General features: G+C 39.8%; 3 protein-coding genes and 1 pseudogene across 11 annotated transcripts in view; 2 read left to right on the top strand and 2 right to left on the bottom strand.

The window, feature by feature from the left end:
* The first annotated feature begins 89,118 nt into the window (after positions 1-89,118).
* On the top strand, positions 89,119-158,218 carry STK26 (serine/threonine kinase 26). 2 transcript variants are annotated; one of them, XM_060408424.1, is made up of 12 exons: positions 89,119-89,253; positions 89,356-89,506; positions 136,373-136,603; positions 146,128-146,184; positions 150,857-150,965; positions 151,051-151,208; positions 152,062-152,247; positions 153,352-153,500; positions 154,589-154,682; positions 155,078-155,140; positions 155,223-155,359; positions 156,442-158,218. In XM_060408424.1, the coding sequence occupies exons 2-12, from the start codon at positions 89,465-89,467 to the stop codon at positions 156,464-156,466; spliced, it is 1,251 nt and encodes a 416-aa protein (XP_060264407.1). In that variant the 5' UTR covers positions 89,119-89,253; positions 89,356-89,464; the 3' UTR covers positions 156,467-158,218. The 2 variants fall into 2 exon arrangements, with proteins under 2 accessions (XP_060264407.1, XP_060264408.1); XM_060408425.1 differs by lacking the exon at positions 89,356-89,506.
* Positions 158,219-159,284: 1,066 nt separating this feature from the next.
* On the bottom strand, positions 159,285-221,026 carry FRMD7 (FERM domain containing 7). 2 transcript variants are annotated; one of them, XM_060408422.1, is made up of 12 exons: positions 220,918-221,026; positions 186,453-186,557; positions 185,607-185,649; positions 183,189-183,267; positions 179,821-179,918; positions 170,303-170,417; positions 169,596-169,743; positions 165,534-165,629; positions 164,056-164,219; positions 162,585-162,653; positions 162,393-162,468; positions 159,285-161,325 (listed from the first exon to the last, which is right to left on the bottom strand). In XM_060408422.1, the coding sequence occupies exons 1-12, from the start codon at positions 220,972-220,974 to the stop codon at positions 160,231-160,233; spliced, it is 2,145 nt and encodes a 714-aa protein (XP_060264405.1). In that variant the 5' UTR covers positions 220,975-221,026; the 3' UTR covers positions 159,285-160,230. The 2 variants fall into 2 exon arrangements, with proteins under 2 accessions (XP_060264405.1, XP_060264406.1); XM_060408423.1 differs by having other exon boundaries at positions 183,189-183,222.
* Positions 174,906-175,134, top strand: LOC114111400 (NADH dehydrogenase [ubiquinone] 1 beta subcomplex subunit 1-like; annotated as a pseudogene).
* A 37,172-nt stretch (positions 221,027-258,198) lies between the features above and the next one.
* RAP2C (RAP2C, member of RAS oncogene family) overlaps positions 258,199-271,031 on the bottom strand; it is a 14,820-nt gene continuing 1,987 nt past the window's right edge. For 3 of the 7 annotated variants that reach the window (XM_042242530.1, XM_042242529.1, XM_027962879.2), the window contains exons 2-4: positions 270,567-271,031; positions 267,786-268,104; positions 258,199-260,698 (exon numbers count right to left, since the gene is read on the bottom strand). The exon at positions 270,567-271,031 is cut by the window's right edge and continues 360 nt beyond it. In XM_042242530.1, the coding sequence (XP_042098464.1) occupies positions 267,826-268,104; positions 270,567-270,839 (552 nt within the window). In that variant the 5' untranslated portion in view covers positions 270,840-271,031 and the 3' untranslated portion in view covers positions 258,199-260,698; positions 267,786-267,825. Of the gene's footprint in view, positions 260,699-264,058; positions 266,409-267,785; positions 268,105-270,566 lie in introns of those variants that run through there. The other 4 variants (XR_006058435.1, XR_006058436.1, XM_060407605.1 and 1 more) reach the window with 4 other exon arrangements.

The following is a 271,031-nucleotide window of genomic DNA, read 5'->3' as shown; positions in this document are numbered from 1 at the left end:
CGGAGGTAGACATATACACATGATATATATACAGTAGATAACTAACAAGGGCCTACTGTATAGCACAGGGAACTCCACTCAATATCTTGTAATAACATACAAGGAAAAAGAATCTAAAAAAGAGTGGACTTCTGTATGTGTAAAACTGATTCACTTTGCTGCACGCCTGAAACTAACAGCATTGTAAATCAACTATACTCCAATAACAATTAATTTAAAAATAAAGTAGAAAGGAAACTCTGAAGTCATGTATAAACGTTCTGGGACTTTCTGAAACTAGAAACTGTTACATGGAGTAAAAAAATTACAAAGACACTGAAGATGAGTATTTACAGCCAAAAAAAAAAAAAAAAAACCTAACAAACTCCTTCAATGCCTGAATCTGGGGAGAATTTCATTCAATTATAGGGTAAACAAACTTAAACCAATATTAATAAAAATTAAGACCTGAAAAAAAATTTTTTTAAGACATGCATTTAGGAATAGGAATAATTTGCAATCATTTTTGCAACCTAGCACACCTTGTCTGGTTAAGCATTGATAGCCTTCTCTAAAGCGAGTATGTTCTGCCAATGTAGGTATGTGAGTGAGGCCTTCTAAGATCATTCAGGCCCATTGACAACTGACCTCAGAAGGATCATCCAACCAGCCCACAAAATCATGAGAAATAAATACTTATTGTTTAAGCCAGAAAAGAGAAACTATTTTATACAACTCTATGTAAAGAAATTTGAAATTTTGGATAATTTTTATTATAATCCAACTTGCTAAATTCTTATTATTAATAATACATGAGACATAAATATACTCTGTGCTCCCTTTGAGAAGTCCATCTATACATCTCTTCTCCACACTTCCTTGGCACCAGTCTGCCAATGTTATACTTTCCAAGTCCCTAACCAGTCAGTCAAGCTATTCATCACTGGTCATGAATAGATACGTATTTGAGGCCATTTCTCCTTCCAGTGGACATTTGGAGTTCTGACCAGTGGTAATATTTCACTATACTTTTTCTGGGCTGACCCTGAGTGAGTCTGCAATGGACTCTCCATCTTCTGGCTGGTTCCAACAATGCACGCAGATCTATATGTAAGTAAGCCAGTTCTATTCTTTTCTTTCCCTGTTTACTGGTCACAGGAAACTGTGGGGGCTGAGGGAAAAGCAGTGGAGTATAAACACTGGACACTGGAGCCATCTGCTTCCTCACGCCTTCCACACTTACTCAGCTCTGTCCTTATATACGATTTTCATTTTACAATGGAATTCTGATCTATATATGCAATTTTATGATTCGATGGATTAACAATGCACACTTCATGATAGGATATTCAGGTCACATCGTTACTTGGTATTTCACAACACGATGTTCAGTCTCTCCTAGGGTATAGTAGTAAGCCAGGAGTTGCTTTTCTAATAGAGAGTTGTTGAGAAAGAAGGGTATGCCTTACTCAAAAACTCTAGGCAACTGTGCAGTAATTCTTTAAGTGGGGCTTGCCAGAGTCTACACAGAGCATTTCTGTCTGCCACAGACACTTCAGCAATTCTAAGACTGTTCAGTTCAGTTCGGTCTGCTAAATCATAACAGCCAAGCAGTAGGACGGTTTTTCCTCACAGCTTGGCTCTGCTACAGAACCTCTGCTTCCTTCTGGCCCTACTCACAAATAGCAATATTATAGATTTCCTGGTAACTGGATTGGCATGGCACACCTGAATGTGCTGCCTGTTCTCTACAAAATCCAAAGAAGCCTGCAAGGTATTGTGCTCTCTTCCTGGTTATGGAAAAGAGTGCTAATGTATGGCAACTTCTTTCAGGCCCCTGGGCCCCTAATAACTTCACTAATGAGGCAGGACCCTGAGTGTGATGGGGTTTATCTCACAGCCATGTGTCTTCCTAAGGTATGTATAGTTCCTTTCACTTGCTGTTCATCAACTCAAGTTAATATGACATCATCATTGTAAGGGTCCTGTGCAATGATCTGTGTGATATTAAAATGATGATGACCTCTCTGGACTCTCTTCTGACAGACAGCAGGAGGGGTGCCATAGTAAGAAAGTGAAAGAAGTGAAGCAATTTTTCCTGTTTCCTCAGAGGCAGATTTCTTACCATCTGTTGCTGAGGATGAGGGGAGGGTGGAAATCACACTCAATAGGTCAATATCTGTACAGTGATGAAAGAGGCATTGGTTTTCCAGGCCCAGATAAAGGTGGGTGAGGAAGGCTAAAATTAGAAGAGACATTCTTGCTGGGTTTCTAGGGCTGGAAATTCCACTGGTTTAGAATCACATGTATTTTACAGACATTGTATCAAACCTGTGCATAGAATTGGACATAAATGTTTATGGGAAGAGAAGTAAGTTTGTATGGCTGGATCAACAAGAATTATTCCGTGCACATGGGCTGGGTCCAGATCTTGGAAGGCCTTAAGAAGACCTGAGGAATCGGTTTCTCCTTCATTAGGGTCCCAATGCATGAATTTACACATCCCTCCATTGTGTACCTGGTACGTTTTGTACATGACTTAATAGCAAGCACTTCCCACTTGGTAAAAGGTCTTAGAAAGCAGGGAAGAGTGGCATCCATATGGGTCAGCAAAAAGATAGAGCCATGTTGCTGTATGAACTTCCCCAGTCATTTAATATGGTGCATTCAGAGGTCCACAGAACAGCTTGAAGCAAAAAAAGTCCACCAGTATTCCCCTGCTCTTCTCAACCTCACTCCAGGGCTATCTCTTGGCCCAAAGCCACTACAGCCCTTTTGCTTCCTTTCAAGGCCTGTGTTCACAAAAGCATTGTGTCTGGACTTGCTGGGGTTGGTGGGGGGTGGGGGGTGGGCAGGTTCTGCTTCCCAGAAGTCCTTATAAACCAGCAACTTTGCCTCCTGAGGGATGCGAGGGACCTGAGCAGCTGGATCGCTCATCAGAGCTGACCCTTCCCAACCACTAAAGGACATTCTGTTCACAGTTGCTTGGCCAGAAAAATCTCAAATCTCTGGAACCTACTCATTGTTACTAAATTCAAGCTTTCAGAAGACATATTGGCTGGAACTCTGTGTCTTCATCTTTTTCTTTTTAGAAACATAAAATCTCTATCTCTTACACTCTCTAGCCTCCAAGCCTAGAGTCAAGTGGAACAAACGCAGAGAAGTTGTCCTATTTTCTACACAGTTAAGAAATGGGGAATTCAGTATGTGTTTACAGTGATGGCAACATTAAAATAGCTCATGCTACACTGCCAAATGAAGGATAACAGAGACATAAACATTGCCTTTTAAAAGATTTTTTTAGAAGAAAAAGTATGAATCGAATCATTTACTGAAGTACTGTTTGAACAGATGGTGTGATTAACAGCTAACATGTAAGCCATCTTGGGAGCTTATGGAAAAGTAAACAAGTGGAGCTAAAAAGAAATCACTTTATTCCCCAAAAGCGTCTTTCATTCATTTTACTAGGAAAATTGGAAAGTCTGTGTTCTGAAGGCTGTGTTTCCTTGGGGGGTGTTAGGAGTGAGCAAGGAGAGTCTCTTTAGAGCAAGACCACATCCACGCCAGGTTGAGTTTTGAATCGGCTTCCTGGGGGATGAGGTGGGCCAAGCAGTCAACCCCCCAGCAGGGCTGGTCCTGGGAACCACTAAGGACACTCTACACCTCTGCTTGTCCTGAAACACCTCCTGTGCAGGAGGCAGAGAGAAGGGAGTTAAGAGCTGAGAACCAATTATGTAAGAGGCACTCTGCCAGGACGTCACATACGCTCTTTCCTCTAAGGCCAGCTCACAATGGCCTCGGGAGTCACATATTCCAAGACCAATCTCCCAATGGGAAAACAGAGGTTGAGAAAGGAGGGAACATCTCCTAAGCCCACACGGTTAGCTCTTTTGTGGAGCTGCCATCGAAACTTGAGTTTCAGAGCTCTTTGGAGAGGCAGCTGATTGCAGAGGAAAGAGCACGGAGCAGAATGTCTGGCGATGCGGGTATGAGAGTCTCCTCTGCTACCTAATGCCTCAGAGGCAGACTTTGTTCCTTTGTGGGCTTAATTTCCTCATCCTTAGAATGAGGGCCCTGTATCATGGGCTCCAAGGTCCTCAGGTGGGCATGCAAATGGTATCATACATCGCATCGGCTTCCCCGGCTCCATTCCTGACCTTCCTCACCTAACGTGAGGAGAAACCCTTGCACACTGGCACAGCTCTAGCCATTGTGCCCTGACCCACTTAGCCGACTCCCCAGGTAATGGCTGACCCTTGGCAGAGCTCATTCCCTACTGCCTTCAGCAGAAAGTGTTCCATGCACCCACCTCAGCTCGCGCACGTGCTCTCTCTCTATCTAACACCTACAGGGGTGTAGTGACCCCCCAGGCCCTGTGCTACACACCGTGGAAGGAAATCAGCGGTGAGCAGGAAGGACACAGTGCCTCTCCCCCAAAATCAGACCCAGTGTTGGAGACACATGGGTGAGCAAGTAATAAAAATATAGAGGGGTGAGTGTGAGCATAAGAAAAGGAGCCCGATTTCTTCTGAGGAGTCAAGGTACGCTGCTCCCTGGTAGTAACCTTGGCACCAAACTAAATACATGTCTAATCAACCATCCAGATATTTAGAATCACCCAGGTGACTACCACAGATCTGTGTGCCTTTCATCCCAGCATTTGGTACCACTTAGACCCACAGGTTTTATTCCCAGGCCATTTTCATGTTTCCAGAGATCTAGAGAATTAATTAAGGAGAAGAGCCACTTTATGAATCCAGAAATAAATTCTTTCTCTTGGGCCTGTTCTTGTAAATACTTCTGAACTCTTTCACACGAACTCTTTTCTTCAAATTGCATCTCTGGGACCTAATCCTGGAGGGTTTGAAATGAGTTGCCCTTGTGACTTTGAAACCTCTGATGCTGTGTCCCCTGCCAGGTGTGATTCCACTTCCTTCACCGGACATCTTAATAAACGGACTTTGGAGTCTTCCTCTCCCCATTTACTAAAGATGCTTTTGAGTTACATTTGAAGTCCACTTCAGCCCTCTACTAAGTAGGGAAAAGCCTACTCCTACTGCATGTTCTGGGTTGAGGCATGATACTGCTCAGCCCAAGGATTCTCTCTTGGGATGGAGTGATCCATTGGAACACTGCTGCAGGTCATCAGAAGAAAGCAATTCCTATAACATCTCAGATGCCTCTCTGTGAGGATACTTACCACCCTGTCCCTCACCTTAGAGGTATTTGTGTCTAAATGTCACCTCTCCTCGCCCAAGTCAGGCAACAACAGTGTTTTGGTTTTCCTGGGACGCTATGTGCCAAGGGCCAATGTGTTGTATATAGGAGGTGCTTGTCCAATATTTGGCCAATGTCCACATTTTCAGTGTTGCTTTGTTGTTCTCTCAATGCTGTTTTATTGTCATGTAAAGTTTGCCATAATTCATTCTCAAACTCAGCCATCTTCATTCTTTTCCATATGGTATCATTATTGATTCATTTTTCTTTATTTTACCAGGTGCTAAAAATTACACTCCTTCTTCATTCCTGGAGAAGGAAATGGCAACCCACTCCAGTATTCTTGCCTGGAGAATCCCAGGGACAGAAGAGCCTGGTGGGCTCCCGTCTATAGGGTTGCACAGAGTCCAACACGACTGAAGTAAGTTAGCAGCAGCAGCAGCTTCTTCATTCTGAGGCATTTTCTGTTTTTTCTCTTCTAATTTTTTTTTTCTTCTTGTTAATTTTTTGTGTATCTTTCTTCTTTTTTTTTCTTCTGTTTTATTTGCTCATCTCCAGTAATTTTTTCTGGCCTTAGGGACCATATAATTCTTAATTTATTTTTGATAAAAAACTTTATATTGACTTCTTTATTGGTTAAAAAGCAAATATTATTCACTATGATTTTTGATGGTCTATTTTACATTGACTGTAAGAAACCAGACATACCCCAAATCATAGAGCAAGAAAAGTCCTGAACTATTGTCCATGCCATGGAAGAAAGGCTCGAGTGGGTAACAGGGCACAGCATTTTCCATAGTTTGACATAATGACTGTGAAAATAGGCATAGGAATAGGGAAAGAGCCCAAATGTTGTTAATGGCCATGACCAACAGTACAATTCTCTGTGGTTTTAGTTCCATTACCTACAGTTTTCTGTGGCTTTCATGTTCTTTCATTTGATTAGAAAAATGTTATTAAAAAGAGTAATCGTCCAGTGACAGTCATTTGTTTAACAGAGGAGAAATCAAAGTCCCAGGTGTTCTGGCACAACCAGAGCAAGAAATCTGGCCTCAGGACTTCTAAACTAAGCGGTTCTTTGCATTGAGATTTGAAGAAGACACAGACTTAGAATGGCTTTGAAACATGTATAATATCATATAAGAAATGAATCGCTAGTCTAGGTTCGATGCATGGTACAGGATGCTTGGGGCTGGTGCACTGGGATGACCCAAAGAGATGGTATGGGGAGGGAGGTGGGAGGGGGGTTCAGGATTGGGAACACGTGTACACTCGTGGCAGATTCATGTTGATGTATGGCAAAACCAATACAGTATTGTAAAATAAAGTAAAAAATAAATAAATAAAATTATAAATTATAAATTTAAAAAAAAGAATTCTGTTTTTCAATCAACCTAAAATTTGAGTGAAATAAGAATCCTATGCATTTGAAAACCTGGCACTCATTCTAGAGTCAAGTGGAAAACATGGTTTTACATAGGCAATGGATATGCTTCCTAGACTTCAACTCTTTTTAGATGGCACAGTCATCTACACACATCACCTTCCAGAGCTCCCCTTGTCCTGCTCTGGTTTCTCTTGTCAGTCATCTGCTCTACCCAAGGGCCTGTTGCCAACAGTGGCTTCAGTCATCCAGGGATGCTCACAACCTCTGGTGCAAGAGGAGGTTCGACTCTTTTGGTAAACGCCTGTCAAAGCTCTGGGTATGTGTGAACCCGCCTTTTACAGGGTTCACAGGGTTTACAGTGAAGAAGCTGCTGCTGCTGCTAAGTCCCTTCAGTCGTGTCCGACTCTGTGCAACCCCATAGACGGCAGCCCACCAGGCTCTTCTGTTCCTGGGATTCTCCAGGAACCTTGAACTTTTACAGGATGGGTGCTAATGCCTGCTAATTGCTATCACCTCATAATTAGATTGGCAGAAATGTCATTCCAGGGGCAGGTATGAAAACTGGTAGGCTCAAAAGCTGTCTTCTCAGAGGACCCTGAGACAGCACTGTGAGATCAGCAGCGCATTTCTAGGCTTTAGTCCTATGAGGGATTCAGAGGGCACAGAGAACCACAAACAGGGCACAAGACCCACAGATGCCTATGGGACTACTATTTGCAGTGACCTGTAAGGCACAGGTGATCTCCAATTAGTATAATGCAAAGAGCAAATACAAGGTAGTAACTAAGCTATTGGCTTTTCAGGTGGCACTTGTGGTAAAGAACCCGCCTGCCAATGCAGGAGACATAAGAGACCTGGATTCAGTCCCTGGCTTGGGAAGATTCCCTGGAAGAGGGCATGGCAACCCACTCCAGTATCCTTGCCTGGAGAATCCCATGGACAGAAGAGCCTGACGGGCTACAGCCCATAGGGACGCAAAGAGACACAACTGAAGTGACTGAGCATGCATGCTAGTTACACGCAGCTAGGCTACTGAATGGGATTTCAGAAATAATCACCATCCCTTCTATATCAGCAATTGGTAAAACTGCAGCATGAGAGCCAAACCAGCCTATTGCCTGTTTTTGTAGATAAACTTTTATTAGAGTACAGCTGTGCCTACTCATTTAAACAATCTCAAAGGCTGCTTTTGTGCTACAATGGCAGAGCTAAGTACTCACAACAGAGACCAATGGTCTGCAAAATCTAAAATATTCCTGATGACAGAAAAACTTAGCCAACCTCTGGTTCTAGACCATAAAGAAAAAAAGTTTGAAAAAATAATCCTGCATGGACGCCAGGATAAAAGGGAGTTAAATAAATCCCAACCTACAGTGTTGAAGCTCAGGGATGGAAGAAATTAACGCAGGAGAAGGAAGGGTGGAGTATGGTAACTGTATTCCTGGACTAAAATATACATGGATGAGGCTATTTCTGTGGCAGATTCATGTTGATATACGGCAAAACCAATACAATATTGTAAAGTAATTAGCCTCCAATTAAAATAAAAAAATTAAATTAAAAAAATAGGTAGTAGAGAAGAAAGAGAAATTTTTTTAAAAAAAATGATCCTTACCAGGCCAAAAAAATTAAAAGGGAGTCTGAGTCATCTAAAACTGGCATTGACAAACTATGGCCTGCAGGCCAAATCTGGTCTGCATGTGTTTGTTGTTGTTATTTTAATAGACTATTTTTTTAAAAGCAAGTTTAGGTTTACCAAAAAATTGATCAGAAAATACAGAGCGCTCCCATATTCCTCTTCTCCCTGTCTCACAGTTCCCCTATTATTAACATTTTTCATTATTGTGATACATTTGTTTAAAATGATGAACAAATAGTGATATATAATTATTAACTAAAGATCACAGTTTAACTTAGGTCTTTGAACTGTACAATTCTATAGGTTTTGAGAAATGCATAATTGCCCACCAGCAACGAATGACAGTCCCTGTTGCTCTCTATTTTCCCAGTATTTGGTGGTGTCGATGTGTTGAATTTTAGCCATTTTAATATATATATCGGGGTATAACACTGTTGTTTTAATTTATAATTCCTTAAAGATATATAATGTTAAGAATCTTGCATATGTTTATTTGTCATCTGTATATCTTCTTTGGTGAGATGACTTTGCAGATCTCTTTCCCACTTTTAAATTGGCTTATTTCATTAAGATCAATTTTTTTTAAAGTCCCTCATCTATTTTAGATGTAAATCTTTTATCAGATATATGTTTGGCAAAGATTTTCTACCAGTCTGTAGATTATCACTTCATTCTCTAAACAGTGTCTTTTACAGATCACAAGTTTTACCTTTATTGAAGTGAAATTTATTGCATTTATCTGTAATAGATCATGCTTTTGCTGTTGTATGTAAAAGGTCATCATCAAACCAAAGGTGACATAGATTTTCTCCTATGATATCTTTTAGGAATTACATATTTTGTATTTTAAAATTTAGGTCTCTGATTCATTTTGAGTTAATTTTTGTGGAAGGAGTAAAGTCTCATTTGTTGAAAAGACTATCTTTCTCCATTGAATTCTCTTTGCTCCTTTGTCAAAGATCAATTTTCCCTAATAGTGTGTGTCTACTTATTAGCTCTTCTTTATATTCTATTGACCGATTTTTCTGTTCTTTAGCTAATCACTTTTTCTGTTCTTTAGGCTTGATCACTGTAGCATTATATTAAGTCTTGAACTCAGGTCAGGACAGATCTTCAACTCTATTTTTCTTCAGTACTATGCTGGCTGTTCTGGGTCTTTTCCTATGCCATATGAACTTTAGAATTATTTTGTTGCTATCCATAAAATTACTTGGTTATATTTTGGATTGAATCTATAGATTAAATGGGAAGAATTACCATTGCAATTAATGGAAAAAAAGTATTTTACAAAATTCAACATACATTCATGATAAAAACTTCCAACAAATTGGGTATAGAAGGAATGTACCTCAACATAATGAAGGCCATATATGATAAATCCATAGATAACATCATTTCTAATGGTGAAAGTTAGAAAAATTTTCCTCTTAGATCAGAAACAAGACAAATGTGCCTAGTGTCACCATTCCTATTGAACACAGTGCTGGAAGTCCTAGCCAGAGCAATTATGCAAGAAAAAGAAAAAAAAAAACAAATTATAAGGAAAAAGTAAAATTGTTTCTGATTGCAGATTATATGATATTTTATATAGAAAATCCTAAAGATTATATAAAATCTGTTAATACCAAAAAGCAAATGAGGAAAAGTTGCAGAATACGAAATGAACACACGGAAATCAGCTGTGTTTCTATACACTAATAGTGAAATACATGAAAAACAAAACCATTCCATTCGCAAGAGCATCAAAACCAATAAAATACTTATAAGTACATTTAACCAAGGAGATGAAAGATCTGTACACTGAAAACTATAAGGCACTGATTAAAGAAATTGAAAAAGACATAAATAAATGGAAAGATATTCTGTGTTCTCAGATTGCAAGAATATTATTAAAATGTCCATACTCTGCAAACCTATTGTAGATTCTGTACAATCCTGATCAAACTTCCAATGACATTTTTCATAGAAATAGAGAATCTTGAAATTTGCATAGAGCTACAGAAGCTACTGAATAGCCACAGAAACCCTGAGAAAGAACAAAGCTGGAAGCATCACATTTCTTGATTTCCAACTATATTACAAAGCTATAGTAATCAAAAGAGCATGGCCCTGGAATAAAAACAGACACATAGACTGATGGAACATAATTGAGATCCCAGAAAGAAATCCTCACGTATATGGTCAACTAATAGTTGACAAGGGAGCCAAGAATACTCAGTGGGGAAAGGATACTCTTTTCAATAAATGGTGTTGAGAAAATTGGATAAACATATTCAGAAGAATGAAATAGATCCCTATCTTATACCACTCATAAAAAGTAACTCAAAATGGATTAAAGACTTCAGCATAAAACCTGAATCCATAAAACTCACAGAAGAAAACATAAGGGGGAAATCTCCTTGATATTGGTCTTGGCAACATTTTTTCAGATATGATGCCTAAAATACAAGCAAGAAAAGCAAAAATAGGTAAGTGGGACTTCATCAAACTAAAAAGTGTCTGTGCAGCAAAAGAAGCAATCAACAAAAAAGGAGACCTATGGAATGGGAGAAAATAATTGCAAACTACTTATGAGGATGTGTGTGTTAGTTGCACAGTCATGTCTGACTCTTTTCAGCCCCATAGATTGTAGGCCACCAGGCTCCTCTGTCCATGGAATTCTTCAAGCAAGAATACTGCAGTGGGTTGCCATTTCCCTCTCCAGGGGATCTTCCTGACTGAGGGATTGAACCCAGGTCTCATGCACTGCAGGCAGATTGTTTACCATCTGAGCTAAAGGAAAGTTCCATTTATTAGGATAAGAGGTTAATATCCAAAATATATAAGTAATTCATACAACTCAACAGCAAAATAATCAGATTAAAAAATGGGCAGAGGACCTGTATGGACATTTTTCCAAAGAAGACACACAAATGGTCAATAGATACATGAAAACATGCTCAACATCACTAATCACTAGGGAAATGCAAATCAAAACCTCAGTGAAATATCACCTAATATCTGTTAGAATGGCTTTTATTGAAAGGACAGGAGATAAATGCTAGAACGGAAGTAGAGCAAAGGAAACCTTTGTGCACTGTTAGTGGGAAGATAAATTGGTAGCATCACTAGGGAAAACAGGATTGACCATCTTCAAAATTTAAAAACAGAACTACCATATGATATAGCAACCTCACTTCTGGTATGCATTCAAAGGAAATGAAATAAAGATCATAAAGAGATATGTGCACTCCTATGTTCATTACAATATTATTCATAATAGCAATGGGCTTCCCTGGTGGCTCAGAGGTTAAAGCGTCTGCCTCTAATGCGGGAGACCTGGGTTTGATCCTGGGTCGGGAAGATCCCCTGGAGAAGGAAATGGCAACCCATTCCAGTATTCTTGCCTGGAGCATCCCATGGATGGAGGAGCCTGGTGGGCTACAGTCCATGGGGTCGCAAAGAGTCGGACACGACTGAGTGACTTAACTTAGGGTAATATTATTCAAACAGCCTACGTGTTCACCCTCAGATAAATGGATAAAGAAGTAGTATATTGGAATATTATTCAGCCATGAGAAAGAAGGAACATTTTCAACAATATAAGTTTATCTTGGGGGCATTGTGCTAAGTGAAATAAGTCAGGCCAAAAAAGACAAATACTGTATGTATGATCTTACTTAAATGTGGGATCTAAAAGAATCAAACTCATAGAAAGTAGAATGCTGGTTGTGAGGGGCTGAGGGTGGGGGAAATGGGTAGATTTTCGTCAAAGGGTACAAACTTCCAGTTATACGATGAACAAGTTTGGGGGATCTGATGTATAGCATAGTGACTATAGTTAATGATACTGCATTAATATTATATACACAAAAGCTGTTAAAGGAGTAGATCTTAAATGTTCTCAGGAAATTATGTGAGGCAATGGGGGTGTTAACAAACCCTAGCAATAATTTTGTAATATATAAGTGTATCAAATCATCATGCTTTGTATCTTAAGCTTATATAGTGTTATATGTCAATTATATCTCAATAAAGCTGGGGGGAAAAGTGTAAAAAAAGCGAAAACCTCCTCCAAGTACTACTTAAACACTTACTGTCTGAGAAGAGAATGAATGTACCAAATACTGCCCAGGGAGAAAAAATTTCTCTTAGAAGATCAGACATTCTTTCCTCAGAATCATAGCTGAAGTTCCCATTCTTAGAAATTCTCAACAAATACTTTAGAATGAAAGTAAACATTAGTTTTGGTTAGGTAAATAAAGCAACTGTCTAGGCTTCCACCTTAGTATTCTTCTCTCCCTCACCCCCAGCCTCTGTTTGCATTAGACAACTCAATTGCAAAGCAGGGACACGTTCCTTTCTGGTCCTAAAGTGAAAACATCACTTTGAACCTGAGGCTATGAATTTCTAAGTCACCACAAGACTTTCTGTAGTTGCTTGAATTGTGGATTATGTTTTATACTAAATATTTAGGGTATCTCAATAAACTACATATTTTTGGCAAATAGGACTGCTTTAACAATTTGTACATACAATCAAAAAGCCCTCTCCTTAATTTATTTTCCCATGGCTGGGATCAAGAAAACAGTATCTTGAACACTGCAAGCAGAAATATTATTTTAATATTTGTACAGAGAGAGGGAAACTGCATGCCATGAATTGGTGTCTATATTATCATCATGGATGCTAGAAAATGAATTCTTTTTGGTGGTTTTTTGACACCAGTGTTTAATGGCAGCTTTATTACAAGCCATCTCTGTGTACATAAAAGAAAAATATGTTTTAACTAGTAGGAATAAATGGGCACGATTCACCAGCACAGTTAACTCAAGATTTTCCAACCTTATAACCACAACTGATAGGAAGATTTATCACCACAGCTGCCCGCGTTAAACTTCTTTTCCTGCAGTTGAAGGAATCAAATTTCTTCTTGGAGATTAGTCATTTGTGGGGGTGTCGCCAACTGCAAAATGCTTCTATTATGAATGAGGTGCGCTTCTCTGCTGCTGTCCTCCAGTCCTAATTCTTATCTTTTTTGTGTCTTTCCCACTTGCCCACAAGTTGCAATGACTTACACAGTCAAGTTTTCTTTACTTGTTATTCAAAACTAAAACTCTGGGTTGCTTTGCTGGATGGTAAGATGGGTGAGATGAAATGTGATATCTGAGCAGATGAGAAATTCTACATGAGGGTGAGAGCGGAAAGGTAGCTAACATTTCTTGGGTGGCTATAAATGTGCCAAGCACTGTGCTAGTCTCTTTATTGAAGGGATCTCATTTCATCCTTAGAGCAATCTTGCAAGAGGTTATGTAATATTCCCATCTCATATGTGAGGAAATTAACTTTTTCAAGATAGTGTAACTTATCAGTAACTAACTGAACAGGTATGAGAAACTAGCTCCAAAGACTCCAAAGTGCCTCTGTTTTCTTTCTCCACTTGGCCATGTACCCTCTGAGGTCCTAGAGGAATGCGGTTGGACAAAGTAGTTTTACAAATATACGGCTTACAGGGATTTTCAAGACAACAGCTCTATTGACAAATAATTCACATATCATACAATTCACCCATTTAAATTGGACCATTCAATGGTCTTTGGCATTTGCACAAACTTTTGCAACTACGACCAGTCAATTTTAGAATATTTTCATCACCTCAAAAAAGAAATCCTGTGCAATTCAACTATCACTCCCATATCACCAATCCTCCCTCCAGTCCTAAAATGCCACTAATCCACCTTCTTTGTCTATAGATTTGTCAATTATTGACATTTTATATGAATGCAATCATATATTATGGGTCCATTTGTGACTGGCTTCTTTCACTTATTGTAATGTTTTAAAGATTCATTCATGTTGTAGCCTACATCAGTACCATGTTCCTTTTTATGTCTGAATAATATTTGTATGGATATACTATATTTATTTATCTACCACTTATAGGGATGTGATGCCATGTCTACATAAGAAAATTCTGAAGCCAAAAGAGTCATCAACGTTTCATCTGCTCTATTATCTATCTAAATTGTACAAAACTAATTACGTCCTACTTTTTCCTACAGGCTTCTGGGAACATGCACCCCCCAACTTGCTTAGTACCACCTCATAATTGTCTTTGTGAAATCATCTTGATTAATCAGATTTTGGTTAGACCTATATGAAGATAAAGGAACTACATATAATGTCAACTGAAGGCAGATAACAGAACAACTGAGCAAAGAGTGAGATTTCAGTAAATCCATCAGATGAATTTATTTCATGCCACTTTGACCAGTTTGGGGCTTTCTTGATAGCTCAGTTGGTAAAGAATCCACCTGTAATGCAGGAGACCTGGGTTTGATTCCTGGGTTGGGAAGATCCCCTGCAGAAGGGAAAGGCAACCCACTGCAGTATTCTGGCCTGGAGAATTCCATGGACCATATACTCCATGGGGTTGCAAAGAGTTAGACACGACTGAGCGACTTTCAGTTTCACTTTTCTTTCACTTGACCAGTTTAATTTTCACTGAATTGACTAGTTGTTTTGCCAACATATAGATAGTTTAGCATAGTGTTATTGTTTAGTTGCTGAGTCACGTCTGACTCTTTTGCGACCCCATGGACTGTAGCCCACCAGGCTTCTCTGTCCATGGGATATCCCAGGCAAGAATTTGGAGTGGGTTGCCATTTCCTTCTCCAAGGGCTGTTACCAATCCAGGGATTGAACTTGTGTCTCCTGCTCTGGCAGGCAGTTTCTTTACCACTGAGCCACCAGGGAAGTCCCTGTTTAACATATTAGGACGTGACTGAAATGACAGCTGGAAAACATGGAAACTTACATTCAGTTCAGTCACTCAGTCGTGTCTGACTCTTTGTGACCCCATGAATCGCAGCACGCCAGGCCTCCCTGTCCATCACCAACTCCCGGAGTTCAGTCAGACTCACGTCCATCAAGTCAGTGATGCCATCCAGCCATCTCATCCTCTGCCGTCCCCTTCTCCTCCTGCCCCCAATCCCTCCCAGCATCAGAGTCTTTTCCAATGAGTCAACTCTTCGCATGAGGTGGCCAAAGTACTGGAGCTTCAGCTTTAGCATCATTCCTTCCAAAGAAATCCCAGGGCTGATCTCCTTCAGAATGGACTTGTTGGATCTCCTTGTAGTCCAAGGGACTCTCAAGAGTCTTCTCCAACACCACAGTTCAAAAGCATCAATTCTTCGGCGCTCTGCCTTCTTCACAGTCCAATTGCCATATGTAAAATAGATAGCCAATAGGAATTTGCTGTATGACTCAGGGAACTCAAACAGGGGCTCTGTAACAACCCAGAGGAGAGGAATAGGGAGGGACATGGGAGGGAGGTTCATGAGAGAGGAGATATATGTATACCTATGGCTGATTCATGTTGATATTTGGCAAAAAACAACAAAAGTCTGTAAAGCAATTATCTCTCAATTAAAAAATAAATGAATAAAATCAGATTTTTAAAAAACTCAGATATTCACTTAACATCATAACTGCTTGCCTGAGTATAATTTACAAAAATGTATGGTGTGGACAGAAAATTTCTTTAAAAGCTGGAAAAATTATTTCATAGGGAGATATAGCATCTATGCAAAGATAAAACTCTGTCAAAATTTTAGTCAATCAACCAGTTAATGTCATTAAATGAAAGTGATAGGACAATTTTATTATATGTTTAACTGAATTGGCCAGAAACACTGACATAATGTAATTTAAACACCTTTCTTTAGCTATTTAATAGCCTAAACAACTTTAATAGCCTTCCCATGCCTTCTTGGATTCTACGATGGGAAGAGAAAGACGCCTTTATTCAAGCAATTGTACAAATGTACAGTAGAGTCTAACACGTTAGTACAAACCCTACAAAATCTTGGGTAGAATGAAGCAAAGAACTTATTAGTATTTATTTCTCTTCTTTTTTTAGTATTTATCTTGATTAATCACAAAATATAAGCACTTTCAGAAACCACTTTAAGTGCTTTCCCATAAGTGTGCTCAAAATAGTGCACAGAGAGTAGTACCAGGTAGAACCACCATAGACACCCACTGAGAGTTCTTCTGGGTATGAACTGCAATTTTTTGTTAGTTACCTACATCTTCTTGCTGCTTGTCACACAAGATGAATGGAGTTAATACACAATATAGGGTTTACGCAACTGCAATCTAGGGATTCTTCCTCAGATCTCATTTTATATGCAACCCCCCTCTTTGAACTAATGTATAATAGACCTTCAAATCTTATGTTACAGTGATTCCATCTCATGATAAGAATTATCTTTTGTAATGAAAACACTTTATCATTTTAGAAGTACTATTGCATAAATTATTTCTGTTTACATTACAATTTCTTATTTTAAAGTATTTTACATGCAATAAATATTAATAAATGTTTCTCAAACATAATCTTTACAATTATTAAATTTCCATCACATCAATTTTTAATAAAAAGCATAAACTGAGATTGTTATTCTTTCTCTTATCCTGTTTCTTTGCCTTCTCTTCACGGAGTGCTTTAGCAACCCTTCTGGCCATTTTTGCTCTCAGTCCTCATACACATTTATGAGCTTAGCATTTCTGTTCTCCCCAGAGTAATGGCCAAGATTGTGATTCCTTTTGGTTTTTTTTCCTATGAGATCTCATATACCTATATGTGTATGCTCGGTCACTTCAGTTGTGTCTGACAATTTGTCAAACCATGGACTATAACCCACCAGGCTCCTCTGTCCATGGGATTTCCCAGGCAAGAATACCTGAGTTGGTTGCCATGCCATCCTGCAGGAGATCTTCCTGACCCAGGGATTGAACCTGTGTCTCTTACATCTCCTGCACTGGCAGGAGGATTCTTAACCACTAGAGCCACCTGGGAAGCCCCATATACCTTATGTACCTTACCTTATCTTCTTCATTGGCCAACTAGCTCCCAAAGACTTCTCACAGGCCACATTCATAAGGGTCCTTGAAACTGAATCTCTTCCTTTTTACTCTGTCTCACTTCTCTTACCCTGACACTAATCCACACTAGACTGAATGTTATCTTTGTTGACCAAACCTTCTTAATCTTTATTGATTCCCCTTTTTAAATTTTGTGATTTTTTTTTCTCAAATCTATCATGCAAAATCTCTTCTCCAGAGGGATGATGAGGGTATAAGGAGGGGGAAATATCAAGAATGACTCTCAGGTGTTAGGGCTAAGGTTAGTTACGTCATACCAAGACAGGGAAAAGGTATGTAAATGTTTTTTGATTGAGTCGACATATTGGCCTGGAGTCCTGGAGAGAGGCCTGTGTGAGTGTGTGTGCATGCTAAGTCGCTTCAGTTATGTCTGACTCTTTGTGACCCCGTAGACTATAGCCTGCCAGGCTCCTCTGCCCATGGGACTTCCTACGCATGAATACTGGAGTGGGTTGCCATTTCCTTCTCCAGGGGATCTTCCCAACTCAGGGATTGAACTCACGTCTCTTACAGCTCCTGCATTGGCAGGTGGGTTCTTTACCACTAGTGCCATCTGGGAAGCCCAGAGAGAGGCCTAAGCTACTGATAAAAAAAAATTGAAGGGATGAAGAAAGGAGTTGGAACTTAGAGTATATAAAGAGATAATTTGGCAGGTGGGGGGCACAGTTATCTAAAAGGTGCTCTTTTCCACTGAGAAAAGTGCAAAAGAGAAAAGGATATTTTCTGATCCAGAAATTTTGTAGCTATGGGGATAAAAATGCATAAACCTGTGCTCAGTACCTAGCTGGCACTAAATAAATGGTAGCTGCATCATCAAAAAGACAGGATAGCAAGTGTAAGTGAGGATGTGCAGAAAAGGGAACCCTTGTGAGCCATTGGTGGGGATGTAAGTCAGTGCAGCCACTATGGAAAACAGTATGGAGGGTCCTCAAAAAATTAAAAGCAGAACCACCATGTGATCATGCAATCCCACCCCTGGGTACATATTCAGAAGAAATGAAACTGGGATGCTGAAGAAATATCTGTACTCCCATGTTTATTGTAATAATAGCCAAGACATGGAAACACCCTAAGTGAACATCAATGGATTAATGGATAAATATGTGATAAAAATAATATATAAAATATCATATACGATATGCTTGTGTGCTAAGTTCCTTTAGTCGTGTCTGACTCTTTGCAGCCCTATAGACTGTAGCCTGCCAGGCTCCTCTGTCCATGGGATTCTCCAGGCAAGAATACTGGAGTGAGTTGCCATTTCCTTCTCCAGGGGATCTTCCCAACCCAGGGGTTGAACCCTCATCTCTTACGTCTCCTGCATCGGCAGGTGAATTCCTTACCACTAGTGCCGCCTGGGAAGCCCCACTGTATATGAGATATATGAATATTATTCAGCTAGGAGGAAAAAGGAAATCCTGCCAATTGTGACCAGATGGAAGAATCTTGAGAGCATTATGTACTCAGCCACTCAGTTATGTCCAACTCTTTGTGACCACATGGGCTGTAGCTGCCAGGCTCCTCTGTCCCTGGGATTTCCCAGGCAAGAATACTGGCATGGGGGTGCCATTTCCTACACCAGTGGAGTGCATTATGCTAAGTAAAATGAGTCAAACAGAGAAAGACAAATACTGTGTGATCTCACTTACATGTGGAATCTTAAAAACCTGAACTCATAGGAAAAGAGAGTGGAATAGTGGATACTAGGGCCTGGGGTGCAGTGGAAGTGGGGAGATGTTGGTCAAAGTCTACAGATTTCCGGTTATAAGATGAAGAAGTTCTAGGGATCTAAAGCTCAGCATGGTGATTATAGTTAACAATACTGTACTATACACTTGAAAGTTGCTAAGAGATCGAATCTTAAATGTTCTCACAACAAAACAGGTAATTATATATGCCATGATCGAGGTGTCAGCTAACAGTATGGTAGTAATAATATTGCAATGTATATGTGTATCAACACACTGTATACCTTAAACTTACACAATGTTAATGTAAAGCTGTTAAATTAAATAGATAGAGAAATTAGCCATTTCTCCATGCCTATACAATGCCTTTGCCAGACTCTGCTGCCCCCTCTGGGATTGGCTTCAAGTGACAGACTGTTCCTGCTTTTTTTTTTTTTTTTTTAACTGAAAGTATACCAGACAAGTCCTCAACTGTCACTGTAGTCAGATGACTTTCCAAATACTGCCATGTAAGTCATTGTATTTTAGTTTACTCCACTAATGCATAGAAGCTTCCATATTAAACTAAGCAAGTAACTGTTGTCTTCTGATTGCTCCCCAGCTCACTGTACCTTAAATGCTAAATAAAGGTTGTTGCCTTGTGGCTTCATTATGTTTCTATTTTGTCTTATGTCCCCAAATGCAGGAATTAATGTCTCACTTGTAGACACTAAAGTCCTGTAGACAGGGGGTCTTTCCTGCTTCTAGTCCCATTATTTTTTAATGTATTTATTTTAATTGGAGGATAATTACTTTACAATATTGTGATGGTTTCTGCCATACATCAACATGAACCAGCCACAGGTATACATGTGTTCCCCCATCCTGAACTCCCTGCCCACCTCCCTCTCCACCCTATCCCTCTGGGTTATCTGAGTCCAGAGAGAAATCCATGCACCTATGGACACCTTGTCTTTGACAAAGGAGGCAAAAATATACAATGGAGAAAGGACAGTCTCTTCAACTAGTCACACTATTAAGTCAGCTCTCTGTAGTCACATCAATGGAGGAGGCTATGTCTCCAACGGGCCCATGTCTGGCCAGTCAACAAAACCACATCACAGAGAGAGTGCTTGTCAGACCACGTGTTTAACTGTTGCCAAGTTGTCTGCATGAATGCATCTCATGTCTTTACACATGTTATATGAAGATATGTTACCTTCTCAAATATAGAGAATACATTATAGTTTATGTTACCCTGAACCCAGAGCTCCCTAAGTCACATTGTACAGTGGATAGAGGGGACATGCTAATCTTTTCAGTGGTGTTCCAATTTTAATATAGGTTCTGCTGGGCTGAGCACAAACTACATATAAAGCACGGGGGCCAGCTGCTTCCTTTAAATCTAAACACAAAACCACTCTCCCACTCTTATGAATTCCACTTATAACTCATGTTCTACTCACAAACCCCCTCAAATACCATCACTAAAGTAAAACTCTTGTAAGCAAAATCTTAGCAGTCAAGGTCCCTTCAATTTCCATATGTACAGCGTCTGTATACAGTCTCTCTATGTGCGAGATGGTGTGCTAGCAAAATTGAAAACCCAAGAACATGTTTGAGGGGCTGCTTTAATGACTTCCAGTTATTAACGCAGAAGAAGATGTCCAGGACAACATGGGGAAATTTTAAAACTTCTGTGGAGAGCAAAGCAGAGCCTTAAATTCTAAATAGCATGTGTATAGTCTTGTGTACACGGTATAGGAGCAGCTGTCACTGAGTGCCTGCAGGGACTGCCCTCCAAATAACCCCGGGTAGGTGGCTATGCCTCTGATTACACCCTGTGAACCAAAGTCCCAGAAATCACACTACGAGGAGTCCCTCCTCAAATGACATCATTCACGAATGCAACTGAAACCATTACAATTTTTTCTATTAATAAGCAAACCCAGTACGGCCACTTTAACTGAGACAGTTCGAAACTGAGGTCATCTCCTCAGGCATTTGTTATGAAGTTGCTAACAGGGATCAGTTTCCCAGGGCTGAAGCGAATTTTGCTGTTGTAACTTGAGTTGAGGCACACAGGACAGCTGGTGGTCTACCAAAAGGAAGGAGAAGCATGCTCAAGAGAATAAAAGCAGCTGTGAGGCTCCCAAACATGGAGTCTACTACATCTGGCACTGGCTGGATTTCCATACTCTCTGGAAATTTTCCAGGCTGCTGTCTTCTGATTTCTTGGTCACCAGTGCTGAGTCTCCTGGAAATTGCTTCTCCAATCTTTGGAAGACACAATTTCCATTCATACACAGGGTAGTTGATTACAGTTGTAAACAGGTTCTTCAAGAAATATACGTATGGGCAAAGTTTTTAGAGATCCTCTTACAAAAAGATCCCCAACTCTTCTCCATTGGAGACACTTGTCTCCACTTTGTAAACAAGACAGTTTATCGTAAGCTAGGTTGGAGAAGAAGGTAAGCAGAATCTATACTTGCTGGAATGCCTTGGCCACAGCAAAGGTTCTACCATTCTTTGGGAAGTTTGTCAGGTGAAACCTCAGGATGGATAAATTAAGCATGAATTTTTGAATGCTCTTGAAGTGGAAGGGTGGTTAGGAGGGTGGCTATCATTTTGATAACCTGGGATAAGCAAAGTAAACCACCAAAATAGTTACTTGGCACTATGTATTAATATTTGTACACATGAGTTATTTTCTAATTCAGCTACTAGAATCCTAGTGATCTCAAATTGCCCATCAGGGTCCTCTTAGGAAAAGGTTATACAGGGGACCAAAGTAAGGAAAACTCAAGATACTAAATATGACTCTCTCTAGAGCTGTGTTGTCAGATATGATAACCATTAGTCACAGGTGGCTGTAAGCTCCCCTGGTGGCTCAGATGGTAAAGAATATGTTATGCCTGCAATGTGGGAGACCTGAGTTCGAACTCTGGGTTGGAAAGAGGGCATGGCCACCCACTCCAGTATTCTTGCCTGGAGAATCCCCATGGACAGAGGAGCCTGGTGGGCTACAGTCCATGGGGTCACAAAGAGTCAGACACAACTGAGCGACTAAGCACAGCACAGCACAATATTAAATAAAATTAAAACTTCATATCCTCAACTGCATGGCTAACGGGTATTACATGAGACAGCACAGATATAGAACATTTTCATCATCTCATAAAGTTCTACTGAATAGCACTGCTAAAAAGTTTAAGTGGCCCTGTCTTATATATATGTGCATGCTGCGTGCTAAGTCACTTCAGTTGCGTTTAACTCTTTGTGACCCTATGGGCTGTAGCCTGCTGGGCTCCTCTGTCCATGGAATTCTCTAGGCAAGAATACTGGAGTGAGTTGCCATGCCCTCCTCATTATATATAGATAGAATGTATATTTATAGTTATAATTTAAACAATCATATTTATACATGATGTAATACATAGGTATATTTATGTATATTATATATTTCATACACACACATATAGAGAGAGAGACAAGAGACTGAGAGAGATATATATTGATATAAAGTTCTGCCCATTTGGCCATGTTCATCCAGGAATTCTCCCTCTAACATGCCCAACCCCATCTGACCAATATTATCTCATGTGTTAGTCTGTAGTAGATGGTTTCAGAGAATTCATGTGACTGCACCCGTAGTATGGTATTGATATAAGACCAATCCTAGATAAACAATGTAATGCTGAAGAACAGTGATTGACAGCTATCTCCTCTTGATGGAGGAAGAAGAACATGTTCATGCCAGGTCATACTTTCCCCTCAGTGTGGACATGAATTTTTTGTAATCTGAACAAAATAAGAAACTATTCATGTAGGGATTCCTGGGCTCACTTAGAAGTTCTCAGTGTAATCACACTGAAAGAAGGACTACCATCTTCAGGCCTCATCTCATTCCTGCACAATCCCTCTATATTGCAAAACTCTTTACCACAACATGCAGCACTAACCCACCATGGTCCTGTGGTCTTATAATCTGACTCAAAGATTTGGGAGATAAAGTTAATCTTGTCTCCAATTTGATGCTCCTTTGAAACTGCTCTCTGGCCTGCCAGACATAGGCTCATGAACTACATAAATTCCATAAATATGCCACCCAGGCCTGCATGGTGGGCTTCTTGTAAACTGCTCTGCACTTGGATGGATCCTTCTATGTTGGGGCAAAAGGAGGGGAGAGGCTAAGTCTAAACTTTTAGGATTGATACAAGTCCCCGTGCTTCATATTATTTCTCTTGCTAGAGATGGAATGTATTTTCTTTCAATCATGCTCCACAAATACATTTTTGCTAGACCTCCAGAGAATCAGATCAGTTCAGTTCAGTAGCTCAGTCATGTCTGACTCTTTGCAACCCCATGGACTGCAGCACGCCAGGCCTCCCTGTCCATCACCAACTCCCGGAGTTTACTCAAACTCATGCCCATTGAGTCAGTGATGCATAGAACTGAATTGATTATCATTTTCAGTTCATGATACCTCATCCTCACTAGTTCATGAATTAACTTTTACTTACATATCTATTTATATATCTACTTATAACTAAATACCAGTAAAACTAAAATCCAAACCAGAACTAGAATATTAACAGTAATTTATATCTATGTTCTTCTCTCTTATCCAGTCCCCCTATCTGCCACCACTCAGGGCCACCACAAGCCCAACAATTAGAGCTTTTATGCAAATTAGAGAAAGATGCCCTTTCCCTACACACATTTTTTAGTTAAAATATCATTTATTTATCAAAAATAAAAACATGCCTGGGTTCAGCACAAATTATATAAAAATTATTTCAAATAATTGAGTAAAAATTAGAAAATCAGAAGTGATTTAAAGTTTTAATTATGTTGTTGTTCAGTCACTGTGTCTGACTCTTTGCAACCCCATGGACTGCAGCATGGCAGGTCCCCCTGTCCTTCACTATTTCCTGAAGTTTGCTCAGATTCATGTCCATTGAGTTGGTGATGTTATTGGAAAATCAAATTCTTTATGATATGAAAGTTTCTTTTAAAAATAGCTTTGGCTATTCGAGGTTTTACTTCAGGCTCTACTACAAAGCCACAGTCATCAAGACAGTATGGTACTGGCACAAAGACAGAAATATAGATCAATGGAACAAAATAGAAAGCCCAGAGATAAATCCACGCACCTATGGACACCTTATCTTTGACAAAGGAGGCAAGAATATACAATGGATTAAAGACAATCTCTTTAACAAGTGGTGCTGGGAAAACTGGTCAACCACTTGTAAAAGAATGAAACTGGAACACTTTCTAACACCATACACAAAAATAAACTCAAAATGGATTAAAGATCTAAACGTAAGACCAGAAACTATAAAACTCCTAGAGGAGAACATAGGCAAAACACTCTCCGACATAAATCACAGCAGGACCCTCTATGACCTACCTCCTAGAATATTGGAAATAAAAGCAAAAATAAACAAATGGGACTTAATTAAAATTAAAAGCTTCTGCACAACAAAGGAAACTACAAGCAAGGTGACAAGACAGCCTTCAGAATGGGAGAAAATAATAGCAAATGAAGCAATGGACAAACAACTAATCTCAAAAGTACACAAGCAACTCTTGCAGCTCAATTCCAGAAAAATAAATGACCCAATCAAAAAATGGGCCAAAGAACTAAACAGACATTTCTCCAAAGAAGACATACAGATGGCTAACAAACACATGAAAAGATGCTCAACATCACTCATCATCAGAGAAATGCAAATCAAAACCACAATGAGGTACCATTTCATGCCAGTCAGAATGGCTGCTATCCAAAAGTCTACAAGCAATAAATGCTGGAGAGGGTGTGGAGAAAAGGGAACCCTCTTACACTGTTGGTGGGAATGCAAACTAGTACAGCCACTATGGAGAACAGTGTGGAGATTCCTTAAAAAACTGGAAAAGGAAATGCCTTATGACCCAGCAATCCCACTGCTGGGCATACACACCGAGGAAAGCAGAATTGAAAGAGGCACGCGTACACCAATGTTCATCGCAGCACTGTTTATAATAGCCAGGACATGGAAGCAACCTAGATGTCCATCAGCAGATGAATGGATAAGAAAGCAGTGGTACATATACACACTGGAGTATTACTCAGCCATTAAAAAGAATACATTTGAATCAGTTCTAATGAGGTGGATGAAACTGGAGCCGATTATACAGACTGAAGTAAGCCAGAAAGAAAAACACCAATACAGTATACTAACACATATATATGGAATTTAGAAGGAAGGTAATGATAACTCTGTATGCGGGACAGCAAAAGAGACACAGATGTATAGAACAGTCTTTTGGACTCTGTGGGAGAGGGAGAGGCTGGGATGATTTGGGAGAATGGCATTGAAACATGTATAATATCATATATGAAATGAATCGCCAGTCCAGGTTCGATGCATGAAACTGGATGCTTGGGGCTGGTGCACTGGGATGACCCAGAGGGACGGTACAGGGAGGGAGGAGGGAGGGGGGTTCAGGATGGGGAACACGTGTATACCTGTGGTGGATTCATGTTGATGTATGGCAAAACCAATACAATATTGTAAATTAAAATAAATACATTTATATTTTAAAAATTAAAAAAATAAAAATAGCGACATGCCTTGCCTTCAAGAAACTGAATATCATATGAGAATTTGAAAGCTTATTTACTCCAATATCATGTTTTCAACAGAAGAGGCCAATAGATTTTATAATCTTTCTTATGATATTGTATTCCTTAAGTAATTTGAAATAAATTTTAATTTTGAGGTGCTACAATTCTTTGCTGATGACCAATATTGGAAAAATAAAATATATCCAGAGAGCCACAAAAATAATTTAAAATGTATAGGTCAATCACACTAGGTATGAAAACATGAGAGTTAGTTCCTTACACAGTGATCTTCAAGCAATATCACATCCCTTACAATATCGATTGGCCAATTTTAACTATAAGTTTTTTACATAATTTCAATAGTTCTCAGTCTTCATAATTCATCAAATCACTAGTCATCTGGGACATTGAAAAGGCCATAATATTAGCATATTATTGTACATTTTTGTTTTAAAGATGTTATTTTGTATCCAATTTAGAAAAGCAGAAATTGATTTTGACATTTACTTTTGGATTATAAATGGGCTGACTGCAGAATCTGTGATCAAAATTAGGCCTCTTCCTTCTTTTCTGATATTTCCTTCATTGGAGAAGTTGGCATCTGTGTTAAGAGACTCTGCAATTTGTTTGGCATCAAAACTATAATTTCATGAAACTATCCTATTGTTTGCTTCAAATAGTTTCTTACTTCATTTAATGCTTTCAAGGGAATAACACATACATTTTATTCCTTTATGATTTTCATGTAACATTAATTTTACTTAAAACACCACATCAAATTATTACCAAGAAAATAAACTTAAGCATGGATATTATTTGAAATTATACACTGGACTTAAATTCTAGAATCTATATCTTGTTTACAAGTTTTCAGTTTAGACATATTGGTTATTTTAGTTGTTATTAGTTCAAAAAGGTCTTCCAATTTTCAGACTTGATTCTCAACTGTAACTTTCAATAGAACAATATGTATCCATCACATTATTTTAAAAAACAACTTTGCTTCCAACTGTAGAAAAAATGTTATCTACAGATACTGATTTTGTTAGAATAAGAGTATTTACCACAATATGTAGATGATAATTATAATATATATACAAATGACCTTTCTTTGGAATGAACAATTTTATAATAAAAGTAAGAAAAATTCAAAATGATAAGATGCTTATTATGCAACTGATTTTCCTTTGATTCAATCTTCTTATGCAGGACAGAAAGTTAAAAATCTACTTCTGATCAATAGCTCTGAATGCTTTACCCTACAGTTTATGTTTATCATTGATTGGGGTGAGCTGATTAGGAAGCAATGATACAACAAAGTTAGGTGACATGCACATCTAGACTACCTATTCACATAGCTCATTTGTAATTTCTGGACCCTCTTGTGCCCAGTACAAATGGATTACTTTATTGTACAGAAGATTAAATGCCTAGTTGCTATGACTACTCACACTCATAACATGTTGATCTAGATAATTACATGCCCAGTTCATAATGCACATCTAGTTTGCAAAGGCTCTTGATATCCTGTGCCCAGTCTCAATCAGGGTCCAGTAACATATCAGAAATTCTTTTTGAACAGAGTATTTCTCAGTTATAGGCAGCATGGTCTTGCTCCAGGGCCCTCGAGGCCTGTACTATTGCTCTCCTACTGGGGCCAAATTAAGTGGCGTCCTTCTCTCTTGGTGGAAGGAGGTACAAGATGCAACAATCTGTACTCTCCTTAGGAAAAATATCCCAGCAGTTTCTAGACAATCCTATATCTTCATCAATATGATACAAATCTTTATGGGGTTTATCTCTCACCTTTTGACATCCAAATGTCTTATTTAGTTGTCTAGGCATAACTGCCACTCTAGTTCAGCCAGTCAAATTTGTAAGTTGTGTATAAGAATAACTTCTCAGGAATTTTGAGATATTCAAGGTTCCTACAGCACAGTGTTAGTGGCTCAGTTGTGTCCGATTCTGTGAACCCATGGACTGTAGCCCGCCAGGCTCCTCTATCCATGGGATTCTCCAGGCAAGAATACTGGAGTGGGTTGCCATTTCCTTCTCCAGGGGATTGTCCAAACCCAGGGATCAAACCTGGATCTCCTGCATTACAGGCAGATTCTTTACCATCTGAGCCAGCTGGGAGGCCCCAGCTGGGGTTCCTAGAGACTACGTTATGTCAATAAGCATGAGTTAACATAGTGCTGAGGCAAGAGAGTGTTTCAAACTGTTGTCTTTACCGTGAAAATATAAATTGCTTTCAGTTCTCACTGATGTATATCAAGATGAAAGCATTCTTTCAAATCAATAGCTATACACTAAGTGCTAGAAAGTAGGTTGATCTGCTTTCATAAAGATATTATTATTATACATCAAACACTGCAACTGCAATCAGGTCTTTCATTAAGTTTATAGTCATCACTGTTATCAGCCATCAACCACCTGGTTTTACAGAGATGATATAAGAACACTGAGACAAGAAATCACATCTTTTAAATCTTTGATGGTGATACCAATTTCTTTCTCTCTGGGAATGGAATAGATTTCTGACTTAAATTTCTGGCAGGGGAAGGTTGAGGGGCTCTTACTTGGTCCTTCCTACTGTAGTGATTCTTAGCACACGGATCAGAGAAACAATGGGAGGGGTCTTCTAGCATCTAAGAATGTGTATCTCAATTATATATTCAGACACCACAGAAACAGTCATAGTGTAAGTGTGCAGACCCACTGACCCCCTATGAGATGGACTTGGGCCAAAACTCCCTTTCTTATGTGGATTCAGAGAGCATCTGCTCTAATCAGATGACCATGATGATGGTTTAGGTCCTCTGTGATCAAGGTCAGCTCAAACTCTCTATATATCAGTTCTAGATACTGCATATCTCCTTTTCCCCAGGGTACAACTTTGCTGGAAAGTGGCCAAAGGCCTCTTTGGGGAAACATTAAAGGAACATTCACTGTTGATATCTGAGGGTACTAGCATCATCTTGAATCAATAGTTCTAAGAACTGACTTAAATCTGGAAATGGTATGAGGGAGGGTGAGCTTCCATCACGGCATCTGACATCAACCTTCTGATCACAAACTTTCCATTTTTGTAATCAAACTCAGCAACAGCCTGGCTGGCTCCCAATTTAGGAACACCGTGATCTATTTCAATTGCCATGGATTTCTGTGCATCAAGGCACTATGATTACCATTCCAGCTTCTCTACCTATTAATAACGATTGGTGGCTCAGAGTTATTATCTGGCCTCTGTAATTTCAGAATGTCATTGTACACATTAATACTGTAGAGCCCATTTCAATGGTAGAATCTCTAACTGTCAACTCTAGTCTACAGACAGCAACCAGCACTGAGCTAAAAGATACTAGTGTCTCTGTCACTAGTTCATCCTCTGTTAAAGAAGTGGTCTCTGGCTCTCCTAGGGTACAAAGTCAGTTAGCAAATTTTCAAGTCTTACATTGCAAGTCCATTCCATCCCCTTGAGCATTCCAAGAAAGTTTAGGTATCTATACTTTGGTTACTGTAGGTCATCGACATGACCAGGCTTCCAAGAACTATCCACGTAAATATCAGGACCAGCTCTAGATAACCTTGCCAAAACATTAAATTTGAATTCACAAATAAAGTACACTAAAGGAATATGGCAACCACATGCCCCACGTGATACGCAATTTGTACTCTGTGGGAGAAGGCGAGGGTGGGATGATTTGAGAGAATAGCATAGAAACATGTATATTACCATATGTAAAATAGATGACCAGTGCAAGTTCAATGCATGAAGCAGGGCACTCAAAGCCAGTGCTCTGGGACAACCCAGAGGGATGGGGGTAGGGAGGGAGATGGGAGGGGTTTCAGGATTGGGGGACACATGTGTACTGGTGGCTGATTCATATTGATGTATAGCAAAAACCATCACAATATTGTAATCATCCTCCAATTAAAATACATTAATTAATTTTAAAAAGGACATCATTAGGACAATTGGTATACTTTGTCTTTTGTTTTTAAAATGTTTTATTTTACATTGGAATACAGTTGATTAACAATGGTGTGTTCATTTCAGGTATACAGCAATGTAACTTTGAATAAAGTTAATTATAGTAGCTAAAAATAGTACATTACTGTTCATTTCTTCACTTTGATAATTTACTGAAGCTGTATGAGAATGTTTTTGATTTTAGGAAATATACATTGAAGTATTTAGGGTTAAAGGGCAAAATCTCTCTAGTGAGTGTGCGTGTGCGCATTCAGTTGTGTTCAACTCTTTGCAACCCCACGGACTATAGCTCACCAGGCTCCTGTGTCCATGAGATTTCCCAGGCAAGAATACTGGAATGGGTGGCCATTTCCTTCTTAAGGGGATTTTCCTGACCCAGGGTTCAAACCCACATCTCCTTCCATCTCCTGCATTGACAGGCAGGTTCTTTACCCACTGAGCTACTGGGGAAGTCCCCAAATATCTCTAGCTTACTTTTACTCTCAAATATTTCAGAACTAAATAGTACATATATATGTGTGATGGGGAGAAGGGAAAAGAGGGAAGGAAGAGGAAAAGGAAGGAAGGAAGGAAGGAAATGAGGGGCAGGCATAAAGTATAAGTGGGAAAATATTAACATTGGGGGAAATTAAGGTTCTTGGTACAATTTTTCAACGTTCTTAAGTCTGAAATTATGTCAAAAGAAAAGATTTTACGTGTTCCAATCCATATATTAATTCCCCATGACAATGAATTCTTTCCCAGACTTACATTCTGTCACATATTGATCTTAACCCTTCAATTCACATGTAACAACCCTGGTTCCTGCTTGTACATATTCATTAGGTCTTATAATCCCTTTTATATTTAGGCTATTTCTCCCTGGACTAGCAATTGCATCAGGTTGAACCACATAAAATTATCCTGACTTGAAGGGTAAACTTTTAAGGCCCTCCAAATTCAAATGTACACATCCATGAGGGATTTGAGGAAGCACGTGAACTGAATAGAGAACGTGAAGGACACATCAATTCCCTGCACTTGCCTACAAGGAGCTGCCTCTTTCAAACTAATTAGGAATTTCACCCCTGTATTTCTGCACTAGCCAGCACCACTATGATATCAGACACTGGTCTGTATCAAGAGGAACTATAAGGTCTACAGAACGACCTTGAGTTAGACTGGGATCATTCTAAGTAATGTTTCCCAAGGTAAATCATCAACCAAGTTTCCTGACCCTACAGGAAACTCAAATACCAGTCCGAGGCCCATTTCAAGTCAAGGGGGTTATAATACCTACCATCTTCTACTTCCAACTCCTGATTTCTTTACATATAGTGCTCAATTCCTTATATCCACCCTCTGAACTCACTCATATCCCACACATTTACATTTCATCTGAATAATCAGAAACAATGAACCACAATTTTCATTGGTACAATGTTTGCCTCTCACCACCTTTTACATCAACTGTATAAAAAACCTGTATAAATAATATGAGTGCAGTGTGGAATATCATGAGTATTCCTCCTATACATGCTCTGAGGCACACTGCAATCTTTCTTGAGGCTATCCTATGTACTGAAAATAAACACATAAATGGACCTTAATCCACAACGTGAACATATGTAGAGTATCCTTCCTCTTAACAAAAGATCAAGCTTGGAGGGGTGTGACTGTGTGGATCACAATAAACTGTGGAAAATTCTGAAAGAAATGGGAATACCAGACCACCTGACCTACCTCTTGAGAAATCTGTATGCAGGTCAGGAAGCAACAGTTAGAACTGGACATGGAACAACAGACTGGTTCCAAATAGGAAAAGGAGTACGTCAAGGCTGTATATTGTCACCCTGCTTATTTAACTTCTATGCAGAGTACATCATGAGAAACGCTGGGCTGGAAGAAGCACAAGCTGGAATCAAGATTGCCGGGAGAAATATCAATAACCTCAGATATGCAGATGACACCATCCTTATGGCAGAAAGTGAAGAGGAACTAAAAAGCCTCTTAATGAAAGTGAAAGAGGAGAGTGAAAAATCTGGCTTAAAGCTCAACATTCAGAAAACTAAGATCATGGCAACTGGTCCCATCACTTCATGGAAAATAGATGGGAAACAGTGGAAACAGTGTCAGACTTTTATTTTGGAGGGCTCCAAAATCACTGCAGATGGTGATTGCAGCCATGAAATTAAAAGATGCTTACTCCTTGGAAGAAAAGTTATGACCAACCTAGATAGCATATTAAAAAGCAGAGATATTACTTTGCCAACAAAGGTCCATCTAGTCAAGACCATGGTTTTTCCAGTGGTCATGTATGGATGTGAGAGTTATACTGTGAAGAAAGCTGAGCGCTTTATTGTTTGTAGACTTTTTGATAGCAGCCATTCTGACCAGCATGAGATGGTACCTCATTGTGGTTTTGATTTGCATTTCTCTGATAATGAGTGATGTTGAGCATCTTTTCATGTGTTTGTTAGCCATCTGTATGTCTTCTTTGGAGAAATGTCAGTTTAGTTCTTTGGCCCATTTTTTGATTGGGTCATTTATCTTTCTGAAATTGAGCTACAGGAGCTGCTTGTATATTTTTGAGATTAATTCTTTGTCAGTTGCTTTGTTTGCTATTATTTTCTCCCATTCTGAAGGCTGTCTTTTCACCTTGCTTATAGTTTCCTTCATTGTGCAAGAGCTTTTAAGTTTAATTAGGTCCCATTTGTTTATTTTTGCTTTTATTTCCATTACTCTGGGAGGTGGGTCATAGAGGATTCTGCTGTGATTTATGTCAGAGAGTGTTTTGCCTATGTTTCCCTCTAGGAGTTTTATAGTTTCTGGACTTACATTTAGATCTTTAATCCATTTTTAGTTTATTTTTGTGTATGGTGTTAGAAAGTGTTCTAGTTTCATTCTTTTACAAGTGGTTGACCAGTTTTCCCAGCACCACCTGTTAAAGAGATTGTCTTTTTTCCATTGTATATTCTTGCCTTCTTTGTCCATAGGTGCGTGGATTTATCTCTGGGCTTTCTATCTTGTTCCATTGATCTATTTTTCTGTCTTTGTGCCAGTACCATACCAAAAGACCCAATTTTCAAACAAGATTACATTTACGATTTCTGGGCGAACATGAATTTGAGGGAAGTGCTTTTCAACCTAGTACATTCTGACCCCTGGTCCCCAAAAAATTCATGTCCTTCCCATGAGCAAAATACCTTAACCCTCCTTCCAACATCTCTGAAAGTCTTAACCCACTCTGGCATTAACTAAAAATCTAAAATCTCATCTGAATATCATCAGCTTATAAAAATTCCAGCTCTCATCACCTAAATCAAGTATGGGTGAGACATTGTGTATAATCCATCCTGAGACAAAATCCCTCTCTGTCCACAGACCTGTGAAACTAGAAAAGAAGTTATCTGCTTTCAAAATACAATGATTGGACACCCACAGGACAGATATTCCCATTCTGAAAGGGAGAAAACTGAATCAATAAAGGGATTACTGATCTAAAGCAAGTTCGTAACACAGTAGGATTCAAGGCCTGAGAGTAACCCTCTATGGCTCAGTGCTCTCTCATCTGGGCCCTCTGAGGTTGTGGCCTTGTCTTCTCTGGCCTTGATATCCATGCTCTGCTTCAAAGTCATTCTTCCTTAATTTATCAGTTCAGGCTAGCAGATAGTAATCATAATCATATCATAAAGGGTTGCTATGAAAATGAAATGGGATAGTGTATGTACTTAGGATAATGCCTAGATGGGTAATCCCATGGACAGAAGAACCTGGCGGGCCACAGTTTATGGGGCTGCAAAAAAGTCAGACACGACTTTGCTACTAAACAACAAATAGTCATTACCCAACACTGATTTATCTCATCCCTCACCTATCCAACAAATAAGTAAGGGGATGTTTCTGTCTCTTCGATGCCAGCAGCAACTGTGGCATTTCAGTAACTCCGGATGCTCTTCACCTCTTCCACCACCACCCTGGCCCACTGTAACATACTTTATCCTTACTGAATGGAGAGAGATAACCTCCAGTGCAACACAGTGAGCCATCGTTTTGTGCAAGAGAATCCCTGGGAAACATATCTGGGCCTGAGTGCATGCTTATTATGGAGGCTGTTTGTGGTTGAACTAGATGCAGGCAGGAATTGTTCACACAACATATGGCAATATTAAAAGCTTGGACGAACCATCTTGTCTCATGACTATGACTGTGGCACTTGATTTTTGAGGATCAGCTGTGAAATAAGGATTTTGACCTTTGGGTTTTTAGGGATTCATACTAACCCAGACAGAAGGTTCCTTGTTTGAATGCTCATCTCAGAATTACATCCACAAACAGAAAGTCAAATGACATACTTCTAGACAGTGGACTAGCACTGAACATCTACTCAATTCTCACTTTTAGCAAAGCCAGAGTTTTTTGGACATGGCACAGCAGGAAAGTTCTTCTACTAGGTATTCTCTTCCTACTTGCCTAATATTTGGGGAACTCAGAAAGACATACTGACTGTATGGCCCACAGGCAATGCTTCTGGCAGAAAGCCTAGGTAAATCTCTCGACTCAGCTTCTTTAAGACACCATGAGATCGTGGATTGAAATGATGTATTTATCCAGGGCTGCAAATGATAGCTTAGCCAAAGAGAGAACCCAAGTCATGATTAAGAGGGAAGCTATAGTGGACACTGATATATCCCTACGATACTCAGTCCCCAGTCTTCCAGAAATATAATCTCATCTTTTGCTTGATGATATACTTTGCCCAACTTTCAATCCATTTGATTTGGTTGGAACTGACCTCCACTCTCAGCTCCAGGAGTAGACTTTATTTGGCCAAAGCAAATAAGCACATCCCTGGCCATAGTGATTATCTTAGGGATTGCCATTTGACTAAATTAGAACCAATGAGAAGTTATGAGCCCTTTATTGAGGTTTCTGAGAGGTAGAAGTACTTTCCTGTTCCATTGATTTTGGCTTTATGAGAATATTAAATTCGGGGCTGCTTCAGTCATCTTGTTATCAAGAAAGGAGGCAACCTGGAAAAACCAGCAGAGAGAAAAAGTAATGCCAAGATATTCATAGAAACTGGCCCTACTATTATCACTTGAGCCTCTGTAACAAGTTACAATTGAAGACATTATTATCCCAATAAGTTCCTCCTTTCTTGTTTACATCATCTATGTTTGTCATCAAATGAATCTTGATACAGAAGCCAAAGATTAAAGCTAGAAAAATAGTGACAGTGAAAGCGTTAGTCACTCAGTCTTTTCCAACTCTTTGCGAACCCATGGACTGTAGCCTGCCAGACTCCTCTGTCCCTGGAATTCTCCATGCAAGAATACTGGAGTGGGTTGCCATTTCCTTCTCCAAGGGATCATCCTGACCCAGAGACTGAACCTGGGTCTCCTACAATTGCAGGTGGAGTCTTTACTGTCTGAGCCACTAGGGAAGCCACCAGAAAAATAGTATGAAGTGGTAAATCTCAGAGTTGAGTAAAACTATAAATGGGAAAGAGCACCCTAGAAAAATCAGAGCACAAACCAGGGGCTCCATTAATAGGAAAAGTGTGTGGAAATACAAGACGGTGCCTGGTTGCTATAGCGGGGGTGAATGGTGTCCTCTCAAAATATCTGTCCATCTCAATCTCAGAATGTAATTTACTTAGAATAAGGGTCTTTGTAGATGTAATGAAAGTAAGGATTTTGACATGAGATCATCTTGGGTTACAGTGGGCCCTAAATCTAATGATAAGTGTCAAAATAAACAAAAAGGGAGACACAGAGGGAGACAGAGAGGAGAAGACCATGTGAATATGGAGGCAGAGATTGGGATTATGCTGCCACAAGCTAAGGAATGCCTGGAACCACTAGAAACTGGAAGAGGCAAAAAAGGATTCTCTCATAGGGCCTCTGGAGGGAATGTGGTTTTGCTGTCACTTTGACTTCAGACTTCTAGCCAAACCATAACTGTGAGAGAGTAAATTTGTGTTTTTCTAAGCCACCAATTTTGTGGTAATTTGTTACAGCATCTTGTAATGCAGATGCTATGGAAGACAGATGCAAGATATAAAATACGTTATGAGGAGAATATCTATCACTGCTGGAAAAATGCCAAGACTGTGCAAATGAGACATGTTGGAGATAAAAACTGGATTGACCTCTAAGAGGAATGGGGAAGGGATACAATGATCTCTTCAGTTCAGTTCAGTTCAGTCGCTCAGTCGTGTCCGACTCTTTGCGACCCCATGATCGCAGCACGCCAGGCCTCCCTGTCCATCACCATCTCCTGGAGTTCACTCAAACTCACGTCCATCGAGTCGGTGATGCCATCCAGCCATCTCATCCTCTGTCGTCCCCTTTTCCTCCTGCTCCCAATCCCTCTGAGCATCAGAGTCTTTTCCAATGAGTCAATTCTTCGCATGAGGTGGTCAAAGTACTGGAGTTTCAGCTTTAGCATCATTCCTTCCAAAAGAAATCCCAGGGCTGATCTCCTTTAGAATGGACTGGTTGGATCTCCTTGCAGTCCAAGGGACTCAAGAGTCTTCTCCAACACCACAGTTCAAAAGTATCAATTCTTCAGCACTCAGCTCTCTTGGGTCACCCAATTCTGTTTCTGATTATTTAAAATACGAGATTGCTAAAAGTCTAGGTAAGCTTAGCCACTATTTTGAAAGGACCACAGTGGTGGGATTGTGAGATAGGTTCATGGGTACAGCTCTTCTCCACTGGGAGTATAGCTGTGTATGATCTTCCTTATCATTATAAAGTACTTTCCAGATAAGATCATATCTTCTACTGGGTTTATTTACCAGGAATTGACTGAATCAGGCTCTGGGGTAGAGGTTGCTGGAGTCAGAGTCTTGTTAGGACAAGACCAAGCCCCATCACAATGTTAAATTAATTTTATTTTGTTGGTATAAAGCCATAGTAGATCAAGGTTAGGGAATTAGCCAAAGGTAGAGGAACTTGAAGACTTGCTATTTCAAAGGCCCATATAGTCTTTTACTCTTTAGTAAGTTGTTTACTATGGCTCTAAAAACAGAATTGTAGAATGAATTATTGGTAACTTTTAAATTCTGGAAGAACTAAAGTTTCTCCATTCTAAGTTCTGTCTAATGCAAAATATATATATATACAATATGGTAAATTGATAGTCAGAAAAGGATCAGAGGGTATCAACTTTATTACTGAACAGGGCAAGTGCTCAATAACCCCCCAAACATATGGCTTTCTTACTAAAGCCAGATAAGGGAATGTAGCTGTATCTTGAGATCACAACAGCATATTTCTTTTACCTTGCTGAAACCGGACTTTTGGACCTGTCTACTCAGAGAGTTGTATGTATATTGTAAGTCCAGGCTTACAAAGTCATTTCTGAGGACCCAGATCTGCTTTACATATATAGTTACCATAATTACCAGCAAGAGCACAAACAAAAGCGTATGCGTGCATGCTGGTGTGTGTGTGTGCATGCGTGTGCAAGAGAGAGAGAGAGAGAGATGCTGACCAAGTTTCCATATAGAGGACACATTATAGGCCCTGCATACATGGATGCAGGTAACTGCTTACACATTTACCAGTCCATGAGTAAGGCAGTTAGAAAAAGGAAAGAGTAAAGAAAAAGAGAGAAAGAGTAATAATAATTCTGTTTTGGAATTATTGTTACTTTACCCATTTGTTGAGTGTGGCTCAGTGGATGTCAAGCAATCACCAATCATGCTAGTTATTCTTCCTTCATCAGGCAGAAGCGAGTAATGAATGGACAGAATAAATGGGGCAGAATTTCCTTCCCCTAAACTATCTTTGAAAGGTAGAAGAGTTGATAGAAATTCTGTGTTCCCTGGTGGTTGGAATGCAAACTAGGACAGCCACTATGGAGAAGAGTGTGGAGATTCCTCAAAAAACTGGAAATAGAACTGCCATATGACCCAGCAATCCCACTGCTGGGCACACACACTGAGAAAACCAGAATCGAAAGAGACGCGAGTACCCCAATGTTCATCACAGCACTGTTTATAATAGCCAGGACATGGAAGCAACCTAGATGTCCATCAGCAGATGAATGGATAAAAAAGCTGTGGTACACATACACAGTGGAGTATTACTCAGCCATTAAAAAGAATACATTTGATTCAGTTCTAATGAGGTGGACGAAACTGGAGCCGATTATACAGAGCGAACTAAGCCAGAAAGAAAAACACCAATACAGTATACTAACGCATATATATGGAATTTAGAAAGAAGGTAACAATAACCCTGTATGCGAGACAGCAAAAGAGACACAGATGTATTGAATAGTCTTTTCAACTCTGTGGGAGAGGGCGAGGATGGGATGATTTGGGAGAAAGCCATTGAAACATGTAAAATATCATGTGTGAAATGAATCGCCAGTCCAGGTTCGATGCAGGATACAGGGTGCTTGGGGCTGGTGCACTGTGAAGACCCAGAGGGATGGGATGGGGAGGGAGGTGGGAGGGGGGTTCAGGATGGGGAACACATGTGCACTCATGGCGGATTCAAGTCAATGTATGGCAAAACCAATACAATATTGTATTTATTTAAAATAAATAATTTTAAAAAACAGAAATTCTGTGTTCCATGGCCTCGGGAATGGGGAGGAAGTGTTCATTTACCGTACTACTCAATGGATTCCAGGAAATGATAAACATTTCTGATTTACATGGGAGTTTCTCATTGTAGATCCTCTAGGACATATCATCATAAGATGTCTGGACTGGGCAGAAGATAGACAAGGAATTCCATTGGAGCACACTAAATCATTATTTTCTCTTCATTAGCATGGGTTTATTGGAGAAAGCAATGGCATCCCACTTCAGTACTCTTGCCTGGAAAATCCCATGGACGGAGGAGCCTGGAAGGCTGCAGTCCATGGGGTCGCGAAGAGTCGTACACGACTGAGCGACTTCACTTTCACTTTTCACTCTCATGCATTGGAGAAGGAAATGGCAATCCACTCCAGTATTCTTGCCTGGAGAATCCCAGGGATGGGGGAGCCTGGTGGGCTGCCATCTGTGGGGTCGCACAGAGTCAGACACAACTGAAGCAACTTAGCAGCAGCAGCAGCAACATGGGTTTATCATCACCACTTAAAAGCAATATCATAAACACCTTAGTATTTAAATTTTCAAAGATCAATGCTCCATGAAGTTTATCCATGAAGATTAATAGTTACAAGTAGAATGATCAGATATTGTGTAGAGACCACAGTTAAACCATCCTTTATCATCAGGGAAGCACTCCATTTTTCTTTAGAGGGGAAGAGAAGTGGTTGATTAACTGGGGTCAATAAACTGGCAGAAGTCTTTGATACCTGAAGACACTATATAAATTTGGCAAGGAAAACAAACACTGGGCATCAAATCACTCACTCAGTCCCATTCACAATACAGGAAACTTTTTTCTTCATCATGTCCAAAATTACTTACAAATCTTAGGTGTAGAGTGTCATGAAAGGCAAGACTTGGTGGTAAATGAAGTAACTGCTAAAATGTGTGCCATGGGTGCAACTCAAGATAGAACAGGGTGTTCATTCTTGCCAAACAGATATGTATTCAACTTCCAGGTCTTTAATGATCATACAGATACCAACTGAAGCTAGAAGTTGTCTGTGCCCGCTACAGGAGTGCCTTGGTGAATTTTATTGTTGTTTAGTAGCTAAGTCATGTCTGACTCCATGAACTGCAGCACACCAGGCTCCTCTGTACTTCATTATCTCCTGGAGATTGCTCAAATTCATGTCCATTGAGTAGGTGATGTTATATAACCATCACATCCTCTGCCATCCCCTTCTCCTCCTGCCTTCAATCTTTTCCAGCATCAGGGTCTTTTCCAACGAGTTGGCTCTCCGTGTCAGGTGGCCAAAATATTGCAGCTTCAGCTTCAGCATCAGTTCTTCCAATGAATATTCAGGATTGATTTCCTTTAGGATTGACTGGTTTGATCTTCTTGCTGTCCAAGGGACTCGCAAGAGTTTTCTCCAGCACCACAATTTGAAAGCATCAATTCTTCAGTGCTCAGCCTTCTTTATGGTCCAACTCTCACATCTGTACATGACTACTGGAAAAACTATTGCTTTGACTATATGGACTTTTGTTGAAAAAGTGATGTCTCTGCTTTTTTAATATGCTGCCTAGGTTTTTCATAGTTTTCCTTCCAAGGAGCAGGCATCTTTTAATTTCATGGCTGCGGTCACCATCCTCAGTGATTTTGGAGCCCAAGGAAATAAAATCTGTCACTGCTTTCACATTTCACCCCTTCTGTTTGCCAAGAGGGGATGATACTGGATGCCATGATCTTAGTTTTTTGAATGTTGACTTTTAAGTCAGCTTTTTCACTCTCCTCTTTCACATTAATCAAGAGGCTCTTTAGTTCCTCTTCACTTGCTCATGTTCAATGACAGAGAGAGAAAAATCTTTCCCCTGATCATAAAATAAAAAGTACTTCCCTTCAAACTGACTGAATCAATGTTACAAGCCTACTTCTGTATCAATAACAGTTGCTAGGTGTATGTCATGCATTTATTAGCTTAATTTTTATTTCTGAACTAATCACTGGGAAGGAGGTTTGCATTACCTCCATTGACTGAAACAGTCAAGTCCCACTACTAGAGCTAAGGACAAGATCACTATCTCCTTAGCTTAGTGTGATTGGGGAGTAGATGACAGACATCTGAATAAAATCAGGAGTCTGTTATAAAATCTGAAGATGGAGAGTGAGTACTAGGTAGCCATCCAAATATGTCCACTACAATGATATTATTATATAAAGGCAGGTGTTTCCCTCTTCCCTATGCCCTACACAGACTCTTTAATGTCACTTACCAAAAGCATCAGTACCCAGTTTTCCAAAGAAGATCTAAATATTGGATAAAAAAACCCAAAGAATTATAATATTAACACCAAAATATGAGGCTCTCTGGAGAAAAATCAGTGAGCTTATTCTTATTCTGTGAACACTGAGTGGGTGCCTAGGCTGAGATGAAAATTCTAGGAAGTCTTGATTCAGTATAAGGAAGAACTTAAGAACTGGGGCTGAATATATTGAAATGGCCTGCTTCATAAGTTAGTGAGCTCCCTGTTATCAGAAGTACTTAAGAACCTGCTGAATGACATCTAGACATGGCTACTGTAGAGGATATTCCTCTATCAAGTAAGAGGTTAGAAGAAATGACTGCAAAGGTTACTTTCAACTCTTTCGTGTTATAATTCTATTATGGATGTGTGATTCAGCTCAAAATAAATGACAAACACTTCTCAGCACACTAAAGAAGCTATATTGTGAGAGACAAGGCCTGTCAATGAGATAGATTAGATTCAGATTTGATGGACAACCAATCGATGAGATAGACACACCTGTACAATGGAATGGACAGTGAAGATACTATTGATGAACCCCTAGCAGTGTCCAACTCAATGAACTAGACAGTTTGTCTTTGGGGAAGGGATCTAGAGAATGCCTCCTTAGCTCATCTTGTTTGTCCTTGAATTTGCTTCTAAATAGGAAGCAAATGAGTATGCCAATCACAAAATTCTCGTGAAGCTTGAAGGACTATGTATTCAAACGATGCAGCCTTTCTTTGACATACTCCATGTGCATCTTAGATCTTCATTGGCAGGGGTGAATCTACATTCTCAAGTAAATTGGTATGAGTTGCTATCTTCATTTAGCAAAGTGAGGATTATTTTCTATCATATTTGTTTCTAAACTTGTGGCTCAAATAACTTTAGTGATCTTAGTTCCCATTGTTCATTCCACTCATTTGAAGCAGAAGTCTCAGAATAAAGCTAAACTGCACTTACCCCTGAGCGACTTTACTTTCACTTTTCACTCTCATGCACTGGAGAAGGAAATGGCAACCCACTCCAGTGTTCTTGCCTGGAGAATCCCAGGGATGGGGGAGCCTGGTGGGCTGCCGTCTGTGGGGTCGCACAGAGTCGGACATGACTGAAGTGACTTAGCAGCAGCAGCAGCACTTACCCAAGGATGCAAGTCTATCTGGAAACACTGGGAGAATGATTGGAATTACCTGTTACATTCTACTTGTATTGGAGACCAAGGGAAAAAATGGCCTTAAGAGTTTAAATCTACCATTGTATAACATTTTCTATCTATGTACATTCATTTCTCTCTCTTCTATTACCTTATTTAAAAATTATTTCTCTTTACCTGTATATCAGTTTGTTAGTTGTACACTCATTATTCTTAATGTTACTCAATACTAGAGTAGTGACACTCAAAGTGTGGTCTATAGATCTCTGATAGTTCTTCAGATTCTTTCAGAGGTCCACAAGGTCAAGACGCTTTTCATAAAAATTGTAAAAAGTCATTTTCCTTTTTTACTGTGTTTACACTTGCACCCATGGTACAAAAGCAATAGTGGGCAAAACTACCAATCAGGGAAGTAGCACCAAACTGTACCAATTAGTAACTGTATTCTTGATCACCGTGCACTTGAAAGGTTAAAATGTCAGTTTCACTTAAGAATGTCCTCGATGAAGCAGTTAATTTAAAAAAATATCAACCGTTTAATGCACATTTTTTCTTACTATTCTGTGTGACAAAATGGGAGGTGTACATAATGTACTTCTGATATGTGTTAAAGCAATAACTGAGTCAAGAAAAAGCATTTTGCATTTGTTTCAGTTGTCAGTTGAACTAGCGTTGATTTTCTTGCAGTTTTACTGAGATATGATTGACATATGGTACTATATAAGCTTAAGGTATATGGGGTAATGATTTGACTTACATACATCATTAAGTGATGATCACAATAAGTTTACTGAATAGCCATCATCTCATACAGACACAAAGTTAAAGACATTAAAAAAATTTCTTGTAATGAGAACTCTTAGGATTTACTGTCTTAACAACTTTTACATATAACATATAACAGTGGTAATTATAGTTATCATGTTGTACATTACATCCCTGCGTGCATGCATGTCCAGTAGCTTCAGTTGTGTCTGACTCTTTTGCAAGCCTGCCAGGCTCTTCTGTCCATGGGATTCTCCAGACAATAATACTGGAGTGGCATTATCAGAGAAATGCAAATCAGAACCACAATGAGGTACCATTTCACACCAGTCAGAATGGCTGCTATCAAAAAGTCTACAAACAGTAAATGCTGGAGAGGGTGTGGAGAAAGGGAACCCTCTTACACTGTTGGTGGGAATGCAAACTAGGACAGCTGCTATGGAGAACAGTGTGGAGATTCCTTGAAAAACTGGAAATAAAACTGTCATATGACGCAGCAATCCCACTGCTGGGCATACACACCGAGGAAAGCAGAACTGAAAGAGACACGTGTACCCCAATGTTCATCACAGCACTGTTATAATAGCCAGGACATGGAAGCAACCTAGATGTCCATCAGCAGATGAATGGATAAGAAAGCAGTGGTACATATACACAATGGAGTATTACTCAGCCATTAAAAAGAATACGTTTGAATCAGTTAATGAGGTGGATGAAACTAGAGCCGATTATACAGAGTAAAGTAAGCCAGAAAGAAAAACATAAATACAGTATACTAACGCATATATGTGGAGTTTAGAAAGATAGTAACAATAACCCTATATACGAGACAGCAAGAGACACAGATGTATAGAACAGTCTTTTGGACTCTGTGGGAGAGGGCGAGGGTAGGATGATTTGGGAGAATGGCATTGAAATATGTATGATATCATATGTGAAACGGATCACCAGTCCAGGTTCGATGCATGGGACAAGGTGCTCAGGGCTGGTGCACTGGGATGACCCAGAGGGATGGGATGGGGAGGGAGGTGGGAGGGGGTTTAGGATGGGGAACACGTGTACACCCGTGGCGGATTCAAGTCCATGTATGGCAAAACCACTACAATATTGTAAAGTAATTAGCCTTTAATTAAAACAAATAAATTTATTTTTTTTAGAAAAAAGAATACTGGAGTGGGTTGCCATGCCCTGCTCCAGGGGCTCTTCCCAACACAGGGATCAAACCTGTATCTTCTGCATTGCAGGTGGATTCTTTACCCACTGAGACAACTGAGAAGCACATGTTACATTCCTAGTACTCATTTATTTTGTTTGTACCTTTGAACTTCCTTTATTCAGTTTCCCCTCCCCTCATTGCCCACTGCTGGTAACCATAAATCTGATCTCTTTATGAGCTTATTTGTTTTTCGAAATGTAATTGACCTACAACACTATGCTAGTTTCCATTATACAGTAAAGTGATTTCATATTTCTATATGTTTGAAAATAATCACCATGATAAGTCTAGTTACCATCTGTCACAATACAGATATGACATGGTTATTGACTATTCCCCACATTGCACATTTATTTTGCACCTGGAAGTTTGTACATCTTAATCCCCCTCACTTATTTCTGTCCCCTCCACTCTAGTCACTATTTGTTTGTTCTCTGAATCTCTAACTCACTTTCTGTTTTGTTAAGTTTGTTCATTTGGCTTTTACATTCCATATATAAGTGAAATTATACAATATTTGTCTTTCTTTGTCTGACTTATTTCACATAGCACAATATCCTCTAGGCCCATCCATGTTGTTGCAAATGGCAAGATATTCCTTTTTAAGGCTGAGTAATATACTATTGTGTATATACACATATGTATATATATATATACATATATGTACATATATATATATATATACATTTTCTTTATCTATTTATCAATTAATGAGGACTTAGTATTGCTTCCATGCCTTGGCTATTGTAAATAATTCTGCAATTAACATAGGGGTGTGTATTTTTTTCTAATTAGTGTTTTTGTTTCCTCCAGATAAATGTTCAGAAATAGAATTGCTGGATCATATGGTAGTTCTATTTAAATTTTTTTTTACAAATTAATTTCTTTTAATTGGAGGCTAATTATTTCACAATATTGGTTTTGCCATACATCAACATGAATCCACCACAGGTGTACATGTGTTCCCCATCCTGAACCCCCTCCCTTCTCCTTCCCCATAACATCTCTCTGGGTCATCACAGTGCACCAGCCCCAAGCATCCTGTATCATGCATCTAACCTGGACTGGCAATTCATTTCACATATGATATTATACATGTTTCAATGCCATTCTCCCAAATCATCCCACCCTCTCCCTCTCCCTCAGAGTCCAAAAGACTGTTCTATATATCTGTGTCTCTTTTGCTGTCTCGCATACAGGGTCATCATTACCATCTTTCTAAATTCCATATATATGTGTTAGTATACTGTATTGGTGTTTTTCTTTCTGGCTTACTTCACTCTGTATAATCGGCTCCAGTTTCATCCACCTCATTAGAACTGAATCAAATGTATTCATTTTAATGGCTGAGTAATACTCCACTGTGTATATGTACCACAGCTTTCTTATCCATTCATCTGCTGATGGACATCTAGGTTGCTTCCATGTCCTGGCTATTATAAACAGTGCTGCGATGAACATTGGGGTACATGTGTCTCTTTCAATTCTGGTTTCCTCAGTGTGTATGCCCAGCAGTGGAATTGCTGGGTTATAAGGCAGTTCTAGTTAAAAATAAATAAATAAATAAATAAATAAATTTTCTGAGGACTTTCCATATTGTTTTCTATAGTGGCTACACTAATTTACATTCTCATCAAGAGTGTATGAGGATTTCCTTTTCCTCCACATCCTTGCCAACACTGGTTAATTGTCTTTTTGATAATAGCCATTCTGACAAGTGTGAGGTGATAACTTATTGTAGTTTTGACTTGCATTTCGCTGATGATTAGTGATTTTGAGCATCTTCTTGTATGCCTGTTAGCCATCTGTCTGTCTTTTTTGAAAAAATGTCTATTCAGATCCTGTGCCCATTCTTTAATTGGGTTGCTTGCTTTCTTGATGTTGAATTATATGCGTTCTCTGTATTTTTTGGATATTAGCCCCTTATCATTTGCAAATATCTTCTCCCAGTCAGCAGGTGGATTTTTTGTTTTCTTGACAGTTTCCTTTGTTGTGCAAAGCTTTTTAATTTGATGTAGTCCCATTTGTTTATTTTTGTTTTGTTTCCCTTGCCTGAGGAGATATATACAAAAACTATTGCTAAGATTGATGTCAGAGCGCATACTGCCTATGTTTTCATCTAGAACCTTTATGATTTCAGTCTTTAATCGATTTTGAGTTTATTTTTTATATGGTTTAAGAAAGTGGCCAGTTTCATTCCTTTGCATGTAGCTGTCCAGCTTTCCCAATATTTATCAGAGATTATCTCTTTCCCATTGTATATTCTTGGCTCCTCTGTCTTAAATTAATTGACCAGGTAAGATAGGTTTATTTCTGGGCTCTCTACTTTGCTTCACTGATCTTTTTGTCTGTTTTTGTGCCAGTACCATATAGTTTTAATTACTATAGCTTTGTAATATAGTTTAAAGTGAGGGAGCATGACACCTCCAGCTTTGTTCTTCTTTCTTCAGATTGCTTTGTCTATCTGTGCTTTTCTGTGGTTCCATACAAATGCAAGAATTATTTGTTCCAGTTGTGTGAAAAATGTCATTGGTATTTTGACAGGGATGCATTAAGTCTGTAAATTGCTTTGGATAGTGCGGACATTTTAACAATATTAATTCTTCCAATCCATGAACACAGTGTATATTTCTATTTTTTCTATCATTTTCAGTTTCTTTCATCAACGTCTTACAGTTTTCAGAGTACAAGTTGTTTGCTTCCTTGGTTAAATTTATTTCATTCTTTTGATGCAATTATAGATGGGCTTTAAAAAATTTTTTTCTCTTTTAGATAGTGCATTATTAGTATATAGAAATGCAATATATTTCTGTATATTTATTTTGTATTCTGAAACTTCACTGAATTCACTTATTAGTTTTAACCACCAGCATTTCTATCCCCAGAGAAAGCTGCACCAGATCCCTGCCCCTCTGGCACATACCCTAAAATTAGTCCGTGTATCTTCTCATATGATTCAGATGCTTTTCGAACTGCTGCCTCTGCACTGGGACTCATAACAAATGAGTTTGTGAGCAAGTCATTCAAGAGCTCAGCTTCCCACAGCCCTCTAACTCTCCAGACATAAGCTTTACTCATTTTCAAAGCTAGATGTTACAGGGGTCAGCATCACCTAGGGAGCCTGATGTGGGACTTGGATCCCTCATTCTGCAGGGGGACTTCTGCAGCTATGATATCCCTCATACTTATTGGTCATCACACCACAGATGTGGGTTCTGAATAGTCTCCATCTCTTCTCCTCCTAGCCATATTGATATGGCCTTTATATTCTAAGTTGTTGAACTCTCTTCTGCTAGTCTTCAGGTCACTCTCAGAGATAGTTGTTCTATACACTGATATAGTTTTGGTGTGTCTATGGGAGGAAGTGAGCTCATGAGCTTCCTACCCTACCATTTTGATCCAGAGCCAGAAGAGGCTTTGATGAATTTTAAATACAAAGCATCTTCCCCAATCACAATGGAATAAAACTTGAAATCAATAGAAGAAGGAATACTGGAAAATTTTCAAATATGTGAAAATAAAACCACATTCTTAAACACCCAATCAGTCAAAGAATAAATCACAAGGAAAATTAGAAAATTTCTTGAGGCAACTGAAAACAAAAAGACAACATACCAAAACTTATGAAAGGCAGTGAGAGCAGTGCTCAGAGGGAAACCTATAGCTGTGAAATGCCTACAGTAAAAAAGGAGAAAGATCTGAAATCAATAACCTAATTTTACAACTTAAAAAGTTAGTTAAGCCTCAAAGGTGCCTCAGAAATAATTCCTGATCCAGGGAGCCCCACAACAGGAGAGTGTCCTCTACTAGTGTCTGCCAGCTCTTGTGTACTCAAGCACATCTTTCAGTGCAACAGATATTCCATATTTATGTGATACATGGGTCCTGTGGGTTTTGCTACTCCTTTGCATGTAAGTTCTATTCCTGATAAATCCTATCATGGCTACAATGTGTGTTGTTAGTGCTGCAGCAACTTGCAACTAGAGACCTGCATGACAATCATTAAAGAATTGTGAGACACCACTGAAGAGAAAGGCAACTGTAGGAAGTGATTTGAAAAAATCTGGGCTGACTTGAGAAGAAAAGACAAGGAGGATCAGCATCAAATATCCCAGGAATTGCTGTGTAAATTTCAGGATGACAGAGGTTTTGTAGATAAGAAGAAGTAACTGTCTGTATCCTAAAGAAACATGCTAGTAAAATTTATGGACTATGGCTCTAAGGAAAGGCAGAGCAAAGATGAACCAGGGGATCCAGTCAAGGGTAGTAACAGAGCTTGGTTTTGATGGGAAAAAGTCTCCCGAGTGGGACTATGCAATTTAAGGAGATAAAAGTGGACAGTATTTCTCTGAACAGTGTATACTTTTGGAAGAATGATAATTTATGTTCCATTTATCTCACTAAGGGAGATCTCACAGGAAGAACCTAGAAGAGTATGTTTTAAAAAAACCTCTAAATCAAAATGCAAATAAAAAGTAAAAGGATCCAGCACATAGAAAAGCAAAGGAGGAAAAACTTAAGGAGGAAATTCAGCTGTTATAAACTTAGCTGAACCTTTCAGAAGAAATTAGAGAGGGAGATGGAACACTTGGAGCATACTCCATTACCGCAGAAAAACATTCAAATCCTGTAATCGTCAAAATGTTAGGTAAAAGTAGTACCATAGGTAATACCATCATGGGAAATTTCTTCTATTTGAATTTTCATTTATCCTCTTCTGGCTTTTGTGTTACTGTCATCCATTTCACTTCTACATATGTTATCCATCCCATTTTACCTTGTAATTCTTTCATTTAAACCACCAAATATCTTTTAAAGAGTTTCAATAATAAGAAAATAAAAGTTCTTGAGTATTTATCCATGTAGTTACCTTTCCAGTACTCTTCACTCCTTTGTAAGGACCCATATTTCCATCTAGTATCATTTCCCCTTCTGCCTGAAGGAAATTCTTTAACATCTCTTATAGTGTCAGTTCTGAGTTGATTTTGATTGATGGATTTCTCCCTCAGTGTAGGTTGAATTTTCTTGCTTCTTTGCACACCTGGTAATATTTGATTGGATGCCAGACTTTGTGAATTTTACCTTGTTGGGTGCTGTATATTTTTGTATTCCTATAAATATTCTTGAACTTTGTTCTGGGACACTGTTAAGTTACTTGGGAACAGTTTCATCCTTTTGGGTCTTGCTTTTATGATTTGTTGGGCAGGTTCACAGCAGTGTTTAGTCTAGAGCTGAATCTTTTCCACTGTAGAGGCAAGACCCTTTTGAGTACTCTACTCAATGACCTGTGAATTATGAAGTTTTCCAGTCTAACTGGTTGGGAACAGGCAGTATCCTGGCCCTGTGTGAGCACCAATCATTGTTACTTCTAACCCTTTCAAGTGGTTCTTTCCTTGACCTCAGTTATTTTTCAAATATGCATGTGCTGATAGGAATAGCTCTGAATACGTGGGTGAGATGCTCTGAAGATCTCCATGGTTCTCTCTCCGTCTCCAGCTCTGCCATCTCCAGTATCCTGCTCCGCCATCTTGGTCTCCCAGGACTCTAAGCTCCATTTCCTTAATTCAGGGAGCCTGTCAGGCTCTGACTGTGTTCCTCCTTGCACCGTCTGGAATCTTTCTCAGGGTGCTGAGTTAGGACTATCATATGGCTAACTTCACTTGTTTCCCATATCTCAGGGATCTCTGTCCTTTGTTGCCTGATACTATGTGTGCTGAAAACAATGATTTTACATATTTTGTGTGGCCTTTTAGTTGTTTCAAGGAGGAGGGTAAATCTGAATGCCTTTACTCCATCTTGATCATAGGTTGAATTCCCAAGGTTTTAAGCCTTGAGTTTAAAAACCATATATTTATTATCTACAATCTTGTCCCACGTCGAGTAACTTTTTTTGGGAAGAGGAGACAGAACCTTAATAAGACAAATGAGTAAAATATACAGTGAGTCAGACTGTAAATCAGTGCTCAACAGAAGCAAATAATGGGGGGAAAGTGGTTGCATTTTCAACAGGATAATCAGAGAAAGCCTCACTGAGCAAGCGATACTTGCACAAAGATCTGAAGGAGTTGAGAAAGCAAGCCATAAAGATAACTGAGAGAAGAACGGCTCAGGCAGAAGCAGTAGTAAGTGTAAAGGCCCTGAGGTAAGGCCTTGGGGGTCTGAGGAACAGCAGTGCGTCCTATGTTGCTGGAGAGGAGTGAGCAAAGAGAGGAGCAGTAGGAAATGAAGGCAGAGAAGTAACAGGGAACCAGATCATGCAGGCCTTGAAGTGGAGAGATGGCTTTGCCTTTGTCATTTACTCTGAAGGTGACGGAAAGCCATTTGAGCAGAGGAGTGAACGGCATCACTTAAGTTTTAACAAGCTAACTTTGGCTACTATCTGGAAATAAACTCTAGGGGCAAGAGAGAAGGCATAGAGAGCAGCTAATAGGCTATGACAGTAATGCAGGAAAGAAATGGTGGTGCCTTCCACTAGAGAAAAAGCTGGAGAGGTGGTTAAGAAGAGGCTGGATTATTGATACCTTTTGAAGGTAGAGCCAATAAGGTTTGCTGATGAACTCTCTTTGTTTTTAAGATTGTAAAAGAAACACAGGATTCAAGGATAACTTCAAGATACCAAGGGCCTAAACAGCTGTAAAAATGGAGTTGCTATTATTGCGATAACAATAGATAGCTATTATTGAGAGAAGACTAGGAAAAGGAGTTCTTAGGGGAGTAGATCAGGAGTTCTGACATCGTGAGTTAGAGTTGTCAACTATACATCCAAGTGGAGAGGTCTAGTAAGTGGCTGCATGTATGAGTGTGCAGTTCCCAGTTGAAGTTATAAATGTAAGAGTTCTCAGCATGAGTGGAGCGCTTATTAAAGAGAAGAGGCCCCAAGATTAAGCCCTGTGATACTCCAATGTCTAGGGGTCAGGAAGACAAGGTGAAGATAGCAAAGATGTTTGAGACAGAACAGCCAGAGAGGTAGAATATGGCGTTCTGAAAATCAAGTGAAGAGAGAGTTCAAGGAGGAGAAAATAATAAATTATGTCAAATGCTGCCAACAAGACAAATAACATGAGAACCAGGAATCAATCATTGGATTTGGCAATAAGGAAGTCATAGATGGATTTGATAAGGACAGTTTTGATGGAGGAACACAGGCAAAAGAGAAATTAGAGTGGGTTCATGAGTAAATAGGAGGAGTGGAATTGGAGACACAGAATATTGATAACTCTTGTCAGTAGCTTTTCTGTAAACAGGAGAGAGAAAGACAGAGGGAGAGAGAGAGAGAGAGAGTACATAGAGGGAGGAAGTGGAGAGAGGATTTTGAGGGGTTTTGTTGTGCTATGTTTTAGGATACGAGAACTGTTTGAGTATGGGAAAACTCAGTAAAGACAGAAAAATGATGACATAGGAGCAAGAAAATTTGTTGGAATAAAGTCCCTATATCACAGACAGGGCATTGGCTCTGGTTTAGAAAGAGAGCCTTTGCTAGGAGCAGGGGCAGTGCATCCAAAGTAATCGGAAAGAAGCCTGTTAGACTACAATGGGCACAAATGCCAGCAGGGGGGTTTACCCTACTATATCTATCTAGTGATAGGAGCTTATAAAAAAATCTCTTACGAGTGCTTCTATTTCCTCAGTAAAATAACCACCAAGACCATCAGCTGAGAGTGAGAGTGGGAAAGAAGGTGTTGGAGTTTGAGGAAAGAACTGGTACGAAAAAGCTGTCTAGGAGAATGGGATAATGAATGCACTAGGGAAATGTATTCTAATTGTCAGCAGCAGTTAGGGCTTGCTTAAGGTTCATTACCATGAAAAGAATGTGAGATAACTCCCCAGGGTTGTGTATTTCTTCAGCCATGTCCACCCAGGTTTCAGGTTCCATATTAATATAATTAATGTACAGTTCTTAATCTTTTCCAGAAGCAAAAACATCAACATCACCCACCATTAATCTCTGTAAGACACCCCCAGTAAGAAGTGGTATTGGGAAAGTGGCTTCATGAGTCAGAGAATCAGATTAAATCACTGATCTCCTTTCCAGAGGAGGGAGCTCTATCCCTGGTTGGCCATATGCTTAGTGGTTAAGATGACAAAACACTAGGAGAGTTGGGTGGACATAATCTCTCACCCTTCAGGGCTCCACATGAGGAGATTCCTTAACCACTCCTGGCCTCTTACCTCACTTCTTGCTCAATGATCCGTGTCAGAGAAGGATATAATTAATTGGTGAGCATGGATGAATAACCTGGGAATCTCTGCCTTGGAATCCTCCTCTCTTCTCCTTTGGGATCTGCCTGCCTGCACAGGAAGGCCCTTTCTGGTATTGTTCCACTTTCCCATAGGAAAGTGAGAGACCGTCTCAATTAAAAGCAAGGAAGGTAGCCTTGGCGAGGTCCCCAGACTTAAGCTAGGTTCTCTCACCAACATAGGAGAAGTCAACTGTTTTGATTGTCATTTGCCTGACCACTGGTTCTCTCTCTTTCTCTCCCCACATTGGTTCTAACCTCAGATAGAAAGCATAGAGATATTTATTAGTTATCTTAAACCCCAAGAGAGACGCTTACATTGTTCAAAACAAAACTGATTATTTAATGTGACGGGCAGTAAAACCATACACTGCAAAACTATACAAGTATATGGGACTTCCCAGGCAGTGCAGTGGTAAAGAATCTGCCTGCCAGTGCAGGAGCTGCAGGAGACGTGGATTCAATCCCTGGGTTGGGAAAATCCCCTGGAGGAGGAAATGGCAACCCATTCCAGTATTCTTGCCTGGAAAATTCCATGGACAGAGGAGTCTGGTGGGTTACAGTCCATGGGTTCACGAAGAGCTGGGCATGACTGAGCATGCATGCACACATGATACAACTATATGATAAAGTAGAAAATTACAAACCTGCCTGAAACACAGCAAGTGCTCATTCAGAAATATATGCTGAATGGATTTCGTGGATTTTATAGATTAGAGAAGTAGGGACAACAGTCCAACTAGGCCAAGATTTACTAGAAGCCTCATTCTAGCTGTGAAAACAAAATTGGGGGCAAATTTTTATTTCATTGCTAAAAACTTTGTTGCAACTCCACTTTGTGAGTTCCCCACAACTTCACTTTAGAAAACAGGCTGGAGTCTAATAAATAGTGAATTAGCTATACCCTCACAAAGGGCCCTCATAATAATAATGATGCTGATCTGATGCTAGTGATAGTCCTAATGTAACCTAACATTTACTGAGCGTTTGCTTTATGCTATGCACTGTTTTCAGTAATTTATATGCATTATCTCATTTAATTCCCATAGCAACTATATGAGGCAGGTATTATTATCATTTCTGTGTTAGAGGTGAAAGGAACCAGGCAAAGTTAATTATTAATAACTTGGCTAAGATCAGACAGCTCAGAAGATCTGATTCTAGAACTGCCTTCTTAACCATTAAATTATACTACCCCATAGCCAGAAATTAAAGACAGAATATATGCATCCTGTTTATAGCAAAAGCACCAAAGCACATACCATGGGGAATTACTAAAATCCATAGAAAAAAGCCCTGCTTTTTAAAGGCGTTCATAATCTACTCTAAGCAACAAGAATGTACATTCCATGGGTAATGAGACTATGTGAGCATATTGCTGACGCTCACTTTCTACTTCCTAGTTGGATCAGTCCAGGAATCAAAATTCTTGAAATGGATTTAAGGGAGACTTCTGCTCACCTTCAGTCAATAAAGTGAATCCTAATCTCCCAAATTTATATATGCCAGTGACTGAAAGAGCAAATGCTAATCTTATGGTTTGATCACCTAAAAGGAGGATATATTATACTGTGTCTGAGAAAGCATATTTAGTAGGATAGGAATCCTGCTAATGCTTTGGGGTCCACGACCAGATGCTCCCAGAAGACAATCTCCTTGTGATCTGGAACATGTTCTTCCCTCACTTTCCACCGAGAATGGAAGCAGCCTTACTCTAAGTGTCTAGACATTAGACAATGGCACAGGGAGGTGGCATCACCATGCTTGTTCCAAACATTCCATTGACAGTAATTTATGGCCAGAGAAGGGACAAAAGAAGGAAGGGAGATGAGGAGGAAACTAGTAATTGCCGCGTTCTGGCACTGTGCTGGGTTTCCCTTGTGGCTCAGTGGTAAAGAACCCGCCTGCCAATGCAGGAGACACGGGAGACACAGGTTTGGTCCCTGGGGTCGGAAGATCCTCTGGAGAAGGGAAGAATCCCATGGGCAGAGGAGCCTGGTGGGCTACAGTCCAAAGGGGTCGCAGAAGAGTCAGACACAGAGTGACTAACAGCAACAACAGGAAGCCCTGTGCTAGGTGTCTTCTTTCATGCTCTCTCATTTACCAAAATACGTTTGCTCTCTAATTTACAAATACGGAAACTGAGGCTGAGATGTTAATTGATTTGCTCAGGGTTGCACAGCCACCGAGTAGCAGAAATGTGAATGAAATCTGCTTTTATCTGTTTCAAAGTTCATATGTTCTCAAGATTGTCTCTTTGAAGGAGCTGTGACCTCAATAGGTCCACTTTTTTATTTTAAAAATGCAGAGGTTGAGGCCCAGAGCATGACTTACCTTGCCCAAGGCCACTGGTTTCCCTAATTTTCCTGTAGATAGGTATGCTCCAAGGAAGCAGAGTGAGGGGGACGCAACCAATCCAAGCAGGGCCCTGGGCAGGAGGAAAGCTTGCTGTGCCCTTCAGAGGGCGCATGTCACCCTCCTCAGCCACTGGGGAAGAGTGGAAATGACAAGCAGAGCCTGGACAACCTTTGGAAATAGTTTTTCACAGCATCGTGACGAATACTTTCCATGTGTGACACATAAGCCAGTCTTATTTTCCTGTTTTCTGAGGAGAAAAAGACACTGTGCTGCTTGAACCAAATTTTAACTAGAGAGTCCTATTGAAACTGGATTCCAAGCTGCGGGCAGCCCTGAAAGACTAGGGCAGTGAACGTCTAAGCATCTCCACTCCCAGCCTGGGAGAGATAGGAGTGGAAGTGGAGGAGTGCCCCTTTTCACCGACTCCACTAAGCCAAGTTGTTTCTTGAAAATGCTTGGTGTGGGCCTTACCAAACTATTCCTTAGGAGAGTGGAACTTTCTAGAAATGGATGTAGGACAAACATTTTGTGGATTTAGGCCATGAGATTTTTAGGCTCTTTTTGGGAACCAGACTAGGTCCCAGTGCTGATCAGTATCCTTGGCTCCTTATAGAAAATCCTAAATTCAATAGTTATTTGGGGACCAGGCAGAGACCATGGTCCCTATTACCTTTTTTAAAAAACTTTAAATTTTTTTTTTATTTTTACTTTCTGGCTGTGCTGCATGGCATGCAGAGTCTTAGTTCCTTGACCAGATATCAAACCCATGCAGAGGAAGCGCTAAGTCCTAACCCCTGGACTGCCAGGGAAAATCACCCCCCACCATTACCTTTAATGGGAAGTGCACATATTCACACTCAGCCAGTGACTTGAAATACATTTATTTATTGTATTCAATAAATACATGTATTTATTGAAATACATTTATTGCCCCCTCGGTGTCAGGGATCTGTGCTAGTAGGTTAGGGTTATATGACAGTGAATATCACAGACATATCCCTATTCTTGTGAAACTTCCTGGATAGCAAGCTCATCACCTGTGAGACAACTAAGAAGCCCCCTGCTTCAGAGGATGATGGAGATAAGATGACTGAACTCAGTGGAGACCAGGCCAGAGAGAAAACATGCTGTGTAGAGAAACAGAGGTCACATCTTGATTCACTGGATCAGGCTGGAAGGACTAGGGGGAAGCAGCGAGCTAGGGTAGCTCAGAAAGGCCTTCTGAGATGAAGTGGCTTTGTAGGTGACTCTGGCAGGCTAAGAGAGACCTGTGAAGAGATGTTAGCAGAAGCCTTGAAATGACACAACTGAGGGGTCGAGTTTAGTGGCCTGCCCAGTGAGCAGTCAGACTGAAACTCAAGGATTATGGCTGGGGCTGAAAGGATGAAAGGAAAGAAAATCCTATAAATGAGGAGTAGGGAACAGCCCACCATTATGGGTGAGAGGAGCGGGGTGAGCAACACAGAAAATCTATGGTCTGAACCTAATCAGTGCGACCTGAGCTACACTGAGAGGATTCAGGAGACCCACTTGTCACGTGTTTTAATGGATTTCCTCTGTTAGACCGTCCCTTTGGCCCAGAGTAGCAAAGAAGATTGTCTTCCCTGTAGCCTCGTGATGTACACACAAGGCTGTACTGGAGAGCAAAACAAAGAGGCCAAAGTCCAAAGCTATGTGATCTTTCATGGAGCAACTTCTGTGACCTCAAATGGTGGCAGGAGAACGATATCAGCAGGGCGCCCTAGGTGAAGGCAATCCAGTTACGTCTATATCAGGGAGGCAGGTCTTGGCTGTAAGGTCATCTCAATACTACTGATAGTGGGCATTCCATGACTTCACTTGCCCCAACATTGCCTTTGAACATAGACTATGACAACTGGGAGGACCATTATAAACCATCCACAACAGTGGTTCTTACCCTAATGCTTCTTTCTAATAAGAAAAAAAAATTTTTTACTCCTCCCGTTATCCTGAAGTAGGAAACATAGGTGATTCAACCCATCTACATATGTATTTAAAAAATAACATCGTGTGATCAAAAGAGTGAAAAGGGGGGAAATTATTTATTCTAAAACAATATTTATTTCTATATGTAAAGACTTGGGTAGAAATATGTAAGAAGACAAACCTGTCCCAGCAAACTTTCCAAACCTCTTCCAGAGGGCAGTACGAGCCCTGGTGAGAACCTCTGCTCTGTGCTGGCCTCAGTTCCCACGTGGGCAAAGCCAATCCCAGAGAAAGGAAGGATCCAGTCATGCTGTCTTTCTTCTGTGGGTCGCAACAGCCTTTCAATGAGCTCCGCTTCGAGTTTCCAATCAAAAATGATCTGGAACTCCAAGGCTAGTAAACCAGGAAGCGCATGTTCTTTTTGGTAACTCTTGTGACCTTATAGCTCAGTGATTAAAAGCATGGGGTTTGAAGTTAAAATCTTTGTATTTGGGCTGCCACTCAACAGTAACATGACCCTGTGCCAGATACCCTATCTAACTCTATTTTCTCCTGTGTAAGTTGGAGATGAGCTAGTATGTACTGCATGGGATTATTATAAAGTATGAAAGTGGTCTGACAGAGCAAGCCTCAAGAAGCGGTGTGATTGCTTTTAATATCAGTGGCAGACCATTAACTGCTCCCAGCACTCTGTTGATGCAATTGTCACAACCCCAGTATGGAGCATATTTTCCTTTCGGTAACACTCTTTTTTGGAAAAACTTTTATTAAAAAATTTTTATATTGGAGTATAGTTGATTAACAATGTTGTGATAGTTTCGGGTGAACAGAAAAGTGACTCAGCCTTACATATACATGTATCCATTCTCCACCAAACTCCCCTCCCATCCAGGCTGGCACATAGCATTGAGCAGAGTTCCCTGAGCTATACAGTACGTCCTTGTTGGTTATCCATTTCAGATAGAGTAGTGTGTACATGTATACCAAACTCCCTACCTCTTCCCCCATCTTTCTCCCACCTGACAACCATAAGTTCATTTTCTAAGTCTGTGAGTCTGTTTCTATTTTGTAAATAAGTTCATTTGCATCATCTCATTTTAGATTCTTCATATAACAGGTGCCATACGATATTTCTCCTTTTTTAACTTACTTCATTCAGTATGACAATCTCTAGGGCCACCCATGTTGCTGCAGATGGCAGAGTGATATTCCATTGTGCATATGTACCATACCTTCTTCAGTAACACTCTCCTGACCAACCTAACCTGATCTGTTCTCTAACACATACGATTGTGTGTGAGGCAAAGTATCCTGACTACTCTGGGTTTTGTTCTTTGCTGTGCAAATAAGGTCTGAAGGATCAGGCCAGACAGCATGTGAGGGTCACCTTCCAGAGTCCCATTCGTGCATTTCTCAATGCTTCAAAGCCAGTGTCACAAGAATAAGCCCAAGGATCTCTCCTTTCCTACTTTCAAGTGATTTCCTGTCAACCTCCCTTGTTGCAACAGTCTTTGTCTCCCCTTCTTTGGTGACATTTTTAATCCTGCTGTGCTGAGAGCCTTCACCATTCATTCCAGGAGGCCTTCAAGTCCTTATGCAAATAAGACTGCTGGTAGCTTACCCTTCTCATTGCAAAGTTCCTGAAATCAAAAATTGGATTTGGTCCCCATCATGACCCTTGTCTCAGTAATTTGGATAAACCCTATGGTTTCTTTCAACAATAATGAACCTCTGATTTGAGGTTTAGCCAGTCTGCAAGCCTGCAAGGCTCACTCTCATCAGTCTGGAGTCTTACCACAGTGTAGATGCGAGGTACAATTAGATATAGGAAGGGGTCTTGGACCTTGGCAAACAACTGACTTCCACAAACAAGTATGTCCCTCACACAGCTGTTAAGACACCTGAACACACACTCGTTCTCCAGCCCTCCCTGTCCTCATGTGAAAACACATTTCCCCAACAACTAGTGTAAACAAGAGATCCTGGGAAGTGTTTGTAAGGAGTATGTGTGAGGGAGGAATACTGAGTTTCTCCTCTTCAATTTATGCTGAGGTTAGACACCTACGTGAATTTTATATCTGTCCCTATTATTATAACCCCTAAGGCCTAAGGAGATTAAAACAAGATTTTTTTCAATATGATTTCTCAAGTTTCTTTTTCACAGCTCTGAGAATATCATGCTACTAGTAACCCTCAGGGTATCTGCCAGCGTTGTGCTGGTGATTACTGTGATGTTTCAATCACAGCAAAGCACAGGGATGGGGAGAAGCATACGCACATGTACTCCTGGATGAGTGTGTGCATGCGCACACGCACTTGCACAATCCAGCATAAAGCTATAATTCTCATATTCTCATTGTACACTCAAAAATAGCTCCTCTAAACCCTCAGAAATTCTTAGACAAAAGAGGAATCTTAAGCTCACTTTTTATGTTTGAAATATGTAAATCATCATTATTCGAGCTCCTCAAGCATGCGCTGTCTTATATATTTGAACTGAGCATTCTTGGATGGAACTTCCCTATCAAAGACATTATATGAAATGAAAGAGAAATAAAGTGGAACACACTATGCAAGCAAGCATGGACACGTGTATGCAAACAAACACCACACACACATACATACACTCCAAATCATTATCAGAATTATCAGGAACTCATAATTATGAGGATGTGTAAAAACAGATTTAAGCATAGTGTAAATTGTATGTGAATAGGAGCCTGGTGGGCTGCCATCTATGGGGTCGCACAGAGTCGGACATGACTGAAGCGACTTAGCAGCAGCAGGAGGAGGACAAAGCTATGAGGTCAAGATTCCAGTGGGTTTTATAAAAGTCAGGAAATCAACAGAATATTGAAGAAGATAATAGCAGTAGATAGAGAAGCTAGCTCTTTTAAATCCACATAAGCCAAAGAACAGCACACACTACTATTGAAACAGCACTCTCCATCTCTAATCACATCAGTCTTCCATACTGTCTTGATCACTCCTTGTAGTCACTTAACCGGTTCTTCACCCTCCCTGCAACCTCCAATCACTCAGTACCTCCCATTTCATTTGAATCATGACCATATGATTTGACCACAACAGCCTCCCTTCCCAGGTCACACTCTGCGGTCAGCTAATTTAATGGTGCCCTCCTCTCTACTTTCTGCTCATGTTTCAGCAAAGTCCATTCCAACTACGTATTTGAATTCCTGGCTACGGGCAGTAGCAGCCCAGCATGATGGTAAAGAGCTCCAGCTCTGGAGTCAGACAGAACTGGAGTTAAACCCCACATGCCACTCTATGATCCTTGGCAAGTTACATAATTTCCCTCAGCCTCAGTTTCCATTTTCTGAAAAATGGAGAGGTAATACTAGCACTGAGCCCACAGAATTGGTAAAGATAAATATCACCCATGTGAGGTGTGTGGCCCAGAGCAGGTATTCAGTAACTAGTAGCTGTCACCACCACCACCACCATTCCCTTTCCCAGTGTGATGAAACTGTTCAGATGACCCTTACCGTTTAACTCTGAAACATCCCACTTATAAAATCCATGGAAGTAAAGAAGCTTCTTTCAACTTCTGATTTCACTTCAGTTGCTATCATACACCCCAAGTCTTCCATAGTTGTACTAAATAATTCTAGGACTTTTCTGACAGTTACATGTCTGCCCCCATGGGTCCAAAGAGCTGTGATGTAGCAGGTTCTGGCCTGGGATACTACAATGAAAAGTAAACACTACTTGCTACTGGGACCACACACAATGAGAAATTCCTCAAGAGGAGGCTGGAGAACTATCAAGAGGGTGCTGATAGCCAGACTATGGCAAATGTCTGCTATACCCAGGAACGCAGTGTGAAAGCTACCAACCTAGACCCTAGGAAGACAAATCCTAATAAATGTTGACCAACTTCTCCCTTCTCCCAGCACCCCCATTCCACACTGAAGAAAAGTAGCATAGCAACAGAATCCTCACATTTTAGGACATTGTCTTAGGAGTTCGAGAGTCTGACTCTCTCATGGGATCTCCTCTCCAGGCAACCGCTTGCTTCCATGCGGCTAGACAGGTATCAGCTGTATTCTTTCTCTCCCTTGTCTCTCTCTCAGTTTGAGTCCTTTCATCCTCAGTTGTTAGATATTTACTCTGGTAGCAAGAAAATACATGTCAGTCAGTGGGAAGCAGATTAAAAGATTAAGGCAACAGAGTAAGATAGCCAGAATCAGAGTCAGAGCTTAGACCAAACCTTAGCCCAGCAGCCTTGCATCTCATGGAATAGAAGTCTATTTGAGTTGTGAGTGTCCCTTGATAAACAGGTGTTGTCGGAACTCCTCCTATGTCCCTCGGTCCTTTCCATGTGTTTGCACTGAGTTCCAACTGCCAGTATCTGCATGACTGCTTGAGGGCTCTTTTCCCAGAACTATAGATCTCTATGCTACCTATACATGCAACAATTTAAAAAATGCCAGTGAATTCCAGGAGAGGTAAGATGTGGCCCATAAGTTGGTGTACAACTACTTCAGCTCCCTTGCCTCTTGGGTGGGATAATTCTGAGGTAAATGTGTTGCACCATTTTCCAGAGGTTCCCTATATGATTAAGTATTAGTCCACCACTATGTTAGCCAGCTTAATAGCATACCCTTTTTTAAAAAAAAGTTTATTGATGTATAGTTGGTTTATAGTATTTGATAATAATCTATATGGGAAAATAATCTGAAAAAGAAGATATATGTATTTGTATTCATATATCACTGTATACCTGAAACTAACACAATATTGTCAATTCACTTCACTGTATTGTAGATTCACTTCACTGTACACCTGAAACTAACAATATTGCTAATCAGCAGCATACTCTTTATTGACTGCCTTTTTTTCTTTTTACAACTATCCCATTCCCTTACAACTGTTACCTGCAATTCCAAACAAACCATTTTCATTCAATTCCTTGTCTCAGGATCTGATTCCTAGAGAAACTAAGCTATCCTTGAGTCAGTCGATAAAGAACCATAAATGAGACAGAATCTTTCCCAAAGTGTTTTTGCTATTTTATGTTACAATAATTTATATAATGAACCTTTGGATCTTATGTCATATCCTATTGAATCTTTATCAGCCAAATGGGATATAGAGAAAGTAACTATAGATCTGATTTAGTACAATGTACTTAAATAATTTCCTCTTGAGAATATTAATCTTCTAAATGTAAGAAATGTGGAAAATCTTCATTTTACTATGACATGGGAATGGTGGGATCAAGGGTCATTTTCAAATACTGGCAAATTAAGGGAATGAAAAAAGCCATCCCTAATTACTAAAAACATAAACTTTCTCTGAATAATCCAAATGAATGCAGAAATGCTTGACATGATTTATTTGAAAAAAATTTTTTAAATATTAAGGATAAATATTTCTGAAACAAGCCAAATACATTGTAACAGTTTCAACAATAGCTGAATGACAAAATCAACAACAAAAATAAAAACCATCATTTTTGAGTATTTACGTATAGACAGTTTGCTAAATGTTTTTTGTACATTATTTCATTTAATCCTCATGATAATTCTTATAGGTATTATTTTTTATTCCCATTTTACCCACGAGAAAAAATGAGGCACAGAAAGGTTGAATAATGCTTCCAAGATCAGAAGCTAGTAAATGGTACAAACAGGATTTGCAATCATGTTTTTCTATTCCAAAGTGTTTGCATTTTCTAATTTACCTCTTTGCTTCTCACTCATACACATTTTTCTTGTTGTCTATTATAGTTCTCTTCATGTGTTTATTACTTTAAATAATGATCAATTGTAAAATGCAGAACTAAATGTGATTTAATATTTCAACCTTAGAATAATTTATAACAACTTTATGTAAATAAATTCAGTCACGAGACAAAATCCTTAGTTCACGTGTCTGATCTGGGAATCATAAATTATAGTTGTCATATTCACAATGAGTCAAAAGCACATCATATGCCCAATCAGGTCTGTACACTCCATATACTGGGCTTTTTAAAAAGCCAGTATTATATTTCTCTTTTTGGCTGTGCTTGGTCTGCATTGCTGTGTGGGTTTTCCTCTCTATGGTGAGCAGGGTTCCTCTCTAGCTCTGGTGCATGGGCCTCTCTTTGTGGTGGTTTCTCTTGCTGTGCAGAACAGGCTCTAGGACGCACGGGCTCAGTAGTTGCAGTATAGGGCTTAGTAGTTGTGGCTCCTGGGCTCAAGAGTGCAGGGTCAATCATTGCTGCACAGAGGTTTAATTGTTCTGCGGCTTGTGGGATCTTCCCAGATCAGGGATTGAACCCATATCTCCTGTATTGGCAGGCAGATTCTTATCCTCTGCACCACCAAGGAAGCCCTATGCTTGGCTTTTTGACACTGTCAAGTCAGGCACGGTTTACACTTTTGATATGGCTACTGAGTTCCAAATTGTCACATTCCTGATTCAGAACCTAGCAGAGGGCGTTGCACATAGTAGGCTTTCAATAAATGGACTGCACTGAGTCCCAAGTTTCCTTACTGGTTTCCAGGCCCAAGGCCCTTGCCTAAGTTTAAAACTATAATCAACCCAATCACCAGGATTGGAGGCCATTGGTTTCTTCCCTCTGAAGTCAGTGATGAGAAGCTCTTTCTTTGACCTCCCTGCCCTCTAACACTCCCCCACCCACCTAACCCCACCCCATCACCTCCGAAGCCCTGTACAATTTTCAAGGTGTTCTCCTAGGTCCTAGAGCTTGATCTGATTTCTAGGTCCTCAGGTTCCTAAATTTCTGGGCACTGACAAAAGATCCTCCCTGTCCTCAGAAGTGCTCCATGCCTTCCAGCCCCTTTGCTGTTGTTTGCAGTTTCCCCTTGGCTTGGGATATCCCCCTCCCTCATGTCTTGGCATCTGCCTGGCATCTGCCTTGCTCTTGTCTCAGATTCCTGAACCCTGCCTGAACCAGGTGCAGACGTAATTCCAGCCCCAGCCTCCAGGTGTGCTCCCCAGACCAGCTGGGAGTACTCATTTCAGCCTGCTGGGGTCTCCAACCTTGACCTGGCCCCTCAGGTCTGGTGGCTGGCCAGTGTGAACCTAATAAGGAGGCAGAGGGCCCCGAGGTCTCCACCAGTATGTCTGTCAGCTGGAGGCCTGGTTCCAGCATGTGCCTGCAAATATCTAACTTATTTATTCATCCTGCCTTTTGTTTGCATTCTTTGAACACAGCAGGTTCCCCCAAATGATTTCAGACAGAACAGAAAGAACCTTGCCATCATTAGTCCATGAGCGAAATGGCAAGTCAGGCCTGTAAATAGGATTCTGACCTTTACTAAGGCTCAGCTGCCTGTAGAGACAGGCACATCCCCCACAGAGCTACAGAGCCCGGAGAGGAGGTTGGGAAGATGGTTTGTGCTCCTCTGGATACATGATACTGTTTGAAAGGGGGACTAGACTCTTGGTGAGAATCCTGGGGACTCCAAGGGGAGAGCAGTGATATGATGTGTTGTAACGAGGGTCCCACTGGATTTAGAAACTGCAGTTGGCCTGATCCGTGGCAGGCCTCAGCATATATTGTCAACAATTTGCACACTTTAATTTTTTTTTTATTGTCTTCTGAAAACTGAGCGTGCTTTATGTACTATCCTGGAATACAAAATAGCCAAGGGCTTCAGTGTTTGCCTGAGGTACATTTTCACTTGTGGCTGATGAAAGATAAGTCTGGACCCTCTTCTTGCTACTTCAGCAAGAAGTACTCACTACTTGCACCTTCAGCTGGAAATGAAAGCTCCAGGTGGTTGGAACCCTTACTCTCGCTGCTAATGGCCCAGCCCAGCAGAGGAGCTCCTTCCTATTAGTGCGCCCTTGCAGAAGGACATGTCGTCACTTGCCTGGATGCTTGCTGTTTTGTAATTGCCTCACCCTGACCATCAGCCTTTCCCCTCCTCACCAACTCTTCAACTCCCCTGCAGCCCTCACCACAGTCCAAACTTCCACCAGTGCTACTGAAAATTATTAGAGCACGTACATGGTGGTTGATTTCAGCCCTAGAAAAATATTTCTACAAGTAAAACGAGGGTAACCTGTTGATTTTGTTTCCAATATATTGGCATTTTTTCCAATAGAGCTGAATTCCATTTGTTAATGCTGCATTGCACTACTGATTGGGAAGACCAGGAAGGCATGTTCCCTGAAGCCTCTCTTCACACACTGAAGGGCAACTTAAATTGGATTACTTTGCTTAGCAAGGGGTCAGCTCTTCTCAGACATCACAGCCTCTGAGACAGTCCCTTCCATTTTAAGTTACTGATCTTAAGAAAGTTCAGATCCCTTTGAATAATCTGAGATGTGTGAAATAAGGTTAGTCACAGGATTTCCTGCCACCAGAGCTCACAAACAAACTTTCCTCACTTCCTCTTTTTTAAAGTTCAATTTAGGCTCACTGGTCTAGTTGCTTTTGTTTTAGTGGTTACAGTCTCCACCCTGTACCAATAGTTAAAAGGTTTGACAGAATCTCAAGTTCTCTCTTGGCCTGTGTCTCCTTGTCTGTCTGTCTCTCTCTCTCTCTCTTTCTCACATGCACACACACGCTGTAAAGGCATTATATTGAAATAAGACATTCTATCCATGAAAAACTTAGAAAATTTAGTTTCTTCTAGTTTCAGTTTTGGCTTGGCTCTCTCTCTTCTTAACAGGCTTTGTTATCTGTCTTCCATCCACAGAATTTACCATCCTCCCATTCCAGCCTATCTTCTGCTTTGATCCTCTCCTTCCTCCCCAGACGCTTTGGTTTTTAACCCCCACGGAGCTCCAGGCCCTGAATTTTTATTAGCTGCCTGCACATTCTTTCTGTCTGTCTCCCTTCCCCGCCCCCCACTCCCACTTTCTCATGTAACTTCATCCTACCTAACCTCTTCACGAAACGAACTTCCCTGTACCATCCTCACACAAGGCCCTAAGCACACCTAAACTGTGAGCTTCTTGGAAGGGGGGATTGGGTTTTATAAATATGTATACTCCTAGCATTGTATCAGGCCCTTGATGTTTGTTGAAAGAATGGAGACAAAACAAATGAATCAGATAAAGGTTATCCCTCCAAGGTATGAGAATGAGATGGTTAGATAGCATCACCAACTGAAGGGACAGGAATCTGAGCAAACTCCAGGAGATAGTGAAGGACAGGGAAGCCTGGCATGCTGCAGTCCACGGGGTCACAAAGAGTCGGACACAACTTAGCGACTGAACAACAACTCCAAGGCAACAAATTTTAGTTCAGTGAAAAAACACTGTTACCTCAAGGCCATGAAAGGTAGAATCTAGTGGTGGGAATTTTAGAATCTCAGGCATGCTTCCCCCACTTTGACATAGCTCATATTCTTAAGATGCCATGTGTAATGGGGCTGGAGATTTCTTTACTTGGAGCTGTAAGTTCTCCATTTTCTCCAGACTGTCCAGGTTTTCCAGTACTATTCCTCTGCTCATCTTATCCACTGAGGACCAGCACAAGTAATTTATAACTCAGGCTCCCTCCAACATACAGACATTCCAAGCTCTATACTTTATACCAGTAAAGTTTCTCCCAGGTACAGTTCACAAGGCTTAGTTTGAACAGATATAAGGCACAGGTGGATTCTATTCAGATCCATCACCTGGCATTTTTTCTAATCATAGGCCTTTTCATAGCGTGATGGGATTCAGGTTGGTTCACTTTACTTCCACCCACCAGTCCAGGGTGGAGCTATTATCTTTGGTTCTCATTCTGGTTTCTGGAGGTCTACGGGGCTCTGTTTTGTTTGAGCCCTATATGGAACCTATTCGCTTCCGGTAGAACCCACTTCTATGTATGCAGTCTCTGCCTTCATCATCAACACAAGTGGCACACTGACTACTCTGCTCTGTGAACTTTGCTTTTTACCTCCTACTCCGTGCAGCCCACAACACAGGCCTTGCTCTCTCCATGCACTGTCCCATGCACTTTTCTGTCTTAGGAGATTCTACCTGGCATTACTCACCATCATGCCTCTAGGATCCTCACTTTGAATCTTCCTTTTTCCTTACTTAATTCTTTAGCCAATCTCTTCTCCCTGGCCTACATTCTCCTATCATAGCTTGTCTGCTCTGTAAGTTTTCTTTAAATGCCTCAATTAATAACTTCATAACATACCAACTAAGGGTCAACTTCACCTCTTCTTCCCATTCATGATCTAGCTAAGGGGTCCCTCGACCACCTAACAACTTAAGGGCAAGGAATCTGGTCTATGCGCCCACATGTCCCACACAGCAGTAAGCACAGGGCTTTACAAATATCAAATACTCAATGAAGCTTATTGATTTGGTTTTCTTGAATAACATCTCTCATTTAGAGCTCCACAATGCCCATGTTTTAAAGAAAATTTGGATTTACTTCAATTTTACTGGGAAAACACTTAAGGCCCCACATTTATCAACGGAAACAACAATTTCCAACTCTGTGCAGTGGTGGTTAGGGGCCGTTCAAGATTACTCTTGAGGGAAAACATGAAGCTTCGCAGTTAGCTAACTGATAATGGAGGGAAACATTTACGCAGTCTATGCCAGAGTATTACAGCGGGTGCAAGCCATAGACAGGAAAACCACTGGCATCACTTTCTGCTTGAGTGTAAGTGGAGACTTGGCAGTGCTAACCCAGGAAGGGGTGCCCAATGGGCAACACCAAATGTCCACCCTGATTTATTCAAACTTTGACTGATTAAATGAAAAGCAAATGTGCTTTCTTCTCTTCGATGAAAAGAATGATTCTGAATTGCCTTAAAGAAGGTATTCCAAGCGTGTCACACCCCAGACAGGTAGAAGTCTACCTCCTAACACTTGGAGGAATTTAGTTTCAGTTTCTGAGTACTTTCCTTGAGTCAGTCTCCCAGGGGATGATATTTCTCCTTAAATAACACAAAACACCTTCACCTCTTTAAAGGACTTGGTTTTATTAAATCTGATTTACAGTGAGTACTGTGACAGTTGCCAGATGGCAAATATTCAATTGCTATTGGTCCTTCATAAGTAATCATCATTTCTACAGGAAAGGGGTGCCTCCCTAGTTTCCAATCTTCTTCTAACTGCTGGAGACTTTTAGTCAGTGCCACACAATATCTCAATTATAAAATGTCTTATGTTGCCTCTTGGCAAAATGAATTGTGTAATTCTCCTCTTTTCAGTAAGGCTTGGACCTAGTACCTTCCCACATGTCACAGAGTTGTGCATATGGTAGATAATTAATCACTGATTATGAGTTTCATGTAAAAAACCTTTTTTTTTTTTTTACTCCTTACTATATTCCAAACACTGTGGAAAGCAAAAAAGCTGGGTATATGTTTCACAGGACAAGTCTTTGGCCCTTATCTCAGAGTCCAGTGGGTCAGATGAACATGTAAATCAATGATTACTAAAGTTGTTAAACGTCATAACAGGAGTTTATATGAAGGTGAACAGAAGGACTATGTCAGGGTTAGAAAATGTCACTGGAGACATTTGTTACACACTCTTCCCACATCATAAAGTAGGCAACAGGAGGAAGAGATTTTTCCAATAAAATGAAAAACCCCAAAATAAGAAAGGTCACGAGAGATTCAAGGAGGAGAAGAAACAGAAGAGAGCTAGTTCTAGCCAGAACATAGGGTATATGAAAAGGAGAGGAGGAAAAGGATGAGGAAGGGCCAAGCTAAGGAATTCGGATTTCATTCTGAAGGTGAGGAGCCATTGATGGGTTTTGATCAAATGAGTGTCATATTCAGATTGACACTGTTAAATAGTCCACCCCACTTTTATTTCTTAGAGACTTTTTATTTCATATTGGAGTATAGCAGATTAACAATGTTGTGATGGTTTCAGGTGTACAGCAAAAGGATTCAGCCACACAGATACATGTATCCATTCTCCCCCAAACTCCCCTCCCATCCAGGCTGCCACACGACACTGAATAGAGTTCCCTGCGCTCTACAGTAGATCCTTGTTGGTTATCCATTTCAAATATAGCAGTGTGTACATGTCCATCCCAAACTCCTTAACTATTCCTTCCCCCGTCTGTCCCCCTGTTAAACAGCCCACTTTAGCAACAATATGTAGGACAGAGCAGAAAATCACAATCAGACCAGTTAGGAGACTACTGTAATAATCCAGATAAAAAGCAATGGTGGCTTGGGCTAGGGCCATAGAAGTGGGGATAGGAATTTCAATAGTGGGTAGATTTGAGAAGCACTATGCAGGTAAAATTAATAGCAGCTCATGACTAGTAGAAGAAAGGGTTTGAAGGAAAAGTCAGACACAAGGATTATAGACCAGGAACCCTGGTAGATGGAGATAGTGTTAATGAAAATTAGGGTGGGATGTCAAGAGCCTAGAAGTTGGAATCGATGTTGAAATGTTTACCACGTAACAGCTATGAGGTTTAGGACAAGTCTCTTTACCCTAGAAACTTGGTGTTCTCACAGTAGAAGCAAAAATAGCTATGACTTACCTCATATACCTATTACAGGAATTAAATAAAGTCATGTATGAAAGTATGCTTTATATGCTGGAAGGCTCGATATACAAATGTTACTTGTTCTTCTGTTGACTCAAAAACTCACATTTCTTGAATCCAACAAAACAAAATCATGACCACTCCCCTTAGAACCAGATACTGACAGTCTCCATAATGAAAGAAAGTGTTGCTTGTTCGGGACAGGTAGGCAGAAGGGATCAGTCAGGTCATAAGGACGAGTCAAGATGATAAGTCAATCATCCACTCTCCAGCACCCTCCCCCCATGCTGCCAAGCAGGAAATGGCTGTCAGGAGTTATTATGCAGGGGACAGTTAACAGCCATACTTTTAACATTCCATCAAACCTAGTACTTTGGTCTGTTTTTAGTCACATAGGTAAGGACTCTTTGTTTAAGTCCTAAAAAAGCAACAGCTGTAACTTGGCGATTTGAGATTTGTATATGCCAGCTAATCAGCAGATTTTGAACAAGAAGCAATGTCCTCCGGCTCAAGGAGGACACAAACGTAAATGGTATTTTCTCTGAACTGTCAATTAAAAGTTTACTAAATAATAATAAGCATGATTTTTCAATTGATCATCAGTGATGTCTTGCCCTCAAACTCCTATCTTGGAAAGGAATTGTACCTTCATTCTCTTCTTCTAAATTGTGATTTTGAGGGAAACTACAGGTTGACCAGATAACTTACGCAGTTTCTAGGTGAATAAGTAACACTGGCTTCTGTTCCCAGCTTTGTTACATCTGCTGTCCTTCTACCCTGCTCTGAGTTCTCGTGGTACTAATTCCAGTGTCAAGTCCATACACTGGATTAGACCTCATCTTTCTAAAGTATAGCTTTCAGGTCTCTGTTGGAACATAGGGATCCTCCTGTCTTCATATATCTCTTGGGCTTATTTCTTGTGTCATTTTAATCAGGTTTATTTCTTTCTAGCATCAGAGACATTTTATAGAGTTTTTATTTTGAGGTGGCATAAATCTGACTCCACTAAAAGCCTTCCAATTGAGAATATATTAAACATACTTGAGAATAAGCGACCTTAATTTTTAATTTATATATAGCAATAGCTAACATTTCTTGATCATTAGTATGTCTCAGAAGTTCCACTAAGTGCTTTACATGAATTATCCCATTTACTTCTCAAGGCAACCCTGTATGATAGGTGCTATTATTACCTTCAAAGATCAGCAACTTGAAGCTCAGAATAATTAGGAAACTTGCCTAAGGCCACACAACTGGAAAATGGCAGAACTATAATTTGAATCCAAGTCTGTCCGATATCAGAACTTGGTTTCTGAATCACTTTGAGATGCTGTTTATATAATACCATTTCACGTATTATTGCTGACTAAAAGCCAAATGTGGATGTAAGATAGGCTTTTCTTGCAGCACTGTTCCCTTTTCTCTTCTAGGACCATCCCTACATCACCCCTATGTATCCCATTCTGTACCTTGGGATATGGACTATCTTCCCATCAAAATATACCAGTCAGGTATCTTCCCTAAGGCACCTCCTTTCATTACATGTTAGTGGAAAGGATCTGATTAAGTAATTCATACCTGGGTGCTAATGACTGACAACAATTCATTACTTCTCTCAGATATTTGTTTATTAACAATGGATTTGTGCCTTGAAAGTGAAGTTGCTCAGTCGTGTCCAACTCTTTGCGACCCCGTGGACTGTAGCCCTCCAGGCTCCTCCGTCCATGGGATTCTCCAGGCAAGAATACTGGAGTGGGTTGCCATTTCCTTCTCCAGGGGATCTTCCCGACCCAGGGATCGAACCCAGGTCTCCCACATTGCAGGCAGATGCTTTAACCTCTGAGCCACCAGGGAAGAATTTGTGCCTTAACCCAGAGTAAATAAGAGGAAACAAGAAAACTTCAGATCAGGGTCTCCATAATGCTACCACATAGGTAGTTTGTGATGTCATGGGTACAGAAGGTTGAGCCTGATGCTCATCACCTCTCTGTGAATGAGAAAGCTAATATGATATGTACAATATTTTGCTATTCACTCCAGAGAGAATATAGAAATTAATAAGTAGAATTATTACAGGGTTTATCTGAGGCTACATTAATAATTGTTACCAGAGTCATCAGTAGAGATGAAACTAGCATTTAGACAGGAATTGTATAATTATAAAACTACTATTGGAATGAGATATTTATGGAGCATCCTCTAGGGTCCTCAAAGTATCATTTGGGAAAATCATACTGTCTCTTTGTATAGATGATTATCACTAAAATTTCTTCGTATAACTGCATATACAAAAAATCTATATAACCCTGAGGAGTTACCATTATATTTGTTTTCAAGTAACAGGGTTGGAGTCATCGTGTAGATTTATCCACATTCTGTTACTCATGTCCTTTGGGACCTGCAATTGTGAAATAGTTGGCTGAGGTTAGGGTTATAGACTATGTCCATGAAACTGAATGAGGCTAACTTAAACAAATGGGAATTGAACCGTCAACTCTGACCTCAGTAATTGCACGTTCTAAACAACTGAGATTTGTCAGCATCTGAATAAGACTTAACAAATTGACTCTTTGGAACTGCAAGTTTCACTTTTCTTTAAGAGCACCTAGTCAACTCAACCAAATAGATCCAATACATTTAATTTTTAATATGTCCACTGCATGCTATGCATCACTGATGTATAAAATGTTATACTTTCTCCTCAAATATAGAAATAAATAATAACTAAATCATAGGAATAATTTTCAAAAACCATGTAATAGTTGCGAAAACACTCTAAAGCACAATACATGGTAGACCAATATTATTGTCATAATTAGAAGAGCCTATCTTCTAGTATAGAAAACTAGAATCAAAAGTATATAATAACAATTAGATACATAAATGGGAATGAAAGTGTTAAGAAGAGGAGTAACAGGATCAGATCTGTGTTTTTAGAAAGGTTACTTTGGCAGAAGTGTGGAGAATGGATTGGCAGGGGGTGAAGGACATGGGAGAGTGGAACCAGGAGAGAAAGAAACATTGGCCACAGGGAGACCAGTTATTAGCCTATGTTGCAAATAGCTCAGGCAAGAGATAATGGATTCAAGAGACATCATAGAGAGTAGAATCAGTAAGTTTTGGCAATTAACCCATTGGTGGGTTGTTGTGGGGAGGTGAGTATGAAGAAGGGGGAAAATAGTAATTCTTCATATCTGAGAAGTCAGAACTATTGAACAGTATATACTATAAACCATCACTTTTCTTCCTCATGTACTGTAAATAATAGAGAAATTCAGTCGGTTCTTCTGTATCTAATGATTGGGCAATCAAATTCTTTCCCTTCCATTTGTTTTCTGTTCCTTCTGAGAGCAGTATCAAGGAGTCACAAATCTCTCATATCTGAGTTTTGTTTCCTGGATGTGGTGTATGGCACAGGGGTACCTTTCATGGGGGCCTGGATAAACGTCCTATGGAATGGGTTGGTCCCCATGCAGCACTCATTCATGGATGCCAAGAGCAATCTAGTCAAGTAGAGAATCTGATAATTGACCAAGCGTTAGTCAGAGCTTCCCTGGTGGCTCAGACAGAATCTGCCTGCAATGCAGGAGGACCAGGGTTCGATCTCTGGTTTGGGAAGATTCCCCTGGAGAAGGAAATGGCAACTCACTCCAGTATTCTTGCCTGGAGAATCCCATGGACAGAGGAGCCTGGTGGGCTACAGTCCATGGGGTCGCAAAGCTGGTAACTGGCCAAAGAGGACTCCAAAAAGGTTCAAGTTGGAGAAGTATACTAAGTGCTAGTTCCTAGGGTGAGGCAAGGTGGTAAGAAGAAAAAATGAATCACGAGGTCAGACATGAGAGCGGACTGAGGAAAAGGTAAGAATGAGTACGAGATAAGCCGGGGTGAATGGTTCAGGACAGCAGCCATGAATTCTGAAAGAATGAGGGAGGCCTGTTTTCATGCAATGTGGGTAGGCTGGTACAGGCAAATACTTGATAGCTTAAGGCACCGAACAAGCCCAGACACTGTATATGGAATCCCTAGTCTCTGCATCAACAGCTGAAGAAGCTTACATTCTTAGAATTCTAGCAGAGGTTCCTATTCCTGTTTCATTTTCCTAAGATTTGCAGTAGAACTATATCTTCTCAATATGTAAGAGCACAAGTTTCTTACACCTCCTTCAAATTCATGGGACAGATGATTTGTAATTCAGAAGTCTAAATCCAAGGCTATCTATCTTTTTCATTCTATTAGGTTACTATTTTCAAAGACAAATCCTCTGATTTATAAATACAGGCTACTTCATTAACTGTGTTTAACAGGTAGCAGAAGCTTTGTTACTGACAACTGCCAGGCAGTGACTTGGAACACAGCCCTTGGTTTTTGAATTTGCTGTAACATGATCCAGAGCACATAGCACATATTTTACTTTAAGAGAGATCTCTAATTTTGTTGAACTTCTTGCTCTGGCTGCCACAATCTGTGCACGCTGCTCTAGGCTCTCCAAGTTCATATTGGCCTTGTGGTCGACAAAGAATAAAATAAGGGAGTAGGAAATGCTCAGAAAAAAAATACAGTGACTGTTTCCCCATTCCTCCCAATACAGTTGTAGTTATAAAAGGGATAAAAAGCTTAGGCAAGAAAAAGCTTGTGAGGGAAAATCCAAGCTGGGAATGGCTCTGTAATCACAGCTGTCTCTGATTCCTTTTCATCTGAGTCTTGAGCTTTGTTCTGCTGTTAAAGTTCTCATTGCCACCACCTTCCCCAGTCTCCAAGAGTCCTCTGATTGCCTAAGCTCTGAGTTACGGGCAATTCCCTTTGGTCTACCAGAAATAAGGGTGGCATTTTTCAGGTGAATTTTTTATTAAGACAGAAAGAGGAGACAAAAGCAAGGAGACTTGGATGCTTAGAACTGGACAGGATTCTTCGTTCTTTGACAATGATTCTCAAAGTGGGCGTCCAAGGTCAGGGAACTCATTAGAATTGCCAGTTCTCAGGCCCTATCCTCAACTTCTGAATCAGACACTCTGGGAATAAGGCCCAGTCCTCTGTCATTTACAAGTCCCTCAGGTAATTCTAGTACAGGCTCAAGCTTGAGAACCACCGTTTAAGGAACGGCAACCTAGTCCTAGGTAGCCTTGACCAGGCTTCTTTTTCTTTCCTTGCGTCAACTATGTTTGGTTCTGTTTGCCTACAGCCTGCTTACTAGCAGCTGACTCTACTTTTGGGCCAGTGGACTTCATGTGGTGGGCTAGCACATGTACAAAGTATTACTACCACTAATCATTCCAGAAGATTCCAGATTTTTTTGCTTGTTTCTCGTGTGCTCTGCACTATACTAAGCACAGTACACTCAGTGTTTCACTTAATCCTCACAATATCTCCTTAAGGGAAGAATCTGAATCTTCCAAATGAGGAAATGTAGACTCAGAGAAGGTGACCTGCTAAAGGGATGCCAGGTAAAATGAGGCAGGGCCAAGATTTCATACCTATGTGTCTATGACTCCAAAGCCCCCATATGTACAACCTTGATTTCACACTGCCTCCGCACAGCTATGTGGCTCCTGTACCAGGCACCACAGTCTGGGCAGCTTCTGTCATCACATATCAATTCACTGTCTAGCTGACTCCTCTCCTTCCGCACTAGCCTTTTCATAAATTATACCAGGACAAGTTACTTCACCTCACTGAGCTTCAGTTCCCTTGTCTGTAGGCTGGAGAAATAACCCTCACCTCAGAGAGTGGCTTTGAGAACCAAACAGGTAAATGTGTGTGAGAGTGTTGTCAATTGTAATAGAAATGAAGGGTATTATTAGCTCCATTCTACAGATGAGGACATGTAAGGTCACTGTGGTTACCTGATTTAGATAAAAACGGTTGGCTTTCCACCAGATATTTGAGGGTGTGAGGAGGCCTCTGCTCCCAAAATATCTCTGCTTGCAACTCCAAGTAGAGAGACAGCCACATTTCATAAATATTCTTTGTAAGATGAATAAGATGAAAATATTCTCAGGTCAGGATATCAAACAGGCAGATATCAAACAGATATTACGCAGGTCAAGGTATCAAACAGATACATTTTGACCAAGAGAGATGAGAATGGCCTAGAACTGAGGCACTGTGGGGAAGTACTGGCTTAGCCACTAGCTGTTGAAACAAGCTTTGGGCAGCCAGAGGACACAGGGTCAGAGTGAGGGGAATGAAGAGAGCAGTCTCTGCTATGAGAAGTAGGACAGCTTGAAGGATTGGGCAGGTTCGCCATTTTGCTGATGGTGCAATTATCCATTTTACCATTTAGATCCACATTTAAAATTAAATTAAAGCCTGCAATTAAAAATTAATAATTTTTTTAAGATGAAAAAAGGAAAACAAATTTTGAAGATATTTTTAATTTTTATTATTTTTGTTGTTGGCCGCACTGCACTTGTGGAATATCAGTTCCCTGACCAGGGACTGAACCTGGGTTACAATGCTGAAAGCCCAGAATCCTAACCACTAGGCTACCAAGAAAGTCCCTAAACAATTTTTCATTGCCGTATAATACACTTCAGAACAATCTTCTCTCTTCATTTGTCCCTTTCCCCTTCCTCTGTATGTCAGCTTTCCAAGTTTTTTCATTTTTATCTTTTCATACTTCCTTCCGACAGATAAAGTTAGTTCTCTGTAACTAGACATTCACTTCAAGATTTTCTACTCCCTTTCTTTTTCATGGTATGCGCAGAGCACATACAATGTTTCAAAAAGGTAGAGGTCAGCAAGCCAACGGAGGAAGTTGGTGCATTCTGTGGAATCCAGCAGTGTTATACCAACAAGACCCGAGAAGCCCTCAGCAACGCTGGATGGTCTGTGCTTGAGTTTCATAAAGATTGATCTGACCGAGAAGGTATCATGTAAGTTTTCATATGATGGTTTTTACAGAAGGAGTATTCTTTTAAGCTATTTCTTTTTCCTTGTATGAAATTTATTTTCTCTGAAATATAATTTCTGAAAGATATATGAGCATGAAATAACCCCAAATAAATACTGACTAGAGGCTGGATATTAAAGCAAACCCCCCTACCTGCTCTCTGTGTGGCAATTCACTCTTCTGCAAGTAATGTTTGGAAAAAGATCCATTTCTACAGGGCTAAGCTTTGCTTAAAATAGGATTCTGTGTATCAATGAAGACATTCAAGTATAGCATAAATTACAACCATCTTGAAATGCCCACAGGGAATTCATGTACCATTCCCTACTTATGTCATAATTAAAAGGAAAAGCCACACTTGGCCAAATTTCTGGCCCATCCAGCCCAGAATTTGTACAGGGGGACTCAGAGACATTTTGGCAGTAGGAGTGGAAAGGGTGTGGTGGTCCTCATTAATGACAACCTCAAAGATTACAAATTTTTCACAAGATTCTCTTCACAAGCTATTTTGGTTTTATATTCTACCAATATAGTCTAAATCCTTCTTGGAATCTCTTCAGCTCAACGTGTACTGTTGCTTTAGGTGGTGAGTTCCCTAGGTTTTTCTGCCTACTGTGTAAAGTCTCACTTCCTTTTGTTTGTCTTGGATTTGACTCTTTTGACTTTAAAGGTCTATTCCGAGTTCCGGCCAGTGAATAGTTCTGATTACTATTTACTCTGTACATACCCTTTATGATGCTTTCATAATGAGGATACGAGTGGGACCTACCTTATAGGTATAATAGGTATTGAAAGATTCAATACATGTCAAGTGTTTAGACCTGTGCCAGGCACAGAGTGAGCACTAAATTAGCACTAATTATTAGTGAACTTTGGCCATTGCCTCTATCTTCACCTTCCTGGGTTAAAGAATCCTAACACTTTGAGGCTGTCTCAGAATAGCACCTTCTCACTCCATTCTTGAAGTACATTTTCCCTTTCTTAAAACCCCCAGAATTAAATATTCTGTTCCAGACAAGGCTGTATGAGGTTTAATTGTTTTTTTTTCAAAAATAGGATAGTATGGTATTCTGTTTCTCGTGTTTTCTATTGACACACAGCATCTTGTTGACCTTACCACCCAAAATGGCCAGTCAGCTGAAATTGTTCTAGAAATACCTACAACTCCTAGGTCTCTTTCCAGAGCCATAAGTAACAACAGATCTTATTATAGATATTGTATAGTTAGGATTTTTTTAAATAAATGTTTTACCTTGCTGAGGTAATGTATTGTACCTTTTCCCTACTCCCTCAATTTGGAGAGGTTTGCTTGCAACTTATCCTGTGCCAGCTTACCACTTCACTACTGAGAAGAGCTTAGTGCCAGCTACAAACACAGAAACACCACTGTGTATACCTTATTTTACAAACAACATTTAAGTAAGGCAGGGACCATGGGGATCTCAATGCTGACACCTCTCCATCCAGAGAAGCACCCACTTTTTCCGATCCTCCATTTCATTCTGTAAATTAGCTCACCTTTCACAGCAAAACGTATCCCCAAGGCCTGTAACAACTCATTTAAGAGCAACAAAAATGTCAACAGTATGGAAGCTTGTCAAAAGCTTTTTTAAAAGTCTATGTAAACTCTATCTCCTGGTTTCTCTTTGTCAATATGTTATTTACTAATAAATTAGTCAGACATGATTTTTCTCTCACAGAGACCCTGCTGTCTTTCTTCCGAAAGGTCATGTTTGACTGTGACTCTAGATTTATTATTTGGCTATAAAACAATGACTCAGAGATTTCCAGATTTTGCTTTTTAAGAAAATTTTTAAATATAATCGTTAAATGTCAGTGCTGGAAGGAACCTTAGAGATGGACCAATTCTCTCCATTTTACAATGAGGAAGTTGAGGCCTGAAAAGGCTCCTGCCAAACTCATTTCTCATTTATCAGTCTTTTAACAATTTGAATAAAATGCTTATTCTAGATTGTGTTAAAATATTTGGGCATATGTTTTCTCTGATGTCTCAAATGGAATGTATTTTCTTACCAGGGAATATACAATAAATATAATTTATAATTTATAGAAACAAAATGTTCTCAAGAACTCTAATATTTTTAAGAGAAGCTTAATATCCCTGGTGGCTCAGAGGTTAAAGCGTCTGCCTGCAATGCAGGAGACCTGGGTTCTGATCCCTGGGTCAGGAAGACCCCCTGGAGAAGGAAATGGCACCCCACTCCAGTATTCTTGCCTGGAGAATCCCATGGACGGAGGAGCCTGGTAGGCTACAGTCCACAGGGTTGCAGAGTCAGACACAACTGAGCGACTTCACTTTCACTTTTACTTTCAATATCTAATACTTAACTGTTGGCACTTCCTTTAGCCTACAGATTTGCTTTTGATTGCATTATTCCTAGTAAGAATTCTACTCCCCAAACATACCTTCTTTCTTGTTATGATTAACATCACTTTGGAAAGCTTATATTGTGTTACTGTGTGCCAGGGCTTCCCTCCCAGGTGGTGTTAGTGGTAAAGAACTCACCTGCCAGTGTAGCAGACATAAGAGACCTGGGTATGATCCCTGGGTGGGGAAGATCCCCTGGAGAAGGAAATGGCAACCCACTCCCGTATTCTTGCCTGGAAAACTCCATGGACAGACAGAGTCTGGTGGGCTACAGTCCATGGGGTCGCAAGAGTTGAACAGGACTGAAAGCGACTAAGCACTAGCACTGGGCACTGTTCTAAGCATATCACATAGATCTTCATTTAAAGTTCAAAGGTAGACAATAGGAATCCACAATGCTTGAAGATAAGAAGTGGATACGTTTGGGCTGGAGGAGGTAATGACTGGATGAGGGCATCGAGAAGACTTCTGGGGTGCAAGCAGTGTTCTGTTTCTTGATCGGGGTGACATACAGGAATGTGCCAATTTTGTGAAATTCACTGAGCTGTTTGGCACAAGATCTGTGTAACTTTCTGTATGTATGGCATACTTCAATAAAATTTAAAGGAAAAAATAACACACATTATGGACCTTAAGTCAACTCGATTAGATAGGTATTATTATTATTACCCACATTTGACAGATGAGGAAACTGAAATACAGAGAATGAAAGAACTTACTGACGATCATGGAGCTAGTGTGTAAACAAGACCAGAATTTGAACTTAAGCAGTCTGACTCCACAGTCCATGTTCTTACTTAGTACACTATATAGCACCTTCCTGGATTTTTTTTTTTTCAATAGCAGTTATTTGCTTTCTAATATTATAATGACTTTGTATTTGATCATAACTGCATTTTATTTTAGTATAGTAACTTTTGTATTTTCCCTCATCATACGTCACCACCTCTTGCTTCAACAACATACATGCACGTGCGCACACATCTACACAGGAAAATGCTTTAATAACATAATTTCCCTGCTCTTTCCATTTCTTTTTGTGCCTTTCTGTGTCCCTCAGAAATATCCATGGTGACTTCCCCTATGAAACTGAAGTATATAAACCCCTACCTGAAATTCTAAGAGCATTCTCAATGTAGGGGCAACAAAACACCTCCAGAATCCTCACAACTCATCTCTAAGAGCAGAAATCACACTGTGGTTTTCTGTTTTAACCTAAACATTTTAATTCCCAAAAAAAAATCACAAAAGAAAGAAAAACATCTTAGGCACTCTGGATTCCAACTGACTCTACCTCTGATTGCTATGTAACCTCTGGGCAAGTCAAAAGGCTGTCATAAATAAGCGGAAGATTTTCAGATTCACGAGGGTTGCTGAAGAGTACTGGAGGCCCAGGGGAAGGGGCAAATGTACAGGAGGAAGGAACTACCACTGTTTGTGCAAGTGTCCGTTCTGTATTGGATCACATTAGAGAAGTTTATGTTCATTAGCTCAGTTAATCTTCATCATCACCATTTGTAAGAGGCATTCATAATCCCCATTTTGTAGATGAGGAAAATGAGGCTCAGACAAGTTCACACCACTAATAAGCTCTGGCTGGCTCCAAAGCTCATGTGTTTTCCATTACATTGTATTACCTTTCAAAAAGCTAACGTCCCTTTGCCTGTTCTCAAGTAAAACTATCAAACAAAGAGAGAAGAAAATGGTGTGAGTAAATATACGACATGTTTTTCTTTTAAAAAGCGCTTACTAAGAGAATGCTCTTACTCTTTATACACAACACAAAGCTGCTTTTTGAAGGACGAGAAAGGTGTTTGGAACAATAATACTGATCAGTTAACTCCACTCATCACATTGAATCACACTTTTTCTTTAGTCTCTTTCCTTGGAGAGCACTGAAGAAAAAAAAATAGTTCAAAAATGTTATGGGTCTTATCAGTTTTGAAACAAAAATTCTCACTATAAATACTGTGTCCAAACAATAGTACAAATTAGAGTAAATTTAATAAATTCAAACTTATAAATCTATGATCCTGTCCATGAGGTATTCACGAGTCATAATATTTTTCAATATTCCATATATAGTTAATAAAGCACTCTACCCTTCATTCCTTATAATCAGTAAAAGCAGAGTGGTTACAAGCATGAATTCTTATTTATATCTTTTTATTTACTTTTTAATTGGAGGAAGATTACAGTGTTGTGTTGGTTTCTGCTATACAACAATGCAAATCAGCCATAATTACACATATATCAGCTCCTTCTTGAGCCTCCCACCCCTCAAGGTCATCACAGAGCACCAGGCTGGACTCCCTGTGTGACGTAGCAACTTCTCACCAGCTATCTATTTTACATATGATAGTGTATACATGTCAATACAAACATGAATTCTCATGTCACACTCCCTGGGTTCAAATTCTGGCTCCACTTCTAAATAACTATATGACCTTTGCTTGTAGGGTTGTCAGATTTAGCAAATAAAAATGCCAGACAGTCAGTTGAATCTGAATTTCAGAAAATAATATTTTAAAAGTATATATCTCATCTAGAATTATTCATTGCTTATTAAAATTTAAATTCAATTGGGCATCCTGTTATTTATCTGGCAACCCTACCTTGGATGAGATACTTACTCTCTCTGTGCCTCAGTTTCATCAACTGTAAAATGGGAACGAAATTATGATAGTAGTACCCAGCTCATGGATTGTGGTGAGGATAAATGTTAATTGCAACCATGCCTGACACAGAGTAAGCACTATATAAATAATAGCTTTGATTCCTCTATTTACATTAATACGAGTTTGACTTGAGCTTCTTGCTTTAAAAAGGACAGTGAAAGAACTACTTTATACATAATTTACTATGTGCAGAACCAAAGTAGAAGAGTGATCCTGAAGAGTATTGTTATGCATACTCACACCGAATACCTTACTCTTTTCTTAACTAGGAAACATAGTCAATAAATAGCCCAGCATTTTACAACCCAGACAGTTTCTTCTGTTATTGTTCATACTAATGACCTTTCCATACAGCAGTAACCTTTTATGTTTTGAGAGTCTGGTAAAAAAAAGAAAAAAATAATCTCTTTTTAGCATATGTTTCATGAACTAAATCCATCCTTCACAACATACTAAGCACTCATTTCTCTATATTTGCATAGAAGGATTCTGTATACTGTTGATGCAAAAGTTACTTTAAAATTTAAGAGCTGGTATATTTCAGTTTCTTGTAACACCTGAGAAAAACCCAAACACATAATAAAATGCATTGTACAAAATATTTAAAATGTAATCTATTTGTATCTGCTTTCATGATCTCAGATTGTAAATGTCTACCACTATTTTCACAATTTATAAGAAAAGCATGATTTATCTGTGTTAATTTCAAGTTGGCATTTGGCCACTTGAATGCTTACCTTCACATATGGTTAACTATAGGGATGTGTGAAGTTTCATAAAAGGTCAATAGCACAGAAAAAATGGAAGAACCAGAATGGTATGAATGATTCTGAAAAATTGAAGAAATATTAACTAAAGGTGCTGTGCACTTTCACAGCAGGCAAACAACACGATTTTGCCAGTAATCTGTGCTTTAGATTGCAATAAATTGTTCCTGTTTTTCTTTTCATTGTAGAAGACACTAACTTGGCTCCATGAAACCAGGCATGCATGTCATCTCCCACCTCATTTTCTTTTGAGTGTAGGAGGGGAAATATAATACAAACTGTTCTGGCGCACAATAATCTATTTTACAGTTGCATGCAAGAAAACCATCCCAGAAAACTTGGCAACATAGCATTCAGATCTCTTCACATCATTTCTGTCCTTTGCTCATTCCTTTCTTTATTGTCACTATCATGCATTCAAAGGGCAATCTATGTATGCAGGGACACAGCAGAAATATTTAGTAATATCATCTTATGGACATGAGATTACCAATCATTACTTTGAAGAAAAGTGTATAGTTTTTGCAGATAGATATTATGTCGGTAGGCATGACATCATTTGACTGTACCAAAACATAGAATAATTATTCAAGAAGTGATTTTCTAAATAGGAAGTGAACGGTCCCAACTTGATTTCTATTTTTTATGCCTTGTATTGACTTCTTGCCATGAGGTTACAAAGCATTTCTCTTTGCAATTCTCAGATGTGTATCTGCAATCTGACCTCTTGTTATTTTCAACTGCCTTCTAGACATCTCCACTTAGACATCATACAGGCACCTCAAATTCAGTGTCCCCAAACTAAACTCCTTATCTTTCCTTCAAACCTGGTCCTCCTGCTGGATGCCCTGGCTCAGTTCCAGGCATCAACATTTACCCATTTCCCTAAGCTTGTTGTCTCTGGCATCTTAAAATTCTCCCTCTGGTCTTGTCTACATCCAATCAACCAAATGCTGTTGGTTTCACCTCCAAATTGCTTCTGGAATCTATCCCCTCCTCTTCACTCTCACAGCCATTAATTTAGTTTAATCCTTCTCCTGTATTTTTACAATGGCTTCCTAATAGACTCGTAATAGGTCCCTCTGCTTCCAGTGTCTCCTATATCCAATTTATCCTATATATACTAAATAGAGTGTTGTTTTTTTTTTTTTTTCTTCTTGAAAATACAAATCTGGAGCAAATTCCTCTCTTTCTTGAAACCACTCAGTGCTCCTAGGAGCCTACGGGATCAAGTCTAAAGTTTTTGGCATGGCAGACGAGGCTCACAGTCTACCCCTCACTCCTCCTTCCAACCTCATTGCTGGGTTGTCTCATGTAACAGGCCTCTGCTTGTTGTTAAACCAAACTACCAGATCGTCCTCAAAGAGAGCTTGTCATTCCTCTGAGCTAGTGGTTTATAACCAAGAGGACATATCATAATCTTACCTGGGGAGTGTTGTTTTTTAATAAAATACAAATACCCTTTCTTCATCCCAGACCCACAAAATCAGAATCTATACAAATGGAGCACAGTATCTGTAATGTAACTAGGTCACCAGGTGATGGGAACACACACACCTCGCTCAGGCATTTGCTCATGCTATTCCTTCTATCTGGAATGCTCTTTCTTCTCCGCTCCCTTTCCCCATTTCTCTACCTAGCTACCTCCTACCCATTTTTCAAGGCATAGTGCAAATATCACCTTTTTTTGAGAAACCTTCCAGGATCTACACAAATAAAATGAATTGCTCTTTGGTGCCTGTTGCTGTAACCTTTTTGAAATTACTTGCTATTATCATTCTGTATCACTTTGAGTGTGCCTTGTTTTTTTTTTTATTTTATTTTTAAAGTATTTTACACATTTTTTAAAGGTTGCTGAGTGCTGCTTGTCTTTTGTGTGTGCATGTATGCCATTTCTTGAAAGAAAGCAAACTCTGCATTTCTTTCTTCTCCAAGCACTTAGCACAGTTACTGGCACTGTGCTCAAGAAGTATGTGAGAAAGCAAAGAAGGGAAGAGAGGAGAAAGGAAAAAGGGAAGGGTGGTGTAGCCTAGACTGGCTCTGGAGCCCAAGTGAAAGTATATAAAAAAAATTTCCATCTTCCATTTCTCAGTGAAAATCCCCTGTTGCAGTCTATAGTTGCACTCTTGTAATGCGCCTCATGGTGGAACATACTAAATTCTAACTAATCTTAAAATACCGATTTGGTACAGAAAAACAAATGAGTAGTGTGGAGCTTTGCTTGTCTACAATGTTGAGTTTCTGCCCCAGAAATTACTGGTAGTCCCTGATAACGGTCCTGTAAAGACTGCCTGCTATTCTCCAGTTCTGTTCATGTTCTCTGAGTACAGAAGCAATAAAACCATGGCAGCTTCTACCACAGGGTGACAGAACCTCAGTGAGCGAGTTGAAGGGTAATTTTTACACAGCTGCCTTTCTTAGAGGTCCTGGCGATAACTTCCTTTTCCTCAGCGTGAGCTGATGGCATAGTCACTTCCTATTCGGTCTCAACTGCCAGGTTTTTTTTCCTGTTTTTAACTGCCACCTTTGACTAGACTGTTTTCTCAAGAAGCCTACAAATTGAAGAACAAGTGGTCAATTCAATACATTTCAAAAAAAGTTAATTCCAAGGGGGAAAGTATCACCCCTATTGGTTGTCTAGCATCGTTTCATGGTAACCCATGAATGGTTCTCCTGTGACTAAAATATGCACTCTGGAGAGTACAAAGAAGCTACCTGACTTCATTACAAAGAGCCTAGTCTCCCAGAGAATCTCTTCTAAGAAACTCCCCAGTCTCCTCATGTACCCTGTAGCAATACAAAACACAATTATAGGGTGAGTGGTACAGCGAGCACTGGTCTGTCATCATTGAGGAGACTGTGAGTGAAGGTTGGCAAACTTCTGAGGCCTTTCACCTTGGATCCAAGGCCTCTGATGATCAACAGTGAGACCGTGTGAGTTTAGGCAGGCAGCAAAACTGGAACCAGGAAGTTCTTTCTTATCCTTCTCTCTTTCGACTTTTATCTCTACATGTGAATAAAATGTTCGGGCCAGGTCTACCTCTCGGTTTTGCAACCAATTGGTAAAGGCAAGAAGTAATGAGCTCAATTCTTTTCATATCTAAATGCAAATATTTTGAAGCGTATATGTAAAGAAATGTTCTAAGCAGGAAACCGCTTAAACGGCATCTGCTTCCACCACCTCCTCTGTTGCTCTACTCCCCTTAGTAGCATCAGGAAGTAAAGCTAGCAAGAAAAGTCAGCTGTGCTACTAGTATGGCAGAGTACTGTGTGAGCCCCCAAAAGTGCACAGTTATTCAAGAGAATTAAGCAATTACACAGGTTTAATTCTCCTTGACTAAGAATTGATTCAATCTGTTTTTCATTGGGATGCTTTGCTGGAACGATAGCGAGGCTCCAACATCTGCAAGAACTATTATTATTTTGTGGTTTCCAATTTGATACCCACAGAGAGTAAAGAGAGTTACAGTATCACGTACACTTTTACAAAAAAAAAAAAAAAGAAAAAGAACCAGTGAATGGTATATTTCCAAATATTAATACAGTCTGGTAGCTTACATCAAAATATTCCTATCACTGGATGGCGAGGTTCTAGAATTACCCAGATAATTTCCTGTAGTTTCAAATACTCAGATAATTGAAAGAAATTCAGATACTTGTATCAACTTCTCTTACACTTCAGACACATATGAACTTTATCCATTTTAATGTAGTCATTAGTCTCAAAATGTGAGTCAATATGAAACCCTACCTTTAAATTTGATAAAGTGGTGTAAAAGGTCAAATTTATCTCATTGAGGTAATATATTTGAAGGCTTCCAGGTAATGCCTTGTACATTAGAACATGGCCCCATGATAAAAATTTTAAAACACAAATCATTAAATTTTTCCTAAAGTTATTTTCTGTCCAATAGTAGTTTTCATTAAGCAGTAGTCACTCGTTGGTGGCAGATGATCTATAGTTTATACAAAGGTAGCTTAAAAATACTGCTTTGTTTCCAGTACTCCCTTGATGTGGCCCAGTATCCTGTGGGATTGTTTGTTTTAACCCCACCCACCACACTGAACTGAAATATTCAGGGAACAGGGATTCTTAGAGTCTTGTTACCTGGTTAGTAACCCCTAATGCAAAGAGTATAGAGCATGGTGTTTCAAACGCAGGCACCACTGACATTTAGGGCTGGCTAATCCTGAGTTGTAAGGGCAGCCCTGTGCATCAGACTGGGCTTCCCTTGTAGCTTAGTCAGTAAAGAATCTGCCTGCAGTGCAGGAGACTGGGTTCGACCCCTGGGTTGGGAAGATCCCCTGGAGAAGGAAATGGCAACCCACTCCAGTATCCTTGCCTGGAAAATCTCATGGACAGAGGAGCCTGGTGGGCAGCAGTCCATGGGGTCACAATGAATCAGGCACGACTGTCTCTGACCTTTACCTGCTACCAGTAGCACCCTTCCCACCCCCTAATTTCTGACAACCAAAAATGTCTCCAGGAAGCAAATTTTCCCCTGGTTGAGAACCATTGTCCTAATGCATGACCCCATTATTGCCTACATTAAAGTTTGGCCACTTTTGTCTATCTACACTTTAGCTATGGGCCCAATCCACTCAGTAAATATTTATAAACATAGGAAAAATCAAATATTTAATATTGGGGGCATGACAAATGTCAAGAAACTGAAGCCACAGGTTGTTAATTTTAATTATTAACTTCTGCTGGGCTCAAGGATACAGTCTAACTTGGAATTCACTGACTTTGCTTAATATATAATTAAGCATATAATTAGTATATAATTTTACTTTATTTATATGGCTATTCAGTATTCATAGCCACTCAGGTCACATCAATTAAGCAAGTACCAAATCTGATCTCAGACACTATGTCACACCCTCTGGGGCTACTCAGAACATAAGATATGGTATCTCCCTTCAAGCTGTGGGAACACATTGTAATATATTATCAGACTCTAGGCTGACATTTTGGAGTAAAAATATTCATGTGCCCTTTTGTGTGGGGGATAACAAAAGCATCCTTGAGTTTCTTGTCATTTTTTTAAATTAAGAAATAGACACATGAAAAAGCATAAGCAAATGACAAGTTCAGTTCAATTCAGTAGCTCAGTCATGTCCGACTCTTTGCGACCCCATGAATCACAGCACACCAGGCACTCCCGGAGTTCACTCAAACTCATGTCCATCGAGTCAGTGATGCCATCCAGCCATCTCATCCTCTGTCATCCCCTTCTCCTCCTGCCCCCAATCCCTCCCAGCATCAGGGTCTTCTCCAATCAGTCAACTCTTCGCATGAGGTGGCCAAAGTAATTACAAGTAACTCCATGTAAAAACCCAAGAGATATCTATCAATAATAACAACAAAGAGTTTATTTAATAGCACAAAAGCTAGAGAAAGGTAGAAAGTTCAGCAAGATCTCAAACGCAGTGTTTCTAAGGAAATGCCTCGATAGTTCAGGTCTCAAAATGTAGCATTCAGTCTTCCACATGCTTATATAACTCTAGCACAAAATCATGTCAGGAAAAGTCACTTCGTACATATGTTTACATTATTTATTAAAGTTATACAACTTGCCCTTTTAAGTAGTTGTGAAATTAAAGTAACAGAAAAGAATTTAGAAGACAAAAAAATGAGAGTTGAACCAGGCTATCAATAAAACACTATACCAACTAGCACTATACCAAACTCAGCGAAGAATTGAAAGGAAATCCATCCGTTCATTCATTCAATGAATATCTACTGAGGGTTTCCTGTGTGCCATACATTGTTCTAGGCTCTGAGGATACTGCAATGAACATAACCAACATAAATCTTGCCCTCAAAAAGCTGACATTCTATCCAAATAATTCTTATGTGAGAAGCAAATGAAATGCATGATATAAGAGAAAAGAACTACAATGTGAGTGCTGCTCCCACCAACATGCAATAGGAAGAGTCTGAAAGAAGGCCTGTAGCAACACAGAAGAATCAGTGGGGTTGGGACATGAGATGGGCCTTAAATGATGGAGCTTGATTCAGACCCTTGCTACTGAAGGTGTGGTCTAAGAATCAGCACTATCGTACCACCCAGGGACCGGTTAGCAATGCAGAATCTTGGACCCACTCCAAGCTTGCTAAATCAAAATCTGCACTTTAAAAAGAATCCCAGGGAACCACTATGGAGTTTACATGACACTGTAGGTTTCTGGTCAGGCTGGCATTAAGTGTGAACTGGGATGGTGGGAAATCCAGACTGGATTGAGGCCTATCGTCAGGTTGGAAGTACGGAGGGCCTGGAATTGAGGATATCCTTTATCATCTGAATGGATATAGAAAGTGTGCTGTATATACATGCAAAGGAATATTATTAGGCTATAAAAGGAAATCCTGCCATTTGTGACAATGTGGATGGACTTTGAGGGCGTTATGCTAAGTGCAATGTCAGACAGAGACAGACAAATACTATATGATCTCACTTACACAGGGAATCTAAAAAAATACCAAACTTACAGACACAGAGGGTAGATTGGTGGTTGCCAGGGGAGGGTGATGCAGGAAACAGGTAAAGGTGGTCAAAGGGCTCAAATCTCCAGTTAGAAGATTGTTACATTCTGGGGATGTGATGTATGGCACTGTGACTTATAGTTAACAATACTGTTCTGTATACTTGACAGTTGTTAAGAGAGCAGATCTTAAAAGTCAGAAGGACCTGAGTTTGAATTCCCAGCCCTCCCACTTCTTAATTATGTGATATTTGGGTCAAATTATTCAAGCTCACTGAGCCTTTTTTTGCATTTCAGTAAAATGGAAGAAAGGTAATATGACCTCAGAGGGCCCTTGTGAAGATTCAGTAAGGCAAGACACACACACACACACACACACACACGCACACACACACATAGCACTTAGCGGTCCCTGACAGAAAATGGAACTCATTAACGATAGCTAAATATATTGATAACAATGACATGCTATCTTTTGAGACAGATTCAAAAGGAACAAGAGAAACATTTCTCGTCTGCCAGAGCCCCAACACCATGGTGGGTACAGCCCTACAATAACCTGCAAGTCAGGGAACTCCATCCTCATTTTAAACTGGCACTTGTGGTTTCCCAAAGGTGCCTTCCTAATGAGATGACTGCAATTGCTATTATTATTATTTTTAATCTCGTTACTGTTAGGTTACTCTCCGAAGAGTCTACCTCCCTGCTGGAGTGGAACTTCAAATGGGGTGGAGGCAGGGACTTGCCGAAACCACTGCTCTGTATGCTGAATTCAATAATACGTCCTGCGAATGACCCAATCTCATTTCCCAGGCCTCTATTTCCTCATTCATTTTTCTGCCTAGGTGCCATCTGTTTTCCAACTTCCGTCTCTCTTACACGTGCTTGTGATGCGGAGAAGCCCCAGTCTGATCGCCCTCCCCCACAACCGCCCAACTGGTAGCCCAAGAGGTAGGGGTAACCCCAGTTCTAAGGCACCTGAAGCCTGACGGGGGGCGGGGAATCCGGAAAGAGGAGAGCGGCCACGGACCCCGCCCAGCGGCGCGGCCCCAGCTGGGGACACGCGGGGGAGAGCAGGGGTCCGCTGACTCGGACTCGGCGGCTCTCTGCGCCCCCGCCCTCGACCACGTCGAGGACTCGAGAAGGAATTCCGACGCCCGCCAAGTTTCAACTCAACACTTCTCCGAGGCTGCGCCGCCCGTGCCCTCGCAAGCCTGCCTGCAACGTGGCCGCGCCCGGGACGCCCTCGGACCCCGCGGGTCACCCGAACTCTTCCCTTCTCTCTCCAGGCCGAGCCGTGCTCCACGCCCTCCAGTCCCCGAGCTCTCCTCTCCGTGGGCCAGGAGAGCCTCCCTCTTGTCGGGCTCCAGGAGCCCCAGCCGAGCCCCTTCCCAGCGCAGTCCTAGCTCTCCTGACACCGCCCGGCGGCGGGGCGGGGGCAGGGCCAGCGGCGGAACCGCCCCCAACCGCCTCCCGGGCCCGGCGAGCGGGCGGGTGGCTGGGGCGCCTCCACCTCCTCTTCCTAAAGCGGCGAGGCGCAGACGAGCGGCATCACTGGAGCCCAGGTCCCGGCCACTGCCACACACGGCGTCGGGCGCTCAGGAGCAACAGCAGCGGCAGCGGAGGCGGCGGCCAGAGCGGCGGGCGGGCGCCAGAAAGGTAGACTGAGTCCCGGGGAGCCTCGCGGCGGACCGCCCACCTCCCGGCCCCGGGCCGCGCGCGCCCCCCGCCCTGTCACCCAACTCGTGTGTGTCCTTCCAGGCCCGGGTCGAAAAGCCTGAGAGGGCCGCCGACCTACCCCCGGAGGAGGAGCCAGTCGCAGCCCGAGGCGCCGCCGCCGCCGAAGCCGCGCGGAGCCGCTTTCGCCTTCATGGCCCACTCACCGGTGGCGGTCCAAGTGCCCGGGATGCAGGTGAGGACGCCCGGGCCGCCCCCGCCGTCCACGTGACTGCCCGGGAGCTCGGGGCGCGCTCCGCGCTGGGCGCCGGCGACGAGAGGCGGCCCGGGGCTTCCCCGACCGAAGCCGGGCCGGGCGCTCCGGCCAGGTGACCCGGACGGAGAGCTCTCGGTGTTTCCCGGCGTGTAAGCTAGGCGGTGCAGTGTGCCGGCCGGGCGCGGAGGGACTGGGGCGCGCGGCTCTTTGGGGATGCCGGGGGCTGCGGGGGGGGTGTTAAAACAGGCAGGGGCGGGACACCTGCGCCGGCTGAGCTGGTGCGCTTGTGGGGGTGGGAATGGAAGCACTTCACTTGGAAGAGATGGAGGTGTCTCGGAATTCGTTGGGTAAAACGCAAGTGGTGCTTACACACACACACAAGTTGGGGCGGAGCAAGGCAAGGGGGTGTCGGTGGTGGCGGCTTTGAATTGGGCTCTTCCTGTGTGCGTAGAGCAAAGAGCGAGGTGACTTTTTTCCCCTTTTGGGGCTGCTGCTTTGGGGCCAAGTTGTGTCTCGCTCCCCCCACCGGGCGCAGCCCGTAGTGGGGTGTGAGAAACGCAGGGTCCTAAGTTAGAGCAGCGGTGGTGATGACTCTCCCGCCCCCGCCCCCGCCCCCGCCCCCGCCCCCGCCCCCGCCCCCAGCCTTTCCCACCGGAGGGCTGTGGCAGTGTGGTTGTTGCAAAGCTTTTTGTCCTGGACGACAAGATATTACGGCCTGGGACCTAACTTTTTATCTTTTACATCTTACCAGCCCTCCCCCCTTACATTTTCATTTTATTAAAGAAGAAACAAGCTATGTCCACAAACTTTCTGCATTGTTAGGTTTTTGAATCGGTGCATTTCAAGCTATCTACTAAATGTTATCCAAGTTGAGTAGCTTTTAAGCATTCACGTTTTATTTTTTTTCCTTTGCTAGACAGCCTAAACACCCCCACTTATGAATAGGTAAAAGACTAGAAGCACTTAAGCCTCATTATCTTCTAAAAATGTGAAAGCAAACGTTTTCTAAGTTCAGAAAAAAATGTTTGGTAAATAGCTATGTTGCTAGTAGAAATCAAAGCGCCATGGATTGGGGCCTTAATTTACTAAATAATGCATGGAATTCATCTTAAAAAAAATAACAGTTGGTCATATTTGATGCATGATCACACGAAAAAAGTGATTTTTAAAGTGCTTTCCCCCCAAAGGACTGTTTGTATCGGACATATATCTAACTTAGGACTCCTGTGTGTCCTAGGCACCAGGCCTTTCAGCTAAATATAGGATAAGTCTGGGTTGAGTCCCAGGAAATCGATGTAGTTCATTAAAAAAAAAAAAAAAAAAGAAAAGGAAGCAAAAGGGAAATGCGAGACATTAGGGCCTTTTAAAAGGTTAATCCATTCAAGCTTTACAAAATGCCTCAAACTTCCTTCTTCTCACGCCACCCTCTCCTTCCCTCCCTCCTTCCCCCCAGCCACTGCCCCTCACCCCATTCATTCAGTTCTGCCTTTGATTATGTCGAGAGAATTAGTAGTTTGCCTTATCAACTACAGTTTTGCTCTGTCTGATGTGGAAGAAAGTGGGGAAACTTTCCCACCGTGCTCTCCTTTCCTTTGGGGAGTAGAAGAGTCCGCATGTGAAGTTTGTCTCTGAGTGTCTCAGTACTCCTCGCTCCATTGTGTGCACGCGCTGCCTGCGTGCGTGCGTCAGCAGAGTGAGCACCTCCCGATCAAGTTTGATTCTGGGGAACCCTGCGTGCTGAGGAGAAAATGGTTTCTGGTCTTTATTTCATTTGTCTTGACTTTATTTGATTTATATGGTTTCTGGTCCTTATTTGATTTGGCTTTATTTGATTTACATGGTTTAGGAACTCCTTACTGTTCAGTATTTCTTATGGCTCCTTGCTTTGTTTCATTATCTGATTTCCCTATCTTTTGAATTTTTTAATTTTTAAAAATCTTCATTAAGGTGGGTTAGAATGTGAGTCTCATATTTTAAATGATAAATTCTGCCTTTCATTTTATTCCTACCCAAAGTTGTGATGGCTTTGGGAAGGGCAATCATCTCAACATTTGCCAAGAAGAGAGGAATACTTGTCACTGTCTCTGTCTGAATGAAATGGTAAATTCTTACCTTCTTATTTCCATGCTCTCTGTAGATGTGGTTCTTAAGCATTTGGGGCAACAAACAGGTTTTCCACAGTTAAAATTGTGGGGTATCCTAAAAACAAATTTGATGATTAGCAGCGTGACTCTCATGCCTAGACTACTGTGACTATTCTTTTGTTTAAAAGTAGTGAAAATGAGATGCAGGAATATATCACGAGCTTGTAAAAATTTTTTCTGCAAGAGTTAGGAGCAACTTTTAGATCTTCACAGTAGTGAGAAAACTTGAGTTAGCCATGTGTTCCTGAAATTAATGTATAGTATTTCCACAAATCAGGGTGAAGTGGTCGACCGGCCAGTAACTTTTTAACAGTTTATTTTAGGGAATTATGAAGATTGATGGAAAAATGATTTTTCCAGAAATAAAAACAAAATTACTTTACCCGCAGTGTTTTTCTCCCCCTGAGGAGAGACGTGAAGTCGAGCTACCTGTTCTATCACTTAAGACTTCCAGCATTCCTGACATTCAAACAAAGAAATTTCTGTTGCCTCTAGTTTAAAATAGAAAAGAAACTTGGAGTGACGAAAGAAAACCCAGGATTTGGTCCAGTTAAAACCCTTCCTTATGAATTAGTTATTCAGACTCGTATTGTTAATATTTCTTAATATTGTGGTAATGAAATGTTTGCCATATTACACCAAATGTAAAGGATATGAATTTTTTGATGCTTAATTTGTGCTTATTTCTGTAGTATATCGCTAAAGGAATTTTCCATACCAGGAGCTGAACTCTTGAAAAATATTTAAAGCACAACTTAAACAAAATAAACCAACAAACCTGTTTCTTTCCACTCAAATATTTACTCTTTAATGATTTAAAACATGTTGTTTCTTTGAAGTTCACAGTTGTAAATCATACTTAAGTTTAAGATATTTCCCCTTAGAAACTGCATGAGTATTTATGAAGACAAGTGTTCTAAATTGGGTGTTAAATCTTTCATAAAGTGTGGGTGAGAGAATGAAATTAAATGTTGAATTAGAGTACTAACTGTTATTATGTTATGCCTCTTGTGAAAGAATTTTTTTAACTTCGTGCTAAAGAATTTAAACATTAGCCTTCACGTATCTTTAAATATGATCAAGGTGGTACGGTTTTTAAACGGTTGTTATTTTAGATGTGAGATGGAAATGAAGGTTAAGGATTAATGAACACATTATTGAATACTTTTATCTAAGAGGTGGAAAACCTTTTCTTGCATTGGTGAACCTAGTTGCTGGGTTCTGGGAAGGATACAGAAGTATGCTACACAATGCCTGCCCTTAAAGATCTTAAAATGTTGTTGGGGAATTAAATCTAGTACATGAAACATGAAATAATGCAAAATCTATGATACTTACTCTGTAACAGAGGGTTTTGACTGGAAGAGTTGAAGTCTTGCCCCCAAAAGATTGTTAGGGTCTGTATAATCTTGGTCATGGGATAAAAATCACTTGGACTATGATGAAGAATTGCAATAGAGAAATAGTAGGAGGTAAGATTAGAAGACTTGATTGGGTCCAGATTGTGGCAGTTCTTGAATGCTGGGGAAGGGTTTGGCCTTCGGACTAGCCACTATTGTTAAGTAAGAAAGGCTTAATGAACAAAGTTATATATAGGAAGAGAAATCTTAAGATTGGATGAGTAGATGAAGTGGAGGATTGAGAAACTTCAGGTAGTTTGATCAACTGAGGCTACTTCAATGAGGCTGTCATATCTATACAGATGCAATGGACCTTGCATTGACTGATTGCCTTCCATATGCCTTGTACTATGAGTACATATAATTACTAGACTTAAAATTAGCCAGGTACAGAAGAAAGCATTGAAGCCATTGTGATATCGAATATGGGGAACTGGGACAATTATGGTACATCCAAAAAAAGCTGGAAGGTCAGGGAGAAGAGTCAGATCTGGTAGAATATTAATGATTTCTGTTGCAGGCTTGTGAAGTTTGAGGTAACAGCAGGATGACAAAAATGTAGAGCTGTATGTCTGTTACCTTGACTGTGGAGATGGTTTCAAAGGTGTATGTATATGTACAAACCCATCAAATTGTATACATTAAATATGTACAGTTTTTTTTGTATATAAACATGCCTCAGTAAAGCCAGTTTTAAAATGTCAAGCGAATACTTGAAGAGATAGATCTGGAACCTTAGTCATTCATCAGACATTTACTGAGCATTTACTTTTGGCCGGTTTCTTTACTTGAAACTGAAGGATGGGAGCCACGAAGGAGGGAGAGGTCATAATGTCAGAGAGCATGTTGGAGTGAAGGCCCTCATGAGGCAGGAAGCTAAGGTGGAGGATTGTAAGAAAAGGAATGGTGATTTAAGATGCATTCGGGGATGAGCAAATGCGTCAGGATCAGGAAGGAGTTAACTGGGGGTGGGGGAGGAATTCTTTATTTTACTCTCATCATGAAACCTAAATTGGAGAAGGAATTCAGCTTGGTGTCAGAATCTAGTATGTAGGTTTCTTACCTTCCTTCCACCTTCTGAAGGGACTAATCAGCTTTGTAATTTGAGATAGAAAGAAATAGAAAGCAGTGCTTGCACTAATACGTAAACCCAAACCATTGTCTTGGTTGGTAGGTGATTGATACAGAGATGTTGAATATGTTGCTGATGATGGGAGAAGACTAGCTGAATCAGAATGATCAAAGACAGTTCTTAGCTGGGAGAGTTGGAGGTAGTTGCAAAGTATGGGGTAAGCAGGCTGGGGCTGAACAGAGAGTAAACAGGAATTGCTCATGGTAGGACATGTGCCTTGAACACTAAGGAGGGTCTAAAAATGGCACAAGAGGACAAAGGTCCATCATGTACCTCCATTGCCTGAGTCATAGCAAATAAGATAATATAATTTAGCCGGTACCTAGGAACCACTGAATGTTGTGATCCTGTGGGGTTTTTTATTCTGCCTTTCGTTTATTCAGTGACCTTGAGCACATCATCTACAAAGTGGGGAATAATAAAAGCTGCGTTTCCTTTGCCTCTATGAAATGTTATTAGGATGAGTTAACTATCATCTGTGGAGTATATTTTGAACTCTTTCATCAAAGGTGTTATGATGTATATGGGCAGTTCATTCTGCCAAACAATGCTAGGCTAATCACATGAAAACACTGTCATTATCTCTTCTCACTCCTGCTTGGTAACCTACAGTTTTCCTATTGAAATCCAGTCTCCCACCCCCACCCCAAAACACCCACACAAATACCACCACCACCAGACCTGAAGTCTTCTGCTCAGCTTTCCAGACTTCCTGTCATCTGGCTCCTCTCTACAGATCTATACTTAGTTATTTCTACTCCCCAACAAGAAAGCTGTTTTGTTCTACCATGCCAGTTACAATTCAGTAATCACTGAATGGCCAGACCCTACCTGATTTTCAAGGTCTCCATCTTACTTTCTCCATGAACTCTCTCTGAACATTCCAGACTACAGTAATCACTCCCATTTTCCAGCACCTATTATATCCCTTGTCAATAGCAGACAGTCCAGTCCTTGGTTTATATACTGCCTTAGATTTTTCCTAATTATATATGTTATACTTGTCTCTCAAACTAGGTTGTAAATTTCTTACAGGCAGGGACCATCTATTTTACTTCTCTTTTCCATTAGGTATGAATTATGTGTAAAAGTGTTGGTTCATGAGTACAGTACATATAGACTAGAAATTTCTGACTTTTCCATTCTGTTTTTGTAAATATATTGTGTTCTGCTTGAATTCTTGTAGATCGTGAAGGCTAATTTATGTGTGCACACTGAAGACATTTTCTACTTACTAAAAATGCATTATATGTGATAGGTCTAACAAAATATACTGGGAACTAATCAGCTGTCCACGCACTGAAACTCTTATTCTTGTCTTCCAAGACCTTTGAGAGAAAGAGGAGCCCTCATTGCTCCCCTAGTAGCTAGGGCTGATTTCAGACAAATTTATGTCTTTGAGAAAAATAACCATTTGTCCCTTGCCTGTGTCCCCCTGTCAAAAAAAAAAATACAAACAAATAAATAAAACCTCTTTACTTCTCTGTCCCAGCTGTCATATTAGAAAGAATCTGATAAATTTCACTGATATTGAGGTGTCTTTGTTTAATGGCTCACTGTGTGACCTATCCCATGGATGTTGTCCCTCCCCCAAATCCCATATAATTCAAGCAGATCTTCTGAAATGCACATTCAGAGAAACCAAGAGACCTAGTGCCAAGCAGATCCCATCCTTCCCCTCTATTCCTGCTTGTCTCTCCCCATCACCTTTCACTGAGAATAGAGCTTACTCCCTGTCAGCCTCTTCTGGACTTGTTCCAGCATACCTCTGACAGCAACCCACTGAGCTTTCTTTTCCCTTCATTTATCCTACAGTCATGGATTAGAATGACCCGCATCCTAAAATACCAGATTAGCCATTGGTACAACAGCTTTGGATATTCTAGCAAAATATGAACAAAACCGTGGTTCACCCTTCCTGGGGACTAGAGTAAACAAAATTGTAGACAGCTTAGGTCTACAGGTTAAAAATATCCTAATTATCTTTTTTTGAAGGTCCACTTTCCTCCTTTGTGATCAAGTAATTTCACGAAGGCACTGCTGAGGAAATCCAAGGCACTGTGTTTTTATCTTTTTCTCATGGAAAACATTTACAGAACAAAACCTTTTCAATATTTCATTAAGATCCTTGTAACAAGAGATAGTGTTCTTAGTGGTATTTTTTTTTAAGTGAGGAAAAATCTGTAAAACCCGATCAATTTAAAATGCGAAGGACTGAAAAAAGTAGGGTTTAAATCACCCATCATTGAATTTTTCAATTTGTTTATTACAGAACAATAGTGTGTCTAGCTGAAGAATAACAGTTGCTTTGAATCATAGAAGTTGCTTCCCAGTATCAATTTAATGAAGTTTTACTGGATTTGAAATCCATACCACAGTAGATATGTTAGGGAATTTCTAAGCACACTAGTGAATTACTCTACCAGATTTCAGTAGAGTCTGGTAACAATCCAAGGAGTGAATTTTTGGCAGGTGGAGGAAGGACTTCAAGAACATCTAGATGCATCCAGATTTTTCTTTGAAAATGCATTTTTGCGTAGCTCTGTGAGTGTCTTTTTATCCCCCTCCCCCAGCTTTCCATTAAACCATTGGCTTTGGGACATATCACTTTACAGTATGTTATATTATGCTAGGATTTAACTGCTTGCTGCACTGTAGTATAAATAAAACAGCAGTGGGTGGTGGGGAAGGGATGGGCAACATAGATAATCAGGTGGGGCATAAGTTGGTTTTAATGCAAGAAAAGTTGGGGCAACTGAGCCAGTAGAAACCAAGAGGTCATAATTTCTTCCCAGAACCTAGGTTCATCATTATTATTGCCCCCTAGAGCTGGAAAAGTTTCTGGACCCCCTGGTCACAATTTCCTGCTGCCTGTCTTAACTTTAAGTAGAAGCATAAAAGAAACCAATCAGCAAAGCATGCACACATGCTACGAAGTATGGGGATAGAAAATAGAACCTTGACCTCTTATGGTTAAGGAGGCTGTAGTCAGTGTGTCTAGCAGCCTCAGGGGAAGAAGCATACTTCAACTGTGTGCTTTTCAAGTGCTTCTGACCCCATGAGAAGAACAGTTAGCGAATTCATTATTTAGGGTCCTGTTTGCTTCTGTAGTTTTATTTCAGATCCTCTGTCTGAACTTTGCTCTGAGCCTTCTGATGTGCTCCTTCTGTCAGTTAATGGTAATATAATAGACTTCCCAAGTTGGATACTGGTGATCCAGGTTTAATGTTTTTACACATTTAGTCTTCATGAAACACCAAAGGGTGATTTAAGCTGGAAAATTATTAGCAGCAAAGTTTGGAAGGCCTACGTGATGTAGGACATAGTGCTTGATACCTATCTCTGAAACACACAAAGTGTAAAGAAGTCAAGAAGTTTATACTGTAACTGAAAAGGTTAGACATCTGCACATTTAAAGATCTAACAATGCAGAGCAATAGTCAGTCATATAGTCATAGTGTTAGTCACTCGGTCATGTCCAACTCTTTGCGACCCCATGGATTATAGCCTGCCAGGCTCCTCTGTCCTTAGAATTCTCCAGGCAATAGTAATGAATACCAAATGAGATAGAAATGGACATAGTAGCATTCCAAGGTAGAGAAGGCAATGGCACCCCACTCCAGTACTCTTGCCTGGAAAATCCCATGGACGGAGGAGCCTGGTAGGCTGCAGTCCATGGGGTCGCAAAGAGTCGGACATGACTGAGCGACTTCACTTCCCTTTTCACTTTCATGCATTGGAGAAGGAAATGGCAACCCACTCCAGTGTTCTTGCCTGGAGAATCCCAGGGACAGCGGAGCCTGGTGGGCTGCCATCTCTGGGGTTGCACAAAATTGGACACAACTGAAGCGACTTAGCAGCAGCAGCAGCATTCTAAGGAAGATCAATTTAAGGAAGGGAACTATCATTTATACAACACCTTTATACTAGGCACATGTGTTTTTGCCACTGCCCTACATTGCTTCTAGGCAAAGCAGCCCTGAACAGACCCTTAAAGGAGAGTGGGAGACTGGCAGGAGAACAGGCATAAAGGGGCACATACAAAGTTCCTTCTATAACAGAGGTTACCGTGAACTATGTCAAGACCAAATTATGAAAGGCTTTGAATGCCAGAGGGCTTCCCTGGTGACTCAACTGGTAAAGAATCCACCTGCAGTGTGGGAGACCTGGGTTCAATCCCTGGGTTGGGAAGATACCCTGGAGAAGAGAAGAGCTACCCACTCCAATATTCTGGCCTGGAGAATTCCATGGACTGTATAGTACATGGGGTCGCAAAAAATTGGACAGGACTGAGCAACTTTCACTTTCTTTGAATGCCTGACTGAGCCAGTTATTTTTAACTCAACCTACAACAAGGTGTACTTTTTTTTTTTTTTTTTAATCAAGAAAGTGAACTGATCAAAGCAGTGGTTTATTGTTTGGTTTTGGAAGATTAGGCTTGTAACCTAACAGTCTGGGTTGGAGAAAGGCTAGATATAATAAGTGGATATTGTAATAGCCCAGGCTTTAGTTGTTAAGGGTGTGATCTAGGGCAGTGATGGTCAAGCTTGAGCATGTATCAGAACTACCTGGATGCTTTTTAAAACACAGATTGCCAGGCCCCAGCTCCAGTGTTTTATGATTCAAGTAGGTCTGCAGTGGCCATGAGCTTGCATTTTTAATGAGTTCCCAACTGCTCTGCTGGTCTGGGGACCACTCTGAGTACCACTCAAGGAAGACTGCCAGACCTTGGTGATTGATTGGACATGGGAAGGGGAAAAACATGACAGTAAAGACTCAAAGATATGGCTGAGTTTGGGAGAAAATGTTTTTGTTTTTTTTTAAACTGTTGAATTTGTAACACTGGCTACACAACCAAGCAGAAGCAAGTAGTAACAGGTTAGTTCAGGAATGAAGAGGATGATGGGAAGTGCTACCTGGAGAGAGAGAGAGAGTAGATGAAATTGTGAGAGATCAAAATAACATGATTTTCAGTCATCCTTCCAAGAAGCTGAACTCAATTTTGTATTAATTTTTATAGCTTTCAAAATCTCACTGTCAACCATCACTTCTGTGTCCCTTGATCCAGATAGGTTTGACAGTTCAGTAAATGCTCTTACCTTCAAATGTAAACACTTCTCTTAAGTACATGAAATCTATTTATGCTTATACTTGTGAAAATGCAAATTGGCTAAAGAGAAATAAAATGCCACTTTCCTAAATGACAGTGAGTGGCACTATTTACCCCAAAGATAGACATTTAAAAAACTTTTTCCAATTTTTACACATCTCATCTTTTTTTTTGTATAGAACTTCTTTCCCTCACTCTGTATTATCCACCCCCCCCCCCAAAAAAAAAAACCTGAAAGTATTAACTCTGAGCTGCTATTATGTCAAAAATACCCATTCGGTCATCACATTCCAAAGCCAACTTGTGTTTACATATGGAAATTCTTGGAGGGGAGAGGAAGTTGCTTCAGAATCATTAAGGAAATATCAAACCACTTCCTAAATGGCCTTTCTGACTCCATCTTCTGCCCTCTAAAATATTCTCTATACCTGTCAGATTAATATATTACCATCTGCCAACAAGTATCCTGTAGGAAAGCCTAGAGCTCAGTTTAAACAAAGGATTAAATAAGGAAGTAAGTATTAGTAGCTCAGTCATGCCAGACTCTTTGTGACCCCATGGACTGCAGCCCACCAGGCTCCTCTGTCCATGAGATTTTCCAGGCAAGGATACTGGAGTGGGTTGCCATTTCCTTTTCCAGGGGATCTTCCCAACCCAGGGATCGAACCCCGGCCTCCTGCACTGCAGGCAGATTTTTTACTGACTAAGCTACAAACAAAGGGTTGGAACTGGAAATAAGAGAAGCAAATGGGCCCATTTAATGAGTTTGCCAACACCAAACAATGTGAGCAAACTTGATCCCCCACTTCATTCACCAGCTTTGGACCTAAGTCACTTTTCAATATCAAAATGAACACACAACCAACCAAACCAAAATTATCCTTGAGAATCAAAGATTTGGCCCCAGTGAAGATGTTCAAAAATGTGTAGAAATGAGCCTTTAAACACACACATTTCAGGTGATATTTAGTTACCATTAAAATAAGTTTCTTGAGGGCTTTCTTCCCCTTTAGGGAATATAATTTGTTTGAGTTTAAAATTATAAGTTTACCTTATTCCTCACATCTCTTATGGGGTTGCTATCTCTTTTCCAGGGTACTTAAATTACTTTTGTGATCCATTTTTCGTTACTCTGTATGGTAAATTATGTTTTTATGGGGAAAAAGTCATTGGGGCCATGTTATATGCACATGCAATGTATATCATATGTGGAGTATATTTTGTGTTTGAAAAACCTTCAAAATCTGTTCAACAAAATAAGGTTCAACTTTGGCCAGTATTTAGTCATCTGTACCAATTTTAGACATAACTATTTAAAGTAAAAAAGTGCATTGTCAAAATAAAAATGAGTAAAAGATAGGATGATCACTAAGTTCAAGAAGCAGAAAATTATGATTTGGCAATGTCATATAAGACGGTCTGCATATAAAAGAAATTCAGTAACATTGATGTAAAAAGTATGTACTCAGTAGAAATTACAGTATCCATGGATTTGCTAAGTATTTTTATTATATAGAAAATATATAGAATTCTTTATCACCTTTAAAAAGATTTTAAAAATCCTTAAATATGTATTTATGAAAGACAAATACATATGTCTATATGTACCTATGTCTACACACTTAACAGGGTTTCCAGGATTCTACACATGTTGCGGTTTTATCATGACTAGTTCTTTTTGCTGTATTTAATATTTAAGTTATTACTGTTCTTAAAGAAAATGGACTCACAGCGGTCAGTTCCATATAGGAAACAGATCATGGTAAACAACTTTTAATGAAGTTTAGTACCAATGTTAATCTATTTTAGTGAATTAGAATTGAATTGAACATTACGTAGGATGGTATTATCAAGATTCTCAATTCTCTGCTTAATTTCTCCCATAGAATAGTCTTACAAAGAACCATTGCATCAAAGGAACTGCTTTTGATAAGTATAAATCTGTTTGCCTATTAGCAAAATCAGAGGCATGTGAGTAGTATACAAATGACTTCTGGTTAACAGGAACTTGCGATCATTGTCTAAGCTCTTATTTTGAAGTTATCGTTGTTATAGGTACTTTACAGTAGATTTTAGGGTGATAGGGAATGGAGGGGATAGGGCATTGGATTCTGTTTCAGTGACAAAATCTTGTATAGGAGAGCTGCTTTAAAAAAAAAAACTATTTATCTCTTCATGAAAAATGGTGACTGTCACTGAAAGATCTTTTTCTTTGGTTCTCTGTCTCAGGCTTTCCAAAGGGCACATAAAATGAAAACGTGGGATTTGACTAGTTAAATAATGAATCAATTTTGAGGTTTTAGCATAGGTGACACCTCCATCATCGTCTTTTTGGACTGTGATTTCTGGTAATAGCAAGTGAAAAAAACTATTACCGCTGTTGCTATGGATCTTCTATCTGCTGAGGTTCAGGCATCGTTTTGAAGGCTGCAGTGTAAACCCTGCTTAGGGAAGGTAGAATTTTATAATACCAGAGGATTACTGCTGCCTCATGAGCAAACAGAAAATGTAGGTGAGGGAAAAGGTGTTGGACTCTGGAAGAAGAGAAAGAGTATTTTCCCAGGAAGGGAAAAAATAGTCTTTTGCTTTAAAGATTGAGAATTCTCTCTATATATTTTTTAGAATGGGAAATTTCTATGCTTTCTGCAGAGAGGAGAAAAAGCTAACAGAAAAGGAAATTGGGGAGGTAATAGTAATTCGTTTCTTTCTTATTGCTTATGAGTTCTGTGATACAAGTTACATTTACATAATTGATTTGTTATGGCAAGAAATGTAAAGAGTCTTTTGGTTGGGAGAAAGCTTGTGAAAGATCAGGGGAAAGAGCTGACATCATAGGGATGGTGGTTTCAGCTGCTTTTCTGTTTAAGATGTGCAATTTTGGGGACGTGCATACTGGGCCAATAAATTGTTTCTAGACACTTGCAGTCATTTGGGGTGGACTTTTCCCGCCTCTGAAGGCAAAATGAATATTTTTCATTAACAAGGAAAAGTGCTAGATTATCACTGGATTCTGTTTAACTAATTTGGGCTGTTATTTGGGGGAGGGGAGGCTGAAGAGAAGAAACCTTTCTTTCCAATGACTTGGAATTGATATTATTGTTACTTCTCCAGTGGGTTCTGACCTTAAAATTCTCCCTTAGGGAATGATTAAAATAGTTTTTGGGGGAGCATTTCAAGGCTATGTAGCATCTCAGATTTACTTTAAAATAAGTTTGCCTAATGACTTTTTAGCACCAGTTGATTTATGTCTTGGCTGAGAGAAGACCTCTAGAGAAGCATGTAGTCCATTACTTTTTTCTAAGAAGACCTATGGATACCAAATACTGCACTATTGTTGCCTTTTAACTCTCCAGTAATTTAAAAGGTATAAATGTCTTCATATTAAACAACAAAAAAAATTCTATTCTGCCCAGGGATTGCAGGCCCCTCCCCACGTTCAGGTTTAGAGACAGCTTTCTCTTATTGTCCATCCACGTACCTAGGTGTTTTGGGATGACCAGAAGCATTTTGATATGTTTACTTTTAGGCGTTATTTTTTAATAGTGCATTGTACCGTCATAGTGTAGGTAAGATCCTGATTGAAAGAGCAAGCACAGTTGTAGATGATTTTTTAAAAACCCCTTTAGCTCAAAAGATGATCCATATATTGTGAAAGGATGCTGCTGCTACTGCTAAGTCGCTTCAGTCGTGTCCGACTCTGTGCGACCCCATAGACGGCAGCCCACCAGGCTCCCCCATCCCTGGGATTCTCCAGGCAAGAACACTGGAGGGGGCTGCCATTTCCTTCTCCAACGCATGAAAGTGAAAAGTGAAAGTGAAGTCGCTCAGTCGTGTCCGACTCTTCGAGACCCCATGAACTGCAGCCCACCAGGCTCCTCCATCCATGGGATTTTCTAGGCAAGAGTACTGGAGTGGGGTGCCATTGCCTTCTCCGAAATTATGGTATAGGTATAGTAAAGTCACTCAGTCGTGTCCCCCATGGACTGTAGCCCATCAGGCTCCTCTGTCCATGGGATTCTCCAGGCAAGAAAACTGGAGTGGATTGCCGTTTCCTTTTCCAGGATATTCTTATTTAATATGGCCACGTGATTCCAGAGCTTGAGAATTTAATTCCTTTTTTTTCCTAGTAGGACACTAAATTGTTTTCTCCTAACTACTAAAATGAAGAGTATGGTATGTTCTGTTCCTTTATAGCGTGAAATAATGCCTGCATGTATCTCCTCAAATGTAAAACTGTGAGCCTTGGGGATTCTGCTCAGGAGTCTGGACTAGGTTATTATTTATAAAAGATATGCGATCATATATTTATTCCAAGCAAATTGTGAATTGGATGTACTTAATTTTCTACTGAGGCAATTAATGTGTAGTTACTTTTGTACTATGTGTAATTAAATTTCTAAGAGGTAGCGAGCGGGGCTATAATGTTTGACTTCTGTTTTGTACAAAATGAAGTTTCCTTAAAAATGTGGATTTTTCATTCTCCCTTGTAAATATTTTTGAATGCCTGTATTTTTTAAACAATAATAATGATCACCTTCTTCCAGTAGTGTTTTCAGAGGTTTGTTAATCTAATGCAACCTTTCTCCACTGGGACTGTTTGAACCATAAAACAGAGACAATGATATGAGTGAATGTTTTCTCAATTCTGCCAAGAAGGACACAACTAAAACCATCCTAGATGCACTAGAGAGGAGTTTATTTATTAGACAGTAGATTTGGTAGAGCAACAGTTGCAAGCTATAGCCAACGGCCAAATCCTGAGTGCAGTCTGTTTGTGTGTAGGCTGAAAGCTAAAAAAAAATTCTTTTTTTTTTAAAAATAATTTTAGAGAGTTCTTTAAAAAGAATATGTGACAGAGATCACAGACTGTACCTAGCCCACAAAACCTTAAGATATTTACGACATGGTCCTTCATAGAAAAAGTTTGCCAAACCCTGTCTTAGGGCATGGAACCTCATTGAGAATTGCTGGAGGGAAGCAATTTATAGTACTTTCTGTGGGATTAGGGATACAGTAAGATATTAGGAAAGTTTCTCTTTGTTGAGGTAACTGACTTGTATATTGGTCCCATTATTATAATGCTTAATTCAAGGAAAGACTCCAGATCATAGTAAATAGGGAGATGTGTTCTTGTTTTCTAAACAAAAACTATATTTAATAGTTGAATGATGTGGAAAGTTGTGTTGGAAACAATAATGAATAATAAATTATGTATGTGTATATATAAATATATTTTATTTTAGTGTTTTTCTTAGTTTCTACAACAAGAAATAGAAGTAAATTTTAAAGGACTATAAGGGAAGGCATTGATTGCTTTTATCACTATTTTAAATTAAGGGGCTATATCTATTAGAGAAGGAAAGTGAATAGAGAGTGTCAGATATAATCACATTTGTTTCCTCCTTGTACTGAGTAAGTGTCTTCACCCTACAATTAACATCTCAGGTACCTTGTCAGCAGTAAGAAGAATAGTACTTAATCAAAAATGCATTCAAATTATTAGATCATAGCATATGAAATAATCAGGCTGCACCAAATGCCACTTAACTACTTGATTCAGTGGGGGAGGTACCATCAGCCATAAAACATATATTGGTAAATCACAAAATTACCAAGGGAGAGAAAGACCAGCAGGCATTCTTTGTAATTTGCTGCTGATTTCCTTTATCCCCATATTCAGTTAATCGTGAAGTTCTAAGCAGTGTTTTTTTCTTGGAAAATGTCAGACATCATCCCTTCTTTTATCAAGAGGTAGCGAGCGGGCCTCTTGTCACTAAGTACACTTGAGGCAATGTGCAGACATAACGTAACTACCTGAAACACAGATTTTATTTTTTTTTACTCATCTGCTGAATGCGTTCAGTAGCTCACTGCTAACCTGCTCAGAAATTTCTAGGATGGGTGAGTTAAACGAGGCTGCTGAGATGGTCAGGAACGGCTTCACTGGGTGGCTGAGCTTGCTTTAAGACTGGATGGCAAGAAGGGAAAGAAAGGAAGGAAATGAAATTAGACAAGACAAGAAAAGACAAAGGAACTTCTAAGGTTGTGTTTTTCAAAATCTTGTATGAGTCCTTTTGGGGTGGGCGGTGAAGATTTGCTTGGTGAATGGTACTTTATCTCTGGTTAGGGCTGTAAAATGATAGGGTACAAGTTGGCTCAAGTTGTAGATCAGAGATCTTTTCGGGTAGTGTACTGTTCAAACATTTTAATTACTTTGAATTGCTCATCAAGCTTATTTTGGCTATGGCAATTCAAAAACTAATTAAGGAACATTGTCATTTGTCTCCATCCTGAGGTTACTTGTTTGTCATTGCCCTCCCCACCCCATCCCCAGCTAGAAAACTCTCATTATAAAATAAAAAAGACAAGCATTTTATAAAGATCACTTTCAGTTCTAAAATCCTGTGATCCTCTAAAGTTCCTAAAAAGATCACATAGTGTATTTTTTTGGAGGACAAAAAAAGTCTGATTTTGTACATGTATGCAGATTTCATCGGAGAAGGCAATGGCACCCCACTCCAGTACTCTCGCCAGGAAAATCTCGTGGATGGAGGAGCCTGGTGGGCTGCAGTCCATGGGGTCACAAAGAGTCAGACACGACTGAGTGACTTCATTTTCACTTTTCACTCTCATGCATTGGAGAACGAAATGGCAACCCACTCCAGTGTTCTTGCCTGGAGAATCCCAGAGACGGGGGAGCCTGGTGGGCTGCCGTCTATGGGGGTCACACAGAGTCAGACACGACTGAAGCGACTTAGCAGCAGCAGCAGCAGCAGATTTCATACATGTATTCAGATTTCATACTGGATGTTGATTATCTTTGTTGGAGAATTGCAGTTTTGTTGATTGCAAAATGAACAGGACAATATGTTTCAACTAATAAAATATATTATCCTAGCTGTAGTGGTATGGAGAATATTGTAAACAGCCTTATGTTTATAGTAGTATTTCTTAAAAATTAAAAAATTCAACTCATATTAGTAGATATCTCATAATTTCAGTAGCATTCACCCCTTTATCTGAAAATTATTTTTTTAATATTATGCTTTGGTAACATGAATAGATTTCAGTAACGTAAACACAGATCAATGGGGATTAAAAACTAACTGGTGAATATGTACCTTTAGGGGTAGGAATTAGAACAGTCACAAATGCTATTGACAGTGGGGCAGGATGGAGATTGGTTTAAGAAACTTTAGTTCAGGGAAAGCTGATGAACTTTGAGAAGATACTAATTTATAACAAAAAGAAGATGAGTTATTTAAGCTGAAATTCTTTGGGAAAATGGAAATACAGCAATATGTAGGGCTTTATTTTTTGTTTTTTTTCCAAATGAGCTGGTATTTCCTGTACAGAGGAAAGGGAATAATGATAATAAAATCATCATCAGTGAGGATGTTGAAATCCAGCCCCTGTTTTGTTAAAGTAACAAATTTGGCGATGCAAGCTGATTTCTTACATATGTTGAGTGTATCATGGTGCGAGGCACAGGGCTCACTTTTATGCTCATTTATGGTAGTTTGGGCTTCTCTGGTGGCTCAGATGGTAAAGAATCTGCCTGCAATGCAAGAGAAAGTGAAAGTGTTACTCACTCAGTCATGTCTGACTCTTTGCGATCCCATGGACTGCAGCCCACCAGGCTCTTCTGTCCCTGGAATTCTCCAGGCAAGAATACTGAAATGGGTTGCCATGCATTCCACCAGGGGATCTTCCTGACCCAGAGAGCGAACCTGTATCTCCTGCATTGCACGCAAATTCTTTACCCTCTGAGCCCCCAGGGAGCAATGCAGGATACCCAGGTTCAGTCCCTGGATTGGGACAATCTCCTGGAGAAGGGAATGGCTACATATTCCAGTATTCTTGCATGGAGCATTTCCATGGACAGAAGGGCTTGGCAGGCTAACAGTCCATGGATCGCAAAGAGTCAGATGTGACTGAGTGAATGTCACTTTTTTCTTAGCTTAGGTTTTCAGGTATAACTGTTACACCCACACATTCACATTTACTTGGTTTCTGAGTGTATTCCTATTTATTAATACACTGCTACAATTATTTTAAAGTAGATGGGACATAAAAAACAATAAACATTATTCTTTTAGCCATGCACCTACCCCCCACACACATATAAACACACACCGTGATATTTTTCACTTTGGGGAAATGAAAAGTGGAAAATGAATTGTTGAAAAACTGGAGACCCTTCTTTTAGAGTATTCTATAATCTCCTCTCTGGTCCATTCATAGGGTTTGACAAGATTAAAATTGTTTGCTATTGACACCAGCATGCCATTGGTATCATTTTCTTGGGATCAAAGAATATTAAAGCCAGTAGGACCCAAGAGATAAATTTCCTTAGCCCTAAGATTCCACTGGGTAACTCCTTGCAAATACTATTTGATTAAATTTGTTCAAAGTATAGATTTGATTAAAGAGAGAAATGTTGGAGGGAAATTATACTGCAGCCACTTTCTCATTAAGAATGAAAAGGTAAGTCTATGTAAAATTACACTTTTTCAATCAGTGTTAATTTTCTAAAAGAACTCATGGTATTAATAATTTAGTGCTGTGCTTACAAGCTTCAAACCTATTGATTTTAATTGGAGTTCTGCATCAAGAAGGAAGATAGACAGTGAGCAAATCAATTTTATTTTAATCCAATGCATTTTAATAAGTGTGTTGAAGATTCACCATAACATTATCCATGATAGTTCAATATTTGCTCTAAGGGGCCTCTACCTTAGATTCTATCCCAAAGTGTTTATTTCTGAAAGTGCTAGAATGACATTCTTTAATTTTGCCTCCAGTATGGATAGCATAAAATGAGGCTCTCAGTGTTCATCATGTTAAAGTGCCCTGTGCAGATTTGATTAAATAATGCCCTGTTTTATCATTTATATATTAGCAGAATCTTTGCCTTGTCCCCCCTTTCCAAATGAATATTTTATAGTTAAAGCTTGTTATCAATCCCAGAGCACATTTATGTAACATACTGTCTATTCAGTAATAATCTCTTTAGTTTTAATCTTAATGCTTATGGTTAAACCTGATCCATGATTGAATTGTGCATTTCTTTCTATATGTGTTGAGACCAACTAAATTAAAAGCAGTGTTCAGCAGAATGAGACACAGACTGTGGCTCTTTGAGGCCTCTAATCTTTATATAAGTGTATGATATCATGCGAGACTCTCCAGGACAGACAGTAGTCCTGTGACTGTTTGATAGTGATTACAGATGTGCTTCCAGAATCAGATTTGCATGTGCCACTGGTATGCATGCTTTTGTGTATGGTTCCTGACAACTTTCCTTTGAGTACAGCTCCATACTATTTTAAGAATTGCTTTTTTGCTACCCAAAGAGCTCCCCAGTAGAAAGGAAAAAACTCAAAAGTTGTAACTTTGTAAAGTTTATCATGTCAATCACATGTGGGAATAGGAATTGACTTCGAATCTTGTTTTAACATCCTTCAGTTGAGTAAATGTAATCTTCTTGTGCTAAAAGTCAGAAATCAAATACAAATGGAAGGATAACTTCCTGCCAAAGATTTCATCATAGGAGGGCCCCCAGGTAAGCACCCTGAAAACATCCAAGAGCTTCAGTATATAAAATACTGTTCTGGGTGCTGTGAGGGCACCTGGTGCTTAGTGAGTCAGAGCCCCATTCTTAATGTGCTTGCTCATTTAGAAAATGGATGGTTTGGGAGAATGGCATTGAAACATGAATATTATCATATGTGAAACAGATCACCAGTCCAGGTTCGATGCACGAGACAGGGTGCTCGCGGCTGGTGCACTGGGATGACCCAGAGGGATGGGATGCGGAGGAATGTGGGAGGGGGGTTCAGGATGGGGAACACATGAATACCTGTGGCAGATTCATGTCAATGTATGGCAAAACCAATACAATATTGTAAAGCAATTAGCCTCCAAAAAATTAATTAATTAATTAAAAAGAAAATAGGTCATGGCAACGAAAGAGAATGCCAAGATAATGAAATGGCTGTTGTAATGGCGGTTCAAGCAAAGGGCTGTGGGAGGGTGGACAGTGAGACAATTGATTGTTTGGGTGATCAGATTCCCCTGGGGAGTTTGGAATGTAGTTTGCTGCTTGTTTGTTTTAGAGATTTGGATGTCTAGAAGAGAGGTAGGGTATTGTTGACTGTGAAAATGGCATGGCTCAAAGGCTCAAATGTTAGAAAGTATTAACAGAATTGTTCCCCTTTGGGCATTTACTTTTGTTGGATGTTCTAATTCTGTGTATGGGCGGATATAAATAATTTCATTAGTTTCTGTATGCTTTTTTTAATACAAATTTATTTTAATTGGAGGTTAATTACTTTACAGCATTGTACTGGTTTTGCCATACATCACCATGAATCCGCTCTTTACTTTCTGAATAAATTTACAATGAAAAGAGAGGAAGACTAATATAACCTTAGGTCCTGTATGAGCTGAACTCCTGGTTCCCCGTGACTTCCTTGGAGCAGTCACTCATGTATAATGGGGCATGGCTAGTGTGAGGGGGCGAGAGGTCAATCTGGAGAGTAGTTCACTCTGCTGCTCTTTATCCACCCATCCTTGGCTTCTGAGCCTGCTTCATTATAGTATCAGAGAGTTGGAATTTGAATGCAGCCTACTAGTAATTCTGAATTTCCTACTGGAACAATGGGATAGTATGTACTTTTCACTTGCGTATACAACTGTAAAATTGACCATGTGGTCAGTACCAGTTCATCCCTTACTTTAATGATTGCTTCAGAAGTAGAGTTGGGAGGCTTTCCTGGTGTTCCAGTGGTAAAGAATCTGCCTGCTAATACAGGGGACATGGGTTCGATCCCTGGTCGGGGAACTAAAATTCCACATGCCAGGGGGCAACTAAGCCTGTATGCCACACCTACAGATCCCACACTCTAGAGCCCACATGCTGTAACTACTGAGTCTACCTGCCGCAACTACTGAAGCCCACATGCCCAGAGCCCATGCTCCATAACAAGAGAAGATACTGCAGTGAGAAGCCCAAGCACCACAACTAGAGAGTGGCCGTGCTCTCTGCAACTAGAGAAAGCCTTCATACAGCCACGAAGACCCAGCACAGCCGGGAATAAATAAATAGTAAATAAATAAAATTTAAATTTATTTTTTTAAAAAAATAGAGTTGGGAACTGCTAGTGATAGAAGAGGGGAACAAAGGGATTTGGCCTCTAGAACATCATTAATTCAGTGTCAGAACAGTAGGGACTTACCGATCACTGGGCCCACCTCTCTCTCTCTCATTATACAGATGGGGAAGCTGACATTTAATGTTGATTTCTTGTAATTTCTGGGGTAAGCACAATTATGCCAATTTTGCCTGACCTGTCTGCTCTTTACCTCTGTAATGCTTCTAAGAAACCAGATCTTTTTCCCCTTAGAATGGCTGAACGTCAGAGAGAAATGAGCTAACTGATGCAGTGGAATCTGCATCCAGCATTTATTATGATGACAGCCTTGACTTTTGGTTATTGAAAGAAGAATGTGATTGTTTGCAGGATGTTTCCTTCCCTTTACCTATGGATATAGTTAAAGATTTAGGGAACTTCCACTCCCACAGAGTTAGTAAAAAAGATAAGATTATTTATTCCCTTTAATTTAAGAGGTCTTAGATCCAAAGATGATTTACCTGGCTGAACAAAAGAATCTGACATTTCCACTCAATTAAAATAAGAAGTTAAAGGTCTGGGAAATGGAGCTAATAAATGTGCTGCTTGTTATGACTTTGTTTCTTACTTGAGGATTTCTAAGATGGGGGAAGTTATAATTAAATTTCTTCTCATTCTTTCTGTAGTTCAGTTTTCTTAAGAAAAATGTGGCATGTGGTAAAGTGACAATAGAATCAAAGATATGTTTCATTCTTCTTTACTCAATATAAATTGAACTGTCTTACAAACAGATGTAAAGAACGGCATTCTTCAAATCCCAGAATGTATCCCGCTTACTTCATTGTTCTTTTCCTCTGATCTGAGCTTGGGTGAAAAGAAGAATGCAAGTTAGGAGGCAGAGGAAGCTCTTCTCTTATCCTCTCTTGAGTAGGAGGAATTAAGATGAAGGAATATTATCAATTATGCTTTTGTTCTTAAAGATGGAGTAGACTCAAAATTATTAATCAGAAGAAACTCCTCAAACTGCTATGTTATTCATACAGTTGTGTCAAAATCTTTTGTAATAATTTTAACAAAGTTATCCTTTACTAAAATATTTGCATTCCAAGTATTTTCACTAATGAGGTACACTTAAAAGTAAGAATAATAAAATAAAGGGAAGATGAAAAAGTACTTATAAATTTAACTTTATTTCTGCCTTATGAACATATTTTTCTTGTTGCTGTGCACAGTATGGCTGAAAGTTTAAATTGTTGCCTTGAGAGTACAAAATAATACTGTGTGAGACTTTTGACTTTATGCTTTGCTGTTAAGACCAGGACTGCCTTGTTGCTACCTCATCCATCTCAAAACTGCCTTTTAAGTGGGTGAGTAAAGACAGGAAGGAACTCAACTGTGAGTTTATAAAATGTGGTCTGATGACCACAAGGAAGCCCAGAGTTGTTTTAACTATATCTCTGACTACATTTCAATTGTCATTATATATACATAAAATTGAACAATTTGACTTCTAGTTTGTGTTGAAAAAGCAGGTTATAATTACCTTTGAGAGATGTGAGTATTCCATAAAAATAGGTTAACTAAAAACATTCTCTTTTATGCACTTACATATTTTGAGCTCTCACAAATATGGAAATACAAACTCAAATGACTGACCACCTCAAGAGGTTTGACTTCAAGCCCAATTCTTCATGTTCAATTTGAAACACATACAGACGTACTTAATTTTTTATCTTAGTTCTTATTCCGTTATATGCAAAATGTAGTGAAGCTAAATATTTTACTTTAGAAATATAAATCGCAGAGGTCTCAAGAATTCCATAAAATTTTATCAGATACTTATAATATGAACCTGAGATAAGATAGAGAAGTACTCTGCTAACATCACATTCTTCAGAAATTAAGAAAAATTTATGAGGAGCTTGTTTTATCCTTCTCATTATTAAAATAATCTGAGTACTCACATGGTCATTTCAGCAATTCTATGCCTGTATAAAACCTAGCACAAAAGTATTGTCTTTATTCTTAGATAATTTAATCAATTTGAGAGTCTCACACACTGAACAGAGCTGAAAACCATAGTGTTAATGGTTACTGAAGTCTAAAATAAATCACTGATAAAGCTGGAATTGGAGCTGTTGGCTTCCAGACATTGGGTCCTCTGGGAATCATGGTATGGAATACCATCACTACCTTGCCTCCCACACTTTAAAGGCTAGTTGCTGACTTGGAAAAAAATAAGCCAGAAAGTCAAGATTACATATGAGACACATCTCTGTAAGATTGTAATATGAACTGTTTGGTAATTGTGCATATATACAGAAATCAATCAGTTGCACAGTGGTTCAAAAATTTTAAGAAATCATGTCTCAAAGAATAGGAAAGTCCTATTTTAAGATTTTCAAATTCTTTAAAGTTTAAAATGTTGGGTTTTTTTTCCCAAATTCTTTGAAATTACTATGCAGATATTGGATAGTTGTATGATCTGTGCATGATGGAAAAACAGTTTGGTTTTATAGCCAAAAAATATAGTTTAGGTTACAAATTAATCCAAGCCGTAGTGAAAGAACCTTATACTTAAGAATCAGGGGACTTAACTTCAAGTTTGAGCTTTGTCGCTAGTTAATTGCCTTATGTCATTGAACAATATATAACCTCTGTAGACTACAGTTTCTCTCCCTGTAAAAATACGTTTTGGATCACTCTAAATTCCTTTTATCTTGCTAAATCCATTCCTTGCCAAATTCCTGTTCATCCCAGAGACTCTAGAATTCTTTTAATTCCAGGATTTGATTCCTTTTTTAACCTCGCCCTATGTCTATCATCGTGACTTCCCGGGTGGTGCTAGTGATAAAGAACCCATCTGCCAATGCAGGAGACAGAAGAAACGTGGGTTCAATCCCTCCGTCGGGAAGATCCCCTGGAGAAGGAAGTAGCAACCCACTCCAGTATTCTTGCCTGGAATCCTATGGACAGACAGAGCCTGATGGGCTACAGTCCATGGGGTTGCAAAGAGTCAGACAGACCGAAAGCGACTTAGCACAGCACGTGTCTACCATCATTTTGACATAAATGGCCTTAAATTTCACATCTTCTGTTTGGTGGTATTAACCTAGGACACAGAAGGCATACAATAAATGCTTGTTGCTGATAATGGTGATAAGGAGTTGCATTAAATGACCATTTCCTTCCAGCTCTAAAAGACTGTGACTGTTACAGTTCTATCCAAAGAGAAGTCTATTGCGCTTAGATCATTATAGCACTTAAATAATTTCCCATGGGTATTGAACTGAAGCAGTGCTAAGGGGTAGATGGCTGTCAACTTTTCATCTTTATTTTTTTTCCTTCTGGCAATATCTTTTTTATTTAAAAATTTTTTTATAGAAGTATCATTGATTAACAATTTTGTACCAATTTCTGCTGTACAGCAAAGTAACCCTGTCATACATATACATACATTCTTTATTCATATTCTTTTCCATTATAATTTATCTCAAAATATTTAATATATTGAATAGTTCCCTGTGCTATATATTAGGAATTTATTGTTTATCCATTTTAAATGTAACAGTGACAATTTTTAAATGTGGTCAAAATAAACAAATTCTTGGTTAGGAAGTATAAAACAAACTTTTGAAGCAGTGTTCATAGGGCAATTGAAAAATCTTAACATAATCATAATAAAACAAATTGAATTTGAGGCTTTTGGAACCACTAGAGAAAGACTTAGATTTCTGTGCATTGTATATTGTTAAACAACATGTAATAGTATAGACATGAAAGTAATCTTGAAAAATATTTCCTCTTTAGCTTAGGAGAACTAATCTGAGCAATTTAAAGAGTGCATCTCCAGTTTTTAGTACATTGTTAACGTTTTTAGTTACTCTCTGTGGTCCATTGCCCATTCCTTCTGGTTGTTACTGCTTGAGAAGTTGAAGAGAGTAAGAGATACTCCTTTCTAAGCCTGGATAGCATTAGCACATTCTTTGCTCATAATTTCCTGTGTACCCCTCCTCATTAGTGAGTCACTGATAAGCCTACACACAGATCTTACTTTGTAAAGTGCAAGAAGTATCTTGTAGCCAAGAATACTCATAGTATGGATTTTACTAAGGTTGGGAGGCAAATGCAAGACGTAGTTTGAGGTCAGCCTTGCTTACTTCTTGGTTTCTGAAGGTTCGTTCACCAGAACTCAACCCTTCCTGGTCAAAACTTCGGAGAAATGTATCTTCATTTTCCTAAATCTATTGTTTTCACTTTCAGTTCCAGACTAGAGGGCTCACGTAGCTACATCAGATTTAAAGAAACTAGATTCTTCAGCGTTGGTTCTTTCCCACCTTTGGCTTTCCAGATCTTCATACTGCTAGAACTCCAAGACAAATTTTAGTTCTGCCTGCAATTTTCTTGTTTCTTCTAATCACCTAATGTCCCCTGATGGCGTTCAGGGCACAGTAACCCCAAAATATAGCCCCTTGACATGTTGAATATTTTAAGTTGAAGGAGTTAGAGAAAGACTCCCCCCTCCCCTGCTGCCTTAAAATAGGTCATGAAACTGTCATTTGAGAGGTCTTCTCCCTATACCCAGATGGAAGGGGCATCTTTGTCTCCAAAGGCAATGGGATGCCAAAAAGCATCGGAACAAACAGGTGTTGCTAAGTTTCCTGCAGTTTGTTGTGTTCAGCACATACCCTTTGCCCAGTCACTCTTTCCATGATGTTCCACCCTCCACTCTTCATCAAACTTAACATAAAAACATGCAGGTTTAGCCATTTCTTTCAATCTTCGTTTCCTCATGGAGGTTAAAACTTTTATAAAATTAGATTCATTTCTTCTGTTCATCTGTCTTAGTTTAATTTTCAAACCTAGCCAGAGACCCTAACAGGATTGAGAGAAATATATATATATTTTTTGCCCCTGCACCCCACTGCACAGTTTGTACCCATTTTCTATAAGCTACCTTTTACTCTTTGTCAATGTTGACTGTTGATTCAAAATGGTCATCAATTAAATCTTAACTTATTATGTATCCTACTATTACATAGACTGTACTGGGTACAAATTGTTCAAGAATACATACATAAGGAATATGGGATATGTTGCATGTGTTTTGCTGAATATTACATTTATAGTCTTATTTGAAGTGTCCTTCCTTAGAAGAAGTATAACAGACTCAATTTTTAAAATATAGGTATGTATATATAAATACCAAAGATCTCTTGGTTTTATTTTAATCTCCAAGTTGTCCACTTTTAGTGTGCAGAGTTAGAAGAGCGCTATATGCTTGCCTGGGAAAAATAGCAGAAATGGGTTCCCTATAATGAAGGATACCATTTTCAGATCTGTTTGCTCAGTGGTTCCTGAATGATCATTTTAAGATTAGTGGCAAAATAACTGCATAGGTAATAGTTTGGAATGGTTTTTTAAAAAATACTGATTCCTGGGCCCCAGTCTCAGAGATTCTGAATCAGTAATTTTGGGATAAGGCCTATGTATCTGCATTTTAAAAGTTGTACTCATGATTCTAATGTGTAGCGAGGACTGGAGATCACTTAGAAAAGACTTTAAGAGAGTTCTTTCAGCCCTCTTAATTCTCTGATTTAAGTATGTAAGAAGCCTTTCATCTGCCCCTGATTTGCCTTTTTTTCTTTACTTATAGTTGATTACAATAGTATATTAGTTTCAGATATACAACATGGTGACCCAATATTTTTATAGACTGTACTCCATTTAAAGTTAATACAAAATAATGGCTATAATTCCCTGCACTATACTGTATATCCTTGTTGCTTATCCATAGTAGTTTGTACTTATTAATCCCCTACCCTTATCTTGCCCATCCCAAGCCCATCTCCTCACTGTTTGTTCTCTATATCTTTGAGTCCATTTCTGTTTTGTTATATATGTTTATTTGTTTTTTATTTTAGATTTCACATATAAGTGATAACTTTAATACACTATTTATCTTTCTCTGACTTATTTCACTAAGCATTATACCTTCCCGGTTCATCCATGTTGCTACAAATGGAAAAGCTTCACTCTTTTTGATGGCTGAGTAATATTCCATTGTATACATATACCACTTCTTCTTTATCCATTTATCTATTGATGGAGATGGGTTGTTTCCATATTTTGGCTATTTTAAATAAAGCTGCTGTGAACTATGGGGTACACATATCTTTTTTCAATTGATGTCTCCATTATCTTTGGATATATACTCAAGAGTGGAATTGCTGGATCATATGGTAGTTCTAGTTTTAGTTTTTTGAAGAACCTCCATACTATTTACATGGTGGCTACACCAGTTTACATTCCCATCACCATTGTACAAGGGTTCCGTTTTCTCAACATCCTGCCCAACATTTGTTATTTGTGGGTTTTTTGATGTTAGCCATTCTGACAGGTGTGAGGTAATATCTCATTGTGGTTTTGATTTGCATTTCTCGGATGACTAGTGATGTTGAGCATCTTTTCATGTACCTGTTGGCCATCCGTATGTCTTCTTTGGGAAAATGTATATTCAGGTCCTCTCCCCATTTTTAAATTAAATTGTTTGCTTTTTTTTTATATTGAGTTGACGAGCTGTTGATATATTTTGGATACCAACCCCTTATCAGGTATATCATTTACAGATATTTTCTCCCACTTAGTAGATCGCCATTTCGTTTTGTCAGTGGTTTCCTTTGCTGTGCTAAAGCTTTTAAATTTAATTATTTCCTGGTTTTTTTTTTTTTTTTGCTTTTATTGTCTTTGCCTGAGGAGACAGATCTAAACAAACTATTGCTACATTTGTGTCAAAGAGTTATCTGTTATATTTTCTTCTGCGAATTTTATAGTTTCCAGTCTTTAGGTACTTAATACATTTTGAGGGTTTTTTTTTTTTTGGTATGTGGTATGAGAAAATGTTCTGATTTCATTCTTTTTTAAAATTTATTTATTTATTAAGAGAAGGATAATCGCTTTACAGAATTTTGTTGTTTTCTGTCAAACCTCAACATCAATCAGCCATAGGTATACATATATTCCTTCCCTTTTGAACCTCCTTCCCATCTCCCTCCCCACCCCACCCCATAGGTTAATACACAACCTCTATTTGAGTTTCCTGAGACATACAACAAAATTCCCGTTGGCTATCTATTTTATATATGGTAATATAATTTCCATGTTACTCTCTCCATGCATCTCACCCTCTCCTCCCCTCTCCCCATGTCCATAAAGTCCATTTTCTATGTCTGTTTCTACATTGCTGCCCTGCAAATAAATTCTTCAGTACCATTTTTCTGGGCTTCCCTAATAGCTTAGTTGGTAAAGAATCCATCTGCAGAAGACCCTGGTTCAATTCCTGGGTTGGGAAGATCCACTGGATAAGGGATAGGCTACCCACTCTACTATTCTTGGGCTTCCCTTGTGGCTCAGCTGGTAAAGAATCCGCCTGCAATGCAGGACACATGGGTTCAATCCCTGTGTTGGGAAGATCCCTGGAGAAGGGAAAAGCTACCCACTCCAGTATTCTGGCCTGGAGAATTCCATGGACTGTAAAGTCCCTGGGGTCACAAAGAGTCAGACATGACTAAGTGACTTTCACTTTCATCATTTTTCTAGATTCCATATATATGCATTGCTGCTGCTGCTGCTAAGTTGCTTCAGTCGTGTCTGACTGTGTGCGACCCCATAGATGGCCTCCCACCAGGCTCCCCCGTCCCTGGGATTCTCCAGGCAAGAACACTGGAGTGGGTTGCCATTTCCTTCACCAATGCATGAAAGTGAAAAGTGAAAGTGAAGTCACTCAGTCATGTCCAACTCTTAGCGACCTCATGTACAGCAGCCTACCAGGCTCCTCCATCCATGGGATTTTCCAGGCAAGAGTACTGGAGTGGGGTGCCGTTGCCTTCTCCAATATATGCATTAGTATATGATATTTATCTTTCTCTTTCTGACTTACTTCATTCTGTGTAATAGGCTCTAGGTTCATCCACGTCATTAGAACTGACTTAAATAAGTTCCTTTTTATGGCTGAGTAATATTCCATTGTGTATATGTACCACAACTTCTTTATCCATTCATCTGTCAATGGACATCTAGGTTGCTTCCATGTTCTGCTGCTGCTGCTGCTGTTACTACTGCTGCTAAGCTGCTTCAGTCATGTCCGACTCTGTGCAACCCTATAGGTGGCAGCCCACCAGGCTCCCCTGTCCGTGGGATTCTCCAGGCAAGAACACTGGAGTGGGTTGCCTATGCCTTCTCCAGCTTCCATGTTCTTCTAGCTATTGTAAATAGTGCTGCAGTGAACAATGGGATACATGTATCTTTTTCAGTTTTGGTTTCCTCAGGGTATATGCCTAGGAGTGAGATTGCTGGGTCATATGGTGGGTTTCCTCATAGTTTTTTAAGGAGTCTCCATACCATCTTCCATAGTGGCTCTATCAATTTACATTCCCAACAGTGCAAGAGCGTTCCCTGTTCTCCACACCCTCTCTAGCATTTATTGTTTGTAGACTTTTTAATGGTGGCCATTCTAACTGGCGTGAGATGATATCTCACTGTAGTTTTGATTTGCATTTCTCTGATAATGAGTGATGTGAGCATCTTTTCATATGTTTGTTAGCCATCTGTATGTCTTCTTTGGAAAAATGTCTGTTTAGGTCTTTTCCCCACTTTTTGATTGGGTTGTTTGTTTTTCTGGTATTGAGTTGTATGAGCTGCTTGTATATTTTGGAAATTAATCCTTTGTAAGTTGTTTAACTTGCTATTTTCTCCCATTCAGAGGCTTTTCTTTTCACCTTGCTTATAGTTTCCTTTGCTGTGCAAAAGCTTTCAAGTTTAGTCAGGTCCCAGTCATAGAAGATTTGATTTATGTCATCAAGTGCTCGGCCTATGTTTTCCTCTAATAAGAGTTTTATAGTTTCTGGTCTTACATTTAGGTCTTTAATCCATTTTGAGTTTATCTTTGTGTATGGTGTTAGGAAGTGTTGTAATTTCATTCTTTTACATGTAGCCATTCAGTTTTCCCAGCACCATTTATTGAAGAGGCTGTCTTTGCCCATTGTATATTCTTGCCTCCTTTGTCAAAAATAAGGTACCTGTAGGTGCATGGGTTTATTTCTGGGCTTTCTATCTTGTTCCATTGGTCTGTGTTTCCATTTTTGTGCCAGTACCATACTGTCTTGATGACTATAGCTTTGTAGTATAATCTGAAGTCAGGAAAGTTCATTCCTCCAGCTCTATTCTTCTTTCTCAAGACTGCTTTGGCTATTCGGGGTCTTTTGTGTTTCCATATGAATTGTGAAATTTTTTGTTCTAGTTCTGTGAAAAATGCCATTGATAATTTGATGGGGATCACATTAAATCTGTAATTTCATTTGGTAGTATAATTATTTTCCAGAGAAGGCAATGGCACCCCACTCCAGTACTCTTGCCTGGAAAATCCCATGGATGGAGGAGCCTGGTAGGCTGCTGTACATGAGGTCGCTAAGAGTTGGACATGACTGAGCGACTTCACTTTCACTTTTCACTTTCATGCATTGGAGAAGGAAATGGCAACCCACTCCAGTGTTCTTGCTTGGAGAATCCCAGGGATGGGGGAGCTTGGTGGGCTGCCATCTATGGGGTCACACAGAGTCGGACATGACTGAAGCGACTTAGCAGCAGCAGCAGCATAGTTATTTTCACAGTATTGATTCTTCCTACCCAGGAACATGGAATCTCTCCCCATCTGTTTATGTCATCTTTGATTTCCTTTATCAGTATCTTATAATTTTCTGTGTACAGTTATTTTGTCTCCTTAGGGAAGTTTATTCCTAGATATTTAATTCTTTTTGTTGCAGTGGTGAATGGGATTGATTCCTTAATTTCTTTCTGATTTTTCATTGTTAACATATAAAAATGCAAGTGATTTCTGTGTGTTGATTTTGTATCCTGCCACTTTGCTAAATTCACTGATTAGCTCTAGTAATTTTCTGATAGTTATCTTTAGGGTTTTCAATGTACAATATCATGTCATCTGCAATGAGAGCTTTACTTCTTTTCCAAACTGGATTCCTTTTATTTTTCTTCTTTTATTGCTGTAGCTAGGACTTCCAAAACTATGTTGAGTAATAGTAGTGAAGATGGACACCCCTGTCTTGTTCCTGATCTTAGGGAGAATACTTTCAGGTTTTCACCATTGAGAACAATGTTTGCTGTAGGCTTATCATATGTGGCTTTTACTATGTTGAGGTAGGTTCCTTCTATGCCCATTTTCTGAAGAGTTTTAATCATAAATGGGTGCTGAATTTTGTCAAAGACTTTTTTTCCATCTATTGAGATTATCATATGGTTTTTATCTTTCAATTTGTTAATATAGTGTATCACATTGATTGATTTTCATATATTGAATCCTTGCATTCCTGGGATAAACCCAACTTGATCATGGTGTATGAGCTTTTTAATGTGTTGTTGAATTCTGTTTGCTAAAATTTTGTTGAGGATTTTTGCATCTATGTTCGTCAGTGATATTGGCTTGTAGTTCTCTTTTTTGTGTGTTGTCTTTGTCTGGTTTTGGTATCAGGGTCATGGTGGCCTCAGAGAATGAGTTTGGAAGTGTTCCTTCCTCTGCAATTTTGGAAAGAGTTTTAGAAAGATAGGCATTAGCTCTTCTCTAAATGTTTAATAGAATTCTCCTGTGAAGCCACCTGGTCCTGGGCTTTTGTTTTTGGAGGATTTATGATCACAGCTTCAATTTGGGTGCTTGTATTTGGGTTGTTCATAATTTCTATTTCTTCCTGGTTCAGTCTTGGAAGATTGAACTAAAATCTGTTCATTTCTTCCAGGTTATCCATTTTATGGCCATATAGTTGTTCATAATAGTCTTATATAATCCTTTGTATTTTTGCATTGTCTGTTGTAACCTCTCCTTTTTCATTTCTAATTTTGTTGCTTTGATTCTTTTCTCTTTTTTTATTGATGAGTCTGGTTAAAGGTTTGTCAGTTTTATTTACTGTCTCAAAGAACCAGCTTTTAGTTTTATTAATCTTTACTATTGTTTCTTTCATTTCTTTTTCATTTATTTCTGCTCAGATCTTTATGATTTCTTTCCATCCACTAATTTTGGGTTTTTTTTGTTGTTGTTCTTTTTCCAATTGTTTTAGGTGTAAAGTTAGGTTGTTTTTCTTGTTTCTTGAGGTAGGATTGTATTGCTATAAACTTCCCTCTTACAACTGCTTTTACTGCATCCCATAGGTTTTGGGTTGTCATCTTTTCATTGTCATTTGTTTATAGAAATTTTTTTATTTCCCTTTTGATTTTTCAGTAACCTGTTGGTTATTTAGAAACATATTATTTAATCTACATGTGCTTGTGTTTCATAGGTTTTTTTTCTTGTAATTGATATCTAGTCTCATAGTGTTGTGGTTGGAGAAGATGCTTGATACGATTTCAATTTTCTTAAATTTACTGAAGTTTGATATGTGACCCAAGATGTTGTCTATCCTGGAGAATGTTCCATGTGCACTTGAGGTGTATTCTTCTGCATTTGGATGAAATGTCCTGAAGATATCAATGAAATCCTTCTCATCTAATGTATCATTTAAGACTTGTGTTTCCTTATTAATTTTCTGTTTTGATGATCTGTCCATTGGTGTGAGTGGGGTGTTAAAGTCTCATACTATTATTTTATTACTGTCAATTTCTCCTTTTATGTCTGATAGTGTTTGTCTTACGTATTGAGGTGCTCCTATGTTGGGTGCATATATATCTACAATTGTTAGGTCTTCCTCGTGGATTGATCCCTTGATCATTATGTAGTGTCCTTCCTTATCTATTGTAATATTCTTTAAGGTCTATTTTGTCTGATATGAGGATTGATAGTCCAGGTTTCTTTTGCTTCCCATTTGCATGGAATATATTTTTCCATGCTCTCACTCTCAGTCTTGAGGTCTGTGTGGGTTTGTCTTGTGGGATCAGTCTTGAGGTATGTGTCTTGAGGGCTGCAGTGGGTTTCTTGTAGACAGCATATATATGGCTTTTGTTTTTATATCCATTCAGCCAGTTTGTGTCTTTTGGCGCATTTAATCCATTTACATTTAAAGTAATTATTGGTATATATGTTCCTATTGCCATTTTCTTAATTGTTTGGGGTTTGATTTTATAGATCTTTTTCTTCTGTTGTGTTTTTTGACTATATAAGCCTTGATAACATTTGTTGTAAAGCTGGTTTGGTGGTACTGAATTCTCTTAACTTTGGCTTGTCTGAAAAGCTTTTGATTTCTCCATCAATTTTGAATGAGATCCTTGCTGGGTATAGTAATCTTGGTTGTAGATTTTTCCCTTTCATTACTTTAAATATATCCTGCTATTCCCTTCTGGCCTGTAGAGTTTCTGCTGAAAGATCAGCTATTAAACATATGGTCTTTCCCTTGTATGTTACTTGTTGCTTTTCCCTTGCTGCTTTTAATATTTTTTCTTTGTGTTTAATCTTTGTTAGTTTGAGTAGTATGTGGCTTGGTGTGTTTCTCCTTTGGTTTATCCTGTATGGGACTCTTTTCACTTCTTGGAATTGATTGACTATTTCCTTTTCCATGTTGGGGAAATTTGCAAGTATAACCTCTTCAAAAATTTTCTCATACCCTTTCTTTTTCTTGTCTTTTTCTGGGACCCCTATAATTTGAATGTTAGTGTGTTTGATATGGTCCCAGAGGTCTCTGAGACTATCCTCAGTTCTTTTCATTCTTTTTACTTTATTCTGCTCTTCAGAAGTTGTTTCCACCATTTTATCTTCCAGCTCACTGATTTGCTCTTCTGCTTCAGATATTCTGCTATTGATTCCTTCTAGAGTATTTTTAATTTCAGTAATTGTGTTGTTTGTCTCTGTATGTTTATTCTTTAATTCTTCTAGGTCTTTGTTAATTGATTCTTGCATTTTCTCCATTGTGTTTTCAAGTTTTTGATCATCTTTACTATCATTATCCTGAATTCTTTTTCAGGTAGTTTGCCTATTTCCTCTCTTCATTTATTTGGACTTCTGTGTTTCTAGGTTGTTCCTTCATTTGTGCAATATTTCTCTGCCTTTTCATTACTTATTTTTAAACTTACTGTGTTTGAGGTCTCCTTTTTCCAGGCTTAAAGGCTGAATTCTTTCATTTTGGTTTCTGCCCTCCTAAGATTGGCACAGTGGTTTGTGTAAGCTTCATATAGGATGAGATTTGTGCTAAGTTTTCTTTTGCTTTTTCTTTTGATGGGCAAGCCTGAGTGAGGTGGTAATCCTGTCTTCTGATGATTGGGTTTGTATTTTTGTTTTGTTTTTGTTTGGATGAGGTATCCTGCTATTGGTGCTACTGGTGGTGCTACTGGAGGGTTCTACTGGTGGTTGGGTGATGGCCAGTCTTGTATTCAGATGGTTTCGTTTGTGTGAATTCTCACTATTTGATACTCCCTAGGGTTAGTTCTCAGAGAAGGCGATGGCACCCCACTCCAGTACTCTTGCTGGGAAAATCCCATGGACGGAGGAGCCTGGTAGGCTGCAGTCCATGGGGTCGCTAAGACTCGGACACGACTGAGTGACTTCACTTTCACTTTTCACTTTCATGCATTGGAGAAGGAAATGGCAACCCGCTCCAGTGTTCTTGCCTGGAGAATCCCAGAGACGGGGGAGCCTGGTGGGCTGCCATCTATGGGGTCGCACAGAGTCAGACACGACTGAAGCGACTTAGCAGCAGCAGCAGCAACAGGGTTAGTTCTATGGTAGTCTAGGGTCTTGGAGTCAGTGCTCCCACTCCAAAGGCTCAGGGCTTGATCTCTGGTCAAAAACAAAGGTTCCACAAGTGGTTTGTTATGGAATTAAGTGAGATTAAAACCAATAGCCAAAAATGAGCAACCAAAGACAAACCCCAAACAAATGGCAGTTACAAAATCAGGCAAATAATAATTAAAATAATGAAGTATACACATATATACCAATAAGCAAAGTCAAAACAGTCCAACAAAAATAAAGTCAAATACATTGACCCGGTGAACAAAGGAAACAAAAAATTATATCTACCAGCTAAGAACAAAACTAAAGCACAAACTGGAAAACAAAACTAAAGCAAGGTGCCAAGTAGGGAATAAAGCAATGAAAACAAACCTAACAAATATGTTGAGAGGAAAGGAAAGAAAGGAAGAATAGATATTCAAAGTTAAATAGAAGTAGGTAAAGAAGATTTATATACACTAAAGATTAACTGGAAGGGGAAAAGAACAATAGGAAAAGCAAACAAAGGAATAAATGTGAAAATAATAATAGTTTTAAAAAATTAAAGTTAAAAAAAGAAGAAAAGAGGCAGAGGTTTGTAACAACAATAAAAAGTGTGATTAAAAAAACTCAAAAGCTTAATTAGATTTCATAGTGCCAATAAAATCAACAACTACAACAGAGGGAGGAAAAAAGAAAAAATATCCAAAAGAAACTAGAGAACAGGTAAAAACATAAGAATAATAAATATTTTTCTTGAGTTACTGCTGTCAGGGTCCTTTGCCTTGCTGAGAGTCACAGTCCACCTCACCTCCCTAGAATGCCCTCCCCACACTGTGCTGGTCTCTGGACTTGCTGTGGGGGCAGCTCGGATTCTAGTCTGGTCCAACTCCTGTGTGTCCAATGTCCACAGCTATCAGCACTAGTGCATTTTCTTTTGGGGGAGCTCTCATTGTCTTTTTATATATTCTGTAGACACAGAGTCTGCCTAGTTGATCGTGTGGATTTAATCTGCAGCTTGTACAGCTGGTGGGAAGATTTTGGGTCTTCTTCCTTAGTCACTTCCACTGACCCTGGGTTTCAATTGTGGTTTTATTTCCTCCTCTGTATGTGGGTCGTCCACTGGGGTTTGCTCCTGAGGCTGCCCTGGAGAACTTCAGTCTGCCCCAGTGAGGGCCAGTTGCAGAGGTGGTGCAGCTGCTTGGGTCTCAAGGGTTCTGGCAGCACTGGGTACTCAGGAGAGTTGGCAGCTAGGGCAGCAGGAAATCTAGTGCTCTAGAAGAGGATGGCAACCAGTATTGGCCAGTACACTCCAGTCTTCTTGCCTGGAGAACCCCCCTGACAGAGAAGCCTGGCACACCACAGTCCACAGTGTCACAAAAAGTTGGACATGACCAAAGTGACTCTGCGTGCATAGATGCAAGACTTTTTTTCCCTGTGGCAGCTCTTCCTCAGTGAGGGTTGAGTGTGAACGTGGCTCAGCTGCATGGGTTGTGGGTCCCCTGGTGGCACCAAGTGTGCAGGGACACAGACTGCCCCAGCCACAGGAGTTATGGCCCTATCAGAGTCTTTTTTTGAGCTTCTGTAACTGGCGTTCGGAAGGCCTCTTGGCTAGTTTTTCTCCATAGCTCTGCATCTTCAGGCATTTAGAGGGCTTCCTTGCCTGGGGTCCTTCTCTGTTGTTTGGCCTGTCAGGCACATAGAGGGGCCCCCCTGGCTGGGGCCCCCTCTGTAGATCAGTGCATCACGCACTTAAAGGGGCACCCTGGGTGGGGTCCTACTCTGTAGTTCTGTGTATCAGATGCTTGATGGGCCAGCCTCTCTATTGTTACACTGCTGATGCTGGCGTGTGGGGAGAGAGAGGCTATGGTGATGGCTCCACCCCCTACATGTGACACAGCAGTATCACCTTGCTTCCATGGCTGCCTGGCTTTCCTCCATAGGCATTTCCCACCACAGTCTCCTCCCTCATATCCCCTCAGTCCGTCTCTCCACAGTCAGCAGAAGCCCTCACCCTGGGATTGCTCCACAGTCCCTAAGCTCCAGCTCCCAGGTGCTGCGCTTTCTAGGGGACCTGCGTCCCTGTGCAGGGTACGTGTGGCTGCAGCAAGGACTGTTTGATTCTCATTCCATTTAGGCTGACAAAGATCAGCTGTTTCACTCTCAGCCTTAAGTGTTTCTCCTCTGACTCAGACAATCGCCCCGATGTGGAGATTGGACTCCTGCTTCAGTTCTCACACCCGCCAAGGGTAGGTCCAGTCTTACTAACATCCCTGTTTTTCCCCCTAGTTCCTTCGTCCTCCTGAGTTTTGCATGGTTCTGTAAATTCTTTTCCACTGGTCAGGTACTCCTGTCTGCTCTCAGCTGGTGTTCTGCATGCACTTCGGTGTCTGAAGGTGTATTCCTGATGTATCCACGGAGAGAGATGTACTCCACATCCACCTACTTCTCTGTCATCTTGTTCTCCTAATTTCATTGTTTTACATGTAACTGTCCAATTTTCCCAGCACTACTTATTGAAAGGACTGTCTTTTCTCCATTGTATATTTTTGCCTCTTTTGGCATAGATTCAGTTCAGTTCAGTCGCTCAGTTGTGTCCAACTCTTTGCGACCCCATGAATCGCAGCACGCCAGGCCTCCCTGTCCATTACCAACTCCCGGAGTTCACTCAGATTCACGTCCATCGAGTTGGTGATGCCATCCAGCCATCTCATCGTCTGTCGTCCCCTTCTCCTCCTGCCCCCAATCCCTCCCAGCGTCAGAGTCTTTTCCAATGAATCAACTCTTCGCATGAGGTGGCCAAAGTACTGGAGTTTCAGCTGTAGCATCATTCCTTCCAAAAAAAAAATCCCAGGGCTGATCTCCTTCAGAATGGACTGGTTGGATCTCCTAATTGACCATAAATGTGGAAGTCTATTTCTGAGCCCTCTATTCTGTTCCATTGATCTGTGTGTCTGTTTTTGTGCCAGTACCAAACTGGTTTGATTGCTATAGACTTGTAGTAGTTTGAAGTCAGGTAGCATACCTCCAGCTTTGTTATTTTTTCTCAAGATTGCCTTGGCTATTCAGGGTCTTTCATGGTTCCACATAAAGTTTACAATGATCTGTTCTAGTTCTATAAAAAATAGTCATGGATATTTTGATAGGGATTGTATTAAATCTGTAGATTGCTTTTGGTACTATAGACATTTTTAATAATATCAATTCTCCCAACCCACAACATGGAAGATAACTTTCCATTTGTTTGTATCATCTTCAGTTTCCTTTGTCAGTGTTTTATAGTTTTCAGAATATAGAAGTTTCACCTCCTTGGTTAAATTTATTCTGGGATATTTTATTCTTTTGCTACAATTTTAAATGGTATTTTAAAATTTCTTTTTTGATAGTTCATTTATAGTATGATATAATTATGACAGATTTACATTGTTGTACAGCAGAAACCAAGACAATATTGTAAAGCAATTTTCCACCAATTAAAAATAAAATTAGTTTTAAAATGAAAACAACAGATTTCTGTGTATAATCTTGTATCCTATAACTTTACTATGTTATTTATTCTCTTTTTTTTGTTGGAGACTTTAGGGTTTTCTATATAAAGTATCATGTCATTTGCAAATAGTAACAGTTTTACTTCTTTCCTTCCAGTTTAGATGTCTTTTATTTCTTTTTCTTATTTGATTGCTGTTGCTAGGACGTCCAATATGATGTTAGAAGTAGTGAGAGTGAATATCCTAGCTAGTTGTATGGCATCACTGACTTGATGGACATGAGTTTGAGCAAGCTCCAGGAGTTGCTGATGGACAGGGAAGCCTGGTGTGCTGCAGTCTATGGGGTTGCAAAGAATCGGGCACAACTGAGCAACTGAACTGAATTGATTCCTGATTTTGGAGGAAAAATTTTGAACCTTTATCATTGAGTATGATTTTAGCCATGAGCTTGTCGTAAATAACCCTTATTATGTTGATATGTGTTCCCTCTGTACCACCTTTGATGAGAGTTTTTATTGTGAATGGATGTTGAACTTTGTCAAAAGCTTTCTCTGCATCTGTTGAGATGACCATGTGATTTTTATTCCTACTGTTAATGTGGTATATTAAGTGATAGATTTGTGACTGTTGAACCAATCTTGCATCACTGGAATAAATCCTACTTGATCGTAGTGTATGTATGAAGTTTGCTAATATTTTGTTGAGGATTTTTTAATCTATACTCATCAAAGATATTGGCCTGAAATTTTCTTTTCTTACAGTGTATTTGTCTGGTTTTGGTATTACAGTAGTGGTGACCCTACAGAATGAGTTTAGGAGTGTTTCATTCTCTTCAGATTTTTGGAATAGTTTAAGGACAGGCATTAGCTCTTCTTTATATGTTTGGTTGAATTCCCCTGTGAAGCCATCCAGTCCTGGATTTTTGTTTGCTGGGAGTTTTTATTATTATTACAAATTCAGTTTCACTAGTGGTGATCAGGCTGTTAATTATCTATTTCTTCTTAATTCAGTCTTTGCAGGTTGCATGTTTCTAGAAATTTGTCCATTTCTTCTAGGTATCCAACTTATTGGCATATAATTGTTTGTAGTACTCTCTTCAAGATTTTTTTGTATCTTTGTGATATTGCTTGTAATTTCTCCTCTTTGGTTTCTTATTTGTTCTTTTGGGTCCTCTTTCTTCTTGGTGAGCCTATTTAGAGGTTTTCAGTTTTGTTTATGCTTTCGAAAAACAAGTCCTGGTTTCATTGATTTTTTTTTCTATTGTTCTTTAGTCTCTATTTATTTCTTCTCTGATCTTTATTATTTCCTTCCTTCTGGTGACTCTTGGCTTTGTTCTTTTTCTGTTTCTTTAGATAGTAGGTTAGTCTGAGATCTTTTTCTTGAGGGAGGCCTGTATCACTGTAAACTTCCCTCTTAGATCTGCATTTGCTGCTTCCCATAGATTTTTGAAAGTTGCATTTCCATTTTCATTTATCTTGAAGTATTTTATGATTTCCTTTTGATTTCTTCACTTTCCATTGGTCTTTTAATAGTTTATTTTTTAGTCTCCACCTGTTTGTGCTTTTCCCATTTTTCTTTTGTAGTTCATTCCTAGTTTTATACTACTGTAATTGGGAAAAAATGCTTGATGTAATTTCTATTCTCTTAAATTTGTTGAGAGACTTGTTTTGTGGCCTTGTGATCTATCCTGGAGAATGTTTCCTGTACACTTGAAAAGAATGTGTTTTCTGCTGTTTGGGGATGGAATGTCCTATAAATCAATACCTATTAAATCCAACTTGTCTATTGTGTCATTTAAGACCATTGTTGCCTTATTGATTTTTTGTCTGGATGATATGTTCATTGATGTAAGTGCGGTGTCAAAAGTTCCCTACTATTGTTGTATTATTGTCAGTTTCTCCTTTTAAGTCTGTTAATATTTGCTTTATATTATTTAGGTTCTCCTGTATTGGATACATATATCTAAATGAATATAGTATCTTCTTATATTGATCTATTTATCATTATATAATGCCCTTCTTTGTCTTTTGTTATAGGCTTTGTTTTAAAGTCTATTTGTCTGATATGAGTATTGCTATCCTTTCTTTCTTGTCATTTCTGTTTGCATGAAATCTTTTTCTACCCTCTCACTTCCAATCTCTGTGTGTGTTAAGCTCTGTGGTGAATCTCTTATATACCATATATATGGGTCTCATTATCTTATCCGGTCAGCTACTCTGTGTCTTTTTTTTTTTTTACTGGAGTATAGTTGATTTACAATGTTGTATTAGTTTCTGCTGTACAGCAAAGTGAACGCTGGACTGGAAGAAACACAAGCTGGAATCAAGATTGCCGGGAGAAATATCAATAACCTCAGATATGCAGATGACACCACCCTTATGGCAGAAAGTGAAGAGGAACTAAAAAGCCTCTTGATGAAAGTGAAAGAGAAAAGTGAAAAAGTTGGCTTAAAGCTCAACATTCAGAAAACGAAGATCATGGCATCTGGTCCCATCACTCCATGGGAAATAGATGGGGAAACAGTGGAAACAGTGTCAGACTTTATTTTTTTGGGCTCCAAAATCACTGCAGATGGTGACTGCAGCCATGAAATTAAAAGATGCCTACTCCTTGGAAGAAAAGTTATGACCAACCTAGATAGCATATTCAAAAGCAGAGACATTACTTTGCCGACTAAGGTCCGTCTAGTTAAGGCTATGGTTTTTCCTGTGGTCATGTATGGATGTGAGAGTTGGACTGTGAAGAAGGCTAAGTGCCGAAGAATTGATGCTTTTGAACTGTGGTGTTGGAGAAGACTCTTGAGAGTCCCTTGGACCGCAGGGAGATCCAACCAGTCCATTCTGAAGGAGATCAGCCCTAGGATTTCTTTGGAAGGAATGATGCTAAAGCTGAAGCTCCAGGACTTTGGCCACCTCATGCAAAGAGTTGACTCACTGGAAAAGACTCTGATGCTGGGAGGGATTGGGGGCAGGAGGAGAAGGGGACGACAGAGGATGAGATGGCTGGATGGCATTACTGACTCGATGGACGTGAGTCTGAGTGAAATCTGGGAGCTGGTGATGGACAGGGAGGCCTGGCATGCTGCAATTCATGGGGTCACAAAGAGTCAGACGCGACTGAGCGACTGAACTGAACTGATATACCTACTCCAGATTTTTTTCCCATATAGGTCATTACAGAGTATTGAGAAGAGTTCCCTGTGCTATACAGTAGGCACCGTATTTGATTGGGGCACTTATTCCATTGGCATTTAAAGTAATTATTTATAGGTATGTCATTATTGCCATTTTATTACTTCTTTTCCAGTTATTTTTGTAGTTATCTGTTCATTTCTTCTGTTTCTTCCCTTGTTGATTGATGATTTTCTTTAATGGTATGGTCCTTTCTTTTTAGTTTAGTTTTTTTTAATCTGTGGTAGATTTCTGATAGGTGGTTACCATCAGGTTCCTATATGTTGACCTATAATGTACTTGTTTTAAACTGGTAGTCATATAAGTTCAACCACATTCTAAAATATCTACATTTTAAAATCCTCTTTCCCTAACATCTCTGTCTCTATAAAGTTGCTTCTGTGGGAGCATCCCTATGCAGTCTACATGGACCCAGTGGCTTTGGTGGGAGAGCTGAATCTGATGTGAGCAGGAGTCACACCTTCCCCCCGGGTGTGCTGGCAGCTATCACCATGGTAGAAGGTGTGGCTAGAGATGGAATGGCTAGAGCCAGGGCTTCTCCTATGCTCAATGGCCATCACCACCCCATTGGGGGCAGAGTTGGTGCCCAAGGTACTGGAGCAGAAGCCCTGAGGATCAGGTCCTAGCTGGTTCTGTTTCAAGTGTGTGCTTTCCCCCTGGCAATGGCACCTCTGCCCTAGTAGAGAGCAGCAGTGAACAACAGGGATTAGCAGAGGACTGCGGGACAGGCCAGGGTAAGTGCTGAGACCATCCTAGCAAGTTAGTCAGAGCCCCAGGCAATTTTCAGGCTGTTTCCTCGCGTGCATGCTGGTAATGGCTTCCTTCTCCTTGTTCAGAGGCAGGGATATGTCCAAGGCAGCTTCCTTCTCTCTAAGAGTAAACACTCTTCTTGGTGGCAGCAGCCTTTGCAGCAATGCACTGCACTGGAGCAAGAGAAGCTGGAGTGGGCACCCTGCCAGGCTGGGGAACAGGCTGTGGCAGTTGCGGGAAACCAGCCAGAACCCCAAGTAGTTTGCAGTCTGTTTCCTCTGCCTTGTTCCATGACAGTAAGCAAGTATGCATGTGCTTCATGAGCAGAGTGTTGGTTTCTTACAGCCCTCTGCTAAGTCCCAATGGTTTTCAAACCAGCTAAGGGGGCTGTCTTCCTGGAGTCATGCCCAACATGTGTCTTTAACCCATCATTCTCAAGGAGGATCCTTGAGACTGTGAAATACCCCTCCTCTTGTGTGTCCCTTACTAGAGGCACTTGCCCTGGCCAGATTGCATTTCTTCCATTCCTACCCAACTCTGTGCATTCTTTGTAACCTTGGTTGTAGATGAGCCATAAAGGTCCCAGATTGTTTTCAGCAAGAGTTGGTTCACATGTAGATGTCTTTCGATGTGTTCATGGAAGAAGGTGAACCCAGAATCCTCACACTCTGCCATCTTGATCTCCTACCCATCTGCTCCTGACTTTCCATGAGAGACAAGATGATGATCCTTCATTTTTTCCTTTTGGACTTTCTAAGAATATTTCCATAGTAAAAGGTTGTTGTTATCATTGTTGTTTTAGTGGTGATCATACCGTCTGTCTAAGACTTCAGTTTGCAACAATGTACCTATAGCAGAAGAGTTCAAATCCAAGCAAAGGACAGGTGATAAAGGTTAGGAATAGCGAGAATGTCCTGAGGTAGATCTCTGAGGTTTTCATTTTCACAGACCCATTTTTGTGCAGCATGTATAAATTATCTACCATTCAATTCAGTTCAGTTGCTCAGTCGTGACTGACACTTTGCGACCCCAGGAATCGCAGCATGCCAGGCCTCCCTGTCCATCACCATCTCCCGGAGTTCACTCAAACTCATGTCCATCGAGTCGGTGATGTCATCCAGCCATCTCATCCTCTGTCGTCCCCTTCTCCTCCTGCCCCCAATCCCTCCCAGCATTAGAGTCTTTTCTAATGAGTCAACTCTTCGCATGAGGTGGCCAAAGTACTGGAGTTTCAGCTTTAGCATCATTCCTTCCAAAGAACACCCAGGGCTGATCTCCTTTAGAATGGACTGGTTGGATCTCCTAGCAGTCCAAGGGACTCTCAAGAGTCTTCTCCTAGCAGTCCAAGGGACTCTCAAGAGTCTTCTCCAACACCACAGTTCAAAACCATCAATTCTTTGGCACTCAGCTTTCTTCATAGTCCAACTCTCACATCCATACATGACCACTGGGAAAACCATGGCCTTGACTAGATGGACCTTTGTTGGCAAAGTAATGTCTCTGCTTTTCAATATGCTATCTAGGTTGATCGTAACTTTTCTTCCAAGGAGTAGGCATCTTTTAATTTCATGGCTGCAGTCACCATCTGCAGTGATTTTGGAGCCCAAAAAAATAAAGTCTGACACTGTTTCTACTGTTTCCCCATCTATTTCCCATGAAGTGATGGGACCAGATGCCATGATCTTCGTTTTCTGAATGTTGAGCTTTAAGCCAACTTTTTCACTCTCCTCTTTCACTTTCATCAAGAGGCTTTTAGTTCCTCTTCACTTTCTGCCATAAGGGTGGTGTCATCTGTATATCTGAGGTTATTAATAGTAAATGTGACATGAATTTAGCCATTCATCCTTTTTGCTGTTGCAGAACTTAGAGCTTCTTCCTGGGCTATGGCTTTGAGAAGGCAATGCAAACACAGATATTTCAATAAATTCATTTGCAATAGAGATAGATTTAAACATTTTAATATTCTTAAAAGAATATTTGATTTGGGTTGAGAGGGAGCTGACTTGATTCTCTTAGAGGCTCTAAAGAAGAGTAAATGTGAATGATTGGGCAAACCAGCGTCTTTATAAGGTGGTTTTTAAATTACATTGCTTGGAGTGTTTACCATTTATTTACTTGACTTTTACCCTTGCATGAAAAGCCAGGAGGAAATATGTCTTAATAAAGACTTAGGATACTTTGGTTTAAGAAGCTGGTGACGCAGTGAATGGGGAATTAGGACTTAGGTATTGTCTATCCCAGATTTAGAAAGTCAGGGAGGTGAGGTTATAACTAGTGAAAACTTGTTTTCAAGATTCCCTTCACTCTGAAAGTTGGGGTTTTGCATGAGAAAACCCCCAAACAATAATATTTAGTCCCCCAATGAAAGATTGGGAAATGCAAATGTATAAATGATAGATCTTTCTCTTTTCCAATTTTGCATTCCTTGATTTAAAATCTTACATTACACTGATGAGTTAGGATTCACTTCAGAGCATGTTTAAAATTCAAAATGTGACTTGATTTTTAAATCTTTGATTTACATACTTTCAGGAACCCATTTATTATAGAAAGCGAGAACAGCTGTGTTCTCCCTCGGGGTGGTTGTTTCAGTCAAATCCTTTTAAAACATGAATTAGGAAGATTAGGATTTAATCTTTGTTTCTTCCAAGAACAAAAAAAATCTCATTATACAGTTAATATACTCCTGGTCCAGAATGTGTTATCAGAAAGTCCGTATTGTCTACTTTTTAATCAATGGTATATTTATAACTTTTAGAGTATTTTGTAGTTACATCAGGAAACCTGAAAGATTTGCTCTTTTTATTTTTCCAAATTCACTGAATTTAGGGAACTATAAGGTGATGAACCTATCACTGAGCTGTTTGGTGAGTATTTTTGCCACAAGCTACTAGAAAGAAAGGAACCATTACCAAAAGTAGGAAGAATAATTTGTGGGTTAGCTATTATGTGATAGTAATCACAATGTCTTGGTAAGAAATTAAGCACCAAGTTAATCAATAGTGATGGTACTCAAGTTTTGTAAAAGGTATTTTATAACAAAATGTTGGCATTAAAGAAACGTTTGCAATTTAAAGAAGTCTAAACTATTTTTAAAGCCCATATGGGCAGCTGAAGATGTATTTGTCCCATGTGAGTACTGGAGGTGGGTGGAGATAACAAGTAGCTTGCCATACCAAAGAGACTATGGCATACATGGAAAATTGTCTTTTAAAAATGGAAAAAGTCCAATCAAGGAGAATGGGTAAGCTTGTAAATTAAGCAGGTCATGTGTAAACTGTCTTTTAGGCAGGTCGAAAAGAGAAAAATTGGTGAAATTCTTTAAAATCAGTCATAAGTTTTTAAGTTACTCAAAAGCGGGCAGTTTACTGTGTCTGTTTGGTGATGATGGTACAATGAACTTGAGAGAAAATTAATGTTAATGATCTATTTGTCTAATAAAAAAGATATTAGAGGAACATGCTAATAACTATAATTTGCCTCCTGAAATTGATGACCAGGTTAAATTGTAATAAATGAACAGATAATCTAGGTGCAATTAACAAATTAAATATAGACAAGTTAGAACTATATAACATTCTTCTATATTTTGAAGGAATTCAAAGTAAAGTTTTAGTTGTAGACTAATAAGGCAGTTAAGTGTAAATTAGATTGACATGTACACACTACTATTATATTTAAAATAAAATGCCCTTCCATGAAAAAGTAAAATTAATTAATAACATGACTTTTGGTTTGGAAATAAGGTTTGGAAATCCTTTTTTCTACTTGATCAGCAGTATATATTCAGCAATATGAATTTAAGTAAGGTTAAGGGTTATCCTATGGGAGTCAAATTTGAAATAAAAATTGTGCACTATTAAATAAAGGATATTTCTGAGTCAGGGAAGGACAGTGAAGTTATAAAATCTAAGTCTTGCCAATACATTTGTTAACCTGAAAAGTTATGCTTGATTCAGATTTTTCTGTAGAAAAATATTGACTTATTCTGGAATTTTATTTTCAGCCATTGATGAGAGCATTACATACAAATGAAAGTTGAAAGTGTTAGATGCTCAGTCATATAGCCTACTCTGTATGACCCCATGGACTATAGCCCACCAGGCTTCTCTGTCCCTGGGATGCTGCAGGCAAGAATACTGAAGTAGGTAGCCATTCCATTCTCCAGGGGATCTTCCCGAACCAGGAATTAAACCCAGGTCTCCTGCATGGCAGGCAGATTCTTTACCATCTGAGCCACACATACAGATAGGATCCCAAATAAAGAAGAAGGAAAAAAAGACTTGTAGATTCTTGGGTCTTTTGTGTTGTGTGTTGTTTACATGGTGGTTTTCAAGTACAGGTGCTGTGATTGGGTTGTCCAAGTCGGAGAGTTTAAAGGTAATATTTTGCTGGTGGAATGTAAGAATTTTAATGACGCCCCTACCTACAGTAGGTTAGGTATTCTCTCACTATCACTACCATTGTACTAATGTGTAAATTGTATATAGTCAACTGCTTTATTCTAAAAAGAGTCTGGCCCTTTGGCATGCACCAGAGACAACATTTGCTGTATGAGATCGTTTCTGATAGCAGGATCAGCTAAGCCCATTTAATGTGGGTGATCCAGTAGAATATGGACTACCCATTTGGGTTACAGTTGTTCTAACAAAGCACGTGTGGAGAGTCAAGGGAATTTGTATGCTTTCTTTTAGGTAAATGTGATATTGTCTTACATGATTTATTTTCCTTCATTTAAAACTTTGATACAAAATGTTTGTGTTCTTCCCTTTCTTCTCTCCCTGCCCCCTCAGAATAATATAGCCGATCCAGAAGAGCTCTTCACGAAATTAGAACGCATTGGAAAAGGCTCCTTTGGAGAAGTTTTCAAAGGAATTGATAACCGTAGCCAGCAAGTGGTTGCTATTAAAATCATAGACCTCGAGGAAGCCGAAGATGAAATTGAAGACATTCAGCAAGAAATAACGGTTTTGAGTCAGTGTGACAGCTCATACGTAACGAAATACTATGGATCATATTTAAAGGTAATGTGTGCACTGGATCATGAGGTACTTTCATTATGAGTATTTCTTTCTTTTTTTAATTCTGTTTTTTGAAAGGCAGTGTCTTAAATTAGGATTTGGCAGCCTTCGGCCTTCAGGCAGAATCTAGCTCCATTTGTAGGGCCAAAATAGATTTAGATTTAGCAGCTGTGTCCTGAATGCATCCAGTACTCAGCTGTACCATTTTTCCACACCTGAACTTTTGGGTTGATGGAGGAGCAGAAAGGCAGCTGAGCCTTGACACATAACCTTTGTCAGGAAAGAGCTTTCTTCTTGGACTTTCACACATTACTCTCAATGGCCCAGTCTATCTCAACCTCAGAATTGATGGCATATGTATTGTAAGTATGTCACTTGTTCCATTGAGTTATGGTGGTTATTTACACAACTCTCCCTCCGTCTAGATTGTGAGCTTCTGGATATCAGGGAGTTTAGTTCAACCTGTCATGTTTTCACATCACATAGCACAGGGCATGGCACATCTTCAGCACACGATAAATACTTGTTGAAATGTAATTAAATAGAATAATATCTAACCCCACCACCAAAAAAGTTGGATTTTTAGTTTCCAGGGTTATAGAATTAACAGACACCTAAAATTCCAGCAGATGGAGGTATTTCTGCATCACAGAAAACTCTTTGGTGAGTTCTTGGGTTCCAGAGTTAGAGTCAAGATTTGTATCTATTGAAATATAAACAATAAATAATTAGAAAAATCTAGCTTAGAGTTTAAATTATTTTAAAATTTAAAAATATATCCCCATATTGATATTTTTCAGAGGAAGGCAGTATTAGTTAGATCTTTGATTTTCAGGGCTTATAAGAGGGAAGGGTTTTTTTGTTTATTTGCTTTTCTATCTCTAGGCCAGAAGGGTGTGTTTATAACCCATTAGGCTCTTGGCCTGCACAAAAGTTAATGCTGTCTTTTTATCCTTTTATGTTCTGCTGGGATAAACTGTATTAGTTAATACTCATATAGATATTCATTATCAATTTCCCTGGCTTTTTATAGAGCCTAATATTTTTTTGTTTTTGGCCAAGCTGTGTGGCTTGCAGGATTGCACCCTAGCCCCTGTCAGTAGAAGTGCAGAGTCCTAACCACTGAACTGCCAGGGAATTCCCAACAGAGGCTAATTTAGTCTAAGAGTATGTGAATTAGGTGACTGTGGAATTAACGCATAGTAGAATGAATCATTAAATAACCAGTCACTGTGTGTCACACTGTACTAGGTTATGGAGATGTAAAAGTGAACAGCTCCTGCCTTTGAAGAGCTTACAATCCCATTTTGCACTACAATGGTGTAGATTTTGTGATTGAATGCATACAAGGCCCAAGGTGCCATTTGCATAAATAAGCAAATGGTCACTTCTATCATTTTTTCCCATTATGGTATGAAGGAAAGACTCACAGGAGGCAGTAATACTGCTAGTAACTCATATCCAATATACTTTGGAGTGTTAGCCATTACTCTGTTTTACTGTGTACATAATTACTTGATTCTTTGTGGTGTACTTGGCTTTCATATTCTTTCCTAAAAAGCTTATTTAGCAGGTCAGATTCCTTGTTTCAGTATCCTATTGGCCTTCAGTCTCAGTAGTTTTAGGTCCCCCTCTTCTAGTTCCCGTGGTTGTAGGCAGCCCAGGAAATTTGGTGGTGGTGGTAATGGTGGTGTGTGTGTGTGTGTGTGTGTGTGTGTGTGTGTGTGTGTGTGTGCACACATGCTCATTCTGGTTTACTCCTTATAATTTCAGATCCACTCTGGAGCAAATCTGAACACTTGCTATTTTTAGGCATCTGTACCAGATAAGCTACTTTTGGTAACTGACTCAAAATATTAAGTAAGCCCTATTTAAAATGTGTACTGACATGGTATTGACTTTTACTGGTTGCTTTTGCTGTGCTATGCTGTGCTGTGCTTAGTCACTCAATTGTGTCTGACTCTTTGTTTCCCCATGGATTATAGCCCATCAGACTCCTCTGCCCATGGGATTTTCCAGGCAAGAATACTGGAGTGAGTTGCCATGCCCTTCTCCAGGGGATCTTTCCAACCCAGAAATTGAACGAGGGTCTCCTGCATTGCAGGTGGATTTATTACAAGCTGAGCTACCAGGGAAGCCCCATTGGTTGCTCACAACCTTTATTTGTAGTCAATACTCCCATGGAAAATGAATTGTAACTCGGTTTGCATTATTTATTCCTAAGATTTCACATTTTAAAAAATTTCCCTCATAGTATACACGTACCAGTCATCCCCCAAATACTTAATCTTTTAACTAATATAACTGATAGTCTGTTTTCTCCAAATCTTGATTGCAGAATATTTTTAGGCCAGTTTAGGATACAGAACTCTTATCCAAGATGTCTTCTTAAAGAATTAAACTGCATTATTTTTATCTCTTTAACCGATCATTAAAGTACATTATGAGAAAGACTACTTTGAAGAACATGTTAGTTCATGATAAAATTGTAGAAATTCAGATGGCTGGTATTGATTATTTGTGTCTAGATTATTTGTACACAAACATACACACATATTGTCTCATTTTGGGTGTACGTATATACACAGAGAGCAAAAGAATTATAATTTTATAACTCTTTAATACTGTTTATTTAAATTACTTTCTTAAATCAACCCCTTGTTTATTTTCCATTTATATTAAGACATAGTGTGACTTTTCAGGCTTGCTTTTTTTTTAAATTAAAATCACATCAAATATAACAGGGTTTGGCTTGGTGCAGTCAGTGTAACTCAAGGCTACATCCTCTAAGTACCATCAGAGAACTGCATCATCAGTTGACTTCTGTTCTTATTGTGGCCCATCCTTGCATTTCAGATAACATGGGGGATTTTGTGAGTCAAGCTAATTGAGTAAAGTAGGATACTGAGTTCTTCTCAGGTTGTCCTAATACAGGATATAACCAGGACCTCACTGTAAGCTGGAGGAAAAGTTATTGCATTTGAGAGAAAATTATATGCTCTCTGAAACTGTATATAGTTGTAGTGCTTTTCGTGAGACTTGCAAAAATGTACTGGGTATTCATTTTGACTGAGCTCACTGTATAACTTTGTTTTTAAAAACAAGAGTAAAAACCAGATAAACACATCAGTATGACCACAGTATTTTCCTTTAATTTTAGTTCAGTGCAGATTTTCTTGACAGACAAAGTTAGTCTTTATGAAGGGTGCTAAAATAAGCAAACCCTTCCCTTCTGATCTCATAATATTGGAAGAATCTTTTATAATCTTTAAATATTTTTCTAGTTCGATGTAAATCTTAAAATGAAGGTCACTCAGGCATTGAATAGAATTTGAATCATGCCTTTATGTGCTGCTGAAAATTGCTTTTAGATTTCTGTTTATGTTGAGGATATATGCCCCCCTCCATATACCACAACTCCTGATATTTATTTTTTAAAAAAGAATTGAGTGATTGAGGTGAAATATTCCAGAATAGGATCTGTACACAGCTTTCTTATTATTTTTCCTGAGACTTTTATGTGTGCTTATTCCCAATGTATGGTGAATGTTTCTGGAATATTTCTGGAATTTTCTTTAGATTAAAAAAAATTTAGTTTTCTGGTGCAACTTGAAGGAAATTGAGAGGGAAATATTTCCTCCTTTTTCAGTGTTTTTTTTTTTTCACTCAAAATAAGAATCGTTTTAAATTTCCTATAATACACCTATAAGAAGCCTCATATTAGACTCAATGCAGCAGATATTTATTAATTGGGTACCTCCTCTGTGTCTTCCTCTCACTGTGCATTTTCACCCTCATCCGTCTCATCTACTTTATTCTGACAGTTTTTAGATTCCTGTCTCTGGTTTCAGCCTCTCACCTTAGCTCCAGATAGGTGGATCTAACTTCCCTCATATCTCCCACTTATCTGTGAGTAGGTTTATCAAGTATACTAATCCCCAAACTGGGGAGTAGCATTTAAAATGGGTCTTGAGTATGATTTTGATAGGGGTTGGAATATGAGAATATAGTTAGTCTGATTTCAGTATTGACCATCTGGTGATGTCCATGTGTAGAGTCCTCTCTTGTGTTGTTGGAAGAGGGTGTTTGCTATGACCAGTGCGTTCTCTTGGCAAAACTCTATTAGCCTTTGCCCTGCTTCATTCTGTACTCCAAGGCCAAATTTCCTGTTACTCCAGGTGTTTATTGACTTCCTACTTTTGCATTCCAGTCCCCTATTATGTAAAGGACATCTTTTCTGGGTGTTAGTTCTAGAAGGTTTTGTAGGTCTTCAGAGAACTGTCCAACTTCTTCAGCATTACTGGTCAGGGCATAGACTTGGATTACTGTGATAGTGAATGGTTTGCCTTGGAAATGAACAGAGATCATTCTGTCATTTTTGAGATTGCATCCAAGTACTTCATTTTGGACTCTCTTTGTTGACTATGATGGCTACTTTATTTCTTCTAAGGGATTCTTGCCCACAGTAGTAGATGTAATAGTCATCTGAGTTAAATTCACCCATTCCAGTCCATTTTAGTTCACTGATTCCTAAAATGTTGACATTCACTCTTGTCATCTCCTGTTTGACCACTTCCAATTTTCCTTGATTCATGGACCTAACATTCCAGGTTCCTATGCAATATTGCTCTTTACAGCATCGGACTTTACTTCCATCACCAGTCACATCTACAACTGGGCACTGTTTTTGCTTTGGCTCCATCTCTTCATTCTTTCTGGAGTTATTTCTCCACTGATCTCCAGTAGCATATTGGGCACCTACCGACCTGGGGAGTTCATCTTTCAGTGTCCTGTGTTTTCGCCATTTCATACTGTTCATGGGGTTCTCAAGGCAAGAATACTGAAGTGATTTGCCATTCCCATCTCACACACTAGCAAAGTAATGCTCAAAATTCTCCAAGCCAGGCTTCAACAGTACATGAACCATGAACTTCCAGATGTTCAAGCTGGATTTAGAAAAGGCAGAGGAACCAGAGATCAAATTGCCAACATCTGTTGGATCATCAAAGAAGTGAGAGAGTTCCAGAAAAACATCTACTTCTGCTTTATTAACTCTGCCAAAGCCTTTGATGTATGGATCACAACAAACTCTGGAAAATTCTTAAAGAGATAGGAATACCAGACCACCTGACCTGCTTCCTGAGAAATCTGTATGCAGGTCAAGAAGCAACACTCTAGAACTAGACATGGAACAACAGACTGGTTCCAGATTGGGAAAGGAGTATGTCGAGGCTGTATATTGTCACCCTGCTTATTTAATTTATATGCAGAGTACATCATGAGAAATGCTGGAGGAAGCACAAGCTGGAATCAAGATTGTTGGGAGAAATATCAATAACCTCAGATATGCAAATGACACCACACTTATGGCAGAAAGCAAAGAACTAAAGAGCCTCTTGATGAAAGTGAAAGAGGAGATTGAAAAAGTTGGCTTAAAGCTCAGCATTCAGAAAGCTTAAGATCATGGCATCCGGTCCCATCACTTCATGGCAAATAGATGAGGAAACAGTAACAGACTTCATTTTGGGGGGCTCCAAAATCACTACAGATGGTGACTGCAGCCATGAAATTAAAAGATGCTTGCTCCTTGGAAGAAAAGTTATGACCAACCTAGACAGCATATTAAAAAGCAGAGACATTACTTTTCCAACAAGGGTCCATCTAGTCAAAGCTTTGGTTTGTCCAATAGTCGTGTATGGATGTGAGAGTTGGAGTATAAAGAAAGCTGAGCATCATAGAATTGATGCTTTTGAACTGTGGTGTCGAGGAAGACTCTTGAAATTCCCTTGGACAGCAAGGAGATCCCACCAATCTATCCTAAAGGGAATCAGTCCTGAATATTCATTGGAAGGACTGATGCTGAAGCTGAAACTCCAGTACTTTGGCCACCTGATGCAAAGAACTGACTCACTGGAAAAGACCCTGATGCTGGGAAAGATTGAAGGTGGGAGGAGAAGGGGACAGCAGAGGATGAGATGGTTGGATGGCATCACTGACTCAAAGGACATGAGTTTGAGTGGGCTCTGGGAGTTGATGATGGACAGGGAAGCCTGGCGTGCTGCAGTCCATGGGGTTGCAAAGAGTCGGACATGACTGAGCAGCTGAACTGAACTGAACTGGGATATGAGACTGGGGTATAGACAAGGCATTCTTGACTGGAAAAAAAATCTCAGATGGTAAAATTCTGGCAAGGTGATCTCTACTATTCCTTGCAGTTCTGTAAAATTTTACATTCTGTCTCTTTTTTTTGTTACTGTAGTAGAATATGCATCACAAAAGTTATCATTTTAACCCTTTTAAATGTACAGTTCTGTGGCATTTCATACACTCAAGTGACTGTGTGGCCATCTCTACCATTCATCTTCACAATGCTTTCACCTTCCTCAACCAAAACTCTATACCCGTAAATCTGTAACTCCCCATTCTCTCCTCACCGTAGTCCTTAGTAACCACCATTCTAATTTCTGTCTTTAGTTTCCCTACCCTAGACTCCTCAGATCAGTGGGATCATACAACATTTGCCCAGTGGTGACTTGTTTATCTTACTTGCATATGCTGGTTCATGTGGTCAGTGTTAGATTTGGCTATTTGCTTCATAGACCAACCTACTTAATTCAACATATACTTGATCTGTGTTCATGTATATGAACTTGATCTATGATCTGTTATCTTGAAAATACATATCATGGTTATTGTACATGTTCTTTTCTTTTAAATTTTTGTTTTTCTGTGAACAAATGAATCCCAAGGTCCACAGTAGCATTTCTGCCCCCTTTGGCCAAATGTTTGCTTTAGTGGCACACAGTGGCATTCAAAGGCCCCATGGGGTAATGGAGCTGATACTCCAGACACCAGTGATTTGTTAAAACTAGACTCCAGCTTCTCCCCGGTAAACAGTATAACTCTGAAGTACTTACTCTTTAGGTTTTCTGCATTTTGGAACAGAGAGCCATTTCCTGACCCCTAACTTACCACCCATGTTGATGCAGGACTTTACACTTACTCTTTCCAACCCATTGCTAAAACTTGTGGGTCGTTTTATAATTGGAAAAGTGGCATTTTCCCTGCAGGGACTTCCTATGCTTAAATGTGCCAGATATATGGTTATGGTTTAGAGCCACTTGGCTCGTTTGGATTTGTAAACCACTATGTAGATATCATCTTAGACTTTTAAATTATTTAAGAATAAACCAAATATTTGCATTCTCAAATGCAAACATCTTTTACCAGAAATCAAAGGTAATAGTTGTAGTTCTCCAGAAGAATACAAACACAGGATCTGGGATTTTTGGTCAGCTTTGGTTTGTGATTGGTGTTTTCAGTAAGACCCATTGTGGACAAGGAAAGCATCCGTGAGTAGGCAGGAGCCCCACTAGCTTGCCGTTCCTGCCTGTGCCCAGTCGTACTTTGCTTCAGTTCCTCTGCCTGCCTCACAGTCGTCTGAATGTCCAGACATAGAACCATCCTCCAGCGACACTTGTCTGCAAAAGTGACGGTCAGAAGGAAGCACCCAGAAAACCTATGAGACAGCTCTGGTTCCCTGCCTGTTTAGGAAGAGTCCTAGTTCCACCGAATAGCTCACTTGCAAAGAGGAAGCATTTTCAGACCTGGAAGTTGCTTAGTCATAAGGTTAATGACATTTTTAAGCTTTCTATGAATACTTTTTAGTGACGAACAGACGGTTGGTAAGTCTCTGTTTTCAATTGGTACAAAAAAAAAAAAAAAAAGCCACACATTGTTTTTAACTTGGAAAACAGATGCTCTCATTCACACAGAACTGCAAAACAGATAAACATGTTTTGTAAGATCTTTAATTTTTCTTTGAAATGTCACGTGCATGGGAAGCAATCTGAATTCATGAGGTAGAATGTAGTACTTATTAGAAACAAACTGTGGCAAAAGACAAGCTTCTCAGGCTGTATGGCATTGTGAGGAACGATTCAGTTATCATGTTCTGAGAGCTGCATGAATCCCTCCTGGAACTCTTCTGCCCTCTCACTGTAATGGGGATTCATTTTCTCTCGTTCCTACTATAGATGCTACTCTCTCTCCTAAGCTCAAGCTAGCTTGTTGTGACAGGAGAGAGCGGGTGTCAAGATGGGTATTGTTCCTCTCTCTCTTAGACATCCTACATAGTGTCAACATCTTAATTTAACTGAACCTTCCTTCCCCAGTCCCTAACTCTCGGCCACAGCCTATTCCCCACACTACAGTGTCCCCTAAACACCCATCATCATTTTCCTGGAGTCCATTCTCTGCCATCATAAAGGCCCAGAGACACTTGGAAATTTTGAATGGAACTCCTACTTCCCAAGGATTTTAGAGTTTCAGGACTACCAGCAATAGCTTGAGAATCTATCCTGCAAGTGGGACTGTAAAGGTGAGAAATGTGTTCCTGGAATCCCAACGTGAAGCAAGACACTGAATCCACTTTTCCCCTAGAAACATTGTTATGGTATAAATAGTAGTTTCTCTGGTGTTCTTTCAGGTATACTATGGATACCTTTGTGTTAAATTGTCTTTTGGAGGGGACTGCTCCAGGAACCTAGGCATTATTTTTATGGCAAAATGCTGGCTTTCCAAATCCCAAACATCTTTCTTTAAAAAGATGGACTTTTGGAATACAATCCATTCACAGCTTGGCTATTTGCCAGTATAATAAAACCAACCATTCCGCTTCCAGTCAATTCTGTGGTCCTAAAAAAATTCAGAGAATACCACTCATGAAGTGTTATGGGGAGAGAGAGATGTCTCCAGTATTTCAAACTGTAGCTGAAAGAAAATTTAATGATTTCCAAATTTTGTCTGATACAGCTGAATACTGTGTGTGTGTACACACCTGTTTTATAATTCAAATATGTGTGTTCCCTCTATGAGCTCCATTTCCTATTGTACAACTTACAGTGAAGTTAATTTTACCTGGATTAATCATCATGCTCTTCAAGCTACACATTCCCTTTCTCTTATCCATTTACCTTGGGGGAGAGGGGGCTACAGTGTTCTTACTAGTTTCTACATGTGTACAAAAAAATGCCCATTAATCGTGGCTGATAAAAGTTGTAAAGTAGATTAAAACAAAAACTAAAATAAGGTATAGTACCCAGTGTCCTCAAACTCTCAAATCACATGGGAAGCACTCAGAAGCCCCATTCAAAATTTCTACAAGTCTCCATTTACCTCCTCATTCATTTCCTTTCAGCATCATCATTCAAAATAATAATTTAAAGCTATGGTTTTTTTTTTCTAACTTTTATTAAAGTTGCTAATAGTTCGACAATAAGCAACAATAATGTGTCATTTCTAATATTTAGCTATATCATACATTCAATAGGTTTCAGGGAGAGTCAAGACTTAGGACTTGACTCTTATTTGTAATAGTCTATGGAAAAATATATTGAGTTCCAAACAACTAATTTTAAACCTATATTTTAGAACCAGTACATTAGTATGTCAGGTTGAACATTTATGCTATGCTATGTTATTTGGCTCAGGTTTATGATTATTAAGCTATTTCATGGTTTTCACAGGGTTCAAAATTATGGATAATAATGGAATACCTGGGTGGCGGTTCAGCGCTGGATCTTGTAAGTATTTTTAAACAATTACACACACACATCCATACTTTCACTTTTTTCTTTTAATTGGAGTGAGCATTGGCTTTTGGGCAAGCTAAGTGGTTGCTTTAGTTAATATGTTCACTCTGCCTTCAGTACTGCTACTCTTAACATAGATTCCGCTGTATTGCAGGTTCTGCACATTGCTGGCGTTCTTAAAGTATATAAGAAATGCAAACAGCTTAATAAAATTCCCTCCAAATTAAGAATGAGTGTGTGAGAGTTGCCATCAGTTTCATGTTTTACTTTACATGCTTATCCCTGAGAAGACTGAGCGTTCTTAGATTTTTGAAGAGATATCATCCAGATAACTGTTTTTAAATGTGGTTCTTGGGTTTTGACCAAGAAGCCCTACAGACCCAGCTCTCTGCAGAGTTCTCTCTGCCTCTCTATAGGTGACTTGGAAGTGTGATGGCATTTTTGTCACAATGACTTGGAAATGCCACAGCCATTTTAGCAGACCAGGCTGCTAAAATCCTGCAGTGTGAGGGAAAAGTTCTAATAAATGAAGATGTGTTTGTGTACAAAATGTTATTGAGAAACACTGGTTGTCTTCCCCCAAGTGGTGTGATTCTATCAGTGTTGTCCCTCCCTCTTTAAAATTTTTATTAATATGACATTGTATTTAAAATGCAATATGAATGACTAGAGACAACTTTGTGTAATAGAATGACTGCTGGGCTGGCCTATGGGAGTTTGAGTTTGTAGGGCTGCCTCTGTTTATAACTAAGTCTGTGACTGTGAGCCAGGCACATAAATCCTTGGACTTGACGTCCTATAAAATGAAGTTGCACTAAGTTGTCTTCCATCTTTAATATTATACGACTTTTATATAATATGCTCAGCCTTTGAAATTGGAGTCTGCTGTTTCTAAAAATAAAGTGTTTTGATGATTAAGATCACCGAGTAATGTTTTAATTTTTATTTTTTTAAGTAGAAATGAATTTTTCTGACTGAAAATGATCAAATATTTTTTAAAGCCTTTAATATTGAATGCCAGTACTTCCAAAGTTTCAAATAATCCTATGAACAGAAATGACCATAAGCGATTTTTCCTTCCTTTAGACAGAACCATATTTAAACCATTCCAAAAAAATGGTAATTAAACTTGATGGAGAGCCTCATCTTCTAGGAATTCATCTCAGTTTAATCAGTTGCTGAGTTAGGCCATCCTTCCTTGTATCTAATCTAATTCTTACATCCTAAAGCTCCATTTCATTTTTTTTCTTTCTCTCTCCTGTCTAGTGAGAGAACATAACTGGTATTTCTTTGGCTGATAGTCCTTCATGCGTATGGAGTCAGGTCTCATTCTCACCATTAAATGACCTCAGCTCTATTTGTCATGTAGTTTGATTAAACAATAGTTTATTCATTAGCTCCACAAGAAGCCTCACAATTGCTCTAGGAGCCTCCTCCTACTTTTTAAATATTAAGAATCCTTTCCAAATTTATCACAGTTACCTTAACTGGCCCCCCAAAATGTTTATCATGTCACTTCCCTGCTTTGTAGGCATTGGCAAGACCAGTGCACTGCTTTCCTCGGAATCTCTGATAGCAACGGGAAGCACTGGACAGTGGCCCAGCCCTAACTAATACAATCTGTGTCCCCCAAGAGTAGCTGGGGCAGTTTTATGAAACCTCTGAATGAAATGATTTTGAGATCTTAATCTCATTCTGAGCTCTGCCTAAGTCAAAAAATAACAATTAGCATAAATTCAATGAACTTGAAATGTTTCTAGCTGTGTAGTGGCCAAAAATTAAGAGACCTAGATCCTATTCCCAATTCTGCCATTGACTAGCTGGCTAATATTGGGCAGACTATTTAACCTGTGCTTCAAATGTTCAAATAAGAAATTAGATGAGTAATCTCTCTAGTTTTCTTTTTTCTAGCTTTAACACTTAATACTATTGTGATTTAATTATAAACTTCATTGACTCGACTTTTTACGGAGAGCAAATGATGAGAATACACTTTCTTCATTTAGGAGAATGCTATCGTTTGGAGGAATCTAAGAAAGGATCAGGGTTAGAGGAGGGCACTGCTACCAGGGACAAGAGAAATTAAAAGGAATGCTGGGCAAAAAGTGTTCATCCCATTAAACTGGTGCCTGATAGCGTGATATGATTATGACCAGTAATTCAGTTCAACACTATATAGTATATGGACCTTCCCCAAAGGCTCAGCTGGTAAAGAACCAGCCTGTCAATGTAGAAGGTACAAGAGATGCGGGTTCAATCCCTGGGTCGGGAAGATCCCCTGGTGAAGGAAATGGCAACCTACTCCAGTATTCTTCCCTGGAGAATCCCATAGACAGAGGAGTCTGGCGGGCTGCAGTCCATGGGGTTGCAAAGAATAAGACACACCTTAGCAACTGAAAACAACTATATACCTCAAGATTTCCTCCCATTCTTACAAAAAAATTAGTTGTGTGTGAACAGACTTTGAGCATAATGTACATTATTTTATTGAATTGATTATACCTCACTTGTTTCCAATAAAAATTGCAGTGGCTTACAACAAAAACACATATAATAAGGTTAAGAGAATAAAACATGAGCACCAGGGGAAAAAGTTGGAAACGATATGCTAACCATAAGAGAAAGCATAGCAAAACATGCTGTATTAGGGACTGGCTGGAAGTCAGAGGAGTATGGGAGAACACCCCCAAGCCTGCAAATGTCCCTCTCGAATATGGTCAGTTGACAGCAAAGGCACAACATACAAAGCCAGCGCCCTGCCCTGGGGTAGATGTGTCAGCCATTAGAGACATGGTAAAGTCTTCAGTCTTTGGAGAGAAGCTCCATTGTGCACTCCAAGGACAGTGGACCAGGATCTTGGCATCATCTCTCCCAAGGTTACACTGGAAATTTTTAAAAAGCAACCTCTATTCCATCTATTTACTTTCCTTCTCTTTCCAGCTCCTTTTTTTCCTCCTCTTCTGATCATTATCATCATGGCTAAGGAAACATTTTAACCACAAGGTTTGGGATAGTTTTCTGTCTGACATGAACAAGAAAAACCCAACTCTGCCACCACCCCACTCCCATTTCCCTGCCACAGAAGTGCCCTTCCCATCCTCCTCCAGTACCCAGTTAAGTGAGATTGCATTGAATTTTAAACTGGACCTAAGTATACCAGATAAGCTAATGTGTCTGTAGGACCACTTTTCCATTTGTTTTTTACTTAAGTATATTTTAAAAATTCTGTATTATTCAGACCACTTTTAGAAATCTTTCAGAATGATAGCTACTACCTTTTATATGGACCTTGCCCAATTTTCTAAGTGACTGAGAATATACCTCCTCTGGCCCTGTCAACATTTTATAATCAATGATACTAAAGTACTAGTCTTAAGTAGTATTACTTGACATTTATCTTTAAGTTCTTTGGTAGTACCTCAGAATTTCATTACCAGCAATCAATAAAATAATATACCATTTTCACCTTTTAGATGACTTTTAATCACTGGTGTTTAAATAGATACTTTGGGGTGGAAGTTGATACATTTGAAAGTAAATAGATAATGTTACCTAGGAAAGGCACCTACTGAACTATAAACATCCCTGAAGTATACTATATATCCAGAGCATAGTTAATATTAAATAGTGAGACTGAAGTATGGGTTCTATTTTAAGCTGTTAAATCTCAACATGAAAGTACCCTTTATTCAGAATAAATATGGCATTCATGAAAGATGAAATACAGAAGGTGCCAAAGAGCTGTGAATCCCTCCCAGTGTGAGGCAGAGTGGGCAATGTTTGATTTTCACCACCTCTTCCCTCCTTCCAGCAAACAGAGCTCTACCTCAGCTCTGACTTTAGATTCCCACCCTTTCCTGTAATAATATTATACAGTCCACTGTTTGTGCTTTATGAGGTACCAGAATTTTAAAATAACCATTTATTTTAAAGAGAGATTTTCAGATATTCCATTACAAATTCTCCTGAAACTTAATCATTGCTTTCCTTGTATTGCAGTTGAAACCACTGGCTTTAGTACAGGGATGGGGAAAGAAAGAGAAATGTGTTACATTTATTTGAAAAACTGTATCCCTCCATGATTTGAATTTCTTTTTACAATGAAAGCTTGAATAGTTTAATTATTATATTCCTAGCTAAAACTTAAATCTGAGTCTCCAAAAAGTCTCTGCTTTATAATGTTTTTGAAATACGTAAATGTTAAGAAAGGTCCTACAGCTGACCCATATGATCAAATTGGGTTGCTGCAGAAATCTTATGGACCATCTGATCTAAAAATCAGTTCAGTGTAAATATTTAATGTTTTAAACAGCAAATGCCAAAATTTAAGTAGTTGATATATTTTTTCTATCTGTCATTACTTAAGCATGTTCCTTAGATCTTTAATGTAAATATTTAAGAACCTCAAGATTAGAAGCTAATATATAGTTATATTATCTTTCAAGATTAAATCTAATCATTAAAATCTAATCATTGAAAACCCTTTTAGCCCTTTGACTTAACTCTCTTCACCCTTAAGAATTTTCTCATTTGTTTAAATACTGGCTTAATAAACAGAACTGTTTCATTATATATAAGCAATTCCCTTATTTCAAAGATAATGTTAAGTTTGAACCTTATCGTTCCAAACTTTTACATGTGTGTGCGTGTGTTTTCCCCTAAGCTGCGAGCTGGTCCATTTGATGAGTTCCAGATTGCTACCATGCTAAAGGAAATTTTGAAAGGTCTGGACTACCTGCATTCTGAAAAGAAAATTCACCGAGACATAAAAGGTATACAGAAGTCTAATATGAACCTGAGAAAAATAGATGCATTCTGAGGAAGCTGAGGTTTTTTTCGTTTCCTTTTCCCTCTTAGCTGCCAACGTCTTGCTCTCAGAGCAAGGAGATGTGAAACTTGCTGACTTTGGAGTGGCTGGCCAGCTGACGGATACACAAATTAAAAGAAATACCTTTGTGGGAACACCATTTTGGATGGCTCCTGAAGTTATCCAGCAGTCAGCTTATGACTCAAAAGTGAAGTGTTACCTATAAACTATTTTGTTTTTAATATTGTTTTACATAGCATCCTATTCTATTTAATAAACTGCCTCAATTCTCCTTCCTCTTAGAGTATTTCTATAACTAGAGCCATGTCAAATTTTGCTGCTAAATCATAAGTTCCCTAGATGCTGGTAATACTGAATATTTGGATCTTCCCTTCAGTGACCTTCCATCCTACTTGGAATACAATGCAAAGTCCTTACTACCACGTGCATGGCCGTCTGCTGTCTGGCCCTTGTCTACCTCTGCCTCATCGCCTACCACTCTCCTCCATTTTCTACCCATTTCAGCCACAGTGGCCTCTTTACTGGTCCATAAACACAGCAAGTCCCCTCTGGCCTCAGGACCTTTGCACTTGCCTCTCCCTCTAACTGGAATAACTTTCCTCTCAATCAGGTCTCGGCTTAAACATTACTGACACAGAACAGTCTTCCCTAGCCATCCCATGTAAATTTGCAGCCCTTTTACCTTGTTATTCGTTATTCCATTATCCTGATTTTGTATTTTCTTCACAGAACTTAATACCATCTGACATCCTATTGTTTATTCATTTATCTTTCTCTTCTACTAGAACATAAGCCTCTTGAGAGCAGGAATTTTTGTCTGGTTTAGTCACCACCCGAATTCTCAGTGCTTGGAATGCGGTGCCTGGCACAAAGTAGGGAATTTGATACTTTTCTTAAAAAATGAATTCCATCAAAAAGTTATTAACACCACATTTCTTGAGATATTTTAATATTGTATGACCATGAGACTCCACGGGTTATTTTGTGGCAGAATGTTAGAATGGAATTTCAAGGTAATTGTTCTTTCCTCCTTACCTTAGGCTGACATTTGGTCCCTGGGAATTACTGCTATTGAACTAGCCAAGGGAGAACCACCTAACTCTGATATGCATCCAATGAGAGTTCTGTTTCTTATTCCAAAAAACAATCCTCCAACTCTTGTCGGAGACTTTACTAAATCCTTTAAGGAGTTTATTGATGCTTGCCTGAACAAAGATCCATCATTTGTGAGTATATGTGCTATGACCGTTGTTTTCTGTGATCAGATATACATAGAGCCAGTGTGGTTTGTTCAACAGTAAGGAATACAATGCCTGTGGAAACTGTCTACAGACCATCCAGGAACCTGACTGTCCCGTCTGTGTAGCTAATTTTGTTCAGTTGTTGACAAGGTCCGTAGTTCCTTCTCTCCTTGCCCTGCATCTTCTCTTTTTGCTATGTTCCCTAGCATCTTCCTCATTCTGTTGATCATTTCCTATTTCAAGGGGAAATAAAGTTCATTTTGTAGGATGTCATTAAGAAAGTATAACTATGCACAATGATTCTTATTCAACTGTTTTCATTTTTCATGAAAAGTTGTTGGTGTTTCATGATTTTTTATTTAATGTTCAGAAATTCCAACATGAAGTTGTATACTTTTCCTGAAGTCTAGTGAACTCCGTTCATTTAGTTGGCAAATTTGATTACAGTTGTTGTTTTTGTTTTTAAAATAAAATTGCCTGATAACTGTGAGAAACTAAAATATACAAGAACTATCTCTAAATTGGATGTAACTATCATAGGTTACTAATGAATATTCTGATATTAATAAAATATTAGGGAGGAAATATCCCCTACAGCACATGGTATTTTTATTTAGGTGCAATATGAATAAATGTGTGATGGAGAAGGGATTAATATGGGGGTCATATGATGTGTGCAGATAATAAGAAAGTTATAGCCTTGCTAGTTTTCATCCTTTTTGTTCCAATTTACAGTAAATATAATAAAAGTATTTTAATGCATGATCTTGTTTTAAAATTTTTATGTAATTATCAAAGTCCTATCATGAGTTTCTCTACTTTGAAGAAAGCCCCGCCTGCCTGTTTGCTGGTACATAGGCCACCTTTTGCCACTGGATTTTAGCAAATTGATACCAAAGCAGTGAATTTAATTTGGTTGCCTTGAGCCACTTCGGAAATAGAATTAGCTATTGTCCTATGGCATTTTAGTTATCCTCATATCTATAGACAAACTTTTATACCTTTCAACTTGATAATGATTTCATATCACTCTTTGCAATCATAAAAAGCCTAGACATATTGGCGCATCCTTTCTTTTTTGTTCCTCAGCGTCCTACAGCTAAAGAACTTCTGAAACATAAATTCATTGTAAAAAATTCAAAGAAGACTTCTTATCTGACTGAACTGATAGATCGATTTAAGAGATGGAAGGCAGAAGGACACAGCGATGATGAATCTGATTCTGACGGGTCTGATTCGTACGTACCAATTGTTTACTTTTTATGTAGACAGCCCATTTCAGTATTTCATATCTGTTACTGTGAACTGATGTGTTTTCTCTAGCATAAAATATAAACCTTATTCTAAAGCGTGACTTTAGAAATTGTGAAAATCTTTTAAAATTGTGGTCTGTGAAGTACAATGAATTTGGAAACACGTTTTGTTTTTTTTTTTTTTTTCTCCTTAGAAGTGAATTTCTTTAGTTTTAAATGGTCTCAGTCTAACCCCTAGTGGATACTTGAGCATATTACAAAATTTTGGAACAAGATTGCATTTAAGGTGCTTTATTAGCTTGCCCAAAGTGATAAAGAGCAATGTCTTCTCATACTTTCCTGGCAACCTATAAAACCCCTCTGGAGAACTAACGTTTCTCACCTCTTGGCCATGTACCAAACTGTGATCAGACTGGTCCATTGAAATATTCATTTATATCTGATTTGTACCCCCTAAAAAGTTACATTGTTTTTTTAACTACAGCATTTATACTAACATTTGAGCCTCTAACTCCTTAACTTAATTTAGACTACAGAGTCTGTAGGCTACACCAGAATTTACTTCTCTGCTAGTTGAACTGACACAAAGGCAACACCACATCTCTTCAGATAATATCTGCATTTATGAGAAGTTGTCCAACTTTTGAAAAGTCTAAAAAGTACCAAGGTAGTTGTCTTTACTCTGTTCTAATGGTTGTTGGCCTTTGCTGCCCATTAGTCACTCTTGGAGCCTTTAAAAATGTAAATTAACTATACTCCGATATAAAATAAGATGAAAAAAAAAAAAAACCACAAGCCACATTACAGGAGATCTTGATCTAGTCAGTGGGAAGGGATTGGGCCAGGGCTTTATATATAGTAAGAGACCTTCACATGTGATTCTGATATATACTTAGAGCTGGGTACCACTGCTACTCTTTAGCAGAAAGCACTGTGTATTTGAAACTGAGATCAAATTATTTTTTTATACTTTGGGGCAATTATCCATTCAGAATCTGTCTGCACTGATTTGGTATTTTTCCCAAGCTGTGTCATTTGGGAACTTATAGAAATATCTTTGGCAATCTCTTTAGGGAGTCCACCAGCAGGGAAAATAATACTCATCCTGAATGGAGCTTTACCACTGTGCGAAAGAAGCCTGATCCTAAGAAACTACAGAATGGGGCAGTATGTATACAGAGATGATCTCTTCCTTTTGGTAGACTTTGTCGAACTATAAAATGAGACAGTGTGATGGCCAGAAATTGTTAGAATTTAATACCCCTAAATGCTTGTCTACCTCACTGTGGTCCACAGTATGTTTCATTTGCCATTCATTTCAAACTAATTAAGAAAAGGTCATAGAAGTCATTTAAGTAGCCATTGGTATGTTTTAAAATAGAATTGTGCATATTAATTGTAATCCTAGAAGTTAGAGGCCTCTGGACGATGGATGGGAATGAGTGATGAGAAGAAAGTATGGAGAGTTGCCTTGTATTGGGTCTTTTTTGAGGAGGACTCCAATGAATGCACATGAGTGATATTTTAATTTCATGTGTATAATCTATAATATTTGTTCAAAGGAGCAAGATCTTGTACAAACCCTGAGCTGTTTGTCTATGATAATCACACCTGCATTTGCTGAAGTAAGTACAGACTCATCAGCTTTGGCTATCTAATTTAAGAAGTTTAGTAATTTTAAATGTTATAGCTATTGATCTTTCTCAGCTTAAACAGCAGGATGAGAATAATGCAAGCAGGAATCAGGCAATCGAAGAACTGGAGAAAAGTATTGCCGTGGCCGAAGCTGCCTGTCCTGGCATTACAGATAAAATGGTGAAGAAATTAATTGAAAAATTTCAAAAGTAAGCTTGAAATGTCATTTTTAAAAAGCTATTTTGACATTTTCTGTTGGATGTTCATTTATGATGTGATACTATGATTACCTACTTATTTTGGTTATTCCTAACAAAGTCAATTCTTAATAGTCATATAATTGAAAACTGTTTTGTTTGCCGCCCATCTGAAATATTAGCTTTTGGAATTATCTGCACATATTACAAGGTAGTTTTCCACTGAATGAAATGGCCTAGTTGGTTTTTTCCCTTTTTTTTTTCTTTTTTTTTTGTTAGTAGGAGTATAGACAAAAGGTCAGGGGGCATATTCTTATTTGGACCCTTGTAAATACCATTTAGGAATGCTTTCATTCTTGTTGCTGTCCTTATCACAGTGCTAGGCACAGTTTCAGTGCTATAGTTCATTAAGTTTAACCCCCATAGGAAAAGTTAAGGAAAGGATTTTAGGTAGAGAAACTCAAATAAAGATTCTGAAAAGTTCTTATGGTTGATTTCAGTTTCTATACTGTCTCTTGAACTGTTGCTTTACACACTCAGTAAAGTTCTTACATTTAATTGTTAAATTCCCTTTAAAAATGTATATACAAACACAACTTCTTAGCTCAAGCAAGTTATAAAGCAATACTAATCTTAGCCTTAATCTCATTATATGGCTTCTCAGCATAGCTTTATATTTCTTTGTATTTGTGATGCCGCTGGGATCAAGTTGGAACAAACTATACAGCTGTAAAACATACTCTCCTAGATCTTTTTAGCTGATTAAGCCTATTTATATTCATCAGTTAAAACCCCTCTTAAAATCCCTTAGTTTTTCTTAAATTAATTTATTTATTTTAATTGGAGGCTAATTAAAATCCCTTAGTTTTTAATGAAAACCTCCCTTCTCTTTTCCAAATCAAACAAATCAATTGGAAGCTGTAAAATCAGACACAAAAGGGATTTTTTTTAACTTCCTTATGTTTTAGCATCTGTATGATGAGACCCAATACAGTTTTGTCTGCTCAATCACTTCCTTCACTGGAGAGTTCATACAGATACAAGATAGACACACGCATACTTATACATCACTTAAGTTTTTCCTAATTTTATAGGTGTTCGACAGATGAATCCCCCTAAGAAACTTCTCGTTATTGGCTTCTATTTCATATGGACCCAGAGAAACCCACCAAAGCTACTTCAAGCTTACCAATGCTTAACTCATGAGCTCCATGTGCCTTTTGGATCTTTGCAACATTGAAGATTTGGAAGAAGCTATTCAACTATTTTGTGATGGTGTTTATCATTTTCTATTTTAAAGAGATTATTTTGTAGGGAGTAACTTTTTAATACTATAGTTTCACCTGTATTCTAGTAAATGTTGAGACAGTTTTGCTTTTACGTATCATTATTACTTAAGTTACTAGGATGAATACTTTTCATGTTTTGATCTTTAGTTAACTGTACACTCATGAAACATACAGGTTGTTCAAAGTCATCATAAATATTCAACTTTTATAATCATCAAGCTTCAAAAAGTTTGTTTTAAACACAGCATATTCTAAAAATGACTATTGGTGGGGAAGCAGAAACAAGTTACACATTCTTAAGATAGAAGTTTTTGATAAGCTCTTAGAAATGAAACCTGGAAAAGTATTGACGTTTCTACGAAGTGGGTATGATATTCAGGCAGCTCAATAATGATTACATTTGAGAGCCCTGCGTCTGTAGTGTTTAGAGGCAACATGTAGCAACAGAGGTACCTCTTGTGTGCAGTATTTACTTTCTCTTACAGAAGAGATGGTTGATCCTTATTTAACATGGTTGGGAAGTTAAAGCAATACCAATTAGCCAAGGATGAATTTTCAGTAATACCGGAAGAATAAGGATTCATTTTAAAAACCAACTCAAATCGCATATTATATGAGTGGATTTGGGGAGCTTAAAAGAAGCTGATTATCATGTGATTATAAATACCTGGTCAACAGGTATGAATATAATTTACACCAGCATATTTTTGTCATGGTCTTAAAATGTCCTATAAACTATTTATACATTTTTGTTCTTCATAACTATCCAATACATAAGCATCATTTGTTCATTTTTGAGAGGGTATTTAAATAAGCATTTTCTAATTCATATGAAAATAATCATAGTACCGGATGATTTCTGTCCGTACAAAGGTAGGTTAGATTGTACAGTTAATTTTCAGTTATATTTATGGTACTGTTACGTGGGTAATACCCTTTTCTGTTAAGCCCAGTATATATATTATGCCTGCCTAAGTTCTGAAGTGGGGCTGTATTTCAGTAGTTGTAGAATTATTGATATTAATTAGTTTTGATAGTTTATGTTTTATTGTTTGGATCTGCACAATTTGGGTTTTGCACAAAAGTCATTTTAATAAAGCTCAATAATTGCCAAATGTTAGAAGATGTTCTTCAAGTGAAGAATAAGTTTTTAGTCAAAGTGGCCATTACCTCCTCCTCTTTTGTAATAATACAGACACTTGAATAAGTTGTTGTTGTGTCATATGCCAAGAAAATGTTTTCATTGGTGCCTATACTGTAGTAATTACTTTTAACACATTTTATTTTGAAGTAATAGTTCAGTGAAAAATTTCATCTGCTAACTAACTGAAACTCAATCACCGTTTATAATTTGTAGAGGCCTGGTAATAATTTTGCAACTCATGTGTTAAATGAATATTTTTATAAAAGTAAAAGCAACAAATTTTTAAATTGATTATTTGAAACTTTCAGCACAGCTGCATTATGAATAGAAAATTGTATTGCTTATTCATTTTAGTTATTAGTCCTGTAAACTGTTTCTGGGTAAGCATACTTCAGTGTTTTGGGGGGATTTAAAAATAAATATTTAAATTTCATGGTCCTTAATGTTTGTTTTCTTGAGGGGTATGGTATTTTCATTGTTTCAAATTATTTCTCCTTTCCCCTTTCATTTATTGTTGGAACTTTAACATCAGAGTTTCCATTGGAAACTAGAAGATATTCTTCACAATTTTATTATGCATTGATTATAGTTCCAATGGACTATAATTTGAATATCTGATTTCTGTCCTGCTTGAATATCTGTCATGATTTCTGCCTCCTGTCCTGACAAAGTTATTAATAGAGTCCTCTTTCACTCGAAAATATCCTTACTAGGTTAGACAGTAAATTATATGGTCGCCCTAATATAGTTTTGTTAGGAAATCTTATACAGATTTGAACCCTGTATTTGAACAAATTTTGCAAAGATTTCTGGAAATTGAGATGAGAAACAGCATATAATCATAAAGGAGTTTGGGTTTTTCCAACAGAAAAGGTCAGAGATTAACTTAATGTAGCTTTGAGTATCTATATGATTAATACATAAGTGATTGGGCTTCATATATTCTTATTATGAAATAGCTATTGTAGACTTGTGAGTTATTGGATTTGGTTCCAGAAGCAGGAAGGAAAGTGCTGGAATGTTGAAAAGCAGTAGAGTGAGGTTTATTAAAAGGGATTTTTCTGGTGTAAGGGCTAGGAGAGTAAGAAAACTATTCCATCTATCTTTTATCTATTCAGTCATATAGAAAAATAACTTGCTTATATAAGTGCATCATTTCTTTGATGTCATTACCTAACATTATCTTGTAAATATGTTGTACTTACCATTAAAATAAAAAAAGAAGATAAAGTTCTCAAATAGAATGCTATACCTTTCAAGGGGGAATAATAGAGAAATCCTGAATGGGTCAAGAATAGAATTGTGGTTCATTAACTCAGTGTGGAGTATTATCCTTTTTCTTTTTAGCTACCCCATTTCTGCCACTTCTCCATCCCTGACTATACATTTTCACCTGCTTCCCTCCTTTTCCTTGTTCTCTAACTGTGCCTTCCCTTAATTATAGGCTAGAGACAATCACTTCTGAAATTGATTAAAACAAAAGGAAGTTCATACTTACAACTTGTTTTTTAAGTAAATGGGTTTCCATCACTCTTTATTAAAATGCTATTCATCTCAGTTTCTTGCCTACATGCATGCAACAAGAGATGGCAAAAAAATTAATTCTTGCAGAAGAAATTAGATACACAGACCAACATGTTAACTTTTATCTTTCACTACATATTATAGCTAGTGAAGAATAGAGAATAAGTCAAACATCATATTGTCCTCATCAGCAGATGACTGGTTTTAGAAACTGATCAGTTCATAAATTTCCAAGGTTTATAATTCTGCCAAGTCCTAGATTAATTATAAACTTGTATTCTGTTGAAATGATCCATGTTCCTTCTGTTCCTGAAGTACAAGAGGGCCATGCTCCCACTAATATATGTTATAAAAATTGAAGTCTTTTAACATAAAACAGGACCGTTTTTACTGGGCCCCACACAAATAATGAGGACTGAAACCTTTAGTTGCAGTGTTGTTTAAGAACAATGAACGCATGTAAGAATTAAAGATTTTAAAATTAAAAAAATAAATAAATTTTAAAAAAAAGAACAAAATGATCAACACAGTCACAGTCTGTTATCACTAAATGATATCAGAAGCCAGTTTTGTATGCCAGTCCATACTGTTACTGTTCTTACTTTTCTTCAGTGTTGAGAAGCCTGACCTTCATTTATAAAGTCTCTATGGGGAAATGTATAATAGAGATGACAGATACCCACCTCACCCTGCCTCAGGGCTGGTGAGGAAAGGGCATGTTCCAGAATGATTCAGAGGAAATAGAAGAGAGGCTTGAGGAGTGAGGCAGTAGCTGGATCTTTCATAAGCTAGGTGCCCAAGCTTAGAAGATTCCCTTAATACTAGTGAATAGTAATAAAGAAAATGTTTTTTTGCAGAAAGTGCCTTATGTTTCACCTAAGTGAGTAACATGGAATTGGTCTGGGCATGTTCATAGGGTTCACATTTTAGGCTAAAAAGTAATTACATGGTTTTTGCAAAGTCCTGTCTTCAGCAGTTGATGTATCGAAAGAAACATCTTCATCTTCTTCATCTAGCTGTAGACTACCAGAAGACAAGCGGATTCTGGCCATGGGTGACCTTATGCCTTTGTCATACAAAGAGTAGTAGTCTGGTTTAAGAATCTCTGACTCTGAATCACTGGATTCACTAGGCACATACCTTTCTGTAGCTCCCTGATCCATTAAAACTGTTGGAAACTCCTGCTCTGCAAACATATATGTTAACAGGTCAGCTTTACGACTGAGAGCAGGACAAGGCCCTAAAGGTCTAAATTCTGACCCAAAAGGAAATCGGATCGTTTTCATGTCTGATTGGCTCTGGGAACGTTTAGGGGTTGGCTCTTGAATGTTATATGCAAATGCATCTTCTGTAGTTGGATCCTGCTCTTCTAGATCTACGTTCACATTGCTCCTGCCAGTGGTCCTGGCCTTAGCTTCTTGGAGTTCCTGAAAGTCTTGCTGAAAGCTCTTCATTCTGATGTTCCTTGGGCTTCTTTTGGCTGACTTCACTGCAGTAGACTGTAGACAGCTGTCTGGTCTTTCCCTTCCCTCTGCCATGATTGGAGACCGTCTGGGCACCTGGGGTGGTCTGTCCACATAAAAGAAGACTTGGGGAGGCATAATATCAACCTGCTGACCAGTACAAGGAATACAGGGCACATCTGTGTAAGTAAGCTGCCTTGCTGGACTCACTTTGCTTGTAAGGCCAGAAGATGTGCTCATGGGATTGTCAGCAAACTTAGAGCTTGTTTGGAAGGAGCTTAGAGGACTCCTTTCCTCAAAGTAGTCTCTGGGATTAGTGTCAGGATCAGGGTCAGCAGTAAAGACTGGGTCTGTATAAATAAAAGGGAAAGAGGAACTGCTTTGGGACTGAGGTAATGATATGGGATCTGCCTCTGGTTTGGAATGCTCCAACTCAGCTGCAAACGTCACCTCCGCTGTGGAATTTCTCCTCCTGCTATCCAGCACAGGCTCAGAGGCGTGCACTCCATTCACGGTTCTGTAGTACCCACTGCCATAGCCTAGTCTCAGCTCTTCCACCTTGAGAGAAAGGACAGGCGGGTGAAAGAAGGGAAAAAGCCATTTGGTTGGGGTGGGGACAGGCATCTAAATCAGCCTTTGATTTCACAAAGGTAGTTTTTCACAAAGTCATTTCTGCCCATGTTCTCTGCCAGGGTTGATAAATACATACATAAAAGGTTCTAACTTGGACCGCATCCCAATATATGTGCTGAAAAATAGTCATAACACTACTCTTTCTCAACACCATCACACTCCCAGACTCTATATTCTCTATCTACTTGAGCCCCAGCATTGTACTTCAAGCAGTATGGCTGAGTAGCTATATTCACAAGCCAAGAGTTCTGCCTTTTGGTCTTGGCTTGGCTCTGTCTTTACTTGCTGTGTGACCTCAAGTAAGTCTCCTAACCTCACTGTTCTAGCCTCCTCCCTCCCTTCTGTAAAATGGTTGGGAGGAGGGCTGTGAATGGCAGGAGATGATTTAACATTTGATGGTACCTTCCAGCATTAGAAGTCTGATTCCTTTCAGATAAAAACTGCCTCTGATTTGAATGAAGACAGAGTTTATGAGACCTCTAATTAGATTTTTTTAAGGGAGAGCAAAAGAAAAACGAACATGGTTCATACTATAAAACTCAAATGAAGCTATCATCTCTCAGCTCCAAGAGAACAGCACTTTGTTCTTAAATTAACAAAATTACATAGCAAAAGTATTTTCAAATCTTAACCCAAGATCTCATAGCTTCTCTAAGACTTCAGATTTTCGTAGGTAAAAAGGCAAAGCTTTTAGTTTCAAAAATAGAAAGCCATAGAAATTCATTTGGATCTGCATTTTGCAAGATGTTAGCAATACAGGTTGCCCAGATCTTGTCAGTCCATACAGTACACACCACAGTATACCCAACAATCTTCTATTGGCTGGAGATCTTTAGCTGACAGACTCCAGGAAGTTAGCCTATTTGATCACAGTAACCTTTTTATACCTTTTTACATACTGGGAGATTCTGGCACAATCCATTCTTGGAAGCATTTGAAATGTGGATGCATTACACTTACGTAAAGAAGAAGAAATTTTCAAAAAACCTTACTTGTTTTGACACATCAGAGAGGAGGTCTGGGGAGGACCTGCACTGTCGTTCATGGTACTGAGATGGGTAATGTTTCCTGAAATCCCCAAACAGAAGGAATTGAAATAATCTTCATGTGAATACAGGATCCCTTTAACACTCTAAATTCAACTTAAAAAATTACCATCACAGAGAGAAACAAAACCAGGTTACCTTTCAAATGGCAAGCTCTTCAACCTCCCTTTCTTCCCATATTCCAAAAGTTGCCTTTGGGTTCTTCCACTGTGAGAAAAATGAGATAAACTATTTTATGAATGCTCTTCATAAGCCAGTAGGATACTAAAACTCAAAAGCATCATTTATTGTTGAAATCAAAAGAGTCTGGAGGAGTGACGTATGTCATGAATCTCTGAGCACGTTGCTGTGTACGACTCTGCGACCCCATGGACTGGAGCGTGCCAGACCAGCATGTTAATAATACTCATCCAAGAATCGGGCAGAGCAATCTCAACTACTCAGAACCCAAGAATCGGGCAGAGCAATCTCAACTACTCAGAACCCAGAAAATTTTTAAAAGCATCTGATCAGGGCTATTTAACAGGTACAAACTCTGGCCTTGAAAACTAATATACTTTCCTTTAAAGGCCTTTCCCCTTCCTCTAAATTTACACATAGTTTCTATTGAGGGTATGTGTCTGGTTTCCCAACCCATGACAGGAGAAAAACACCTAACTAAACAGTAGAAGAAAGTTGCTCCAGTCAGACATACACTAGCAAAGAAAACCAGCCGACTGCTGGGAGAAACACAGGAACCAAAAAAGAAATCATGAGCATAATAAAACCCCCAAAGTCAGGGCCATTCATCACTATGGTGCAGGCTCTGACATGCTACCCCCGCCCTGAGGTCGCTGCTGTACCACAGCTGCTGGCAGAGGATAATAAGCACTGTTTATAATAACTCAGGTCATTAGGAAAAGGGAGAAACATGCTTAGTATCATCTGTTTAAGAAGACAGAGATTTGTAGAATATATTTTGGAACGACTCCATAAAAATATGTACATTGTAAAAATCCCACTTTTTACTGAGGCAGGCTTCTACTACTTGAAAAATCCTTTACAGGAAGCATTGAATTAGAATTTTTATCTTAGCTAAGAGTTTGAAAGTGTCTTTCAAAGAATTCCTAGGCTGGGGGGTTCAAGTAAAAACAAGTTCTTATTTCAACCTCGCTTCCTTTTCTCCAAGGTGTTAACGTGTAGTATGGAGCCTCTACTACCGTATTGTTCAACCTCTTTAATCCCTTAGGCCCTACAGGGCTTTCTCACCCTATCTTTTGCCTAACCATAACCAAAAGGATGTTGTTGAACTAGCCCTCCCATGGCTAGCATGTAAGTTGCACATAAGGAAAACAATAGGTTCATTGACTACATTTTCTCCACAGTATATGCCCCTCTATCCTGGCAGAAATTCTGATCTAATCCCGTAAGTGGGGTGTACTCCTTCCCCTGCCTCTCTGTTAGAAAATATTGACTTAATGAGTTACACAGAGAATGACCAGTTAAGGATATCATCCTTTATGTGATTGAAATGGATTATTGCTTCTAGAATTCAAGCTGTTCCTACTGCCTTCCCTGTTATTGAAAAGAAGTTGTGTGTTTAGTTTGCTTATGTGCAATATTTAATTACCTGTAGCGGAAACTGGAACCCTTGCTGCAGAGCAGGGTTTTGGGCTTTGATTTGGGCTCTTCAGAAAGTCTGAAGAAAGCATGGTACTCCACACAGGTTTTCCAGAAAGCTTTGCAGGCATCTCGACTGGCCATGGTGAACTCCAAAGTATCTTTGCACAACACCTGTATAAACCAATTTCCATCAAGCAAAACATCCTTCAAGAATATCAAAGACCTTCAAAGCCCAACGCCTGCCAAACTATTGGTCCAGGGTCCACATCCAGCTTCTGATTTTCCACTTGGCTCCCTTTAGGCTTCACACCTACTGAAGTCAAATGATTGGCAACCTTCCGAGGAACAGACAGGGCTACTGCTCAAAAACAGAGCCTTCTCTATGAAGCAAGTCTTACTCTGCACACCCTCCTCACCTCACACCCCCTTTTACCCCCTCTTCTCTGCCAGGAACATTTTATGAAGTTGTAAATTAGGTTAAAATGAACATCAAAGGGCACCCTTTCAAGGTGACAAGAAGTTATAAATGACCAACAGGAAAGGGGGAGGGAGGAGATTTTTTTTTTACCTTTTATAGGATGACTGCATATACACGAGTCTTTGTAACATACCAGCTGGAAACATTTCTCCCTGTTTATGCTGCCTTGTTCTATGATGCTCTGTGATGTTCATTTAGCTTCTCCTAATCTGCTGCAGAGGAGACCTTAAAGTTTGCCCCATCCCCTGACTCACTATATACCCGCAATACACTTTGCTCCTCCCCTTCTCCCATTCCTCTCCAGGTCTCTGGATACAGCCCTGGGATTCTCCACAAGCTTCACACTGGATTCAGTCTTCTAAATTGCTCACATGAATATTTTTATCTAAGGTTAAGATCCGGAGCATGAATTATCTTTAGGTCAAAAAAGTAGCTGATAACATATCTTCCATTTCCTTTATAGTCATAAAAAGTCTTTCTAGCCCCTTTTGTCTCACCTGTACAATGCAGCCTTGCCCAATAATTGCTTCTTTGGCTTAATATATACCCAATCCCCACATCCTGCTTTGGGAAAGAGTAGGTGTTCAGTTATTTGGCACATAGTAGGTGTTCAATTTTTTTTTTTTTGGCTTCAGGAAAGATGAAAATACTTTATAAAATCAAGCAAATAACTTTGAATTAATATGAACACAGTCTTAGATCTGGGCTCCCTCATTTGACTTATCAAATCTCTGAAAAATGATATCTAAGGAGACTTGCCTTTCATCCCAGTCACCCCATTTTCCTATCACTTTACTCATTCAGAACTGCCAATAGGATTTCTTAGTGTTTTGCCTTTAGTGAAAATCTGACCAAAGCTCTGGTTTATTTATATAGAGGCAAAAGAAGAAGCACATCACTGGTTGGGGCCAGCCAGCTTTCACCACTCACAATCCAATCATTTGCAGAAACAACCAAGAAATCTCAAGTGAGTAGAAAGTAAAAGAATTTATTCAAAAGCTACTTACCAAGATGTTGGCATGAAGTTTGATGAGAAAATGCTTTCTCTTAAAACTTAATTTTCGGATTTTAGCCCAGTTGAAAGTATTGATCTTTGTATTTCCCTATAACAAAACACATGGCAGATTTCAGGATGAATAGCAGCACAGGCTGGTTTGTAAGACAATGTGAACCTGTTGGAAAATGCATCACACGAACAGGGCTATCCTTGGTCTATCTCTTGTATAGACTGATCCAGTTGTATTAGGTGGCTCAGATGGTAAAGCGTCTGCCTGCAATGCGGGAAAACCTGGTTCGATCCCTGGGTCGGGAAGATCCCCTGGAGAAGGAAATGGCAACCCACTCCAGTACTCTTGCCTAGAAAATTCCATGGATGGAGGAGCCTGGTGGGCTACAGTTCCTGGGGTCACAAAGAGTCAGACACGACTGAGCGACTTCACTTTACTATGGCCACAGAAGGCATTCTAGGTGGGACACAAACCTGCCCTGAAATGCAACTAAGAAGGGAAAGGTTTCTAACCAGCATAAGGAAGTCAGAAAAAACTACTTTGGCAACTAAGGTCCATCTAGTCAAAGCTATGGTTTTTCCAGTAGTCATATATGGATGTAAGAGTTGGACTATAAAGAAACTGAGTGCTGAAGAATTGATGCTTTTAAACTACGGTGTTGGAGAAGTCTCTTGAGAGTCCCTTGGACTGCAAGGAGATCAAACCAGTCCATCCTAAAGGAGATCAGTCCTGGGTATTCATTGGAACGACTGATGCTGAAGCTGAAGCTCCAATACTTCGGCCACCTGATGTGAAGAACCTACTCATTAGAAAAGACCCCGATGCTGGGAAAAATTGAAGGCAGGAGGAGAAGGGGATGACAGAGGATGAGATGGTTGGATGGCATCACTGACTCGATGCACATGAGTTTGAGTAAGCTCTGGGAGTTGGTGATGGACAGGGAAACCTGGTGTGCTGCAGTCCACAGGGTCACAAAGAGTCAGACACAATGGAGGGACTGAACTGAACTGAGGGGTCCCCTGCTTTTCAAAAGTTTGCTTTATGCCACTTTGCTTTTATTACACGAAAAACCCACATTATTACCTGTTTTCACTAACTGAAAGAAATCCAAAGAGGAATTTTGCTCTTACAAAAAAAAATAAAGGCAAAAATAAAAATCAGCATTTGTTTTGCGTCAAGGTGTTATAAACTAGCGCATGTGCCAAGCAGTAAGAGTGGCATCTCTATGCTCCTTTCGCAGGAACTACACGCTACTCAGCAGCTCAGCATCCAGCCAGTACTTTATCTCGATTTATCTTGTGCATCCATTAGGAAGATGTGTCCTTAGGTTAATGCTTCTTCACTTTACACCATGTCAGCTAGGAAAGGTTTCATAGGAACGCTCTACTTTTGAAGCAGGGGAAACCTGCACTTCAATAGCTTCTCACTGGAAAAGACCCTGATGCTGGGAGAGATTGGGGGCAGGAGGAGAAGGGGACGGCAGAGGATGAGATGGCTGGATGGCATCACTGACTCGATGCACATGAGTTTGAGCAGCTCCAGGAGTTGGTGATGGACAGGGGAGCCTGGTGTGCTGCAGTCCATGTGGTCACAGAGTCAGACACGACTGAGTGACTGGACTGAACTGAACTGAACTGAATAGCTTCTCTAATCTCACCTCTTCCTATATTTCCAGACTGAACTGCTTAAAAAAATCCCATTTATCCTGCCACCTCATTTACTCTAAGACCTTCAATAGCTCCTCACTCACTGCCTGAATCAACTTGAAACTTTTGGCTGGATTTTCTCGCCCTTATATTGACTATGACTTTGATCGCATTACTCCCAGAAAACACCTTTCCATCCAACTCTGTACCTTTCCCACTGCCCCCACAGGTCGTCTCATTCTCCTACCAGAATGACTTCCCCATGGTCAAGCCTTCTTGCCAGCTCTGGGAGCGCCTCGTCTAGGATATTCCATATCACTGTCACAGCCCACACACATTTCCAACTCCTCTGAACTCCCTTAGCTCTCCTGGACTACCCGAACAAATTAACTCTTTTGGTTTTTATTCACATGGTCCAAAATCAAAGGAGGTAGAAAAATAAATATATTGAGAAGCCTCACTCCCACCACTGTCACTCCTGTCTCTGTCCCCATCTAACCATTCTCTACAGGTAACCACATACCACGTTATTCTGTTGTGTGTACTACTTGTGCAACTAAAGTAAATATGATAGATTAGCTTTTGATTATTTCTTTTCTGATATTGACCATTATTTCTCTGGTCTTTCAAAATAAATTGTGACTATCTTAATGACAGGAGCCGTGTGTCATGCTTAATGTTAGCTTCTTAATTGTGTCATCCTTATATCCTTTTCAGGGCCTTTGCCCATGTGCCCTTTTCCTGGAACACCCTCCTTCATCTGCCAACCTTATCCCTTTGGGCTTGCTTAAATGCTGAGTCCCTTTCACATGTGTTACCGTATCAGCCTATGTTTCTTCTAGCACAAAGTATGTCACAGTTTTTTATAATTACTTGCTTAACTGTCTTCCTATTAGAATTTAAGTTCCATGAAGTCAGGATCATTCCTATTAACCTCTGTATCTCTAGTGCCTGGTGCAGAGTGGATGTACAATAAATATACTGATAGAAAGATGAATGGATTGCTTCCCAACTATAAATATACTCAAACTCATTGACTTGTACCATTAAAACAGATGAATTTCATGGTATGCAAATTACAGCTCAATAAAACTTTTTTAAGAAAATAATACAATGAAGAACATGTGGAAGGCACTCAATACATGAATATTCTTTGACTAGATTCCATGTAGGACAAAATAGACCATCTGTATTGTTCCCAACTGTCCGCAGAAGTAGCCACACTGAAAGAGATCACAGCTAACACGATGATCTTGGCCCCCTACCCTCACCAACTTCTCTCATGCAACAGGAAATAGCAAGAATCAGGATCAGCAAGAATGATCCATGTATATGTAAAACTGAATCCCTTTGCTATATACCTGAAACTAATACAACATTGTTGATCAACTATACTTCAATATTAAATAAAAAGCTTAAATAGTTATTACAGGATAGTGGTTATATTTCTCAGAGCTGTATAATATATCCTTGTTGCTTATCTTTAAAAAGAAAATGAATCAGAGTTAGAGTGGCCTGGGTAAAAATTTCCTCCTGGGTGAACAGGTATGTCTGTGATCCATTGGGTCTTCTGGTCATCAATGTGAGTCACATGCTGTAAAGTTTTACAACCAAATAAAAAGTGAAGATTTTTGTAGCCAAGTCTGTGCCTGACCTGCTTTGTGACTTATTTCAGTGCTATAATTCGGTCCTAGAGGTCAGTGTGTCCAAAGCCATCCCTTGCTTTCTCACAAGGGGAGAAAACGTGTCCAGGTATCTGCCTATCATTCTGAAGGTTCTTAAACTTTAACTTGGATCTGAATTCACTGAATATTCACAGATATAGAAGTCTAAACAGACGGAAAAACTGTTGAAAATAGCCTCTGGCCACATTCCTAGGCGTGAGGATTAATGATGATGGAGGACAGAGAGCCCTGAGTTGGTTTCTAACCTGGAAAACAGAATCTTGGGGAAAGGATGAGCCTGTTAACAGTAAAGATTTCTTGCAGGGTTGGGCGCTAATGCCCTACTTGTGGGCACTGGGCACCTCCAGCTTGTAATTGAATGAGAAACTCTTTGGGTTGTTTCTGGCGGATTTGGACAGGCTGAATGCACTTTATATCATAGCCTCGGCTTTTAGGATGCCAAAATCTGTATTCTTCTGTAGGGTCTAAAAGTTCTGAAGAGCCTCTTGACTTCCTCTCTCCACCATGCTGGCTTGATCTAACACGTGAGCTTCTGAGAAAACAGTCAGTTCTAGGTTGCAAAAGGAAACAGCTCATCAAGGGGAGGGAACTTACCTCAAACTCTTCCAAGCACTGCCTCCCTTTCTGGCTGGTGGTAAAATTGAGGGGAGGGGTCACCTTGGGAATGGACACTCAAGTTTGAGCCAAGATAACCCCCAAAGCTGAGGACTTTAAAGGAAAGGAGCTGTTACCCGTAACACCAGTACACCCATGTGAGCAACAGCCAGGTGGATCTGCATCCCTTCACCATCACTGGCGGGGTGTGGCCTGATGCCATACATGTCCAGCTTCCTCGCTATGTCCAGTAGCAGAATGTCAGATTCGGCTGGGCTCCTGCCACTGCAAGGGGAAAGAATTTATGAGCCTAATAAATGCAGCAAGAATGACACCTCCACCCCGAGAGTTCCAAGAGGAACTCAATGTTTTCTTGAGCCTGTGGTGTCAAGAAAGACTCTTGAGAGTCCCTTGGACTGCAAGGAGATCCAACCAGTCCATCCTAAAGGAAATCAGTCCTGAATATTCATTGGAAGGGCTGATGCTGAAGCTGAAGCTCCAATACTCTGGCCACCTGATGCAAAGAACTGACTCATTGGAAAAGACCCCGATGCTGGGAAAAATTGAAGGCAGGAGGAGAACGGAACAACAGAGGATAAGATGGTTGGATGGTATCACCGACTCAATGGACATGAGTTTGAGCAAACTCTGGAAGTTGGTGATGGACAGGGAAGCCTGGCGTGCTGTAGTCCTTGGGGTGGAAGAGCTGGGCACGACTGAGCGGCTGAACTGAACTAAAGTGAAGCTTCTGTGACTTAAAAGCTTGCTTTTAAGTGTCTGTCCCTGGCTTCAGTCTTTCCTGCCAGTGGAACAGGTGGAAACAGGTGCCAGTGAGAGAACTTACATGTGCTTCTGATGGAAGTGCACGATCTTGCTCTCTAAATCATCTTGGTTCGGTAAGTACCGGGTTTGTGCCAAGTGTTTCCTATCTGTTTCTTCATGAAAGTCTCCCAGTTCTGCTGCATGACAGAAAAGTGACATCTTTCACATTACCATTTATGAGTTAAGCAACGGAGCACCCAACAGACCCTCTGACTGCCCCCAAACAGCCCTTTCTTGGCGGCAAATGCAGCCCTAAACCTCCCACCACATACTTGATGCATATTTGTTTTGTTTTATGGAAGAACTAACTGGTTCTTTTTCAAATAAAGCAGTGGGCTTTTATGAAGTCTCAACATAGGAAGTCACAGACACGGTATAGGTCTTAGAGGCTCCAGGATCATAGATGAATGTTATTTTATTCTCCCACATTCTGTTTATGATCTCTTCTATTCTTGATCAGTCCCTGTTGTGAGTTGAATTGTGTCCTCCCTTTCAAAGTCGTATGTTGAAGTCCTAAACCCCCAGTACCCCAGTACCTCGGAATGTGACTGTGTTTAAAGACAGGGTATATAAAGGAATTATTATGTTAAAATGGGGCAGTAGAGTGGGCCCTAACCCAATTTGACTGGTGTCCTTCTGAGAAGAGGAAATTTGGACACAGCCAGACACCAAGAATGCAGGTACAAGAGGAAGGACTGCGTGAGGATGCGTCAGGAAGGCAGCCATCTGCAAGCCAAGGTGGGAGGCCTCCAAAGAAACTAAAACTGCTGACTCTTCAATCTTTGATGTCTAGCCTCCAGAACTGGGAGAAAATAAATTTCTGTCATTTAAGTCGGCTAGTCTGTTGTTGTTTGTTATGGTAACCCTAGCAAACTAAGACAGCCGCCTAACCTCACTCTGCACTGATCAGACATTATTAAGAAAGGAGACTATAAATGCCAACTACAATGTAAGCCAGCCACAGCCATTCATCACTCTGTACATTGGGAATCTAGTAAAACCCCACTATGTGGAATCCCCAGTAGGTGAATCATTCTGGAAATCATTCTTGTTTTTCCAAATCACTGGAAATTTATTCCTGGTCATAACATTCTGTTCTAAATGTATCCAATTTATTGTTATAAATGTCTATTATAACACTGTGCCTACAAATGCAATTGAGGCAGATATTTACTGCCCCTACAATAAATGGCTTGACATTGTTGTTTATTTATTTATTGGCTGCATCACGCAGCATGTGGGATCTTAGTTCCCTGATCAGGGATTGAACCCATGCCCCCTGCAGTGAAGCCCAGAGTCTTAACCACAGGACCTCCAGAGAAGTCTCCTGTTTTGGTTTTTGAATTCTTACACGCTATTTATAATTTTTAGGCCTTTCCACTCTCTGTCAGAGCCATAAGAATCACTTCCTTGTCATTGACTTCCCCTAAAGAAGTCTCTACTTGGTTCCAAATAATGACTTCTAATCTACCATAAAATAGGAACCCAAAACAGTTTTTACAATTAAAATTCACATTTTAAATGAAAAAAAAAAAAGCTAATCCAGATATAAAAACCTATTAGGATTTTATGAACTATAAGAATAAATAACTCTCCATGGAATAATGTGGTGCTCTCCTATTGAGTAAAATTCATGGACATGGGGCATCAATTTTGAGTACTAGAAAGTTATTTTTCTTTTGTCTTGGTTTTCTATTGTGTTTTAGACAGATGGCATGCTCATTTTTAGACAGATGAGGCATGCTTGTATATTTAAAAAACCACATTAGAATGAAAATCTCTATATAACAAGCTTTTTTAAAAAGATGAAATCAATGGCTCTTTTACCTATTTCTGTTTTGCCCGCATTGAAAAATGTACAAATCGTGTTCAAATTTAATCAGGCCCATCCATATGGTTTCACTAGTTAATTCTATCACATATTCAAATAAGATACAAATACCAATTTTTCAGATTCTTCCAGAAAATAGATTGAGGAACACTTACCAATTCGTTCATGGGCCAGTATTACTCTGATACGAACACCAGACACAGACATCACAAGAAAACTGCAGATTAATATCTCTCATGATTACAGAGGGAAAAAATCCTCAACAAGATACTAGTCAACTGAATCCAGCAACATATAAAAAGAATTATACATCATGAGTAAGTGGGATTTATTCTAGGAGTGAAAGATCAGTTCAACGTGTGAAGGTTAATTAATGTAACATGCTATGTTAACAGAATAAAGGACCAAAAAACCTCATTATCATCTCAATAGATACAGTAAAATCCAACATCAATTCATGATAAAAAAACATTCAACAAACAAAAAGCTGAAGAAAACGTCTTCAACCTGACCAAGTTATTTATGGCAAGCCTACAGCTAACATCACAATTATACTAAATGGTAAGAAACAGTGCTTCCCCCTAAAACCAGGAAAAAGACAAAAATGTCTGCTCTTGCCACTTCTGTCCAACATTCTACCAGTGATTCTAGTCAGTGCAATCAGACAAGAAGAAGAATATAAAGAATTTTCACTGAAAAAGAAGAGATAAAACTGTCTTTCCTTTGTATCAAGGTATCTACAAAAAGCTACTAGAAGTAATAGATGAGTTCAGCAAGGTAGCAAGATAGAAGCTCAATATACAAAGTTTTTGGATTTGTATGTATTGGCAAAGCACAAGGAAGAAAGAAAACTAGAAAAACAATTCCATTTACAATTGTACATAAAGAATAAAAGACCAATAAATTTAACAAAAGATGTGTAAAACTTGTGGGCTGAAAATTACAAAACATTGCTGAAATGTTTCAAAGGTCTATATAAATGGAGAAACATTTCAGATTCAAGGATTAGAAGACTCAATATTTATAAGATGGTAATTCTGTCAAAACTGATCTATAAATTTAGTGTAAGTCCCACCAAATTTGGGGGTAGAAACAAGTGATCTTGAAATGAACATGGAAATGCACAGGATGCAAACCAACTGAAACAATTTGGAAAAAGAACAAAGCTGGAGAATATATACTTCTCTATTTCAAAGCTGATGCAAAGCTACAGTAAATGATAGAGTGTGCTAATGGCATGAGCACACATAGATCAATGGAATGTAGTTGAGAATCTAGAAATAAGCCCTTACATTTATGGCCAGTTGTTGTTTTTACAAAGATGACAAGATAATTCAATGCGGAAATAATTGTGTTTTCAACAAATAGAAATGGACGTCCTCAAGCAAAAAAAAAAAAGAAAAAAAAGAAAAAAATGAAGTTGAATTCCTACCTCACAATCATATGCCATACAAACATACAAAAATATTCAAAATGGATCATAGGCCTAAACCCAAGGGATAAACCTAAAACAGTTCTAGAAGAAAACTGAGAGAAAAGTTCTTTTGATTTTAGGTTAGGCAAAAAGTTCTTAGATAAAACACCAAAAAACATGATGGACTAAAACATCTTAAGAAAGTGAAAGCCCACCAAAATTAAAAACTCTCACACTCCAAAAGACAGAATTAAAGAAATTAGGAGTTGGGAGGAGGGATGGATAACTGGGAAGTATGAGATTACGCTTACTCCTTGGAAGAAAAGTTATGACCAACCCAGACAGCATATTGAGAAGCAGAGATATTACTTTGCCAACAAAGTTCCATCTAGTCAAGGCTATCGTTTTTCCAGTAGTCATGGATGGATGTGAGAGTTGGACTGTGAAGAAAGCTGAGCGCTGAAGAATTGATGCTTTTGAACTGTGGTGTTGGAGAAGACTCTTGAGAGTCCCTTGGACTGCAAGGAGATCCAACCAGTCCATCCTAAAGGAGATCAGTCCTGGGTGTTCATTGGAAGGAATGATGCTAAAGCTGAAGCTCCAGTACTTTGGCCACCTCATGCGAAGAGTTGACTCATTGGAAAAGACTCTGATGCTGGGAGGGCTTGGGGGCAGGAGGAGAAGGGACGACCGAGGATGAGATGGCTGGATGGCATCACCGACTCAATGGACGTGAGTCTGAGTGAACTCCGGGAGTTGGTGATGGACACCGAGGCCTGGCGTGCTGGAATTCATGGGGTCACAAAGAGTCGGACACGACTGAGTGACTGAACTGAACTGAACTTCCATTTATATATATATATATATGTATATATATATATATATATAAGATAAACAACACGGACCTACTTAAAGCGCAGGGAACTATATTCAATATCTTATAGTAACTTAGAAAATAATCTGAACAAGTATTTATATGAGTATATATAGATATAGTACATATATATGTATATATGTGAACAGCTGACTCATTGGAAAAGACCCTGATGCTGGGAAGGGTCGAAAGCAAAAGGAGAAGAAGGCAGCAGAGGATGAGATGGTTGGATGGCATCACCAGCTCAATGGACATGAACTTGGGCAAACTCTAGGAGATAGTAAGGGACAGGGAGGCCTGGCATGCCGCAGTCCATGGGGTCGCAAAAAGCTAGATAGGACTTAGCAACTCAACAACAACGTACATCTGAATCACTTTGCTGTGCACCTGAAAGTAACACAGCATTATAAATCAACTATACTTCAATTTAAAAAAAGAAGCTGCCACCAGCGGCTGGTGCCCTTGGTCATGGGGTTTTTGTTGGCTCTAAGGCTGCAGCATTGATAATGAATTTACTTCAGGTTGTGCACGACCACTGGGTACATATACTTGTCCCTATGGAATTTGTCTTTGGATGTTATGTAGACAAAAATAATGATGAAAAGCTAACTTGCCTTCCAGAACAGGAGTCTGTTATATAAAAAGACATTGAAACCCAATGAAGGAGTCACCCGGAAGCAAAGGCTGTGGCTGAATCACAAAATGTTCACAGTTTTTAAATTGTTAGAGAAATAAAAACACATTCATTATTTTAAAAGAGAGAGAGAGAGAGAGAGAAAATGCGCTTGCATACACAAAGAAAATGAAGTCAAGCCACAGATTGGAAGAAAGTTTCACAAATTACATAGCTCATAAAGGATTTTTATAAGAATATATAAAAATATCTTAAAGTCCAATAAGACAACATATTTTAAAATTGGCAAAATATACCAAAGAAAACATAGGCAGGGTTAACACAACAGATGAGAAGGTACTCAATATTAACAGTCATTAGGCACGCATGCTCAGGTACTAAGTCATGTCTGCCTCTTTGCGACTCCATGGACTGTAGCGCACCAGGCTCCTCTGACCATGCATGGGATTCTCAGGCAAGAGTACTGGAGTGGATTGCCATGCCTTCCTCCAGAGGATATTCCCTATCCAGGGATCAAACCCACGGCTCTTATGTCTCCTGCATTGGCAGGTGGATTCTTACCACTAGCGCCACCTGGCGGAGAAGGCAATGGCACCCCACTCCAGTACTCTTGCCTGGAAAATCCCATGGACGGAGGAGCCTGGTAGGCTGCAGTCCATGGGGTCGCAAAGACTGGAACACTGAGCGACTTCACTTTCACTTTTCACTTTCGTGCATTGGAGAAGGAAATGGCAACCCACTCCAGTGTTCTTGTCTGGAGAATCCCAGGGACGGGGGAGCCTGGTGGGCTGCCGTCTATGTCTATGCGGTCGCACAGAGTCGGACACGACTGAAGCGACTTCAGCAGCAGCAGCGGTAGCAGCGCCACCTGGGAAGCCCTAAATTTACCTTGAGTGAGCGAAGTCGCTCAGTCGTGTCCGACTCTTTGTGACCACGTGGACTGTAGCCCACCAGGCTCCTCCGTCCATGGGATTCTCCAGGCAAGAGTACTGGAGTGGGTTGCCATTTCCTTCTCCAGGGGATCTTCCCAACCCAGGGATCAAACCCAGGTCTCCCACATTGCAGGCAGACGCTTTAACCTCTGAGCCACCAGGGAAGCCCAAAAAATTTACCTTCAGATGAGACAATTACATTCTTAGGAATCTGCCCAAGAGAAATGAACAAACGTGTCCACACAAAGACATGTACATGAATATTCATAATATTATTCATAATAGCTTAACTGGAAACAGTCCAGACATCCCTGACCAGGGATAAACAAAATGTGGTACACCCATAAAATGGAATACTACTCAGCAGTAGAAAGGAACAGACTGCTGTGATTCATGTTAGAACATGCATGAATGTCCAAAACATTATGCTTGTTAAGAAAAGCCCAATGCTGAAGACCACATATTTTATCATTGTGATTCCATGAAATGTCCAGAAAAGGCAAATCCACAGAAACAGAAAATCAATTAGTGGTTGCTGGGTGAGCATGGGCAAACGGTCATGAGAGATCTCTTTTGGCCTGATGGAAATGTTTGAAAACTGAGTTGTGGTAAGGGTTGCACAACGCTGTAAATTTACAAAAAATAACGTTGAATTACAGGCTTCCAAACGAGTGAATTTTATGGTATGCAAATTATACCACCATTGAGCTGTTTTAAAAAAATAAATTAGACACACACACATCACACACCAATCTTTCTGAATATTAAGCACAAGCCCTATGCTGATTCTAAGGAAAACATAGAACACATAAGACCATGCTTGTTTTTCTCTTGACAATCTAGGAAGAGACCTATGACATACAAATAGGTAAATATCATTAATGATAGAAGGCAGCACAGAGCATCCGCAGCTTCACTGTGAGCACGCTGGTCCAAACTACCATCCTCTCTCTGTCCTGCCATTGCCTGTTATCGCCTGTTATCTAGTCTCCCCACTTCTCATCCTTCATAAGGTCTATTTTCTCTCTTCTTTCAGTTGAATAAATTTGACTATAACATTGGGATACACTTATAGATGGCAATATGATTGCTGTTGTAGCGATATTCATCACATTACATAATTATAATACACTATTACAGTCTACATTCATTATACTTTACATTAGATCACTATGGCTTATTTATGACTTGCTACAAGTTTCTGTTTTCACCACTGCAGCCAGCATGATGTAGTTCAAACCTAATTCAGATCATTTCACTCCTCTGCTTCAAATGCTCTAATGGCTTCCCATCACATTTAGAGTCATATCGTATGTCTTGAATATGCTTTTTAAAAGATTTTATTTTTATATATTTATTTGCCTACACTGGGTCTCAGTTGCAGCATGCAGGATCTTTCTTTGCAGCATGTGGGATCTAGTTTTCTGACCAGGGATCGAACCCGGGCCCCCTGCGTTGGGAGCGCAGTGTCTTAGCCACTGGACTGCCAGGGGAGTCGATTTTAACACACTTTTAAGACTCTCCATGATTACTGTCTCCCTTTTTCCCTCAGTTCCAGCCAGCCATAAAGCCTACTTAATATTTCTTGTATATTCCCAGCATGTTCTCCTCTCAGGCCCTTTGCACTGGATGCTCTCTTCCACCCAATTTCTGCATGGCTTGGTCTTTTCCTTCCTCCAGGTCTTTGTTCAGCTGTTACCGTCACAGTGAAGCCTAACCTGACCACCTTTTTAAAAAATTCAGTACCTGCCCCTTGAATTTCCTTCGCTCCCTTCCATATTTCATGGCCTCCGGTGTACTTATCACCGACAAACATATTAATACATTATATATTTCCTTAGTTTGGTCTGATTGTCTTCCACTGCCAAAATGTGAGCTACATGAAAGCAAGGATTTTTGTCATTTATTTCACTGCTATGTTCCCTGTGCCTATAGTAGTACCTGGTAGGTGGTAGGTACTCAATAAATTTTTGCTGAATGAATGACAAAGAAGAGTTACTAAGGGTATTCATAAATGGAAGGCTTGTTTGGAATGCACAAATTGTGTTTGGGAGGAAGTCTGGCTAGAGCCAGAGGGGTGTGTAAGAGAGATTTAGGCAGATGACAAGGTCAGAATGTGGAGGCCCTTGAATGCCTGGGACATAAATATTAAAGAAGCAAATGAATGAGCAGCTTGGTTGGGTTCTGCACAGTGTCTCAGCATCCAGTGAAATAATCTGACCTGCATGGATTGTGAAGAGCTGACTCCTTGAAACTTCAGCTTTTTTCTGTGGAAAGAGCTTCTATTGGCAAACAAAATGCCCTCTAGAAAATCTGAAGTGCTCTGCGCTGTGCCTGAAATGGCCACTAGGGAGTGCTCAAATCCATAATGCTGAACCATTAAGAATGAAATTGGGCTCCCCCATCAAAGGCTGTCTGGGGAGCCCCAATCTTCTGACTGCTGATTTAGCAGGCGGATAAAGTAGAGAAGGATAAGTCTTCCAATACTGTTTTCTCCATTTGCCATACCCCATCTCCCGATCCCACCCCAAGCACAATACTGGACATGGAGTTAGTGTCCTTGGCATTCAAGGCCCTTCAAAATGATGCCTAGTTTTTGGCCACATCCCTTAATCTGACCCTATGCTCAAGCTGTACTTAAGCTGTATCCTCTGTATATACTTCCTGCTTATACCATCACTGCCCCCCCTTTTTTTTTTGCTTTTTTCTCTGCTTATCATTACATATCCAATTCCTATGCATCCCTTTAAAGCGCAGCACAGAAGCCACCTCCTCCACAAGCCTTCTCTGATTAACTATTGCTCTCACTGTTCACTGCCTTCCTGAGATCCTGGGCTGTCACTCTATCTCAGTTACGAGTCACTTGGTAAACAATGACTCAGACACTGTCTCTATCCAAGCCCTTTACCCTGGAGTTCCCACTGAAGTCAGAAATTGACCATTTCTGGACTGTCAGGGAGGCAATGGATAGAGGTCAAAAAAAATGAAACCAAAAAGATGAAGTTATGATCCTCCAGGAATAGGAAGGAACAGCCTATTCTCCTTTGAACACATATTATAGATTATACACATGAAATTAATCATAATGATTATTTCCAGCTGCCTCAACCCTACCCTTGGGGATGAGGAACAGGCTGACCTGCCCAGCTTCACCCCCTCCCAGGCAAGGCCCCGCTGTTCCCTGGGTCTCCTTTTCCCTGCCTTCCTTACTTAGCCTCGTCCACCGGCTTGGCTGCTAGGATATGGGGAACTCTAATAGACGCCTGGGGCCTTTTTCCCTTTTAGCCTCTCTCCACCTGCTGGACTCTGCGCTTTGTTCTCTGGAATCATGATAAAGAGCAACATGGAAATCACATTAAATGTGACAGTGTGCCACAGAAAGCACGTACCACAAATGGCTCCTGGGGGAAGCAGAAGGAGTAGGGGGCCTGCCTGGCAAGTCCCTGCCTGGATTAGTCCAGACCAGCTCCTGGTGAGCAAGCTGAGGGCAGTGGGAGGGCAAGGTTAAACGGAGATAGAAGGAAAGCAGCATTTACTTTTAATCTACACAAGCACTCTGAGAAGGCATTCTTGTCACTATTTTAAAGACTAGGGAACTCAGGCAGAGACAGACAAGGGTACTTCACTCCAGGCTACAACAGTTAGAATGCAGAGATAGGATTTGCATCCAAATCTCAGTGACTACAGTGACCAGCCCCTTTCTACTGCACCATGTCATTTCCATCTATCTCATCCCTGCTTTGTCTCCTCCACAGAAAGGTCCCAGCACAATGGTGGGGACGTTGAGGGTGCTCAGCTCCTTTGCTGGGTTCTCTAGCTGACTGACAGGCCCCAAAGCCGACATTTGCTACTTACATTGTAAGATGTGGGACACCATCAACGCTGTACAGTTGTCACTGCATGGCAGCCTTCCCAGAGCCAAATCCTTCTTTATTTGAAGAGTAAAAAGGTACCTGCAAAGAAGTGGGGGGACATCTCTTGAGAAAGAAACAGGAACAAGACAGAAGCATTTCCCTTCGCCCAGACCCAAGATGTTTCAAGAAAGACACGGTGCCCCCAGTCAGGGAGATGCCTGTTGGGGGTGGTGAGTAAGGCATAGGCTTCCTTCAGCCCCTAACCAGCAGCTAGACCACGACTCGGCTGAGCCAGCGCTTTGGCAGGCCTTACAGCCGTTAGGAATCACCCTGGCCAAGTCCTCCCGCCAACTCAAGGGAGTTGGCCAGCCATCCTCTGGTGGTTTCTGCCACGTAGCAAAGCCACATACCCCGCCAGAGAGAAAGGGAGATTCAGCAAGAATACGCCTGTGCAGGAGGCCAGGGCTGCTCTGTTCACAAAATGCTCTCCCGTCCTCACTATGGTAACAACTTAGAAAGTTGGCATCATCACCCCGTGTTCCAATTATGGAAAGACAGAGGTTAGGTGATCTTGGCAAAGTCCTATCACCCCGAAAGAGTGAAACTGTGGCCAGATCTCAGGTCTGCCATCCAGTTTAGGCTGGCTCCTACCCAAAAGACGGTCTTTCAGAAATTAACTTGAGGCCATGCTTCTGCCCCTTCACGTGGACCCCCGTCTCTGTATCACCAGGGCCCAGCCCAGCCCTTTGCACAGAGCAGGTATGGAATTATTGTGTCCCGAATGGAATGAAGCCAGACTGCCCTTTTCCCCAGCTTTAATCATTCGTGCTAAGTCTCTTCAGTCGTGTCTGACTCTTTGTGACCCCATGGACTGTAGCCTGCCAAGCTCCTCTGTCCATGGGATTTCCCAGCAAGAATACTGGAGTGGATTACCGTGCACTCCTCCAGGGGATCTTTCTGACCCAGGGATTGAACCTGTGGCTCTTGCATCTCATGCACTGGCACTCTTTACCACTAGCGCCACCTGGGAAGCCCCCTACTGATAATCAGGGACCCAGAAAGTGCATGTTGGCATCCAGAGCTTTGCCGAACAGGCAAAGAGCATTTGTTCCATACTTTCAAGCCCTTATCAAAGGCAATCTACTTTCAAAAAGATGTGTATAATCAAGATTCTACTGCTGACTGTGTCCCTTCTTGGTCCAAAACTGTTTCCAATATTTTATTTTAGACATTAAAACATTTATTGAGTATCTACTGTGTGCATTTCCCTATATAAGATGTAATTGATAATTTTCTAAATAACGTTCCATCTAGATGTTTTAAAACCAGTTAAGACTTGAAGGCAATGTGGTGAATCAAAATTAACTACAGGTGGTAGATGAAAATACAGACTGGGAGAAAACAGATAAATTAGTAGATGATTATTCACTTCACAAAAGGGTTCATTATGAAAGTGAAAAGTGATGCTCCCCTAAAGGAGTATAAATGATTCAATTAGAAAAGTTATATTTGAATGCACTCTGAGAAACTCAGGTATTGGCCTCAAACAACGCTTCCTTGTAAAGTCAACTACAGTTAAGTATTCTCAAATGGACCAATGGGGAAAAAATAAAGGAAGTCTAAACTTTGCCATTGCCTGCTTTCAAATATAGATGTAAATGAGAATAATCAGCCTCAATTGCTAAAGGGGAAGTGAATTTCATTTTACTCCTAACAAGAAAGAAAGTAAACTTCTCATTTGACACATTCCTTGCTGTTAAGGAGGCAGCTGCCTGCTGCAAATACCAAATCCTTCCTCTGAACAGCTGATGAATCATTTATCATCACACTGATTCTCTCATTCTTTTTTTTTTTTTTCCAAGAAAAAGTTTATCTCCATCAGAATTGGTTACAATTTGAGACTGGACTGAAATGGGTAAGCAAAGGCAAACTGATAGAGATACCAAGTTATGTGGGAAAGGGGCCTAAAACTCACAAATTTGGAGAGGATTTAGAGAGAGAGACTGATATGTGAAAAGATTGACTTCTACAAAAACCCCTCAGAAAAGAAGCTCCCTGTACAAGAGAGGTAAAGAAAAACTGGCCATGAATGATGTTGGGGAATATTTCAGATGAAATACCCTCTAACATCCCATGACCTTGGTCAAGTCACTCTAGTTCCCAGGACCTGTTTCCTTATATCCCTTTTATGTGTAAAAGTCTGGAGTCTAAAGTCTAGAAAGCAGAGTAAGGTTTAGGAGAGTGTTTCCCTGATGGCTCAGATGGTAAAGAATCTGCCGGCAATGCAGGAGACCCAGGTTTGATCCCTGGGTCAGGAAGGTCCTTTGGAGAAGGACATGTCAACCCATTCCAGTATTTTTTCCTGGAGAATTCCACAGACAGAGGAGCCTGGAGAGCCACAGTCCATGGGGTCACAAAAAGCTGGACACAACCTAGCAAGTGACACTTTCATTTTTTTTTTCTATGTTGACAAGGTGTTTTCGAAGAAGAAAGTTTACATTGTCATTTTAAAGGGCATTTTTACAAATATAAAAATACTTTAACATTTCATGGGGCTTCCCTGGTAGCTCAGATGGTAAAGCGTCTGCCTCCAATGTGGGAGACCCAGGTTCGATCCCTAGGTCAGGAAGATCCCCTGGAGAAGGAAATGGCACCCCACTCCAGTACTCTTGCCTGGAAAATCCCATGGACTGAGGAGCCTGGTAGGCTACAGTCCATGGGGTCACAAAGAGTCAGACACGACTGAGCGACTTCAACTCAACTCACTTAACATTTCATACTTTATACCTTTTAAATTTTTACAAGTATACAAATATTTTACTTGTATAAAATTAATAATAGCAATTATTAATATTATACTTGAATGTCAATCATTTATAATTGTATAAAATAAATAATTTATTACAATTTATTTTTATATTTTTACTTTTCTACTTTAGAAAGGTTTTGTGAGTCATTATCACTTCCTACCTATGGGATACACACACACACACACACACACACACACACCCATTTTCAATATGCAGGGAACTTAGCTGGCATCATACTTGTGCTGTCAAGCTGCCCTCTGATTGGAGCACAGGCGCAATGAAGGCAAACATTCTTCCTGTTGTAGCACTTAATGGCATATCCCCCAAGTGGGCAACCAGGCTGGTTACCACTGTTAGAACACTGCCCCTCCTTCTCCCTCAAGTCCCTAACCTTTGAAAGATTAACACTTTGGGGACCAGCCAGGCCCTCCTGCTCACCAACGCCTCACCATCTCCCAGAATGAGACTGGGATCCAAGCCTTCCAAAGAAGGCTAGAAGCCTGTTCCCTGATAAAAGGATAATGATTAAATAACATCATGCATCATACAAGTACTATACCTTGTAAGCTCTTCTCGCAGATGTCCAGGGTCCACTGGGAAAAATTTCACCATAAATTTGAAAACAACTTCCTTAGGATCTTAAAACACAATATCTCCATAAGTTTTATTTCAACAGTTACATGTCTTCAGAAACACACACACACACACACACACACACACACACACACACACACACTCCCCTCTCCCCTCCCCTCCTCTCCTCATCACTCCTTCCCATGGACTTTTCATTGAAATTTCAATTTTTCACATTTGTGAAATGCTGCTATTTCTGGACGGTGCCTCTATGTGGACAGCAATTGGGAAAGTCCTCGTGCCCCTCTTCCTAAACCCCGTCTCTCTCTGAGTTTCTTTTTGTAAAAATGTGCCCCGTTTAGGGCCTACTATGTGCCCCGTTTGGGGCCTCTCTTAAGAAGTGTTGCATTTAGAAAAATATACCACTTGCTACTTGGGATTCTGCATTCTTGGCTGAGAGAAGGGCCCCACTGTAGAGGCAGGTAAATTTCAGCTGGCTCAAAGATTCTTAAAGGGAACTAGCAGTAGGGACTGAGACCTCTGTGTATCATAAAATCTACATTAAGAAAACATCTTGGGGAATTGGGATTGACAAGTACATGCTGCTATACGTAAAACAGATAAGCAACAAGGACCTACTGCAAAATTAATTACTTTAAAAATCCGTATCTACTTGCCTTCGCTCCTACTTGCATTTGAAAATAAGAAACTTTTTGCATCAAAAGCAAGTGTACACATGCAGCATTAACACCATTCATTCAGCAAATATTTGTTGAGTGTCTGTTGTATGCTAAGCATTGTACTAGCAGGTCCTGGAAATAAAATTACAATTAAGCATTCAAAGGCTGGTAGAAGAGGCGGACTTCTAGACTGACAAATACAGCAGCACAAAGTGGTGCTTTATAACACTTTATAAGCCCAAGAGGGAGAAAAGAGTTTGGAGGAAGTCAAGGAAGGCTTCCTGGAGGAGCTGACACCTCAGTAGGGCCACCAGATTTAGCAGATAAAAAGACAGGATTCTCAGTTAAATTTGAATTTCAGATAAACAATGATTGCATGGGACATACTTACACCAAGAAGATTAGTCTTCGTTGATCTGAAATTCTAATTTAGTTGGGCATCTTCTATTTTATCTGAGAAGCCTACACCTGAGGCTAGTTTTGTTAAAGTCAGGAGAGGTAGGAGCATGAAGTGGTCAGAGGCAGAGGTAAAGGCTGAAAAGCAGGTCAGAATTCAGTGCTTTGTGGATCATGCAAAAGGGTTTGGACTTTATTCCAAGGGCCATAGGGAGTCATGGAAGCGTTTTAAGCAGGAGAGTGATGCGGTAAGGTTTCTATTTGCAATAGTTCCTTTGGGAGTAGTGCACAAGATGAACTGTGGGGGTGAGGTGGGGGAGTCAGTTGGGAAGCTGTTGGAATCATGTGACAGGTTATCATCATACAGTGCATGCTAAGTCACTTCAGTCATGTCTGATTCTTTGCGACCCCATGGACTATATAGCCCACCATGCTCCTCTCTTCATGGAATTCTCAAAGCAAAAATGCTGGAGTGGGTTGCCACTCCCTTCTCCAGGGGATCTTCCTGACTCAGGGATTGAACCCACGTCTCTTACATCCCCTGCATTGGCAGGCGTGTTCTTTACTACTAGCACCACCTGGGAAGACCCACATCGTACGGTGGGAAGCACCAACATGCAGAGAGCAGGCGGCAGAAGACACACAAAGACAGCTTTCCTCAAAGTGTGGACTGAAATCAACCTGCAAGCAGAAACACCTATGGAGGTTGTTAAAAATGCAGATTGCTGGCCCCCAACGCGGGGGTGAGGCCCAGAAATCTACATTTTAATAAGACCCTGCCTGCCCCACCTCACAGTGATCCTAATACACAGTGAAATTTGAGAACCACCACACTAGATTATAACATATGGGGTAGGGGGATTATTTCATACAAAGTAGGCACTCAAATGTGGGCTTCCCTGGTGGCTCAGAGGTTAAAGCGTCTGCCTCCAATGCAGGAGACCTGGGTTTGATCCCTGGGTCATGAATGGACAATGTCTGTGACAGAATGAAACTAAAACACCTTCTGGAAGACCGTGAATGGCATGGCTGATTGACATCAGGGATGCTCAAAGATTTGCAGGGCTAGAGTCAGAGATGTAGTCTTAGGGCCAATCCACAGAGTTCTCTAAATTTACTCAAAAACCTAGCAGCCTGATTTTCTTCATCTCAGGCAAAGTTAAAATGATTTTTCAAAATTGGTAAATTTACTGGATGATGAAGGATTAAAATAATACATCAAAGCCCTTTTCTCGGCTTATATTAAGGTGTAGAATAGTGTGGTATTATTGAAATATTTTCAAGTTATTACTAGGAATTCTATTCCTTAAGTGATTTTCCATACTTACTTTTTACCTGCTTTGTAATGGGCTTTAGCAGTTCCAACCAGACCTGTAATAACATTAATGAAAGAATTGGTAGAGCATGGCATTGAGTACACCCTTTTTTTAAAAAATAACATATTAAAGTCAACATGAAGCAAACAAAAATCAAGACTCTTCAGACTTCTAAAGATAGTAAGGAACAGCAACGTCAAAGAGATGCTGTGCCTGCCCCACACTCAGTCTGCCCCCTTGTATTTTCCCAATGACAGTGCAGACTGTTGATCTATAAACCCTTTGCTGTTGACATTTGAATCACTGCTCCCCTGCCACAGAGGGGTGATGGAGGTGTCATATGCCAGGCTTATTAGTGGCCGCAAAGACTAATGAAGGCGTTTGGCTCCATATTTGAATCCTACAGCCTCCAAATGCCAGCTTAGTAGTCATAATGAGCCTTTCTGGGAAGGGGCCAGATAAGAGATCCGCGAAGGCAGGACACAGCAGAGAGAACATCGGGAGGGGTGAGACATGAGAGAGGGCCAAGGAGACTGCCCTATACACTCATTGGTGAGGTTAGCAGTCTTCATTCTGGAGGCTGAGTTCCAGCCTCTGGAAAATCAGAATCAAGCACAGAGAGCTCTTCACACAGGGAAGACACAAAAGAGGAGCAGCGGGTGGAAGAGTTTGTATTTGGCAAACTGAAGTGACTTTTAATAGCCAAGGAGGGGAAATAGTGATTAAATCCTGTCATTTTGCAAGGGTTTCAATGGTCTTTCATTTTGCAATCAGGGGTTTGAGCCCTACATACCTAGCTGCAAGCTGCATTTATAAGCAATTCTAGACACAAAGAACCCTATAATGAAAGCAACTTACATTATTTCCAGAATGGCTACAGAATTCTAATCCAAAATACTCCTTTTCAGCAAGATTTAGATGGCTGCAGCTCAAGTTAAACAGCGCCTTCCCGGATGACTTTTGCTAAACAAAACAAAGAGATCATAGCAGTTTTCCATTCTAGGCTAATACTGTTACTGCAGTGCGGGGGTGGGGCATGTTGGGTGGGGAAGGGGAGAAGCACCTAGACGTTATTCAAACAGCTTCCTTTAAGAACAGTTTTCTGGTACCCTCCCAAATGAGGTTAAATCTTACATACATATACAGGCATCTATCTGTAGATTGTTTTAGAGGTACCTTTTTAAAAGCCTCAGATGAATGAGAAACTCTCCTGGAAAAGACAGCCTCACCCTTAACTGCTTAGGCTGGATCTACAAATCTACCCTTTCAATGGAATTCTTTCATCAGTTCATTCCACAGGCAATTTGAAGGATTTTCCCCAAATTGACAGATAGTTTAATCAAGATGCAATTCTAACCTGTTTAAAATCCTTCAGTGACTCCCTTCAGGATAAAGTCTGTACTCCCTAGCAGGGAGGCTGGGCCCTACTCCCTCTCTGGCGCCCCGCCTGCCCCTCCAGCTTCATCTCTTGCCCTTCCCCCGGCCTGCCACTTTCTACTGATCGCAGCCTGCCCCTGGCTCCCCACACAGGTCAAGTAGCTTCATGCCTCCGTGCCTCTGCTCCTGTCTTTCCTACACAGAACGCCCTTCCCACCTTTCTTGGCTGTGGCTTCCTCCTCCTCAGCTCAGATGCCATCTCCCCAGGAGAGCATTCTCTGATCCCTACAGGAGCAGGTGGAGCCAAGGGCACACTCCATGCTCCCAGACACTCTTGCTTACCTCAAACATGACCTTTCTCACATGGGATGTCTATCTTCCCTGTTAGACTGAATTCCTTCATACCAGGGGCCTTGCTTTAATTTTCTTGTTACTCACCGGATCTAACTCAGAGCCTGGCACATACTAGGGGCTCTTGAATGTGGGTTATTCCAACATGAAATTGACCAACTTCCTCCTCCGAGCTCCGCCAGGAGAATTCATTTTGCAGCTTTTTCCACCAAATCTGCGTCTAACATACTCGTTTCCTGCAAAGCCACACGTATTATTTCTTTCTTCATAAAGTCCCTTCACACTGTGAGCACGAAACAGTCCCTTTCTCAGGCTTCTCTGAGAACGGGAGCTGTGTAGAGCTGCAAATCTGAGCAGAGTGGGGCTGAAGCTGAGGGTTGCAGTGGCGGGGAGGACAGTGATGGGAAAATTGGGCCCTGGCTGATAGGCACAAAGACACGCTGTTGAAAACCCCTAGTTAAAGCCAAGTCACGAGGTGCCTCTGGTGCTGCGAAGGAAGCCGGGCTCAGGGAATATAGCTGGAAATCACCGACCCATAGAATTAATGCCAACCTTGAGAGGTCAGAGAGTCCAGACACCCCCACCCCAACCCCCAACCCCCGCCCAACACTCTCCTCAAGGCAGTCTCACACTGAACAGAACTCACATCTGGGATTTAATAGCTTCCAGGAAGGCAACATCCCCCACCCGCTTCCCCCAAGGACTCAAAACACTCCCCTCTTGCTTGGACCTCTCTCTGCTTGGTTACATGGTCCAAATCTCCACCAACTTGAAATTCATGAGGGTTAACCAGGGTCCTGGTTTTAAATGCAAATAGGCCGCAAAGGGTGATAGTTGCTGCCTCCTTAGCACCTGGAGAGAGAGCTGAAACAAGGGGGTTTGGTTTTATGTGGGAGGTCTCACTGGAGCTGTGGTCTGGGAAAAGGGGGCCAGCCCACAGAGGGGAGGTGGTTTGGGGGCTTAAAAGGCACTGGGGGGCAGTGGGGAGGGGTGTCTGGGAGGGGGGAGGGAGGGGGTGTTTTTCTCTCTGTGGCAACCTTGCCTAGGGCAAGTGCTGACACAGACCATTCCAGACAGATGAACTCGCTCCTATTTTTAAAGTCCTCCAGACAAGGAGCTGCCACAGGATTTTTATTATGAATTAAAAAAAATTCTAAAGAGAGAGAGAGATGACAGCAAGACTTTTTCCAACACCAAAGAAACATTTCAGTCATGGGCACCAAATTCCATCATAGACTCCAGTTTCTTTGCAAACAATTTAAGAAACTCAAGACTTTCCTTTTTCCTTCTCATTTTTTTTCTTTTTTCTTTTTCCATTGGGGTGCTTAATCCTCCGCATCAATGCTGCCACATTCCATGTGTTTGTATATTTAAATGTTTCTGCAGTCACAAAGAATATATAGCCGTTCCTGTAAGGTTTCCAATCCAGGCTGCCTTTTTGCTCGCTTCTGTAAGATTCCATACCACGTTTACAAGAATAAGCCCCTGATTTGTCCACCCCTGTATATCTTGCCAACTGGCTCTAAAAGCCTTTGGCATTTGTGCACTCAGAGGTCAGGGGCTCACGTGGCTCAAGTTCTCCACCCCCATCTCTGGGAGAGGCATTTCCCTTCAACCCTCCATAGTGTACATTGAAATTGGCCAGCCTAGTGGAATGTGTTGCACAATAGGTAAGGTCTTGGTTCTGTCTTAACATGCAGCCTTTACTTTTTTTCAACCAATTCTTCAATCTTTATTATTTTCTCATAATATCTCTGTTTACAACTTTCCTATTTTTTCTGGACTTCTGATTCTCTTTTCCATTGCTTGCTCTTGTTTAAGCTGACACTTTTCAACATTCTAATCAAGCTCCTTAGGATCTAAATACTTTATCACCGGCCCTCTCACTCAAGAAATAGAAACTCCAGTTTTGAACGCTGCCTTACTTTCATCTCCCTTGGATTACAGTCAAGCAGTATTTGCCTTAAGAAAAATCATACACACACACACATATAATTTAATTTAAAACTTTTCAAAACATGTATTTATAATCTCCAGTCTACAAACTTGGCCTTAAGCATTGGACACTGATTTCTTGGAGATTCAAACTCATTTTCTCATGCAAACGATACTTATTCAAGCGATCTTGTCTCTCTCCAAAAAAACAGTCTACCAAAGCTTCACGTAGGGCAAAGAACAGGTGGTTAAACAAGCCTGGACTGTAATCTTGCTCTACCTATTGACTAACTTTTTGAATTGGGGCAAATCATTTAGCTCACAGATTGATCTCCCTTATTCAGGCCTGTGTCTGAGTAGCTGGCATTCTATACAGTGACTGGCAAAGAGCGGACATTAAATAAACGCTTACTGAATAAATAGATGAATAGATCCAAACATTTAACTTGATTCGTGTTCATTAGCACAACAGTCCTTTCAAGAGGAAGAACAAATTAGTCACTATGTGACCTAGGGCAAATTACTGAACCTTCCTGAGCCTCGGTTTACTCATCTGTAAATGGAGATAATAATAGTATTATTTTATAGAATTGTTGTGTGGATTAATCAAGATAATTCACATCAAGGGCTTAGGATAGTGCCTGGCACATAGCAAGCAGTAAGTAATGTACATAGATAGAAGAGTCTGGAAGAATACACACCAAACTGTTAACAGCATTATTTCTGGAGAGGGGATTAGATTAAAGGGAACTTTACCTTTTTAGTCTGTACATATTTAGATTTTTCTTAAGTAAGCAGGGACAGTAGAAACTCTCTTGTGGCTGTTCCGTCTTTAAGTTGTGTCTGACTCTGCAACCCCCTGGACTGCAGCACACCAGGCTTCCCTGTCCTTCACTATCTCCTGGAGTTTGCTCAGACTCATGTCCATTGAGTCAATAATGCCATTCAACCATCTTAAATACTTCTGTTGTCCCTTTCTCTTCCTGCTCTCCATCTTTCCCAGCATCAAGTTCTTTTCCAATGAGTTGGCTCTTCGCATCAGATGGCCAGAGTATTGGAATTTCAGCTTCAGCATCAGTCCTTCCAATGAATATTCAGAGTTGATTTCCTTTAGGTTTGATCTCCTTGCTGTCCAAGGGACTCTCAATAGTCTTCTCCAGCACCACAATTGGAAAGCCTTAATTCTTCGGTGCTCAGCCTTCTTTATGGTCCAACTCTCACATCCATACATGACTACTGGGAAAACCATAGTTTTGACTATATGGACTTTTGTCACCGAAGTGATGTCTTTTCTTTTTAATATGCTGTCTAGGTTGGTCATAGCTTTCCTTGCAAGAAGCAAATGTCTTTTAATTTCATGGCTGCAGTCACTGTCTGCAGTGATTTTGGAGTCCAAAAAATAAAATCTGTCACTGCTCCCACTTTTCCCCCTTTTATTTGCCATGAAGTGATGGCACTGGATGCCATGATCTTAGTTTTTTGAATGCTGAGTTTTAAGCCAGCTTTTTTACTCCCTTTCACCTTCTACAAGAGGCTCTTTAGTTTCTCTTCACTTTCTGCTATTAGAGTGTTATCAACCTCTGCATATCTGAGGTTGTTGATATTTCTCCCAGCAATCTTGATTCCAGCTTTTAATTCATCCACCCTGGCATTTCACATGATATACTCTGTATATATGTTAAATAAGCAGGGTGACAATATAGAACCTTGTCGTACTCCTTTCCCAATTTTGAACCAGTCCTTTGTTCCATGTAAGGTTCTAGCTTTTGCTTCCCGACCTGCATACAGATTTCTCAGGAGACAGGTAAGGAGGTCTGGTATTTCCCTCTCTTTAAGAATTTTCCACAGTTTGTTGTGATCCACACAGTCAAAGGCTTTAGCATAGTTACTGAAGCAGTTGTTTTCCTGGAATTCCCTTCCTTTCTCTATGATCCAACAAATGTTGGCAATTTGATCTCTGGTTCCTCTGCCTTTTCTAAACCCAGCTTGTACATTTGGAAGTTCTCAGTTCACATACTGTTGAAGCCTAGCTTGAAGGATTTTGACCATAACCTTACTAGCATGTGAAATGAGCACAAATGTTGGGTAGTTTGAACATTCTTTGGCACTGTCGTGCTTTAGGATTGAAGAAACTATCTTAATCAACTTTAACTCAACAATGCACAGAAGATGCTTTCCGTTCCCCCTTTAAAACATTGACAGATGCTTATGTCATGATGAAAGATCATGGCTAGCAGGCTACTCTGATATGACTTTGCACATCTATATCCATTGACTGAGTCTCAGGCTTACTAATAATTATTTTCTTGAATATATTTTTGACAATTCTACTTATATTATAATTACACAATTTAATTAAATTGTATATCACAAGAATTAGGATCACAATAACAAAAGGGGTTTCTATGAAAACTAAGCTGATCACTTTGCAAAAAAAAATCAGTAAGGGGGGAACCCCCCCAAATATGCTATCACATTAGTTTGGGGGTATGACAGCAGTAAAATATTGGGGGATAAAAATCTGGAAGGATTCTGTACTCAAATTTTTCTATGTTAAATGAACAAATACTGGCAATCATAGATGATGCATTATGAGTGGGTGTCAGAGAAGAAAAATGGAAACACCAATCAGAAGCCCTTACTCAAAAACCCTTGACCTTGCCTCAAAAACTCCACATATGAATATAAATATATATGTTTTATGCCAAACTAAAAAGTTTAAGGTGTTTGTGTGCAAATATACATAATTATTGTGATTCCTGCTTTGGCATATTTTATCAGTTAACTGACCAACAACCACCTTTGACCACATTAGATAACAGATTCTACCTAATGTACCCACATATTGATTGTTTACTTCAAAAAAATATAGGCTATACAATTAAGGCTTCAGAGAAGGATAAACTGGAACAAAATACAGCATATTATTAACAATAGCATAATAGGAGATTTTAATTTTTCCTTATACTTGTTACATTTTCCAGAGAAATACAATACACATTATACACAATGCCATACAAAGAGTTTTATAGATGCTTCTCCTGCTTCCAATGCTGATTCCCACATTCAGAATACTTCTCACGCTCCCCTCAGGAAATTGTTCTTGAAGTCACAGAGAATAATCACTCACTCTTCTGGCTTTATGGTTATGCCTCATTTTTTAATCCCAAAATATGACCGTACTAGTTCCAGCGGCTATAACAAAACAGCACAGTCTGGGAGGCTTAGACAATGGGGATTTATTTCTCACAGTTCTAGAGGCTGGAAGTCTGAGATCAGGGTGCCAGCATGCTCAGGTTGTGGTGAGACCTCTTTTCTGATTTGCAGATGGTTACCTTCTCTCTGTGTCCTCACTTGACAGAGACAGGGACAGAGACAGAGAGAGACCTGTCTCTTCCTCTTTCTATAAAGCCATCAGTCTTATATTAGGACCCCACCCTTATGACTTCATTTAACCTTAATTACTTCCTAAAAGCTCCATCTCAAAATACAGTCACCTGAGTCACGTGGGGATCAGGGTTAGCCGTTCAACATGTGAATCAAGATTGCCGGGAGAAATATCAATAACCTCAAATATGCAGATGACACCACCCTTATGGCAGAAAGTGAAGAGGAACTAAACAGCCTCCTGATGAAAGTGAAAGAGGAGAGTGAAAAAGCTGGCTTAAAACTCAACATTCAGAAAACGAAGATCATGGCATCCGGTCCCATCACTTCATGGGAAATAGATGGGGAAACAATGGAAATAGTGCCAGACTTTATTTTCTTGGGCTCCAAAATCACTGCAGACGGTGACTGCAGCCATGCAATTAAAAGATGCTTGCTCCTTGGAAGAAAAGCTATGACAAACCTAGACAGCATACTAAAAAGCAAAGACATTGCCAACAAAGATCCATCTAGTCAAAGCTATGGTTTTTCCAGCAGTCATGTATGGATGTGAGAGTTGGACATAAAGAAAGTTGAGCACTGAAGAATTGATACTTTTGAACCGTGGTGTTGAAGAAGACTCTTGAGTTGAGAAGACTCCTTGGACTACAAGGAGGTCAAACCAGTCAATCTTAAAGGAAATCAGTCCTGAATGTTCATTGGAAGGACTGATGCTGAAGCTAAAGCTTCAATACTTTGACCACCTGATGTGAAGAACTGACTCATGATGCTGGGGAAAATGGAAGGCAGGAGGAGAAGGGGACAACAGAGGATGAGGTAGTTGGATGGCATTGCCAACTTGATGGTCATGTGTTTGAGCAAGCGCTGGGAGTTGGTGATGGACAGGGAAGCCTGGCATGCTGCAGTCCATGGGATTGCAAAGAGTCGGACACAACTGAGTGACTGAACTGAACTGAAAGTGAAAGTGTTAGTTGCTCAGTCGTGTCCGACTCTTTGCAGTCCCATGGTCAGTCCATGGAATTCTCCAGGCAAGAATACTGGAGTGGGCTGCCATTTTCTTCTCCAGGAGATCTTCCCAATCCAAGGATCGAACTTGGGTCTCCCACACTGCAGGCAGATACTTTACCATCTGAGCTACCAGGAAAGCCCTGCACTGAACTGAGCTGATATGAATCTGGTGGAGGGGACATATTTCAGTCCATAACAACGACCCAACTTGATAACCCACTTTCGTTACCATACTTGCTCTTTAAGACTTTGTACTCTTTCCAAACATTAAATCCACTCTCAACTTATGAAGATCTGTGAGTCATTTTGGAAAGAAGGCCAAAAAGGAGTTCCAAAAATGTCCTGAAAACCTGCATATAGGAGGAGGCAGCACGCCATGGTGGGCAGCACAAGAATGTGGCCCCTGAAGCCAGACACACGTGGATCTAGGTCTGACCCTCTTCTTGTTAGAGGGGTGACCTTGGGCAGACTCTTTAATCTCTCTAAGCCTTCACTTCCTCAGCTGCGAAACAGTACTGCCAGAAATCAAACACAAAAGAGCCACATATTATATGATTCTATTTCTATGAAATGTCTAGAATAGGCAAATCCATAGAGACAGATTGGTAGTTGCCAAGGATTGGGGAGAGGGGAACAGGGAGTGACTACTAATTAGTTTGGGGTTTTCTCTTGGGAAGGATGATAATATTCTGGAATTAGATAGTTGTGATGGTTGTACAACACAGTGAATATATTAAAAACCACTGAATTTTACAGGGTGAATTTTCTGGCCTATCTATTGCACCTTCATGCTAAAGAAGGATCATAACAAGCATCTATTAATGATGAAACTATTCATGTCAAATACCTTATACAACATCTGGTCCAAAGGAAGAGCTCAAGAAATGTTGACTGTTTACAGGTTGACCATGGAATTTATCATCCAAATTGGGACACTTTTGAGGGTTGATGGGGCACTAGTAATTATTACATTGTCACATCAGGTGTAAACCAGGACTGGACAAACACTGTCCTGGGCAAATTCTGAGGGATGGTCACCTAGCTATTTGCATTTGGACAGCTTTGGGTCTGTTTTGACGAGGGCAGCATTTATTTGAATATTCAAGATCAGGAATATTAAGAATCACAGACATGATTATTAGTTTACCCACAAAGACACCCATGTCTGATGATCATTCCTCCAGCAGCAAGTGAATGAGTTGCCTTTCAGTCATTTTCACCCTGATTCCACATTTTAATAGGTACAGCTCAACCATAACAACCTCACAAAAAGCCAGGGATGGAGAGAACTGCCTCACCAGTCTTAACCTTTTCACTACTAAACACTTTAAAAGTCAACCCCTCACCTCTCCTTGAGCTTGTTTTTCTCCATTTATTGTCTGTTTTTGCTCCTTTTGTTTGCCTGTTGTAATTTCCCCCAGCCGAGGCTCCAGGCTTACTTTTGATGCATTCGCCCTTTTCCTGCTCCGTATGCCTTTACTCTTTTGTGACCCTTTTCTACTACTCTTTCAGTTCAACACACCTTACTGAGTGCCTGTTCTGTGCCAGGTACTTTCCTGGACTCCAGGGATACTGAGGTGAACAAGACTCAGGCATTACCACCGAGGAATACATAGGCTGGCAGGCAAGGCAGGCGCATTCGCAGGTGATCACTGTGATTGGGGCTCATCAAGGATGTGTGCAAGGGGTAATGTGACATCACACCTAGAAGGTAGCTAACCCAGAGTGGCGGGTGAGGGGGTAGCATAATGGATTCTTCACAGAGGGGACACTTCATCCAAAACAGGAAGCAAGAGTTAGAGTTAGCCAGGTGAAGAGGAGGGTGAGAGAAGGCTGTCAGAGGCAGAAGATTAGTAAACCTGCTGTGGACAATGAGGCTGTTAGCAGTGTGGCATTCCTAAAGAGTAAGGAAGGTACAGGGACTGGGGAAGTGAGAGGAACCTCACCAAGACGGGCTCCTTGGGTCAGGTGAAGCCGTATACCTGAAGGCAGGGCTCGGGTGGAGTAGCTGAATGAATTTCAGCAGGGGATTGATAGGGCCAGAGTTCTGTTTTGGAAACACCGTCCTGGCAGTAGTTAGGGCAGAGCGTCCCAAACAGGAAAGTGCATATGAATCACCTGGAGCTCTTGTTAAAAATGCAGATTCAGAGTCAGTCAGTGTGGGGTGGGGCCTGAGAAACTACGTTTCTCACAAGCTCCCAGGGGAGACCAGTGCTGCAGGTGTGAGGACTATCCTTGGAGGAGCAAAAGTGGAAGGAGTGGATGGAGGAGGGGGCAAAACCAGTGACGAGCCAACCAGGCAGGGCTAGCGCATCAGTTCAGATGGAGAAGATCGTCGCGGGGACGAGGGCAGTGACTGTGAGATGAGAAAGAGGTGAGACGGGAGACATGTGTCCAGGGTAATAAGTGCAGTTGAAGTTGAAAGGTCACAGAGAGGGAGGCCTGCATATCCAGGTGCTCTCTTTGCTGGCTCCCCTTTTGCCTTTAGGCGGAGTCAGGGTTTACATATTTGTTTGTTTACTAATTGGCTCACCAACCACATGTACAGCAAGGACGGCATGAGAAGGCTCAACTGGCAGTGCGAAGCATCCTTACAACGTGATAACTTTACATAACGTGACATGATAAGCTGGGCTTCGCTTGCCTCACTCCGTTTCCACCATCCCTTGTTACTGCGTTCTTCCCTTACCCACCTCTTTGAGAGGGGGGATGCTGGGAACATTCCTCACCCATGACGACACGCTTGAGCCTCTCCTTTGACACTTCCTACCCTTTGGAAAGAAAACCACAGCTTGTCAGATCAAGAGCTTTCTGCTGACATAAACATATAAATTATCTTTTTGACACCCCATCTCTGATGTGTTCCTGGCTTCCTTTTAGAGTCACCTACCTGGAAATTACTTTCAGTCTTTTATGGAGCAGCTGAGAGCTTTGCCATGTGTTATCCCATTGGCAACTTACCCCAATCACCCCCCCACCCCAGCGCTGGCCCAGAGTCAGTTCATCCAGAAGCCTAAGCACATTGCCACTCAGCATCTTTATGGAGACAATAGTGAACTAGTCCCTTCCAGCCACCCTGATGGCTAATTTCCATCTCTCCTTTTACTCTTCACATTCTGAATCCTGAATGGCATTTTGGAGCTCAGAATCAACTGGAATTGTCCAGTGAGAAGATCTGACTTGTGCTGAGCAGAATAGTAAATTTGGCAATGTTTTTGATTTTGGTACTATTTAGTGAACTCCCAGGCAAAATCTGTTTTTAGTGATCCTGATTTAATTTCAGCAATATAAAGAAATCGTGTTCTGCATCTTGGTCTACATTCCCTCACCTCCATCCAGCTCTCTATTTATAAGGAACAATAGGCACGCACCTCCTTCGCAGAGTTTGGACCCTTCCCAAGGAAGGACCCTTCCCTTCTCCTTTCCTATTATCTGCAGGCTACATCCAGAGACCTCAGAACCCTTTAGGGGTTAAACCCCGGGACTACTCCTTTCATTGTTCATTTAAAATGCAAATATTCTGACATTGCAACAAGCAACAGAAAAATGAAACCCATGTCATATACATCTACCTATACAGTCAGACACAACTAGTTTTCTAAAAATGAAGTTGAACAGATTTCCCAAACTTACACTGTGTAAACCACCCGGGGAACTAGGAAACAGAGCTCCTTCAGGGCAGGGCAGAAGAAATTATTGGCCAAACTATAACCTTCCTGGAGGGTTGAACTCCTGGTAAAAAGAGAACTGCTGAGAGTGGTGAGAGGCTAATTACCAGGTAGCTGCAGTTCATTCTAAAATGGAGCCCTCTCTGCAGGCAGTCTAGTTTTTCAGCATCTGGTGGAGAGCAAGGTGCAGTCAGACACATCAAAGAACAAAGAGTAAGTAGGAAGTCATCGGAGGCCCTTTCCCCAGAGCCCAGAGGACTCAGCAATAAACCCCGGAGGGAAGCACAGTTTAAATGGGTACTTAAGATTTCCTGATGGTGGTAAGCAGAGAGAACAAGCCTTGTAGTTGTGTGTGCACGTGTGAAATTCACACCAAATTACAACTGGTTTTTATTTTATTTCTGAAAACATAAAGCAGTTCAAAGTACTGCCTGTGTGATCGATGGAAGGTTTAAAGTTGCTTGAGATAAACTGCTCAGAAAGATTTCCGGCCCACGTGGCTATCCTGGGGGGGTCCTAGAAGAATCAACCTGAGCAGCTGCCTGACCACTACTCTCTTTTTTTCTATTGAAGTGTAGCTGATTTACGATGTTGCGTTAATTTCTGCAGTTCTGTGAAATGATTCAGTTATACCTGTATACCACCCTCTTTACCTGCAGCCATGTTGATACTGACTAAACTATGTTCAGAAGGGAACTCTGGAATCAGAAAGCTCATGTAGGCCCTGATAGATGATACTACCTAGCAGATACCCTTTTCAAGCTCTAAGGGAATGATGTGTCACTGCCTGAGGCCTTAGGTTGGCCTGGCAGTGACCTGGACATGTTGCATCTGATTCATACTCTTTGCTGGATGGTGTCTAAGAGACTCTCATTGCTCAGGATTACTCTTCATACAAAGGAAAGAGAAAAAAAATAAAAACAAGATTACCTCCCTAATAGCAATGCCCCTACTCCTGGGACATTGAAATTACTGTGCCTATATTGGAAAGGCTGTTCAAAAGTGACAGTGTAATAATAGCATTCTCAAGATAGTGCTTCCAAGTCCTGTCGAAATTACTAGCTACTCGGATAATTAAAACAATTATAATTGTTTGTTTCCACGTAATGCTTTAGCACTAAACCCACGTGCTGTGCGTGATGCACAACTGGATTCCAAATAGTAGTTTGAATTTTCTTTTAAACTTCAGGTTGATAAAACATTCTGTGTATATCTAATAATCTGAGACATTCGGGACACAACAGGGATCATTTGATGTCACATAATCCGGGCCCTTCATTTTAACAAGTGGGGAGACTGAGATCCAGACAAGGGAAGAGACTTGTCCAAAGGTCTTCCAGCAGGTTATAGCAGATCTGTGATTGGAACCCAGGTCTTCCAGCCTCCGGTAATGGGCTCATTTCATTACACCAGACGTCTTTACTGAAATATAAAGGGAAAACTAATGTCTAGGTGTATGAAGGACAAGAAAGAGATGAACACCTAAACTTGTTCCTTTAAGTCACTCTTTCCTTTCATGTTTACTGTTTTTTTCTTTATCATCTTTTCTCACCTTCTAACTGTAGTGCTAATTCACTTCTCTCTCCTTCTGCTTATTACTCCAGTGTTTCTCCCTCTTTAGTTTCCCTTTCCTTGATTGTTCTACATTCCTGCCTCTTCTTTCTAGAATCAGTTTTGCTTCATTTATAAAGTGTTCACTATGTTGCCCAGCAAGACTGTGAGCACATTGGAGGCCATTCTGTTCTGACAGGTTGTGAATTTCAAAGAAACTCTATAAAGAACCCATTAAAGAATAATAATGCCTTTTAAAAGGGCTACTTAATAGGAGGCCATGAAACCCAGTGTATCAGGGTCACTGTAGTGAATCTGTGTTGGCTGAACAGAAAATCTTTTAGAAAAATATTTCAGAAACCATCCCAAGTAAAATTGGATCAAGAGACACATGTGGAGCTGAGGATTCTATAAGAAAGTAATATTTCAATGTATAAAATATACATCAAAATGTTAAAAGTCTGGATGATGAGATTATCCTTGCATTTTATTTTCTTCTTTTTGCTTACCAGAATATTCTAATGAATTTATATTCTATCACATAATGGAAGCTGGATTTGAAAATTGGAAAAACAACTGGAGAAAGACAAATACCATATGATATCACTGATTGTGGAATCTAAATTATGACACAAATGAACATATCTGTGCAACAGCAACAGACTCTAGGATGTAGAAAACAGACTTGTGGTTGCCAAGGAGAAGGGGGTTGGGGGAGGGATGGAATGGGAGGTTGGGGTTAGCAGATGTAAGCTTTTACATATAGGATGGATAAACCACAAGGTCCTACTGTATAGCACAGGGAACTGTATTCAGTATCTTATGATAAACCATAATGGAAAAGAATATTAAAAAAGAGTATGTGTATAACTGAATCACTTTGCTCGCTGTACAGTGGTAATTAATACAACACTGTAAATCAACTACACTTCAATTTTAAAAAAGAACCTAAGCATCAAATTTTGAAAAACAAAATGCACCTCTAAAGGACTTTTGAGTCGCAAAATGAGTGGTCATGTGAGCCATCACTCAGGCTAATCTGCCTGTCTGAAGTGTCTCATTCCCCCACCCTTTCAACACCCCCATGGTTAGCCAGGTGTGTGTGCTTGTCAACACCTGCGGACTAGGTTTAGGGACCAGCTCTGCCCAGCAGCAAGAAGTCTATAAGAGGCTGACACTCAATTTGGCTTCTTGCCAAGCTCCACTCTGGCAGAAGTCACTTAGGACCTGTGATTTCATCCCTCTTTCCCTAGCAGACATCTGCCTGAGTTCTTGACCCCTGTTCACGTAGTCTCTGTTTGGGTTCCAGCTATTTGGTGCTGACTTGGAGCGACAATAGCCACAGGCTAGACTCCACTCAGCTCTGTTCTCCCCCTAACTGGTCACTACCTCTGCTGTGCACATCATAGGTGCTTCATGAACTGTGGTTTAGCAATATAACTTAATCCCTGAGTGTGCATGGAGCCTTTTACCCTTTTCTTCCCAGATACCCTGGCATACAGTCACGCAAGTCCTGAGTGCTAACTCACTCCTGTGGGCACTAGGGTAACCTGGGCTCTATAACCCAAAGCCTAAGAGTCATATACATCTCTCAGCCTGGCTTAGTCTGGGGCTGATCAATCCCAGGTTTACAGAACTCTGACATCCTCCCGCCCTCCACAAGGCTACTTCAATATGGCTGATCTTTGGTTAGGGTGTGTAACTCAAAACAGTTGTCTGCGATGCTCTAGCTATACTGAGGGACAAGGATAACCAAGGCCAGAGAAATTTTAATTCATATGTTTTACTAGACACTGCATATCAAAAATTCTAATGTAGCAAAAGAAACAGAAGGCCTGGTATAACGTGCAAAATGTAGAATTGTGGGCACTGGAGAAGGGCGGAGTGGCAGGAATTATGACTTACTAGCCTTCAGTGGGAAACTGGTTCCAAGGGATACTAACCTTTGTGTCTTAAAATTAGTTGCACATTCCCAGTGCAAATTTTCCAATACCTTTCTCCTCTAATTGCTTAGGGGGAATTATTTGTGCAGAAGGATCTGGTTAAACTGACTCATTGCTATTTATAAATCAAAACCAAAGATATTCCTCTTTTCTGAATGTTTAATTTGATATTTGCTTGTCCCAGCTTACAAGGCTCTAATCCACATTCCTCCAAATACAAAAATGAACAAACATGTTTATGGTGGCACCCACAGACAGACTTGGGGAGCCTTTGTAGGCTATTAGGGGTGGAGTAAACCTCTCCTTTGTTGAACCTTGGGAGAGACTGATCAGAACATTTCTCATCTCTGGCAACCCCATTTCAGTCAGTGAGGTTACTGTGACCACACAGTTTTACTTGGGTGTAGGGAGAAGGAAATGGCAACCCACTCCAGTGTTCTTGCCTGGAGAATCCCAGGGACAGGGGAGCCTGGTGGGCTGCCGTCTATGGGGTCACACAGAGTCGGACACGACTGAAGCAACTTAGCAGCAGCAGCAGCAGCAGCAGGGCTGGTCCAGGGAAACTGTTACAGTAACACATGCATTGTTTGTGCCACACCCCCCCTAAGTTAAGACTTTGCTTCCTAGAATGTCTTATTAGCTAACTGATATTTTATTAGCTAACTCATTGGAGCAAGGCTTAGCTGCCTGGTGCTGTAAATAAGAGAATTCATTCTTCATAGCTATTGAGCATCTACTATGTATTGGGTTAACTATACTACAGACCACATAGACTGTCACTGATGTCACTGAATTAGAAGAACCTATTGTGTCCTTTTGGGTGCAAATCTCCCATTCCACATTGAGCCCCAAAGAGGGACCTATCTTTTTTAGCCTCATGCAATTCGCAGATGCTCTATACCTTATCTTTCTAACCCCATCCATGTCTCTGAGCTGTTTCCATTGTTCATCTGTCCCCTGAAAGCTCCCCAACAGCTCTCACAAGTCCTCTTCACCCAAAGTCAGCTTTTCCCTGAAACAGCCAATCCTGTTGTCTGCATTACCACTCCCAACACACACAACAGTTAGCTGATAAAATGTGAAATGCCGAGATGACTCCAAAACGGTGGCTTTTGAAAAACAAGCCTTAAAGAGCTTATAGTGGTCGAGTACATGGGCTGTTAACTCACAGCACCCCATTCAAATCCTGTTTCTACCACTTACTACTCTGTGACTTTGGACAAGTTACTTCATTTCTCTGCCCAGTTTGCTAATCTGTCAAATGGGGATAGTGATGGCACCTACTTCATTGAGGGTCTCAATGAATTAGTACATGTGAAATTTACATTAGTGCCTGTGTGCTTAGTCACTCAGTCATGTCCAACTCTTTGTGACCCAATGGACTGTAACCCACCAGGCTCCTCTGTCCATTGAATTTCTCAGGTAAGAATACTGGAGTGAGTAGCCATGCACTCCTCCAGGGGATCTTCCCAACCCAAAGATCAAACTCAGATCTCCAGCACCTCCTGCACTGCAGGCAGATTCTTTACTGCTGAGCCATGGACAAAGCCCCATATTAGTGCCTAGTAAATGATAAACATTCTTTTCATACATGTTAGCTATTATCATTGCTGTTTAGGTTGGAAAGAAATTGAGTAGTAACTGTGGGATAGTGGGCAATGGAGTTGATATTTGAGAACAGGCACCATTTTGAGAGAAGCCTCTATTTTGACTACTTATATGGCAGCCACTTTAAAGTGAAATTTCTTTCACTGTTTTGTTTCTGAACTTTTACCCTCATTCAGAAAGTTAGTATGCTCATTGAAAAATCAGGGTAAAAAAGAAACAGAAAAGCAAGAAGAATTAAAATGCTTATAATCCCATCCATCAAGAGACAGACAGTAGTAGGACCTTAGGGTAAAGCTTTATTGAGGTAAAGAATTATTCAGATAATTCTCAATGCACAGCCACATTTTGGTTGACCAATTTTTTTTTAAAACTTAGTATTTTATTATTTACATTACCATTTGTTAGTATATGGGAAACTACCTTATGGGACATGTACATTGTCTTCTTTGAACTACTGCAAACAACACTAAGATCAACAGCTTAGTACACAAAGATGTACATCCATCTTTGTACACAACCTTAATCATTTCCTTAGGATTAGTTTTTCCAAAAATTGAACCCCTTAGCTTATTTAGGTTGTACTGCCAGTTGTTTGAGACTTTTAATTAAATACCAAGATGTTTTATTTCTGTGTAAAATCTGAATTAAATACTGAAATACAGACACATACTGTGGAAAAGATTCATGATAGTGATGGGCCTTGCTTGGGAAAGCAGTGAAAGGTTTTTGCTACTGGATATCAGAAGCCTGGAGGCAGCAGGCTGTAGGGGAAAGAGCTGGGGCTCTCCTGACTCACGTACTTGCTTGCAGTTGTATGGCCATGGACTCATAGTTAACCTTGCTGAACCTTAATTTCTTCATAAGGAAGAATTCCTTTTATGTCTTGGCCCATGCTTATCGCTCCCATCTCACGGCTCAGTCTCTCAACTCGCTCACAGCACTCTCTGTCCTCAGTTTTAAGATCTGATCAGACCGAGCGTCTCCACAGATCTTTCCCTATAACTCTACCTTTGTCTGGACCAAACTTCAACTTTGCTCTCTTCCATTCCCCTAACATGTCTAAATAATTAGTACCTGTCACTAGGGCTCAGGTTAGACATCATCTCCCTCCAAAAAAGCTAACTATTCACTCATCACACTTCAGTCTGGGTTACATGCCCCTCTCCTGTTATGCCATTAAAACACTCTTGGCCACTGTCATTTGTATACATCACGCTGTAGTGTACATGATTTTATGTTCTGTTTCTTCCACTAGACTATGAGGTCTTTGAGGTCAGGTACTATTTCTTATTTTTCTTTGCATCCTCATTAGCCAAGCAGTGAGGGCTCATAGGAACTTGTTATATGAGTGACGAATGAATGAAGCAGGGTAATCATACCTATTTAACATACTTATTAACTAATGATTGTATGAAATGATATAACTGGAAATTCCTGGAGTGGAGGTCAGAAAATGGTATCTCATAGCGATAAAGGTAATTGACAGTAACTTTGTGACCCATCTTGTGAAATCATTTAAAATATTCTGAGTGTGAATTTCTGGAGAATTTTTGTCTTTGCTTAAGTCTGTTGAAAGGTGAATTTCGTCATCATAGAAGGAATCTCAGAGGACAAAGGACCTCTTGTTTAAGACAGCTAAGCCCAGTGATTAGTGGTAAGGCGCCATGCCTAAGTGCTTCCAGGGCCTGGGGTCAGCTCGCCCAGACAGACCTCCCCTCTCTGGCCCCACACCTTGGACCCAGAAGTCAAGGAGGAATTGGGTAAGGAGAAAGACAGGGAATAAAGAAAAGAAGGCTGCAATAAGATTCTGTGGGGGTAATAATTGTAGCTTTTGCACAGCAGCTGTGTTTAGAACAGACAAGCTATACAACAGAGTTCAACAGCCCCCAGACTGGCGCTGCCCTGGACGCCTGTCACTTTTCATTCTTCCTAAGCTCTGTAACCTTCAGCAGATCTTTCCTGTGGTGCCTTGTCCTGGCACCTCATTGGCCAGTTCCTCCCTACCTCCTGTGGTGCCAGTGATCTGTTCAGGGTGGATCTCTCCGCAGTAGAACTGGTCTAACCAAATGTTTTTCCACTTCTGACAGTTTGGCCCACAATTGCTTAGTGGCACCCAGAATCACAAAAGCCAGCCATGCTCTCTGCTGCTGGGATAACATGCTCCAGGTCCTTTTAGGAAATTGCTGGGTCAGTCTGGCCACCTCCTGGGTGGTTCTGCCCCTCAAGTCAAGCCCTTTTGACCCCAAGACACTGGACTCATCTCAGCCAGTTTAAAGAATTTCTCAGTCTCTAAGTTGCAATCAGACTTCACTGTCTTAAACCACAAGCTCTGGCTTAGCTCTTATTACTGTAATATATTGTATTTGTGACAGGTCAAATAAGGATGCAAATACAGAGTAACTGACATTTAATAAAAATAGAGAAACTCATTTAGGGATGGACATATACACACTGCTATATTTAAAATGGATAACCAGCAGGAACCTACTGTCTAGCACGGGGAACTCTGCCTCATGTTAAGTGGCAGCCCGGATGGGAGGGGAGTTTGAGAGAGAATGGATAGGAGTCCTCTTACTGTTTACCTGAAACTATCACAATATTGTTAATTGGCTGTACCCCAATACAAACTAAAAAATTTAAATTAAAAAAGAGAGAGAGAGAGAGAAACTCCTATACAATCCAGAAGAATCTTGCCCTCAAGCAAGTTTCACTCTGAGACAAGCTCTGCAGAGAGCTCTAGCTCCAGGGTAGGGAGCCTCAGCTGAAGGGGTGGCAAGGCCCCAACTACCTGAAACTCTTCACAGAGATTCCCGCGAGTGCAAACTCGAACTAAGACCCAGCTGCCTCCAACCCAGCTCCAAAGACAGTTCCCCAGTCCCCACCTCCAGCACCTCGAATGTTCTTGGCTTCAGACTCCTTCTTCCTGTCAGCTGTGGGGCTGGGAAGAGAAGGGGAATGCGAAGGGTGGAGTAAAGGAAGGCTTGAGTCCAGGCCTCTTCTCTGAGCTCAAGCATCAGGAGGGCAGCCTGGCAGCCAGATGACCATGGAAGATATAAGGCCCCTAGAAGGGTATGACAGGCGACACCTAAACCACATTTGGCCCACTGCTCCATCTGGCCACTGGCCAGACAAAGAACAAGCCCTTTCTTTCTTTCTCAGTTCAATTTATTCTCTGAATCAACAAACCTTAGGCTGTGAGGGGCAAAGCAAACTCAGGAATTTAAACAAAGGCATTCATCCTGCAATGACAAATAAATCCCTGGCAAAGAAATGGCCAACACTGGCTAGCCTTGGACATTATGATTCCAGGATGTTTCCTTTCTGATGTGGTTCAGAAGCTCCTTTGCTTGGAGTACTTTGTACAGGCAGAGGGCTGGGGATGAGCTGATATGGTCAGTCTGTTGGCTTGTCTGTCAGCCCACAGTGATTGAGCACCTAGTGTGGGGCAGACTGCTTGGAACTGGAGGACATGTTATCATGTCCTAGAGAACCAGGAAGCTTCACAACACATTATAGCAACCCCTCAAGTCACAAGCCCACTACCAAACCAGTGACCAGTCAGGGTTTTTAATTTTTTTACAAAGTGTGAATTTATTCCATAAATGTGTGTTTTATATACATGTTATAATTCACAATACAAACCTAAAGTTTTAAATGCATAATTTCAAACAATTCTTTTTTTTATTTTTTCACAAATCAAAGTATAGTTGACTTACAATGTTATGTTAGTTTCAGGTATACAGCAAAGTGATTCAGTTATATATATATGTATATTCTTTTTCAGATTCTTTTTCATTATAGGTTATTACAAGATATTGAATATAGCTCCCTGTACGTTACAGTAAGTCCTCATTGGTTATCTATTTTATATATAGTAGTGTGTATATGTTAATCCTAAACTCCTAATTTATTCCCCCCCTTCCTTTCCCCTTTGATGCAAGGAGATCAAACCAGTCCATCCTAAAGGAAATCAGTCCTGAATATTCATTGGAAGGACTGATGCTGAAGCTGAAACTCTAATACTTTGGCCATCTGATGCAAAGAACTGATTCATTGGAAAAGACCCTAATGCTGGGAAAGATTGAAGGCAGAAGGAGAAGGGGCTGACAGAGGATGAGATGGTTGGATGACATCACCAACTCAATGGACATGAGTTTGAGCAAGCTCTTGGAGTTGGTGATGGACAGGGAAGCCTGGTGTGCTGCAGTCCATGGGGTCGCAAAGAGTTGGATGCAACTGAGTGACTGAACTGAACCATAAACTTGTTTTCTACATCTGTGAATTTGTTTCTGTTCAGCTAGGTTTTGAGACTAGACAGACTAGGGCTTGAACCCCAGCTCACTCATTAATTGAAACAGTAATGTAACCTTGATAACTTAACCTCTCTGCACCATGGTTTTACCACCTGTAAAATAAAGATAATGACAATATTTTAGGCCTCATCAGCTTGGGATATTGCTGCTTAGACATAGCATCAGAAATGTGTATTTACCGCCTAAATTTGGAGCCAAATTCCACAAAGCATCAGGTTAGCAAACACCCTTATAGCTCTTAGTAGCACTGTTGTGTTTTACATATTAATTCATTTAACCTTTCTAAAAATCTTATAGAGTGGATACTATTTCCATTTAACAGATGAGAAAGCCCAGGACACAGACAGGTAATGGAAGTATCCTAGATAGTGACACTCATTTGATTTTTCTCCCACTCAGTTGATTTGTGTGAACATTACATAAAATAGTGCATAAAAAATTCACCTAGAACATATGCTCTTGATAAATACTATCTATGATTATTAGTCAGTAGTATTATCACTACCATTACTATTGACTGTATTAGTGTTACTATGAGTAGTTACCACAGAATAATTAAAAATGCAGTTAGATTGGCCTAGAGGCCAAGATGGTGGAGTAGAAAGACCTTGAGCTCACCTCCTCTCATAAGCACACCAAAATTACAACTATTTATAGAACAACTATCAATGAAAAAGACTGGAACCTACCAGAAAAGATCTTCTATAACTAAAGATATAAAGAAGGAACCATAGTGAAACAGATAGGAGCGGTAGAGTCACAGCATAGTCAAGACCAATACGCTTAAATGGGCAACCCGCAAACAGAAGGATAATTAGGATTGAAGAGGTTCTCCCCAACCCAAGAAGCCAAGGGTCTAAGCCCCACTTCGGAGTCTCCAGCCCTGGGGTTCTGGGCTGGGAATACAACCCCCCAGAACATTTGGCTTTGAAGGCCAGCAGAACTTACTTTCAGGAGAGCCATATGGCTGTGGGAAATAGACTCCACTCTTAAAGGGTGCACACAAAATCTCACATGCTCTGAAACCCGGGGCAGAAGCAGTAATGTGAAAGGAGCCTAGGTCAGACCCACCTGCTGATCTTGGAGAGACTCCCAGAGAGGGAGGAGGCAACTGGAGCTCACCCTGGGGACATGGATATACTACCAGCTCCCATGTTTTGGGAGGTCCTCCTACTACATGACACTGGTGCTGGCAAATGCCCTTTTGAAATCCTCCCTCTGGCTTGTTAGCCTCAGCACCCAGCCCTGCCCACTCCTACCAACATGTAGACACCAGTACTGGGATGCCTCAGGCCAAGCATCTAGCTGGGCGGGGACACAGCCCCACCTACCAGCAAGCAAGCTGAGACCACAGCCACCCCTGGATATGGCTCTTTCTATCAGAGGGCCCAGGACTCAGCCCCACACACCAGTGCATAGGCACTAGACCTGAGACCCTCTGGGCCCTAGAGCCAGAGACCCTAAGACCCAGCTTCACCCAGTGGGCAGGCACCAACTCTAGGATTGTCAGCCTTGAGCAAGCCTGATCTAGCCTTGGGACCAGCAGCACCCACTAACAGCAGGCAGATAAGCGTAGCCCCACAGCCTGTCAACACAGCCCACCCACCAACAGACCAGTAGTGGTGCTACAAACAAATGGGCCCAGACCCCAATTACCAGTAGGCCAACACCAGCTCTGGGACCCCTGGACCCTGCAGCTAGACCCCAGGACTCAGCTCTGCCTACCAGTGGGCCAGCACTAGCCCCAGAATCTGGCTGGGCAGGCACCAGCCCTAGGATCTCCTGGACCCTGAGTCCAGTGAGTCAGCACTAGCTTTGGGGCCCCAGGGGTTCCATAGCCAGCCATCTCATGATCTGGCCCCACCAAGTAGCAAACAGTGGCCTCCACACAAGGCAAAGCCTGGCAACAAACCAGACTGAGGCCTAGCCACACCTACCAGACCATCCATCATAGTCAACCTGTCACAACAGAAGGATGTATGCAGCCACATGGGGGCACCCCTAGAGCATATAGCTCTGATGACTAGAGAGGAGCACATTGCTTGGATGCATAAGATGTCTCCTATAAAAGGCCACTTCTCCAAGATCAGGAAACATAACCAACCTATCAGATATGTAAAAATAAAGAGCAAGTTAGCAAAATGAGATAACAGAGGAACATGTCTCAAATGAAGGAACAAGACAAAATTCCAGAAGAAGCACTAGCTGAAGTGGTGATGGACAATCTACACAAGAAAAAGTTCAAGGTAATTGTAAAGATGATCAAAGAACTCAGGAGAAAAATGGATGAACATCAAGAAGTTAGGAGTTTTTAACAGAGTTAGAAAATATTAAGAACAACCAAATAGAGATGAAGAATACAGTAACTGAAATAAAAAATAAACTGTGAGGAAATAATAGCAGATTAAATGATACAGAGGAATGGATCAATGAGTTGGAAGAAAGAGTAGTGAGAATCACTGAAGCTGAAAAGAAAGAAGATGAAAAGAAATGAGGACAGTTTCAGAGACCTCAAAAACAACATCAAGTATACTAACATTCACATGATAAGGGTTCCAGAAGGAAAAGACAGAAAGAAAGAGGCAGAGAACATATTTGAAGATATAATAGCTGAAAACTTCCCTAACATAGGAAAGGAAACAGATGTCCAAGGAAGCACAGAGCCCCAAACATGATCAATTCAAAGAGGCCCACATCAGGCACATTGTGTACAGATGACAGGATACTATACATAGACAATCCCAAAGATGCCACCAAAAAACTATTAAAACTTGTCAATGAACTTTACCCATGAAGTTGCATTTCTATATACTAACAAAGAAAAATTAGAAAGAAGAAGTAAGGAAACAATCCCATTTATGACTGCACCAAAACAACAAACTTATCTATAGGTAAAAGACCTATTCTTAGAAAACTAAGAACTGATGAACAATACTGTTGACTGCAAAAATGGATAGAAAGATTTACCATGTTCTTGGATTGGAAAAGATAATATTGTTAAAATGACCATACTATCCAAGGCAACATACAGATGCAATGCAACCTCTATCAAAATACTAATAGCATTTTCTACAGAACTAGAATGAATAATTTTAAAAATTTGTATGGAAACACAAAGGACCCCAAATAGCCAAAACGAGATTGAGTCAGAAGAGCAGAGCTGGAGTTATCATGCTCCACTGGCTTCAGACTATACTACAAAGTCACAATAATCAAAACAGTATGGTACTAGCGAAACAAAAACAAACAAAAAACAAAAACCAGACTCACAAATTAATGGAACAGAATAGAGAGCCCATAAATAAACCCACAAACTTATGGTCAATTAATCTATAACAGAGGAGGCAAGAATATACACTGGAGAAAAGACAGGTGTGTTTGTGCTTAGTCACTCAGTCACGTCCAACTCTTTGTGACCCCATGGACTGTAGCTTGTCAGGCTACTCTGTCCATGGAAATTTTCCAGGCAATAATGCTGGAGTGGGTTGCCATTTCCTACTTGAGGGAGAAAAGATGGTCTCTTCAATAAGGGGTGCTGGGGAAACTGGACAGCTATATGACAGGATAAAGTTAGAACATTCTCTAAGACCATATACAAAAATAATCTCAAAATGGATTAAAGATCTAAATGTAAGACAGGAAACCATAAAACTCCTAGCTAGACAAAAACATACAGAATACTCATGGACATAAATTGTAGCAATATTTTTTTAATCTGTCTCCTCAGGAAAAGGAAACAAAACAACAAGTAAGCAAGCGGGACCAGTTAAATTTAAAAGTTTTTTGCCCAGCAAAGGAAACCAGGGACAAAATGAAAATTCAGCCTACTGTATGAGAGAAAATGCAAAATCATATTTGTAAATGATTTGACCATATGGGATTAATATTCAAAATATTAAAATGACTCATATAGCTTAATATAAGTCAAACAACCCAATTTTTAAAATAAGCAGAAGACCTGAATAGACATTTTACTAAAGAAGATGTAAAGATGGCCAACAGGCATGTAAAATATGCTCAACATTGCTAATCATCAGGGAAATGCTAATCAAAACAGCAATGAGGAGACTTTGCAAAGTGGATTGAAATTAAAATCATGACTGAGAGCATGGGTCATTACAATTTATGGGCTTAAAGGGGTTTCATAATCCTGAATCTCTGAAAGTCTGAGCTAGACTTATATACACTGAGACATGTGCCTGGACAAATATGTTCAGTTAAAGCTAATTCTAGTTAAGTTCACTTAATACTGTGCAACCATTTTCCACAATGAAAGAAATTTAAAGGTAGATGTGAAAAGAATTCCTAAATACAGTATGTAGAAAAAGTCTCTCCTTTGGCAGAGACTTGCACTTTTCATTTGTACCTTTCCAAATGGACTGAAGTTTTCTAATCTCCCTCATGTGTTACTGAATATATTAACTGTGCACATTAAGGTAGCGCTAGTGGTAAAGAACCCGCCTGCCAACGCAGGAGACATAAGAACTGAGTATTCAGCCCTTGGGTCAGGAAGATCCCCTGGAGGAGGGCATGGCAACCCACTCCAGTGTTCTTGCCTGGAGAGTCCCATGGACAGAGGAGCCTGGTGGGCTACAGTGCAGAGGGTCACAAAAAGTTGGACATGACTGAAATGACTTAGCATGCATGCACATAGTTGATTTACAGTGTAATTTCTGCTATACACCAGAATGATATGTGTGTGTATAAATATATGTATATATATACACACACACATATATATACAATTTTTACATTCTTTTCCATTTAAGTTATTACAAAATATTGAATACAGTTCTTTGTGCAATAGAGTAGGACCTGTTGTTTATCTATTTTGCATATAGCAGTGTGTATCTGTTAATCCCAAGCTCCTAATTTATCCTTCCCCCATTCCCCTTTGATAACATGGAATTTATCATGTTTTATATGTCTGTGAGTCTGTTTCTGTTTTATAAATAAGTTAGTTTGTATCCTTTTTTAGATTCCACATATGGGTGGTATTATATGATGTTTGCCTTTCTCTGGCTGACTTACTTTGCTTAGTATGATATTCTCTAGGTCCATCCATGTTGTTGCAATGGCATTATTTCAATCTTTTTTTATGGCTGAGTAATGTTCCACTGTGTAGACATACCACATCTTTCTCCATTCATCTGTTGATGGACATTTGGGTTGCTTCCATGTATTGTCTGTTGTGGATGGTGCTGCTGTGAATGTTGGGGTGCATGCATCTTTTCAAATTAGAGTTTTCTTCTTTTCTAGATGTATGCCCAAGAGGGGAATTGCTGGATCATACAAAAATTAACTCACAATGGCTGAAAATATAAGACATGAAACTGTAAAACTTGTAGAAGTGAATATAGGTAAAAATGCTCTGACATAAATCATGTCAATGTTTTCTTAGATCAGTCTCCTAAGATAAAAGAAATAAAAGTAAAAATTAAAATAAAAAAAGAAAACAAAAATGAAAATAAATTAAAATAAATATACTGACAAAGACAAATATCATATGATATCACTTATATGTGGAATCTAAAGAAATTATACAAATGAACTTATTTACAAAACAAAAGCAGACTCAGACATAGAAAACAAACTTATGATTACCAAAGGTGAATAGCAAGGGTTGAGAGAAAGTTAGGAGCTGGAGATTAACATATACACACTACTGTATATAAAATATATAAAATAGGTAAACAACAAGGACCTACTTATAGAAAACTATATTCAATATCTTATAATAATCTATAATGGAAAAGAAGCCAAAAGAATGTATGTGTGCATGTGTGTGTGTGTGTGTATAATTGAATCACTTTGTTGTACACCTGAAAATAACACAACACTGTAAATTAACTATACTTCAATAAAAAACATTTAAAAAACCAATAAAATCACTACAGATGGTGACTGCAGCCATGAAATCAAAAGATGTTTGCTCTCTGAAGGAAAGGTATGACAAACTTAAACAGTGTATTAAAAAGCAGAGACATCACTTTGCTAACATAGGTCTGTATAGCCAAAGCTATGGCTTTTCCAGTAGTCGTGTATGGATGTGAGAGGTGGACTAGAAAGAAAGCTGGGCGCCAAAGAATTGGTGCTTTCCAACTATGGTGCTGGAGAAGACTCTTGAGAGTCCCCTGGACTGCAAGGAGATCAAACCAGTCCATCCTAAAGGAAATCAGCCTTGAATGTTCATTGGAAGGACTGATGCTGAAGCTGAAGTTCCAATCCTTTGGCGACCTGATGTGCAGAGCCAACTCATTGGAAAAGACCCTGATCCTGGGAAAGATGGAAGGCAAAAGGAGAAGAGGGCAGCAGAGGATGAGATGGTTAGATAGCATCACTGACTCAATGGACATGAATTTGAACAAACTCCAGGGGATAGCGAAGGACAGGGGCACCTGGCATGCTACGGTTCATGGGGTGGCAAAGAGTCAGACATGACTTAGCAACTGAACAACAAAAAATATATCACCTCATACCTGTCAGAATGGCTGTCATAAAAAAAGAATAGAAATAGCAGATGTTGGCAGGGATATTGAGGAAAGGAAACAGTTGAACACTGTTGGTGGGAATGTAAATTGGTGCAACCACTATGAAAAACACTACTGAGGTTTCTCAAATGACTAAATATAGAACATGATCCATCAATTCCATTCCTGGGTATACATCCAAAGAAAACAAAATATACTAATTTGAAAAGACATATGCATTCCAATGTTCATAGGAGCATTAATTACAATACCCAAGAACTGGAAGCAACCTAAGTGTCTATCAACAGATGAATGGATAAAGAAGATGTGGTGTGTACACACACACACACACACACACACACACACACACACACACACACACAAATAGAATACCACTCGGTATAAGAAAAAGAATGAAATTTTGCCATTTGCAACAACATGGATAGACCTGGAAGGTATTATTCTTAGTGAAATAAGTCAGAGAAAAACAAACATTATATGCTACCACTTTTATGTGGAATCTAGAAATGAAAGCAAACTAGTGACTATAACACAAGAGATACAGACTCATAGATACAGAGAACAAACTAGTGGTTACCAGTGGGGAGAGGGAAAGGATGAGGGGCAAGATAGGGTAGGGGATTAAGAGGTACAAACTTCTGTGTATAAAATAAGCAACAAGGATATATTGTAAAGCACAGGGAATATAGCCAATATTTTATAATAACTCTAAATGGAGTATAATCTATAAAATTTGTGAATCACTGCTGTACACGTGAAACTAATATTGTAAATCAACTATGCCTTAATTTAAAAGTGGACCTCAAAAAGTTTTTTTTTTAATATCAAATTTAAAAATGTTTAGTAAATGTCATCAAAGATAAAGGATTTAGCTGTTTCCATCTGCTTCCTTAAAGGAAACCCACCATTATTTTAGGTAACTTTAGACAGTTTTCATGGACCCTCGCAGGATTAATGACTCCAAGGGGGAAGAACAAATCTCCTGGGGATGCTGACTAAGAAAAGGGAAAACTGCTCAGAAAAGCAGGATAATAACCTCAGGAAGCCACAGAGGAAGAGCAAACCACAGGAAACACAGTTCTATTTTGCCTGGAGGTTGGCTGCAACACCAAGTTTTATCAAAAGAAACTTCAAGTTGAGAATGAAAGACTGTTCCCTGTTGGTTTGCAAAGTATAGAAATGAAGAGGTCTGAAAGCAAGGGAGAGAGGAATTAACATGCTTTGAGCACATTATTTGTGTCAGGAACCTTACTTCTGGTATTTCATTCATCTTTACAATGCATTTATGAGGTACATTCTATGATTATTACAATTTTGGTGATAAGCACACAGACTTAGGGGGGTGAAGTGACTCACCTGATGTTCCACATCTTAAAACTGTTAGAGCTGGCAAGGCATGCAAACAACCTAAATGTTCATCAACAGATGAATGGATAAAGGAGATGTGATATATACACAATGGAATACTACTCAGTCATAAAAAAGAATGAAATAATACAATTTGTAGCAATGTGAATGGACCTAGATATTGTCATACTAAGCAAAGTAAGTCAGACTGAGAAAGACAAATATCATATGATGTCAGTTATATGTGGGATCTAAAATATGACACAAATGAACTTATCTATGAATCAGAGACAGACAGACATAGAAAACAAACTTGGGGTTGCTTAGGGGGAGGGCAGGTTGGGGAGGGATGAATTGAGAGTTTGGGATTAGCAGATGCAAATTATTATATATAGGATGGATAAATAACAAAGTCCTACTGTATAGCATAGTGAACTATAATCAATATTCTGTAATAAGCCATAATGGAAAAGAAATGAAAAAGAATATATATGTGTATATATACATACATACATATATATATACCCATATAACTGAATCACTTGCTGTACAACAGAAATTAATACAACATTATAAATCAGCTGTACTTCAATAAAATAATCTTTTTTAAAAATTGTTAGAGCAAAGACTAGAACTCAGATCTGTGCAACTCCAGATATGTTTCTCTTTCCATATTCCCATGAATATGGGAAACTCCTTGCCCATCCTAAACTTTCTCCTTTTATTCTGTTCTCTTTCTTGGTGAATGAGGGCCACTCATTCAAACCATTATCTAAGCCAGAAATTTGGATGTCATCTAGACTCCTCAACTCATCTCCTATATATCCAGGCTGACATCAAATACAGGATGCTTGGGGCTGGTGCGCTGGGATGACCCAGAGGGATGGTATGGGGAGGGAAGTGGGAGGGGGCTTCAGGATTGGGAACACGTGTACACCCATGGCGGATTCATGTTGATGTATGGCAAAACCAATACAATATTGTAAAGAAAAAAAATGAAATTAAAAAAATGCTTCTAGTAATTCTATTTCATTAATGTATTTTGTATCCATCCTTCCTGTCTCCACCTATCAGGTTGGAATTTTGATGTTTGGGCACATATTTTAGGACAGAGGTTGGCTATCTAAAATTGGAGCCACTGAACTTGAAATTATTATTACAATTCTACCTGGCATCTCCAACACTTAGAACATTTTTCATTAAATATTAGATGAGCAAGGCAATGCACAAATTAATGAGTTATCAGATGCTAATAGCCCCATTTTGAGTTTCTTAAACTCTTTATTGATTCTCTAGCATTTTCAAGATAAAGCTCAAACTTCATATATATATATTACTTGATCCAAATGTTCTAGCTGCTGACTACCTCTGCTTCAACTTGAATTCAAGCTACTCCCCATCTTTCTGTCCACACTCCATTCTTTGCTCACAGTGACTTTTTTTTTTTCTATGAAAGGGCCATGTTCTCTTTTGCACATTGGTCTTCAATCTTTCTTTTGTGTAACCACCATACAACCCCCTTCACCCTAGCTCGCATTCTTCACCTCCTTACTTAGTTCCTACCCAGCAACTTAAATATATTCTTTGGAAAGTTTTTCCTGATATCCCAAGTCCAAGTATCTAGAGTTGGCAGAACTAAGTCTGAGATGCTAAGTGACTTGCCCAAATTCACACAGCTTGCCAGCAGCAGAGTCAAAATTTGCCTTGCTATATCAGACTCCAGATATATATCATTTATATCACTCCTCACAACAAGTCTGGGAGATAAGGGGTTAAGTGATTGTCCCAAGATCACACATCTAAAATGGGGCAGTTTCTGTAACCCCAAATCCAGATACATTTTACTACACTAGAGCAATTCCATTCCTCGTGTTAGATGAGCTTTGCTTTATGAAGGGGAGGGGTATCTAGTTTGTTATTGACAAAACTACAAAAGATCCCTCATCATTACAAATTGAAAAAAACAGCTCCTGGACAAATATCCCAAGCATAAATACCACTACCAATAAGAACAAATCAGTAGGCGATTCTTGGCTTGCTTATTTAGCTTGAATAGCGCTCAGTCCTGGCAACGCTTCCCCTCTGCGTCTTTCAGAAAATGAGGCCTGGTGGCCTTTATGATAGGCTCCCAGGGGAATGGAGTAAGCTGACTCACTATATTCTCTCACTGAGTAAGCCACTAGGTACCCACTGTGCTGGCCAGTACAGTCACTTAGCAATCAGGTAAATGTAAGACTTGAGATGTTTCAAATGTCTTATTTTGACTTTAGCTTCCAGAAATCATCAAAATAAAATGTACTTTTGGAAATTCACAAACAACAGCTGTTCTTCCCCTTCACTATGCTTTTACAAAGAGAGAACTGCAGCAAGCAGGGGGCATATCAGACAGAACTGTGTCAACTATGGTGACTGGATTATTGTTTTGAAAATTCTCTATCTAAACCTCATATAAGCAAACAGTTCAGGCTTAAAATGAGGTCACTCTCCGAGGACACTCATTACTGCTACTGGTACGTGTGAGTATTCCTAGTCAAGCTAGAAACCTGACAGTCTCTATTCTTTCTGAGAGCTCAAAAGCCTTAGCTTTGGTCTTATCCTCCCTTTTCCTATCCAGAAATGTCCCAGTCCCCACGTTGAAGAGGCAAACTGAATTTATACTAAAATCTTCAATTATTTCTAAAATCACTACCTTATTCTGTTTATCCTCCTGTTTACCCACTCCCATCATCATTCTGGACTAGAGATGCTGTTGCTATCTAACAATGTTCAGTTTTATCAAATACATTGACTAGAAAAGTAAAATGAGGTTTTTACTAAATACATTTTCTTCATTGGATTAAACTTTAATGGGCATATTCCAGCAATTCCAGAATCCCATATCTATCCTGCATCCCCTAAACACTCTTGGAAATTCAGAAAGGAAAAGGTTGACTAATACTCTCACAATGTTCATCTATAAATATCAACACCCAGTGTCTCAGATTACACATATACAAAGAAACTTCAAAAAAAACAGGACATTTCAGGGACCAGACACTCTTCCCAGTAATCTAATTGAAGGCATTAGCAAATTAAAAACAGGTCAATCACAAAAGGAGTTTGTCAACCATGCAATGAAAAGAGGAAGAATCAGTGAAGCTCAAGTTGGCGGCTCCCAGCCAGCACTGCCCAGGCAAGAGTGTTCCCTTGCTCATATTGTAGAGTTGACTGTGCCCAGAACAGGGCCTGGAACATACTAGAACCTCAACAATAATTTGTTGATGAAATGACTAAATGAATGAATAAGTGACTAAACGGTGTCAATGACAGGGCCTTTGTGGAGATGGATTCATTATCAAGCCATCAAACCAGATCATAAATCCAGTTCCTTTAAATCTGACTCTTCTGTCCTTCGGCATCTTATGCAATCGATGAGAGGACCCTAGTGTTCCCAATCCTACCATAAATGGTAACACTGGCTTCCTGATTTTAAAATATCATTGTCTGACTTCAGATCTTGTAGAGTGCTGACAAATCAGGCTTCTGAGGCTGTAGTTCAGAGCCAGATCCTAGACACCAGCAAACTCATATAGATGATGCTACTAGGAGTGGAATAAAGGTTTCTGGATGTCAATTAGTCTAATCCAGGTGACCTTATTCTATCTGATCATGTGTGCTCTTCATATTTCTACTACTGTACTTTCTGTAAAATCAACACTAATGCCCATGATGCCATCATTTCCCCCCATGCAGCCAATTAATTTCTTTTTTTTTATTTTCTTAAATTTTATCTTGAAGAACAATTGTCCCTGGGACTGACTCATGCCTCGTGAGACTTCAGTCAATTTTTGTATCTAAAGCCCCTCCATGTGGCTCTCCTTACCTGCTAATGGTTCTTGTCACTATGGTTCCAAGCATTTTTTCATCCTAGGATACTCTTAAAAATAACAGGTTTAAGTTGCTTTGTGAACTTTTGAATCAATTAAAAGATTCATGCCATGGTCTCTCTGAGCTCTAGGAATGGTTTTCCCATGTAGCTCCTCATGTATGGGCAAAGAAATAAGTATCTACCAGTTGGTTCATAACAATCATCAAAGGCTCATTGTATGCCAAATTCTATGCCCTTTGAGGGCCATGGAAACTAACATGCAATGGCAATATTACAGGACTGGAGAACAACTGGGACTTCCTAAGTGGCTCAGTGGTAAAGAACCCACAGGAGATGCAGATTCGATCCCTGGGTCAGAAAGATCCCCTGGAGCAGGAAATGGCAACCTGCTCCAGGATTCTTGCCCTGGAAATCCCATGGACAGAGGAGCCTAGTGGGATACAGTCCATGGGGTCGCAAAGAGTCAGACATGACTAAACAGCAACAGAAAGCTACTGACAGATGAGTCTTCAGATACAATTGTACATGGGGTCACAGGAAGAGTCCTGAATTGAAAGCCCCAGCTCTGTATTTCTATGCTATGTAATCCTGCCCAAGTCACTTAAGCTCCCTGAGCCCCTCTCTCTCTTAATTTGCAAAATTGGAAAAGATTCGTCTTTTGCCTACTTTCACTCACCGGGTGGAATGGAGGATCAAATGAACTAACGGATGTGAAATTGCTTTTTAAATTTTAAAGTGGTATTCATTGAGGACCCACTACTACTGCTACCATCATCATCCTCCTCATCATCATTTTCATTATCAGTCTACTATTGTTAAGGAGAGAGATCCTGTTGGATGGCTGGATGCTAGCTGAAGGCTCCATTTCCCTCAAGACAAAGCTGCCCAAGGGACTGCCGTTAGTGCTACTGCTACTCTCGGTAACGCCACGATTGCTACTTACAGAGCAGCCCTCCACAGAGCAAACGGGATCAGATGCTGTGACACCCGAATTGCTGGGTATCAAGTCTCTCCCATTATCTTCCCAAGGAACACAATGTGTTGCAGCTGGAAAGAGACAGTCTGACTTCAAGCCAAATCATGCTGGCTTCAAGTTGCTAGAATGGGCTCCTCAGAAGGTGAATTTTGTGATGCTATAGTACTGGGCCTCCCACCCCTCACCCCCATTTAATTGGATCTGTATTTGAACTGTACATTCAGAAAGCCCTTCTGTCACTTTTTGTCAAAGATTTCTCTTTGAGTCGCTTGAAGTATCTATTAAAAACTTAGCCTAAAGCAGTGTCTTTTGAATCCCCAGCTCACTAATTCAGGTACCAGAGCACTGCAAGCATACACCGCCAGCCTGTAAATGGATAAACTACTCAAAAGACATTTTCCACCCCTTAAATATAGTTCCAAGAAAGAATAGGAAATGCCTCATACCTCTAATGGAAGCTATTTGCTACAAAAACAAATCATTCAGGTCCATGGACCTAGAAATGCCTTTTGCAAATAAAAGTGAAAGGGAGAGACAGCCAAACAGCAGCTGAAACCATGCAACCATCACCCACAAAGCACATGATTCAAATAAAAATGAAATACTTCTTTGAAAAATGGGTTACCCCCACACCCAGCAGCAGTTGTCATGTAATGTATAAAAGAAAACAGCCAGCATTTTGTAGGAATTTCAAAGAAAATGAACTATTTGTTCCTTGTTAGTAGCTAATGTAAATATCAGGGCAAATAGCGGCTTTGATTCCAATAAAATTGTAGAACATTTCCAAATGCTCATACATAAATTCTGACACCAAAATGTACATCTCTTAAGATCCTGGAAGATGAGCCCCAAATGATGTGCTTAATACATTTGTTCTTTCTTGAAGAGATGAGGTATAATTGTACGCAATCATCATGGAGCTAGGAATTATATGAAGAACCCTGAACTTTAAGTACTAAATCAAACTAAATAGTCTCTTATCCTATTTTTCTCTTTTATACTTGTCATTACTTCCTGAAGTTCTCATTACAACTGCATAATTCTACCCCTCACCCCCACCCCCTGAAACCCCATAGGTTTTCTTCAGAAAAGGAGGGTAGCTTTCCCCTTCTCTTTTCCCTCAGAACCACAGCTTTCTCCCCACAAATATTCATGGGGTGAGACTGAGACTAATTATTTCAATGAGCAATAACACCTTTTGGGGTAGGACAACTAAGTTATTGCTGCTTTCTTTTTATTTTTACAAATATTTAACATATCTTTAAGACTTGCTTTTGTTATCCCTTGAGAAAAGAGAACCTGTTCTAGAAGAAAGGTTAATGGGAAAGCATGAGCTACATTGTAATATTAAAAACAGATCTCTTTTTTCCAAAGCTAAAAACCACAGTCCTCCTTCATTCGGTCCTAAGAAGACATAATATTGCCAGCTAATGGGCTGTCCACAAATGACCATTATTGAATGAATAATAAAGGAATAATAGCAATGTGATTTCCACTTACATCAACCACAAAAATCTTCTGGGAATCATCCAAAAACTGCACTTTTAAATGTAGCATTCTCGGAGAGGCTGTTGGGCTGCAAGCAGGCTCAGAGTGCTGTGGGTGCTATGACAGGAAAGGGGCTTTCTCAAGGAATTTCACTCTCAGCTGGAGGCAGTGCGCTCAGGTCCCCCCACCCCCACCCAGGCACCCCCACTCTCAGCAGGGCACACTTCTGTTTGCTTGAAGTGATGCACACCAAAGGGCGTATGTGCTGCTGAGTGCTGGTGATCAATAGCAGCTGGGCGAGCTCCTCTTCGGTCAACGTCAAATCCAACTGGACTCGCTCTAGCCCTCTTACACTCGCTTCCTTTCTTCAAAGAAAAATAAAAAGAAAGCCTTTGCAACCCCTGGAGATTTTCTTTATTTTACAAAAGCACGATTTAAAAACCCTAGATGTAGCTTCGATAAACTGAAAGTAGGTATTCTTAAAAGTGGAAAGACTAATTAGAGTTAGTCTCATATTGTACTAGAAATTTCATGGCTGAACTAGAAAACTTTATATATAACAATTGTAACTTTTGAATTTATGTGATTTAGAAATGGAAACTATATAAAAAGGAACATATGGAAAAACTCACTTCCACTCTGTCCCTTCTATTCTGTGCACCCATGACGTCCCTATCAGTAACCAATATTATTAGCTTTTTGTTGTGGTCATTTTGCCTTTAGTGTTTATGCAAATACTGTACAAGCAAATACAAATGTATTTCTCATACGTAGGTAGCATACTATTGTTTTGTGCCTTCCTTTTCTTACTTCATATATCATTGTTGATTTCTCCTTAGCTGTGCATGGAGAGCTTCCTGATTTTTTTTTTTACAGCTGTATAATTTGGCACAGTGTAGGTGAAACATAGTTTACTCAAATAGTCACCTATTGGTGGACATGGGTCATTTCAAACTTTTTGCTATTATAAATAAACAAGTTTGAAATGAATAATCTCATATGCATACCACTTTATGTCATTTGTATCTGTAGGATAAATTTCCAGAAGTGGGATTGCAGGACAAAGGTAATACATTGGTAATCTTTATAGCTACTCCTGTTTCTTGCCATAATGGTTGTTATGATTTGATTTGTGTCCCCCCAAACTCAAGTGTTTAAGTCCTAACCCCCAGTTACTCAGAATGTGACTGTATTTGCAAATAGGGTTTATAAAGAGGTGATTAAGTTGAAATGAGGTCATTAGAGTGGCTCTAATCCAACATGACTAGTGTCCTTGTAAGTAGAGAGCATTAGGACCCAGATACGTACAGAGGGCAGACCACGTGAAGACACAGGGAAGAGAAGATGGCTGCTTACCAGACTAGGAGGGAAGGCTCAGAAGGAACCAACCCTTCTAGCACTTGGATCACAGATGTGTAGCCTCCAGAATTGTGAGAAAAATTAATTCAAATCAATTTCTGTTCTTATAAGCCACCCAGTGTCTAGTACTTTGTTATGGCAGAACCACCAACTTAATTCAAGGGTTGTATCAATTTGTAGGCCCACCAACAATGTATGAGAGTCTCCATTTTCCCCAGGCTTACCAATAGAATGTGGTATCAAACTTTTTTACTTTTGACAGGTTGATAAGCGAGAAAAAGAATCTCACTGTAGTTCTCAATTTGAATTTTTCGTATTATGAGAAAAGTTGAGCAACTTTTCAGAGGTTTCAGGGTTATTTGGTATTCTTATTTTATATAAACTAACTTTCTGTGTAGTTCCACACACTTTTTGAAGAAAATATTGGTTACCATCCCTTTCCCTCAATCTCTGGGATCTAAATTTGCCCTCTGTGATATGAATTACAAATATTTTCCCCACTTATCCTTTATCTTTGCTTATGGGGTACATGTGTGCTGTTGTTTACTATGAGAATTTTTTTTGTGAAGTGAAATATGTGAATCACTTTCTAAATGGCCTCTGGATTTGTCATAATTAGAAAGGCCTGATTCACTTCAAGGTTTACTGTTAGTATTTTAATGGTTTCAGATTTTAAACTTAAATCTTTGATCTATTTAGATTTTCTCTTGATATATGGTGTGAAGTATGGATCATATTTAATCATTTTGCAAATAGCTACTCAGTTGTCCTAATGTTATTGATTAGACATTTCATTTTTACCCTCATTGATTTGAGAAGATACCTTTATCATATATTAATAATTTGCTATATGCATTTGGGCCTGTTTTTGGATTTTTGTTTACTTCCATGTACTAATTTCACATCGTTTTAATTTTTGAGGCTAGATAATGTTTTAATATCCAACAAGGCTTCTCTACACCATATTGCTCTATATTTACAGAGTTTTCCCTGCTATTCTTGCTTACTTGTTTCTATATAAGCTTGTTCAGTTTCAGGAAAAGAATCAGGTTTATTTATAGAGATGTGTTAAAGGTATTTATTTGTGGAAAACTTATATCTTTCTGATGGTGAGTCTTCTTATCCGTGGGGTGTGTATGTCTATTTGTTTGGGTCTACTTTTATAGCCTTCTTTTCTAGAATGTTGTAATTAATATAAATTTTAAAATATACATAAAACCAGAGAGTTTAGTACAATAAACTCCCATACATTTATCATCCAGATTAACAACTGTTATGAGAGGAGTTGTTTCATCCCCCAGACTCATACATTGAAGTCTTAACCCTCAGTACTTCAGAATGAGGCTATATTTGGGGATAGGGCCTTTAAAGAAGAAAGTTCAAATAAGGCCTTTAGGATGGGCTCTAATCCAATCTGACTGGTCTTATATGAAAAGAAAATTTTTATACACAGGAGAGAGACCAGGGATACACATACACACACACACACACACAGGAAAATTCAGGTGAGGTCACAGCGAGAGGGCAGCCATCTGCAAGCCAAGGACAGAGGCCTCAGTAGAAGCCAAACCTGCCAATGCCTTGATCCTGGATTTTCAGCCTCCACAATGGTGAGAAATTTGTGTTTACACCACGTAGTATGGTATTTTGTTATGGCAAAATTGATACAAATTTATTGGCAAATTGATATAAATACTATTAAGATTTTGCGTGCGTGCTCTCTCTCTCTCCCCTTGTCTCTTTCTTTCATGAACTATTGTAAAGCAAATACCATATTATTCTACTCCCTTAATGTCTGGTATTTATCACTTAAACTATGGAAAATTTCTCATATAAACCAAAGGCTATCACTACCACTAACAAAATTACCAAACACAGTCTTATTATCACATAATACCCAGCCCATACTCAATTTTCCCAATTGTTTCAGAAAGTATTTTTTTTACAGTTAGTTGGTTTGAATCAGCATCCAAACAAGTTCCACATATTGCATTTGGTTGTTATATCTATTGATTCTCTTTTAATCAATAACAATGTCCTTCCTCTGTTTTTACGCCTTAGATTCATTGAAGAAACTTGGTCAATTGTCCTGTGAAATGTTCCATGTTCTGTATTCGTCTGCTTGTTCCATTGTGCTGTCACCTAGTTTGTTATTCCACTCCTCATCTTTCTTATAAATGAGAGATAGCTATAAATGCTCAATAAGATCCGCATTCTACTTTTTTGCTAAGAATTCTTCATAGTCGATGCTGCATGCTTATATTACATCACATCAGGAGGTATATGATGATTGTTTCTAGTGATACTAAGGCTGATTAATGGGTTTAAGTAATGAACATCAAAGTGAAAGTATTTCTCATATAAGCTTTGTGTATTTCTTATATATTCACTTCTAGGCATTTAAACTTTTGGGTTGGGCTTTTAAAAATGGAGATTTTCTCTTCCATTGTATATTCTGATGCCTTTTGTATATATGACGATTTTTATATATTAACTTTTAATCTTGCTAGCATACTGAACTCTCTTAAATGTTTGTAGTACATTTGATTCTTGGATTTTCAGGTATAAGACAATTATATTATTTGTGAATAGAAATCGTCTTCTTTCTTCATTTCTAATTCATATAACACTAATTTCTTTCTTTTGTCTCTTTGGATGGCCAATACATCCAATGAAACATTAAATAACAGTGCTAAAAGTGGGCATCTTTTTATTTTTCTCCTGACATTAGTGGGAATGCTTCCAGGGTTTCCCCATTAAGTAAAACTCTGACTTTTGAAGGAGATATTTTCTTAAGTATGCTTAAACCTGATTGGGCAAAAATCCCCAAACACCACCCTATGTCTATACTGAACCAACTTATTCTATGGCACTAAACAGGCTGGTGGAGAAGGCAATGGCACCCCACTCCAGTACTCTTGCCTGGAAAATCCATGGACAGAGGAGCCTGGTAGGCTGCAGCCCATGGGGTCGCTAAGAGTCAGGCATGACTGAATGAATTCACTTTCACTTTTCACTCTCATGCATTGGAGAAGGAAATGGCAACCCACTCCAGTGTTCTTGCCTGGAGAATCCCAGGGACAGTGGAGCCTGGTAGGCTGCCGTCTGTGGGGTCGTACAGAGTTGGCCACGACTGAAGCAACTTAGCAGCAGCAGCAGCAGAAAACAGGCTGGTAAAATTAGACCAATGAAATGTTGTCATCTGATGGACAAGAGTGCATAGCTTTGATAATATTTTGATTGCTCATAGCAGTCTCCACAAGAAATCCAAGTGGAGAGTCAGCTGTGAAGCTGGTGGGAAAAGCACGAGCTCAGGAGGAGAAGGGGTTGACAGAGGAGGAGATGGTTGGATGGCATTACTGACTCAATGGACCTGAGTTTGAGCAAGCTCCAGGAGTTGGTGACGGACAGGGAAGCCTGGCATGCTGCAATCCATGGTGTCGCAAAGAGTCAGGAATGACTGAATGATTGTACTGAATTGAACTGGTGGCCAAAGAATCTACTGAAAATCTTACAAGCAATGTGACCTAAGCCAGGGCACTTGAGCTCCCTGTGCCTTAGTTTCCTAACTTATAAAGTAAGGTGACAATTCTAATTCATAGAGTTGTTGTGAGAAAGAAAAGATCTAGACATGTGAAATCACATAATTCAGCACCTACCACATAGTAGGCACAGAATAAATGTTTGCTGAATTAATATTAAGGACATAAATATAAATTATTCACTTTTTGTTGAAGTTTAAAATGGTAAATCAAGAATGAGCTCTCTCTTTTCCTCTCTTTTTCCACCTAGACTTTATTCCTTCAGTTATTACTGGCAAAATGTTACTGACTGTGATTCAAAACAGGAAACTGTCCTAAAGGAAATTTTCATATTCTACTTTAAAGTAAAAATCCAAAGTTGAGCTCACCCTTGGAAAAATTATCCTGGCTAATCTGTTTTCACTTTAGTCCCTCCACACATGGAGAGGTGGAGAGGGAGAGCTGAGCGGGAGGCCAGAATAGGAGCAAAAGGAAATTGGGGGATGGAGTCCAGGGTTGGTGAGCTAGGATGGAAAGAGTATACTAGATAGCTTTTGCCATTACCATTTAAAAAGAAACCTAAATCAAAAATAAAAAGCACATCATTGTTTCTTCCTAAGATTATAAGTGATCTGTGATATGTCTTTAAGGATAAGAGTTTAGAATTCTGACCAAAATTCTGGCCCCAGTTCCTGGCATTTTATCATTAGTATCTTATTTCTTTGGGCCATGGGGTCGCAAAGAGTCGGACACAACTGAGCGACTGAACTGAACTGAACTGAAAGACTGTTCTTTTTCAAAATTTCCTTATTTTTTCCCAGCTTTATTGAGATAAAATTGACATATAACATTATGTAAGTCTAATGTGTACACTTGATTTGCTACAGTTATACATTGTGAAATGTTTACCTCAATAGGATTAGTTAACCCCTCCATTACCTCACATGATTACCAGTTCTTTTTTGTGATGAAAACATTTAAGATCTACTCTCTTAGAAACTTTCAATCATATAATACACTATTGTTAACTGCAGTTGCCATGCTGTAGATCCCCAGGACTTATAAGTGAAAGTTTGCAACCTTTGACCAACACCTCCATCTCCTCCCCACCCAGCCACTTACAACCACCTTTCTACTTTGTTTCTGTGAGTTTGGCTTTTATAGATACTACATATACATGATATTATACACTATTTGTCTTTCTCGGACTTATCTCACATAGCACAATGCCCTCAAAATCTGTCCATGTTGTTGCAAATGGCAGGATTTCCTTCTTTCTCATGGCTCAGTAATATTCCCTTGTGTACACATGCCTCACCTTCTTTATCCATTCATCTGTAGACTGACAGTAAGGTTGTTTCTGTATCTTGGTTATTGTGAATAATGCTGCAATTAACAGGGGAATACAGTACCTCTTTGAAGTCTTGATTTCATTTCTTTTGGATATGTACCCAGAAGTGAGATTACTGGCTCTTATGGAAACTCTATTTTTAATTTTTGGAGGAATCTTCACACTGTTTGCCATAGTGGCTGCATCAATTTACATTTCCACCAATAGTGCTCCAGGGCTCCCTTTTCTCTATATCCTTGCAAAAATTTATCTCTTGTCTTTTCTATAATAGCCATTCTAACAGGTGTGAGGTAACATCTCATTGTGCTTGTGATTTGCATTTCCCTGGTGACTAGTGATACTGAGCATCTTTTCATGAACCTGTTGACCATTTCTGTATCTTCTTTGGAAATATGTCTACTCAGTTCCTCTGCTAATTTTAAAATCAAATTTTATGTGTTGTTTTTGCTATTGAGTTCCTTATAAACCCTGGATATTAACTCCTTATCAGATATATAATTTGCAAATATTTTCTTCCATTCCATAGGTTGCCTTTTCATTTTGTTAATTATATCTTTTGCTGTGCACTAGTTTGGCTTTTGTTGCTTGTGATTTCAGTGTCATATCCCCCAAAATCATTGTCAAGACCACTGTCAAGGGGGCTTTCCCCCTATGTTTTATTCTAGAAGTTTCACAGTTTTAGGTCTTATGTTTAATTTTTAAAAGCCATTTCAAGTTAACGTTTGTGAGTTGTTTGAGATAGGGTCCATTTTATTCTTCTGAATGTGATTATCCAATTTTCCCAATACTGTTACTGAGAGACTATCCTTTCCCCATTGAGTTTTCTTGACTCCCTTGTCAAATATTGGTTGCATAGGCAAGGAGTTGTTTCTGGCTTCTTGATTCTGTTCCATTGTTTTTTGTCTCTATGTTTATGCCAGTACCATACTATTTTGATTACTATAGCTTTGTAATAACATAGTTTGAATTCAAAAAGTGTGATGCCTCCCACTTTGTTCTTCTCAGGATTACTTGGGTTAATCAGAGTCTTTTGTAGTTCCATACAAATTTAGTACTTTTTTCTCTATTTCAATGGAGAATGCCATTGGAATTTGAATAGGAATTGCATTGAATCTATAGATGGCTTTCAGTAGTATGGACATTTTGACAATATTAATTCTTCTAATACATGAAGATAGATTTTCTTTTGTGTCCTCTTCAGTTTCTTCAAATTAAACAATCACATATGCAAAGTAATTCAGTGGTTTTGCAGATTATATTACAAGTCGTTACAAGACAAATGACTAAAATTCCCTGTGCTCTACAAAATAGCCTTATGTCTATTTTATTCATAGTAGTTTGTATCTATTAATCCCTTACCGTTAATTTGTTCCTCCCCCCTTTGGTAAACATAAAGCTTGTCCTCTATATCTCTGAGTCTGTTTCTGTTTTTTAGATTTCACATGTAAGTGATATAATACAGTATTTGTCTTTGATTTATTTCACTAAGCATATTTTTTAACATCTATTTTTAGCATTGCAGCAAATAGCAGAACTTCATTATTTTTTATGGCTCAGTAATATCCCATGTATATATACCATATATACATACTATATATAGATATACACACAATATCCCATTGTATATATACAATATCCCATTGTATATATTCTTTGTATATTCATCTGATGATGGGCACATAGTAATCTCTAATGATCTTTTTTATTTTTATGATATCAGTTGTAATTTCTCCTCTTCATTTGTTTTTTTTTTTTTGAGTCTTCTTTTTAAATTAAGTCTAGCTATGGTTTGTCAGTTTTTGTTGTCTTTTAAAAAGCACACTCTTAGTTTCATTAATCTTTTCAATTTTTTAAAATCACTATTTCATTTATTTCTGCTCTGATCTTTAGTTCCTTTCTTCTACTTAATTTGGGCTTAGTTAATTCTTATTTTTCTTGTTCCTTGAGATGTAAGGTTAAGTTGTTTGAGATTTTTTTTCTTAATGTAAGTATCTATTACTAAAACTTTCCTCTTTTAAGTGTTTTTGCAGCATCCTATAAGTTTGGGTATGTAATGTTTTCATTTTTGTTTGTTTTCAAGATATTTTTAAATTTTCCTTTTGATTCCCTCCTTTGACCCATTGCTAATTCAGGAGTGCGCTGTGTCAGTGTTTTGCCCAGATCCCCTCAGATACCTTTTACTATTTTTGTGTACCCATCTTTCCACCGGCTATGTATTTTGCTTTTAAATGCCAGCACTTGCAAATGTTTTTAAGAAGACTGTACTTGGGAGACTGGAGATGTTTTTCCTAAAAATGGAGAATAATCAGAAAATCCTGGGAGATTTAAATCTCTCCAGGGCAGCCCTTAGCCAATGGCTGATGCAGAAGTGTAAAAGTTCAGCTTTGGTGTATAATTTAAGTGTCAGAGCTTCCCTGAAGAATAAAGCTAAGATTGGGACTTACTTCGAAATTGCACTCCCCCCACCTTTTTTTTTTCTTCTCCGTTTGTATCCCACTTGCCCTACTTTTTCCAGTTCTTCCAGGAGCAATTACTTGATAAACCACATACACGTGAAACTATTTGCTTGTCTGCTTGTGGGGTAGCAGCCTAAGACATTCTGGTTGCTTACCTCACAGGTTGTTGTCAACTCAAGAAAGTGAAAATGGCTACTTTTTGCTAGGCAAAGGGCCCTCCCATGACATATTTCTGCTTTCCTTTTCAAGAATGAGGTATATGTATGACTGACTCTTTGCAGAATCACCTCTCTAGAAATAAATCTCTGCCCATATTTAGGGTTGAAGAAATTACCACTCTTTCTAGCCCATTCTTTCCTTCCAAGTGCGTTAATCCCAAGATACTAATAATTACAATGACTGTATATAGAACTCTTACCATCTTCAGAAGGTTTGGATGCATTATCACATTTTATCTTCAAAACAGCCTCCAGAAGTCAGAATTCTTATTGTCATCTCCATATTATAGATAAGGAAATATGGATGCCTAGAAAAAATAAGTATCAGCAAATACCAGGGCTGGAATTTTAACTCAGGTCACATATTCATGACTTCAGTGTCCAACTCTTGATCATTACACAACATTGCCTCCCACTTTTTACCTACCTCTCACTCAGAAAGCTCAGGAATCCTGGTTTTCCTCTCCATATGAGCATCAGAATCTCATCACTTAAAACATGCCTCCATTATATTTTAACATTCACCCCTGACCAAGTCTCTGAATTTCTATAGTATACATCCTTAATCTTTGCTTTGGGGCTTCAATATAAACCAGTCTATCTTTACGTGATTGTTTTGAGACTCCTGGGAAAGTGAGCTTATGAGTTAGGCACTTTGTTAATCAGTTAGCTAACCAGCTCATTTAATTTCCACATAAACCTATGATACAGGCAATATTTTTATCAGACAAGGAATGAGGATCACTTAGTAGGCTAAAAAACAAACAGAGGATCAGAGAGGTCTTACCTAAAGATCACCCAAGCAATAACTGGCAGATCTGAAATTGGGGGCCTGTTGACTACAAAGTTTAAATTTCTCTTTTTTCCATCTGGCTGCCTGTTAATTTTATTTGTCCAAATTTCAAATTTGACTTGTTGGCTACAGAGCCAACTGTATTGCTTCTGTTCTTACTGTGTGTTAGTCACTCAGTCAAGTCGAACTCTTTGCAACCCATTGGATTGTAGGCAGCCAGGCTTCTCTGTCCATGGAATTCTCCAGGCAAGAATACTGGAGTGGGTAGCCTTTCCCTTCTTCAGGGGATCTTCCCAACCCACGGATCGAACGCAGGTCTCCTGCATTGCAGGCAGATTCTTTACCTTTTAGCCAGCAGGGAAGTGCTACTATTGAAGAGGATGTTTGACGTATATTCGTGTTTAACCAGGTGCTCAGTCTGATTTTTGCAAGCCCAGAGGTTTTTGAGGTGAGAAAGAAGTGATGAGGCCAAAGTCACTCCATTTGATGTCTTTTCTCCCTGCATAGCCAGTCTCCCATTACACACTTAACTGGTCTAAGAGAATAGCAGAAGGGGTAACAAGATAGGTGAGTGAAAAGGAGGACATGAGTTTTCTCCTGGGTGGGAGTTTTTATTCTTACACCAACAAAATATTGCTCAGTTTCCTGCAGGGTTTTAGTTAAGTAAAAGGCACAACGATTTTGTTTGTTGCTTATTATGTGCCAGCCGTTTTCATATACTATTTCTCCATCATTCATTCAAAAATATCTGTTGAGCCCTGTTAATGATAAAGCATCATTTATTGAAGACACTGGAAATGCAGCAGTGAACATAACAGGCAACATTCCTGCTGTTTGAGAGCTTACTTTTGAGTGGAAATCAAAGAGAAGCCTGCCTTTCTTCCCCCAGCTCCAGCTGCAGCTCCACTCCACTTATATTTGCTTTTATTTATTCAATGTATCAGGGTTCCAAGTGAGAATACACTTGAAAAAAGAACCCTGCTGCCTAGAAGAAAATGAAGTTAGAGAAAGACCATGCTAAATAAATCAGATAATTAGATCTAAAGTAGAACTATAATTTAAACACAGTCCTTTGGATTTTTTTGTGAAACCTTTTTGTTAGAAACTAAACAGATGCTTTTTTCAGACAACATCATTCCAAGTATGAATCAGTTCTGAGTAAAGTCTTCTGGCTTAGACAGCAAGAAAGAGATTTGAGCATTTTTATTGTGAAAGCTGCAACAAAACCCCCAATAAATTAAAATATTGTATTTTAAAATGATCAAAAGCGGGTAAATGACAGCAATATCGCCTCTCATTTCATTTTCTTTTTCATTGCATAAAGCAGCTGCTATGATTATGCTGTTTCTTAGATAAGGAGAGTAAAGCTCAGAGAGATTGAGTTCCTTGCTGTTGGAGGACAGAAGTGGCAGGGCTTGCGTGGAGGCTTTTCTGTGTTTCATCCACACGATCTGCATGTGGAAGAGCTGGGATTTGAATCTAATTCCCTTTAACTCCAAAACCCAGACATTTTTCTACTTGAGCAGATACTATCTTTTAGGACCCTATATGTTTGTGTTTCTGCTCCCTACCCTCACACTAATGAAAGACAGTGTTCAAGAGACTTCACTAATGCTTTTTGGCTAGGAAACAGGAAGAGCAATGTGGATCCCACAGCACGTGTCTAGGCTGAGCGTCCCAGGGCGTCATCTGACCCGAGATCTTTGGGTTTGACCATGCCAGGAAGGGCCTACATTTGAAGGAAAGCAGTCTTGCCTCGGAGAAGGAAATGGTAACCCACTCCAGTATTCTTGCCTGGAGAATCCCAGGGACGGGGGAGCCTGGTGGGCTGCTGTCTCTGGGGTCTCACAGAGTCGGACACGACTGAAGTGACTTAGCAGCAGCAGCAGCAGCAGGAGTCTTGCCTCCTGTCAGATTCCAGGGATTAAATTTCAATCAGCTATGAAGGAAAGAACAGCCATTTATTAGGTCCTTTCCACTCCTGGGAAATTTCCTGTGATCTCTGCAAAGACAATCCAGGTTCAAGGAGCTACGATGAAACTCTTTAAGAGCAGGGCCATGGGGGGCCCATTGTGCTGCTGAGAAAAGCCAATCAAGCTGTAGAGAGAGCGCTGACTGTGTGCCAAGATTTCAGCTTAGAAGCATGAAGCATAGAACAGTCTTCCTTACTTGCCCCTCAACTCTGGCTTCCTCAAATACCAGCCTCAGAGCCAGTGTACAGCTGGAATATCCAGCATGTCCTGGATGCCCTCAATTGATAAAACACAGCCCCGTCTTTGAGAGCAGATACAGTGAACTCCACCAGATGGTGATGTTTCCAAACAAGGTGATGTGGACCATGACTCGGAGCTGCCTGGGAGGTCTGGCGTGTTCGCTGATGCCAAACCAAAAGAAAGCTGCACATGTTGCTCAGAAATCAAAGGGCATCTCTAGAAACCATGAAGATGATGGATCTCTGCAGAGACAACTTGGGGCAGGCTGCTTGGGGCCAGGAATTATCCATTCTCTTCACAAGGAGCCCTTTAGCTCTCTGAGGACTAAACCTACCCTCCCTGAGGCCCTGGGCCCGGTACTTGATGTCTTGGGGAAAAGGATACATGACTAAACATTAGGGCTGATGTCAGACATTTCAGCCAGAAAGCAAGTTCCAGTGTCTGTCCTAAGAGCAGCCCAGATGAGGCCCCATGTCCCACATGATCTATATCAGTGGTTGGCAAACTTTCAGAAAGGGCAGGCCACAGCTTTATTTAGCCCCTCTAATTTAAGGTTGTGCATGCCAGGAATACATTTGAGCATTTGAGGTCTCTTGACTCAACTCTTCACATATGTACAGCGAATATGATTTCTTAAGTGTTCAAAGGCCTTCTTTTAAAATTTGCAGCTGCAAAGGCAACTCGGCCACTTTGGCGTGATTCACTGCTTTGACTTTTCTGGCAGAATATCTTCATGGATGCTTTGATCTACCTTGACAAAATGTAGCCCCCAGCAGTCACTTTCCCCCTGGGCTGTGCCCCTCTGCCTTGCAACTTCCCAGGGGATTAGAGGATTTGTTTCCATAGGGCAAGCCACTGGAATTCTCTTTTCCCTGGTCCTCAAGGCCTCTTAATTGTGAAGCACATGCAGTTCTCTGTAGGCGGCCTCAGTTCCTGCTAGGATTGTGGACCAGTAGGCTGAGCACCCTGGACCTCAGAGGCTAGCAAAGCATCCTGGCTTCTCTTCTCTCAGCCTCCTCCTCTCTCTCTTAGCCCCCTTCCCCAGACTAATGTATTCACTCTCCACACTGCAGCGGAGATGTCTCGCCTGATAACCTGGACTAGAAGAGATTTCTCTCTAAAGCATGCTCATCAGCCTTGTTGTAGCACTAATTGTAACTCTAAATTAAACATTATTTTAATATCGTTTAACCTCTACCTTATGTACTAGACTGTAAGATCCACGAAGGCAGGGAAGTATCATTTTTACTCACCATTACATCCCTAGTAGGTAATAAAGTCAAGCATTACGATATTCAGTGATAGTAAACACTTAAATGTGTCAGACATTATTCAATGTGGTTATGTGTGTGTTCTGTGTATCTTAATTCATTTAATCCTCACAACCATCTTATATGGTGTGCACTATTATTATCACTGAGAGGTGAGGAAATGAAAGCGTTGAGAGGTTAAGCATCATGCCTAAGATCACATAGCCAGGAAGTGATAGAATTCAGATTTATTTTTTTTATTTTTTTTTTTTTTAGAGTTCAGATTTAAACTCAAGTGATAGGGCTTCAAAGTCAATGTTCTTAACCATCATACTCTTGTCCCTGTCCCTGAGCCTAAGACAGGAATGGAACCGAGTGAAATAATCCATCTCCAACATATACTCCAGTTAAGATCAAAAGTAGTACTCTTCTTGGACCTGAGGAAAAAATCTTCTGTGTTTGAAACTGGAAGCCAGATGGAAGTAAGCACACAAGTATTGGCAATCTTTCTTTAGAGAGGTCCATCCAAGTAGAATTGTTCTTTGCGTGGCTAGCAAGAGACTAGTTTGGATTCAACTTACTTCACTTCGAACATTGAAAAATACATTCTTAAAAATCAAACAAGAATTTAGGAAGATCTTATCTTTAACAGAAGGCAGAGAAGGCTGAATAATACTGTATTATTGGGATTAGGTTTAGTTATAAGCAATAGTAAATCCCCAAATAATAGATGTTTATTTTTCATGTTCAATAAGTCCAGAGGCCATCAGTTCAGGATGGGGCATGGTGTTTAAAGGAGCAAAGGACATGTATGATTAAGAGATCAAGGAAAAGCACAGTGAAGGAGTGAGTGATTTAAATGGGTTCTGTTTTTTTTTTTAATGGGTTTTAAAGCATGGGAAGAATTTTGTTGGGATAGATGAATTCTAAGAAGGGCGTTTTAGATAGAAGGAAGAGTAGAAGCAAAGGCATGGAGATTGAAATGAGCAGAATGTATTGTCTTGTTTGTAGCTAAAGGTTCAAGTTGAGTAACAGGTGAGGCTGTAATGGAAGGTTGGCATCATTTGGGGAAGGGAATGTTGGAGCAAAAAGTTTGTATCTGATTTGATGATCAAGAGGGAGTAACTGAAGGCCTTTGTGCAGAGCAGTGATGTGTCCTGAATACCACTACAGCATGAGTGTTAGACAACTTTTGAGCAGGAGAGAGAAGAGATCTGAAGACTATAGCAGCAAAATGTACAGTTTGGAAATGAGGCAACAGAGACACAATGAGGCTATTGTAATAGTCAAAGCAAATGGTAACATGGTTCTGAATCAAACAGGCATAGTAGGCATGCAGAAGAGACAAATACAAGGCACACTGGAGAGAGGGAATCTATTGAAATTGACTGCTGATTGTGGAGTGGAGGATCGTCAATGATTTGACTCCTGATTTCAAATCTAAATGGCTTGGAGAAAATAAAAGCATTTGTTAAGTAGAGAATACAGGAAAAGATGATAGGACAACAGAAAATGACAGGAGACCTAAACAGACATTTCTCCAAAGAAGACAGACAGCTGGCCAACAGACGCATGAAGAGATGCTCCACAAAGCTAATTATTAGAGAAATGGAAATCAAAACTACAAATCAAAACTCACACTAGTCAGAATGACCTTCATCAAAATGCCTACAAATAATAAATCCTGGAGAGGGTACAGAGGACAGGAACTCTGACTACACTGTTGGTGGGGATGGAAATTGGTGCACAACCATGGAAAACAAGTACGGAGGTTCCTTAAAAACTAAAAACAGGACTTCCCTGGCAGCCCTGTACTTAGGACTCTGCATTTCCACTGCAAGGGGCCCATGTTCGAGCCTTGGTTGGGGAACTGAGATCCTATTAGCCCACAAGCCATGTGGCACAGCCCAAAAAAGAAAAATCCCTAAAGATAGAGCTAGCATAATCCAGCAATCCCACTCCTGGGCATATATTTGGAAAAGGGGAAAACTCTAATTCACAAAGATCAGTGCATCCCAATATTCATAGCACCACTATTCACAGTTATAAAGACATAGAAGAACCTAAGTGTCCACCAGCAGATGAATGTATAAAGCAAATATATGTGGAGACATATATATGTATGTATGTATGTACATGGTGGTGATGATTTAGTCAATAAGTTGTGTCCAACTCTTGTGACCCCATGGACTGTAGCCCGCCAGGCTCCTCTGTCCATGGGATTTCCCAGACAAGAACACTGGAGTGGATTGCCGTTTCCTTCTCCAGCGATCTTCCCCACTTAGGAACTGAACTCACGTCTCTTGTGTTTCCTACGTTGCAGCCGGATTCTTTACCACTGAGCCACCATGGAAGCCTGTGTATATACATACAACAGAATACTACTCAGCCCTAAAAAGAATGAAACATTGCCATTTTCAGCAACATGATGGATCTAGAGATTATCAAACCAAGTGAAGTAAGGCAGGCAGAGAAAGACAAATATTATATAATATCACTTATATGTCAAATCTAAAAAAATAATGCATATCAACTTACTTATAAAATAGAAATAGACTAACATAGAAAACAAACTTATGGTTACCAAAGGGGAGAGGGGAGATAGGAGGGATAAATTAGGAGTTTGGGATTAACAGATACATACCATTACATATAAAATAGATAAACAATAAGGATTTACTGTATAGCACAGGGAACAACGTTCAATATCTTGTAATAACCTAAAATGGAAAAGAATCTGAAGCTGTGTACCTAAAACTAACACAATATAGTAAATCAATTATAGTCACTTTTTTTTTTTTTTAAAAAGGAGAGATGTTGAAGTGGAGCATAGAGGGAAGATGATGCATTCAGTTTGAAGTATGCTGAGTTTGAAGCCCCCTTAGGGTATCTAGATGGAGATCTGTATTAGAAAGTAAGATATGCCAGAGGACTGGACTACAGATACAGCTTTGAGAGTCTTCATCACAGAAACAATAACACAAGCCCTTGGGGGGATACAATTTCAGAATCTGAAAGTATAAAGAGAGAAAAAAATTGTCAGTATCATGAAGTTTTGAAATAAGAGTTTCAGGGAGGAGAAGGAAGATCAATAATGTCAGCTGTTGTAGAAAACTCAAAGAGAATGAAGGCTAGGAAAGGGACATCAGAGAGAACCAGCTGAAACTGCATTGAGCAATCCTGGGTGGTGAAGAGTTGTGGGGAGTGTTAGGAACATGCGAGAGTGTGACGGCAAAGTAAAGCAAGGAGGAAGGGAAAAGACCCAGAGTGCAGGGTGCCAAGAGTGGGTGAATGATAAGTAAGCCTGGGTCCAGGTTGTATGTAGGCTATGCAGTGCAGTAAGGCTTTGATGTGTGAGTGAGGGTAGGAAACAGAATATGCTCTCTTTTAAGAAAAGCATGGGATTACAGAACTGGAGGTGCCTTTAGAAACTTCAGCTAATCCTTATGTATTTTGGAGTTGTTGCTATTTATTATCTCTATAAGAATACTATCATCTCGGGAAAGGAAGGATTCTTCCCCAGAACTTTCAGCAGGAGCATGTCCCTTTGGCTACTCACCCAATCTTAACAAGGTGCTTGTTGAATAATAGTTCCTCCCCGTCTCTGATGAAACGTTTAAAAAGAAAAAGTAAGAAGAGAACGATCTTGACTAAAAACTGGATTTGATTTGTAAAAAACCACCCAAAATAAGGACATCAATTTTGATTTCCAGTTCAGACTTTAGGAATTATGAACCAAGCTAGCTTAAATATCTCCAAGAGCAAACATCATCCAGAATCCATGGAGTGACACAGATTTTCACCACTCTGGGTGGTGGTAGTTCAGTCGCTAAATCATGTCCAATTCTTGCGACTCCATGAACTGTAGCCTGCCAGGCTCCTCTGCCAATGGGATTTTCCAGGCAAGAATAATGGAGTGGGTTGCCATTTCCTTCTCCAGGGGATCTTCCCCACCCAGGGATAGAACCTGGGTCTCCTGTACTGCCAGAAATTCCTTACCAACTGACCTACCAGGGAAGCTCACCACTCTTTGCAGCTTGTCAGTTCTTCTGTCAAGTAGCCAGAGGTTTCAGCCCGAATGGGATATTTATAGTAACTCCTCTTGTGAGGGCTTATTCTCAACTGGAAGCTTGTCCCTGGAGTAGTGGTATTCTTTCATACTCCCTAACTGTACGTTTTCAAAGGCTGCCCTAACAAATTATCACCAATTGGGTAACTTAAAAAAAAGACAAAAATTGATTCATTCTTAGTTCTGGAGGCTAGAATACTAAAATCAAGGTGTCAGCAGAGCCATATACCTGAGACTGTGGGTAGAATCCTTCCTTGGCTCTTCCTAGCTTCTGGTGGTAGCCACCAATCCTGGGTGTTCCTTGCCTTAAAGCTACATCACCCAATCTCTGCCTCTGTCATCACATGGCATTGTCCCTATGTGTCTCTCTGGGTCTCTTCTCTTATGAGGACATCAGTCATATTAGGTTAAGGGCCCACCCTACTCCACTATAGGGTGATAGGGTGAAGTCGCTCAGTCGTGTCTGACTCTTTGCGATCCCTTGGACTGTAGTCTAGCAGGCTTCTCTGTCCATGGGAATTTCCAGGCAAGAGTACTGGAGTGGGTTGCCATTTCCTTTCTCCAGGGGATCTTCCTGACCCAGGGATCGAACCCAGGTCTCCTGCATTGCAGACAGACGCTTTACCCTCTGAGCCACCAGGTATGACCTCATCTAAACTTGATTTCATCTACAACAATTCCAACTCTATCTCCAAATAATGTGACATTCTGCGGTCCTGAGGGTTAGGACTTTAACATATCAACTCACAATATTAACAGAATCATGAGGTCAAGTTGTGGGCATGTTTCGACTTTCAACCAGAAGTAAAGCCTTCTCAGAAATGATACCTTGGACTTTCCTAGTGGTGTAGTGGACAAGAATCTGCCTGGCAATGCAGGGGAAACAAGTTCGATCCCTGGCCCAGGAAGATTCCACATGCTGCAGTGCAATTAAGCCTGTACACCACAACTACTGAGCCTGTGAGCTGTAGCTACAGAAACCTGAGCACCTAGAACCTGCGCTCCACAACAAAGAAGCCACCAGAAATGGTGAGCCCACACACTGCAACAAAGAATGGCTCCCGCTTGTCACAACTAGAGAAAGCCTGCATACAGCCATGAAGACCCAGTGCAGCCAAAAAAAAAAAAATCCCTCTCTTTAAAAAGAAAAAAAAAGAAAAAAAAAAGAAATGATACCTTCTACTATTGAGAACAGCCTTGGGATTCTAGATGGACCAAAAGTCCAATCCTTAATACTATGTACAGTCATGCTTTCTCAAACAACAGATGGAACATTCATTCAGGGGTTCTTTATCTATAGGTTAATAGCTCTAAAGAGGCTTTTTTAGCCTCACTAGGCAGGACTGTGTAGCTCCTTGAGGCCACCATCAGTCTGACAATTCGCACCATATAGGTAGCATCATCCAAAACCAGGCCTCAATCTGAATTATTCACAGCTTTAGTTCTGAACTTCCTGTCCTAGATTTTCCTCCCCACTTTTATCTGTTTCTTTCAGCTTCTGGTCTCATGATTCCTCTTACTGATGATGGTTATACTTATCCTTTGGGTTTGATGCTTAGCACCATTTCTCTGGCTTTCACCAATATCTTTCTTCCTGCACCCCGATTTAAACTTACTGAAGACCAGGTTGTAATCACGCATAGTGGGCAAATACTCCGTAATATCTATCCATACACAGCACAGTGATCTACAGTTAGCGCTTGCATTGGACCATATGAATCAGAGCCAAACATCAAGCCATGACCTCTAAGGTTCTTGGCCATTCCTTATGCTACCATGAAAAACTGGACCTTCTTTGACTCAGGCAGAACCATCCTTTTTCCACTGGGAACATATTTCCGCATTTATTTTCAAAACTGAAAGTGCATTTTTGAAATAAAGGTTTTATTTGCTCATGGGAATTCTGCAAGTTTTACACAGTTATGCTGGAACGTCTCAGAATATAGAAATCTCCTTCAGGTTCTTCATGGTGTCAGTCTTCTGCCCTCATGCCTTGCCTGGAATCACCCTAGGAGAGGTCCCCAGTACCCTCTAACTACTGCATGTAATCACATGTTTTCAGTCCTCACCCTACTTAACTTCATAATGCCATTTGACACTACTGACCCTTCCCTATATGTCAAAAATCAGCCCTCTCTTGACTTAAGACACAGAACCTCTGCTATCTTCTCGAACTTCAGGCTCCTTTACTGCCTTCTCTGGCTCTGACCAACATTTAGTCTTTGGCCATTCTCTAGGCTCTCTCCTTGGCTTTTTGATGTCATGCTATAGCTTATGTGGGTGATGCCATTTCCTGTCAAGGCTTCAGTTATATGTTAGTGATTTCCAAATCTGTATCTCCAACCTTGGCTTCTTTCCTGAGCTCCAGACCTGTGTGCCCAATGGCCGACTGGACACCTCAAGTTCAACGTGTCCAAACAAATCTCATTGTTTATATTGTCCACCTCAATGAAAGTACCATCAGCTTAGATTTGTTCCCCCTTTTTACCCCTCACCTGTGATCTGCATGTTCTGTTTCTCTTAATTGACTCTTTATCTGTACTCACTAGCTTTACCCTAGTTGGAGCCTTGATTACACTTTGTCTGGACTATTTTAATAGCCTTTTCCATGGTTGGTCTCTCACTTCATACCATTCTCCATCTGGCATTGAGAGTGAAAATGTCACAGCATGAAAACCTTCAGTTGATTTCCATTGCCTACAGGATAAAGTTCAGTTCCCTTAGTGAGCCATTCAAGGGGTGGCCTTTTGCACCTTGAACCTCATCTTTTGGTTTGCTATGTCTCCTCCCCAAAGCTTCAGTCATATGAAACTACTTCTAGATCCCACTGTGTATTATTGCTTTATGCCTTTACTTTGTTTCTCTCCGCTTGGAAGGCTTCCCCTTCTCCACCCTTGACTACTTAGAAAAGGCTCAGGGCCAGACCTCCCATCTGAATATGAGATAAGAAAGGCAGGCCTCTGAAACAGCTCATCCGCATGGATGTCCCAGCAGACTCTGTGCTGGGCAATCATCCCCTTTTTCATCTGGGCCCTGGAGAGCCGTGACACCATAACCCTGGATCTCTGTCAGAAGTTGCAAGCACAGACAACTTCTGTGGTGGTGGACTCTTCCAGATGTGTGTCAGTTCTGGGTGAGGTTTAGAGGCTGCCAAGTTCTCAGGCTGGATCTCCGTTGGCAAGCTCACAGCTTCTCCATGCCCTAGGTGCCAGCATTGTGAAGGTTTCTGCTAAGGGGTTCCAGTTTTCCACCGTTCCACAGACAGCTAGACCTACCCTTGTCTTTGGCCTGACTCAAAAGCAGATGGGTGAATAGGACTGTTCCCATCCCCAGTGGCCCCTGGGATACCTTATGGCTAGCCCACAGGATCCATCCTGCAAGAGGCCTCTTTCTCTAAATAACTTATAAGATGGTCTCTCTCTCTTCAGCATCTATTTCATCAACCAATATTTAGTGACCAAGCAGTCTACTAAATACTGAAGACACAGCAATATACAAAAAAACAGGAACAAAAAAAATCACTGTCTTTTTTGAGCTTACAGTCTGATGTGAGAGACAGACATTAAGTACAAAGACACACAAATATTTCCTTAATAATAGTTGGGAAGAAAACAGTGCAATGAACAAAAAGTGCAGGGTTCTGTGAGAGAAGCTGAGTTTTTGTCAACCTGATTTGTTGGAGAAATGAAATCCCTCAAGTGAATACAAAACAATAGCTTTGCTCTTGAAGTTTTAAGTTTTTCTTCTCTAGTTGTATATTTCTCACATGTGAAATCTATTAACCTCTTGCCTGATTAAAAAAACTGATAAATTTGAATATTACAGCCATGCTTTGTAGTTGTCCCCTATTTCAGTTTGTACTTTGCCAACAAAGGTCCTTCTAGTCAAGGCTATGGTTTTTCCATTGGTCATGTATGGATGCAAGAGTTGGACTGTGAAGAAAGCTGAGTGCCAAAGAATTGATGCTTTTGAACTGTGGTGTTGGAGAAGACTCTTGAGAGTCCCTTGGACTGCAAGGAGATCCAACTAGTCCATTCTGAAGGAGATCAACCCTGGGATTTCTTTGGAAGGAATGATGCTAAAGCTGAAACTCCAGTACTTTGGCCACTTCATGCAAAGAGTTGACTCATTGGAAAAGACCCTGATGCTGGGAGGGATTGGGGGCAGGAGGAGAAGGGGATGACAGAGGATGAGATGGCTGGATGGCATCATGGACTCGATGGACGTCAAGTCTGAGTGAACTCCGGGAGTTGGTGATGGACAGGGAGGCCTGGCATGCTATGATTCATGGGGTCGCAAAGAGTCGGACACAACTTTGAACTGAACTGAACTGAATGTTTTCTCATGACTAGGTTCAGGTTCTGATTTTTTGGCACAATTATCATCAAAGTGATGCTTTGCACTTTTCATTGCATCCTTTCAGGGGCACACGATTTCAATGTATTCTATTACCGATCATGTTCACTCTGACCACTTGGTTAAGGTTTTCCACTGTGAGGTCACTCTTTTTCCCCCTTGGCTGGTTATCTGGGGGACTCCTTTCTCACTTGGCATGGACTCCAACACCTTATACCAGGCTGCTCATCTATGGATGCCTTCATCACCCAGGAATGGACAACCTTCTCACCCACTTCAGGCTCTGACACCCCATACTGGGCCACTCCCACGTGTGGATGCCCTCTTCACCCTGCCTGAGTTCTGACACCCCGTGCCAAGCCTTCGCTCCACATAGACGTTGTCTCCTGCCATGCTTTGGCTCTCCCTCTGCTTCATGGAGGCCCTGATGACTCGCTTGAGTTCCAGCACCCTATGGCAGGTGTTCCATGTGGCAGGACACACTCCACTCGGGCTCAGACATCCCATGCCCCCTCCTCAGACACCTGCCCACACTGGTTAGGTTCTGAAACCGAACCTGCATGGAGTCTGTCTCCATACGCATGCTGGGATTCTGCAGGGACACCCTTCTCACCGGGACTTGGCTCTGACTTCTCACTCCAAGCTGCCTTGCCACGCACCTCACTCCATCCCTCTTAATGGCATGGAGACTAAACTGCTCAGAAGGAAAAGAAAAAGGAACAGAAGACAAAGAAGCAGAGCTCTACCCACTCTGGTACCACCAGAGTCTAACTGGTGGTCAACTCTCATCAAGATTACCTGGATTACTTCAAAAAGCACCACCTGCTTAAAGGGTACATTTAAATGCCATCTCTTTCTGGGCATTTTCTTTTCATAAAAACATTATTTTATTGAAGTATAGTTGATTTCCAGTGTTGTGTAATTTTCTACTTTACAGCAAAGTGTTTCAGTTATAACATATATATTCTTTTTCATATTATTTTCCATTACAGTTTATCACAGGATATTCAGTATAGTTGTCTGTGCTATACAGTAGGATATGGTTGTTTATCCATCCTATGTTTAATAGTTTGCACCCGATAATCCCAAATTTCTAACCCATCCCTCTCTATCTCCCTTTGGCAACCACAAGTCTGTTCTCTCTGTCTCTGAATCTGTTCCTGTTTCGTAAATATGTTCATTTATCTATGTTTTAGATTCCCTATATGAGTGATATTGTGTTATTTGTCTTTCTCTTTTGGATTTACTTCACTTAGTGTGATAATCTCTAGTTCCATCTATGTTGCTGCAAACGGCATTATTTCATTCTTTCTATGGCTCAGTAGTATTCTGTTGCACCACGTCTTTATCCATTCCTCTGTCTTCGGACATGTAGGTTGTTTCCACGCCTTGACTATTGTAAATAGTGCTGCTGTGGACATAGGGGTGCATGTATCTTTTCTAATTAGAGTTTTGCTTGGTATGTAGGCCTGAGAATGTGATTGCTGGATCATATAGCAAATCTATTTTCAGCTTTTTGAGGAACCTCCACACTGTTCTCCATACTGGCTATACCGATTTACATTCTCATCAACAGTGTAGCAGGGTTCCTTTTTCTCCACACCCTCTCCAGAATTTGTCATTTGTAGATTTTGAAATGGTGTCCATTCTCACCGGTGTGAGGTAGTACTTCATTGTAGTTTTGATTTGCATTATGAAGTATTTGCTAATCAATTCATCCAAATATCAATGATTTTCCCCCTTATTCAGAAGCTTTGAGACTCCCAAGACATTTATTCAACAAACATTTATTGCATGCCAACTCTGGTGCCAAGCACTGTATGCTGAAGGATGCCGAAGATAATGTGGCAAATGAGACTCCAGCCCCAGTGGAGCTTACAGTGTAGTTAGAAATCTAGGCAAATGAACAGGGAATAATAAAGTGTGCCAAATGTGCAGGAGAGAGAAATGCATAGTCTGTAGGTCATGAAGGTGTGGAGGAGAAATGAGGCTGAAGAGGTAGGTGAGGCCAAATCATGTAGGGTTTTTTTTTTTTTTTCAGCTTCCATTGATTCACAATACACTGAGGTAGAATTTACAGTGTGCCAGCCATGGTTCTGCTGACTGAGAATACAGTCATACAAAGCAGATAACACGCTGCCCTTCTGTAGCGTATATTCCAGTGGGAGGAGAGATCTGATGAACAAACTGAATGATAGTTTTAAGTACTATGGATGCAAATCAAGCAACGAAGGGGACAGGAAGTGCCAGTGCAGGGAGGGAAATTAGCAGAAGGGGCAGGTTGGTTACCATTTTAAGTAAGGTGACTGGGGAGGGCCTCACCAAAAAGATGATATCTTATTTCCTGCATTGGTATAAGTGAAAGGAGTGAGTCATGCCCACACAGAATGTGGCCATTTCAACCAGAGTGAAGAGCAGGCATAAGGGCCCTGAGGCAGAAGTGAGAGGGAAGGAGGAATAGAGGAACGAGGGGCAGTAGGTAGCCAGGACACTTAAGGCCTTGTAGGTGAACATAAAGGCTTTGGATTTTATCCTATTCTGAATAGAAAAGAAAGTCATTGCAGAGTTTAACAGCGGCAAGGTCTAGCTTATGTCTTAGGAGAATCAGAACAGCTGCCGCATTGATAATAGACCGGGGAGGCCGAAAGCAGGGGTGGAGTCTGGAGAACAGGTTAGGAGTCTATTGCAGCAATCCAGGTGACAGGTGAAGTACTTCCTGCTCTGGAGGTAACAGAGAAGGTGGCTTGGAGCAAGAGCCAATAGGATTACTGAGTGATGGTATGGAGGATCAAGTGCTAGATAAGGCAAGGGAGGATCCAGGGATATCTCCAAGCCATGTAAAAGAGCTAGAGTTTTATCATGAAGAGAATGGAAACTCAGCAAAAGGATTTAAACAGAAAAGTAATATGCACTTTACGTTTGAACTTTTTTTTCTCTTTTTGGCATCACTGAGAGGCATGTGGGATCTTCATTCCCCAACCAGGGATGGAACCCTCACCCTTCACCCCATGCATTGGAAGTGCAGAGTCTTAACCACTGGACCACCAGAGAAGTTCCTGTACTTTACATTTTAAAAATGTCCCTTTAGCCACTTGGTGGAAGATGCAATGGGTTGCGGGGGGCAGGGTCAATTTTGAATGCAGAGAGGGCAGTTAAAGGGTTAGTCCAGCAGTCAAAGTGAGAGATGTGCCTGTTCTGAACTAGACTGGCAACAAGGGAGATGAGGAAAAGCTGAAGGGTATAGTGTATATGATGGGAGTGCAATTGACAGGACTAGCTGATGGGCTGGATGTGGGAGGGAAAAAGAAGAATCAAAAATGACCCAGGTTTTTGGCTTCAAGAACTGGGTAGTGCCAATAACTGAGACGGGAAATCTTGGAAGAGAAATAGGTTGAGGAGGAAGGTGGAAATTGAGAATTCTGTTAAGATATCCAAGTGGAGATGCTAAGTAGGCAATTGAATATATGTTTGTGAAGCTCAGAGGAGAGAGCTCCACCTCAGACACATCTCCGTCTGAGACTACCCTCAGTCCCTAGTCACGATCTCCTGTTCCTTTGTGCAGGGCTTCTCAGGTGGCTCAGTGGTAAAGACTCTGCCTGCCAATAAAGAAGACGCAAGAGACTGGAGTTCAGTCTCTGGGTCAGAAAGATTCCCTGAGGAGGAAATGGCACCCACTCCGGTATTCTTGTCTAGAAAATCCCACAGACAGAGGAGCTTGGTGGGTTACAGTTCATGAACTCACAGAGAGTCGGACACGACTGACTCCTAATCATCGTGCTTTTTGGTTTCATCAAGACTTTAATTCTCATCCTCCATCTTCATTCTCAAAGTGCAGCAGCCACTTTCTAGCTTCATTATTTTTCTCTCTAGCCCAAATTCAATGCTCTACTTTATCAAACATTCCAATTGAAGTTTTCTCTACCTTGTAACTTCTGTCATATCTGTTTTGCTAATCTTCAATCCTGGACAAATACAGTCATGTTTCTTTCTTTCTTTCTTTTTTTTTTTTTTTCTGTTCCTAGTCTTAGTCTCTCTACGGGTTCATAACCTAGGGTCCAAAGATGGGCTTCATGATCTCTCTGACTTGCACTTTATATATGCATTTATTTGAATAGACAACCCTTTGTACTTACATTTCCAGAAAGATTCAGGACCTTGAGAAAGTTTGAGAACTTTTACATTAAATGATACTGGTAAATAGTAAAAACAAGCAACAATAATTAGTTCCATCATAAATTCCTGCTACGGGAACGCAGCTGGCCCCTTAATGTCTCTTACTAATACTTTTTACTCTTCATTGCTATTAAAAGTTCAGGTATTGAAGAAATATGAAGGGAAAACAGACTCACAAAATAATATTTGGGGTTGATTCTTTCACTTACAGATGCTTTTTAAGGCACAGTGGATATCCACCTAGGCAGAGTAGAACAGAAAGAACATGGAATGAGGAGGCCCAAGGTCTAGTTCCATTTCTGCCTAACACTACTAGTGTATCTTTGGATAAGTCACCTCACCATCTCTAAGCCTCAGTTTTCTCATCTGTATATAGAGATGATAGTACCTCCCAAATGTTTTTAAGGATTAAAAATTGTAACCAGCATATGGGAAAGTGTTCTGTACCTAAACTACAGACCCCCATGTTACAAAGGAGAAATCCTGAAATCTCAAAAGCGTGGCATTTCTTTTTCTAAAACAAATTGAAAAGAAGGGACAAAAGGGCAAAGGCCTGGAAACAGTACGAAGTGAACAGAGAATTCATAATAAGCAATTGATTCAACATGTTTTGCTATAAACACACTCCTGGAAATATTTTTAAAATCTTCAGTTGTAAATCTCCAGGCACCAAGCTGAGCCAAACAAGGGAGAGTTGTCCTTGGGTGGGATGATGAAATCCAGGATGTCTTTTTGGCCCTCCTCACACACCCCCACCCCCACACTCCATTCCTGAACCCAGTGTCCCCTGCTGGCGAAGTCAGAAAGTATCTCACCCTGCAGCAATGTAGGGGCATGGGACAGCCTGAGGGCAGAAAGGGGCGGAGAGAAGGCAAACCTGGGGAGTATTTTATCTTTTCTCTCTCTTGTAAACAACTTTATTGAGATATAATTCACACCATACAATTCGCTCAATTCAATGACTATAATATATAGCCAATTCCCCCTCCCTTGGCCTCTTGACCAAAAAGAAGTCCTGTCTTCACCTGGCTCTCTCTCCCTCCCCGTCGATTTCCTTTCTACCAGGGAGCTTTGCACTTTTCTTAAGGACTCTTGAAGACCTGTAATTTTTCCAGACCCCAGTGAAGGAATGTTTCATAGTGTCATTCTAGTCACTGCGACAAGCAGTATGTAGGAAAAAAATACCTTCTCAGCACATTGAAAATCCAGCTCAATATTTGCTTTCCAGTCTTCCTGCTCTGAACATCAGCCTTGGTGGCAGCAAAGAGAGCTACAAGCCTTGAACGTTCTAGTCAAACATTCTCTTCTGAGAATCATGAGTCACCAGGGTGGTTGGCTTAGCTAATAAATAAATATTGAAGCACTGGCTTCTTGTTGAATCCTTATAGTTAATAATTCTTCAAAAATAGATAATCCTCAGTATTGTCAAATAGCAAATATCCTTGAGGTCATGGTATAGTGCAGCAGTGCTCCATGCTGGGTGCACTCTGGAATCTATCGAGGGAGGGAATTATTAGAATCAACTAGGACCTGGCTCAGAGGTTAAAGCATCTTCCTGGAATGTGGGAGACCCAGGTTTGATCCCTGGGTCGGGAAGATCCCCTGGAGAAGGAAATGGCAATCCACTCCAGTACTCTTGCCTGGAGAATCCCATGGAGGGAGGAGCCTGGTAGGCTACAGTCCATGGGGTCGCAAAGAGCTGGACACGACTGAGCGACTTCACACACACACACACACAGGACCCAACCCCAGGGAGTATGATTAATTTGCTCAAAGAGTGAGGGATGGGAGGGGTGGGCAGGGCATAAGTATATTCTAAAAACTCTCCAGGTGAAACAGTCTAGTAGTTCCTTAAGTGATTAAAATAAAGAGTTGCCATATGACCAGCAATTTCACTCTCAGGCATATACCCAAGAGTAATGAAAACATATATCCACACAAATACTTGTACATGAATGTTTTTTAGCAGCACTATTCATGAAAGCCAAAAGGTGAAAACCACCCAATGGATGAAGAGATAAAATGTGGTATGGCCATGCAATGGAATATTATTCAGCCATAAAAAGGAAAGGCAGATGAATATATGCTACAATTTGAATGAAGCTGGCAAACATTATACTAAGTGACACAAGCCAGTCACAAAGGTCCAACTATTATATGATTCCGTTCATATGAAAGTCCAGTATGGGGAAATCTAGAAAGACAGCAGGTACATCAGTGGCTGCTTAGAGCTAGGGATGAAGAATGGAGGGATAGCAGGGTGATAGCTAATGAGTATGGGATTCCTTTTTAAGGTGATGAAAACGTTCTAAAATTGACTGTGGGGAGGGTTGCACATATCTGTAAATATATTATAGTCATTGAATTGAGTGAATTGTATGGTGTGAATTATATCTCAATAACTTGTTTAAAAGAGAGAGAGAAGATAAAATACTCCCCAGGTGATTTTAATGTGCAACTGAGGTTGAGAACCATGGGTGTAGTTGAAGTCGCATGCAGTTGAAGTTAGACCACAACAAAATGCCTGTGTCATTAGGTGACCCAGCTGGGCTCTCTGAGCTTCATTTTCCTCATCTGGAGAATGAGGATAATAATTTCTGTCTCATAGGCTTGGAAGGAGGATTTAGTGTGGAAAACAAATGAAAGTACGTGTAGCGTCTGACATTTAGCAAGGCAGCACTCTATTAAAGGAAGCTATTGCCATCATTGTTTTCCTTTTCTGCCTGAAGGCTCAGAAGGACAGCATTAGAAATATCAGTTCTCAATTCTTGCTACACAAGCTGGGGGAAGGCGAGCTGAAGAGCGGAGGGGACCAAGCCAAATGCATTATCTGAACGTAGACTCGATAAATGTCCTCTGTGCTGCTAATAATTTTTTTGGCCCCATCACAAAGCCCACATTCTTCCCATGAGTAAGACTGCAGTGTCATTGTTCAAGAAGGAGATGGGTTCCTTCTTTTTTGCCTTTAGAGCTAATGGAAGACCAACACAGGTCCATAGTAAGATCTATCACCTTTCATAATGTATTTACTGTCTAACCTATGATTGCAGGGGATTCCCAGGTGGTCCAGTGGTTAGGACTCCATGCAGCCACTGCAGGGGGCCCAGGTTCGATCCCTGGTCAGGGAACTAAGATTGGCCAAAAACAACAACAACAAACAAATCTATGACTGTAATATGCCTCTCAGATCCCCTCACTTATACCAATTCCCACTGTCATTAACCTAGACAGGCCTCTAACACCTCTCCCCTAATGAAGCAGCATCCTCCTTAACCGTTTCTAACTCTTTCCACTCCCACTCCTTCTCCACACCACAGTTAGAGCAATCTTGGTGAAGTGCCATTCTGATGGAATCTCTTATTTAAAGACCTCTCAATGGCTTCAAGCCTTTCAAATAGTTCCTGCTGTATGACAGTTCTGTTCATAGGATCATCATCCATTTCACTGAGTTCAGTTCAACATATCTTTATTGATTGTCTCCTTTGTGGTAGGTTTTGCAATAACTAGTAAACAAGACAGAGTCCTTTCCCTATCAGAGGTTATCTTCTCGAAAAGGCAGGCAAACAAGCAATTTTGATGTAGGTGTAGGAGGTGGGCAAAGAAGAAGAGGCTAGGGGTTTCAGATGGAAGAAAGAAAACAAGCAAAGACATGAGAGAAACTTCAAAGCCACTGAATATTAAATGGACAGGTGTGATGACAGAATGGGGGAAACAAGTAGGCAGGGGCCAGGCTATGCTAAGAAGTTTGGACTCAATCTGATAGTGCTAAGGAGCCCTTGGGAAACTTTTGGGTAGGGGGAGAAACAGGTTTATATTTGCATGTGTAAAAGATCATTCTGGCTGCATTGTAAAGGAAAGATTATAGTGGGTCAGGAGTGGAGATGGGGAAGCTATATGGAAACTAGATTATTTACGACTGTTCAATTACCCAAGCTAGAAACTACTTAGTTTCAATTCTCCCTCTTCGCCATAACCAATAATCACATCAGGTCCTGTCCGTTCTACCTCTATAATTGACTTAATCAGTCAGCATTTATTGAATCCTTCTATGCATAAAATGTTGGGCTTGGTGAAAAAGAACCATTTCTCTCCTATGAGAAGCTGACTGTCTTATGAGGGGGCGGGTAGACAGATATGTAAATAGATTAATATGAAATAATGGGATAAGTACTCACTGTGTGCTGTCCGTGCTGGAGGCAGGAAGAGGGAGGGAGAGAAAGAGTGAGAAAAACAAATCATTACCTCTGCCTGAGGGGAAATGAGAGAGAAATCAGGGATCCACAGAGATGAGGTATGAGTTATGTCCTGAAAGATGAGTAGATTTCTCTAGAGGGAGGAGGTTTGGGGAGAAGGTATTGCACACGATGGGAATAGTTCCTGCAAAGGCATGGAAACGTGAATGAATAGGGTTTGTTTGGGAACCAGAAAGAAGTTTGGGGTCATGGGGACTGGAGCTTAGGTTATGAAAGGAGGCATAGAAATAGATGAGGTCAGAGAGGTAGGCCAAGTTGGGATATGAAAACCCTTGTTTAAGACATTGATCATGCAGAATCATAATGTAATTCTAAGCTGGAGAATGTGATATGATCAGATTTGTGGAGTCCCTATCTTAGGCCATATTCATTTATCACCATCTCATCATTCGCCGTGATTTTGCCCTGTTAGCGATATTGCTCTTTCCCATTCATATGATTGTGTGGTCTAACAGGTTTCCCTGCCACAGAAATCCCCTCTAATTTATCCTCCACTCTGACATCTTTCTAAACGCCATTCCTGCCATTGTCCTGCTGCAGCCTGCCAGGGGCTCCCCATCGCTGCCAGGAAAAATCTTTAAATGCCCAGTATAGCACTCAAAACCCTTGCATTCCAGCTTGTGCTGCTTCCCAGCCTCCTCTGTCACCACTCCTTTCCATCCTTTTTTCCAGTCTGCCCCTTCAGCTAGCTTTATTAACATGAGGACTCCCCAGCCTGCCAGGCACATTCAGGGCGCCACACGTCTTTTCATTATTCTCCTTCAAAGTCTGTCTGAAATGCCCTTACTGCAAACTACTCCTTAGCTTTCAAAAATCAATCCACAAGGCAAATTCTTGTGACTTTCCCTCAACCCCCTACAGGGAGAACAAACTCCACTTCTATGTACTTTCACTCTAAGCATCTTTGCCACAAGCATTTTTGCCAAAGAAGTAATTTGCCATAAGGCAATTTGGCCTGAAAGATTAAAAATAATAATAATAACTGATTGACAGTTTTCGGTTTGACAGTTTGGTTCCAACAAGTTGAAATGCATTCCCTCCCATTGGTGATGTTATTGATGGCTTTATAGAGCTGACGGATGATCGACGATGATTAGCACCGCGAGTTGGTTTTTCATTTTGGAACACACTGTATTGGAGGAGAAAGAGGCCAAGGGCCTCAAAGGCACAGACTTGAACCTGAATTTCCCACAGAACTTTGGAACATCTATCAAGGGACACATGACAACATGCCAAGAACACACAACAGTGTAGACGCTTTCACAACACAATACAGAGCTCAGTTATGAATATGCATCTGAGCATTTGAAAATTGATACCTCTTAATGAAGGAAGACATTTTAGCAAAAAAGAAAAAGTGCAATGCCAAGCGAGGAGAGGAATCAACAAGTCAAAAAAAGAAAAAAGGAGAAAACATTATGAAGAAGGGAGATAAGTACTTAGGTACAACCCACAAAATAAAATTGATTATTTTTGTAGTATTGCTGAGAATTTACACTCATATACTTTATATTTCTAATAGTCTTTTACATTTTGTTATTCATTTTGCATGCTTTGTTATGTTGTCCTTAATGCCCATCTTTTATTTTTCATTATTTTATCTTTTAGGTCAAAATTGTCTAGAGCCAATTAGTTATGTGGTGAAAATGAGGTTTTTTAATTTTGCTATTCATTTTGCATGTTTCATTATGTCCTTCTTAATGTCCCGCTTTTATTTTTCATGGAAAATTACCTTATGGCCAATTTGTCACACAGTGAAACTGTTTGTGGTAAAAAAGCTTATGGCAAAGATCTTATGGTGAAAATGCTGGATACACAAATCCTTTCCCTTCTCTGGGTTCCTCAGCATCTGGTTCATGCTGATATTAGAACATATATCATACTGCCTCATAATTATTGCCTGCAGGGCTATCTCCCAGGCTGGAATGTAACCTCCACCAGAGGATAAGGCCATATCACATTCTTCTTATAAACTCAGTTCACAGCACAGAGCCTGGCATATGCATAGAAGCTCAGTTAAATGAAGTTAAATTAAGGTATTGATTTTCTTGTCCCTTTTTTGCCTAGAATAGTTATCCTCCCCAACCAAGCAACTATTTACTGTCAGATGAATATTGGTCTTTTCTGAGCCAGATTTCCATTCCTAGGTCACTGCAAACATTCTTTTTAGCCAGCTGGAGAGCCAAAGGCTTGCAGCTCAGACTCCTCTTGGGTTAGAGAACAAGGGTTTAAATTGCCATGCCATAGTGGTCAGAAGACTCAGGCATCTGCCAGACTTAGCTTGTAATCAAGCAGCATGATAAAAAGGCTTGGGTCTGACATTTAATTGTCCATCCTTATTACCCACCACCAATTTTCTCCTGTATATTTCAGGGCCTGAGCAAAGGACCGAAACACTTGTAGAGATATCCTGGGGGCATGGCATAATGTCTATGCTTCGGTTGGGATTTTTCTAAGGATAGCCAGCATTTCAGTTCAGTTCAGTCGCTCAGTTGTATCCGACTCTTTGCGACCCCATGAATTGCAGCACGCCAGGCCTCCCTGTCCATCACAAACTCCCAGAGTTCACTCAGACTCACGTCCATCGAGTCCGTGATGCCATCCAGCCATCTCATCCTCGGTCGTCCCCTTCTCCTCCTGCCCCCAATCCCTCCCAGCATCAGAGTCTTTTCCAATGAGTCAACTCTTCACATGAGGTGGCCAAAGTACTGGAGTTTCAGCTTTAGCATTATTCCTTCCAAAGAAATCCCAGGGTTGATCTCCTTCAGAATGGACTAGTTGGATCTCCTTGCAGTCCAAGGGACTCTCAAGAGTCTTCTCCAACACCACAGTCCAAAAGCATCAGTTTTTCAGCGCTCAGCCTTCTTCACAGTCCAACTCTCACATCCATACATGACCACAGGAAAAACCATAGCCTTGACTAGATGGACCTTAGTCGGCAAAGTAACGTCTCTGCTTTTGAATATGCTCTCTAGGTCGGTCATAACTTTTCTTCCAAGGAGTAAGCGTCTTTTAATTTCATGGCTGCAGTCATACAAGTGTTCAAAAGAGGAACAGGTGTGCAAAAGAGGAAACCAGAGAAAACCATGCCCATTGGTATAAGGGCTTCCTGGGGGCTCCCTCTTAAACGATGAACCCCAAAACTCAGATTTACTGAAGAGCCAGAACCCCCAGAGATCCTTACATTTCTTGAAAGTGGACATTAAGTGTCCAAGAAAAAGTTCAGATGAACTTAAGCCCCTCCCTCCTTTGCATCTCCCTTCCAAACTTTAAAGCTTACAGCAGCTGGTAGGAGCTTCAAACTGGTCACTCTGGGGCATTCCCTGAGGCTTACAGCATGAGGAAAAGTATCTCAAGCCCCAGGAGCCAATTCCTGGAGGTCTTTTGGGGGCATCTGGGAGTCTCTGATTACATGGCAGACCACAGAGATCACTGATATTGAAGCATATACGTGGGGCCGATCTTTGAGGAATAACCTGACATTGGTTTAAGGCCAACCAGATGTCTCCAATTACTGGTGTGAATAGAAGTGGAAAAAGTGGAAGCAGTGACAGATTTTATTTTCTGGGGCTCCAAAATCACTGCGAATGGTGACTGCAGCCATGAAATTAAAAGACACTTGCTCTTTGGAAGGAAGACTATGACAAACCTAGACAGAATATTAAAAGGCAGAGACATCTCTTTGCAGACAAAGCTCTGTATAGTCAAAGTTATGGTTTTTCCTGTAGTCATGTATGGGTGTAAGAGTTGGACCATAAAGAAAGCTGAGCACCAAAAAATTGATGCTTTTGAACTGTGGTGCTGGAGAAGACTCTTCAGAGTCCCTTGAACAGCAAGGAGATCAAACCAGTCAATCCTAAAGGAAATCACTCCTAACTATTCATTGCAAGGACTGATGCTGAAGCTGAAGCTCCAGTACTCTGGCCACCTGATGTGAAGAGCCAACTCACTGGAAAAGACCCTGGTGCTAGAAAAGATTGAAGGCAAGAAAAGAAGAAGGGGGCGACAGAGGATGAGATGGTTTGATAGCTCACCGACTCAATGGACATGAGTTTGAGCAAACTCCAGGAGATAGTGAAGGACAGGGAGGGCTGACATACTGCAGTCCATGGGGTCACAAAGAGTCAGATATGACTGAGCAACTGAACAACAACAAATTGGTGTTTAAGGATTTGGAGACTCAATCTTGGGGTTTAGAGAGTCAGGGTAAAAAACCTTTATTTCCATTAGTTTTATTATTTGTAAAACTATCTTAAGATTCATATGGAAAAAGGGAGGGGACAGAGTAGGAGTTGTTTACGTGGGGTACATGTTAACTGATAGGTACAATGAAGTAAATGGGGACAAGGATTAAAGGAAAGGCCAAGGAGATGACTGTAGGGGTGTAGGTGGGCAATCACTTGAAGGTTTGCAGGGAGAATAGGAATTATTGTCTTATTAAGGGTAAATATTTGAAAGACTGGGGAACCCAGTCTTTTCCCAGCCTAAGAATGAGTATGGGAAAGGTCTGGATCGGCTTTGAAATCTATTGGAGAGGAAATCCAGGCATGAGCAAGCACTGTTTCTTGATTGTATTCTTCTCCCTAGAGTCTTGGGGAATTTAATCTTAGAACTCAAGGCTCTTCAGTCCATATTTACAGTATGCATGCATGGGCCATCTCTTTATGGTAAATATTTCTCTTGAAAGTGAGTTTAGAAACAATTACTTCACTCATAAACAAAAACAGAAAACAAAACAAATGAGCCAAAATAAATCACCTTAGTGCTGCTGAGGATGAAGGAAGATGGGGGAAGAAAATGTATTTCCCATACTACCTACTATAAATAAAAAAGATCAATAGGAAATGGAAGAGTTAGAATTTTCTAAAGAGTGAACACCTATCTGCCATACTGATTCCGTGACTGTAATTTCATAAAATATTTATTGAGCACCTATAATACACTAGAGGTTAAGAAGTGACTTAGGCAAGGCCCTACCTTCAAGGAGCTCACAGTTTATGGGAGAAAACTCATGAATGGGTCCTGTACAATGACAGGACCATTGAGTTTGTGAATGGGGTAGCCTGGGCCATAGACAGTAATGCCTGTAAGCCCAGAAGTAGATCTATTTACTGACAAAGGATGTGGCTGGGATCAGCTGCACTTCTGATCCTCCATTCAAAATCTAGGTTTAGGTAGAAAAAGGGTGCAGCTCAGCTTTGCAATGGATTCAGGATACAGCTGCTAAATCTAACTACAGTTCTTTTGGCACTGGTAACTGGGCTGTATTCTGCCTGGCGGCCAAAGACTGCCAAATCTTGATTTAAGACATTGACTTTCCAAAGAAAAATAGCTATAATGAAAATAGCTTATGTCTTACATAAACTCTTAGCAATATAACAAACACATTACCTTTAAATAGGACCCATAGTATTTTGTTATATATGAACTGTCACTCTGACTCAAAACAGTTATTTCTTACTGTGTGTCTTTTGTTTCCATGAGCTTTGTGATTTTAATAGCACCTATTTGACTCTACCCAACGATGAATTCATTTTAAAACTTGTCCCAGAGTACCCTCCTCAACATTTTAATTCTTTGTCTTCATGATCTTAAGTCACAACTTTCCTGAGCTTTGGTTTCATCAACAAATTGGGGACAATGATGTTCAAAGCACTAGATAGTTGTCAGGTTCAAATGAGATAAATATATGTGAAAGTAGGAGCTTATCTGAAAAACTGTCCCCATTTTTTTTTAATTGGAGGATAACTGTTTTACAATGTTGTGTTGGCTTCTGCCATTCAACATTGTGACTCAGCCATATGTATACATATCTCCCCTCCCTCCTGCTCCTCCCTCCAGCCCACATCAGACCACCCCTCTAGGTTGTCACAGAGTGCCAGGCTGAGCTCCCCGTGTTATACAGCAGCTTCCCACTAGCTGTTTTACATATGATTGTATCTCTCAGTGCTGCTCTCTCAATTTGTCCCATCCTCTCCTTTCCCCATCGTGTCCACAAGTACTTTCTCTTTGTCTCCAACTGTATTCCTGCCCTGCAAATAGGTTCATTGTATGTACCATTTTTCTAGATTGCTGGTACATATATACAATGGAATATTATTCAGCCATAAAAAGGAATGCATTTGAGTCAGTTCTAGTGAGGTGGATGAATCTAGAGCCTGTTATACAGAGTAAGTCAGAAAAACAAAATACTGTCTATTAACAGCATATATATGGAATCTAGAAAAACTGTCCCTGTTTTAAATCTGAATGAGAAATCTTATAACCTTGGCTCTTGACTTCAAGCTGTTATGTCCTGAAGGATGAATCTTCTCCCTGGATAAGTATATGAAAAGGGCAGAAAAGCTGGTGACATAAAGGTGACCTGACTGTGACAGAGTACCCTACTGATATTGGTCATCAGGCATTTACCCTGTTCCATCCTCTCCTCTGTTGTTCACTTAGTTAAAAATGTTAACCTTGCTGGATGAGGGATGCTACTCCTTCAGCAGAAAAAAAAGGGGGAGGGCCCTGAAGTCACGAGAGCCTTTCTTTTTAAAAAAACGGGCTTTTGGATTTGACAGCAACTAGTATGACATATATGGGGTATTTAGAGCCCAACTAAAGACTGATAATCGATGGTAAGAAACAATAAAATATCTTCTGTATGTTATGACACAGGTATATAAATCTGTCAATTATTACAATTTTTAAAAAGCCAGTTCATAACATATTTGGACATACATAACTGTCCAACTCGAAAAAAACATTGTGGCTTTAAAAAAAGTTGAGATTAAAACAATTATTCAGTTCAACAATTTAAAAATATTGAGTAAAGCAGTGAATTAAAAGTAATTGGCAAAAGCCTTTCACTGGATAAAACAAAGTGATAATTGTGTTGGATTTTCTTAACTCATTATTTCAGAATTTAATTATAATGCATAATACTGTCTGGAATCTCCTACACATGGACAATTCCCAGCCAACAGATTCGCAGCTGGGCCACTTTCTCCATATGGGATGTCATTATTCTTTTTTAACCATTATTTTGAATTTCTAATTTATTTATAAGTTATTCAATTGATTAAATATTACATTTAAGGATATAGCTCAGTTTTTTCCCCACATATGCCAGAATGGTGACTAAGAACACAGGCGGACATTTAACTTGTTTAAACATGTACTTCAATACACATTATAATTTTGATAAAAAGTAATGACTTTTTATCAAAAGTTATGAAAAAGATGTACAAGTTAGCAAATAACAAGCAGTGATACACCAAATAATTCAAGAAACCAACCTCAGTAATACAGATGTCTATTTTATTAAAAAAGTTACAAACATGTGGACTGCAGGGTCGTCTTACAAAATGACAAGAATGAAATCTATTGGAAAAATTTTACTTTTACAAATATTTATAGGTCATTGTTCAATGTCTGTACTTGTTATTCGAGATTTTTTAACTTTTATTGATAAAGTTACAGTACATTAGATCCATGATAATAGGTTACATGATTTTATTTGCAGAGCCCTACTGCAGTGATTTGAACAACTCCTAAACAGATGCCATAGTAAAGACGAGACATATATTGCATTTAATTTATTATCCTAATAAGCAACTTGACATGCAATCTATTGAGGAAGCTAAAATAACTTTTGGTCCCTTTTCTTAAAATGTGCTGGAGAAATCACCTTTAAATCACTTTCCCCTGACTCCTGTGATCCTAAGTGAATTCAAGTTAAATTTGCTGCTGAGGTCAGTGACAGAGCAAGAGAGTGAGAGAACAAGAACTATCCATAGGAAAGAAACACTGTATTTAAAAAAAAATCCATCTGCAGAAAATTTAAATCATCATGAATTATTTGATTCCTTTAGAATTTCACAAAAGCTAATAAAAATGAACCACAATCACTTAACCTACTTTGAACTGAGCTTTTGGTTTTAAGTTTGGTATTAAAGTGCAAACTTAAATTAGGTATTCATTTCAAGCAGTTTATAAATAAGAAACTAAGTTTCAATTGCCTCCACCCTTACAATCTCACCATAAAATTCAAAATCTAAGATCAAGAGTCCACTTTGAGGGAATTCGATCAGGAATCAAATGCAACACGATTTTAAAAAAGGAAAACAAAGTTTAATTAATTTCTACACAATAATTAATGGTCATACTGACCAATAAATCACATGAATGTAGATATCACTTTATCTGAACATCACACACAATATAAATTTAAAATTGCCACACCCTTCCAAAAACCATCACTGCATATATTAGAGCTTTCCTTGACAAAGTTATTGAGCTATTATTATAGATCAAAAGTCTGGTTTTGGTTTTTCTGTTTTGTTTTATTTAGAAGCATGTTCAAATGACTAAAGCTGGGCTCCTAAAATCGAGAACTTTGGTGCAGTAGGTGAGCTGCAGTTACTAACTTCTGCAAATTAAAAGCACACAACTAAAACCAAGTAAAAACCCAACAACAAAATACTGTCAAACTTACAAAATTTTTAAATCATTGCTAGAAAAAGCGCTCATTATCATGATGTTAGAACTGAATCACAAGATTACTCTTTATAAGTTTACTTTCTGTTTCTATACCTGTGTTATTGTTAAATGTTCAAGTATTCAGACAAAATGTGCTGATTAGGTAAACAACATGGAAGGCAATGGCTATTAGAAGCACATTTGAAAAAGAATAAACAAAAACAAAGGAAAAAAACGCCCAGAGACTTGGCGCTATCTTCCCTCCTGTTACACAGATTTTTGTCTCTACTACAAACATGCTTCTTGAGAAATAACTAAAAAGCAATTGTGATAGTGCAAGAAAACTTTAACAAATATTGCTTTAAACTATTATTCAGAAAGACAAATATTAAGAACTACAAAGTGTATATGATTTTATTTGAATTTAATTTTACATGTGCAGAAGTCTACTAGATGTCACTTACAAGCCTGACAGGCGAAGCTGAGCTATCTCTGTTTAGGTATACAATTAATTTACCATGGATACAATATCCCTTTTCAAAGGCATTGCTAAGTAGGTCATAACTAAATTTAGAACTTCACAGAAAGGAAAATGTTACTGCTGCAATTTGATGCTGTAAATGAGATTAACACATGTGAAAACCTAATGGAATCAAATGCTTAACTCTTTAGCTAAATGCACTACAGTCAATTTCAAATATCAACCATAAGTTTCAGAACATGTTAACACAAAAATACATCACAAACTGCACTTGAAGAAAAGGGATAGTCCATCCACACAGGTAAAATGTGATCTTTAGTTTCTTTTTACAACACTGCCACACGTAAACAAAGTCTGAAAGTATTAACCAATCACTTAAAGGAGAAAGATTTTACAAATAGAATGAAGCACTGGTGCGAGGTAATATACAGAAGTAACCATTTGTTTAAGGCTCAATTTTTTTCTCCATTATAACTTTCTTTTAAAAGGCATTGAGTAGGTAATACTGAGCTTGAGTATTTAATAAATACAAGTTGAGAAACTGATTAAAGAAATCAATTAAAATATTAAAAATTAATTCTTGCATATTAGCCATCATTAAGAACTTAGAAAGCTACAAAAGGACTGATTGATAAAGAACAGATTTTAAACATATGGTAAACGTGCTAAGCATTCCTGTTTAAGGTCAATGGATCTTGAAGGCCAAAGACCTTATGCACTTAATTAGATGTATGGCAACATGCTGTAATAGAGACAGGTTTACCAAGGCTCAGTTCTGCAACCCAGGTTGTAAAGTTCTCCAAAGCAGCATCTGTGCAAATTTCCTCTGAGTTTTATCTGCAATTAAGATAAAAATATCATAAAAATCCGGAAATATAGATTACAGTTTAAAACGAGAACACTGAAAACAGATCTCTATACACATACAAGTGGTACCAAAATCGTAAAGTGGAACTTCATTGTGTTCCTCATAAATTTAAGTAAAAATAATCTTCTGCAGTTCAAGAGTCAGTAAATTATAGCAACACTATAATAAAGCATTGGATGAAATACATACTTCATTGTATAAAGTATACAATATTTAAATTCTTATATGTTTAAAAGATCTTAATAGCATAAAAGTGGCAAATGTAACTTCTGCTTTGATCTTTTCATATTTTTAATGGGAAATAGTATTAAATGTATAGTGATTATGAACTAACTTGATAATATGCAAAAGTTCAAAAAAATTTTGCATTAAAAGAAGTTGTTAATCAGGACATTGGTTATTTAAGCTTAGGAAAGTCCAGTTTCCTCACCATGAAAATAAGGATAAAATTCTTTCCTTGACAGGGTTGTGGTAATGAATAAGGCACTATGCAAAAGCACTTTATATGTCAAATGTCAGGTAATTTTTTCATTTCTCAACTATGTTTGAATTTCTAGAGGAACAGGATTATGTCTTTGATATCCAAATTAAAGACCTTTATATTTTTATTTTTAGACCCATTTGAATTTTTATACCTATTTGAACACAACAGTATTTCATTCTATATGTAATTCATTGTGAGGATTTTTCAGTAATTCAAACTGGACTTTCCTCAATTAATATGAATTAATAAGTTGACTATAAATTTTAATCCACACTTTTCAAAATAAGCAATTACAAAGAGTTGGGGATTTTCGAATATGAATATGTCTCAAATAGGGAAGACTTGGATGATTTAATAATTCAGGTATTCTCTGAAATAAAACTGAGGAAATAGTAATTATTTCTAGCCAAAATAAACACTAAGAATACAAATCAGCTTATTAACCATAATCTACATTAAATAAAAGGCGATATATGTGATATTTCTCACTCTCTAAAAACCTGGTTAACATTTGGTCTATCCACATTCCATAGGATGAGAATACTCCAGTGAAATCAAGAGACACAAATAAATCCCAGGTGAGATTCAACAATATTAATATAAGGCATACTATTTAAGTATTAATACCTACTACTTTTCAAGAGAGTACTACATTTTAATGCTCTGCAGTAATAAATCCTAAGGCAAAAGCATGCATTAAGCGAAAAACGACAGTCCTTCTAAGATTAGAAGGACACAGAATGCAAATGTTACTGCTCCATACTGTGAACACAAAATTTCCAGTGTACCAAAACTCTCATTCATTTAAAAAACATTCCAGAAGCTTTGAAGGCAGCTGGTCAAAGTCATACTTTTTAACTCTCAGGATATCACATCTAGACACACTGCAGAAGTATAACTTGCTGCTTGTGAGATAGAACACAAGTGATCCTTGTCCTCACTCTCAACTTTCCAGCCAGACACGCAACAAATCTGAACTCTGGAGGCTTCTGCTCAAATTCTTGCTTAACTGGTTTCACTTTTCCACTTTTTTCTAATTAGATTTTGTTATGAAAGAGAGAGAGGAAAGAAAAAAAAAAGAAATCCCAAACAGTCCAAACCTTTTGCTCAGGAAATTATGAAATAGGGTCTCCCAAGTGGGGTAAATCAGTACACGAGAATACCAAACATAGAACTGAAAGAACAAAGATCATTATTTATGTCAGCATGAAGAAAAAGGGAGACTCTTGATTCAAGACCAACACATCATTTCACGTGGCAGCAGAATGCCTGGGATATTAACAAAGACTCCTGAAAGGCTTAGCAGTTTATGAGTGTCTTTTTAGCTTAGCTGGATTTAGCATTTCTAAATACAGTGGTATTTACTACCATTCTTTTTAGCAAAAATAAATATGTAATCATAATCAATTCAAATTTTTTCCAGTTTTATACATATGATATTCTGGGGACTTAACCAAAGGAACTTTTTAAAAACTATATTTTGCTTCACGTTTTTCACTTGGCATGTTCATATCCCATTTAAGTATTAGTTATATTAACAAAGCACTAGGCTAGAATTCTGCAGTTAATATTTCTGTTAAATATCTTGTTTGTTTCTCCACTGTAACTTGAGTAACACTGATGAAGCTTATTAGGGGGTGAAGTGAGAGAACTAGGGTCAAACACAGAGAGCAGAAGCTGAACCTATGGCATAGAATCTGCAAATGGAAGGGGACCTGTGCTTCAAGGAGAACATGCACCCTAAAAGTTTACAGTAAACCCAGGGTAGAAAGAAAAAACTATTTTTCTTACATCCTAGACCTAAAATCTCTAAGTTTAAATTAATATGATGAATTCAATTCTGAAATTTCAAATAATATGACCATGCCCACTGATAATAAGCAGCAGTGTGAGCCCAATGATCTGATCCCAGGTGCTAACTTTGAATTAAACAGGTAGGGGACTGTTCCCTTCAACCCTAAATTGCTTTTTCTGAATCCGATGTTCCTAAGACTGTGGCTAATCAAAGGAATTCGGGAGTATGTTTTTAGTAGGATAAATTTTTCCAACAGCTGACAGGATTTAAGTTTTTCTTGGTGATAGTATCTTCTGGATTTAGAATTCCACCATGAGTAACCCCACGAGGAGAATCTTTCCTGAAGTATGGCTAGAATACTTCCTCAGTGGCAATTCTCCAACTCCATGATGCAATTTTTGTTAATTCTACGGATGGTTTGTTCTAAGCTAGAGAGGTAAAAGAGTAAAAGTGAATGGCTCAAATGCATTTCATTCTGCAATAAAAGCCTAATCTTGGGGTTAAAAGGAAACAATTAAAGCAGGAACAGATATACAGTCATTCTAGTCACCAGACACCTCCACTCCTAGAACAGGTCTAACTAGGCACCTATCCACTCTGAACAGTCCCAAACCATGAGCCCTGTAGGGGTCAGTGAAGGTCTGGGAGAAGTAGAGGGCAGAAAGGACGAGGCAACTCTCTTCTCTCCTTTACCCCAGGTCCATTGCAGGTCTATAGGGTACACACTACCCCAAGGCTGCCATGTCACAGGCTCCATTTTGGCTCATTATGTGAGCTGGATGACACACAAGCATTTAGATAAGCTTAGGTATTTTCTCTAAAGTGACATGCAAGATGTGGGGGGCGGGAGGAGGAAGTATCTATCTGAAACTATAACTTAAGCAACAGAATTCCACCCTGGTGTTTCACTAGTATGATTAATACTTAACTTGGACATGAAAATGCCAGCATTTTAAGTATACAATGTAATTTTCATGATGTCCCCCTCACATCTGCTAAATCCCCAGCATGTCATATCTAATTAAAAGGTGGAAAAAAGATTTGAAACAATTCTGATTCCACACACTTATTTATTTTAAACAGCTGGAAATGCTAATTGATTTCACTGTGCTTAGAAATAGTAAGGCCAGCTAGACTAAAATGACATTCATAGATGGTTCAGCCTTTCAGGAGCCTTTGTTAATATCCCAGGCATTCTGCTGCCACGTGAAATGATGTGCTAGTCTTGAATCAAGAATCTCCCTTTTTCTTCTGGCTGACATATATAATGAACCGAGGCCGACATAAATAATGATCTTTGTTCTTTCAGTTTGATTCCTGGTGTTTGGTACTCTTATGCACCACTTACTCTCGTTGGGAGAACCTGTTCATAATACAGAGAAAAATACAATAAAATCCTGCAGGAGACCTTCTAACTGTAGTGAAGAACACCTTTTCATATTCCTGTTTTTTTAAGAAAAAAACAAAACAAAACAGTAACTTCTGTCAATACTGGACTGAGATATAGGGATCCTTGAAAAAATAATCTTAAAAAAAAAAAAAACCCTATATGCCAGTATTTACCAAAAGCTCACATTTTAGGAATAACTTGACTTCCCACTTTTCAGGGAATTAACAGAATATTTTTAAGATATTATTTTGCTTCTTTCTGGCATTCTTTCTGTTTTGAAACTGCCTCTACCCTTCCCCCATCTACTCAAATCCTACCCATTCTTCAAGGCCTAACTCAAATGCGACTGCTCCCCAGTTCCTCTAAATCAGTGCTTCTTAACCAGGGCAATTTTGCCCTCCAGGAGATACTTGGCGATGTCTGGAAATATTTCTGTTCATCACAACAGAGGGATGGAGGAAATACTCCTGGCATCTGATAGGTAGAGGCCAAGGATGCTGCTAAACATTCTGCAATGCAGAGAATGCAATGCTTCCTACAACAAAGAGCCCTGAATGTTGAGAAATCTGCTCTAACTTTGGTCTCTCCTTTCCCTAAACCCCCACAGCACTGTGATTTACTTCTGTTATAGTATGATGAGATTGTTAAGAAAACATTAATCATTCTCAACAACACTATATCACAACAGCCAAATGTCAACTCTTTACATCAATAGAAAGGAGCTATGATATAGTTAACAAAATCAAGATAAGGCTGCAACACTGTATCACAGTAATGAAGTCCTTCAAAGCACTTGATGGCAGGCTCCTCAGGTCAGTAAGGAAACCAGCCATGAAAGCAGCACGTAAGGAATCTGGCACTGCTTCCAAACTTACACTAAGATTACTGCCAATGGGAGGGTGAAAGGTGGGGAAAGCATCCTGGGGGACATGCAGATAAACAGGTGTTGGGCAAGAGACTGGTGACTCCAACTGAAGGGTGATAAGAAATAAATGTGAGGTATTATCAGAAGTAATTCTTAGAGCATTAATAAACTTTCCCTTTCAATTAAAGAGAAAACTATTTACAACAATCACAGTCCTTCGGACTTATCTGAGTCTTACTATCTCTAATGTGGACAAGGTTCTCTTCTAAACATTAAGGACAAACATTTCTCAAATCACCTTTACTTGTCAAAGTTTTATCTTCAATCTAGATCTGGGACTGATGGACCTCAGAGCTCTGTGACTCAAGCTACAGGACTCAGAATCTATCACCTACTTTTAAAAAATAAATAGTAAGCAAGAACAAACTTTATGGACCTCTGATTACAGATACCTAACCACATCAGTTCAATCATATTTGATAGCAAAAAACTCCACTGCATATAGTGTTTTGTTCTAAAAGATCTTGGTCAGGGGACACCCTGTAACATTTTTAGAAATTCAGCTGATTAGATATTTTATTTCAAGGCTCACACCTTTAATTGTGTATTCTGCTTATAAAAAACAAACAACTTCCCAGGCAACTTAACTCAATTTTATAAAAGAAGCAATTATTGATACTATTATTTTCTGATTTTAGTACTTTAGTTAACAAATATAAACATAATTTGCTTGAGATATTTAAAAAGTCTATTTAGTAATTCCTGTAGGTAATCAAACAGATTAAAAGTAATTTAGACCACGAAAGCTGCAAAATGAAATAAACTCAGAAATAACTCAGAATAAGAAAGCTTTACAAATAGCTTTATACATCATTCATTTGCCAACTTGACTAAGACAGTGGCCCTCCACATGTATGAAATCCATTTTATTGTTTCCTTCCAATAGCTGTCTGCAATAATTATGGGGGAAAAATAGGGAATGTTTTGCGGGAGCTGTTTAATTTTTTATAAAGATGATAAAACTAAATGCATACATGTTATTTGCCTGGTTAAAAATGTCAGAGAAGTAGAGCGTAACGGTAAAGATGCACCACCACACACAACTTGTTCGGACTTGAAGCTGGCTTGAGATTTAAGAAGAGACACTGTGGAAACAAGAACACTGGACTCAATCACCTTCATACTGCCTCAAAAAACTATACTGCAAGTATGATGTTAGCAACAAAACGTACACTGGGCTACAGTCTGCAGAGTGACACTACATGCTAACAGATGGAGCTAGGTATAAGACAACAAATGTGTTTTCATCACATTTTGGTATGCTCAAAAGTTGATGAGTGAAAGCATTTTGAATAAAGCACTGTTGTCATCCTTCATTTTCAAAGATGACACTAGCTGACAGGAAATCTTGTCTGAAAAAATAAATTAGGGACCGTTAGTCTTTTCTCCAGGGAGCACATATAAAGCCAGACCTTTGATTAGGAATCATTTGTGCAATGTGAAATGGCTGTTGCCATTTACAACACTGCCTCTTAGACTTGAGGTCAGTCTTGGCTCAAACAATCAATTCCATTCCTGATATTGTCTGGCTAGTCTGGCATTTTCTGCAGCTTCTCAGTCATCCAGGATATTGGTTGTCTTACCTTATTATCTAGGTATTATTGCCTAAGTGAGACTATCTGTCCAATTACAATCTAGATTAAAAGATTGTGATATGAATAAAGTTATCTCATTTTAAATGATCGGTAAGTTTTACGGAACCTTACTTTTCAAAAAATGCATTCATTTAAAAAACACTTTTTAACTTAACACTTAAGTTATTTAGCCCAATGAGAGGTTTGAAGATTTTGCTGTTGTTCTTATTAACTCCATTATTTATTAAGCTGAATATAAATGTTTCCTGGGCTTGGGATTGTCCATTCTAAACACACTGCAGATGATTTCACCAGTTTCTCATCTGGACCATATTATTCATAATGAGTCAAGGTACACTGTGGCACTATAGTTTGTTATTATCAGAGGTCACTGAAGTCCCTCCAGTGTAACATACATATGAACTTAATTAAATAATCATTCTGCTAAATCTAGCACTTGGGTGATTAGTAAATTGATGATTTCAATTAAAGCAGCTCTCCAGCTCGTGATAGAAAAGCACAGAAAACACAAAACTAATCATCTTCTCAAGTTATTACTGGATGTTCTCCCATGCACTTTGAATGCTAAATCACCCAAACAGGGAAAATTATCCTTTAACTCACCCCACCCCAAAGGAATGTTACAGATCAGAGAGAGAACAGCAAACTCACTTTAAAAAACGAATCCTGGTATTGGGAGTACAGACAATTTCTTACCTTCATTTTACTGACCTGTCTCTTTTTCAATTATCTATCTTGAATGTTGATTATTTTGTGCTAATGGAAATGTTTTTTTCCAAAAATAAAGAAATTTAAGGTAGCATGTGGATTAATATTAAGCTTTTTGTTATACTTGATCAAAAACATAAGGTTCCATCAACAACTAACCTGCTCGGTATGGCCATGATTGAGGTTATCTTTTTATTTTTTACTGGACAACGCAAGTTGTACAACATTGATCTTGCTTCTCGGGTAGGGAAGAATAGTTCATTTGCCTGACGATCTCAGCAAAAAGTTCATCCACCATTGATTTACTTTTTGCCGATGTCTCCATGAAAGGACAGCCCCATTCTTGAGCCAGAGCTCTGCCTTCTGAAGACATAACCTCTCTTTCTGGTTCCAGATCCACTTTATTTCCTACTAGGATCAGTGGGACTTTTTCATATCTCTTCACTCTGACAATCTGATCTCTCATTGGCTTGATATCCTATGTAAACAATCACAAAGAGAAAGAAAAAAATTATGCTGTTTGCAAAACCATTAAAGAAATATTGCAATATCCCAAGAAGTCATCCCTCAGTGAGCAGAGAAAGCTGAATCCACAGTAAAACCACACACCCAAATGAAGAAAATGTCATTTTCTCCGTTGAAGTAGGAATAGATAATTTCCACAGGGCCTACCTGCTGGATTTATCAAGAATATAAAATGTAGGTTGAACAATAACTTTAGGACTCATTTAGTCACTTCTTTCCCTAGGTCGACACGGATTTCAAAAGCAAATCCCCAAATACGATGAATCCAAAAGGGTGTTTGGCCACGTCCTTAAACCTGCCAGCTTGTCATCACTCCTGGTAACACCTGTTACCCCAGCACAGGATTGCAGCATCTATGCATTCCTAGCCATTTAGCAAGACCACTTGAGAGAAAGTGTTTTAGGTGGGAAGAAAAACACTGCCTTGTGCCTAGAAGACCAAACACACTTCAGTGTTTCGTTTTAAATGTAATGGTATGCCTTGATCCTTAAAATACCCTTCAGTATTAGAAGTTACTGTACACTAGTGAGCAGCTCCTGGGAGGGACAATGCCGGGGAGGGGGGCAGATTTGGGCTGGAAGAAGTCAAATTTTCCTTTGCCTATGTTTGGGTATATTATGTGAATTTCCTCTCTCGTATATATTACTTTTTCTAAGTAATTACAACTAATTACAAAAGATAAGAGCCTTAGCAATTCTCTAGGAGGGTCAATTTTCAAGGGGTAGTATCGATTTAAGACAATGTAATAATTGTACAGTGTAATTTACTAATACATTGCACTTCTTGAATTTTTTTGTAACTTGAAAAGTTTGACTTAAATATAACACATGTGCTTAATCCTAACAGTTACAGCACACAGAATTTACATGCAGGATGAAGAAAAAGAAGGGACTGAAAATTTACAAAAACATACAGTTGACAGTTGCAACATTTTTGTTGGATCACATATCAATTCAGTCTTCTCGGTTAAGCTTCTTTCCCCTGTTTCCTTATAGAAAGAAGTTCAGCTGAGAATCCAAATTGATGGCATTTGGGCTTAAAAGAGTTTAAGTCTCTATTGAAATAATGGCAGTTTTTCACTCCCTATGTATGTGTATAAAAGAAGTAGCTATAATGGGTATCTTATGAAAAACCCTTCAAAAGACTGCCAGCCTGAAGAGAGTAAGCTAACAGAATAACAAATGTCCCAAGGATCCTATAGAAAGAAAACGCCTGTCAAATAGCACCTTTAGCACATTGGTACTTTCTGGAGAAAAATGCTTTTATAATGGTTGTGCTTTGGAATTTAAGTCTGCATAAAATGAACTTTAGTCTGGTCACAGCAACTTTGATTAATTTACCCATTACTTATCTTTAAAAGAATAAAAAAAAAAACCCCTGAAGTTGCTACATCAGGTCACTGGGAAAGTTCATTTTAAGATAAAATACTAAGAAAAGTGAAATTAGCACAATGGCTTGGCTAAAGCATTTAATGTCTCTTAAGTAAGCAACATTAAGTGCATACCTTTAAATGCAGAAAAAAAAAATATCCATTTCCTAAGTCAATGAAGGTCAATATAATGGGTCAATACGAGGTTATTTATTTTCAAGGAATAAATAGCAACATTCATTGCATCTCTTAAAACAATGTTAAACCTCCAGTCTGTGTCCCAGTGAAGGACAGGACAGATCTTTCCAGAGACACTGGACCACCACCTAGCCGGGGGGTTAAAAATCTACACTTGTTCAGTGTTCCCAGAACCACATATTTTCTTTAGTCAATGTTATCAGAATCAATTTGGCTGAACTGAAAAAAAAAAAAGAGAGTCATTCGAGATTTTTGTTTGTTATTAATTTTAGATACTAGTCTTTTCAATTACTAACTTCCCTTCACACGCTCCAAGTAAGTAGAGTACCTAGAAGGCAGGTCTTGAGTTCATCATCTTGTAGCCCTAAGATTTAGAAATCTGGTTGAGAGACTTGGGTGAGAACAAAAAGGGGGAGGGCGAAGCAGACGCAGAGGAATTTATCTGTGGAACAGATAATCGTCTCCAAATAATTTTCCTTACAAAGTGCTCTATTTGCCTGAGATTATCTTTTAAATGTTGTTTGCTTGAGTACCTTAACGAAGGCTTGTGGAGTTGAACAAGCAACTTCAGAAGGCTATAGTCCAGGCTAAACATACACAAGCTGACATTTCTTTTTTCACTTCTCTTTCACTTAAAAATAACTTTAAAACATTTGTTGACGGTTGCGACTTTAGTCCTCTCTACAGAAACAACTGGGTACTTTTCCGTGCCAGGAGTAACCTCAAAAATGCGCCATGTCTAACTTTCAAAAGCAAAACAGTCATTTACGCACGGTGCAAGCAAACCAGAAGTAAATGTTGGATTACCACACCCCCTTCTTACAAATTATAAGACTTGGTTTGGTTACCTGAAAAGACTGTTGATTAACCAGACTGTAAACCAGGATGAAACCTTGGCCGTTTTTGATGTAGAGATCTCTCATGGAAGCAAACTGCTCAGTTCCTGCGGTGTCCAGAATTTCCAGCACGGAGGGGGAAGAGTCCACTTCGATCTCTTTGCGGTAGAAATCTTCAATGGTGGGGTCATATTTCTCAATGAAAGTCCCAGTGACAAACTGCACAGTCAGGGCGGATTTGCCAACCCCTCCGCTCCCTAACACCACTACCTTGTATTCCCTCATTGAGTCTCACCTTCACCAACTCCTACCAAAGGGAGGGAAAAATAACACCCCGCTCGCTGCGGCGCTGCTCGGAGAGGCGGAAGGTGGGCGGAAATCTGCGAACCCGGGAGGAGAGTGCAGAGGAGCCGAGGGCCGGACGGGGGAAGAAGAGGAAGTTAAAGGAGGGGGAGGGGAAAGAGCGAAGTGTCGGGG

Source organism: Ovis aries, chromosome X, assembly GCF_016772045.2.
Source record: "Ovis aries strain OAR_USU_Benz2616 breed Rambouillet chromosome X, ARS-UI_Ramb_v3.0, whole genome shotgun sequence".
NCBI classification, from domain to species: Eukaryota; Metazoa; Chordata; class Mammalia; order Artiodactyla; family Bovidae; genus Ovis; species Ovis aries.
The sequence above is the reverse complement of the archived record's forward strand: the minus strand, read 5'-3'. Positions and strand labels throughout refer to the sequence as shown.

What these genes read in the sequence shown, in the direction of transcription:
- STK26 (XM_060408424.1), top strand. Translation starts at nt 89,465, where the DNA reads ATGGCCCACTCACCGGTGGCGGTCCAAGTGCCCGGGATGCAG. An exon ending in ACTATGGATCATATTTAAAG is followed by an intron (nt 136,604 to 146,127) that starts GTAATGTGTGCA and finishes TGGTTTTCACAG; the next exon opens with GGTTCAAAATTATGGATAAT. An exon ending in AGAAACTACAGAATGGGGCA is followed by an intron (nt 154,683 to 155,077) that starts GTATGTATACAG and finishes ATTTGTTCAAAG; the next exon opens with GAGCAAGATCTTGTACAAAC.
- FRMD7 (XM_060408422.1), bottom strand. Translation starts at nt 220,974, where the DNA reads ATGCTACATTTAAAAGTGCAGTTTTTGGATGATTCCCAGAAGATTTTT. An exon ending in GTAGCCATTCTGGAAATAAT is followed by an intron (nt 185,650 to 186,452) that starts GTAAGTTGCTTT and finishes ATGTTATTACAG; the next exon opens with GTCTGGTTGGAACTGCTAAA. An exon ending in GGTTCCAGTTTCCGCTACAG is followed by an intron (nt 162,654 to 164,055) that starts GTAATTAAATAT and finishes TTTTTCTCACAG; the next exon opens with TGGAAGAACCCAAAGGCAAC.